We start from the raw sequence: 256,173 nt of genomic DNA, 5'->3' as shown, positions 1-256,173 counted from the left end.
CTTGAATGCCTCACAGCAAAGGTCGAAAGGCGCTAAAGCGTGAATATCCAGAGGTAACCAATGTCCGGGTAGGTATTACCTCTGTAAATACTCGAGGTCAAAAGCTCGCCGTGGTGGAAGTCCCCGAGCAATTTGCGAAGAAACTCCTTAACAGCGGGAGAATCAAAATCGAATGGGTAGTATGCAGGGTGCGAATGCGGATAGTTCCCACCACGTGCTACAGGTGTCTGGACTATGGACACACGTCAGTAGCTTGCAAGGGTCCGGATAGGAGGGCAGCATTCCGGAGATGCGGCCAAGTGGGTCATCAAGCGAAGACTTGCAAGGAAAGCGAGAGTTGTGTTCTCTGCAGGGATCGTGGCGCGTCTGGTGAAAGCGTCGCACAAAATGCGGGCTCGGGACGGTGTCCGATCTTCAGGGCGGAATTGGAGAGGGCTAGGGTGTGAACAGGATGATCCGCATTTTGCAAATTAACATGCACCAGAGTGCAACCGCTCACCAGTTGCTAGCACAGTTCGCTGCGGAAGTAAATGCTGATTAGTGAGCAATACCGAAACAAGGACCCGACCTCATGGTATATCGACTTATTGGGCACCGCTGCCATCTGGGTTGGGGACAACGTTCGACTTCGTGTTATTGCCGAAGGCCGGGGGGAAGGGTTTGTCTGGATCCGGTGTTTAGGGATAACGTTTTTTAGCGTTTACCTGACGCCGAATGAGACGATGCCGGACTTTCGGCGTCGGCTTGATTGTTCTGGAGGACGCTGTTTCGAGCACGGAGGGACGAATCCTGTTTGGCGGTGATTTTAATGCCAGGGCTCTTGAATGGGGTATGCCTCAGTCAGACTCCAGAGGGAAATGGATTCTGGAAATGGCGGCGAGAACCGGGCTCGTAGTTTTAAACACCGGATCCACGGTTGTGAAGGAAGCATTTCTGACATCACTTTTGCGTCGGAATCCCTGACATCATCGGTGGACGGGTGGCGAGTCCTAGAAGATTTCTCGGCAAGTGATCATCAGTACATTGCGTTCGAAGTAGTTGACGCTACTTGCCGGCGAGCACCAATACGACGTTCCCCCTGCGTGTGGAATGTCGCGAGGGTGAACATCGAAAAGTTCGTTGAAGCTCTTGGAGCAGGTAGGGCCGCACTGGGGGGCACTCCGGGGGGGTGTTAGTGTCACAGCTGACACCGTCGTAAATTCAGTGATGAACCTGATAACGACGGTGTGTGAGGCTTCCATGCCCCGGAGAGGCCCCAGGCGCGACAAGCCTTCTATGTACTGGCGGACGGCAGAAATTGCCGACCTACGGAAGGAGTGTCATAAACTCCGCCGTTTGGCACAACGTTTGCACGCCAACGAGGAGGCATGTGCCATAAAGGCACAATATAGATCAGCAAAAACGAGACTCCGCAGAGCTATAAATAGAAGCAAAGCTCGCGGTTGGCAGAATCTTGTTAATGAGGTGAATGAGGACCCATGGGGACTTGGCTATAAGCTTGTCACCTGGAAAATCGGGGCTCTGCGGAACCCTGCATACTGAGCACCGACCAGATGGACCGTATTGTGCGGGCATTATTCCCTAGACATCCTGTACGGGTTGATGTTAGTGGCATGGAAATCGTCGAGGATTACCCCCTTTTCACAATGAGAGAGCTCGAAGAAGCGGTTCTCACTATGAGAAACAAGAAGGCGCCAGGTCCTGATGGCATCCCGACGGAAGTTTACAAACTGGTGTTCCGCCAACGGCCAGAATTGCTGCTTGAAGTGTTCAACGCGTGCTTGAAGGAGGGCATTTTTCCTTGTCGCTGAAAAGTGGCCAGACCCGGAGATCCCGTCTGCATATCGACCGCTGTGTATACTTGACACGGTCGAAAAAGTGCTCGAGAAGCTCATCAGGGGTAGACTCGCTGAAGCGATTCGTGCTGCTAGGGACTTATCCGCAAGGCAGTTCGGGTTTAGAACAGGGAAATCTACAGTGGATGCTGTTATGGAGGTCGTAGATGCGTTTAATCGTGCCGGGGCACCTAGCCGCCGATTTCGACGGATGGTGGTCCTCATAACGCTTGATGTCAAAAATACCTTCAATTCCGTAAGATGGACAGATATGCTAGGCACCCTAGAGAACTCCTTTCACGTGCCAAGCTATCTCTTGCGGATATTGAGGGATTATCTGAAAGACCGCACCCTGCTCTATAAGACGCTAGAGGGCCTGAAGAGGATGGAAATCAGCTTCCTATAATAGTCTGCTGAGACTCGATATGCCCGAAGAGTCGTGCCTGGTCGGTTATGCGGTACTTATTGCCGGACGAACTGTTGAACAGGCGCAAACCAAACTTGGCATATTGATGCGATGGGTAAGCGGATGGATGACTGCTCATGGTTTCAGGCTTGCGCTGGAAAAAACCGAAGTAGACATTTTGACCAGAAATCCCGACCTTGCGTCGAATATCGATCGGCGAGTTGACGATAGTGTCAAAACCAGCGGTTAAATACCTTGGTTTAATGCTCGTTTTGAAGATGAGCTTCTTTGAGTAAATCAAAGCAGCAGCGGACAGGGCTACAGCTGGAGTCGAAGCCTTGAGTCGGCAAAGGGCGAATGTTGGGGGTCCTATATCTACTAGGAGACGTCTCCTTATGGGAGCAACGCAGTCGGTTCTGCTCTACGGGGCGGACGTATGGACTGATGCTCTTGACAAGGAGGCGCATCGTAAGCGCCTTGCTCAAGTGCATAGACGGGGAGCTTTGTCCCTTGTCAAGGAGTGCAAAGCTATCTACCGCCGTAAGGGCGAAAACTTAAGAGTGGTGGTTGCCCGTGAACAACGTCAACGCACCCTTACCGAGTGGCAACTCTCTTGGCAAAATGAGCCAAGGGACAGATGGACTGTGCGGCTCATCGACAATTTAGACCCGTGGTTGAACCGAACGCACGATGAGATTGATTACTTCCTTACCCAACTTCTAAGCGGCCATGGAGATTTTCAGTCTTATCTGCATAGAATTGGAAAGGCACGATCTCCTGATTGTATGTTCTGCAATGGAGTGGCGGACGACGTTGAACACATCTTTTTCTCTTGCGAGAGGTGGGACGGTTTTCCTAAACAGCTTTATGCAGACGCAGGGGATCTCTCTCCTGACAACATTGTCAGAGAGATGCTGAAGAGCGCTGGTAGTTGGAATCGTGTTGCGCATTATGTTCGGGCTCTTCTTATTACGAAGAAGATTGAACTCGACCGGTATAGGAATCGGATGATGAAGGTCCTGAACTAACAACTCTTTTCCTCCAATCCCGTTGGTGAAAGGGATTCCCTGACTTGAAGGCTCCTAAAGCCGGGAGAGCGGAATGGCTAGCCCGAAGTAATGTGTCAATCGGTCCCAGGCTACTCCTCTGATGACAGGGGAGGTGTTTAATTGGTAGTTCGACAGCGTACTGTTGTGGAAGTTCAACAGTCTGTGCGTAAATGAATTCACCTACCCTACCTCCCCCCCCCCCCCAAAAAAAACCAAAAAAAAAACATCTTCTCCACAGTGTATAAAAGACAGATAGGGCGATATGAAGAGGGTACGTCGGGTGGTCTTTAGGGTTCCGGTAGCAGATCCATCCTCTGCCTTTTCCACTGGGCGGGAAACACTCCTTTCATCATGCACTCAGGGCTTCAGGGCTTTGTTCGGAGTCCCCTCCAATCCCGTAGCCTTATTATCCCCGATTCGCCCACAAATCTCTCATAGTTCCTCATCGGTCACATCGGGGATTGCGAAGACGTCCTGTTGAACCGTTGGTTTAGGTACACTTTCTTCCTGTTGTGGGAAAAGGATTGCGAATATTTTGAAAAGGAGTCACGGGCGCGTCGCTTGGGATGATTTTTGTCTAGGAATCTTGTTCATTACAACCTTATAAGCAGCACCCTATGGGTTCGTGTTTGCCTAAGGGAACAATTGTTTGTAGTAATTCCGTTTACTTCCCTGATTGCTTTCGTAAGGTTACTTCGAAGATTGCGGTATTCCTTCCGACAGTGGATGTTCTGGCTTTCCTCTGGCCCTTTGACAAAGCCTTCGTAGGCACGATGCTCTCAACATCGAGATTTGTTGGTTCCACCAGTAGTTTGGTTTCTTACTGGGGTGGAACTTGTGTAGCGGGATTGTAGATTTGCATGCCTCAGTTCTCTATTGGCATGACTGGTTCACTTTTTCCAGTGTCGTTCCTTTCGAGCCGTGACCTCTTTCTAAAGCCGCCAGGAATGTCTCTTCCTCGCAAGGATCACCCCGGAACTATCCTGGTTTTTCCACTTCTGCACAATATACATCGTGGACCTCCAGTGCAGTCTTTGATAAAATGGCCCTCAACTCCACATTTTCTGCACCTTCTCGACCAATCGTGCTCACTAGTACCTTGCTCGCGGTAATCAGGTTAATCCCTGAATCAACTGGCAAGCGGTTTGTGTATCTTCATATACCTTATTCTCTTTATCGCGCTTTATTCCTTTCCGTTAAGGTCGAATTGTTCCCTTAGCGCAGCACAGATATATTCTCGTGATATGACCTCGTCTAGGTCTTTCCATTCGATTACTATCTGTTGCTTTCGGGGTATTACTTCAGTTTGCTCACCTAGCACCTTCTCCTTCTGGCCGCGAAAACCATCCCCTGTCTTCTCACTGGGTTTATTTAGCTCCAGCATCAGATCCCCTTCTGCGTACACCTGATACGGCTCACAATGCTGCCCAGGTCTGTCGATTCCGGATCGGCTTAGACTTTTCGAAGGATATCCGCGTAAGACATATCTACTTTCTTGGAAATGATGATTATTTTCGGACGAATTTTCTTTTTTTCTTTCTGACGCTTGCTGCCGCCCACTTTTGTCTATTGTTTGGGTTTACGAGTTGTAGATTCTTCCCCTTTTATTAACGCTGGGGCCGAGTCGAAGAGCTTCCCGGAACTTTCGCTGGCGCCGCTTTTTCCGGCGAAGAGGCGTTTTTCTTCTTGTGGCTTGCTGGGCATCAAGGGGTTCACTTATTTTGCTCCTACTCCGTTTGCCCGCCTTCTCACCTACCTTATGTTGAGGAGGCGTCACCTGCGTCTCCCGCGTGACTTTGCCACATGACGCTTGGACATTTTTCTCCTCCATCGTCCTAATATAGGATTACTTAATGCCATGTATCAGAGCTCTGATACTTTGGTGGATATTCTTCCTCTCCTTGATGAACTCACGCTCGTCCTTTACAGCATCGATAATTATGTCAATCTGGGGACTATCCAACCCTTCCAAAATCTCGACTGCCTAGGGGCAATGTTTGCCCCAGTGGTGACCTGCCAAATTTTGAGCTTTTGCGAAAAAGATCTGGTGTAGACCTCATTTCCACTCCACTAAGATATAAAGTTCCATGGGAACCATCCATTCTCAATTGTTGTCTTTCCAACCAGGACACACTGGAAGACCGGCGGAAATAGTCTTTACCGACTGATCAAATTTGTGGCTACGAAGTCAGAACGGGAGACTTCTCTGATACGCACAGTGTGCGACTGTGAATGGTGGAATCTATTCGCGTTACTTGACACTCACCCGTTCCAGAAGGTAAAGACTCACCCCCTGCGCCAAGTAAATCTGGACCTCCTAAAACATAAACCCAATCGGTAGAGCCTCAGGGACAGACGCTTGTAAATTCATTGAGGACTACGGTGATTCAGACGGAACACTGGCCCATAGGTATACGTTACACTTCGCATGTTGAAGTTGCCAAGAAGAGGGAGAGGTACTTCCTCTGTAACCTCAGAGATGTCTCGGGTTGTTGGGAGAGAGTTGCTATCTTTCATGAATGCTACGGGCTAATGCAGAAGATTTGAGTCAACTAGATTCTGCTCTCCTTTCCATGGTATTACGCTCTTAACCGTGGAATCACTAGTGGGAGTGTCAGTGGTAAAAATACACGCTTTTAGTAGAGTGAAAAGCCCACACAAAGATAAATTCAAAACTACAGAGAATGGTTGGAATGGAAAAACGTACATCCCTCAAGATTCCTAGAGCTCCGTGCCTCTCCTGGAAAAATCTGATAAATGTCAACCTCAACATGTTTTTCTGTGATTATTCTACCCTTGCCACTATCAATCTACATAACATATGTGTAGTCAGCATAGGGCTTCCTAGGGTTACTTTAATTGATGACCCAGTTTTCTCCCTCACGTCTCAGACGAAAATCATTTTCATGGGTGCAAGTAAATTGCAATAACATGTCAAAGCAATTTTCCATACAAAATTTCCGGTTGTTTTTGACATAAAAGTAATACCAAACCCAGGATAGTCCGGACATGGCAGACATTTATGTCAGCAGGAAAGGAAATAAAATAAAAAAGCAAATAGGACGCTGAGGAGATTCCAAGGGAGGGACACACGCTGGAAACAACAAACGAACTATTCAAGGGGGCTTTTCGCATTACAAATGCAGTAAATTGTTTTGATTATATTTAAGTATGGAAAACATGTTGGGGTAGATCCTCCATTCAGGACTACCCATTTGTTGACAGGCATGAAAACAAAAGTGTAGGCAGACCAGCTAAGTTTTTTCCAAGATTCTAACAATAGCGAGTGCATATGTCTCCCCAAACCCCATTATGATGTCCTTTCACAACCGCTTCAAGGCCAGTTTTCCATTCGCTTTTGTATTTTTATTGTCTACGGAGGAAAATACATTTTCCAGTGAAAATTACCACGTCATCAAATATCTCGGCGAGAGATATAATTGCTATTTTTACTGTTCCGAAGCACACCATTGCCGGCCAGGAAGTGCAGTAATAAAGTCACCCTTAAACGAGTTTTCAGGCACCCCAACTAATCTCTATTCAGAACTCCATCCGATTGGGCCTAGAATTGTCCTGAATAGTCACCGGGAGCCAGTTTTATTACAACTCCCACTTCAATCTGATTATTCCCGAAATTATTTTGGACGGTAGTAAAATAAATGTCAAGAATGGACAGTTTTTTTTCTGGTGAAGGGTGATTTCTGATCACGTAAAATTCACTGAGTTTTACTGCAACGCTATGCGGGGAATATTGCGTATTTTAGGGTGGTGTTTATTTGTCAAGTTTATGGGGATGAACATATTTGAAAAAAAAATTGACCGACTTACTGTTAACATTTCAGGAAAGGGGAGGGGGGGGGGGTTGTCAGTAGGAGGGCGAAGTCCTTACCCTTTGTCTTTCTTATGCTATTGCTGAAAATACCAGACTTTTTCTCGGTGCCTGATAATTGTAATAGGGTGGAGTGGAGTATAAATTGGGTAGCGATACCCTTCTACACAGTGACACCATTCACTCCCTCAAAGAGGAGGGAAAAGTCGTTACAATATTGATGATATGAAAGCTGCTAAGTGGGTCAACCTAATCTATGGTGCGTAGAAAATTTGACGCGAAATTAAACCTCCTCTAAGAGTCCTAAGACTTAAATATTTTCTAGGGGTAGTCTGCAGACACACCACATACATCACGTGGCTGTAACAACTTCAGGTGCTTTTCCGGGTTCTTCATATTTAGGCTGGGTCGTAGAGGAGCTTCTCATTATCCCGTGGGGGGTACGATCTCTGGATCCATGCCGAAAGGGAGCGATTTATAGATAGATGGAAGCAGCACTGTGACCGCCCTAAAGGAGTTGTTGGATAGGATTTGCCTGGTCAGACCATTCATGAATCCAAGATGGAAATTTCCACCAACATCATGGCGGCATACGGGTCGTAGTTTCGACTATAGGAGCGGCAATCAAAAGGTGATTACCGGTGACAAGTAGGGGAGCAGGCCGGCTGACCCAAGGGAGCGAGAATTCAGCGACTACCTGGCAATCACTTTTATACACACAGGCTCGTCCAAAGCCAACAGCAAAGGCAACGTCAGGTTGGTCTACAAAAACAATAGATGACCAAAGATTCAAGCAGGTGTGGTTACAACAGCCTAATAGAGAAAGCACCTTCATGGATCGAGCTCTCTGTATAATGCAATGCACCGCTAAGGTATGTGAAGCGTCCACGCTTAGGACGTGCACATTCCCTAGTGGACGACACAACTACTGATGCAATAGTGAACTGACCAGCCTTCCATAGGCTTGTCAATGATCCAGACGAACGGCTCAGCGGTCAGTAGGTAAGTTCGATCAGGAGCAAAAAGAGCATGTCTGTGAAGAGGCCCGCAAAAGCCCAGGGATAGTTCCTATAGAATTATGATGGGACGATTTGGAGGCCGTTCATCTCCGCAGATCATATGCCTTAGTCTTTTGTTGAAAATTATCCAAAAGATATTCCCCAGAAGCCACCACAGGCAAGCTGCCAGATATTTGCAGTACAATAGTCATCAATAAGGCCTCCCATGCCAAATAAGGTACTTAAGGTCGCCGTGATAATCAGACCAGAAATGTTCCTTATGTGACTGAAAGCGTGCATCATGGAAGAGGCAGAATATGGTATTGCTGCCAAACCTCCGGATGAACCATCCTACTATTAACTCATATGTCTTCCAGACACTACGCGGAAAATGTAAGAGCACCTAAACTCCCTCGACGATTACCTACCTTGTTGTGGTGAGGGAGCTCAGTAAGGAAGATCCTCCAGGAAACGGGAGGTGACACCTGAAGCCAAGCGGTAATCAAAACCCCAAGCCAAGGTGTGACTACCGTGCCGAGGGCTGACTGGTCACAGGGGTTAAGATGTGGCCGTAAACGGTGAACTCTGGGTACCAGGCGACCCCCAGTTTCAACTAGCTTTGTCTCGGCAAAAAGGGGCTCTGCCGAGATCGACTTACTTTCCCCGGAAAAATTGAAAAACAAAAACATAAACCTATTAAGCAAACACAATTAAACTTCGATCGTGACGATCCAACCCCGAGTGAAGGGCGACCCTGAGCTCATCGATGGAGAACCTGAGTCCAGACTCAGATTCCCCACTTATTCAAGTGGGAACCAATCCAATTGGGACCCAGTGCTTAACGGACGAGCCGAGGCAGGCCGCTCCTGTCAACACTCCTGATCCCAGGCCCCAATCGGCGCCACCTGCTGAGGTTAAAGTCTTGCCCATGGGTAAGCACCTGTCCACGGTCAGCAAACTGCCTTCGGGCAAATCGCCTTCGGGCAAACAGCCTCCAGGCAAACCGCCTTCGGGCAAACCGCCTTCGGGCAAACCGCCTCCGGGCAACGCACAACCCAAGAGTGCCAAGGTTGAGGGGAAAGGAGCGTTCGGGGCACCTGCGGCTAAGGGGAAACCGAAGTGGCAGCGGTCCTCGGTGGATCCTAACTCTTCGACACAAAAGGCACCAAAGAGGGCCCGGCCGGTAACGGCTATGCCTTCATTTGCAGTCAAGGCTATCGAAGCCGATGGATGGGTCCTGTATGACGACTCTAATCCATCCGGCTACGATACTGAGCAGCTTAGGAGGAAACTCCTCCTAGCTGTAAGGACTGCGCTCGTGCTAGACATTAAGCTTTGCTTTGAGTCGGTAGGTGTATACCGTAAAATGTTACGGCTGAACTTTACCGACGAAGACACGAACGAGTGGCTCAGGCAGTATTACTCCTCCCTTAACGATGTGTGGGAGGGTGCGCGACTAACCTTGAAAAGGGTCTCTGAGCTTCCGTCGATCAAAAAGTGCTTTCTCTGGCTTCCAGAAGAAGAGCGAAATGGTGTCGGCGTTCTGGAACAACTGGAACAACGCATATGCTGGGGAAGTTCGAACAACAATGCAAGAGGGTCGAGACTACTGGAGTATATAGTAGGAACCGATTGCAGATCCTAAATGTGGGTAATAAATCCACTTTCTTCAACGTGGTCAGGCGAGAGGTCATCAAAATCACGGTGGCATCTCCTAACATCGCGGCTCTGATCGGGGAGTGGAGAGTATCAAACGATATCACACTCTCGGATTACAGACGCATTGATTTCGTTATGGGTATGAATCCACCTTCACCCACTCCATTTCGGAATCCGAGGAAGACAGATTGGGTGATGTATCAAATAGAATTGAGCACCCGAGTCACGATCCCTGGGAAACGCATCAAATCCATTGCTGGAATTGAGAAGACAACCCAGATGATCACAATTAGCATGAGAGAAGCAAGCATCTTTCGAAGAAAGCTGTCCACTCAAGATGCCAAAGAAAGGTAAAACACCGTGGTGGAACTCGGTTTGGTAAAACAGAGGAGAACGACAAGGATGCTCCTTAATCGTGCTCTGAAGGGTGAATCAAGCACTAGCTGGAATTGCTATAAAGAGGTACAGAAGGCTCTAAAGAAGAGCATAAGATCGGCTAAACGATCATCTTGGAGACGCTTTTGCGAAAAGACTAATTCTCTTGAGGCAACCTCAAAGCTGAAGCGGATTCTGGTCAAAGATCTCGCCGCAGAGGTTCCCAAGCCCTTTAGAGACCCCCGGAGGATCGACTGGAGAAAGTTTGGTCAGGTAATTAAGAACAAACTCTCCGGTGCGCAAATTGGTAGGATTGGCACGACAGACGAACTGGAGTCAAAGGTCGGGGCTCTGGAGAAGGCTTTTGATACCGCCTTCAAAGTCTCGTGAACCGGCTAAGTGCAGCAAAAAGACCTTGCCACCGTGGTGGAACGAAGATCTCTCTAGTCTCAGGAAGTTGACCAGAGAAATCTTCAACATCTGCTACAGGCAAAAATACTGGCAGCCATATAAGGACTGCCTAAAGAAGTACAAGTCGGCCATCAGGACCGCCAAGAGGCGGTCTTGGCTAGACTATTATCAGAACATCGAAAGCACTAGTGAATCCGCGAGGCTCAGTAAAATTCTGTCCAAGGAACATAAGAGTCCATCCTTCCTTAAAAAGTCGGAAGGCTCCTGGACGGAATCTTCTAACGAAACCTTGGAGCTGCTGGTGCAAACGCACTTTCCCTCCAGCGAGGAGGACTGTGAGTCAGAACCTCGCTTGGAGGGTTTGCGGCAACCCCAGCTGTGCGAGACTATCAAATCGGTAATTACCGGGGATAGGATCGGCTGGGCTATAAACAGCTTCTCCGCATACAAATCTCCAGGCCCAGATGGCATAATGCCAGTCATGCTACAGAAGCAGCAGGAAAGGGTTATGCCGTGGCTTGTTGAGATTTACCGGAGCTGCATCACTTTAGGATACGTACCGCAGTCCTGGAGGCGCGCACGGGTGGTTTTCATACCGAAAGCGGGCAGGCGCGGTCATGAGTCCGCGAAGGACTTTCGACCAATCAGCCTGACCTCTTTCGTGCTGAAGACCCTAGAACGCGTGCTAGACATTCACTTAAGGATGATTAAGGAGAGAACGCCTTTCTCTAAGTCCCAGCATGCCTACCTCAAAGGAAAATCCACAGAAACCGCCCTCCGCGAGGTACGAGTAATTGGCACGGTTGAGCGGTCGCGCGGTCCTCATGTATTCCTCGGAAACTTGGGTTCTTAACAAGAAAAATTGCGAACTCTTGGCCGCGTTCCAGAGAAGAATCCTCCGAAGAATTTTTGGTCCCCTACATGTGGATGGACGATCCCGTAGCCTACATAACGGCGAAATCTATGAGCGATACCATGACCGTCCGGTTGTGGATAAAATCCGGCTCAATAGGTTACGGTGGGCGGATCACTTAATCCTTATGAATGAGGATGATCCCACCGGGAGAGTCTATAAGGGTAATATCTATGGTAGAAAAAGAAAACGAGGCAGACCCTGCCGAAGATGGAGCGATGGCGTAGGTCAGGACGCCAGACAGCTTTTAGGGATATCGCAAAACCGGGATGTCTGGAGTTCCTTATTAAGGCAGGCCTAGACCGGATATCGGTTGTTGCGCCGTTGATGATGATGATGATGATACGGGTCGTAGTTTCGACTAGAGGAGCGGCGATCAAAAGATAATTGCCGGTGATAAGTGGGGGAGCAGCCAGACTGACGCAAGGGAACGTAGTTTATTGGAAGCCCTTGCTCAGTTAGATATAGATCAAGTTATGTAAAACCTATGCAAAGGATAGCCTGGTTTAATGGTAGATTTAACTTTTGTCAGCCCTGTGCTGACTTATAATCTATTTGGAGGCGAACCCAAATCCGTAGGGAGGTGCCTATAGAATTAATGATGGGTCGATTTAGAAGCCGTTCATCTCCGTAGATTATATGCCTTACTTCTTTGTTGAAAATATATCCAAGAGTTACTCTCCACCAAGAGAGGGTCACCGACAGCTTCCACCACCTTCTAGATGCAACGTGCAATCCCGGAAGCCACCACAGGCAAGCTGCCAGATATTTGCAGTAGAAAAGTTATCAATAAGGCCTCCCATACCAAATAAGGTACTTAAGATCGCCGTGAAAATCAGACCAGAAATGTTCGCTGTATGACTGGAAACCTGGATCAAGAAAGGGGTAGAAGCTGGCATTGCTGCCTAAAGCTGGCAAACATCCAGGTGAACCATCCTTCTATTGACCCACATGATGGGGTATGATGTCAGTATGATATCAACGGCTGATGCCATCAACTTGGTTACTGGCTTCGTCAAAAAATACCCGGGTCGCAAAAATCAACAAAATTCCAAAATTGTCAGATTGCGGTCCCTCATTGGAACGGGGAGGCGGCCCAGATTCAGGAAATGCAGGAATTTTCATTCGACCACGCCGGGAACGGGAGATATGGCGGAAAATGGACGATCGGCCGGGTTAGCCGAAATCGAAGAAAATTGAAAATTTCCACGAGCCCCGGGTCGGAAAAATCGGCAAAAATGCAAAATAGTCAGATTGCGGTGATTGATGCCTCGTTCGAACGGGGAGGCGGGCTAGATTCAGGAAATGCAGGAATTTTCATTCTAGGACGCCCACTCGTCGATTAGCATTCGCTGCGTATAGACGTGTTTCGGGGTGTTCCTAACTTCGAGTTCAAGCGCGACCCTAATTAAGGGTTGTTTGCAACGCAAGTCTTCAGGTAAGTCCATTGTTAGTAGTTCAGAGGAGGACAGCGCCGCACAGCAGTCTAAAATGCAAGTTGATCTATGGAGCGCTATGAAAAAGATTCTGGCCGAGGCGCAGCATAAGAAGAAAAGTGCAGCGGAGTGTTGCAGTTCCGCTGATAGTGTTGCCTCCTCTGACTGCGAGGTTAGTGGTGGCAGTAGAGGGGGCCAAAAAGCCAAGCGGGAGCGGACCAAGAAGGCAAGCCGCCCCAGGGCGTAGGAGGCCAAGGAGGACGTCGAAGAGATGGCGGAATGTGGTCAGATTGCTGACAAGCTAGTCAGCATTCTGATGAAAAGTGGTGCCTCGCGGGAGGTCATTGTCACCAATGATGTGACCCTGCGTTATAGCGGACTTCTGAGCCGAATGGGCCAGAAAATTGCTTACTTGAGCGGGAAGGTTGAGGGGCTCATGGTTGCGAAGGGCAGTCAGGTGGTCCCGACCGTGACGGTGTACATCTTGCCACCGTGCTATACGTCTGAATGTCCCGTCAAGTGTTTCCACATTTGAAAGCTCCAGGGGCGTCAGTATTTATAGATTTCACATGTGTTAACCTAGCAGCAAAGGCGTTTGTCCAGTCTTGGAAATTGTTGTCTGGATGTAGTGTTAGTGATCACACTCCTATTGAGGTCGTGCTGGTCAATAGCGATGCGAATGTGAGTGTTTCTCCCCAGCTTAAGCCGGTGCGTTGGAATGCGCCCGGGTGTAACTGGGGTGAATATGACGCTCGGATGGAGGAGTTAGCCGGCCGCTCTCTGAGTTTGTCTTATTGTCTGTGGATGAAAAGGTTGCGTTGTTGAATGAGTGGATGTGTAGCGTGAACGAAGCCCGAACGGAGGGCTCGGAAGCAGGCCACGTGGTGGACGAATGCCCTTCGTAATAAACGGAGGGAGGTCCGTCGCCTGAGGAAGGGATTTCAAAAGGCGCGTCGTCATAGTGATGTTCATTCTGTTGTTGATGTTGACCAGCTTAGGTTCGCCTATAGGCGAGATGTGTCTTCGTATAAGGTGTTGTTAAGAGAGTCGAAGGAAGACGACTGGAGGCGATTCGTCGGTGAGCACTCTGATGACCCTTGGGGTAGGGTCTACCGGGTTTGCAGAAGGAAGCGAAGTCACGACATAGCTGGCATCATGGTGAATGGAGAATCGATGCTGACTTGGCGTGACAGTGTTTGTGCTCTGCTAGGTGAACTTTTTCCGAGATCCGAGCCTTCGGTGTCTCCGGACGGTCACATTTAGGGAGGGGAAGAAATTCCTCTCCTGGTGAGTTGTGAGATCGAGGAGAGCATGGCGAGGCTCAGTTCTCGGAAGTCACGTGGCTGGGATGGGATGACAGGCGAGATGTGCAAAGCCATCTGGTAGGCCATCCCATATCATGCCCAGTGTTTGTTTGAGTGTTGCTTTCGGAAGGGCTATTTCCCTGCATTCTGGAAGACTGCCAGGGTGGTTGTGCTCCTGAAGTCGCCAGAGAAGGATCTCTTCTCCCGGCCCTTGGCAAGGTTCTGGAGAGGATTATGGTCCAGCGACTGGCGGGGAATCATCCTATCTGGCGTCTGACAGGCAGTATGGGTTCCGCACTGGTAGGTCCACCGACGACGCCTTGATGCATGTTAAGAACTTTGTTGTCCGTTGTCCTCGCAAGTACGTCCTTGGAATCTTTGTTGATTTCAAAGGCGCATTTGATTACCTAAGTTGGTCGTCTGTGTTGTCAAAAATTTGTGAGTGTGGCTGCCGGGAATTCGCTCTGTGGAAGAGCTACTTCCACGGTAGAAAGGCATTGGTCCAAGGTGTCAATGAGCGTGTGTGGGTGAATGTGGAGCGCGGCTGCCCGCAGGGATCTATCGCAGGTCCATTTATATGGAATCTGATGATGGGCGAACTGCTGGGTGGGCTTTCTTCCGTGGTTGAATGTGTTGCTTACGCGGATGATCTTCTCATTCTTGTTGAAGGGAGCACTCGCTTTGAGCTCGAGCAGCGGGCTGCCGAATACATGCGCATCGTTAACGCGTGGCCCATTAAAGTCGGTGTCGCGATCTCAACGGATAAGACCGTTGCGATGATGCTTAAAGGCATCCTACGTCGTCCGCCTTGTGTTAAGTTCAACGGAGGGTCTCTAAAGATCCGGTAGAAAGCGACCTACTTGGGAGTCACAATCGTGGAACGCATGTCTTTGGTCACGCACCTGCGCGAGCTCAGGCTGCGGCTTACAAATTTAGCGTGTATGTTAAGGCGTGTTATGAGGTGTGAGTGGCGTCTACGCAGGAGAGCTGCTAGACCCATTTATGTGGGACTCTTCCTTGCATGTTCTACGTATGGGTCCCCTATGTTGTATGATTTGGCGTTGATGGTGAGGGGCAGAAATCTGCTCTACGCTTGTCAGCGAGTGGCTTTGTTAGCGTGTCTTCCAGTGTGTCGTACGGCTCGACCGACGCCATGCAGGTCTTGTTGGGTGTTGCTCCTCTTGATCTGGAGGTAGTCCGGCGTGCCACGGCCTACAAGATCAGGAGGGGTGTACCTTTGCTGCAAACAGATTTAGTTATAATAGTTTTAACCAGGTTGAAGGGCTAGGGCCGCTTGCGGTCAAAAAGGTGTTAGATGGGATGAATGTGGGAAAGGTCGGGTCATATATAAGTACGTCAGATATGTGTCTGCCAGAAGAAGTTCTGTCGTGGACTTTGGCCTTGAGATGGGCTTCCTCCTGACTGGGCATGGTAGCTTGAAAGCTTGAATGAGTTCCTCTTCAAGCGCAACCTTGCCTCCAGTCAGGGTTGTGTTTTATGTAGGGCTGATTCGGAGGACTGGTTACATGTTCTCTGTGTCTGTCCAGCGTACATTGACATCCGCAATCTAGACGACATGGGCGTTCACGTATTGAACGGTATCTTCGATGTTAGCCAGTGCCTTGCTAGCAGTGGGACACTTAAATGCGCTAATGCGGTACTCACGTTAAACCCCCAGGACTTTCATTCTACGACGCCGGGAACGCGAGATATGGCGGAAAATGGATGGTTGGGCGGGCTGGCCGAAACGGAAGAAAATTGAAAATTTCTACGAGCCCCGAGTTGGAAAAATTGGCAAAAATGCAAAATCGTCGGATTGCGGTGTCCGATACGTCGTTCGAACGGGGAGGCGACCCAGATTCAGGAAATGCAAGAATTTTCATTTTACGACGTCGAGAACGCGAGATATGGCGGAAAATGGACGATCGGAGGGGCTGGCCGAAATCGAAGAAAATTGAAAATTTCCACGAGCCCCGGGTCGCAAAAATCGGCAAAAATTCAAAATCGTCGGATTGTGGTGTCCGATGCCTCGTTCGAACGGGGAGGCGGCCCAGATTCAGAAAATGTAAGAATTTTCATTCTACACTTGCCGAAATCGAAGAAAATTGAAAATTTCCACGAGCCCCGGGTCGGAAAAATCGTCAAAAAAGCAAAATGGTCGGATTGCGGTGTCCGATGCCTCGTTCGAACGGGGAGGCGGCCCAGATTCAGGAAATGCAAGAATTTTCATTCTACGACGCCTGGAACGCGAGATCTGGCGGAAAATGGACAGCTGGGCCGGCTGGCCGAAATCGAAGAAAATTGAAAATTTCCACGACCCTCGGGTCGCAAAAACCGGCAAAAATGCAAAATCGTCAGATTGCGGTGTCCGATAGCTCGTTCGAACGGGGAGGCGGCCCAGATTCAGGAAATGCAAGAATTTTCATTCTACACTTGCCGAAATTGAAGAAAATTGAAAATTTCCACGAGCCCCGGGTCGGAAAAATCGTCAAAAAAGCAAAATGGTCGGATTGCGGTGTCCGATGCCTCGTTCGAACGGGGAGGCGGCCCAGATTCAGGAAATGCAAGAATTTTCATTCTACGACGCCTGGAACGCGAGATCTGGCGGAAAATGGACAGCTGGGCCGGCTGGCCGAAATCGAAGAAAATTGAAAATTTCCACGACCCTCGGGTCGCAAAAACCGGCAAAAATGCAAAATCGTCAGATTGCGGTGTCCGATAGCTCGTTCGAACGGGGAGGCGGCCCAGATTCAGGAAATGCAAGAATTTTCATTCTACACTTGCCGAAATTGAAGAAAATTGAAAATTTCCACGAGCCCCGGGTCGGAAAAATCGTCAAAAAAGCAAAATGGTCGGATTGCGGTGTCCGATGCCTCGTTCGAACGGGGAGGCGGCCCAGATTCAGGAAATGCAAGAATTTTCATTCTACGACGCCTGGAACGCGAGATCTGGCGGAAAATGGACAGCTGGGCCGGCTGGCCGAAATCGAAGAAAATTGAAAATTTCCACGACCCTCGGGTCGCAAAAACCGGCAAAAATGCAAAATCGTCAGATTGCGGTGTCCGATGGCTCGTTCGAACGGGGAGGCGGCCCAGATTCAGGAAATCCAAGGATTTTCATTCTACGACGTCGGGAGCGCGATATATCGCGGAAAATGGACGATCGGGCGGGTTGGCCGAAATCGAAGAAAATTGAAAATTTCCACGAGCCCCGAGTCGGAAAAATCGGCAAAAATGCAAAATCGTCGGATTGCGGTGTCCGATGGCTCGTTCGAACGGGGAGGCGGCCCAGATTCAGGAAATGCAAGAATTTTCATTCTACGACGCCGGGAACGCAAGGTATGGCGGGAAATGGATGGCTGGGCGGGTTGGCCGAAATCGAAGAAAATTGAAAATTTCCACGAACCCCGGGTCGCAAAAATCGGCAAAAATGCAAAATCGTCGGATTGCGGTGTCCGATGCCTCGTTCGAACGGGGAGGCGGCCCAGATTCAGGAAATGCAAGAATTTTCATTCTACACTTGCCGAAATCGAAGAAAATTGAAAATTTTCACGAGCCCCGGGTCGCAAAAATCGGCAAAAATGCAAAATCGTTGGATTGCGGTGTCCGATGGCTCGTTTCATTCTACGACGCCGGGAACGCGAGATATGGCGGAAAATGGACGATCGGGCGGGTTGGCCGAAATCGAAGAAAATTTAAAATTTCCACGAGCCCCGGGTCGGAAAAATCGGGAAAAATGAAAAATAGTCGGATTGCGGTGTCCGAAGCCTCTTTCGAACGGGGAGGCGGCCCAGATTCAGGAAATGTAAGAATTTTCATTCTATGACCTTGAGATCTGTTTTAGTTGAGAACTTTGAAGGAATTGAGTCCAACGTGGGATACGCTTCTTAGGAAATTGGTTAGGCCTTCACCATAGAATGAGCGTGAAAATTTCTCATAGTAAAATCCGAAGCTCCACGCTGGCAACGCCAGTGGGTGGCAATGCACTCCCCATTTCTTATCTCCCACCGAGCTTTTACTACAAATCGTAGCTTTCGCGTAACTTGCGTACAAGAAGGAATCCGACCCAGACCGCGTGTACTTTTGGCGGTATCCGGACAAATTCATTCATCATTTCATTGAGGAAAATATCTTGCGTGCCGGCTTCGTTGGACGGCAGATGGATGGGTGGTGGAGTCGAATAGAGTCTGACAAAAGGGGGCGAATTTTGCAAGCTCCCACTTTCGTTATTTTTGCGAATTTTGCATGCGAGCGAGGTCGACTTGTAAGACGGCGGCTACCGTTGGCGACAGTAACATCGCGAACGTTCACAGGAGCGTATTGCGAAAATTCTCGTCTAATAGTGAAGTTGGATCGTGAGTTGGGACTGACTAGCGAGTTTAGATACAACGCATCGTCTCAGATACGCACGCATTACAATTAGGTGTTGCAGGTGTTTTAGCCGAGTGAACAATCTTTCGCGGTTTTCTAGCTGTTCTCAGCGAATTTAGGTCTCGATTTTAGAATACTTCACAAATTTCTTATTTACATATTTCCGACTGAATAGTCGGACAATCTATTCTAACAAAATTCTATCTGAGATCGTCTCGGAGCCCCCAATTTCTAAAAATCTTGAGTTATTCAACGTGACACAGTTTTACAACATTCACGGGAGATTAGCGTGAGTCCCAAATTATAGATTTTGAAAAAAGATACTGCCATCCAAAGTGAAAGTTTGCGCGACATATGAAGAGACCGCTACCGCTGAAATACCAAAATAAAAAAAAATTAATTGTTTAAAATTTGTTTAAAGTTCAAGCCTTTGGTCTAGAGGTTTTGCTGGGCTTCTTGGTTTGTTTTTAGTATGCCCAGAGCGTAGTCGTGCCGGTTTTAAGTGTAAAAACGTGCAAAAAGTTATGCGATAAAACTAGATGTGTTGCGAAAAAAACGCAAAAGTGCGGTGGGATCAGATAAGGTGAAATTGTGCGTACGAGAATAATACGTGAATGTGGTTCGGTGTCACGTTTTCCCACTTGGCGGATGGCCTGCGTTGATGGATATGTGAAAAAAAAATAAATAGTTTGAAAGCAAGTGCAGTGCGTATGTTATTTCGTGTGCGAATTTCAGATAATTTAGTTGTCTCGCTTGGGATGTATGAAATTTAGTTAATAAATTCAATGAAAATATTCGTATTCGTTCCCCTTGGGTGGGTTTCTGCAGCCGAAAATTGACGTCATCTGTGGTATGCTAATTTCATTTTAAATATGTTAAGAGTTGGAAGTGGAGACAGTTTTTGACTGGATGATTTTTTTTCCTTTTGAGCCACTATATATCGAAATGGCAAAGAATTTGTTGCTTTTGTGTTTAAAGTTTTTGGGTATTGAGTAAAAATTGCGTTGGTTGTTTTGAATGCGTCACGAAGTGGAATTTATTTTTATTTGTCTATTTTATTTACTGGATTTTCCAGAAATTTCCATATCCTTTCTTAGCTTTTTTCCATCGACCATTCTTTTTTACCACCTTTTGGCTTTTATTCTGTTTTTTTTTTTGTATCAGAACTTAGCAATAAATACCCTTAGATATCTTCTGATATTCCTAATTTTACATTCCGAATCCTAATCCTAATCGATTACGTTTTGATTTTGGAATAGGATTCTGCCATGAGAATAAATTAAGATATGAAACCTATTTTTGCTTAAAAAATACCATCACCGTCATCGCAACACTAAGCCCGAAGTCGAGCCCTGGCCGCCTGGATCGTTGTCCTCCAAGTATCTCGGTCACGTCACCACGTCCTCCAATCTTGGAAGTTCAGAAGTTGCTTGGCGTCCTTATATATTGTGCCCTCCCACAGTGCTCTCGATCTTCCTCATAGTCTCGCTCCGTTGACACGTCCTTCATTCATAAACATTTTAGGCATGTGATCGTCGGTCATTCGTTGGAGACACCTTACCCACTGAGGCTTGACTGAAGCTCCATCAATCGCGAGAATTTCGAGACTTCTAGTTTATTGTACAGTTCACGCAACTTATGGTTATACCGGATGTGTCATCCATCACGATCACAAACTACTTCCAAAATGCACCGAAGGACTTTTCTTTCGAATGTGTTTAGAAAATTTTCGGAGGCTTTGGTTAGGAGCCAGGTTTTGCACCCATAGCATATGATGGTTTTGTATATTCTGTCTTTAAAAATTGAAAAATCTTTTACATTTTATATCAATCGTTAAATTAAAAAAAAAAAAAACAATATTTTAAAATTCAGATCGTTATCGTTATCCTAATTCCTCTACGGTTGCTCCGCCGGCCTGGTGGCTGTCAATCCCCTACCAACAGGTAGGCGAAGCACTTAGGCGCGTGAGTTTTGCTTCTTGGTGGCTTACACTACAATGGTATGGAGCTCAGACGGATTTTCGTTAATCAACTCCCCACTGCAGGGCCTCCACACTTGTCATGAACCTAGGGGAAATAGGAGGATCAGACGATCATCGTAAGTGGCCGAGAACGACTTAGAGGGAAGAGATATCCCAGAAACTTAAAAAGTTGGCGAGATTGACCGTGAAGGCCCACCCGCAAAGACTAAAGCTCCATCAAAGTGCTCGGTTGACACGTTCTTGCACGCTTCTGTGGGGGGGGGGGGTGTCCTTTGAGTGCTTTGATACCTCACGTGTCATTAATACAAAATTAACGTGTCTATACCGATGTGTGGGTCCGCACCAGAGTTAAAAATAGAACACAAACAAAGAAATTCGCGACGGCCTAACGATAAAAACCAAAACGTGAGCTAAAACTGGAAAATAAAAACAAGTCGGGAAACCGGAAGCTAGACGCTTTAGGTATGAAAGGTTTTGTGTATTTCTTTTATAAAGAGATTTGGGTGTGCATTTGTCCCATTAGCATGTAACACGTAAAATATGCATATATTATGTGAAAATAGCCACTTTCAAGTGATATTGACATTCATAGTCTCGAATTTGCAGAGAAGCGACAGCTTTGACCTAGTATTACTTTGTTAGTAATAGTGCGATTTTCACCAAATTTGGCAGGATCGTGCCCTATGCTGTAGCCTATATTGTTGCAAAATTTTGTGGTTCTAGGGTGAACTTAAGGGGGGTTTTCCTGTCAATTAGTAAAAATTATAGTAGTACTATTATTAACTTTATTTGAACAAGTATCGGTATGGAGGGTATTTCGGAGCCTAGGCACCATATAGTGACAGCCACCTGATTTTTTCAGATTTTTCGGTTAAGTAGTTTCTGAGAATGGGTTCGTTAAAAAAATGACCACTTTCAACCCCCCGCACCCCCCACCTTTTCAACAAATGTCAAAACTAAGACTGGTTTCGAAAAGTACTAATCGAGACCTTTAATTTGATATCCCACATGACTATATTTGATGAAAAAAAAATTTACACCCTCCCTTTGCATGTATGAGGACCCCCCTTAAATTCATCGTAAAAGGATGTAACTCACTATATGCGTGAGCGTTCACAGTTCCCACCTTTTTACCAAATTTGGTGCCAATTGCTACAACCGTCTCCGAGAAAAATGCGTGTGACGGACAGACAGACAGACAGACAGACAGACAGACGGACAGACAGACAGACAGTAAACCGATTTTAATAAGGTTTTGTTTTACAAACAAAACCTTAAAAACGGCTGACCACGCGGGTGGAGCTGTAATTCTCTGGACCCGAGGGAGGGAAGATCCACGACGGATCACAATCCTGATCATGGTTTCTTCTGCCTCAGATCGTTATTGAGGCGCGACCCCTGAGGTTTCCTCCCTTCTTGGCATCCCTAGGTCATTGTTTAGGGGATGTCACTAAATGGCGCCCAACGTGGGGCCCAACATTTCCTGGATTCAGGCTTAATTTCTTATTTACAGGTTTTCTGAATCAGTGGAAGATAGCCTATTCCGGCTCACAACTTCGTTTGGTGGTGTCGAATAGAGAATCAATAGATTTTCAACGTGGTTCCCAGCTAGGTTCCATGTACACTTGCCTTCACATTTCTAGTTTTAGGTTTCACGCCTTCTTCCCCGGAAGCAAGTGTTCCTAAGCCTCAATTTCCTGTCCCACCTTGTAACGTACATTTTCATGCCTTATCCTTGATAGAATACCATAAGAGCTAGTCGTTTCTTGTGTTTGCCTCTGAGATTTAACGACTCCTAGGTTTCTTTCCCTTTTTCATACTATTTATATTATTTAGACTTTGTCTTTTCTTTATTTTCAATTGGATTTTTTTGGTATTTTCGCTTGGCTTTTCATTGCTTTTTGGCGATTTTCATATTTCTTCTTTTCGGTTTTTTTTCTGTCTGCCTGATTCTTATTAAAAATGTTCGAGATCGTCGGTGACCCTGCATCGAATGGAGACGAATGCAGGGGCTTGGGCGACGACCCATAATCGGGGGGCGCAAGCGCAGCAGCGTTGGACTTCGGCAACCTTCGAAGACTCCGCATATCTGGTGACAGACGATACTCATCAGGGAACTTCAAGCACGGCGGCTCAGGCTAGGGACATCCTCTGAGATAATGGCCAGAGAATGTCAAGGTTGGGAGGAAACCTCAGGGGACTCAATAAATATCTGAGGCAGAAGAAACCATGATCGGGGTTGTGATCCGTCGTGGATCTCCCTCTCGATCGCGGCATTCGGATCCGCGCGACTTACGGTCGAACCTTTTTTTTATTTTCCAGTTTTAGCTCGCGTTATAGTTTTTTTTGGTGAATCCGTCGCAAATTCCTTCGTTTCTTGTCTATTTTTAAATCCGGTGTGGACCCACGCGGACCCACGCGGTACAGACACCTTAATTTCGTATTAATGACACGTGAGGGATCAAAGCGCTCAAAGGACCCACCGCCCCAGATTCCTGAGCCTGACTAGTACAGAGGCGTGCAAGAACGTGTCAACCGAGCACTTTGATGGAGCGTCATTCTTTGGAGGCGGACCTCGGTCAACTTCGCCAAAATTTATAGATTTTTGGGATAGCTCTTCCCTTTAGGTCACAATCGGCCAATTAGGATGATCGGTTGATCATCCTATTTCCGTTAAGTTCATTATAAGATGATAGTGACTTTTAGGGTTACTCCGTAAATTTTAGAAGCTCAGATTGAATCTCACGTGCCGTGCACCCTTTTTCTCAGAAACCTCAACCCCAGGAACATAATGCTTAACCCTGGGCACAAAGATGTTCTTGGGCCTACCGTCAACGTACAGCCTAAAGAAGTGCTCCCCTCTGTTCTAAACTTCATATAGGTTCTCACATGATGATTACAAGGACTCCGGGAAGCATCCACGCGAAGCAGGTTCTCGGCCCCCGTTAGTCCTCGTCGAAGAATGACGGGGTGCAAGGGTGATTTTAATCTCTCCATATAGTAGTTCGACGGAGCTGGCTTAGGGCTCTTCACGATGGGCTGGACATAGGCCAAATAAAACGAAAGGCAGGACTTGCGACCACGAAGAGATATTGTGCGCCATTATAGCGGTCCTACGCCAGCGTTCTAGCATCCCATCGTTCGATGTCGTTTGAAGTCTAGAAGTTTGCCCAACATCGAGCATAGGGTAGATTTGATCTACATTTCCTGGTCAGTAATGGCTTCGGCCGGAACTCCAAACCGTGGGGTTCATTTGCGACAAAGGGCTTCGGCGCACGATTGTGTGTCGGCCAGAAGTATTGCTTCAGGCCAATGTGTGCGCCTATTGATGATTGTGAGGTAATACTTGAAGCCATGCGAATCTCGCAAGGGGCCAATAATGTCGATGTGGATCGTGGGAAAATGTTTTGTAGTACATGCTTGGTGACTTTACACTTCTGGCACGCGATGCACTGTCTGCGCTAGGAGTTAACATCCTTATTCATTGAGGGCCAGAAATATTTTTTAATGATAAGCCGATTCGTTGTCTGAATGCCTGCGTGCGTAAGATCGTGTACGTGAAGGCTTCCTTGCGAAACACGGCCGGAATATATAGTCTGGGTCCCCTTTGAGAGGTCCCATAGAGTATTTAGGAGGTTGTGCCGAAAACGGGAAATTGCCGGAACTTGTATTTGGAGTTGTCCCCGAGGTTCTGAAGCACTGCACCATCCTTCTGTGCCTTGATGATTACTGAAGAATTGAAACAATCTGCAACTATATTATCCTTGCCGGACACGTGCTGGATGTCCGAAGTAAACTAGCTTATGAAACTCAGGTGCCGGAGTTGGCGAGGGGACGGTTTATAAGGACACACAATCACAATCACAATCGTAGGTGCTGTAGTTCTGTTGAGCTATATTCAATTTTTGTAAAGCTCAATGGCTACCAGATTTGGTTCGTTTTTTGGTGAAGGGGAGAACCTACTGCGAGGCATTAACGAATACGACTCGGGATGCACCGGTTTGGGGGATTGCCAGTAGTGCAGCTGTCGTTGGGCTAGCTCAAAAGATGATAGACCACGCAATCACGCAATCAGACAAGTTCGCTTGATATTGTGCGGCCTTAGGCAAGAAGTCGAAACCCTTTCGAAGATCCTTGACCGTTTTACAAGTGGGTTGTAGGAAGTTTGTGTTGGCCAAAACCTTGTCTGGATACGGTTGGATTCCCTGAGGGGAAACCATATGGCTTAAAAACTTCACCTGCTATTGAAGGAATTTGTACTTTTCAACGTTATGTTCACCAGCGAAAAAGAAAAAACAAGTTTTTTATTATTTAAAATAGTTAATCGCTGGAAACACCGCATAATTACACTCAGACAAAGCTTTTTCTCCCAGAAGCCCCTTGACTGTTTCACAGAACGTAACTTTATTTATTGTCCTCGAGCTTAGTTCGACTAGGACTCCACCACCCTTCGTTTTACGAATGAAAGACACTTCTGCTGCGTCATCTTCGGGTTTGATTTTATAACGGATTTCATTCAGGACTTCCACAAAAGTATGTCTTCCATCGGCTTAATAAGTAGAGCTGGCGGTCTAGTCCTCCTTCGTCTCCCCACCTTTTCTTTTCGTGCTCCGTTCTTCTTGTTCGCCTTAATTTTAGGCAGAGGTTTTTCTGATGACGTGGCGTATTGTTGTCTTTCGTCCTTCTTCGCCTTCTTCTTTTGGGCCCTCGAGAGTACCTGAGTGAAGTCTCCTTCAGATGTTCCTGCCTCCTTTCGTTTTTTTCCCAGTTCGCTTTGCAATGGGTTGTCTGCGATCCGTTTGGTACGCGTAGTTTTCTCATAGGGAGGTGCAGTTGTTTCTGCTTCTCGTGGATTTTCGCTTACTCTCCATATCCACCTGTAATAGGAAATCCTGTCAAGGAGCTCCTCCAGTTCCATTAACCCTTTTTTCACCCCTTTGCTGACGTTTTTCTTGAGGAACGTCGCAGATGGCATGCGATTTACAACTGCCAGGCATTTCTCAATAAGCCTTTGCTTTTCAGATTGCGCCAGAGTAGTCCCAGCCCTCCCATTCGGTATATATTCGAAACCATTTGGTTTGTTTCATCAGTTTCCACTGTGCCTCTTTCCGCAATTATAGCACTGTGTAGTAATGTCAGGGTTCCTGTCTCCGTTGCAGGTGCCGCATCACTTTGCGAGTCCTTCTCTCCATCTGCGCGTCCCTGTGTCTCGTCAGGTATTTCAGCCCTTGTTGCGTCCTTCGCTGGGCGCTGAGGCGAGTGCTCTTTCTCGAGCTGCGTATAAGTGCAGCCAGCTCACTCTCCATTTCCACTATCTCCTCGTTTGATTTGGTTTTGCTCGCCATTTAAGTTGTTTACCAGCCCATCGTTGTGCAAGGGTGCTGGCCGCAATAGCCAAGAACGGGTATACCCTCGAGGACAAAGCCCCTGCCCCATTTCTCTGAGACTTAACCTATGATTAGCTGATTCCGGAACTCACGGACGGATCAGCGGTCTACTAATACCGGTTCAATGCACACTACCCGACCAGGAGCCGGAGGGGCTAGCTCCTGATAGGCACCACGACTACCACCTTGGCAGAGCTAGGCGAGCTTGGTCGTGGAGGATCGATCAAATTGCTGCCGGGTGCAGCTATTCCCCTAAGTTACGCTTTTAAGTAAAGAAGGATTGTCGTTTTCTTTCTGAAAGGAAAAAATGTATCACTGGAGCGGAGAACTCTTGGTAAAGGGTCAGAGCAAACATGGAAGCTTCAGAAAGCCCAAATGATCCCAACTGCATTTCAACTATGGATATAGTCCGCCCCACAAGCAATGAAAGCGCCAAAATACGATATTAAATCGTTAGCTTTGATGAAACAGATACAATTTTGAAAGTAGTATATGTTCCTATATATATGAATGCTTTGTGTGATATTGGGTTGGGGAAAAAGAAATGTATTTTTTCAATAGATGGCCGCACTTAAACATAGCTTGTGTTGTATTTATTGCATCCGGGCATACTATACGGCGGTTTGAAGAAGACAATCTGTGCTATAAGTGTCTCTTTGACAGTGTCGTGATCGTACGTTAAAGTCTCAAGTTATAGCGCGTCAAAGATGGAGTCCATCAAGCAGGAAATTCGTCATATTTCACGTTTTTACTACCTGAAAGGTAAAAATGCAACGAAGGTGGCTGAAAAAATTTGTGAAGTTTATGGGCCCGATACTGGAACGATTCGCACAGCACAGCGTTGGTTCGATCGATTTCGTTCTGGTGTAGTGGATGTCGAAGATACCCACCGCACTGGTAGGCCAATCGTCGCAGAAACCGATAAAATTGTCGAATTCATCCAAGTAGACCGACATGTAAGCATTCGCTCGATTGGCCAGGAACCGGGTATAGGCCATAAAACCGTTTGGAACCATTTGCAGAACATTAGATTCCGAAAAAAGCGGGATGTTTGGGTGTCATACGAGTTGACGCAAAAAAATCTCTTGGACCGAATCAACGCCTGCGATGCACTGCTGAAACGGAACGAATTCGACTCATTTTTGAAGCGGATGGTGACTGGTGATGAAAAGTGGATGACGTAGGACAACCTCCAGCAAAAAAGATCGTGGTCGAAGCGCGGCGAGCCGGCCCAAACCATCGCCAAGCTCGAATTGAGGACCAGGAAGGTTTTGCTGTGTGTTTGGTGGGATTGGAAGGGAATCATCCACTATGAGCTGCTCAGTTATGGCCAGACCCTCAATTCGGTTCTCTACTGTGAGCAACTTGAGCGGTTGAAGCAGGAAATTGGCCAGGAGCGGCCAGAATTGGTCAATAGGGATGGTGTTGCGTTCTACCAGGACAACGTTCGGCCTCACACATCTTTGATGATCCGTCAAAAGCTACGGGAGCGCGGATGGGATGTCCTATCGCTACCCACTGTATAGTCCGGATCTGGCATCAAGTGATTACCATCTCTTCCGGTCCATGCAAAACGCTCTTGGTGCTACGAAGTTGACCTCAAAAGACGCTTGCGAAACCTGGCTGTCTGAGTTTTTTTGCAAATAAGGAGGGGAGGGGGGGGGGTTTATAAAGGGGGTATAAGGGAGTTGCCTTCTACATGGCAGCAAGTTTGCGACCAAAACGGTGCATATTTGACTTAAATCGGATAACTCTAAGTACGTTAAATAAAGCGTCAAATTTCGATCACAAATACGACATTTCTTCTCCCCCAACCCAATATTACAGTATTTTCTAATATGAATGAAAGTGAAAGATGATGTAACTTAGTAAACGGGGTCAGAAGTTTTTATGCAGATATAATTTCTAGCGGATATTATCATGCCAGATATAAATTAGCTATGCGTGTATGTGCCACCAGAGTATCTATCGGGGTAGGTATCGAAAGGCCATTAGCAATCACATTTAGATAAACTATAAACATCTCCAATGGAATCATACTTGCTTCAAACGGCGAAGGTTAATCAACGATCCACTATCACTCAATATCACGAAATCAAACCACAATTGGCCTACTTCCCTGTTTCATTACTCTCTATCACGAAGCGATGATGAGTGCAGTTAAAAATAGACAAAATATCTTGCATCGATGATATTTAAAATGATCGAACATTCAAGAGTCATTCCCAGCTAAAGCACATATAGAAATGCATGTGCAACGTTTCCCAACCATAACATGCCCACCCCATCGCTGGCCGACCCGTATGTTTGGCTACGTGCTTGTAACAAGCACTCTTGCACTTGTCGTGCATGGAGCGCGTGAAAAGTGCACTTGCAATTGCAATTCTTCTGCTATTTCGAATTTTCGATTTTTCCACTTTATTTCGATGATGCTTGGCGTTGAGAAATTGTGGGAAGACATGTCGCTGTCGCCAGGGAAACATATAAAAGCAGCGAATTGTGCAAGTGAACGTGCTTGAATGAGGGTTCGAATGCAAAAAGCGGGTTTATTAAACGCTCGACTTAATTCATTATTAATCAGCGCAATATCACCAACGACAATTTTATTAATGAGCTGCATAGAACTGGGCATAGGCCAGATGATCGAGATAAACTCAGGAATGCTGAGAACTCGATGAGAAGCTTGAAATGAGTTCAAGTATTCGCTTAGAAGCTGAATTTATGAGAAGTCACCATTAAAAATGAATAGAGAGGTTGCTGCCGCGAGTATCTATAATTAAGATAGCGAATAAACTGAAAGATATATGAGACCAAAACGCTGGTAACAATCCAACTGCAATGCAATAGTTAGTATCCCACAAGTTAATTGATTGAAATGAGCCCGTACAGATACAGTATCTGCTTGTCAGTTTCAATTCCCATCTTATCTTATATCTCAATATTTGTGTAATGAAGTGCCAACTCTGTAATTGAGACCGATATCCACTTCCAACGAGAGTTCACACGAAAGGTCACCATCCCTTCTAATCCTATCCCAATCCAGATCATACCACTCAGTGTACCTAATAACAAGCCTAGTTCCTCCATCATTCTAATTTTCTCGGCCATAATTGAATCAACGGAACTAGAAAAGATTCTCGGAGCCCAACTTAATTATCCATGCTCTCCTATTATTGCCTTATCACATTATATATTATTATTCTTTGTGGTCTGGGGCCAAGTTTGGAAAAGTTGTTTCCTAGAGCTGATTACACTGTAAACACAGTGACCGTTCACATTCGTCGGAACTATCGGAGAAAAGCCATTGGCACTCCATTGGAAATAATTACTAAAAGTTTATCTGGGTTTTTCGGAAATTGAATGAAAATATTTTTGCATAGTGGTGAGATGGATAGACGATGGGGTAATCAGTTTGTAGTTGATGGGGATGAAATTGGTTTGTTTTGGTGATGGGAGTTGAAACTAAATGCAGCTTATGTCACCTAATTTTGATGGGAAATGTTTTTCTTTAATATCGGGAAATAGGTTTAAGGAAGTCTTTCTAAGTACAAAAATATAATGAAAAATTAAAATTACGAAACGTAATGCACTTAGTACCACTGCATATGTTATGTACTTTTAAGGTTTTGTGCAGTTTTGAGGGCATAGAGTTAATATTGGGAAGTTTGGTGCAAATCTTAATAATATGTTTAGATGGATATGTGTAAACACTAGCAAGGGGTAACGGGCAACGTTGGTTTGTTAAGAAGGCTCATCCTAGAAATGTCTTAACCTTTAAGTAGTGACCTGCGGTCTGAGAGGCCCCAGCAGGCACTTGACCTATTGTTTACCACTTTTCCCGCATAACACCGATCCCTGCTTTTAAGATCATCGGTTAGAACGCCACCGCACAATATTATTGTCCGAATATCCACATTTAATTTGACTGAAAATTATGGAAGGATCCTTATTTTTTATGGAAACAATATATAAATGACGAGATGTTATCGGAGATCGCGCTGAGACTAATGACAAGCTAGCTGAATGTAGATGTAAATATATGAAGCAGGATCAATCAGATCTAAAAGATATCGATATAATTGAGTTGTAAGATTCTATTAGACTTTTGATGTACACAGCTGTATTCCATTCTAACCACGAAGACGCAGATTCAATAATTTCTACTGATAGTACTGGACGAGATATTTTTAGATGCGTAATGCCTACCACCACCTAGAATCCCCTCTGACAAAATACCACCTAGAATCCCCTCTGACAATCAGGTGAGAGTGAACACTGAAGCCATCCACAACACAACCCTCCGCGACACCTATAAGAGGGAAATGGATGCCGCAATAACCGCAGTCAACAGAGGACCTGGAGATGAAGCATCAACTAATGATCTTCACAACCACCTGAAGGAGGTTATCATGGATACGGCCACAAATATACTTGGCCCCAGCCGCAAAAGGAGTCGGCACGGCTGGTTTGACGATGAATGTAAGCTAGCAACGGAGCGGAAGAATGCCGCATACCGAGTAATGTTGCATTCTCAAAGAAGGCGGGCACGCGCAGAGACTTATCACGAACTCCGTCGAGCGGAGAAGCGACTTCACAGACGGAAAAAGGAAGCCTGGGAGAACCAATAAGTCAGCGAACTAGAAAAGTACAGGGAGCAACCGCACCAGGCGCGGAAGTTTTACCAACAAGTCAGCAGGATGAAGCCTTATACACCTCGATGCTCATCCTGCCGAGACAAAGAGGGAAATCTGCTTTCCGACAGAATGGGTATATTAGAGCGATGGGTTGAGTACTTTGATGAGCTACTGAACAACCAGAACATCGGCGAGTTGGAGGTCCCGCCAACTGAAGACGACGGACAAATACTGCCACCACCAAGTTTAGGAGAAACAGTCGGTGCAATTCATCGGCTAAAAAATCATAAGTCGCCAGGAGCCGATGGAATTACAGCCGAATTGGTTAAATATGGAGGCGACCAGTTACACCAAGTGGTTCATCAACTTGTGCTCAAGGTATGAGACAGCGAATCAATGCCTGACGATTGGCAACGAGGCATAATCTGTCTCATACATAAAAAGGGAGATATCACACAGTGCAGCAATTATAGAGGTATCACGTTGCTGAGTACCATCTATAAGATATTCTCTGCTATCCTGTTAGGCCGGATATCCGCATACGCCCAGAACATCATTGGCCCATACCAAAGCCGCCTATGATAGCATAGCCAGGGTAAAACTGTACATGGCCATGAGAGAATTCGGTATCCCGACGAAATTAATAAGACTGACTAGGCTGACCCTGACCAATGTGCGAGGCCAGATAAAAGCAGCAGGATCACTCTCAAGACCATTCGACATCAACAACGGTCTACGACAAGGGGATGCGCTATCATGCGTCCTCTTTAACCTGGCCCTCGAGAAAGTGATCCGTGATGCTGAGGTGAATGCAAGAGGTACGATCCTCTTCAAGTCCACCCAACTACTGGCCTATGCTGACGATATCGACATCATGGGAAGAACCACCCGAGACGTACAAACTGCCTTCATCCAGATCGAGCAGGCGGCCATTGAGGCGAGATCTTGGGCTGCACATCAATGAAGGCAAGACAAAATATATGGTGGCAACGTCAGCACCGAAGACGAATCAACCAACAACATCAAACCGCACTGGTCAAACAGGAAGAATAAAGATAGGAGAATACAACTTTGAGACCGTTGACAATTTCTCCTATCTAGGGTCGAAAATCACAACCGATAACAACTATGATGATGAAATCCGCGCACGGTTGTTGTCAGCCAACAGAGCCTATTTCAGCTTACAAAGACTGTTCCGCTCGAAACGTCTCACCATAGGGTCAAAGCTCTTACTATACAAGACTATGATCTTGCCAGTCCTCATGTATTCCTCGGAAACTTGGGTTCTTAGCAAGAAAAATTGCGAACTCTTGGCCGCGTTCGAGAGAAGAATCCTCCGAAGAATTTTTGGCCCACTACATGAGGATGGACGATTCCGTAGCCTACACAATGACGAAATCTATGAGCGATACCATGACCGTCCGGTTGTGTATAAAATCCGGCTCAATAGATTACGGTGGGCGGGTCACTTAATCCGCATGGATGAAGATGATCCCACCCGGAAAGTCTATAAGGGCAATATCTATGGTAGGAAAAGAAGACGAGGCAGACCCTGCCTAAGATGGAGCGATGGTGTGGGCCAGGACGTCAGACAGCTTTTAGGGATATCGAATTGGTGGACCTCGGCGCAAAACCGGGATGTCTGGAGTTCCTTATTAAGGCAGGCCTAGACCGGAGACCGGTTGTTGCGCCGTTGATGATGATGATGATGAATGCCTACCAACAAAAAAAAAATTTACTTCGGCTTGGTTTAGGTCTGGATGGATTTCACTTGATTAAAATTCGTACCTATGGCGTGTTTGCGATTATATTTAAATGGAGCGATTATCACCTGTCGTTACTTTCGGTCACGCTGCTTCCAGGGTAGAGGTGAGGCAGCTTCTGATGAGTTGCATCTGCCCTGGACGAAACTGTTTTCGTTCTTTTTTGTCTAAAAATAGATTTTTGTGTTTGTGTTTTTGATGTTATATATGTTAAAAAAGCCCGCTAAGTATGGCCTAAAACTAATGTGCCCATGTGGGCCCGAAAACAGGTATTTTTACAATTGTTACGTGTATTGTGGAAAGGGTTCGGATGGAGAAACACTATCAGATGAAGAAAAAACTTTTAGTTGCTACGCAGACTGTGATCCGTTTGCGTAAACCATTACATGGCAGTAACAAAAATATAACGTATGACAATTGGTTCACGTCAATTCAACTAATTGAAACAGAGAGGATTGGTATGTGTAGGTACCCTAAACAAAAAATAAAAGGGAAATTCCCCCGCAATTCTTGCCTGCTAAAGCGAGACCAGAAAAATCAAGCTTATATGGTTTTAGAAAGGGACGTAATGTTGTTTCATGTTGTTAAGGAGGGGAAAACCCGTCATTTTGGCTTCATCAATGCATAACAATTTCTTGCACAGCGGGAGTGAGTGCAAACCCTCCAAGCAAGGTTCTGACCCATAGTCCTCCTCACTGGTGGGAAACTGCGTTTGAATCAGCAGCTCCAAGTTTTTACTAGAAGATTCCGCCTAGGAGCCTTTCCATTTTTTAAAGGGATGGACTCTTATGTTCCTTGGACAGAATCTTACTGAGCATCGCGGATTTGCAGGTGCTTTCGATGTTCTGACAATAGTCCAACCAAGACTGACTCTTGGCGGTCCTGATGGTCGACTTGTATGGCTGCCAATATAAATGTTGAAGATTTCTCTGGTCAGTTTCCTGAGGCTGGAAAGATCTTCATTCCACAACGGTGGCAGTGCCTTTTTGCTGTACTTAGCAGGGCACGAGACTTTAAAGACCTTATCGAATGCCTTTTCCAGAGCCCCGACGTTTGACTCCAGTTCATCTGTCGTGTCAATCTTATCAATTTGCACACTGGAGAGTTTGTTCTTAATTACTTGTCCAAACTTTCTCCAGCCAATCCTCCTGGGGTCTCTGAAGGGTTTGGAGACCTCTAGACTGAAAAGTATCCACCTGTGGTCCAAGAGGGATCTTTGGTCAGACACTCTGCAGTCCTCCACCCTAAGAATCCCATTGTCGGTTATTAGGCTGATATTAATGACCTCCGCCTAACCGTCACAGTTCTCCGAGCTGGGGGTCTGGAAGGTTGGTGTACTGCCCCTGTTACATACCGATAATAATAATAATCGTTGGCGCAACAATCCAATTGAATCAGGGCCTTGAAGTATGTTAGAGCACTCCGTTCAAGACCATAACGGTACACTACAGTGGTACACTGTAGGAGGCAACATGATCAGTATTGCGCTCGCTCGAGATTATTATCCCCATTTGACTCAGGCAGATTTATCTGTGTTACCTTCAGCATGATCTGCTTGCGTGGGCGGGTTCGTCAGTCCTCGTCGGACCGTCGATCCTCATCTCCTCCATCAGCTCGTTGGCGACGTCGATTGGATCTAGGTCGTCGTTCGGTTTTGTAGAGCGGAACACTTTTACCTTTGTTTCCTGATTCCGAACCGCACTTTTAGTTCTTCTTCTCACTCTTAGTTTATATGGAGTAGAAAAGGTTGGCTTTTTGTCTGGGGTTCCTCTTCCTTGATAACAACCCCTTCTATGGGAATTCTGGGGCTTTGAAGGTGCATGGATTGGACGAGGTTGTCCTTATCCATGCGGATCTTCGGCAATCAGATGCGAGCGACTGATCTCGTGGGAATTTCGTAGTAAGGGATGACATTGAGTTTTACGCCCTCCCAGGCATCTTATCGATGCACGAACTGAGAAAATCCCTAGACAATTGGTCCTCGCAAGCTATAACGGGGAGCCTACGGACCACCTGAGAGGAATCAAAGCAGTCCGGGAGATGCTCAATAACAATCACCGATAACCTGGCCTCAACACTGGTCCACACCTCCGGCGCTAGTTTGCCGCTAGCGGAATTACCATCCGATAGCGCCACATGTAAGTGGCTCCTGGCTACGTCGCTGAAAGGTTTCGCAGTACGGAGCTCGTCGGCTGACTGTTGCTGCGTACTTTTCTTCAGATGTAGTTTGCCCTTGCTGAGCTCTTGCCCACTCTGCTCCGCTTGTGATCTTGCTCAACCTCGTCTTCGGATCGATTGCGTTTCCGAGCGATGGGCTTCCCCTTCTGCTCGTCTGCCAGGCGTTTTCTGTTGTATTCCTCAACAATCGCCTAGTATTTAGCAAGGTCTTTTTCATCCCGCTCGTCGGCAGTACTGGCCCCCTTATTTTTAGCAATCTTGCTGAGAAGATGCACGGCCTTTTGGTACTGGCTCTTGAGGAGGACACCAATGGACCTTCGCTTCTTAGGCGGTTTCCGATGATCGACGTTCTTGTCGTTCTTTACTTTTGAGAGATCTCCGTAGATCAAGGGTTTCGGGGTAGGAGTACTATGTCTGGTACTCGTTACACCCAACTTGACGTCTGTCGCCTCGCTCCAGGAGGTCCCTGTCGTTGGTTCCATCACAGTGGTTCTACGGCTGGCACCGAGTGTACTGCTCTCAGCGACTACTGTCTCCTGGCTGGATGTCAGCAGCTCGTCCTCCGATGATGCGCCTGGCATCACCCCCTCTCTTTCTATGGGCGGTTTTTTTATTGTTAAAACCGAGTCCATGTCTTGGTCCCACGAGTAGTCCGGGAAGAATGTCAACTCTGGCTAGCCGGCCATCAGGGTAAGGGTTTTATTTGAAATTCAAGGTGCCCAAGGTATTTAGAGAGAGTTTAGAGTTTAGAATTTACTTGGAAGGGCGGCGTCCTGGCCTATGCCATCGTTCCATCTCAAGCGGGGTCTGCCTCGTCTTCTTTTTCTACTACAGGTAGACTTTCCAGGTTGGATAATCTTAAATGTAATTGGTCGCCTCCATATTTAACCAATTCAGCAGTAATTTCATCGGCTCCTGGCGATTTATGATTTTTAAGCCGATGATTTGCTTGGACAGTTTCTTCCATGCTTGGTAGGGTGTCCGTCGTCTTCAGTTGGCGGGACCTCCAACTCACTGATGTTCATGAAAATACTCAACATACTGCTCCAATGTGCCCATTCTGTCGCAAATCAGATTTTCCTTCATCCTGCTGACTCTCAGTTCACAGACGTGTTTGTTCTCGCAGGCTCCCTTTTTCCGTCTGTGAAATCGCTTCTCCGCTCGACGGAGTCCGTGATTAGTCTCTGCGCGTGCCCACGTTCTTTGAGAATGCAACATTACTCGGTATTCGGAATTCCATTTGGTAGCTAGCTTACATTCATCGTCAAACCAGCCGTTCCGACTCATTTTGCGGCTGGGGCCTCTCACTTGATTGTCAGAGGGGATTTTGGGTGGTGTTGTTATTCGAGCTCGGAGCATCATGCCATGGAGATAGTGGTCCGAGTCTATATTGGCCCCCCTAGTATCTAGTACTTCCTCTTTCTCTGGAACTTCAGTTTTTTTTTCCTCTCTAGCTAGTGTGTACCTGACACATACTTACTGCCATTTGTTCTGGTTGTCCACTCTGATGAACTTTGTGCTTTTTTCATGTGCTTCCTTTTTTATTCCAAAGAGTATATAGTTCAAGAAATTGGACGTACTATGATCCCCAGTAACATCAAATTTACTCATTGTGGTTGCGAGGTATTAGCTAAATTTCCCTTTAATGCAGTGAGTTACTCTGAATTACAAACTATACTCTGGGCAAAGTTTAGGTAATACCCTGCATTGGGCAGTGAAGCCCACAGTGTTTTACGTAGGCACCTATCGTGAGACTTAATCCTACGGTCCTCTTAAGACACGGATTGATTTTGTGACCACAATCAGAGCCCCGCTGAGACAAGCAACAACGGTACCAGTCTATACCAAGTGCATGGCTTAGCATTCATACTGGTGGATGCAAGAATTACCTAAATCTCTACCGAACTATGGAGTACGGCACCCGTGTTGTTACGCAACACCACGTCGAGGCCCGAAGGTCTGTTCTCGCTTGAGCATAACCACAACCACCATGAAACTCCCACTAGGGGAGCCAACCGCAAATAACCGAGCTGTCCTCACATACAACAGGATTTCACCCGAAGAATGTGAGTCCAGGGGCTTTCTCGGTTCCCATGGTACCAGTATACCCCTGGTAAGGTTTCGTGACCAATTTGCCACTTCAGATGAGTCCCTGTGCAGACTCGGGTCTGATCGCCCTGATTAGGTCTTTGGAGCATTCGTCTACTGAATCACGGCCGCCAAACCAAAGTGATTACAGCGTCTCCCGGTGCCACCACTATGGAGGTTCTCCTCGACCACTTGGTTTTGGTTTGGCCGATAGGGTTGCCACCCTATCTTCCTCGCCGCCACCTCTGAGCACCCCCTGCATTGGACAGGTAGTTTTCACCTTCCTTCTTTGCGTACAAGGCGACCATATCTAGCAGAAATAAGATGGCTGTGTACAAGATGTAGTTCATTGCCATGCTTCAGATATTGCAGAGATCTGAGACCCTCCAGTTTCGATTCTAAATTCAAAAGTAATAAAGGTGTTTGACAATAAATGCGGTCGTGCCAGACCTTGTTTTGACAAGGTGCTTGCTGAACAACTGCAATTTTATGCTTTTCCCTGAATCTAAATAGTAAAAGGGAATGGTTTTTTTCGTCTTGAAAGTAGAAGAATTTTCACTTTGGCTCCAGATTTTTCTATGATCTTGGCTGCATCAGTATCAACATTTTCCATTGAAGCCACAGGTTGCTAAGTTCCCTGGCTTTGTGCTGCTTTTAGGATATGCATAAGGCAATGGGACTCGAATATTGAATGGCGCTAGGAGAGAGGTATCATGTGTAAAGGCCATGCCTACGACAGTTTATGGGGTCCTCCCTTATGAGGTAACTCCTGAATATATAATAGTTTACTCTCTTATTAGTGTCGCAATTCATTTGTATACCATTGTGTAACAGCTTGGAACCTGAAGAGGACCTTCCTGTTTGTGAGATTTCTATAGCACAATTCATCCGTGCAGTGAATAGTCTAAGCCTCCTCGATGAGGTGGGATTTCTACTCTAATCGGAATTTCGAATTCTCCCAAGGTGATTTTAAAATCCTTAACTGAACTCTTTGTCTTGGACTAGTCTAATTTGATGTTGGTGGTATTCATGCAAATTCTCTAATTCAGCCGTCAATTTCCAACGTATCTTAAATGGTTGCTCAGATTTTATGGGGTACTTCGACATTGGAGTTTGTGGAATGGGAACAATTAGAGAAAACATTAGCTCAGAAGTTCAAATTCCTGGAAAATTATGGGAAAATGGATTTCTTCTATTTAGACATTGTTCACGGACTTGTAGGGAGCTGATAAAGTCTCAGTATTTTTCTTTTACTAAAAACATAGCTATTCAAGCTTTTATTCAATTAAAACTGGCCAAAGTGCTCATACAAATGGGTTATGTTACTTCCACGCTTTTATTAATTATTTACACGCAAATGGCCAGTCGTGTGGTGCCTTCAAGGAGAAATTACTAACGTCGACTTTCACCGCTTTGCGGTTTATCCAAAGATTGTTCCCTTTTTACAATCAGTCATATGTTTACGCACCTATAGACCCCAAAGGTAAACCGACTATCGAGCCATGTGCCATGTTACTAACATTTCTAAATGGAAAGTTCAAAGTCACCGGGCAAGTAGCCGACAAAAATCAAGTGACCGTAACATGGTACCAAGTAGCGGTTACTTGTTCCATTAGATTCATATCACTCCACATGTTTCCTTGGTGGACAAGCGGCCAGCAAACACTTTGGATGTCAAGGATGTCGACATGTTGGAGCTTTTTGCACAAACATACAAGTGGGTATCTTGTTAAGTATAACATACCTAGATACAACGTTACATAGGTGCTAGCACGTTGTCAAGTGGCTATGAAACTAGTTCTATTAAGAATGGGGTTTGGCTGAATTTGTTGGTTTCCTTCCATTTACCTTTCGTTGAAGTAGTTATTTTTGGTCTCGGCAATGTTTTCAGTGTTCTATGGAGCGAGTGGATGAGTGAAAAATGGATGCTACATGGTTTATATTTTTAAAGAAGATTACTAGATTAGCTTTTGGTCCGTTAAATACTGACGATTTAAACCTGACATATCCTTTCTTCGGGGAATCTACAAGGGGACGTGGGTCACATCAGCTGAGAGGACGCCAGACGCGCTGAGAGCTAAATAGATTACGTTTTTATTATAAAAACCGAATTGTGAGACAAATTGTGATAGTGACGACTATCTCGTCAGAGTACAATGGGCCAACACGGCCTGAGTGTTCAGAAGCTGTAGCTTCTCCCCCACCATAAACACATCTCGTCAGAGATATGAAGCATGGGAAAAGAAGGTCCAGTCAAGTCATCAGATAAAGAGATACGTCTGTAAGAGGTCGATGCATTCGCAAAGCTAACCCTTCTGACGCTAAACTAATGTCAGGGGGCTGACAGTATTGAGAAGACGTGGGATAAATTAAAATATGGAATCCAGACATCTGTAGGGAAAACAATTGGGGACGAATCTCGGTGTGAAAGAATGGACTTTTCCGTTAATGAATACTAGACCTATAATTTAACTGACTGGAAAGGAGCAATAGCAAGATTTCAACGACAAACCAGCTTATATAAAGAAGCATGGAGCAGATGGAAAATCGTTGGACCCAATTATCGATGGCATAATAATCCAATTTGTATCTAGGTCTTGAAGGGTATTACAGCACTTTATTTTAAGACCGTAACGGCAAAACAGAAGGCAATTTGGTCAGCACGCCGACGTTACGTATTTTTCAGTCAGTGCATCTCTTATATGCTTCGCCAAGTTTACGTTCTCCCTGAAAACCCTGTGGTTATTTAGGACAATATATTTCGCTACCTTTGATCTGAAAACTGTAGTTCCTTTTTTTTCCGCCAACTCTGCTTCCTTCAATACCGATTATCAGGACAATTACTGGAGGAAAGGCGTATGATCAATTCTTGCCGAAATTTCCGGAAATAGGTCGCTTATGCAAAACCAGCAGAAGGTTCAAACCGAGGATCACTAGTTGCCTCAAAACCCATACAAGTAGCTCCGAACAAGGTAAAAGCCGCATGGGATAAGGGCGTCCATCATATAATCTTTGAGCTACATTTTTGGATAGGGGGGGGGGGGGGGGGGCGGGTTCAAAGTGGAGATTATCGTGTACTCAATAGCTGGATTTGCATCGGTAAGTGTCCATCCTGTTCGGCACATCCTAGGTTTCATGCAAGTGCTCTACAGGAAAAATGTATCTTTAACAATTTAGACCTGGTAAGAGCATTTAACCGGATCTTGATAGTGAAAGAAGATATACGGAAAACGGCTTTTGTGAGTCTCCATTTATGACATTAGGTCTACGGAATGTAGTGCCAACTCTCGAACGATTTCTTTACGAAGCGTTGAGAGGCCTTGGATTTCTACGATGCCTAAATCGATGACATATTAGCCACCGTAAAATCATAGCAAACTCACCAATGAACTAGGCCTGCAAATCTACCGCAACTTTTGAAGTTTCCAAAAAGCCATTGGAATAGCCTTAACTGGTTGCGCATGCGAAACTCGAAGCAGGGAGCCATTGAGTTTTTATCAAGGAACGAAAGAAAGGAGCGAATGACCGGGTACTACTGGCTATGTGCTAAGTCACTTTTGCTTATTATTGAAGCAAAGGAGGCTTTCGTCCTCTAGATTATACCGGGCAGTTTATCTTCAATATCTAGCACGTATCCCGATCCAACGTTATCGCTGATGCATTATTGCACATTGAGGAGTTGGAATCAGTGATAATTACGCAAAGCCAGAAGAATCTTATTCTGTTGACGAGGATTTCAAAGTGCCTCAACAGAGAGATTTTGAATTTGGACTAAAGCAATTCCAGGTTCCGGGGTTCAGCTGCAAAGTATGGTGAGATATGTCTACTCACATCATCCGACCCACATCATTCACTTATTCCGGAAAACTATTTTTAAACATGTTCACCACCTATCCAGCGCTGGAAGAGATTGGTTACACAGGGATATGTTTGGTCATCTCCCGCAACCAACTGCAGAAATTCGACGCGTGGGTATAGTGATCGACAGTGATCAAAAGTGACTCGATTCGGCATGTCAATTCAGCCATCGCAGATCGGGGAAGATAGTTTGAATCGAGTCAAAAATTCAGCAGCTTGACCGACACAAACCTTGTTAGAACTACAGTGTACCATGCTGTAGCTAATGGTATGGTCGAGCATTTTCACTGCCGATTCAAAGCAGCAATACGCTATCATAATAGGAGCTTGACAGACGTATTGCATGACATGCTACCGGGGATTTCCATAACTTGAGAAAGCCCAGCTGAAGGGGCCATGTTTTTCAAAATCGACTTTGCCGGACATAATATCACAGTGTCCACGGATCCTTAGGATGCAGCTGACGACATTGAAGGGAACCCGATCTCAGACCAGCACCAAAAAGCCATTGTGACAATGCCAACCCCCGGGATAGGCATCCCAAAAATTGGTCCAACTCGCGTTGAACAGCTTGCAGCGGCAAGCCCATAGAAATCTAATAGACGGGTTAGATGTCTTGATCTTCACCATGTGGTACTGCAGAAATTTTGTAATTCATCAGAATAGAAATAATAAAATAAAAAAAATAAAAAATCTGCCTCCTTTGGCTCCATTGTCTGTGCCGTACCAGAGCCTCCTATCTGTTAAGCAGCTGTCGACGAGCGCAATTAAGTAACTTGGTACACCAATCGCCGCAGTGACTTCCTTATAAGGAGGGAGAGAGAGTTGAACGCATTTTGTATATCAAGGGTAATCACAGCATAATACTTGCTAGTGCCATCCGTTCCGTGCATTGCATTTTCAGCAAAACCAGTGACCAGTTTGATGGTGCCGACCGTTGATCTGGCCGTACGGAAGCCGAATTGTCGGTCTGATAAGCCTCCCAGACTTTCTACATCCGGGAGCAATCTGTTCCAGATAATTTTCTCAAACATTTTGCCCATAGTGTCCAATAGAGATATAGGTCTGTAGGAAGATGGTTCACCAGGAGGCTTACCAGGTTTTGGCAACAACATCAACCTTTGTTTTTTTTATGTCTCAAGAAAGATCCCATCCGTCAAAGCATGCTTCAAACAACTACGAATATGTCTGGCCTCGAACTGACGGCGAGCTTAAGGGCTTTGCTTGGTATGCTGTCGAGGCCAGGCGCTTTGTTGTCTCCTAGCCTACCGCAAATCTTCAGCACTTCTTCCTTCCTTATTGGGGTATTACAGCGACATCTAAAGATGTTTGTAGACTGTAACCTCTGAACGATTTTCAGAAGTAGATCAGGACATGTAATTTGTGGAGCTGCCTGACCTCTAAATCTCTCCATCACTACCCTATATGCTCTTCCCCATGAGTCTGCGCCTCTGCACAGAGTTGCTTGAAGTAGCCCCTCTTGCTTCGCTGTATAGCCAGCTTCAGTTGGGCCTTCTACTGGGGAAAGTATAACGTCTTGGCAGTGATTAGTCGCATGCCTTCGCGATACACTTTGTGATATGTTGGGTCCAACCACACATCAATGAAAGTTTACTAGTCAATTGCTTTCGCAGACCAACCTCACGATCTGCTCATTTTTGGATGAGCAGATTTCCAACCGCTTAATTGCTCTTCAGGTTAAAGAGTATTGCCTGGTGATCCCTATGGGTGTACTGTTTACTGACGTTCCAGGACATATCGCGAGCAAGTGAAGGACTAACAAAAGTTAGATCCACAACCGAACCGGACCCCCCTTTCCGGTAAGTATTAAGCTGATCATTGTTATCCAATATGATATCTGACTGTGCGAAAGCCTCCAAGAGACAACGCCCTCTTGCATTCGTCAGTGAACTTCAGTGAAATCACCGGCGGTGACTTTTGGTTTCCGTCATTTTGCAGCCAAAACCATTCTGTCCAGCATCTCCTCGAATTTGGCTAACGTCAGGCTCGGAGGACCATAGCAGCTGTAGACGTATATGCCGTCTATTTTTGTCTATACGAACCCACTTGTGAACTGCCTCATACATTCCTCTATCGCTTGGTCCCCGCATACCCACAAGGCCGCCCCACCTGTTGGATCGGCTACCCATACATTATAGTTAGGGTTTTTATAGGGTTCTCTTATTATAGCCACTTGCACCTCTGATTCATGGGTGGTCTACTAGAGCAGATCTTGCTCGACCGTGATTGAGGTTGATTTGGACCAACCTCATTTTCTCACTGCACTTAGCACCTTTTTGAACTCGGTACACTTCACGCTTCCGGCAATATGCCCGCTGTTCAGGCCCTCTTTTCCATGCATTTGGGATCCTCGTTCTAAACCCGAGCAATGTGAACTGTTTCTCCACAACGTCTGCATCGGCTAGACCGATCAACCTCACTTGTGCACAGTCTTGCTAGATGTCCGTATGAGAGATACTTGAAGCATCTCTTCAATGAGATTTGCTCTCTAAGGCGACAAACTACCCATCCAATACGGACCTTCCCGACATCCAACAGCCTGCGCGCTGCTTCTGCTGGCAGCTAGATGGTCACCGATTGTGTACCTCCATACGCTTTTCTAAAACTTACAATGGATGCACCCTGCAAGTCGTGTAGTTTGAACTTCTCCGCTAAGGCAGTGTAGATTTCCGCCTTAGAAGTGACCTAATCTAGGTCCTTGCACTGTATATCATACATCACTTTCTCCAAGTAAATTTTTGACTTGGCTGCGGAAGCATTCGGCTTTGCTCTCTTTGAACCTTTTCAGTTTTGGTTCCTCCGGATCCTGTTTACATTCCCCCCAAGTTTTTGAGGTCAGTTTTCACTTTTCTTAGTATGTCTGCATAGGACATAGTACTTGTGCTTGAAATAATGATTGTCTCGGGACGGATCTTCATTTTCTCCTTCTTCTTTTTTAGCTTCTTTGGTCCAACCTTAGTCCAAGCGTCGTGTACCTTTTGAGATATCGGCTCCCTTGGTGTTTTAGGCACTATTTTTTCGCCTACCGAGGTTTAAGGCCCCTTCTTCAAAACGGGTGGTACGCCTTTTTGTTTTTTGGGAACCTACTGATGTCCTGGATGTTCTTTTTCCTTTTCCCGAACCCTCTTTTCCTATGCCCATTCGCGAGTATATGTTTGGGTGTCACCGGCGTCAATTGTATCATCGTCGAAGGAATAGTTTTAGGGTTCGCCTTCAAATATCTCTCATCTCCCCGCGATTTATTGTATAGAACCCTGATGGGTCTCACCATATGCTTGATTGCTTGGTGGACGCTGCGCTTATCTTTGGTAAATTCTGGCAACTCAACAATTTTCGCTCCTTCCAAAATGAAGGATGACACTTCCAGGTCGGACTTTTGCTCCAAAGCCACCATTCTTCTTTCCGCACATTTTGTGGCGTCAACGGGATTCTTGTGGCACAGGCTCTTTTCCTCGGTTTAATCCTCCTTGTCTAAGCTGCTTGTAGCATTAGATGCCACGATGGCCAAGCTGTCCTCCACCGAGGCACAGCAGTCGAGGGATATCGACGGCCGGGAGTCTGCCTGCCCATTCCCAACAATCGCCGGTACTGGGGTTCCGAGCCCCTGCACCGTAAGTTTATATTGGTTAATTATTATGGGTAACCTTCCCATAGCCATTTTTATCCACGGGTGGGCGACTCAATTAACCGACTTGTGCATAAACATGCCCATGCACGCACACCTTCGAATGGGTACAAGTACATATTCATACGCATCCGCCGAGCATTCCCTTATCCGCACGACGGGACGCGCCTGATGGGAGATCTGGCAACTCCTTCTCTGTCTGTCTGTCTGTTCGTCACACGCATTATTCTCGGAGACTGTAGCAGCGATTGACACACAATTTTTTGGAAAGGTTGGAACTGTGAATGCTTACGCATACATTGAGTTACATCCTTTTACGTCGCATTTAAGGGGGATCCCCATACATGCAAAAGGGGGGTGTAATTTTTTTTTCACCAAATATAGTCATGTGGGGTATCAAATGGAAGGTCTCGATTAGTATTTTCCTTACGTGCTACGTACTAATGGAACAAATGCACACTCAAATGTCTTTATATAAAAAATACAAAAACCTTTCGTACCTGAAGGATCCAGCTTCCGGTTTCCTGACTTGTTTCCATGTCTTTTCAGTTCTGCTCCTTTTGTGAATTAACTTCTTGCTCACATTTATAACATTTATAACTAAGGTATGCAAATTGAATCCTAGCCACACAGATGGTGACTATACTCCACAAAGAAATGGACGGATGGATTCTGGAAATCTCCTTAAATCCATCTTAAATCTCCGCAAACAGAACTCTGTGTAAATATTTATTTCAATTAAGCTTTCAACATTTCCCATTGCTATGCTAATATACACATATATTCCATCCTGGTCATCGCTCAAGTACCAGTGAAAGGAAGAGGAAATTACTTTCCCTAAGGAAGCAAGTCCTATCAATAAATGGACTGATAAAACGTATCCTGAGGCCACTTTGAGTCCGTCAATTTGATTTCCTACAAAATGCACGCACACAATTCCTTTTCAAATTTTCAGCAATCATTACGTGCCAGGAACAATCAACAGTCAAACATCCTCAAGGATTAAATTCCCATTTGCTGATATAGCCGTGCATATAGCTGGCATTATTTGTATCAATCAATGTAGTCAAGTCTGATTTTTTCAACAGTCACGGACAAGGACTTGACCTTTCTTTTTCGTCTTTTAGGAAGATTTGGTGTTGTCAGTTTGGATTCCTGGGAAGGATGTTTGGAAGCCCATGGAGGCCGAACTGTTAGAACCTCAAAAAGTTTCGGTAGTGTTTACTAGCTTGAGGATTAGATGAATTTGTAATGAAGTTCGTGGGGTCAAGCGACACCTTCCTTCAGTTCCAAGGGACATTTAATATATCGAAACATTTTGTGAAGTCCTTAAAGTGTGTTTGTTTTACTGTTTCGAAGTGTGACAAAATACCGAACTTTGAGCCACGTGATCCTCATTCCGATGTCATTGACCTGTTTTTTTACCATTAAAATTTAAGGTTTGTTTTGATCCTGCGACAGTCTTGTGTATATTTGCCAACCCCTGAGGACATTTTTTTTGAAAAAATTGGAAAACTTTTATCAGTTGGAACATTTCCTTTATAGCCTTCAATTGTTTTGAAACTCAAATAAGCAACTCTGACAACAACTTAACTTCCAGCAAAAGCAGCTATTATTTAACCGTCTTAGCCACGCTTTCTCTCATTCTTTAATCCGCTCCTTTCACCACCCTCGCTAACTTCTCCTGTTGGACTAGTTCATTGCCGGCAAAAAGCTAGTGGAAAAAAGTCTAGCCTTTTCCGAGTTAATACTTTATCATCTCCGAGCCGGCAGTGGTATTGTGTTTCGAGTTGAGCCAGCCATCACCGACTTGACAAATTGTTTGGAAGGAAATTGGGCACTGAAAAGTTTCCACTATGCTTCTTCCTATTGTGCTTTTCCTCTATAGGATCCTTGCTTACTCAATCCCTATGCAAGGAGCGAAACGAGAAATTATTGCGACCGTGTTCAATTTAGCATTTCTTGACTAATAGCGAATTTACGCGAGGATACGAGCATTCTTTAGAGGAACGGAAGCATACAGGATCCTGGATCTGTGTCAGCCGAACTATAATACAAAGCACATTGCATGCATTAGCGGAAGGGATGGGTTTCCCGAAAATATTAATGGGTTACTTGACCTTTCCACGGCTCCGTTGTCGGCATTGGTGATAGCTTTTGGTACTCTTTTGTTGTTGATGGTGATAATGTTGCCGTCGTCGGCGAGAATAAATGTTTAGGTCAGGGATATAATGGCAATAAAACACGTGAAAGAGTAGTGACACGTACAAGGTTCCCAGGAATCAAATTAGGCACATGGCGGTCATAAGATTATGACGGACGAACTAGAGAGTGAAAAGCTAATGATTATTTGTGTGTCTATGGCTAGGTTCAGGTTTCTTGTTAGCTTATAATTTAGCATAATTTTGCAGTCCATATTCATTGGGAAAAATTTGAATTTAGTGCGAAACTGACTTGGAACATTAAATTAGAGGCCATTGTGCTCTTGTGAAACGATTCATCTGGGAAGAAGTACCTTGTTGTGATTCCTCAGTAGGGGTATAGTATAATTTGAGTAATTTTTGAGAGCGTTACCGCAAACCAGTCAAGGTGTTAAGTGGAAAACAGACGAATGCGCTGCGGGACCAGATGAAATTTTTCATAGATGAGGACGTGGGAACTGCGGTACCTCCAAGTGCGGTTTTTCTCAGAGAAATCAAACACGAGGGGATCGAGTCTCTGGCGTTACGGTGTGGGGGAAACTCCGTCACACACGGACTGCGGCATACCCTTCTAACTGTTTTCCATAACACATTAGACTAAGTTTATGTCGAAAAACATAAAGATTGGCCAAATCAACCTGCAGCTTGCCAAAGCTTCCTCCTATCTGTTAGCAGTGAGACTAACAAAGCTGCAGGACTTCCCCTACATCTTTCTGGTCCAAGAGTCATGGGTTCGATTTAACAGAATCTCTGGCACTAGATCAGTAAAGTGAGGTGGGATCTTCTACGATGCAAGAGCCATAAGACCGAGAGCTTGCGTCCTGAGGCCAAGACGGTTAGAGGCTGAGAAAGTTCTATTTCCAGGACTTAGTTACGGTCATCATACAATATCAGATAAATGGCGAGAGGAAAAAGATTAGAGAAGAAAATGCAATCCAAGAGGAGAGAAGCTATTTGATTTCATCACTTCAGCTGGTCTTATGACTGCAAATGTACGGTGCACTCTTACGTTCGCGACAGCCGGAAGAAGCGAAGTAATTGACCTAACAACCTGTACCTCGAAAGTATTAGATTTGATTACATACTGGCGAATGCTAGGCGAGGTCTCACTGTCAGATCACCGATACCTAGCATTCAATCTGATTATTGCAAAGTACAAAGTACAAAGACGGAACCCTGGAAAAACAGATTGTATAAAGTTCAAAAAACTTCTTGGCAATAAAGTACAGTTCCCTAGGCGACTAAGGACTTCTTTGCTGCTGGAAGATTAATTGAAAACGATGAACTGCACACTTTTGGAATGCTATGAAGAGGCTTGTCCTATTTCCCGAGGCCAACACGGTAAAACAGTTCCTTGGTGGAACCGGGAATTGCAAAAACTCAGGAAATCAACCAGGCGATTTCTGAACCGTGCTTGCAAAAGTAATAAGAACGAAGACTGGTTAAATTTCAGGAACTCACAGCGTGAATATAAGAGGCTCGTTAGGTGTTCGAAACGAGATTTCTTTAGAGCGTACTGTGAGGAACTGGAAGGCGAAAGAGAGACTTCAAGGCTTTGCAGAGAAAAGGAATGAGTCGGCCAAGCTGAACCAGTGGCAGAGGGAGAATTGACGGTTCTTGCAATCCCTTCAATACGCAAGTGCTGCATGGTGAACTGGAACACTGCGATAGCGGTTGTTATCCATGAAAATGTGAGAGCTACTATACGGACCTTTGAAGATTTGAAAGCACCTGGCATGGATGGCTTCTATCCGGCAATGCTTAAGGAGGGTATGGAGCAGTTAGAGTAACTTCTAAGAAATGTCTTGCTCTGGGCGACGTGCCCCCCCGAAGTCTGTTTCCGTATTCCTTCTCAATTTTCCAATGTACACTCTATTGCAATTTTTACAGGAAGTTTTGTATATTTTGAATCCTTGGTTGATCTTAAAAGAGTGTTGACTTTGCTGTTCTTGATACTGAAGACTACGTCCAAACCATGTTTCCCCCTTTTTCGCTACAACGGAAAGGAGCTTTGGTTAAATTCCAAAGCTATTCTCCTTTTGGACTGTTGGTCTCGAGTAAGTTTGTTGGGCGCTTGCCGTTGAAGAGTCCTTTTTCGTGTGTTGATAAAACTACCAACGGTTTAGTCGGTGTATCCGTTCAGTCTGGCGGCATTAAAAATCTCATTCACTATGCTTTTGGAGGATATGGGAAGGGATAGCATCCAGGAGACCATTTGGTTGAAAGAGACAACATTGTGCTAATGAGTCTTATCTGTAATGCTGAGGATGGCTTTTTTCATATCCGTCGGTTTCCTGTGGATATCTAGGTCTTATGTTTTTTTTTTTGAATTCAGACCACATCCTAAACAAATGGAGGAAAACAATAATAGTCACTGGGAAAACGTGGAGAACCCAATCAACTCAAAGCATTGTCATTCAATCGCATATTAACTCTACTAACTGACAATAGCTACTTCAGCTTACCTTGAGTAAGGTCATTGCCAAATCTTTTACGAATGGAAAATCTGATTTTCATCCTCAAAAAGGCTTCACTACTTTTCAAGTTATTACTAGACTTAAACAGATTATTTCATTGTACTTAAGCTTACTATCTTTTGATATACTCTCAATAATGTCGGATACGCGTAGTGGATTGACAGCTTCGCCACCCTGAGGAGCAGCTTAGAAAAAGAGGTTTTCAAACCCAGCAAGTGCCCGGGGGCAAAAGAAAACGCCCAGCATGGGCACTTTGTTCTAAGCAGGCGTACTAAGAAAGCTGAAAACTGATCCCGATTTTAAATGGTGGGGGAAATGCCAGTATGATCCGCAGGAAACAAAAGAACAAGAGCTAAACCGGTCTGACGAGTGTAAAGCCGAAGGTTTCCACGGCAAAGTGAAAATTGTATTATACTTGGCATGAGTGTTAAAAAGCATGAAATCTCTATGTAAGCGCTTTGACAAGGTCACTTTTAAGGTACTGTGATAGCAGAGTAGTTTAAGTTGGACTTCTTACAGGAAGCATCTATTGTTATCCTCTGGAAGGTGTATGATGGCACATAGACTTCGACATTTCGGTTACCAGTAGGGGTAGTGTTTAAGCACCTGAAGCTTTGGAAGGTCAATATTGGATGGGCGGTCTATTGTCGTCTATTCGATTGCAGAGACTGCGTCACATTCAGGGGGAGGTGAAAGGTATCAGTATCTCCCTCTTGCTTGGGAAATAACCCCCGGATTATTTTTAACAAGAGCATAGGGCACGTGACCTGCAGAGATGAACGGCCTCTGAATCCTCCTGTCACGATTTTATAGGCGCTGCCCCATGGATTTATGTCCACTTCCGAACAGAGCTCCTTAAAACATTCTCTTTTGCTACTGGATAGTCAGCATGAGATTTTTGCGAGATTCTTTGTATGCATGCTTTTCTTGCACCTGATCAATCCCACCTATTGCCCTCTAGGCCTTTCTTCTGGCTTGGCGGCAGGCTGATCGAAGGCCGGCTACTACACTATTCCACCAATAGTTGGGTCTTCTATTCGGGAATGTTCACCTCCTCGGCATGGACGCATCATATGCCCTAGAGCTGCATTGTGTGATATGGAGAGCTTTTCAATGGAGCCGCCAGCCTTACTAGGTTGGTCCCGTTACACTTCCATGAAGGTCTGTTCATCGAGTGTTTTTGCGGACCAGCTCGATACTCCTCTCGGGTTTGGGTATGTTATTTGTCTACATTGTGTCTCTCTCCTTAGTTCAAAGATAGTTGCCTGGTGATTACTGTGGGGATGTAGTCCTCACTGATGCACCAGGTCATACTAGTAAGTATATAGTTTACTCACGATGACAATTTTCATCTCGGATTCGTAGGTGGTCTGCTCAAGCAAATCCTGGGCGATTTAAACCTCATTTTTTTATTGCAACGCCTTCCTGAATTCCAGGTATTTGCCACTTCCGGCAATATGCTGGTTATCCCGTCCCTTCTTATCCTTGCGCAATAGGCACCTTCACCCCTGGATGTTACTTCGTTGAGATCCTTGCACTGTAGGTAGATCTCATGTTTTTGGGTCTGTACCGTGACATTCTTCGCAAGTGAGTTCTTAACTTTAACAGTCTTGCTCAATCTAGATTTTTTCAGCTCAAACATGAAATCGCCTTTCTGGGTCTTTCGGATTTTTTTAACATTTTCGTTTAGATCTTCTAGGTCGGAGTCAGCTTTGATTTTTTTTAGTATCTCCGCCTATGACAGACTGCCCTTGCTGGAAATACCAATTGCTTCTGGGTGCAGGCTTCCTTCTTTCCTTACTTTTAGCTCCATTCTTTGAAACTACTAGTGCGTCCTTCTTCCTCTTATGCGCCTACTGGTTCCTCAGAGGATCACAATCTTTTTCCCGCGCGCTTTTATTTGCTGGCAGGTCGGTGGCACTATGTTTAGGTGTCACTTGGGTCGCCTGTGACACTGTTTGAACGGCTGGTTTCAGCTTTAACTTGGGTGATCTTTCCTCTTCCTGCGACCTATTATAGAAGACCCTAAGAGCTCTTACCATGTTTTGAATAGCTTGGTGCACATTGTGCTTGTCCTTGATGAACTCAGCCAGCTCAACAATTTTTGCTCCTAACTGCATAAAGGGCTCTGTTCTCTATGAGTTCTGCCCGGATCACCCTTTTTAAATACTCGATCACCCTTAGCGTTTAATGTGCTTTCCAAATTTTTTGCCGTCTTTGGTGCTGGTGGAGATCCTGGAATTGAAGAGCTCCTCTTGAATGGTTCAATCACTTGATTTTGATCTATTCCTTGCGGTAGTTCTTCTTGGATAGATGCGGTGGGTGTCAAAGCCCTCTTCGTGGACCAGCGAAAATACTGACCTGATTATTGTATTTTCGGTTGTCATCGGCGCTGAATGTTAAATGGGCAGGTTGAATATGGAGATAATTAAGGCTAGCTCAAACGTTAACTTTAGATGTGTGGCGTACATTTTAGCATTATGCAAGCAAGGATGTCTATTGGATACTTTTTAGGATAGGATTTGTTCAGGTGGAGCACCGAATCAGTTCCACGTAGTGCTCGCGCGGCACGAGCTTAACTTCTCAAATCACACTTGCCACTAAAGGTCCTAAGGGGAGCTTGCCTGGGTGTTAACTTTGATGACATCTGAGGGCAATCCTGACATTTACATACTACATATTTAGAGTATCACCAACAAACGAAACGTGTCAAACATTACCAGTTGAATGTATCTTTTTCAAATAAATATTCAACAAGATATACATCAGGACCTGAATATTCTTTGAGACGTCATTTGAAATGTCCAATAAAAGCTACTTTTCCGTAAGACAAACATTACGAGAATTGTAAAGCCGTCTCAACTGTGATACCAAGGAATCCCTTCCTTATCTGAATTCCCTACTATATTAAGCTCTATCACCTCTTTCGTTTAATGGAATGGCTGGTCCTTTATATAAATGGCTACAAAAGCCCCATCAACATATAACGCCTCTGACAAGAAACAACCCTTTCCCTAACAATAAAATCGACCCTGTTTTACCGCCTCCTGGACGTTTCAAACAAAGGAAGTAACACTAAAATTGCACCCTTAAATAACGACTTGGGTGATAATAAGGATAATAAATGTATTAGAAAATATATCGCCTAAACTGGTAGACGACAATGATTGCACTAATTACGCCCACTTGAAAATGGCTTTTCCATCTTAATAAGTATAATTACATGTCAGCCATGTCATATCTCTATGTTTTCTGTGGCGTTGTATAGCTACCATGACTAATTATGAAGTTGTATCACCCAAAATATGTAGTCTTGAAATTTTTATCGTTACTTTATCTATGTGTCAACGACTTGGCCGCTATTTTTTATTACACCTTATTCATTGTTTACTGCAGTTTGTGGGCTATAATTTCGATAGAAATGGTGGTAATTGCGTGTTGTGCTGGTCCTGGATTGAGCTTCGTCAAAGCATTTTATTCTCATTTGCGGTTCAACCCTCAAGCTTTGGTCCTATGGCTGTCCTTATGCTGGAAATTAATGTATTTATAATGGCCCTCTTAAGGTGCTTCGCTCTGAAAATGCTCCACTTCCTGAAGAGGGGGAATACATTACTGGATGAAATGCCTTGAAAGCGAAAATATCCTGGCTCCTGTTGCTTTCCATAAAAATGGATGGAAAAGTTCGGCAGGTCTCAATGTAGGAATTGAGGGAAAATGACAATCGTTAACCACATGTTGAAATAATTTCAGGATACATTCATATTATATTTCAGTAGATCAATGGAAGTATGATTCTAAGGGAGCCCACAAGGATTTTAAGGATAGACGTTGATATTCAAGCAGATTTCTCTAGAATATGTTCCCAAACTTGAATTGTTGAATGAATAAAAGAGCCCTAAAGCAGCTGTATTTCGGCTTCATAAAATACCCGCACCAGATAATAAAGCTCTTCTGTTAAAATATTCAAATTTTCTTTTCCAGGATACAAAAATTCATTCATCTCAACAACTGAAATCCAACTTTTCCTATTTCAACAGTCGTAAACGTTTCAAATGCCTTTGGAGCCTTCTTCCTTCAATGCCTTGTCAAAGGCGACCCATCACTCCTCAAAGTAACTTTTTATTCAGCATTTTTCCCCCATATCCTACAAGACTAGCCATCCTTAAAATTTTTATCAAAATAAATCTCGTATCGTTACGTAGTACATCCCCAATCAATCCATCCAAGGATAATGTGCATTGCTGAACCATAAAAATAAAAAACTTCTTCCGGGAAGTTATTTTTTCTCTCTCCTCTGTGAAACCTTTCTCTGATATATGCGGTTTATGCTGATGACACACCCTCGCCGGCAAAAAAAAAGCCCAGCTCGGAAGTGTGAAAAAGGACGAGAAATCTGGGTCAATGGAACTCTAATTTGTCTGTATTTTCGTCACATCGACTACTTATTAGATACAGTCTCGACATCACGGATTTTTTTGGGGGAATCCTCGGTTAGAAGGAGCATCTCGGTGGAATTGAATAAGAAGGATTTGAGACGTTTTAGGTTGGGATGGATTTTCTAACTATTATGAATTAGGGATTAGGCAGGTGAAAGTTACTAGCATAAAATTGGCTATTGTTTTAGTAAATAGATAGGTTTTCGTTGCTTCAGGGAAGGAAAAAATAGACATGGGATTGGGGTTGAAGGGAATGATAAATTAGTGTCAGTATAAACTAGAAAAGGACGAGTGTGATAGTGACGATACGTGACGATGAAATCAATTAACTCTTCTTCTGTTCACTGCTTGATTGATTCCTCTAAGAATGGTGAAATTGAAGTGTTATCTTTTCTATGTGTGATTGACAATCTGCAAGTTGGGAAACATTTCTTTGCTGAAACTGAGGTTTCTGACTTGGCGAATAACTCGTGCAACTGGTCTACTGTCAAAATAAAATAAACTAGAAACATTGTTGGTCCGATCCCTGAGCTTCCAGATTAACCATTCGATAGGAAACCAATTGAGTACCCGGAAATTCAATGGCATTGACAACTTTACATTGGATCCTCTAGTAGACACAAAGGGGATCACCGTAATACTGCTCCTCGGTTTGGCTGCAAACGTAGTATATTAGCTTAAAATTGTGGCCAACTGAAGGTCCGTATGTTTCCTTCTGAATGTCACGGAAAGTATGTTGTACTTTCTACTAAGTACAATCCATGTTGTGTGTGTATAAGGGGGGGGGGGGGGGGGGGCAAAGTCTCTGAGCACTCAGACCCTAGTGACCCATGGTATTTGGTTCCCCCGCAGGATTTCCGCTAGTGGATGTCATGCTACTCGCTGCAGTTGGAGTAAATCAGCACCAAAACTTGATGTGTGATGCGCCCATAAGCGGAACACTTACCTTCAAAATGTTCGGTGGACCCCGGTTACTCATTACTAGAAATAAACGTATCATCTTGAAGAATCCCTATATTTGAACATATGTCCTGCTAGTGAGCTATGACGGATCAGAATGCCCTCACTATTCCTGCAAGTCTGCTTTTCGACGGGATAAACTTTGCCAATTGTTTGCTTGGTTTTGACAGGAAAAGTTTGGTGTGTCTAACAGCATTAACTCCCTACCACCTGTCAATATGGGAAGCTTGTTGCCAGCTTTTGGTAGGAGCCCTAACCAATGCTACTGAGATTCTAATGACTGGTTCTGGTTCGGATATGGGAGAAATTGAGTCCTCTTCTGCTAAGTCATTCGAGATTCTATTTCCCTCAGCACCACAATGACCAGGTTTGTACATTTCTGAATGATCTTTGAAGTGATCAAAGGACTGCCAAATGCATTGAATGCAGCTTCACTGCCGCTACTGATCACAATGCGCTTGCCTTTCAACCCCCGTCAATCACTCAGGTTACCGCCCTTAGGATTGCATACACTATAGCCTCAAACGCTTTTGCATATTGTCCCAAATTAAAAGCCCACTTCTGGTTTTATTCGAAAGGTAGATTCATGTTCCAGAACCCGGTTCTGTTTTTGAGCCATTAATGTAGAAGACGTCAACATATTCTGACAAGCATTGGTCTGGTTCATCTTTATATTTGAAGATAATTTCCTATCTTTTACCAAACAGATGTTTGGGGACCCGAAAATCAGAAGAAATTGCAAAAATTTGATCCAGCTCTCCCAGTAACTCGTCCAATGCTCTGTGCCTCCCACATCCATCGTTTCCCCATAGATCTAATCGCATTAGTCTATGAGCTGCTCTGATTGTAGTCTTCTTTTTCTTCTTTTTCTTCAGCCTTTGTCCCGTTCAAAAGCAGGGTCGGCTCGTCGTGATCGGCTTCGCCATTTGGCTCTATCAAATGCCTGATCTGGGTGCAATATCGAGGCTTTCAAATCCCCATCTAGCGTAGGAAGCCACCGCTGTTTAGGTCTGCCTTTTGGTCGTTTACCATCGACTTCGATGTTCAGACCAATCTTAGCAAGTGAATTCTCGTTTGCACGAATTGCGTGACCATACCATCGAAGACGCCTCTCGCAACTTTTCCACGATCGGTGCAATCCCATGACGATCGTGGATATCCTCATTTCGGATGTGATCTAAACGTGTGACGCCACTAGTCCAACGCAACATCTTCGTCTCCATTACCGCAAGACGTCGTTCATTGTCTTTTAAAGTCGGCCAACACTCAGAACCAAAGAGAGCGACAGGACGGACGACATTGCGGTAAATTTTAGATTTAAGACGTTCGTTGATACGTCAATCACAAAGAACACCAGTTGTGGAACGCCACTTCATCCAGGTTGCGTTAATGCGTGAAGCAATTTCATAGGCGTCGGACTACTGCATAGCATCCCTAGCCCAATGATATGCTGGAACGTTGGAACAAGACGGTGAAGGCCGCCTTAATGGTTCGCAACTATCCGTCGCCTTTCGTTCTCCTCGGCCTCCGCACAGCCCACCGAGAGGAGTTCACGGCCAGCTCGCGGAGATGGTGTACGGGGAGAATCTGAGGCTCCCCGCTGACCCTATGCTGAATATCAGAGCATGGTTAAGCGGATCTGGGATGCTGCGTCTGCTCAGAGACGCGGTTTCGAACCTGCGACCAACTCCATCGTCCCGACACGCGACAGTGGAGGTCAACACCCCAAGAAACCTTGAGACATGCGCATAGGTCTTTTTTGAGTGCAAACTTCTCGGAGGTAGCTACAACCACCATATGAGGGCCAGTTTAAAGTTTTGGAGTGAGACGAGCAGCTGCGCATTCCTACGTTATTTCGTTCCGAGATCCCGACCAACAAGTAACCACGCCATCCGCATAAGCTTGAGCGTTTATTGGGAGATTTCACAGTTCGCTTTATTATGCGAGTCGGTCAGCATACTCCGCAAAAAGGGCGATAGCACACCACCTTCAGGCCAGGTCCACTTGATTAAAGTTTCATCAAAACCATGCTCTCTCGCAGACCTTCTTGCTATTAACCTGATATTGTAGGTTGACCGTAACTAGGCAAGGAGAACAGAATTGTCACAGCATGATTGCTTCTAACAATTTGGACACCAGGAAGCAGGTTCTCGGTGTTGACGATCTCTCATAGAAGAAAATCGTTGTCCCCTTTACTGATCCAATGGCTCAGATTCTGTTGAAACGGACCCATGACTCTTGTGCGAGAAATATCTAAAGACAGTTCCGCAATTTTGTCAGCTTTGCTGTCAGTGGATATAGTAGAAAGAGCACATGGCAGAGACGGAGAGCTTCGCGAGTGGTGTCTGCTTATCGCAGTATCTTAGTACCGGCCGTGATGGTGGAGTGATCCCCGTTGTCTTTCTTGCCAAGGGACGTAAAGCTCTTTACAACCGCAAGGGCGAAAACTTAAGAGAGGTGATTGTCCGTGAAGAACGTCAACGTACCCTTACCAAGTTGCAGCTTTTTTGGCAAAATGAGCCAGAAGGCAGACGGACTGCGCGGTTCATCGACAATTTAAATCCTTGGCTGAACCTAACGTACAGTGAGATTGATTACTTCTTTACCCAACTTCCTAGTGGGCAAGGAGGTTTTCAGTCTTATCTGCACAAGATTGGGAAGGCATTTTCTCTTGTGAAAGGTGGGACGGCTTTCTTCAGCAGCTTTATGCAGACACCGGGGAACAATCTCCAGACAACATTGTCAGAGAGATACTGAAGAGCGCTGCATTATGTTTGGGTTCTTCGTATTGCGAAGAAGAATGAACTCCAAGGCAGAAAGATCGGATGGCAAGGGGTTCCCTGAACTAATAACTTCCTTCCTCCCACCCCTCTCGTTGATGAAAGGAATTCCCTAATTTGAAGGCTCCTAAAGGCGGGAGAGCGGGTGGGCCAGCTCGAAGTAATGTGTCAAACGGTTCCAGGGACAGGGAGGTGTTTAGTTGGTAGTCCGACAGCGTTCTGTTGCGGGAATTCAACACTCTGTGTGTAAACGCATTTTCCTACCCTACTACCAAAAAAGTCACTGTTACCGGAAAGCTCCATGCTTTCGCTCGCCAGTCTCTGTTGCACCAGCGGGTCATTCTGAAATGAAATAATCTTGGACAAAGAGCTACGTCGCTTACGATAGTATATGGCCTGTAGGGTGTATGGTATATGGAAGATAAAAGTAGTGTATGCGGTCTTAAAAACAAATGAAGATTTTGCCAAAAGATCGACCGCAGTCCCCAGATAATGTTATCTTTGCGACGACAATGCTCAATTGTCACACCCAAAACGGGTCCCCTTTTTGAAATCTTAAAAATTAGCCCCATAATTAACTCTTTGGGAGAAGTCTTGGATTCCCAGGGTTTCTGTACGAGCGGAAGTAGAAAATCTGCAGAAACTGCAGGTGGAGTTATAACTAACTCTGAAAATGAAATCATTGCGTTCTGCAGCATCTTCCACTTTCATGACCGATGCCATAATGAATTCCCACCTTGTCACGACGCCAACTATGCTGAACATTTCGGGATTTCGCTTGGTATCGGAACTTGAGTGTGTCACGCCCGCCATCATGTGCTGCGGTCAACAAAGCCTTCAGTCCTTTTCGTTTGTCTATCCATTTCCATGATTCCTCAGTCAGGCAGAACTTATGACGCCCCTTCGGAATGTGGCCAACGACCTGCGACAAAAGGACATTTTTAATGGCATACCAGTGCTCATTGGCTCATTCTCAGGCAGGTTATTCAGTATATCCGACGTCCGCTTTCGCACTGCCGAGGGACAGCTGTTTGTTGGGCTGGCCAAAATGCTTTTTTTTCCTTTTGCGTATTGCTTCCCCCGAACTTCCCCTCTACGTTTCGCACTCTTTTATTTCATCGGATCCCGATGGCCGTGCAAGTTGGTGTCAGTTGGATCGTCCATCATACTGTTAGGGCAGCACGTTTTTGTTTTTCCTTAGATCTTTTTTCTTCCTCCTGTAACCTATTATAAAGCACCCTAATATTTAGTTTAGTTTAGTTAACAGGGGGAAGCCGCAGCTCCGAGCACTCAGGCCATTATTAGGCCCGTTGTACTATCCCCGTAAGTTGCCTATTCAATGGCTTCCCGCCTACGGTGTTTGCAGGCTTTAGCGAATCTGAGAACATTCTCAAGAGGCAGAGAGTGTGCAGTTTCTTCATTGAAGAAAACCTTGCCAAGGTGTCTTCGTCTGAGATGTGAGGATGCCGGGCAGCTGCATAAAAAGTGCAGGGCCGTCTCCTCCTCCTCCTCACATTGGCTGCACACAGCCGAAACCACTACCCCAATCTTTTCCATATGGTAGTTTAAGGGGCAGTGTCCCGTCAAAAGCCCTACTAGGGTTTTCATGTCCCACTTCTTAAGGGACAACAAAAATGCCGCTCTAGTGGCCCTAGGTTCCTTCATAAGGATTTTCGCTTACCGGCAAGAGTCCAAATTTCTCCACTCGGTTGCGTGAATCTTTGCAATTTCACCCTTCAGAGTAGACTTGACAGTAGATGGTCGGATTCCAAGAGCTGGTTCTGGCCCCATCATTGTGGATCCAGACCCTCGGCGAGCCAGTCTATCAGCTCCCTCATTACCGGCGATGTTACAGTGCCCCAGCACCCATATCAGGAATGTTTCGTTCAGTCGGCCAAGTTTCAGCAGCACCTGATGACAACTCCACACCAACTGGCTTGATATGTTGTTGCCATTTAGTGCTGATAATGCCGCCCGACTGTCGGAACAGATTCGAATGGTGCGACCCCTTGATTTTTGTCGCAGACATTTTTCTGCTGCCAATGAAATGGCATATATCTCCGCCTGGAATATGGTCGTCATTTTTCCGAGGGGTCGGGCCAGTTCTATAATCGGATTCTCCGAGAACACCCCTGCACCCGATCCATCCTCCATGACTGACCCGTCGGTGAAGATTATTAGGTCTGTAATCTTAAAAGACTCATGGCCACTTGTCGACTACTCTTCTCTTTCAGTGATTACGACAGTGTATGTCTTTTCAAAGACGAATCTGGAAACCATATGATCGGTCGGCATCAGGGCTACCGTATGTTTTTCAAGGAATTTCCAGATGGACGGATGCCCGTTGGATTGGTCGCCTTTCCATGTCCCAATGGTATCGAGCCTATATGCGTCGTTGGCCGCTTTCCGTTTCACCTCCAAGCTTCAAGTGCCGCAGTCGGCGTAGTACATCTGGTATTAAGTGTTCTCCCAGATGTCTCGACCTACTTTGCACAAATGCCGGACACTGTCCCAGGACATGTATAGGGGTTTCGTCTTCCTCCTCACAAAACCTACAGGCAGTGTCCGTAGATATCCCTAGCTTCCCTAGGTGGTAGTTCAGCCGACAATGACCAGTGAGAATTCCCACTATGATTCGGAAGTTCTTTTTGGTGAGGTTTAAGTAATCCTTTGTACGCATGGGTTCGTATCCCCCAATATGCACCCTGGACTGCTCCATCCCTGGTAAGCCCGCCCAATATACATAGTTTCTTAGATTCAAAGCCATGAAACCGTTTCAAATTCCACAGAAGGGTTCTGGCCCGTGTAAAGGCATCCCTGCTCCCTTCTTGGCTAGTTCGTCCACTGCCTCGTTGCCTTCCAACCCAGCATGGCCTGGAACCCAAAGTATCCAGACCTTGTTGGACGAGCCGAGTGTATTCAGTCTCTCAAGGCATTCCCATACCAGTTTAGAGTTCACATGGTTGGACCTAAGTGCCTTGATCGCTGCTTGGCTATCGGTGAGAATAGCTATGTTTTGCCCCCTGTAGTTCCTTTGCAGATTAAAGGAGGCATATTTGTCTATGGCATATATTTCCGCCTGGAATATGCTAGTGTACCCGCCCATTGGCTCAAAGTACATTTTCCTTGGATCAATGACACCGGCACCCGCTCCCTCTGCTGTGAGGGATCCGTCAGTGTACCAAGTAATCAGTTGCTGGTTTAAGCCGTATGTCGCAGCCACGCTATCCCAGTTTGCCTTGTTACTCCAACGTGTTTCAAACTTCTTATCGAAGTGAAACATCGTTGTCATGTTGTCCCTCGGTATCAGTAATTCGGGAGACCGCCTAGAAAGGATATCAATCTTCCTTCGATTTAGGCAGCTCCCCGCCTCACTCATACTACTGGTCATCCTGAATATTGATCTCCTTGCCTGCAGCTGTATGTGCAGATGGAGAGGGGTTAATCCCAGAAGGACCTCCAGGGATGCCGCTGGGCATGTCCTCATTGCCCCACTGATACACACACAAGCCAGCCTTTGGAGCTTATGTAATTTCCTGGCTTGTGTGCTGAGTTGGGTTCTTTCTGCCCAGATTACCGCTCTATAGGTAATCATTGGCCTTACTATTGCAGTATATACCCAAAGTAGTATCTTCGGGCTGAAACCCCATTTCTTTCCTGCTATGGATCTGCAAGTCATCAGAGCCCTCGTGGCTTTCTGATAAGTGTTTCCGACATGTGTCTTCCAGAGTAATTTTTGGTCTAGCGTAATTCCCAAATATTTGACCTCTGTTTCTCGTTTCACCTCCATATCATGTAATGTTATGGCTTTCAGGTGATCCAGCTTACGCCTCCTAGTGAATGGTACTATGGTGGTTTGGGTTGGGTTGATCCGCAGTCCCACCTTCCTGCACCAGGCACTAGTAACCCTCAATCCAGATTGGATTCTATCACATAGGGTATCTTCATATTTGCCCCTACAGATTAGAACAATGTCGTCCGCGTAGCCGTGGACTTGTATTCCAGTATTAGTTAACACGTCCAGGAGTTCACCCACTACCATACTCCACATCAGCGGCGATAGTACTCCACCCTGTGGACAGCCTTGAGTGGTGTGCATGATAATAGAATTTGTATCTGTTTGTACCTCTATTTGTCTGCTTTCTAGCATTTTGCCCATCCAGAGTGCCAGGGTGTTTCCCACTCCTTTGCGGCTCAGGGCATCCTGTATCTCTGTGTGCGATGTGTTGTCGAATGCTCCTTCGATATCCAAAAACGCGCGCAGTGCAATTTCTTTTGTTTCTATGGCGTCCCGTAGTACCTCTGTCAGCTGATACAGAGCAGTTTCAGTTGACCGTCCTGCCCGGTAAGCGTGTCGATAGTGATGTAGGGGATTACGCTTTAGAACGTTGGTTCTAATATAGTTGTCTATGACCTTCTCTACCGGGGATAAGAACCTCCTTAAGCTGGGCTTTCCTTATTTCATCGTGTGCTCGAGTGACCAGATAATTGGTTGGCGTTTTCTTAGGGAGAGCTTTTTTTCATTAATTGGGCAAAGACGACATAAGTTGAGGTGGGCCTGATGAGGTCAACATCGCAAGGGATTCTATCTTTCTCTGGGGGTATCTAGACGTGAAGGTAGAAGAAGAGATGTTATCCATGATCCTTTTCTTCTTTCGAGTGAAGACCTCAGCTGGCATTGTTACGAAATCGATCACTTTGGCAGCTTTCTTTGCTTTGTTCATGGTGTAGTCGAAATGGTCCTTGACTGCAAGAGATGCCGAGATTGCTCTTCCCTAAAAAGGTAATGGTGTCCTTGTCTTCAAGGACTACGTTGTTGATATTCAACAAGCAAATTGTGCATGACTTTACAAAATTCACCCGCAATTTGAGAGTGCTACATTTGTTGATAAAGAGGTCGGCCTGCTGACGGAGGAAGTCTTCTGATTCTTCTCTAGAATCCCCAACTAGTATGGTGAGAAAATGATCCGTATACTGGAAAATCTTTATCTTATTGGAGCACTTCTTATGGTGTCAGGGTGTGCAGATATTGAAGAGAATCCAAGTTAAGGCGCACCCTTGAGGTGCTCCATTTGTCATCGAGACCTGATGACCATGCATGGTAAGTTTCCTGTTGCTCATTATTTTCCAAGTTCAATGGATGATCTTAGAAGGGAGCTTCCTATCATATATCACGACATTCAAGAGGGACAGATCTACCCTTTCGCAAGCCTTGCTATTGTCAATGGATACGCCATGGGCCTGCTTTTTATGGCTTTTCTTAATGTAGGTGTGGAAAGGTAGGTGGTTGTGGCTGGAGGAGGTAGACATGTGCCTTCCGTGTATCAGGGAGAGTATAGCGATCTTCCAGAGACTAATTAAGTCTGGCTTTCACCATGGAGTTTGTTAGCTTGGAGAATACATTAACGAGAAAGATCGGTTTGAAGCTATTTAGATCGTTTTTAGTTTTTCCTTTCTTCAAAATCGGAATCAGTTCGACATAACCCCAGTCTTCAGGAAAGGTCCGGCTGAGCCAAATTGCATTTAACGCTTTAAGGAGAACGTCGCGAACCACGGGGTTTAGCCAATGCACGTAAGTTTAAATGATTCCCTCCGTACCAGGGACTGCTTTTTATGCTTGTGAAACTCATGGGAGGAAAAGGGTTGAGAGGTGTAAGCTTTGTGGCAAGAGGGAAAGATTCCAAACTATGGTGGCTTTTCACGCGGCTAGGAAGTGGAGGCAATTTGTGTCGTTCCCAGCATCAAGGTGTCCATTGTGATCCTGGAGTGATTCGAACCGGTTAATCTGCCCCAAAACACTTTTGAGCATTTGCAATCGGAATTTTTTATCCACATGTTGTGCCACGAGTTCCCCGTTGTTTCCATCACAGCGGAAATCCAATTGTTTCTTGATTCAGTGAAGGCTAGCAAGTTGTCATGCTTCGCCTTCCTTCTGAAATTCTTGAAACTCAGCTGGTTAGCCCGAAAGAAGAGCTAACTCCGCACACAGCCAGTGTTTTTGGACCGGACCTCTGTCATTTGATTTAAAAGTAGAGAGTGGGATTTGGTTAGAGTTCACTTATTACGACCCGAAAGTAGGTTTTGAGCAAAACAAACATCTAATTTCTCAAGATTAATGAAAACCACATGAAAGTGAGGTGGCGAAATTATCTAAACTTCAAGTTTGGGGCCGAAGTTGATTCTTTTGATAGACTTTTCTGAAGGGCGGAGAACCTTCAATTCGCGGCGTTCCTTACCGCGCCTTCTTGACTTGACTTGCTGCGATAATGGAGTTGATCACATTCCGATCCTCCTGTCACCCAATTTTCCCCGTTATACCATTTTCCTAGAGTTCTAGATTTATCCTTTCTTTCGCAAATTTTGGGAATTGGATAGATTGAATTGTTGCAGGAGATTGCAATTGCCTCTGCCTATTCACGACCTTGGTCCATCCACCGTTTTAATTTTCCTTGGTTTAGGCTTTGCTTGCCCCCCCCCCTTGGGTCAAATTTGCCCTCCCCCTCGCTTTTCTGAACTTTTAGTTCTGTTAGTTGGACTGGGTAGAATGTCTTTCTTGCTTTTAGGCGCTTGTTGACTCCCTCGTTGTCTTCCACTCTTTTATTTGGAAGTTGATGGTCGCGATTTGGTGTCACTTGGTTCCAAGTTGTATGAACGGTTCAAGACTCTGTTCTCGGTGAGTTTTGGCCAGATTATTCCTTTTGCACAACCCTTACCCTTCATCATTTACAGAACTCTGTTGAGCTTTTATTTCTGTTGTCTTTGACATTAGAAGAGATCTTAAAATTTATGAGCTTCTCCTGAATGGGTCCATTTCCTGGTCCTGGAACACCTCTTGAGCAGACATGGTGGGTGTCTTTCGCCAGCGACGTCCTTTCAACCCATCATTCTACTTCTTTGTTACTGGTGTTCTTAGTAGAGTGGTGTTTCGTTTAAACCTCTCCTTCTCCAATTCTAAAAGACAACATTAGTTGTGGCACACCACAGTGGCGAAATTGTCCACCACGGCTTCGAGCCTAGTTGCCCACTCCTAAAAACCGCCGGTACTGATTTTGAGTTCCTGCACCGTAGCTTCGCTCCTCCCCTCATTTTCCATGTTGGTGTTCATCTTTATCTTTCCCATAGCCATTTTGCTCCATGCACAAGAGACGAATAAATACGTGCCTAATCATAGTCTGAAAAGGAATTGCATGAACAAATATTTCCACATTGATAGTGATGCCTCTATTCGTGACCTGGGGTCGCGCCTAATGGGAGATCAGCGTCTGTATCGGCCAGGTAGTTCCGCTGGCTCAAGGGGTCGCATAATGTGATGTGGTGCTGTCATTTCGGGTAACAGTTGAAACCTGATTTTTTTTGGTAAGAAATTGGGGGTGGTACATTTCTTTGTTTTTTTCGGCGAAACTACGATTGTATCAGCATGCCCTGGTACTTGCCGAAGCTCCAGGCGACGACTATTCGATCGAAGCACCGAAGGCCGCTGCCAACTCAGAGGCGGTGGCTGTTAATGCTACCACCATTTGTTGCAGCTGAGCCACCTGGCTTGAATTGTCACGAGACACCTCGCCAACCATGGGTCGCACGTGGAGCTCAGAAATTCCTCGGTGACGGCTAATGTGTCCAGAGACCTCGAATCCGCACATGGGAGGAGCCACGAAAACTGTAGCAGCTCAATGCCGACTTTGTCATCGCCCAATTGCTTTATTTCGCGCAGCAGTTGGCTTGTCGCACCTATCGTAAAGTCTGTCAGTAAGTGGTTAAGTTTAGCCGTCTTACTTACTGACAGGCGTTTTATAAGCTGCTCTTTTAGTCGTTTATAAGAGCAGTTGTCGAGAATGTTAGAGACAAGCCCAACTGCTTCCTCGTCCAGCTCAACCAGCTTAGTTTTTGGCAGGAGAGGTTCAAAGAGTGGAGACGCATGGGATAGCTCACACGGGAAAAGAGGAGAGGTCGAGTGAAATTGAGTTGAATTTTTTTAAGGGAAAGACACTCTGGATCAATTAGTGGTTAAAGTGAGGGGATTTTTATTGTGATTAGATGGATGCTAGTCGACTCAATTGTGAAGGAGTACCTGAATCATATCAGGGTAATAATCATGGCCGAACGTAATGCTGACCACATTGTCTTCTAGTGTACCTATATTTCCTTCAGAAACAATTCCGGGCGATCACCAAGTGGAGGTGGAGATCGGGTATCGCTACAGAGCTCCTGGTGTTGGTTCAAAAGGCATTTTCTAGATTTTGAGCTCCATCTTAGGTACCAATCCACGTTTTTGCCCTGGAAGTTATATTACTCTTTCAATTTCGGTATTCCCACAATAAAGTGGAACTGTGGTTCTTTGTTAGGTTTAAACTTGTCGAGCATTTCAAATTTTCCATTGTTCTGAACGAGGATTACAATGTTGCTCAATTCTTGGCTCTTGGTTTTCAAAGTTAGCTTTTTAACTATAATAGAAGTAGTAGGTGTAATAGAAGGACACTTACCTTTCCTTTTTTATTGAAATTTCCTGCAATGTCAGCCTTTTCCAACAAATTGTGATATTTGACAGGCAGGAGTCATTTATTTGGGTTCTAAGCGTCTTACTTTCCAGAAGTAGTAAAGATAGGACATAGCTTGAGATTTGTCCTTAGAAAGGATCCTGGAGAGTTCATAATATTTAGAAAATACTCGTCCCCACTATGTCATGGATTCAATCTTGAATAATGACTGAATTGACAACAGGCATATCTATAAATACCGCTCCATCCAACGAGTTAACGTTTCCAAGGTAAACTATAAACATTTCCCTTTACCCCAGATATCCACCCATCCACGTCGGCAATCACTAATCTTCGTGCATCCCCTAGAGTAAGGGCTCTTAGGCATTTTCCATTTCACAGTTGATTTAGCGCGCAATTTGTAAAATTGACCAGCAACCATGGGAACATTTTCGTGTCTGGCGCATCCAATGAATGTAATTTAAGTAATTGCCCAGTGTCCTCAAAAGCCCTACCGAAAGGTATCCCCTCGGAAAATATGTTAATCGGAAATTTCAATCATAGACGGAATTCAATCAACATCACAGCAGGCATTGACTTACGGAAAAAATGGACGGGGTCGATTGCCCACAATCAGGACACACGCGGTCATGGCCCATAATGTTGGTTGGGTAACTTAATGGCTATTGTCCTTGTCGTTACTATATGAGGACATTTAATTACTTTTTGTTATGGCTGAGTTTTAGGAAGTTCATATGTGATGAAGGTTGTTTCATATGACGAAAATTATCTTTTAATGAACTTTCCTTAGATAAATTTTTTGGGACTTTCTTGAGGGATGTGGTCCTTTAATCGTAAAAAGTGAAGGCAGAAGGTGATTATCTAAAACAGAGTTTTGTTAGTTGGAACCATTACTTAGTATTGCTTTCTGTTCAAGGGTCATTATGATCCAAATTTGGGTAAAGTAAAAGGATATGCGGAATTAATTGTAAAGCTGGTAAAACCACGACAGAAATTGGCACCCCAGGAATTCAAGCTGAGTTTCCTAGCTCTTCTATCTTTTGACAATGCTGTACACAACCGCCTGTATAAGATGTATAAACTTGACAAGCTGTGGCAAATGATGGAGAATACACCGGTGACTTCCATGTGGTTTGAAGGGTATTTCACGGATTGGAAATTTCTGCTTTTTAGCATAGTATGGTCTGGTCTTTCTTGCAATGGCGGGAGCTTAACTTCTTAACATACCTTGAGGGATATTTGACTTGACTTCTTTGCGATCCTCACCTTTCGTTTAGCCACTTAATTGCCGTGGAGACCTTTGATTGGGTGTTTCGTCACAAGTATTGGGACTCGTTTGATAGGCTTAGCTTTTCGTGTGCTCGCTGTACCAATGAGCTGAGGTGGCGAGAAAGTAGGCTTGGTAGAAACCCTGGCAACTGAATCAGTACCAAGTGCTCAAAGAGAACCTTCACGTAGTGGCACTGGGATACGCTGTCCCACTGACTTGATTGCCGTGGAGCGGTAGGCGACTGCTTCAAGACATTGGGTGATCAGACTCGAGTCTGCACATTGATTGATCTAAAGTTGCTTCGAGCAGGAAGCCTCACCAGAAGTTATCGAGTATCAATTTTATTTTATGGTTTTCGTGGTCACTTCTATAATATATTGCGGATAGAGTTCATGGGGTCTCAAGCGTGGAGTTGCATCATACACTTAGGGTGCCATTCTCCTGATTTTGGTTGACGCTTTAGGTAAGTCTTGTATCCACCAGTATGAATGCTGAGCCTGTATTCAGTTTAAACTGATATCGTTGGGTTTTTCGCAGTGAGGTTTCTCGTTGGGCAACCTTGCGAGCCTTCTTTGCAAGTGATCCGATTTGGCTGCATCGTCTTTAGTCAGGTTCCTACAGTGCTATCTTTCCTGGTTCCGCTACAGCCACTTGCGGGGCATATTAGTGACAAAGAACTTGCCAGATGGATCATTCATGACAGACGGTTTATGAAAATTTCAGAGCTTCGAGCCACCCCTGGCTTTCAAGCCCATGGGGTGAGAATACAAGGTTTTCATATTGGTGAAGTGTTGGCTGATTTTCTCCCATTTGAAGATGGCCTCCATCGTTTGTTTCCTCCTAATCTGCTGAACATTATTCATAGCTTTAGGCAGATCCACAGATGTCGAAAAGATGTTCCGGTGAAGGCAATTTGGAACCCATGAGGGATCCTAGCCAGGCATCAGTCTCACGAGAGACAGTCAGTCTCCCTTTTCTTCGTCAGCATCTTCTTCTGAGTCGCAATATAGAATAGCGGGCCTCGCAGATGATTAGCAACTTCCGAACGCCTTATCTAAGTAGGATATTTTCGTGTGTTCAAATAAAAACTTCAAAGAATCGCTGGTGGTGTAGGCTTTGTTTACCGAGCTGGCGATAGACCAGTAGGCAACTTCGGCGCCTGGTTTGTATCTGGTCTTGGATGAGCCTCTGTTCCCAGTTGAACTCGAATTCCATGTTGACCAAATGATGAATACTTGGTGGGGTTGGATTCGTGGCGTTCACGATAGTTTGGTTTTGATTGGCATCTTTTTTTTTGCAAACAATACGGCTCAAGGGTGACTGATATTTGCAACGGCTTATGCGATGGAATCGCCTTTGTATCAGATATGGCCTCACGTATTATTACACTGTACTTCTTCTCGACCAGCATGCAGGCATGCCAAGGATCTTCCAGACTCGTATTGATATGATGCTATAGCCAAGCTTTAATTCACTTATTTGGCAATCTTGCTATCGGTAACTACGAGAGTCTTGTCAATTCAGGTCACGTCCAGCTCCAAGTTTTCCTTTGGCGTACTGACTTATACAGCGATAATGGTAAACGCATAATTAGGAAGAATGGCAGTTATCTCGGGGGAAGCATCACTTAATGCGTCTGGTTCACCATGCGAAATTGGTATCGGCCGGAAAAGTTCGAATCGGATGGGTTATCTCCCGGTTGCCTCATGTTTGGACAATTGGCAAAGGCGTTCTCCAGAAGTATTGATCGGTCCTATCGATGCAAAAGTTGCGGGAAAAAGGACCATATTGCCTAGAGGTGCAACAGGGATTCCAAATGTTAGTTTTGTGATGAAACTGGGATGGGATAACTAATGTATTGCCGAAAGTGGCAAATGACGGGAATTTGGAAAGGCGCTGGCTGCAATCAAAAAATGAGGTTCAATGCGTATGGCTCATAGACTCGACAGGTAGAGCGGCGATATGGGCATTATGGGTCTGCTACTCCTCATCAATTCTCACATTGTCTGAGTTTGAAGGCATGTTAGACAGCCTTGTTCTCGACGTAAGGGGATGAATTTCAAAGGTGATTGCCGGTGATTTTGATACCTGGACCCTTGAATGAGGAAGCAGAGAAAATAACCTAAAGGGATAAAGTCTATTAGAGGCAGTTAGATGTATTTCTGGTCAACTAAGATGATATAAGTACCTTTTGGAAGCAGGGGTATGCCTCAATCAGAGAGCTAGCCTGAGATAAACCCTGCGCAGTTGCACTGTATGCCATGGCACCTTGGCGAGGGCTACACCGACAACGACCACCAGGAAATTATCTCCTGGGAAGGGCCACATGACAGGAAAACAGAGAACTCAAGGTCCAGGCTCCCCTATAACAGAACAACCTAAGGCAGGCGGCTCTATAAAAAAAACTCTCCAAGTGGCATATTGAATGTGACGCGTCCATGTTTAGAAGATGAATATTCCCCAGTAAGGAAACCCAACTATTATTAGAATTGTGATTTGGCAGACCTTCGATTAGGGCAGTAAGAAGGATCGTTGAAATACAAAAACATTGAAGCAGTATGGGTTCCGTAACGTCAGAACAACTGTTGATACCACTAAGTTGGTTATTGGATTGGCCGAAAACGCTATTCATAGAAAGGGTAGTACAAGCAAATATTGCGTGGTATTATTTAGTAGAAACAAGGTTTCCGCGGGTGTTCCTCAGGCCTACATCGGAGGCAAGAACCATCGACTGCATTGGCGGCAGTGAGAACATCTCCGTCGGCACGAGACCAGCGCCTTGCACTTCCACTTCCTTCTTGTTCCGACCGCCGGCCCGGAAGTAGTCCACGACATTTTCAGAAAAAATTAGTCACTCGTTATTGAAAAAGCAGTCACATAACATTTGCGAGTTGGTTCATCGAATTGATCGTGTTAACTCCTATTTTTTTCGTTTTCTTCAGCTTTTGTCCCGTTCACAAGCGGGGTCGGCTCGATGTTAATTCCTATCTTATTCAGCTAAACCTTCAAAACGGCTCGTAAAAGGAGCTTTTCTTTACCCGACAATAAAGAAGAAGTGCAAAATTACTAAAATGTATTTACTCTTTCAGCGCAGTATGGTTAAGGTTTCCAAGTCCGGTATGACTCTGGCTAGGATTGCGGTATACTTGCAGTGTAGCTCGATCTGGCTTTACGCAGCCCTAATTTGAGTAAGGACACTTCAAATATCATGCAATGGACATATACTGCGTGTGGTCTATGTGAGGACAGCCCTAAGGGTGCGCTCTTGCAGTATTGGTCATCCCAGGAATGACATCGGTGGACATCTAGTAGATGAGATAACGAGCATATGCAATATGAAATCAGTCTCTTTATAGGTAGATGGCAATGTCGTTGGGGATACCCGGGGAAAGGGTTGGTGAACAGGCTGATCTCTGCGATCAAGGAGTAGTAGGAGAGTCGGCATTGGGGAGTACCGTATAGGTTTAAACTGGACACCTCACTCAATTGTCCAAACTGCGATGGAGCCCCACATTCTCCTCTTGTTGAAGGTACGTGGAAAAGAGGAGGGATCGAAAGGAAAGACTGCTAGCAAGTCAGGCGATATATCCAGAGAAAACTGCAAAAGGCAGAGAAAACCAGGAAAGATGCAAGGAGGCCAAACTAGGGTCAGTGGGTTGGTGGGTAAAAGCTCAACACATTGGAGTATCTCCGCAAATACTTTGGTTTAATTCCTTTATGGGACAATTAAGAGGACAAATTAGAACCCTCTCCGGCTAAGTGATTCTTCCGCCGTTATTCCTATTATTGTTACGGCTTTCAGTCATAGAAATTCCGCTCAGTATTCTTAAGCGTTCCCAGTGGATCTGGCAAACCCTGGCTTACCAAGGCTTTGGGTTCACACCCTCAGCCTTTGGTAATAGAGGAGGCATTTTATTTGAGTTTCGATCATTATCCGACAGTAACCTTCTTGACATTTTGCGGTCAATTTTCTTAAAATAAATATATTTGAAGTGACATCGGCCCCTGCTCTACATAATACAGCTCCCATCAATATGCATGCGCGTAACCAAGAAAGGACACCATTTGAGATTATCTAGTGTAATTAAGGTCATTGCCGTGGTGAAGACTGGTCGTAATAGTATACTCATTACACTATGCCTATTCAAAAGCTTTCCAGAAAGTTAATTAGCCATGGAACAAAAATTATCCTTTTTGTTTTAAACACCAAATGAGCGCGAATTTTGAATTACCGACAAAGTAACGATGCTTCTCTAAGGACTTCACACTTTCACCGGAATTATTTGGGATCTCTCCTGTAAATGTGCTCAAAAGTGGCAGCACATCTTCATGTTGAAATGAAACCTGAAAGTTATCTCCACTTTCACGGGCACGAGATTCAACAAGTGTGAAATTAAATCCCTTTCCGGTCGTAAAACATTGGATGTTTAAAGACGCTCAGAAGCCCATTCAGTGAAAATATTATCCTTTCAGAAGATAAATCAGAAAATTGTAGATAATTTAGCCTTTTTTATGGAAATTTGTTGAAAGTGCAATAATCATCACAGGAAATTGAGGGGTTGGAGATTTGAGGTTACTATCAGAGGATTTGAAATGGTGAGGGTTTTAGTGTTGAATCAACTAATTCCATGGGGAAGATAGTGCTGTGGGAGATTTGGAGAATAATATTTAATTTATATTATCCGACATGACAGGTAATGGAAGCACTATGGGTAATAGTACACAAACATTATTCTCAGCGCTTTCAATGGCTGGCATTTTGCAGGGACTTGGACGATCTAGGCATCTCTAAATTAGGTATGACCTCACGACATATTCTTACATAGTACTGCTCCTCGAAAACCAGCATGCAAGCATGCTAAGGATCGCCTACACCCGTTTTCATGGCCCTGTGGTTTACTTTGTGTCGTCTTCATTACATCATGTTCAAACTAGGTTCAACTCCGCCCCCGGAAATCACAAGTTGCAACTTCCTTTATTGATCGCTTTAATTAACTTGGGTACTTGTTGGGAACTTGGATTCTTATCCGATCCTAGACACTTGCCCGATGTCGTCTACATTGTGAGCTAGTAATCCCTAGCGCCTGAGAATGGGATCAGATCCTGATTTTGGGGGGGGGGGAGGGAGGTGATTACGAAAAGCGTGTTCCGTGTCCCTTTTCAGTGGGTAGGTATTGCTCAGACAGTACCGCTCCTCCCTCAACGATGCGTGAGAGGGTGCGCGATTAAACTTGAAAAAGGTCTCTGAGGTTCGGGAATAAACGGGCTACCGGTTCTACTACGCTCTGGGGGTCGCCACGTTACAAGTCACGGCTTGTACAACCATTGAAATGGACGTGCAGCACGCGGTATCTTCTTCTGAAGCGTAGATGAGGTACCGTATTTCTTAAATAATTTTGCCTCATTGTAAAGCGGTGACTGCACTTCTCGGTGGTCGCACCTATAGCTGCAAAACATTTAAATACCTCATTGGTTGTTGGTGGCTTAAACTTCCGACATGCTGACATGTTATTTACGCCAATGGAAGTGTTATACCTCGCTCCTACATGGTGTTCTCAAAAGACCTCCAGGCTATTTTGCTCAACGATCTATGTGATGGCGACATCACAACGGCCAAACTAACCATAATCAATATGGAGATAAAGAGATTCTATAATGCTCTGCCTGTTTCCCTTGTGACGCAAAAGAAGTCGCCAGTGGAAAATCCATCAGAGCTATCCAATATACCAAAAGTAAAGACATGGGACTAAAAACAGGATGTGATTTCAACGCCTAGCACATAGGTTGGATAAGTTCTAACAAAAACGCATGAGGATCAAGACTATTGGAGTATCTGGTATGAACCGATCTGCAGGTCCTCAATTTTGGTAATAAACCCACTTGCTTCAGCGTGATCAGGCGAGAGGTGATCGACATCGCGGCAGCTTCCCCTCTCATTGCGGTTTTTGTCGGAGAGTGGGGAGTATCAGACGGTATCACATTCTGGGAGACAGGTTGGGCGACGTAGAAAACAGAACTGGGCGCCTAAACCCATTGCTGGAATTGACAAAACAACCCAGCTCGCATGAAAGAAGCTTTCAAAGAAAGCTGACTTCTCAAGACGGACAAGGACAAGGATACTCAGCTGAGAAACTGGAATGCAAAATACTATCACTGGAGCGAGTAAATGGGCATTTAATTCATTCTATAGATACAGGTCTGCAGGCTTGGATGGCATCATTCCTGCGCTATTAATAGAGGGATGGATATGGACATCCAGGGTCTGCATATTTGGAATATACACCGTGCGTGCCCAGCATACACTTTTATTCCAATTGACTGGCGTGATTTGAAGGTGATATTTATTCCCAAACTAGGAAACCCACCTACACGGATGCAAAAAGCTTCCGACCGATCAGTCTAACGTTCTATCTACTAGAAGGATTGGAAAGACTAATAGATCGGTTCATAGGTAGATCGATAGGGGTGTGGTCACTTCACTATAGACAACGCACCTACGAGAAATGCAAATCCACGAAGATAGCACTCCGTGAGTGGACTGCAAAAATTGAGGAGATGATGTTCGATAAAGAATACGCCTTTGGGGCGGGGTCATCGAAGGTGTTTTCAATTATGCCTCTTACACATATTCATGGAATCGGTCTGCTGGTCTCAACTGGATGCTGACATGTCGGAGTGGACAAAAATCCAGTGGTCAGCAGTAGCCTATTACTGCTAGATGTCCTAGGGGTTGCTCACAGGGAGGGTTTCCTCCCCATTTTGGAATGGATACCATGCTATGGCTCCTGGAAGACACACAAGTCTTCGCACAAGCATTTGCGAACGATCTAACCGTAATAATTGCCAGCAGATTTCCAGATACAGTAAGTGCCCGTTTGTATGCAACTGTGCATGCCTCCGAAACGGACTCGTGATGAATGTTAGGAAGATAGTAGGTGGGTTAAATACTCGTTATCCCCTTAGCAGCGGCAGAAATCCAGCTGGTGCAAGCAGTCAAGTGTTTAGAAGTACATTTCGACTCCAAGCTATCATTCGACTCCCAGACCAATATCATAAATCCTGCAGATCACTCTGGTAGGTAAGGCTTGGGTACTTTCTTCGCAACAGATTCATTGGATCAGGCCTGGCAAGAGAGGAGAGGCAAGAGGGGATTCTCCCCGGGTCCGGAAAAGAAAATAATTTTCTCTCCAGACCCGTATAATTTTTAGCCCTGCGCCTCTTTCCCATGTAATTTTCACCCCGGCTCGTTCCGCCATTGGATATATACATCCAAAATAAACCCCATTTTGATGTATGCATGTATCGTCTGGTGGCCGAGACTTAGCTTTGCTGACAGCAGGAAGAAGCTGGGACAGGTACAAAGGCTCGGTTGGCTAAGTATTACTTAAGTACTATGCGGACCGCGGCACCCGAAGCTATTCTAATTCTATCCCCCTCTCATTTATCTGGAGGTGAAAGGAAAAGGAGCCAGCGACGCATGTAGATCCGATACCATTGAGGCGTGGAAAGGTGACATTCATGCAGTTATGCCTCCATCTGAAAACGCGTTGACAAAAATTCGGTGACTCTGATGCGAGCCGATCATATGGTTTCCAGATTCGTCCTTGAAAAGACATATTCTGTTGTAATTACTAAAAGGGGAGAATAGTCGATAAACGGCTGCAAGTCTTTTGGGATTACATACCTAATGATCTTCACCGACGGGTCAGTCATAGGAGACGAATCAGGCGGCGGGGTGTTTTCGGGATAGCTGAATTTGGAACTGGCCCGACTTCCCCGAAAAATGACGACTGCATACTAGGCGGAGACATATGCCATTTCATTGGCAGCAGCAGAGTAATAATAATAATCGTAGGCGCGTCAATTCAATTGGATCAGGGCCTTGTGGACCCGTGTTAGAGAACTTCTTTCAAGACCGTAACGGTCGACTGCAGGATTACATTATAACATTGCGCTTGTCCGAGATTATTACCCTGATTTGACTCAGGTCGACTGGCATTCGACCTTAAGTAACGATACAAATGCCACTGTCACCAGTGAGATTTGAATTAGGACCTTCCGCGCAACAGTCTTGCGTTCAAGCCCTTAAGCTATCCGGACATAGATAAAAAATGCTTGCGACAAAAATGGCGAGATCTGTTCCGATCCATCAAATCAGATGGTGTGCAGCTACCATCAGTTATTGCTGAAACTTAATCGAAAAAATGAAAGTGTCAGGGTGGAGCCAAAACCAGGTCTTGACATACGGCGATCCACCGTCTAGTCTACTCTGATACTTTGAAGGGTGAAATTGCAAGGAATTACGCAGTTGAGTGGAGAAAATTGTACTCTTGTCGGCAGGCGAAAGTGCGTGTTGTGCAGGCACTCGGAGTCGCTAGAGCGGTATTTTTTTTCCTTAAGAAGTGGGGCATGAAAATTCTAGGTGGACTTTTAACGGGACATGACCCTTTAAACTCCCATATGGAAAAAATTGAGGTTGTGGTTTCAGTCATATGCAGTCAATGTGAGGAAGAGGAAAAGACGGAACTTCATATGAAGCTGCCCGGCCTCCTCGACTTTGCGACTTTATATGTTTCGGCTGCGTGCGCCACTTCGTTTATAAAACTGTCCGAGTTGTGAATCGTTGTGCCACCCAAAATTACACGATAGCTGGATATGTTCAACTGATGTAGGTTGAAGGATGCCAAACCAAAGGACCGCTTAGGTGATAGGTAAAAACTTTATTTTATTATTCTTACTTATTGTTTCTAACACAGAAAAAGTGTGTATACTTCCCCGCTGCGCCACATCACTCCGCCCCCAGATGAAACCTCGGGGTTTCAGCGACTGAACCCGGAACTGCGTTCACCATCATTCCGCGAAGCGAACGTGGCGTTATTTTGAGGCGTACACGGGCTTCAGTCTGGATTGGGAGACCGCCTTTTTGTGTCCTTCGATCTTGAGCTGGAAGAAATGCTCTCCCCGCTCGAGAACGCGGTACGGACCTTCATATGGTGGCTGCAGCGACTTCCGGACGGCATCCGTTCTGACCAAGACGTGCTTGCACATGTCCAGTTCCAGTTGGGCGCGCAAGCAGGTGCCGTCGAGTTTCGGGTGGGAGGTGTGGCTTTGATCCGTCGAAGATTGTCCCTCAGCAGGGGCAGCAATCCCGACTCTGTGAGACTTGATCTCTTGTCGAAGACCAGATCACTTGGGAGTCTTGGGTTCTCCCCATATACCAGCTCCGCGGGGCTGGCAGAAAACTCCTCTCGGCAGGTTGTTCGTAGTTTGCCTAACTCCGAAAAAAGGGAGGACTCAAATTGCATTCCCTGGTCAGTGATGACCACCATAGGGACGCCAAAGCGAGGTATCCACTCTCGACAGAGGGCTTCGGCACAAGATTGCGCCGTAATGTCCTTCAGAGGTGTTGCCTCAGGCCACCGCGTAAACTTGTCGATACTCGAAACCGTGCGAGTCTCGCAAAGGGCCTACTATGTCAAGGTGTATTGTATGGAACCGCTTGGTAGTACGGGAGAATGAGCCCACATCTTTCCTTACATGCCTGGTGACGTTACACTTCTGGCATGCGATGCACTCTGTGGCTCAGGAGTTGACATCCTTATTCATGGAAGGCCAGAAGTATTTTTCGGTTATTAGCCGATTTGTTGTCCTGATGCCTGGATGCGCTACATTGTGAACCGCGTGGAACACTTCCTTGAAAAAGGTGGCTGGAATGTATGTCCGGGGTCCCTTTTCTGAGTCTTCGCAGCAGAGAGAAAGGTTTGAGCCGAAGATGGGCAACTCCCGAAATTTGTATTTGGGGTTCGATTTGAGGCTCTGAAGTACTACGTCATCTTCCTGCACCTTGGCGGTTGCCGAGAAGTCGAGTGCGGCGGGGATGTTAACCTCGGAGACACGTGACAAAGTGTCAGCAACTATGTTGTCCTTGCCGGACACTTGCTGGATGTCTGACGTAGACTGGCTTATAAAGCTCAGGTGTCGAAGCTGACGAGGGGACGCTTTGTCGGGCTTTTGTTTCAAAACATAGGTGAGAGGCTTTGGGTCCATGAACACTATGAACGGCTTGCCTTCTAGGGAGAAGCGGAAGTATTTAATGATCAAGTGCGCGGCGAGCAGTTCTCGATCGTAGGTGCTGTAGTTCCGTTGAGCGGGGTTCATGCGAAATATGATGATGACTTTCGAAAAACACTCTTGAAGAATGTTCCAGGTGCTGATTCTATTCTAACGTCGTAGGCGGGAAGCCATTAAATAGGCGATTTACGGGGATAATGCAATGGGTCTAGCAAAGGCCTGAGTGTAAACACGAGGAGACCGAAACATGTAAATTCACCAGCATTTGTTGTTTCCATATTTTTTCAATTATGCTACGTACCATGTCAGATAATGTAAAACAATATTTTGGACTAAGTGGATTTGGTATATTGGCAATTTTATTTCAAATTCTAGTTGTTTACTTTCTCTGTTAATCTAAGATAGGATTCGCTTTGCATTGATTTTCTGTATCTCTTTGGGTTGGTTACTTACATAAAAAAACATCCCCCATGATCATTCCCACACTCCTCGATATTCCAAAGATACTTTTATTTGTTTATACTATAAGACTTCAAAATACATAAAGCGTCCTCCGGAGATTGGGGGTTCCTAGTCTCCAACATATCTACCTTCACCTGAATCGAATAATAAGTTTCTAGATTTCAACTTAAGGACTCCTTTTTGCATTCCTTGAATACCAATAACCAAAGCCAATATTCCAAGTATATTCCCTTCATTCAGTTCAGGCCATAGAGGAGCGAGTCCCAATTGTATTTGCACATTCCAATATCTTCCCGATTGGAGTGGTTTTCATTGAAACTGTTTCTAATTCTATCTTCGAACGCAGATAGTACTGAAATTTAACAAGTCATTTACAGGAACCACAAAGTAATTTGGAACGCACCTGGAATCCTCTTTAGCCGTAAACATACCCGAAATACTATTAATAGCCAGACACCTCTCCCACTCATGTTCGTACGGAATTTGATGGGAAGACAGCATGAAATTGTGGTTTTGAACAAGAAGGACCTCTCTCATCCTTCGGAATAAAAGTTTTCTTATATAAATTGAAATGGAGTCATTGGTAGCAGATGGAAGAGAAAAACGTGATGATTTATTTAAGTTTTTGACCGTTTTGTAAGCTGCTGTCAGTTGTAGGTGGAATAGGTAATGACTTTTGTCTAGGAATGTAATTTTTCTTCAGCAATAAATGTTTTAATTTGTTTCTTGGTTCAGTTTAATAAGTTGAAGTTATTAATCAAAGGAAATACATTGTGAGTCTAAGCCATGGAGGTGATTTATTTCAAACAATTACCCTAAGAGGTGAAGTAGTTTTGTTCCCTTCGATTAGAAGAAGAATAAATAATAATAAGAACGATAAGTTTAAGAAACAAGTTATTTGTATTGAGCTGTCAGCAATAGCTGGAGATTGCGCTTAAAATATTACGCACCTTCCAAGTGGTTCCCCATCTAAGTGTAAGCAACTCCAAACAACGCTTAACTTTTGTGATCGACTGATACCCTATGCTTCCTTCCAGTTGCTTTTACGTTTCACCAAATATAATGTAACGTGTGCGTCTAAATGGCAATTTAAACTCTATTTAATTAACGAACTTGAATGGATGGCCTGACATCTGCCTGCCAATCTAGGCAGAGAGATATTCAAACAGTTTTAATAAGGCCGAAGACTGGAAGACTAGAAGCTCCGCACCTCAAGTATGAAAGGTTTCTTGTGGGGATATTCCATTAAACTACGACTCGATTTGTATATAGCCAGTGGGTTATAATGTATTATATATGAATTAATATGCCAGACTATTCACTTTAATTTGATACTGGCGTTCTACGCTGCCTTACAGTAGAAAAAATTTACTTCGTCATAATTTTGACCTATTATAACTTTGTTAAAAATAGTAGTCAGTTAGTTCCCCGAGAGTGGTTAGTTAGTTCCCCGACAGTCGTTACCGTCATTTGTACTAGGAAGGACAGTGTGATGTGATGAATTAATACATTACAGTATTACTCGGTGATGTTTAGTGATATCTTGTAATGTGATATCAGATCGGCATGGACATGACAAAACGTTACTTATGACAGGAATAAGATGATCATCATTTTTCCACTAAATGGTGAAGTGGTGACGTTGTGATATTAAGTGATGTTTGGTAATGTTTGGATCACACTCAACAATATGATATTGCAGTTCTCTCCTGAGGAAAGAAACACTGAACAACAATTTTCAGTAAGAGTTCAGGACTTGTAATTTATGGAGTTGCCTGACATTTGACTCTCCCCGTTATAACCCTGTAGGCGCTTCCCCATTCGCCCATATCGGCCTCTATGCAAAGTTGTTTGAAGCCTCCCCTATTGCTTTGCTATATAGCTAGCTTCAAGTTTCTTTGAACTTTCTTGTAAACACGCTGTTTCACCTTCTGGTCAATCTTCTTTGGGTCGCTTGTTTGGCCCAATGATACACCGACCGAAAAATAGTCATTCACTATTCCACTGAGGAAAGTATATTGTCTCGACATCGATGCGTCGCATGCAATCGCAATAGATTGCATGACATGGAGGGCTCTCCCTTATATTGGTCCAACCATATATCTATGAACGTTTTCTCTTCAATTGCTTTCGCAGGCGAACGTGACGATCTTCTCATTTTTTGACGAGCATACCTCCAATAGGTTGGCTTGGTTTTCAAGCTAAAGACGATTGCTTGGTAATTATTGTGGGTGTGGTGTTCGCTGACGTTCCAGGAGATATCGCATAATAGTGAAGGACTAATAAAAGTCAGATCCACAACCGAGCCTGGCTCCTCTTTCCGATAAGTATTAATCTGACCATCGTTAGTCAATATGATGCCTAACTGCGCGAAAGCCTTCAAGAGACAACGCCCTCTTTCATACGTCTATGAGCTTTCGCATTCTGTGGGATATGCACTGAAGTTGGCGGTGACTTTTCGTCTCTGCACTTTTGCGTCCAAGACCAATCTGTCCGACATGTCCTCGAATTCAGCTAACGTCAGCCTTGGAGGTACATAGAAACTATAGACCTACATGCCGTCTATTTTTTTCTATACGGGCCCACTTGCGGGTTATCTTATATCCAGTATGGTTTGGTCCCCGCATACCCACAAAGCCACCTCACCTGTAGGAACAGCTACCCATACATTATTGTTAAGGTTTTTATAGGGTTCGCTTATTATAGTCACTTACATCTTCGAAACGTGTATGGTTTGCAAAAGCAGGTCTTCAGTGACCCTACAGTGATTGAGGTTGATTTGGATCAAGGACAACTTCATTTCCACACTACGTTTAGTGCCTTCTTGAACTGAATACACTTGTGCTTCTGGCAATATGCTGGCTTTCTAGGCCCCCTTTTCAGTGCATAAAATGCATTTGGGATCCTTATTACATTCACGGGCATTGATGCCCCTTTCTCCACACTTGAAGCATCTCTTCAAAGAGATTTGCTCTCTAAGCCGACAGACTACCCACCTAATACGGATCTTCTTGACATCTAGCAGCTTACTGCTGCCGATAGCCGGATGGCCGGCGTCTTTGAGCCCCCATACACCTTTCTGTGTGGTTTACAATGGATGCCTCTTTCAAGCCATTCCATTTGAAATGTTCCGCAAAGGTAGTGTAAATTTGCTTTAGAGGTGACCTCATCTAGATCTGTACGGAAGCAAATTTTTTACTTGGCTACAGAAGCCCTCAGCTTTGTTCTCTCGCTCTTCTTCTTCAAGTCTTTGAGACCAGCGTTAGCTTTCATTGTTATTAGTATGTCTGTGCAGGACGTACTACCCGTGCTTGAGATGATTATCGCCTTCGGACGAATCCTCATTCTCTCCTCCTAGTTTTTTAGGCTTTTTTCATTCAACCTTAGTCCAATTTTCGCGTACCTTTTGATTGACATCGGGTCTTTTGGTGGTGCTAGTGTTTTGGGAACTATTTTCTTGCCTAACGAGTTATTAGGCATTTTCCTCAAAGTGGGCGTTAGGCCTTTTGCTGTTTTCCTGGAAGTCTGTCTGTCGGTTTCTCTATCACACCTCATTTATTCGAAAACGGCAAGGCTATTGTCACGAAAGTTGGTGAGAACATGTAGTCTATAAACCCCTTTACATATAGTAAGTGGCATCATTTTCTATTCAGTTTAAGGTGAGGCTCCCCATACATACGAAAGGGGGTATACAATTTTTCTCATATAATATGGTCATGCTGGATATCAAATGAAAGGGCTCGATTGGTACTTTTTGAAACGAGTGAGAGTTCGAAATGTATGCCCCGAATAGGGTTACAGATCGCGTTCTCAGAACCTATCCAACCGAAAAATCTGAATAAATTCACAAACAATTCACCTATGCAAAATCTAGGCCTTGGAATTAATCCAATTTCGATTCCTGCTCAAATATAGTTGATAATTGCATAATACCATATTTTAGAAATTTACTCGACATCTCCCTTAAGTTTATCCTGGAATTACAAAACTTGATACATATTATATTTAATAGTAAAATACAAAATTTTTGGAAGTTTGAAGGAAATCCAAATATTATTGACAAAATCGTAGAAAGGCAAACTTTGTAGTTCATGTGAATTTATCACAATCTAAGAGTGAGTCCTTTCGCGTGATGAACGATCTTTCCAAAAGCGACCTCAAGACACTACGATTCACTCGACTTCACAAAGGATAACGACCCAACTGCTCCTTAGCGGTCCGAAATAAATATCTGCATTTACAGCAATTTAGCAGTTTCGATCCGTTCAGAAAATGTTCGCCGAATCCGACTAATCGTTCACCTAATCTTTCTTTGTAAAAAAAACGAGATGTTCACAAAATTGAAACAAAAAGAAAATGTGCTCAGAAATGAAAACCTTTCAATAAAATTTAGCGATATCTTCACTTCGAAGTGTCATTTCTCGCGGTCCAAATCCTCCTCCTCAATTTATCGGCACAACGAACAGCACAACTGTCAAACCCACCCACTCCTAGCAAGTCCAAAATTTGGGCACTCTTCTCCAACAGCCAAAAATGCTCCGTTCTATTCATCAGCTGTCTCTCGATCAGCCAGTCCCGCTAAACGTGGTCTTGAACTTCAAAGATCATGCCGACTTAGAGGCAACAACAACATGCGTTGCGAAAACAGCAACGCTAGTAGATTTAGACAAATGGAGCGGATGTACATCTACATGTTGTTCGCTTGCATAGTTAACCCGCTTAATTTTGGAGTTCTTTGGCAAACTGCTAACTACACTCCCTTAATCCCAACTCTGCTCGAATTTTACATAGTTTTTCGTTGGATTGACGATTGTGGTGGTGGAACTTCGGAACGATTTCTTGGCAGACATGTAATCTCCAAATGTATCTCTTTGCCAGTCGATGTCCTTCAATCGAAAGTCATAGTACTTTAAACAGTTCAAAATACGAATATATGTGAAGGATCAAAAACAAATGTCCTTAGTCGATAACTTCGCAATGTATCCCCTCACTATTGTTGTTATCACAGTGCTTATGGATATACATGTGTGTCCAAACATATAAACACTCTAGCTCCGCAACTATTTTGCGTTGAGTTACAAAACTACACCCAGCATTCGCAGATAAAGTAATGGCTTTAAAGCTAATATTCATTCCGATTATCCTTCTTACGTTGAAAACTCTCCTCAGCGGTAATCCTCTCTTATCTTCTCCACACATTGTTAGCGGACGTTAGTCCAAGTCCATCTCAAATAATATATCATATATTAAGTGTAACGTTGCATGACAAAGCTTTTGTGGTCTTCTGGTCTCATTTTTCAGATTCATTATCCATTACTGCTGAACACAAGAGCAAACAATGTCGGACAAATTGAAAGACAAAATCATTAAACAAACTCGCACTCACTTCCGAGTCATGCAACCAGGAAGAATCTTAATTATCTCATTCTCGAAGCTGTGGAGGCCGTTCAAGAACTTTTACCATTTCTACTATCCTATTAACGATGCTAATAAAATCCTTAACAGGCCTCTTCTCAGATGCTTTGTGGGTCTTTTTTTTCTGTGGTCTGGAGCAGGGATTAGTAGCACTAGACAGGATACAACGCTTGTTGGGGATATATCAATGTCTGGTAGTAGAACGTTTCTATCCTGGCGTGCGAACGTGCTTTCCTTATGTTTTACTTTCACATTTGTAGACAATTAACTTGAGAAAGCGTTGAATATTTATCATCCAGAGTTATACATAAACGTGGTATCTTCGAGAGTGGCAAAAGTAGCCCAAGAGCTCAAAAGAGCAGCTCTGTTGTTCAAAACGACGATGACGTTACAACCCTGTGAAAGTGAATGATGTCAAAGAGAGCCACGAACAGAAGCGATGGGGGATCATCCCCTGAGCTGAAGGACCCAGACCCCAAAAGGCTACTTCAAATCCAAGAAGAATAATCATCAGAAAAAGTGGAAGCCATCGAAGAAGACGTTGAAGGGTTGGAACTTGAAGAACGGGAGACATTCCAAGTCGTCTCGCCCATCAAAGGAGCAGTCGAGGACGGAGTACTTGTCCTCGAAAACGAATTGGCTGAATTACCTGACACCAATAAAAAGCTCGAGGAGCACAACCGAAAGGTGGCAGAATGAAACCTAAAGTTAGAAGCCTTCATCATGAAAATTGAGGCTCAAATGGCAAACAAACATCTGGAACAGTAAGCAGCAATGATTATACCGCAACCATCCATAGCAACAACATCCGCCGCGGCACGATGACAACGAACCTGACAACTGGCATGACTACGACATCCACCAAGAAGTCAACATCACCCCCGAAACCACCACAATCAACCCAGACGACAGCACCTAACCAACAACCCCGAAGGCAGCACCAACACCACAGAAGACAACTCAACCACGCAAGTCAACGACGGATGAGGAGATAAGTCGGGAAAGGTCCCCCCCTCTCCCTCCCTAATTATTCGCGCTAAACCGACCCAGACGAAGCTTATCACAACTGACCTTTTAAAAACGACAAAGAAGGTCACGTTAAAAAAGACAAGCATTAACGCCATGCACCTCATCACTGACGACAAGACGGATTACAACGCGGTCAAGGGTCTCCTCAGGGAGGGCAAACCATCTCTTCTACACCTTTAAGCCAACGCAGGACAAGCTAGTGAATCTAGTCCTAAGAGGACTGGATTTACCCTACACCACTGAGGAGATTCTGGGTGAGCTTCACAGATAGTAGTGTTCGCTCCCAAGTTCCAGTAAGTAAGCAAGCCTGAACAAGGCAACGGCACTGTTCCATACCATTGTCAGGTTTGAGGCGATGCGTTATTATGAGATAATTCACTCACGAAACTGCCAGAGGTTGGTACATGCGGCCTCAAACTGTAACTAACCGTATAGGTGCGTTAAGTGCAATGGCTGCCACGGCCCGCGACAATGTCCTAAGAAAGCTGAAGAGGGCACGACGTGCTGCAATTGCGACGTGAACACGCACCCGACAAGTGAGAGGAACTGCCCGCTCTTCATTTAGGCACGAGCAACAAATCAAGCCCGCACCCATAACAAACCCCAGATCCTTGCTACCCACACTACTCGCCCCACCTCCCATCACCTCCAGAACCACTTCATTCGAAAACATGGCGAAAAATGACAATTTCTCAAACAAATAGTTTCAACCTCGACCAAGAGATTTTGAAACCATTTAACATCCAAACAGCAAATCTGGCAATACATTTGTCAACTTTTGTTCCTACCTATCAGTCACTGACATCACCACTGGAGAAGAGGCTTGCTCTCCTCTCCTTCCTCTGTCAGGTGTCGTTGAGTAATGCCAGTTAAAGTGGTATCGCTTAATGTCAATTCGGCTGTCAGCAGACAAAGGAAACACGAACTGCCTATCTTTACCTCAATAACCTAATGAGAAACTAGACGTACCTGACTGACCAAACTCCCAAGGGACACGTACCGATTGATATCCACACATAGGAAAAGACATCACATCCGGCATAAGATTGATGAAGTAAGGGGCTTTCCCGGCTTTCCTGCTAGTATTAAATTTTTAACAGTGTAAGCGATCTGCAAATTAAGTTGTAAAATTAGCCATAGTTTAGACTTTAGGTAAAATTAAATTAAATTGGTCTCTATTCCGAAAACGGGTAAAAAAGATCCTTTTCATCCTAAATCTTTCAGACCAATTTGCCTAACATCGTCCGTACTCAAAACGGTGGAGCAGGTCGGTACCAGCGAGCCTCTTGGACCACCTCGCCTCTACCCGCGAAAGTCGGTAATCTCACGATTGCAGCTACAACACCTACAAAAGTGGAAGAAACCAATGCCCGGAGGCCCGAACAATGGACTAAGGTGAGCAACAAGAGGAAAAAGGACAAAAAGAAGCTCCACCCGGAAATAATAATTATTTCCAAGAAGGGAAATATGTCCTATGCCGACATCCTCCGAAAGGTGAAGTCAGACCCGGAATTGAAGGATTTGGGGGATAGTGTGAGCCGTATCAGGCGAACACAGAGAGGGGATCTGATGCTGGAGGTAAGTAAATCCGCCGACAAGTCGGCCGATAACTTCCGCGGAAAGGTGGAAAGTGTACTTGGAGAGGAAGCTGAGGTAAGAGCTCGGAAACAGGAGATAGTGGTTCAATGCAAGGACCTAGATGAAGTCACCTCACGGGAGGACATCTGTGCTGCGCTAAAGCAACAGTTCAACCTTAGCGATATAGACCAGAGTGCCATAAAAAGGATGAAGAAGGCATATTGTGGCACACAGACCGCTATTATTAGTTTGCTTGCGGAATCAGCTATTAAGTTAATTACCGCGGGCAAGGTAAGAGTAGGTTGGGTCGTGTGCAGGCTCAGGGAGCAAATATCTCTAAAGAGATGCTTCAGATGCCCCGATTTCGGCCATTTTGCGGCGGCATGCACTAGCCAGCATGATAGGTCGAGGAGTTGCAGGAAGTGTGGGGAAGAGGGCCACCTCATCAAAGATTGCACCGGAGATCCACGGTGTATGCTATGTTGTGGGAAAGAGGGCGTGGACGACCGGCATGTTGCGGGAAGCAGCAGATGTCCGGAATATAGGAGGGAGCTGAACTGCGCAGGCAAATGAGATTGATACAAATCAATCTCAATCACTGTGAGGCAGCTCAGGACCTGCTCTCGCAAACCATTCGAGAGTCGAATGTGGATGTTGCGGTTATTTGCGAGCTGTACAGAAACCACGGCGGTACGACTTGGGCGATGGATGCGTCTGGCAACGCCGCAATCTGGGCGTGCGGAAGACAGGCCATTCAGGAAGTCATGCCCCCCCCCTCGCCCGGCAGCCGGTTTTATAAGGGGGAAGGTCAACGGTGTCCATATTTACAGCTGCTACGCTCCTCCTAGTGCAACCTTAGCACAATATGAGGAGATGTTAGGCAGGCTGGTGTTGGACGCTAGAGACCGCAGCCCTAAAATCATTGCGGGCGATTTCAACGCGTGGGCCCTGGAGTGGGGAAACCGATCGACGAACACCAGAGGTCAAATTTTGTTGGAGTCATTTGCGGAGCTGCACATCGTGCTGGCCAACGTTGGATGCGTGCCCACCTTTCGAGGAAGAGGGTCGGATTCGATCGTTGACCTGACATTTGTTAGCACTTCACTGGTGAGGGAGATGGCTTGGCAAGTGAGTGAGCACTACATCCACAGTGACCACCACGCCACCTTCCTCCGCATTGGGAACCGGGGAACCAGTCAACGACGCTCTGGAGGTGGAAAGGCTAAGGCAGTTGGCTGGTCTATCGGAGCTTTCGACGAGGAGACATTCCTGGCCACATTGGAGGGAGCCCATGATCCGGATGAAACAGCGGTGGAAAGGGTCACACAGCTGTCTCAGTGTGTAACCGAAGCATGCGACGCTACGATGCCACGACGACGTTTGCACCACGGCAAGAGGCCAAACTACTGGTGGAACACGGAGATCGCTGCCTTGAGATCCTCTTGTCTCCGAGCGAGGAGACTTTCCCACAGGACAAGGGGAAGGCCGGAGCACCAGGAGCGTGAGGAGGAATACGGGGATCTGCGAAGCAACCTTAAGAAGGCCATTCGGAGAAGCAAGCGGGAATGCTACCAGAAGCTCTGCATGGAGGCTAATACGAATCCGTGGGGTACAGCCTACCAAGTTGTAATGAAGAAGATCCGCGGGCGAAAATCACCTCAAGTGACATGCCCACGGCTCTTGTTGCAAATAATTACAACTCTTTTCTCGCAGCAGGAGCAAGACGAAAGAGAACCCCAACTGGCAGCTCAGCAGGACGTCTTCTCGATCCCTGATGTTACTGAAGAGGAACTTTGGGAAATCTGCAGACGTATTGGGGACAGCAAGGCTCCGGGATTGGACGGAATTCCGAATAGGGCTCTGAAGGTGGCGGTAAAGGCCAGACCAAGGTGGTTCGCAAGCACATTCGAATCGTGCATGGCGGAAGGAGTGTTTCCCGCCCAGTGGAAGAGGCAGAAGCTGATCTTGCTACCGAAGCCCCGAAAAGCATCCGGCGTGTTCTCTTCATATCGCCCTATTTGTCTCTTAGACACCATGGGGAAGATGTTGGAGAGGGTGATATACAACAGACTGCTCCCGTTCATCGAGCTTGCGGGTGCTCTTTCAGAGCGGCAATATGGGTTTCGGCGAGCCCGTTCTACGGTCGATGCAGTAGCAAAGGTCGTGGAATTGGCTCGAAATGCAATGGCCATGGGCAAATGCTGTTCTCTGGTGACGCTGGACGTCAAAAATGCTTTTAACTCAGCCAACTGGGGCTGGATTAAAGGCGCTTTGGACAAACTGGGTGTTCCTAGCTACTTGGCTCGGCGAATCGAGAGTTACCTTTCGGACAGACTTCTCTGGTTCGAGACGGACGACGGGCCGAAGGAGTACATTATGACAACAGGTGTGCCTCAAGATTCCGTATTGGGACCCCTGCTGTGGAACATAATGTACGACGGAGTGCTTGACCTACGCGTGCCGGAGGAAGCAACGCTAATTGGTTTTGCGGACGACCTGGCGGTAGTTTCAATTGCAAAGCATTCCGAGGATGTGGAGCTTTATGCAAATAAAGCCATTCATACCATCAAGTCATGGTTACGAATGGCCTAGACCTGGCGGATGAAAAGACGGAGGCGGTCTTCACTACCAACCGTAGGAAGAACAACACGGTTAATATCCGGGTTGATAATCGTGAGGTCGTCTCAAAATCAATTGTCAAATACCTGGGGGTGATGATCGATGCCAAACTGAGTTTCAAGGGACACTTGGATTATGCGCGAGAGAAGGCAGCAAATGCTAGCTCATCCCTTGCAAGGATGATGCCTAACGTGGGAAGGCCGAAGTATAGTCGCAGGCTACTCATCGTGGTGAGGTCGATCCTGCTATACGCGGCCCCTGTCTGGGTGGGAGCGTTGAACCACGCTGTCAACTGGAGGAAGCTAAGTTCGGCATACCGGCCAATTGCGCGTGCAGCGCATTTAGGACGGCGTCGGCCTGCAGGTTCTGTGCGGAGTGTGATGAAACCTCTATATACGTTCCGGGCCTGTGTCCGGCACTTGGGCAAAGAAGGTCGAGGCATCTGAGGGAACCCTTAATACCGGATGCAATGTTGAAAGATCTGGAAATAAGGAATATACTAACATTCCTAAGGGCTATAGACTCGCTGGCGATACTATGATTAAGGGAGGGGTAGGGTCAAGCGTGCAAAAAAAAACACTTTTTTTACAAATTTTTTTAGAAGATATAGTTAACGTAAATTTATTTTACTCTTTTGTATGTTATAAAGTAACATTTGAACTATATTCAGTAATTTTTTTATTCAAAAATATCGATAAATGAGCGAATGGCAGTGAATTTTCAATGACGTCTTTTTGAAAACTTGATTTGCGGTGTTCAACGTAATTCAATTCAGGATCATTTGAAATAAAAAAAGCAAATGAATTCCGTTAAAATATGATATTTTTCTTCCCCCAACGATGCTTTTTTTATCATTTTTTGATTTTTAAATTTTTTCTGATTGTTTTAAGTCAAAATTGCGATTTTACACGGTAAATTTCGCCATTTTGGAGGTGGAAAACACCCTTAAAGGGGAAAAAAAAATAAAAAAGCATCGTTGGGGGGAGTAATTTTATATGTAGAAAGCGTGTGCCAAATTTGAAAAGATTCGGTCGAGTAGTTTTTTCAGGCAATTGAACACGGGAAAAAAAAAATGATTTCGAGAAAAACGCGTTTAAAGTTTTGAACTACAAAAAACTAAACAATAATGATGGAAAATTTTTTTTTTCTTTACCTTACACCGAGTCATCGATTCCAGCACCATAAAGGACAGTTCCCTCTGCAATATACTGATCCTCCTTCATTTTTTTGTCAAGTCTTTCTTGAATTCTCGCCTCTTTTGTCTGCGTAGTTGCATTGAATTCTGCCCTTCCAATTCGTTCTGCGTCAACTTCTTTTACGTAGGCGTGTGCACTCGGTCCAAGGCCGATTCCCCAATCATGCATACAACTTAATAGAGCTCCTGAACCCTCATTGAATGTAACAGCTGCAATATTAGCTGCGAATTCAACGATTTTAAGGCTGCCAGATAAGTCGCACGAGCCGCACGAGTAAATGCCTAACGACAAACTGATGCTCCGGTTTGCTCTTTTTGCTCCGAAATGTGTACATATACTATATTATACCTATACTAATACCTACTACAATAGATTCACAGCTTCGGCTGCTTCTCTCGAATACCAAAGGAACCGTATCCCAATAGTAAAATGGAGCGAAACAGCTATACACAGTATACCTGTTCGACAGCTGCTCCGCGCGCTCAGCTACGGCAGGTACGCTGTTAGAGTAGAGGGGACTAAAACGGCTATAACTTTAAGAGTTTTGCTCCGTTTGACTTGAAATTTTGACACAATATTTTTGAAATGTTCATCTACAAGAAAATGTGAAACAAAAAAAATCGATTTTCTGACCCTACCCCTCCCTTAATAGATACACTATAACCAGCGCAAAAGGAGCACAATAGTTCTTTAAGGATGTGGTGCGACTTCCCCTAAACAGAATAATAGCATTAAGTTTAGTCCTAAGCTACATTGTCAAATAAAATAAGAACAATAAATTTAATGTGTTAAAAAAGGTCATGTGGTCTATTTTCAGGTTGGGTACTAGCCGCTCAAATAGGGGAGATGCAAAACGCTAGATACGCACCAGTGCGTATCTGTATCTATTGTCAACTTTACTTAATATATTTTAAAATTTATGAAAGATAGTTACGCAAAGTTGGGCTGAAAAAAATGATTTCCGTCCTCTTATCAGGAAACAGCTTTCTCTATTTTAATTTCCTCAACCCCCATAAACGTAATTAAATTCAAAACGTTCGCGATTATTTATCTAATTCAGTAAATTACCACTGTAATTACCAAAAATGCTTTGTTAGCCTTGCCCGGTACCCATTTTTGCCAACGTCACAATATCATTCCACTTTGCCCCTAAATGCAAATTTTATCGCAAAAACCATAGGCACACTATGGGATCCAACTGTTGAACGCCACTAAGTGTCTAATACTATACCGCCACCACCGTGCTGCGGTTTCTGCGCCTCCATTCCCAAATCTCCATTTTAAAACAATTAATGTGCTCCTGGTCTAGGTTGTTTGCATGCGGGGGACTTTTTGGCTATTTTCGCACCAAAGCTGGGCGGGTGAATCCCAGAAACTTGCAAAAAATTCGCAATCAGGCGAGACCCACTGTCGTTACCCCTGTCAAGGCGGGTTGCATAAATTACCATTAGCAAGTAACGACACCTAATGACGGCGGTGACGTTGGTGGGGTTGTGCTGAAGCGGGGTCTGGGCGGGTACACAACTGACAGAAACCTATTTATAACGTACACAAGTTAATTCGCTGTAACCGGCAATTGTATGCAAAATAGTAGCTTTCTTATGGAATAATAAATTAAATAAGACCGACGGCTGTCAATGGCAGTGTGTCGTAGTGGGTAAGGTAATAGATATGCTATGAATGGTGGTAACCATTTATGTTAGCACTAGAGTCGTTGGAATATGCAATGAGGGAATGACAAAAACATACCGGCATTCGGTAAGAATCGATTAACTATGTATCTGGATCTCCTTCCGAATGGGAAATTTTCTTAGAAAAAACTGGGGGAATAACCCTTTCGAAGGAATTCAGAGTCATCCCTGATTCCATGTTCGAGTGGAATCTTAAATTTTTCGACCCTTTTCATCATTTTCTTTAGTGAATTTTCGTAGGACAGCGACTATAGCATTCTTTTGAAGCGCTAGCTTGTCAGACTGCCGCATGGCAAGCATGTCAAAAAACGAGTATTCTACAATGCTGCTCTGGACCATACGGAACTGTATCGACTTTCCAGTGCTTTCATCTTGCTGAAATGGAGGGAAAAATTAGTTCCACGTTTAACTCAAATACCATAGTCGCAACTGGAAAGTCAACGCATCTTAGTGCATTCTGACTAGAATGTGATCCTTTAATGTATAGAACCAACCCTCCGCTCCACACACCAGAGGTCGCTGGAAGCCTTCAAGAACTCTTTTTTGTTGGAGAGTAAGCTTTGCATGATTTCCAAAAAGCTGGTAGGGCACGAGATCTAGGGAGATGAACGGCCCTAGATCGTCCCATCACTATTCTATAGTCGGCATCCCTCGAGTTTACTTTCGCTTTGGAGAACAGGTCCTTAAAGCATTCCCTCTTATTTAACTGGAACACCAACGTGATGTTTAACGGGGTTCTTTATAGACCTATTTGTGATCGATCCTACCTGTCGTCCTCTGAACTGTTTGTTTGGCCCGATGGCAAGCTGATAGAGACTTTGTCTTACCAATTTACTATTCCGCCAGTAGTTAGGTTTCCCACTAGGCAATATACAGTTCCTAGGAATGGATGCATTACATGCTTTCGTGGTGTATTGTGTCACGTGGAGAATCCTTTTTGCAAAGGTTCCTGCTTTAGTAGTTTCGTCTAGCATCGCTTCAATAAAAGTTTGTTCATCGAAAACGTTTCCGGACCAGCCTGATATCTTTCTCGGTTTCGGCCTTGTGGCTCTCCTTTATAATTCAAAGAGGATTGCCAGAACATACCACGCATCAGTGCAAGGGCTGACAAGATTAGGTTTACTATCGAGCCAGATTTTCGATTCGGAAAGATGTTTACATCACCTTTCGGCTTCTCTTGCGTTTACTTTTCTGCTACTGTCAAAACGTTGAAGTTATCGGAAATAGCCTTTGGACTACTTACATCGGGAACAAGAATATTAAGCATTTTTTTGAATTTAGACAATGTCAGACTTGGTGAGGCGTAGCTGCTATATACATACACACCACTTTTTTCGTCCATACAAAGCCACTGACAGCCTGGCTTATGGTACATTGTATGGATTGACGAATGCCCACTTATATTGTTGCTCCAGCAGCCGAATCTATAACCCATGCAGTACCGTAAAGGTTTCTGTAGGGCTCACTTATAATGGTAATTCCCACCAAGTATTCAGAGGAAGTAGCCCTATTTTTTCATTTTAGTTAAGGCCTTTCAAATTTCCGAGCATTTGTCACTGCCGGTGTGGTATTAAAATGTGACAAAAGGGTACTTTTTATATGAGAATATTTAGGTTCAAGCAAAAAGAAAATATTTTCACCTCTGCTGTTGTTGTGCTTTGTGTACAATATGATTGCCAATGGTGCTGGTACACGTACAAGTGAAAAGACCAACACATAACCGAGCGCAACGAAAGTATTGCTGCATAATGTGATTGGCAATGAACCGATTTTAATTAAAAACCAGCCAAATTGAGCTTAAATTTTAATGTAAGACAACAATGCATCGAATTGGAAGAGCATTGAATCACACAAGGAGAGAAATTTCGTTCCTAGCTTCCTCCCATCATCATCATCATCAACGGCGCAACAACCAGTATCCGGTCTTGGCCTGCCTTAATAAGGAACTCCAGACATCCCGGTTTTGCCCCGAGGTCCACCAATTCGATATCCCTAAAAGCTGTCTGGCGTCCTGGCCTACGCCATCGCTCCATCTTAGGCAGGGTCTGCCTCGTCTTCTTTTTCTTCCATAGATATTACCCTTATAGACTTTCCGGGCTGGACCATCCTCATCCATACGGATTAAGTGACCCGCCCACCGTAACCTATTGAGCCGGATTTTATCCACAACCGGACGGTCATGGTATCGCTCATAGATTTCGTCATTGTGTAGCCCACGGAATCGTCCATCCTGATGTAGGGGGCCAAAAATTCTTCGGAGGATTCTCCTCTCGAACGCGGCCAAGAGTTCGCAATTTTTCTTGTTAAGAACCCAAGTTTCCGAGGAATACATGAGGACTGGCAAGATCATAGTCTTGTACAGTAAGAGCGGAACAGTCTTTGTAAGCTGAAATAGGTCTGTTGGCTGTCAACAACCGTGCGCGGATTTCATCATCGTAGTTGTTATCGGTTGGGATTTTCGACCGTAGATAGTAGAAATTTTCAACGGTCTTAAAGTTATAGTCTCCTATCTTCATTGTTTTCGTTCGACCAGTGCGATTCGATGTAGTTTGTTCTTTGGTTTTTGGAGTTGATGTTACTTCTTCTTGCCTTCACTAATGCGTAGCTCGAGATCATGCGCCGCCTGCTCGATCTGAATGAAGGTATACTGTACATCTCGGGTTGTTCTTCCCATAATGTCAATATTGTCAGCGTATGCCAGTACTTGGGTGGACTTCAAGAGGATGGTGCCTCTCGCATTTACGTCTGTATCCCGAATCAATTTCTCCAAGGCTAGGTTGAAGAGGACGAATGATAGGGCATCCTCTTGCCTCAGACCGTTGTTGTTGTTGAGGGGTCTCAATAGTGATCCTGCTGCTTTTACATGGCCTCGCACATTGTTAAGGGTCAATCTAGTCAGTCTTATTAATTTTGTCGGGATACCGATTTATCATGGCCGTGTACAGTTTTACTCTTGCAATGATCACATAGGTGGCTTTAAAGTCAATGAAAAGATGGTGCAACTGATCTCCATATTCCAACAGTTTTTCCATCGCTTGCCGCAGGGAGAAAATCAGATCTGTTGCCGATTTACCTGGAGTGAAGCCTCTTTGGTATGGGCTAATTATGTTCTGAGCGTATGGGGCTATCCGACCTAGCAAGATAGCGGGGAATATCTTATAGATTGTACTCAACAACGTGATACCTGTATAATTGCTGCACTGCGTGATATCCCCCTTTTTATGTTTGGGACAGATAATGGCTTTTTGCCAGTCGTCAGGAATTGATACGCTGTCCCACGCCTTGAGCATTTAGTTGGTGTAGTTGGTCGCCTCCATATTTAACCAATTCAGCTGTAATTCCATGATATTTAAGCCGGTGGATTGCACGGTTTGTTTCTTCTTCTGGTGGTGGCAGTATTTGTCCGTCGTCTTCAGTTGGCGGGATCTCCTCCAACTGGCCGATGTTCTGGTTGTTCAATAGATCATCAAAGTACTCAACCCATCGCTCCAATATACCCATTCTGGCGCAAATCAGATTTCCCTCTTTGTCTCGGCAGGATAAGCACCGAGATGTGTAAGATTTCATCTTGCTGACTTGTTGGTAAAACTTCCGCACCTGATGCGGTTGCTGTATTTTTCTAGTCCACAGACTTGTTGGTTCTCCATGGCCTCCTTTTTTCATCTGTGAAGCCGCTTCTCCGTTCGACGGAGTTCTTGGTAGGTCTCTGCGCGTTCTTTGAGGATTTAACATTACTCGGTATGCGGCATTCTTCGGTTCCGTTGCTAGTTTACATTCATCGTCAAACCAGTCGTTCCGACTTTTCATGCGGCTGGGGCCAAGTATGATTGATCAATGATAACGCTCTTCACGTGGTTGTGAAGGTCATTTGTTGATGCTTCATCTCCAGATCATCTGTTAGCTGCGGTTATTGCAGCATTTATTTCCCCCTTATAGGTGTTACGGAAGGCTGTGTTGTGAATGGCTTCTGTATTCACTCTGATTGTTAGAGGCGATTGTAGGTAGTGTTGTAATTCAGGCTCGGAGCACTATGCAAATGGGATAGTGATCCGAGTCTATATTGGCCGTCTATATGTTCTGACATTCATCAATGTTGAGAGGTGTCGGCGCTCGATCAACACCTGCTCAATTTGGTAGAAAGTGGTGGTGGAGAGGTCCACGTATGTTTATGTACCGCTTTTCGCGCAAACAAGGTACTTACAATAATTATTTCGTGCAATACTGCTAACTGAATAATCCGCAGTCCGTTATCTTTGGTATCCCGATGTAAGCTATGGGAGCCGAGGTATCGCCTGAATATGGGCTCCTTCCCTACTTGACTGTTGAAATCTCTAAGTATGATTTTGATATCGAGGGCCCGCTCAACTGCCTCGTAGGAGGTATCCTTCTCCGACTCTGCAGTCTCCTTTGTAGGAGCGTGAATTCTTATGAGGTTTATATTTCTAAATTTGCCTCGCAAACGCATAGTGCATAACCTTTTGCTTATATTTTCAAAGCCGATAACAGCAGGTTTCATTTTTTGGCTTGCTAAAAAACATGGTGTACTGAATGGTCCCAATAATATATAGTGTTGTGGCTCTTTTCTTGGAAACCGGTCCCTGTCAAACGGATTTCCTGCAACGCTGTTACATCAGCCCTATATTGGGACAGGGTATTGGCTAGCTGCCTGGCAATTTCATCTCCGTACAGGGAGCGTACTTTCCATGAGAAAATGCGCAAATCGTTATTCTGTTGCCGTTGTCGGGTTCGTCATCGTAAACTTCATCTTGTCCGAGGCTCCTGCTGTGGCTTCGTATCAAGTTTTTTCCATGTAGGGTTGCCAGCGCTACCCAACCCCCAATTGGGAGGACCAGTTGGTACAATTTGTCCCGTTTTTAGGCGCGGGAGACTCGCCTTAATCCTTCTCCGTCTGCAGCTTTTCGTTAAGAAAGAGATCCCAGCGGTCACCACGTGGAGGTGGAGATAGTGGTTGGTAGTAGAGTTGTTGGTGTTGGTTCAGCAGGTATTTCCCAGGTTTTATGCTCGTGCGTACCAATCCAAGTTTCGCTCTGGGACCTATACTACCCTTTGACCACCAGATCAAGATTCTATAGTCGCTATTTTACGTGTTTACTTCCGCCTTTGAGTACAGGTCCTTAAAGCATTCCTTCTTATTCAATTGGAAGGCCAACTTAATATTTTACGGACTTCTTTATAGGCCTACATGTGAGTGATCCTACCTATCACCCTCTGAGCTGGTCGTTTGGTTCGATGGCAAGCTGACCAAAGTCCTCCAATTCCTGGAGAGTTCTTTTTGTAAAGGTGCTTTCTTTAGTAGTTTCGTTTAGCAATATTTGAATGAAGGTTTGTTCATCCAAAGCCTTTGGACACCAGCCTGATATCCTTCTCGGTTTTAACTCCGTGGCTGCTTCATAATTCAAAGAGGATTGCCTGCGGGTTTATATCTCGCTGAGGTACCAGGACATACGACACATCAGTGCAGGGTTTAACTAGTTGAGGTTTACAATCGAGCCAGATCCCCTATTTGGAAAGATGTTTACATCACCTTTCGACCATTCGAAGTCCCTTTGGACTTCATCGTTTGCATCAACAAGAAGATAATAATAATAATCGTTGGCGCGACAATCCATATATTGTCCTCGCCCGAGATTATTACCCTGATTTGACTCAGGTACTCATTCACAGCTGAGTCGACTGGTATCCGACGTCAAATCACGACACAAATTCCACTGTCACCAGTGAGATTTGAACCGCGACACTTCCTTGAGGTGTTCATCAAATGTAGTGGTTATTAGGCGTTTAGTCTGTCCTATGAAATATATATAGGACAATTACAATCGCTGCACCTTATTTGGTGGATCCCGCTTTTTTCCTCCGCTGCCAAAGGATCCTTGATGCTTACAGTAGATTCCGGCAGGTGGATGATCCAATTCCTGATGTTGTTAAATAGGAGTAATATGGGATACTTATCCGCCTCGCGGCTGCCTCCCTATGCTACGAGAATAGTGTTGTATAAGGCATGTCCATTGTGTTGCTTGATTTTCCTTACGATCAGCTTCTCAATAGTCTGAGAATTATACCCATTTTTAATAGCGGTGTCAATAATATGCTGTCGTTCCTTGTTGAAGCCATATTCCGAAAGAGGGTATGTGATCAGTCGGTGAATAATGCGATTAAAGGCTACCGTTTTTCGGTGTGAAGTTGCTGGTATTGTTCTCTGAGTTGCTGTAGGCTTCGGTATATCTCGAACTTAAGCTTCCCGCTAGAGTTGGAGATATTCAGATCTAGGAAGGGTAGGACCCTATCCTTTTCTACCTTTAGTGAAACTAAACTAAACTATACTTGAGGCATTATTCCCCTGGAATTAATTTCTTCTTCGATTGATGACCCTTTCAGTGAGTAACGGCTATTGCCGAAGTAGTTCTGTAGAATCTATCCCGAAACGTAAAATAGTTTTCGTTCATCCAGACCCTGGCTAGGTTTGCATAGATTCGAACTTGTCTTCTCCATTCCGAGTCAGATCCAAACTGACATCTCTCGAATCCGAAAATGGACCCTTTCACTGGCGTGTTGGGAAACAATGCCTTTACGTCGAACGACACCATCACCTCGTCTTCACCCAACCTCTCAATGCGTTGCAGCTTCTGCATTAGTTTATGGGAGTTAGCTACTGAATACTTACTATTGGTCGTTCCAAGGGCCTGCCACTCATTGATCAACCACTTGGCGATGTTGTACGTCGGTGAGTTCCAGCTGGCAATGATATTTCGCATCTCGTCCTCTTCCTTGTGGATTTTCGGAGGACATCTGATTCTTGGAAGCGCAGGATTAGGTTTTCGGAGCCGCCCAGTGTTCGGAAATATCGCAGTAGCTTCCTTTAACGCTCTATCGACCCTTTTGATAGATTCGGGTAGCGGGTTGTTCCGCGATTCGAAGTAGTTTCCACTCTCCAGTTTCCGAAAAACAGCCTGGTTATACTTAGCCTTGTCCATAACGACGACGTTGCTCCTCTGGTCCGCCTTGAGAAAATATAGCAGTTTATTGCGAAGTTTGCGTATTGTTTTTAAATCGCGTTTACAAATTTGTAATGGCGCCGGATTTGATGCATTTCTTTAAAAATTGGATATTTTCGTTGTTCCTTGTAATTATTTTCTTCAGCCTCAATAATTTGTTGGACTCAGACTTCTGCTTGGGTACCATTTCTAAGAGATTAGATTTTCGTCTCCTACTTGTAGTCTAGCCTAAAAGTAATTGACAAGGGGTAGCTTCTTCCAAACTACCTCTAAATCGTCCAGTCACGATTCTATAGTCGCTACCCCACAAATTTATGTCCGCCTTTGAGCAGAGATCCTTAAAACACTCCATCTTACTCGATTAGAAGACCAGCTTAATGTTTTGGGGGTTTCTTTGTAGACAATCAATCCTACCTATCGCCCTCTGAGCTGTTTGTCTGGCTCGATGGTAAGTTAGATTTTCCACTGGGTAATATACAATTCTTAGGCATGGATGCATTACATGCTCTCGCGATGCATTGTGCCATGTGTAAAGTTCTTTTCGTACAGGCGCCTGATTTAGTAGTTTCGCCTATCAGAACTTCAATGCAAGTGTGAAGAGCAATACCAAGCACCCGCTTCACAGTCCTGCATCGATCCTTTTCGGAGAAATTCTTTTTCGCTGACATCTGTGTTCCTATATTTGGTGTAGACTTCCTGTATGAATATAAGCTGGTGGTAGATATGCAGCATAGGTCCCTGAAAGACACCACAGCCTCTCTTAGGTCGTCAGGGAAAATTTCAACTTGCTCGAACAACAACACTTTTCCCATAATTTTTAAGGACGTTGCCGGCCCTACTCCAAAAATACCGCAACAGTACTACCGAACGTTGTATCTCTCATCCAGCTTAGCAAAATATTGAGCACCACACGAACACTAGTGCTTTCCAAATCTGCTTGAAAGGGCGTCCTCTACCACCCCAGAAGCACGATGTTGGGCGGAAAAAATTCAGCGAACAAATCAAGTAGGGTGTATGTAAACCTTCCAATAGCAGTTGGTCATCTCCAATCCATTTGGTCTCCAAGCCTAATGGCGAATGACAGCTTTGTGGCGATTATACACGCTTGAATGCTCAGATGATTCCGGACCGGTACCCCATTCCACTCATCCAAAACTTTGCGCATTATTTATCAAACTGTCGTGCTTTCTCTACCTTGGATATCGCCAAATCCCTGTCGCCCCCGAATATATTTTAAAAACTGCAATTTGCATACCTGTTGGACTCTTCGAGTTTCTACGGATGACTTTTCGCTTGTGCAAAGCGGAGGAAATCTCTCAGAGGTTCATCCACTCTGTACTACGAAACTTGAACTTTTGTTTCGTCTACTTGGATGACGTTCTGGTTGTATCTTTCACAAATTCTGAGGATTTGGCACACCTCGACTGCTTTTTTCAACATCTTCTTGATAATGGCCTAATTCTCAACGTTGACAAATGCAAATTTTTCCAGAAACAGGTGAAATTTCTAGACCAGTCAATCGCCTCTGGCGGCATTCAACGCAACTAAGTCAAAGTGCAGGCGATCGCGAGTTGTCCGCTGCCAATGGCGGTCAAAGACCTTAGAAGGTCGTTTCCTGCCGAAAACCGCTCAACACCAGGCATTAATTAAAGCCCCCCTGTCTGTTCCTAAGACCAAAGATTCGTAGGAGGTTGTATGGCCTCCAGAGCCCCGTTTGAAACTATCAAGTAACAGCTGATAGACGCTCTACTTTTGGCATTTCGTCAACAGGATGTACCCATAGCCGTATTCTTCGATGCTTCAGACATACCAATGGGCGCGAAAACGTACAAACGTTTGAAACCATCAAGCAACAGCTAATAGATCCTACACTTTGGCTTTCCCTCAGCAGGATACACCCCTAGAATGAAAGCTGGCAACCGTTGTATTTCTTTTCAAAATAATTGAATATCGCTCAAAGGAATTACAGCGCCTACGATGAGGCATTATTAGCCGCGTATTTGAGCATTAAGCACTTTCGATATTCCCTCGAAAGCAAGTCGTTCACCTTGTTCAGGGACTATAGGCCTCTGACTTTTGCCTTACGGTAAAAGCCCAACAAAGTGTCCCCTCGCTAACTTCGGCACTTAGCCTACAACAGTCAGTTCACATTGGACATTCAACACGTGCCCGGTAAAAACAACCTAGTCGTTGACGCTTTGTCCCGGATCTCCGAGACCTACAACTCAGCTGCTGTCGATTTTTTAGCAAACGCGGTGGCCCAGGTAGATGAAGCAGTTCAGCAGCGCCTGCAAACGAACTCCAAATACAAATTCAAAGAGTTCCCATCTTTGGCTCACGTTCTTCTATCTAGTGCGATATCTCTGCAAAGAGAACTAGGTCATATATTCCAGGTGCTTTTCGTAAGGAAGTATTTCGCACCTTTGCAGTCGGACAACGAACCGATTTGTCTCCAGCGAATATTTCTGGATGTATGCGGAGTTGAAAGCGTCATATTTGCATACAGATCAGGTTTTTGATAGAGCAAAGTGGCGTAACTGCTCACGGCAAGACGACCCCGCTTGTCAACGGGACAAAGGCTGAAGAACAAGAAGAAGAAGGTTCACAGCGCTATGTGACTCCCACTACTGCACGCTAATGCCAGAAACCTACGTGGGTAGGACTATTATGTATGGCGGCCTTTTGTGGATAAGCGACTTTAGTACTGTATATCCTGTTGGTGAGACCAGATGAAACCGTATCACTCATTCGATACTCAACATTGGTATTTTATAATACATCGCTAGTAGTTTAGGTATTAATTCTTGCTTCGTCTATAAAGCTTATCGGTTCCTTGAAGGAGTAGAAATTTCATGGTAATTGGAGGAATTTCATGATCATTGGAAAGGTCAGTCAGTTATTTGAACCTCCTGAAAAAGCTGAAGTTGGCTCTTATATTGGTACATTTTTTGTTAAGGGATAAAATGTAATTGGTCTACTCCCGTATGGAGCATAAACGATGTCTAACTATGGTTAGAATGTGGTTATTGAGAAGTCTGTCGATGATCTTAGCGCTTTCCGACTTGGTTCTAATTTTGTTACCCCAAGGCATACCAAGCAGCCATTACGAATGTGGAAGAATCATGGAACCAAATGAAAGACACGATCCACAAAGCGGCCTCTGCAACCCTCGGGGTCACCAAGCCGGGTAAGCGGTACATGAACCGAGATACTTGGGTTTGGAATGATGATGTTGAAATGAAGGTCCGTGAAAAGAAACGCCTCTACCACAAATTTCTCGACGATAAAACGCCTGCTAATTGGCAAATTTATAAGAATGCCAAACGGGAAGCAAAGAAAGCGGTCGCTGTCATCCGATTCACTCGGGATGGCGAGAGAGATCTGTATCGACTTGCTAAAAGCCGTGATGAACGCACACAGGATATCGAACACTTCTGTTGTATTAATGACAAGAACGGTACTTTGCTTACCAACCGTCGAGCCGCAACGGATAGATGGCGAGAATACTTCGAGCAGATTTCAACTGAAGAATTTGCTCATCCTTCACTTCCACAATCATTGCCGACATTTGGAGCAGTTCCACCAGTCAGCGCAACTGAAGTCGAGGAGGCAATAAAACAAATGAAATCGGGGAAAGCAACAGGACCTGACGACATCGCATCTGAGCTCTGGAAAGCGAAGAGCTGGGACCCAACACTGTGGCTCAGTGAATTCTTTAATCGGGTTATTCAGGAAGGAAGAACACCATCTGACTGGCAAGAAAGTACCACTGTTCCAATATGGAAAAAGAAAGGTAGCCCAGCAGAATGTTCAAATTACCATCCGATCCGGTTACTTTCCCATACCATGAAGATTTTTGAACGCTTTCTTGACAACCGTATTCGCGAAATCGTTGAAGTAACCGTGAATCAAGCCGGATTTGTCAAGAACTGCGGAACTACTGACGGAATACACGCTGCACAGTTACTCATGGAGAAACACCGTGAGAAGCATCGCCGTCTTTGCATTGCATTTCTGGATCTAGAGAAAGCGTTTGACCATGTACCACACGAACTCATCTGGTATGCTCTACAACAACACTTAGTGCCAGAGGAACTCGTGCACTGGGTTCAATTGCTCTACCAAAGTTCGAAGTATGGCGGGTGTATCAAAACCGCTTCGTGTCTCTGTTGGAGCTCATCAAGGAAGTGCCCTCTCACCACTCCTCTTTGTCCTTGTTATGGACACCGTCACCCGGGTATCCAACGTCCGGCGCCCTACACACTGCTTTATGCAGATGATGTTTTCCTAGCATCTGATAGCAAAAATGATCTCGAGCTACTTGTTCAAAAATAGAATGATCGCTTCATGCAACATGGTCTCAGACAGAACTGAATTTTTGACGACCGATCCCCATGAAACTGACACAATCACTGTCAGCGGCAGTGATCTGCCCAGAACTGAGCGATTTAAATACCTCGGGTCAACGCTATCAGCCAATGGAGAGCTGCGCTATGAAATTGCTTCACGCATTAACGCAACCTGGATCGACGTATCAACGAACGTCTCAAATCTAAAATTTACCGCAATGTCGTCCGTCCAGTCGCTCTCTATGGTTCTGAGTGTTGGCAGACCATAAAAGACAATGAACGGCGTCTTGCGGTAATGGAGACGAAGATGCTACGTTGGACTAGTGGCGTCACACGTTTAGATCACATCCGAAATGAGGATATCTGCGATCGTTATGGGGTTGCACCGATCGTGGAAAAGTTGCGAAAGAGGCGTCTTCGATGGTATGGTCACGCAATTCGTGCAAACGAGAATTCACTTGCAAAGATTGGTCTGAACATCGAAGTCGATGGTAAACGACCAAAAGGCCGACCTAAGCAACGGTGGCTTAATACGCTGGATGGGGATTTGAAAGCCTCGAGATTGCACCCAGATCAGGCATTCGATAGAACCAAATGGCGAAGCCGATCACGACGAGCCGACCCCGCTTGTGAACGGGACAAAGGCTGAAGAAAAAGATGAAGAAGGCATACCAAGCAGGTTTGGGAGGACTTTATGTAGGCGCGACTTATATTTTGTAATCTTTTTCACATTTTGTTTAGAAATTAAGGGGGTGAGTCCGCGTCTGTCGGAAAAGACAGACTGGATTATTCTAGCCATGTAATGTTCGCCGCCAATAGACACCAGAATGATGCTCGATGACTGACTTTCTAATAGTCAATGATAAAGGCTTAAGCTTTTTATTGCTGGACTCAGTCATTGTCATATAGTTGAACTAAAAGAATAGAGACCTCACTGGCTAAGAAACCTATGCTTTTTCCGTATGGGAAGAAGGTTATTGCTAAATCAACTTTGCCTGGAGTTCCTGTTACATCAGATCCTATGATGTATAGGCCAGTTGTTGCCTATAATAATGATACCTTTTGGATCTTAGGGAGACAGTTTTAAGAGATCTTGACTGAGATATGCCATCATGTGTGAAATGTTCACACATGTGGTAAAATTTTTCATTTCTTTAATATCACAGCAGTTTTTGTTTTATAAGGTTATTGTATCATTCAACAAACACTGTCTTTTCAAAAAATATTTTAGAAAGATAAGGCATGATTTGGTCTTTTTCTATTAAGCCTATTGATATAATTATTGTATACTGTGTCCCATACATTTTTTTATTTATATTTCAGGTCTTTCTCTGCACAATCTAGCAGCTGTTACAAGGTTTGTATCATTCCATACTTGCTTGAAACTTCTGAATATTCATCATCTTCGAACGACCTCAATTTAATTTTTAATGAAATCATTTTTATCATTGTTTTGAAATATAAATAGTGAAGCCTCATTTCGTGCAATATTTTTTCCTGGAAAATCGTATATTTCTTAGCACTGCCGATAGGAGTGTAATGGCTATGGAGGGAAAGGAGAAAGGTAACGCCTCTGCTGCTGAGTTCCCATGGCAGTCGCTAAAAAGTTGTGGCTCTTCAAAGTGTTCTTTTTTGTATATCATTATGGTAAAGTTTGAATCACTAGCCCCATCTCCAAGGGAGATGGTAGTTAGAAGGAAGACGTGAGTCCACCTGTCTTGGAAATGGGTGCTGCTTCGTTGGCCCTAAACCTTCTTTCGCATCCTCGGAGGGTTATAATTAATAAGGGTATTGATAAAGAAAACACTGCCACGTTTTTGAAAGAGAGTTGAAGGGGGGGTCCTGCTGTTCCTTGGAGGAGTGGCGCTCCCCTATCTAACTCCTCTCCCTCAAATCGAATTGCCTTAGCAGAACGCTTATTAATGATGATGGTGATAAATTATTCCACTTTTAGGAGCCATAACTGGGGATGATCGCCGCAAAAGTCCCCCTCTCAGCATCTCGGGCCTAATTTTTTTCAAGCATAGAAGAATGAATTTTTTCAAACTTCTTTTAGTATTTTGAAATATTTTGGCATCTATCATACATATACCATATACCAATTCACCTTTTAGGGTCACATACTTTTGTTGCTTAGAACGTTACGTTACGTTACGCAAGAACTTTGGCGCCACGCTAGGGGCTAACTCTGTTCCGTACGTAACCGAGTTGGTGCCCAACGTGAGGTCGCAGTTGTTGCGTAAGTATCAGTAAGGGGACATAGAATGTCGTTCTGTCCCGCGTTCATGGTACTGATGTCATGGATACGTCAGCACTCAGCGACGATGACACCACTGAAATCAACTTGAACTCTCCCGACTTTAAATCTACAGAATATCTACCATTGATAGCCCGAATCGAGGACAATTCTCATCAATTTTACGAAATTCGTTTTCGTGGAGCCTTTTTGGTGCTTCGTGGCTGAAATTGTAACCTGATTCCAAGTGGATCGGATCTTTAACATCTTTGGCATTTTTGAATCGATGTTGATGGACAACGGGGAACAATTCCGTTCCGCTGATGGAAGCAAATGGACATTAAACACGGCCTTGTATTCTCCTCAGATGAATGCCTCCGAACGGGTTAACCGATCCGTAATAGCTGCTATTCGAACTTACGTCTTCCCTAATCAGCGTGATTGGGACCGAAAAGTCCCTGATATCTGCTGCGTACTGAGATCATCTGTACATTCAGCCACCGGAAATACCCTTTGCTTTTTGATTTTTTGTCAGAATATGATCATTCATGGAGGGTCCTACTCTCTATGGCGCCAATTGAACCTCCTTCAGGATCCTTTCTCGGTCATCTCTACTAATACGAGGACGGAACTCCTAAAAGAGGAGGTCCAAAAGAAACTGCAATTGACCCATCAGAGAGCAGCTGACCATCATAAATTGAGGGCAAGACCATCTACCTTCGAGGTAGGTGACTTATGGCGGAGAGATGTGGGAGTGTTCCATAGGAAGGGCCTAAAATCTACCCCTCGGGACACTCCTAGGCAGTTCGCATTTAACCACGCCAAATTCTGGTATGTACGCAACAGTTGCGGCCACAGATTTTAAGGTTGAAGTGATTCTTGGCCATTCTTGAGTCTTCCTGGTTGAGTATCTGATAGGTAAGATTGCTTTTGGGGACTTTTTATGTAAGAATGTTTGATTGAACAATGGTTCCATTTGGAAACAGTTATTCTCTACAATGCGATGCAGATAGTCTATGCTTCAAAGGAAAATTGTGGCCTGTTATCAGTTTTTTAGTAAGAGTAGGATTTCCACCAAATTTTCCAGTATCTATATTTGCAAATTGATTCTAGGATAAACTTTAGGGAGGTTTGCAGTAAATTTATAAAATATGGTATTGTAGTACTATTATTAACTTTATTTGAGCAGATATTAGATTTTTATGTCCTGAATGTCATGTACATACGAGGGCGGTCCGATAAGTACTTAGCCTCTCCGCCCGATGGCGCTACTATTGCAAGAAGTATTTACTGTCGTGTAGAACATTCTCTTAGACGGCTACTGTCAAAATTTTAGTCGAATAGGACTTGTAGTTTTGTTTTTAGCGCGTGTAGAAGCGGGCGTGCGGGCGAATTTTAGAAAAATGGAAAAAGAACAATATCGGTCGGTGATTCGATTCTTGTTTTTGGAAGGGAAATCGCGCAGCGAAATCAAAGAACGCTTGGATGCTGTGTACGGTGACGCTTCTCCTTCGATGGCGACCGTCAAAAATTGGTTTAATGAATTTCAACGTGGTCGCACGTCAGTTTTTGATGAGCACGCCCCGGAGCCCCGAAAACGGCTACTGCGGAGAAGAACGTTACAAAAATCCATGACCTTGTATTGGCAGACCGCCGATTGAAGGTACGCGAGATAGCCGAGACAGTAGGCATCTCAAAAGACCGCGTGGGTCATATCCTGCACGAAATTTTGGGCATGAGAAAGCTGTCGGCGAGATGGCTGCCGCGTTTGCTCACTCCGGACAACAAGCGCAATCGTGAAACCACTTCAGAGCAGTGTTTGACGCTGTTTAAGCGCAATTCGAAGGAGTTTCTTCGTCGTTTCGTGACCGTCGACGAAACATGGATCCACTGGTACACTCCAGAGACCAAGGAACAGTCGAAACAGTGGACTTTACCCGGCAAACGTGCTCCCAAGAAGGCAAAGACTGTGCAATCGGCAGGAAAGGTGATGGCCGCCGTTTTCTGGGATTCACAAGGTGTGATCTACATCGACTACCTGGAGAAGGACAAAACGATCACAGGGCTGTACTATGCCGAATTATTGAGCCGATTTGACGCCGAATTGCAGAAAAAACGGCCGCATTTGGTGAAGAAAAAAGTGCTCTTCCACCACGATAACGCACCGGCTCACACTTCCGCCGTCGCCACGGCCAAATTGGTCGAATTGGGCTACGAACTGCTGCCCCATCCACCGTATTCCCCAGATTTGGCCCCGTGCGACTATTATTTATTTCCTAACTTGAAAAAGTCACTCGCCGGGCAGAAATTTGAGTCGAATGAGGAGGTTATAGCCGCCACGGAAGCCCACTTTGCAGACCTCGAGAAAACGTATTTTTCAGACGGGTTAAAGAAGTTGGAGCATCACTGGGAGAAGTGTATCGAGTTAAAAGGAGACTATGTCGAGAAATAAATCGCCACTTTTCAAAAATTTTCGTTTTTTTTTTGGTAGGCTAAGTACTTATCGGACCGCCCTCGTATAATCAAGGCCCAGACAAACTCATTATTATATTCCGAGAAAAAGTATGTCAAATTATATAATTCTAAAGAATAGAATTACATAGCTAATCGTCAAAATAAACTAAAAGATAAACTCTATCACGGTTCGATTAAAACCTTCCAACCCTGAATTGTAAGTTTCAATAGCAACCTATGTACCAGAGTGTTAGTTTCATTAATCTGAGCCTAACATTATTCCTACATTATTTCACAGAATCGCAAACATCATTTGTAGCCAATACTTGTTGGCATAGTACGCAAACTTTGCATATTCAAATTCAAACGATCTATTCCGTCACAAGCTGACTTTTCGCAAGCAGACAAAGTTCATAATTAATATTCTGCCAATGTTGCTGTCGCTGATAGACCGCACTAGTCGAACTAACTCATAGTTGGTCCCATATATGGTTTAGAAATGCATAGGGGATGATTCATGCATCACCTCTTATGGACTCCACATACTATCCATCTATAACCGGTGAAGTATGCATTTTTGATTTATCGATTTGCAATTAATGGGGAGGAGTAAGGTGCAATGATAACTGGTTACAGGCTATGCACATAAAGATATCTTCATTGCATAGTTTAGATTGGAATTGTCACACAAAGTTAGTAGGAATCGATTAAATTGTTATTCAGTGAAAGGAGGTTCTATTATTTGACAAGCCCAACTCATTATCGATGCAAGTAAGATAAAAGAGATGTGCGACTGATAAAGATTGATTTTGCTATTCAGAAGGCCAAGGAATGGTGGGAGAAGTTAGAACGTAGAAAAGCGGGAAAACGTGTTCTGCGTCCTCTGCAATATTTGGGCACTTTGGGCAATATGGCGAATCATCACGCCCAAATCGATACAGATATGCTCGAAAGCCTCCGTGCCCGCTCAAGAATTTAGTTAGGTCAAAACCTACTCCGCTGTGGGGTCGCTTGATCCATTTCCGGATATACCGGATATACCATATGAGTCCAGCGGCCTTTTTCTGACTTCTCCTACTTTTCTTGCCATTCCGCGACAGTTTCGGATCGTGTGAACTGCCGCAGACGGGCAGGAGATTCTCCTGTGAGATACGCTCGATCGTAAAGTCGTTGTCTTTCCTTCGCCAAAATCTCAGTTGGGACCATTTCTGCTATCCCACAAGCTGTTTCATTGGATATTGTTCTGTAAGCCCAACATGCTCGGAGTACACTTATGCTGTATTTGTCAGTGCATCTACCCATATTGGGGCTACATAAAGGCTGAGCCTTGGGCCACCAATATTTGGTAGCATTCCCGCAATCAGCGCTCCGATGTTATATACCTTGGTTGCTGCACCCCCCACATGTAATCCGAAGTTTAACCTCTGATCAATCATTACGCCTAAGTACTTAAGTGCAGGCTGGGAATGGATTGCTTGTGTTCCAACTTTAATCCTCATGGAAGTGCACTTTCTCTGCTTGGCAATAAGTACTACTTCCGTCGTATGTTCTGCGAGCTGTAGACCAGCATTCTCTAACCAGGATTTAATCTCATAACCAGGATTTAATCTCATAAACGTGTGCAACAACCGTCACACCAATATCCACCGCGAAACCAATGGAGGCCTCACCAGTAGGAATGTTTAGAGTTAGTACTCCGTTATACTTAACAATCCACTAGAGTGGCCCTAGGACGGAGCCTTGTGGAACTCCACATATTGTTTGGTATAATTTCATTCCTTCATCTGATTTGCAGCACAGAACCCTATCGATTAAGAATTTGGCAACGATACGCACCAGGTACTTTGCCACGTCTAAGTTGATTAGGGACTCAAGTATCTTGCTCCATTTAGCGGAATTGAACGCATTCTTCACATCAAGTGTGATCACTGCACAACGTTTGCCCTTGTCAAGTGCGGTCTTAGTTGTGATAACTACTAGGATAACTGCATCCGTTGTAGACCTCTGCTTTCGAAAATCGAACTGATTCTCGGAGAGACCGCCATCCTTTTCGGCAATTGGCAGCAATCTGTTATAGATTACTCGTTGGAATAGTTTGCCAGTATTATTTTGAGGGCATATCGGCCTGTAGGACAAAGTTTCCTCCAAGGGTTTGTTTGGCTTGGGGACTAGTATTAATTTCTGCTTCTTCCATTGTGTAGGAAATGCTCCTTCTTTAAGGCATGTAGTGAACGCCTCGGCAAACATATTTGCAGCTATTTTCACTGCTACCTTGAGATCTTTATTAGGGATGCTATCCAAGCCAGGTGCTTCATTTCCAACTATTCAGCAGCTTCGAGGACCTCGTTTTCATTTACCATGGAAACTTTGGCGGTGTCTATCTCGAAAGTAGGAAGGTTAGCGGTACACATGGGAGAAGATCCGTAAGGCCAGAAGCTGGTGGGGAGTGTTTGCCTTTGACTTTCGATATTATTGTCTTATAGGCGCCAGCTCCCAGCTTCCTTATACAGTCGCTTTAAATGTTCAATCTTACTTTTCATTATGGCCACACGTAATTTCTTCCGAGCGTTAAGGCAGGCCTTGCGGTATTCTCCGATTTCAGAGTTCATCACTAAAAGTTCGGAACTCGCTTCTGGGATACAACACACCTTGGCATGGAGGCGTCACATGCTCGCAACTTTCCGCCAATCTGTAAAGTTTTATCTTCTGGGCTTCCTTCAAGCGCTGCATTTTGCTGCAGGACTTCTTTAAAAATCTCCTCGTCAAACTTATTAGCTGCCCCTCTTTCAGCACCAGTTAGCATCCATTGCTAGCTTCTTCACCAAAGAATGCAACTCCTCTCTCGTAAGGCTTGGAGCGGCTTAGCAGCTATTAACAGATATTCCGCCTATTTTTGCTCTAGTGAAGCCACTCTCGAGAAACTTCATGGTTTCTTCTATGGTCCATTTCCTCCTGTCCATATCGTTACTTTTCCGCTCGTATCTGCGACCCAAACTCCACTGTCCAGATTTTTGTACTGCTCGCAGATAATAGCAACGTCGGTTTTGTTTTCCAATACCTGGGAGAGCAGGTCCTGAGCCGCTTGGCAATGGTTCAGGTTTAGCTGTAGGAACTTCATTTGAGAATAGTGTCGATCGCCTTCCTATAGGTCGGACATGTGCTGCTGTCTGTAATATGGGTGCTACCAATGCCGTTTATTTGCCTGCAGAACAGACAATTGGGTTTTTCTTCGCAGATTTTTGGAATGTGGCTTTTTTTCAGCATTTACGACACAGGTCGGACCTATCGTGTACGCTAGTACATTTTTTAGCCACTTGTCCAAATTCCAAACACTTGAAGCATCTTTTCAGAGTTATCTGCTTTCGTAGTCGGCAGACAACCCAACCAATCAAACTTTACTAGCAGTGGTAGCGTTTTTGGCCGTTTGAAGTATTAGACTTATGGACGTAGTTTGTGTGCCGCCATATGCCTTCCTCAGCCGTAGAATATCTCACTCCTGAACCGACTGTATTTCCAGTTGGGATCGTAGGGCTTGGTAAATTTAATCTCGTTCAAGTCCTTACACTCAATAACAGCGCGATTTTTCCTTAGCTTCATTCCTGCTGTAGCTTTTCCTTCTTTTCCACTTTGGTCCAAGTGGAACTTTGAATGGTCTGGTATTCTTTCGTGTGATTGCTTATTTATTTGCCGTGGAGGCGTTTTCTTCATTTTGCATTTTTGGCTACGTTGAGGAGATTCCGCACACATGAACCAGTCCATCGTCTCCATCTCAGCAAAGAGCTCCCCAGCACACAGTCATCGGTTTGACAAATGCCAATCGACAAATGGCTGCCAAAGATAATTCACGTGTCCTTCGACTTCCATTCAGCGATCCATTCTTGGTCCGGCTTCACCCCACTCGGAGGATTGAATGAGCAATCCTTCAAGTTAAGTGGAGTCAACCCACAGTCTGCCTTATAGAGAATCGCATGCAAGGGGCTCGCCTGTTTTTTGTTGTAAAAATAAGCGCGCAGCGAGTCGACTTGGCGATGATGTTGTGCCGCCACGTCAACCACGACCCTACCTCCGATGTCACGAGGCAGGTTCATCCGCTCCACGGTAGAGTTTGGATGATGCGTTCGGAATTTGAATCCACGTCCACGGCAATATTCCGAATGTATAAGTCAGTGAAGGGATAGTGAATATATTCAACGCGCTTATTTTATGCTTCCCCGAGAGATGCGATTTCAGTACCAGCTTTATACGTCGCAGGAATTCGGAGAGTAGAGCATCCTTCAGACCATCAACTCGATCATGGGTTCTGTGCAGAATTCCTAGGTACTTGCAAAAGTCTGTCTCGGTCATAGCTTGGATGTCGAGGTCACCAATGCTATGTCCTGCATGCGGATGAATTGATGATCTTTGCGGATGGCTTGTATTCGACAATTGTCTAATCCAAGCTCCATCCGAATATCACGGCTGAACATTTCTACTATTCGCAACAGACTTCTAAGATGGTCGTCAGTCCCAGCATACAGCTTGATGTCATCTAAGTACATACATCAAGTGTGTTAGTTCACACTTTGCACGTAGACCATATTTAATTTCAAAACCATACCCTCTAGCATCATTCAGCAGCCATGAAAGGGGGTTCAGTGTCATACAAAACCAAAGAGGACTCAACGAATCCCCCTGGAAGATGCCCCTTCGTATACGGATGGGCTTTGAGGTATTAGCACCCTCAGATGTACGCACTGATAAGGTTATATGCCACGCTTCCATGACTGTCGCCAAAAACTTTATTAGTCAGAAGATCAATGCGATACAAATGTAGGATATCAATTATCCAGGTATACTCGTACGTGTCCTTCTTAGGAATAAGATAGGCAATCCACGCAGTGAGGAAGGGTGAAAATTCCTCCGGCCAACTCATGACCTCATTTATGCTGACTGTGTATACTGGAAAATTTCTTATACCAGGAATTCTGCACCCGATCCAGACCTGGGCGCCTCCAGTTCTTCGAGGTGTTTATGGTTCGTCGAACTTCCTCCTCGGTAATAGCCGCAAAATTCACGCCAGACGTATTGGTATGGCGGGTAACCCCCAAAGTCTACCAGAGTATTCTTTCGCTTCCGTTATCGAAAACTGCACTGTTTGGACGTTATGTTGCATTCTGGACACGTCTGGTGTGACTTTCGTAATACCGTCGTAACCGACTGCATATGACAGAAAGTTTTTGCTTTAATGTGTCGCGCTGGGGATGGCATAGTTTCTGTAGACCCCCTGTACCTTACTTCTCACCTGTCTGCTGGTTTTGCCAGTGCTGATCTGAATCAGTCTAGCAACGCCCTGCCTAAGTGAGTCCCGCTGACGTTCCAGACGAATTTTCCTTGGTGGATCTCTTGGGTCATTCAAACCAATATCACGAAAACGAACCTTCTAACCGTACAATCTGACAGCCGCAACTGTACCTCAATATACGAGTGATTGTAGTTGCAGCAGAGACATATCAGCACACAGTCAGGATGCAATATCATCATTGATTTGAGATAGAATTCTCGGAGTTGTTGGAGATGCATAGACCCTGGGAATATCTGGTCTATGCAAAGGAACCATTTCCGAGAATTCTATACCCACTCTTTGGAATTCGTCCTGAACCCCAGCGGAAACCTCAGCTGGACGGTGGAAAAGAGTGCTTCGGCGAATACTGAAACCATTGGCTGCTGTGCTCCTGGTCGTCGTGGCGCCTAGACGTCAAACCGCCCCATGACTAGCGGTTTTGACGCCGTGCTGTCTATTACGAGAACCTGACCCAGTCACCAAGTCAGACGACTCCCGCCGGTTATCCGTACCGGACCCCAAAATTCTTCTTCTTCTCATTTTTGGTGGATAGCTTCCTTAGTAAGTAATCTGCAAGACTCCAAAGTTCCTGCACTTTCCTCACCTACCCTCTGAGATGCTGCGGTGGTGTACAGCCGTCCAGATTGAAGCTACCATCCCTCCTCCTTTCACAACCGGGCTTGGGACCGGCTACTATTATTATTTATATTTTTTTATATCTTATTTATTTTACAGTTACTTCTAATTTAGAGAGAGAGGTCGGCCTACAATATAACGGAATTTGCTAATAACATATCGAAATAGATGAAAAAGTAGTTTTGAAGAAAATATGCAAAAAATAAATCTATTTATTCTCAATTTAAGATAAAAGGCATCTAAAATCTAAAAGAAAAAAATCCAAAATTCAAACGTAAAGAATCGACTTCAAGAGAATTGTTTCCATTTTCTAAACAAAAATTTGGAAAATTTTACAAATAGATACTTTGGAATAACTAACCTTGGCGAGTGGTAATAATAGAGCAAAAGTGCAAATATTTAATTCAATAAAAATAGAAAAAAATGAAAAATCTGGATTCATAGTTTTTCTATGAGGGCTCTTTGATTTGGACCGAAATTAAATCTAAAGTGAAGATTTTTAAAAATTTTTCTTTCTTATAGTTATTTCGACCACAGTTTAACTATCTTCCCACTTGGCACTGCAAAAGAGATAAGTCTGCACAGGGACATAAGCCCAAAGATAAACACAAATATTCACTACGTATCGGGATTCGAACCTGGGGTATGAGATCGCGAGGTAGCGTTCAATCAATTTCAAACTGGTGCCGGTAATTTGATTGAATTTAAGGTCATCAAATATTTGATTTTCCTCCGTATTTCAGTTTTTTCGTTCGAATTTCTGCATAACATTGAATAGACCGAAATGTTCGAAACGAGTGTATCTCATTGAGGTCAAGGACCCAGTTTGTTTGTCAAGTCATCAATGATGAAAAAGATTCTTGATGGTGTTACATTATAGATAGCGTTAAGGAACGTGCATGCTATCAATAAATCTTGTTTGTAAGTTCAAAATCAAAGTACAAAGAGATTCCTAGCGCACGCTACCGTAAATGTATCTGTATCGATACAATTGAACACCTTCTTCAAGGTACAGGTAAACTCACTACTTACCCCCTGTCTCAAGTAAGTGACGACGTAGTCCAAAGTACTTCAATTGTGTAAAGATTCAGGGCTTGGTGTGATCTTCCTCCCCCACCTATATTCTATTGTATTCATGTCTTTTGTGATTTTGTAAAATCCACCCAGTATACAAAAAATGTATCTAAAGATTTTCTCTACTAAGACTGTTTGATAGGGAATATAAATCAAGATATGTTCACTCCCATCATACGTATGTCACGCGGTGGAATATTTCACGCGACAGCTAGTCATTCAGCAGAACGTATGTGTCTGGTATGTGGATATTTTGGCTCATAGTAAATTACTCGGTTTAACGGGGACTGAGTTGAATACTAATTGAGGGGATAACATAGTAGGACACAGATACTATTCACATACAGCGGTCACCTTACTCTAGTTATAATGAGCTGGTGATAAAAGTTGGTGACTTAGCGACTGATTTATTACTTTTTTTATAAAACTGTGCAATCTATCTATCTATCCTACTACAATAGTTGGCGATATGTATAGGAGTCCAACTGAGTCCTCAGTTTCACATTGCGAATTATCTGCAACGGGGTTCACTTGACGATTTTCCTATGGTGTTGGACGAAACCGCCAGCTGGATAATTTTTTATGGAGTCTCCTTTCGTCTATACGCTTTCCCGGCCTCCGCCCTTTGCCTTTTGCACTTCACTCTAGATAGATTCGATACTGGAATTCATCATATTTCAATCCTCAAGGCACAGATTCTCTGGTATCTCTAGGTTCATCCTGTCTTCTACGGATGTAGCACAATAGAAGAATATGTGCTCCAGGTCCTCTGGGGTGGCATTGCAGTTTGACGGAAGGGCGGGGAGGTCGGTGAGTTGTCTACTTTAAACCTGCTTGTGACGATATTCCCCAAGGTCCGTGAAAAACTGGATGAGAATTTACATGACCACCCCGTCCCTTCAGGGATCAACCCATGTGTTCAGGACCTTTCCCTGGATCTCCCTTTTTCGGCGCTCATTGTCTGCGATAAAAAAATGGTGATGGAGTTCACATTACATATACTCGTCATCTCATTTGCAAGATGCCGATCGCCATCAATTCAGAGATTATAATTGCTGCCTCACCTGGGACAATCTTGAACGAAAAACACACCCTTAGAGGTGCCCTTCTCGGTAGAACGAGGAGGCGGTCCAGATTCAGGAAATACCAGAGTTTTCATTTTACGACGGCAGGAACGCGTGATATGACGCAAAATAGACGGGGTGGGTGAAGATGGGTGGGCTGACCAAAATCGAAGAAAATTGAAAATTTCTACGACCCCCGGGTCGCAAAAATAGGCAAAACTGCAGTGGGAGATGTCTGGTTCGAACGGGGAGGTGGCCCAGATTCAGGAAAAACAAAAATTTTCATTCTACGACGCCGGGAACGGGAGATATGGCGGAAAAAGGATGGGCGGGTGGGTTGGCCGAAATCGAAGAAAATTGAAAATTTACACGACCCCTGGGTCGGAAAAATGGACAAAAATGCAAAGTGGCCTCGTTCGAACGGCGAGGCGGCCCAGATTCAGAAAATGAAAGAATTTTCATTCTACGACGCTGGGAACGGGAGATATGGCGGAAAAAGGACGGACGGGCGGGTTTGCCGAAATCGAAGAAAATCGGAAATTTCCACGTCGCAAAAAATCGGTAAAAATGCAAAATTTTCGGATTGCCCGAACGATCGAAGAAAATTGAACATTTCCACGGCCCCAGGTTGCGAAAATGGGCGAAAATGCAAAATCGTCGGAATGCAGTGGGAGATGCCTCGTTCGAACGGGGAGGCGCCCCAAATTCTGAAAATGCAAGAATTTTCATTCTACGATGCCGGTACGAAGAGCGGTAGTTAGCTGGTGAAAGGTTCCGTTGCGGTTCTCCGCCTCGGGCTGATTCCAGTTAACCCGTTGGGGAGTTCCGTCCCTACGTACTCGAGGAGGGCGATCAGACCCGAGTCTTTAAGGGACTCATCTGAAGTGGCTCTGCCATGAAGCCTCACCGGAGGTTATCTGGTACCATGGGAACCGGGATGGCTCTCTGAGAGCATATGCTCTAGGAGAATTCCTGGAGGATGTGTTTTCGGCCCGGTTATATGCGGTTGGCCCCCTAGAGGGAGTTTCATGGTGGTTGTGGTTATGCTTACATCGCGGGCAGAGCTCCTCGGAGCTCGAGCGTGGAGTTGCGCTGTACAACTCGGGTGCTGTACTCCTTAGTTGCGGCCTCGCATCCACTGTGACCGCTGTGCTTGCATGGCGGGACTCTGATTGTGGACCCAAAATCAATCCGTGTCCGAAGAGGACCGTGGGATTATGCCTTCACGGCAGGTACTCACGTTAAACCCCCCAGGACTTTCATTCTACGACGCCGGCAACGTGAGATATGGCGGAAAATGGACGGCCGGGCGGGTTGGCCGAAATTAAAGAAAATTGAAAATCTTCACGACCCCCGGGTGGCAAAAATCGGCAAAAATGCAAAATCGTCGGAACGCAGTGTGAGATGTCTTGTTCGAACGGGGAGGAGGCTCAGATTCAGGAAATGCAGGAATTTTCATTCTACGACGCCGAGAACGGGAAATATGGCGGAAAATGGACGGCCAGGCGGCCAAGAATGAATACATTCAGTTTATGAATGCTAAATGAGATCTGTAGTGTCTTTCCGCAAACAGCGGCCGCTTAGAGCAGGACCAAGTTCACCACCTATAACAATGGTGTAGCCTACAAATATACCGTGGTCCTTCTGCATTTGGCATCATCCTTGCGAGGCGCAATAATTTGCCGTGTATGCTTTTTTCGGAACTCTTTCATCCCAGTTCTGTTAGCCATACCTCAGGTGTCTATGTCGCCTACCTCAAAAAAGTATTTAAAGCTACCCCTTTGACTCCTCGGTGCGATTTGTTTGAGGTAACGTCGGTGGCGTCGCCAAGGTATTCCTCTGAGTAATCGTAGTGTTGTCTCCTGGGAAACATCACCAAGCTCTGTTTGCTTTCGCGACTTAGTTTAGTAATTTCAGCGATTCTTTTCACGGTTCCTCACTAAGGGCGTTAATGATTATACCGACTATCCTACCGACCATAGTATTACCACTCTTCTCATCCCCTGCATCCTCTTTGATCAGATTGTTTGGTTGCTATTTTGAGGTTAGGGTTTCTATGAAATACCCAATCGATTTTTCTAGCTAATATAATACTCCTATTCCGCCATAGACCCTCGGTCTCCTCTGCGAAAAGTGTTTACGCTGTCGGCATTCACAAGTGTCACGTCTAGCTCTACGAATGCTTTTCATTTTGTGGCTGCCCCCATCAAAAGTCCAGGCATTACAATCGCCGGCTATGATTTTTGGACTGTATTTTGGCACGTCAGTCGTCAACCATCCATCTTGAGTTCAACATTTCCTGAATAGTTTTGATCTTCAGTTCTACCTACTCTCTAAGTCAATACATAATCTCCTTTCTGGGAGGCATTTGCTGTTGTTCTTCTCTTTATTGATGTCATCGTAGTGTCCTCCGACCTCGTTTGGCCATAATGATGACCTCTGGTTGCATCATCATCCTATCTAGCTCTCCATATTCTTCCTCCGAGCTATACTCCTTTCCGTAGGCGATGGGGCCTTTTGTCGATCGCGACTGGGCATTAGGATAACGTCCTTCCATTTCATTTCCACTTTCAGAGTATCTTAAATATCGAGAGATTGCTCATATAAGTGGAGGTCCTAAGTTGAGTTCAGCCCTACCCTCTCCTGCATATAACCGAGTTCCCTATTATTGAAGTACAGTGGTGATTAGATGGGAACCGCTGGAATCATACTTGTCGACTACCTAACACTGCCCGGACTGGGTTCCCGAAGTTTTGCACCTTTACATTGCAACATATACCTTCATCTGAGGGCAACTATTAGTGGTTATTGCTGACATTTAAAAAAAATAAATCCAACAGGAATTCAATTGCCAACACTTGACAAGGGCAATATGAACGAGAGCAACCATCCTCATGTATCTACAAATATTGCAGTCTTGAGAAGTAGTGATCTCAAGAATGAGGCTATACCTCCTTCTTTGTGTGGCAAAATTACCGGCAAAGGAGTAAACATATTTTACTTCCCTAGCCCTGGGTGTTTGGGGCTTAAGAATTCACCCAAAATCTTCGCTGCTTGTCGTAAGAGGCGACTAAAAGGGGTAGAAATTTGCGGGCTAGCAACCTGCTGATTTTGAAACTTTAGTATCACCGAAACGCGTTAATAACGACTTGGATAGGGACTGACCTCACGCCGAAGACTTTTGACTGTCGAAAACCGGCTATGATTGGTTTCTAGAATGTACGCAAGCTCTTCGATAACGGTAGCAAGGGTCCTCTGAACGTTCGCTTTCTCGAACTCGAGCGGTAATTCCAACGATATAAGTTGGACATTCTGGGCCTAAGCGAAGTAATATAGGGGGACTCTGGAGAGTAGTGCTCTCCATCTTCTCACATTTATGGCAATAAGTTTTTATACTCTGGAAAGCCGAGTGGTAGCAGATGTTAATCCGGTGTCGGCTTGCTTCTGACGGTTACAGTAATAGGCGGTTACTTCACCTGATAGTCGGTTTTTGGCAGGATTTAGACTGCAAGATTCCCGTACAGGTTAAGGAGCATCGCAATTGTGCAATGTGATGCACCAACGAAGATTTCCAATATGTTGGAGTAGGATGTTTTCCATGAACAATTACACGCACTTGAGGAAAGGCTTCGTAAAAGTGGAGTTATGGTCGTGATGGATGATCAGAATGCCAAGATGGGCTCTGACAACACCTTGCTCGGAAATATGGTGAGGAAGCAAGACCCTTTTGAACGTAACGATGATAATGGTAGATTTAGGGATTTCTGCATCGTCATCAGTGGCACCTTATCCGAGCGAAGAGCCGACCATAAGGTCAGTTTGGTTCCAACTGATCGACACCGCACGAACAATCAGATTGACCACTTTGCGATTATCAGTAGATTCCCTAGTTGTCTCCAGGATATGCGTAACAAGGGAGGCGCTCACATCGGCTTCGAAACGGATCACCATCTGATGGTCGATTACTTCGCTACTTCTCGGAAAGTTGAAGAGCTGCGATCTCCCATGTTCAACACCGATCATTTGCATGATCCACGCTGGTTTCTGCTCCGGATGCTGCTGCGTTGACCACATCAATACCTTATCGATCATCTTAAAACAGTGCGTGGAGTTTAGATCTTCGCTGCGTCTGCTCTTTATTGATTTGGAGAAAGCTTTCACTAGCGTAAACAGGGAGTGTATCTGGAGTGCTTTACGCAGGAGGGGCTTTCCGGAAAAACTAATAGCTATTACCAGAGCGACATATGGCGGCGCAAAATGTCTCGTGCTATACCGAGGAAAAATCTTGGAGGATTTTAAGGTCAAAAGCGGAGTCCGTCAGAGTTGCATCCTGTCACCGATATTATTTCTCCTTGTTATCGGTGATGTTCTTTATGCTGCTTTGTCCGGAGAATATGGAGGAATTCAGTGGATAATGACATCGTCACTAAAACATCTCGACTACGCTAATGACATCTGCTTGCTTTCTCACCGGATTACAGACCTTGGGCAAATGGTTCTGGATATGGAAAGAGAGCCAGGTACAGTTGGAATGAAAATAAAAGCCAAACAAAACCAGGGTTCTCAGCCTGATGGCATTTCTGCATTTATGGGCAAACCATGAAATGCATCGAGGAATTTGTATATCCAGGGAGGCAAAGGTAGTAGCGACCTGGAAAATTTTTGGAGCTTAGATCAATAGTGATCTTAGGAATGAGTTTGAACCTTTTCTTGGTATGTGGCAAAAATATCAACGAAGTAGTAAAAATATTTTACTTCTCTCACCGTGGGAGGTGGGGCTTAAGAATTCACCCTAAACATCTCCTGCTTATCGTAGTAGGCGACTAAAAGAGATAGAAATTTCTGTGCTGGCTACCTGATAAGTTTGAAATTTTATTAGTAATGAAACGTTATTAGCGGCTCGGATAGGGACTTACCTCGCGCCGAACACCTTTGACTACCGAAGATGGACTACGATTGGTTTCCTAAGTTCCTCAGAATGTACGCTTTTTTCAACTAGAGCGGAAATTTAAACGATATTAGTTGGATATTCTGGGCGAAGTAAGATGGTAGGACTCTGGAGAGTACTTCCCTTTCTCTTGTCACACTTATTGCAATGCGTTTTTGTAACCTTGAAAGCCGAGTGGTAGCAGAGGCGAATCCGGTGTCGGCTTGCTTCTAACGGCTCTCGTAAGGGACGATCTCTTGACCTGAGAGCCGGTTTCTGACAGGATTCTGACTGTAGGATTCCGATCCAGGTTAAGGAACATCACAATTATACAGTGTTGAGCACCAACAGAGACTTCCGATAAAGTGGAGAAGCATGCTTTCTATGAGCAATTACACATAGTTGAGAGGGTATCCTAAAGCTGACATTGTGATCATAATAGGTGATCTGAATGCCACCTTATTCGAGCGAAGAGCAGGCCATAAGGTCAGTTTGGTTTCAACTGATCGACACTGCGCGAACTCCGCGATCAGCAGTAAATTTCGGAGTTGTCTCCTGGATATGCGTAACGAGAGAGGCGCTAACATCGGCTTCGAAACGGATCAGCATCTGACGGTCGGTTACGTTCGCTTGCGTGTTGCGTCCACTATTTCTCGCAGGGTTGGAGAGCTGCGACCCCTCATGTTCAACATCGACCATTTGCATGATCCAGACTGGTTTCTGCTTCGGATCTCTTCATCGATTTGGAGAGTGTATCTCGGGAGTCCTGCTGGAGCACTTTACGAATTCCGGAGAAACTAATAGTTATTACCAGGGCGGCATATGGTGGCGTAAAATCACGTCACGTGCTACACCGAGGTGAAATCTCAGAGGATTTCGAGATCCAAAGTGGAGTCTGCCAGGGTTGCGCCTTCTCTTGTTATCGGTGACGTTTTTCATGTTGCCTTCTCCGGAGGATGTAGAAAAATTCAGTGGACGATGACATCTTTCCTAAAACATCTCGACTTCCCCGATGACATCTATTTGCTTTCTCACCGAATTATAGGTCTTGGCCAAATGGTTCTGGATTTGGAAAGAGAGCCAGGTGGAGTTTAAATGAAAATAAAAGTTCAACAAAACCATTAATGGGCAGAGCATCACCATCACAAACCAAGAAGTTGGTCGCGCACAGGCCTGCCACCGTATGCACTGTAATCGAAAGACGGAAGTGGCAGTGGATAGGTTACACATTAAGGAGGCGCAACTGTTGAATTGTTGACTAGGCCATGCAATAGAATCCACTCTCCCAAGACAGCTTACGAGTGGATCGCCCCAAGGGCAATTGGCGCAGAACAGTTGAGGAGGAGTGTGGGCATGTCGGGAAATCGTGGGGGGAGCTGAGGTGCATTTTAAATAATCGCGAACGATGGCGAACGATCTTAGGAATGACGCTATACTAGGCTTTCTTCTGGTTGGTAAAAAGTTCAACCGAACACTTTAGAAGGAATTTATATAAAATGAACTCCAAGGAAAAGCCATTCAAGAATTTTGATAGCAGATGCAAAATGCCTGGACGTTGTAGGAGATGTTTAAAATATAGTAGTGTGGTGTAAAGTTGCTTCAAAGATTTGAGCATTCAAGGCGTTTCCTCCGCATCACATTGTCCTTTTACTTTCATAAACCGGGTTTTTTATTCATTATACAAGAATTTTTTGTGGGGGTAACAAGATACCATCAAATGTATTACATAAAAATGTCTAAATCCTTGATCCTGGTACTTTGAGAGAATATTACCACCGTTATCACTTAAGGAGGCGAGATTGGGGATTATCTTGTTCATTAGGTAGTGATAATTCAAATTAATCCAGGAGCCAAGCAACCATGAAAGCAAGAGCTTATCATGATATTGTTTTGTCATCAAAGGAATTTTCAGGAGAATTATCCGGCAGATATTATATATGGATCGAATGGTGTTGGCAGGGAAGGAAGGGAGAATATCCCAGCCAAAAAATAATTCCTAAGTGCTTGGAGGCTGGCGTTATCTCTTTTATGATTAGTTCCATTCCTTTACATACAGATAGGTCTACGAAAATACTTTGCATATAAAGTAAGCCACAATTTTCCATGCATAAATCCTTTGATGTATGTATGTGAGTCTACCGATAATTCCTGCATATTTACCTCTGAGACTTTGTTCCCGAAAATTTTTCGTAATTCACAATTTTCAACTTCTATAGCTCCAATCGTGTTGCTTTTAAGTGAAGGCAAAGTTCCCAAGTCACCTCCCTATGTCAAAATCAAACTCCCCCCTTCCTAATTATCCTTAATTCAGTACGTACCTATCCGCCAAGGGAACATTCATGCAGTTTCCAACATCCGCTACCTGAAACACTTCAAAACAATCCTTCAGGTCTCACCCAGGAGCAATAAAAGACACAATTGGGCCAATTCGTCTTGGATTTCAGTTCAAAGGGTGAAAACTTTCCCGAAACTTTCTTCCCATCATGGTTACATAGCGTAAAGTATGCTTCGATAAAATTACATCATTTTAAAAGTTTCTGGTTTACTACCGACTCGGTTCAGGGGTTGAATATTGGCTAGACCTCTCCTAACTTCTGACTAATGCAACCAACACATGAAGGATGAAAATTTCATGTTTTTCGCAATAAGTCGTGAAAAATAATATCTAAAGGACTTGACCCTTTTCTGCGTTAAATTACATCAACAACAATTTATTGAGGAGGAGTTGTCTTCCTTATTATGAAATCTGTTTGGAGGAAGTGCTGAAGAAATAAAGTTTCTTGAGGGAAAGTTAAAAGAATCCTTTCTTGGAAAAAATGTCTTATGGTGCGGATGTTGAGGTTAACAATAAATTTACAACTTCTGGTTCTGGGCAAATATAAAGGAAGCAGGAAGTATGTTTGACCTAATTTTAAAGAGTTTGAGGAATTTAGGTCGAACTTCCTTGGAAGATAGAAGACTTCCAGGTTGTGAGGAATGAGTTAAAAATAATTTGTATGAAAGGGATAGATATGAACCTCTTAGATATTTTCTGCACTAAGACTGCTAGTTAATTATGTATTTAATTATTTAATTTGAAGGATTTGATTACATAGTAAGATTTGCACTTTTAAAATTCCCAAATCGAACCCCCTTGTGTTAAGCCAGACGAGATTCCTTTTACAATACTGTGACCATTTAGGTAGAGTAGTTTCACCATATCGAATTAGGATGTCGAGTACAACCCAGCTCTATATTCCTGAACCATTGATCAAGGTGATCAAAGGACTGACTGACAACGTCCTTAAGATTGCTTAGCTCTCGCTGGAGATTGCAGTGAACCTGCCTTTGAATCGCTTGTCAACCCTTCGGGGCATTGCTCTAGGATTACACTTCTTATTTTTATCTGAACGGTAGACTCCTGAGGATTGCTTACTATGACAACTTTTTCGCCCTACCTGAACTCCCTACACTATCACACTATGTATGTTCACGAAGGTCCTAGGTATGAGTGAGTATCTGTCGTGTAAGCAAAATCCCACGATCGCTTCTATAGCTTTTATAGGTTGATTTGGAGACGACAATTCGAGCTCCGCCATGACTGACAGGGCGGTACTGGTTTATACTTCATATCAATGGATGCGATGCCTATCTAACACCTCTGCCCCAACGAAGAGATGCGGTGTCTGAATCATACAGAGCAACTCCACGCATTGAGTCCAGAAGGAGCTCTGGCCGGGATATAGACACAATCGCCATGAAACTCTCGCAAGGAGGCGAACCACAAATAACCGGGCGGAGCGCATATCCTCCAGAAATTCTCCCGGAACTTATCCTCTCAGAGGATCATTCTGGCTCCCATGGTAGCAGATAACTTCCGGTAGGAATTGATGGTATGAGGAGACGATACTCCCCAACGGGTCGACTAGACTCAGCTTCGTGGGGAGAACCGCAACGAAATCTTTCCATCAGTCAACTACCGTTCTGTGCCTAAAACAGTACATAAGACTAACACATGATACATAAGATTAACACAAAATGCAAGGAGTTGGTTACTGTTGACTACGGCCACTGCTTTCAGACGAAGCAGCATCGAGTAGCCATTTAGATGTAACCGTGGCACGCCGTATTACCTCTAGATAAAGAGGATGAACACCGAACGATACCTGCATGATCTTGGTTGAAACTGTTCGATATGCTAACAATGCCATTCGTTGACAATCGTAGAGTAGTTTCCTGCTCTGAACTGTCAACGTAAAATCATACAGCAAAGGAGGCATATGTAGGTTTGAAAGCTCTCCAGCTTAGACCGTGAATAAGATCTATCTAATCACACTCCTCAACATACACACCAATTTAGTCAAACAAGTCCTGAGCACGATCAAGTGTATGAGCAAGCACAGACGAACCGTGACTGATACTTCTAAGTATGTCACTGTCTGTTTCCTTCCGGTGTTTCAAATTCGCTCTGTCCAAGTTGACGAGCGACGCACGACATAAGTTGTCTTTCAGCGACGTTGTGATAGTTTTTTTCCATTGAGACCGTGACACCGACTTTCAAATTCATGCCGGCTGTTCCTCTCAACAAGAATAAGGAGATCATCCGCGCAAACAACGCATTTCACCACTAAATTAAGTTTACCCAACAGTTTATCCATCATTAGGTCCCATATACATGGACTAGCGATTAATCCTTGTGGGCAGCCGCACTCTACATTAACCAACACACATTCACTAACACCTTGCGCGAATGCTTTCCTACCATGGAAGTAACTCTTTCGCAAAGCTAATTCCTGTCAATCGCACTCATGAAGTTACGCCAGCATGGATAGCCAACTTAGGTAATTAAATACGCCTTTGAAATCTACAAGAATTCGAAACACAATGGACAACAAAATTGATCTCATGTAAAAGGCCGTCGTCAATAGTCCTGTAGCTTAGGAAGCCGAACTACCTGTTGGACACCAGGATTTTGCCTAGGGTCGAGAGAGAGATTTGGCCTCGTACAACCGAGGGATACTCTTATCCTTCTTTGGCGACTTCAGGAGCGCTACGACCCTAACGTAAGCAACAATCTTACAAGACCTGGCCATAAGATCGAATGGCTTGCTAGGTGGCGTTGCGCATTTCCCGGTCATCCCATCCCGGTCAGGTGATTTTCAACACCTGAGCGTAGCCATGCTCTCCTTGATCTCGCAATACTGCAGAGGAGGAATTCTCAAAGAAGTTCCTTATCTAGAAATAATACCTGTAAAAGTGTCATTGAGGTCATCCTTCGCGACAGCTTCTCAAAATTTTTGGACAAGCACATAGTCCAAATCCCCTTGATTGTCTACGATCGCTTTCATCGCACACTTACCTTTTAAGACATTTAAGACGTTTTCTTGTAAAATGAGGAGTAGAGAGCAAGCCTCCAGGACTTTTCAAACTTTCCACCTTAGCGCCGTCTCTCAGATGTGGCACTCCATCAGACTCTCCGCACATTTCAGTGGGAATGAATTTAAACTAACTTATCGAAAATCCTTGGGTTATCTTGCTAAAAAGCAGGCATGTAGCCTAGAGCAAAATTCACCAGAAAAATGTTCCCTCAATTCTATAACCTGTTCTCCCTGAGAATGCTCTTCCATGAGAGTCTGCATCGATTAACTCTGGAGCTGGCGAAAGTACCAGCCTGGCACAATGTTGAAGTATCTGTTTCATTTTCTTGTCGCTCAAAGTAGGTATGTTCTAAAAGACTATCTTTTCGGATTACTTACTCTAGATAGTATGGTGTGCATGTGCATTAAAAGTTTTAAATTGAGCTTCTGCCGCACAAAGCGCGACTACTAAAGGATTGCATTTTAGGGCCAAGAATGGTATATCCTCCAAAGACTTTCGGAGTATTCCAAATTCATGTTCCAATCTGTTTCCCCACAGTAGTGAACTGAAACCTAAGAAATGGAGTGTGAAAATTCATCTAGCTCTCGTCAGTTAGAATGTTGGGGAGCATTTCAATCAGTCATGAGACCAGCTGCATTGAAGGAGTCAAATAATTTCTTTTTTTCTTTTTTTGCATTTGCCACTATTTCAACAAATGTTTTGAAAATTTGCATCACGACCTAAATGCTGGGAATAGATATCAGGAACCGGCTTTGGGTGTTATTATATCTTTTATCGTAGATGTTAGCCCTTTGCTGATCACATTCCGGTGGTTGCCTCAAATCAAGGGAATGTCAAGTGTATCAGCCAGAATATCTCTTGTGCAGTAGATAGGATGAGTGCAAGTTGGTTTCATCAATCTTTATCTCTTTTTTTACAAAAGCGCAGTTTCATATATTTTCCGTAGTAGGAAAGGTATGCTGCTTTTAGTGCGGGGACCCCTGGGGTTACCAAAAATTGTCGCTAATGTGTAATTTCTGTGAGAATTGCTGTATTTGGCGGTTCAGTATCACCTTATCTACAAGGAGTCTAACTTTTCATACAGTTAAGCACCTTCCCTGGTTGGCGGTAGGCTTAGGCCTTCAGTACTTATCGTTCGAATTATCTTTGGAAGTCGCTTTCAGATAGCCTAATTGTGACCTGAAATGAAGGAGCCTATCACGAAAATCCTGGTCATCAAACCTTGTTTCGGTCCGCAGTCTTATTTCTCTTGTGCCACACCTGGTAGCTCAATACCGGCTATGCTTTTATCCTCATGGAGCTCCTCTTTGTTTCGTAGGGCCATTTTCTATCGCGCTTTGGAAGCCTTCACAAGTTCGCGGTGTCCAGTCCAAATGGATCTATTTTCACATACTGGTATCAAGGCAGTTGCTTTCAGCTTACCAGTCTATATTTTTTCCACTTTTCCGTGGGAATATTCTGACAGGCAAGATTTGCCCTATAGTCCCTCCATCGTAGTAGCTGAAGTTTTTCTCTCCGGTGCTTTCCTTTTTAATTTCCTAAAAAATTTAGACGATAATTATGTTCGATCGTTATCGTCATAGGGTATTAAATTCAGGCTTTCCGGCATAGGTACTAAATTCAGGGATTCCATCCATGGAGAACTGTGTTATGAAATTGATTCACGCATTAACGCAACTTGGATGAAGTGGCATTCCACAACTGGTGTTCTTTGTGACCGACGTATCAGCGAACGTCTCAAATCTAAAATTTACCGCAATGTTGTCCGTCCTGCCGCCCTCTATGGTTCTGAGTGTTGGCCAACTATAAAAGACAATGTATGGCGTCTTGCGGCAATGTAGACGAAGATGTTGCGTTGGACTAGTGGCGTGACACGTTTTGAACACATCCGAAATGAGGATATCCGCGTTCGTTATGGGGTTACACCGATTGTAGAAAAATTGCGTGAGAGGCGTCTTCGATGGTGTGGTCACGTAATTCGCGCTAATGAGAACTCACTTGCTAAGATTGGTCTGAACATCAAAGTCGATGGCAAACGACTTAGGCTAGCTATTCAGAAGGCAAGCCGGTAGTGCTGACGTGTATCGCTATCTCCTATTTAGAGGATAACTGCAACCAAATATGCTGCTAAAGTCCTCCAAATCGATCTAAATACGCTTCGATAGAATATGCTATTCCAACCGCTGTATTCCTCGGACATTGCAGCTTCTAGCTTTTCGTCGGCTCTAACTGGGAATTATGTAAGAACAACTATACTACTCTATGGTATACTTTCTTTTTTGAAGCCTTCTGGACTGTAAATCTGTATATACACGCAGATGTTAAAACTTAAAACTCTTCCTTAAGAAATCATCGAAATATAATTAAGGAATTTTTTTCCTTCCAACTCTACCCACAAAACCATCACTTGTAAACTTTGCAATTCCTACATAAAAATGAAATCATCGCCACAAAAAAGCAGTAAAAATCCACAAATGACACTGTTTACAAATAAAAAACCAATTTTCACTTTCATGAATTAAAATTATTTATTTTTTCCAGCGCCATGTCTATCACACCTCAAATTACCGATAAAATAATGTTGACTTTAACCCAAATTTCAATGTTGTTGCGTTTTCTAATTTATTTCATGCAAAATCTCATTCAAGTTAATTTGGATTAAAATTTTGTAGTAAAACAATTACATTTCATTTTATTTATAAGACAACGGTCAAGCTCTAATCCCCGGGGAAAAATAAACAGCTAAAGATGAGAGATTCATGGTGCATCGCATCGAGAAAATGCATTGTATGCAGATCAAATCTTGTAATTTGCATAATCGTTTTGCATCTGATTGCTTTGGGGCGCATACTTAAGAATAGCAAAGATTTGATAGTTTGTAGGCCAAATTATAAACAAGAGAAGGTGTAGCGGACATTGTGGAAAGATTGCGTGTGGTGCTTTGGCATTGGTATATATTTTCATTGGAAAATCGACAATTAAATGCTATTATAATCTTGGAAAATTTAATAAATAAAAAAACATGGTTTGCGCTTTAGTGAACGAAAAATCTTCAAAACTAAATCATTATGTTGGCCCCATAGGACACAAATACGGCGGTTTCTTGGGATGTCTAGGGGTATCAGCGATTTGTGCCAAATTTCGCTTCGCTGACTGCACCGTTGACAGATATGCTTCAAAAGAAGCGTCAGTTTTGCTGGTCTGAGGAAGCCATCTCGGCCTTCGACGCTCTGAAAACGAGTCTCGGCCCCGACTTCTCCAAGCATTTTGCCATACATTGTGACCCAAGTCAACATGGCATAGGAACGGTGCTGATGCAGAAGACAGAGGAGGGAGATGAAGTTCCTATAGCGTATATGTCGAAGGAGTTTACTCAGCCTCAGCGGAATTACATTGTCACTGAGCAGGAATGTCTGGCAGCGGTAGAGACAATGCACAAATTCCGAGCGTATATTGAAGGCACAACATTCGAAGTAGTAATTGACTAGGCTTCGCTCAAATGGCTGACGACCCAGTCCGACCTTCACGGCAGACTGGCCAGATGGGCACTGGAGCTTCAAGGATTCTCGTTCATTGTAAAACACAGTAAAGGATCACAACATCTGGTTTTGAACTCTTTATCTAGAATCTATTCACTATTGGAGGTGGATGCTTTGGAGAGAAGTGGGAACAACGCAGAAGTGGATTTTGATTCACCACATTTTCGGTCTACGAACTATTATATTTGCAACTGATCGAGCGTATTAGGGAGAATTCCAACAAACTCCCTGATATGCAGGTGTGCGATGGATTGGTATACAAGCGAACCAATAATGCTTCAGGAGATGAGCTGCAGGAACAACAGGCTTGAAAGCTTTGGATTCCGGAGGAGCTGACGATGGGTAGATTGCGGTTGTGGTTTTATTGGCCTAAAATCGTTTCCCACGTCAAGGACTATATCCGCAATTGTGAAACGTGCAAGTCGTCAAAAGCTCCCAACCAAACGCTCCAGTCTCTAATGGGAAAAGCGCTCTTCTCCGATCGGATGCTTCAACGCTTGTATATTGATTTGATCGGCCCATACTCCAGATCTTGCGCCAGAAATATAGGAGCCATAGTCGTTCTCGATTCTCTCTCGAAGTTTTCATTTATGGAGTCGATTAAACGATTTTCCGCGAACGTACTGACTGAATAATCGGAGAAGAGAATTTTTCATGTGTTTGGAATCCTAGGGTCGATCATGTCTGATAATGGAGTACAGTTCAAATCCGTGGTTTTCAACGATCTTTTGAACCAGTATGGCATTCAACACATTTGCACAATCGTTCACTGTTGGCTGCTATACGCGCTTATATCGGTCCTGATCAAAAAGATTGGGATAATAAGTTGTCATTCATTAACTGTGCCTTTCGTTCAGCGAAACACATCTCGATAGAGACTTCCCCCTATTACGTCGTTTTCGGGCAGAGCATGGTCACCCATGGGAGTACCTGCGCCCTTTTACGACGACAAAACGCCTTGCATGATGCAACCTTGGGGGTCTGCTCTCAGGATAAACTTGCTATTCTGAGAGCAGAGGTTCAGAGGCCCATCTTCCAAGCAAGAGAGACTCAAGAAAGGGTTACAACTTGCAATCCCGAGCTCGTGAATTTCAGGTCAGAGATATCATGTACAAGCGGCTCTTCAACTTAAGCAGTGCAGCAAAGCAGTACAATGCCAAATTGGATCGAAAGTTCGTGAAGGCAAAGGTCATCGGTAGAGTCGGAACGGTTCAATACGAGTTGGAGGACGTGGGGGGTCGTAACCGGGCGTCACTCACGCGAAGGTCGTCAAGGCCTAACTCACTGTCTGGGTCTTTGGCTGCTTTTCTTCGTAAGCACGCCGACACTCAGTCGCTTATCACCAGTAATAGTCTTACTGGCCTTCAGCTGTCTTTCATCGAGCGGGTTTCGGAAACCCAGCTGTCTTGTAGTGACCGCGGCTTCGCGACGGGAGCGGATTCTCATCCGCCTCTTTCTGAATTAATTTGCTCAAATAATGCATTTCATAATGTGCAATTACTCTAATTTTCGCCGCAGATGACCATTGGATTGAATGCATTCGGGTGAATTAATCTTGACAGAGGGTAATGATTTGGCACATCCGTAGGCGCACGCGCATGTTGATGCAACATGAACTCAACAGAGATCAAGGCGAACGTAGCGGCATGGGGAGCGGTTCTTGGTTGAACAGCTGGACTGGCGAGGGAGAGAGGAAGAAAGTTTTGGGATGCGCACCAGAGACAGCCGTGAAGACGGGAGGTGATGTTGGAAGATTTTTCGGGGGAGCATCTGGGGGTAAAGAGCAGCCCCTGTCCGGACTCTGGAAGCGGATCTTTCCCATATGGACAGAGCGAGGAGTGTAAAGGGATACGTTGGCGCAGAGCAAGTTGCTGGTTGTGTTAAAGGCACCGATGGAGTTGTTATCCCAGCGGGCGTGCCACGTAAACCTGGAAGGACTCGAGTTGATTGGTTTAACACCAATGCCATTGCGGACAATTGTCCAAAAGCTTTAATTGTGTTAATGTTAATGTGTTAATTTTTCCATTCGTTTGTATATTATTATTTTCAATTTTCTTTTATTTCTTTATATTTGTTTTTTTTTGTTGGAGTGGATCAATATATCATGAATTTTGAATAATTTTTATTGATTTCAGGACTTCCTCCCTTTTTCTTCCTTCTTGACCTCGCAAAGCCTTTCTAGGGACATCCTCTGAAATACTGACCTGAGGACGTCTAGGATGGGAGGAAACCTCAGGGGCCGCGCCTCAATCACGATCTGAGGCAGAAGAAACCATGATCGGGATTGTAATCCGTCATGGACCTTCCCTCTCGCGCTCAAAGGACCCCCCCCCCCCCCTTTCCCGAGACTGGGGGAGTCTGATCCTCTCATTTCCTTTAAGTTCATAACAAATTCTAAAAATTTTTAAATTCCATTAAAAACCACATTTTCACATTAAACTTTTCAAAACAAAAACTTCACCACGAAAAAATTGCTTCACCATCCGCTAAAGCATTTTACACATTTTCCACTAATTGATTGTATCTGATTCGATTATTTATCACGTATGTACGTAACAAACCGTTGGACCGTGAACTTCAGTGGTTAGTGGAAATTATATATTTCCTTTCCAAGATTCTACATTTAAAAAAAAAAATCTATTTAGAAGCATTTTTTTGGCCGCAAGTCGGAAGTCTATTTTTAGTAGTTTTGAAATTGGTGGGTTGTGATTTTTGTGAGTGGCTTTTATCGTGTGCGCTTTATACATTATACATTTAACAAATGTGGGGAACAATATGATCTACTCAGTGATATATTTTTTATGATAATTGGAAATTAATTTATCAAGATTGATAAAGTGAATGGATGGAAAAGAAGTCATAATTGAAACTGATAAACTTATTCAGTTCTCTTTCAACCCAGAGTCTGTTGGACGTTTTAAACTAAACTGTTTAATTCAAGCTTACCAGGAATCTCATCATTTATATCTATCTGAGAATCAGCGTAAGTCAAGACGTGATTTTTTCACATTTTCGGTTGGGTTTTTTCTGAGAATGGCTCCATGAAAGAAATAACCACTTTTCGGCCCCTATCCTCTCCGTATGCATTGAATGCCAGAGCTGAGATCAGATTTGAAAAGTACTTATCAAGACCTTTCGTTTGATGCCCCACTAGATTTGGTGAAAAAAAAATTACAACCTCCTTTTGCATATATGGAGATCCCCCCTTAAATTCGAGATCGAACGGTGTAGCTCAGTGTATGCGCGTACGTTAACACCACGTTCCCACCAAATTTGGTGTCAACTGATATAACTGTTTCTGAGAAAGATGCGTGTGACAGACAGACAGCAAATCGATTATAATAAGGTTTCGTTTTGCACAAAACCTTAAAAAGGACTCAACTAATAGCTGCAAAAGCTAAAAGAGCTGGGGAGAAATGACTTCTTCATATATGGGACTTTAGTATTTCACTCGAATGTCAACTATTCTCGTTATGACGTGGTTTATTTGCACGCCTTCAGATCAGATGCAATAAATTCGCACGAAATTGATAAGTTTGAACGGGACATATTTTAAGGTCTAGATTTTACATAAGCGTATCTTCCGTATTTTTGGGTTTGGGTAGTTTTCGAAAATGAGTCCTGTTTCACCTTAAGTGTGGACATTTTGGCCCACTTTATAATTCACGTGAAAACTAATACCAGATTCGGAAAGTACTTTTCACCCCACATGGCAATACTCTATGAAAAAGTTTGTACATCCCCCTTTGCATATATGGGGGGCCTTTAAACTCCATGTAAATTTATGTCACTCACCATATGCGTCTGATTTCATAGTTCCGATATGTTCATCAGATTTCGTTCGGATCGGTTTTGCCATTTTGGAGAAGTGCGTGTGACAGACAACCAGACAGTGAATCGATTTTAATAAGGTTTTGTTTTACACTTGTTTTACTACCAGGAACCTCATTTATTTCGTTTAAAAGCTCCTTCAAGAAACATCTCTATAAGCGTCGAAACACCTCTTGCAGTCTAACAGCTGCAACCTCGTAGCTCCGCCCAAACCTTTCAAACTTGCCACGCACTGTTCCACTGCGTCTATAAAATATCGTATCAGTCCGACGTCGTCGGCTAGCCAACTTAAAAGTCGTCCTCCATCCGAGGGACATGTTCCCTACTCAGCATCGGCTGTGCTACGCGCTTCTGACGATTGTCCTACTATCGCTGCATAGCGCCACCACACCCTTCCTCCTGTGCCACTGCTGAACCGCCGGCCTTTTCGGCCTCATGATGCCCGAGCGGCCCCCAACTGAACGTCACCTCGCCGCCGAAACAATTGTTCGTTTCAAGGCTAGCGCACTCCAACACGTCCCACGAAATTCTGGCCTATATCAGAAACAAAGCCAACTCAACTTTGTCACCTCTCTCATATGTTAAGCTGATGAACGATGGCTCTCCTGACCGAGTGATAGCTTCCATTCAAAGTGATGTATCCCCACGACTGCGATGCTATCGTCAAATTTTCCTTTTGACCACATGGAGTCTTTGTCAAGCCTAATCAGAGAATTTAAGCTTTGTGAAAATTTCCGCCCGCCTGCCTCGCCGCACTTAAATGATTCTGACAACTTTACACTGTTTTATCAAAATGTAAGGGTCTAAGGACCAAGCTGTCGAATTTCGAACTGTCTGCCCTAGTATTCCAAAATCACGTCATCTGCATTTCTGGAACCTAGCTGGATTACAGGATTTTAGATCTCCAACTCCTTGAAGGTTACTTTGCCTTTCGTTGTGACAGAGACTGCTCTGCACTTGGCAAGACAACCGGCGGAGGTGCCAAATAACTAGGCAGACCCGTATTAGTCAATGGGCTTTTTATTCATCTCCAGCTGTCTGTATCTGTTTTTTTTCTTTGCTTTTTGAGAAGGTTGAAAAAGATATTTAACCGTGCATGCCAATATGTTTGGACTTTTGCCCGCTAAAACCACATTCGACTCTTCTTTCGCCACGCAAACTACATATTCCATACCTTCAGATCTACTAGCATTCTCCGCACTAAATTTTCTCACCGCAGTTTGGGCACTCAGGTGAGGTGCCTTGTTTAAAATTTTTTGCCTCCTATGAAAGCCTATGACATTATAATTGCTTCCTTTTTTCCTCTGTAAATGTTAATCAAGCGCTCTCTAACTAAACCTTAAATGTACTGATTACTTCGTATGAGTATAGCTCGGCATCCTCGAGATGCTTTGTGACTTAGCTAATGTTATACCAAGCACACTTCGAACAACTCAACGAACATGTTCAGTTTCGATTTTACGACAAGTTAAGGGCTCTTGTCGTGACTGTTCTCCGGATGGCTCAAGTTATTAGAACGCTGGGTTGTCTTAGCGGAAGGTCACGATTCAAATTTTACTGGTGACAGAGGGATTTATTATTGTAACTGGATGTCGGATACCCGTCGACTCAGCTCTGGATGAGTACCTGAGTCAAATCAGGGTAATAATCTCGGGCGAACGCAATGCCTTATTTCTGGTTACTGCAGAAATCGCCATCACATTCAGAGATCTCTGAAAGGTGTGGACCCCCCTTTCTTACGGAGGAATAGCCCCCTGGATGATTATCAACTGAAGAGTAGAGCGCGTAATCTGTGGATATGACTGGCTTCACAATTTTAAAGGCGCTCCCCCGCGGGTTTCCATCTACGCTGAGAAGAGCTCCTTAGAGTATTCCCCCTCGCCTGTTGCCTTTTACGGACTTCTTACATGCATGCTTTTTTGCATCTGACCGTTCATACCTATTGCTCTCTGAGCGGTTCATCTTGCTTGGTGGTAAGCTAACCAGTTCGCCATTCCACCAGCAGTTGACTCTTCTACTGGGAAATGTGCCTCCCCTAGACATGGACGAATCACATGATTTCCCAATACATCGTGTTGCACGGAAACTTCTTTTCGCCTGCGTTAGTTGTTTGGACCAGCTTCACTCCTATGAAGGCTTATCTCTGCCTATCTGATTGTCTGTTTGTCACACACAGTTTTAAAATCAGTTTCAAAGTGGGTGAGTGCGGGTAGGTGGTATTAGAAAAGGGGCCACTTAAATTAGGGAACCTTTATCAGAAACTATCCAGTGAGTTTAGTCCATCCAGGATGTACTCTGGTTTCTACTTTCTCACAATGATCCACATATCATATCTATTCCTCTAGCTAGGTGGTGCATGTAAAAATTTGTTGCGTTTTTTTATCCCGAAGTTATCTAGAAGTCCAAAGCTTCAACCCTTCAATTTTTTGGTTCAGGCGAACCCTTAATCATTTAAAGGCTATATGTAATTTTGGTAGATTTTCCCTATTTCTTCTTGGCTAGTTCCAATTGCACATTGACGGGGGGTATATTTGTTTTGGGGTAAACTGGTCCTAAGCCTAGATAAAAGAAGAGGGTTTAGAGTATTCCATTATCCTAAGTCCTATCTGATTTCCCTTGGTGACAGGTCCCGTGATCTTCCGGCCAAGAAAATGCATCTTAAAAATAAAATGATCGCGTGGACTCCTAGGATACACATGCAGTACGGTATTGGCATTGTTATCTCTGAGGGTTTCCGTGTTAATAGTTGAACGATTCGATGACCGGCTTTTGAAGCATACCATTTTATAAGCTGATCGCTCTTCACTTAATTTCTTCATCCCATACGCTCTACAGACTGATGTCGACGAAGATGCCTTTTGGTAACTTCTCGATGCAAAGACCTGTAACGTGCTTATTGATGAATATATCATCATTGCAGTGATTATATCATCTTTGCAATGAGGGTGGCGGGCGTATAGTCAATTTTCACACGTCAGCGCAGGGAGCAATAAAGTGAAAGAAGTCGGTGAAGGCAACAGGACCTGTCGACATCCCATCTGAGCGCGAACATCTGAAAGCGAAGAATTGGAATCCAACAGTGAGGTCAGTGCGTTCTTGAATCGGGTTATTGAGGAAGGTTGAACACGGTCTGAGCAGCAAGAAAGCACCATCATTCCAATATGGAAAAAGAAAGGTACTCCAGCAGGATGTTCAAATTATTGTCCGATTGGGTTGCTGTCCTATAACGTTAAGATTTTTGAAAACATTGTTGACCACCATATTCGCAAGATCGTTCAAATAACTGTGAATCAAGTGGGGTTTGCCAAGAACTGCGGAACTACATCGAAAAACAATTCTTGACAGCGCAAACTGTTTTTCGGTGTCAGTTGAAATTCGAGACGGCACCGGAAGGAGAGAGGTCACTCCTCACTCATAAATTTTAAAATATCAATTATGCACAAGTACAATCGCCCATCTAACAGCCGCAGGTGCAGCATCCACAACAGCCTTCATCTAAACAGCCACCACAGCAGTATTCACGGTCTCAGGTGCAACAACAGCCCCAATCTTATCCGCAGCATCATTGATGACTTTGGGGGGGTATGGGTTTTTTTCGTCCATCTTCAAAATTTTCCGAGGAATACAAAGAACTTGATGATAAGCAAGAGTTTCGCAGTCATACTTCTACAAAATCTACAACCAACTTCGGCTCACAATCAACAGGCGCTACCTCCTTCCTTTTAACGAATATTATAGGACCGTTTTCCGTTTTCCTTCCCCTTCGCTCTTTCGCTTCTTTGGTTCTCGAACTCCGCTCATTCCACTTGTCCGTTTTCTGCTTGAGTTATTCATTTCCGCTAATGATGTCCTCAGTAACTACCGTGGTCGTACGGGTGCAGTTGTTTTGGCGTAGGAGGCCGACAGCATTGTTCCTTCAACTCGAGGCTCAATTCAATTTGAGCGGCGTCACAGCGTTGGTCATATGCGTTGGTCGGGCTGGACGAGGAGGCAGTTGAGCTTGCCTCTGACATTCCCGAGGACTGCTCTTATAGGCAATTAAAAGAGGTGCTGGTAAAATGGTGGAAGCATTAATGGTCACCGTCTCTGAGTTGGCAGAGGCCGTCTGTGCTCAGTGTTCGGGGAGTAGGACTAGATCAAGGTCTCCCGAAATCGGCCATCCGTTAGTAGGTCGTTGGGCAATACCAGGGCATGCTGGTACCATCGCAGGTTTGCTGAAAATACTTCAAAATGTACAAGTCCCTGCTATTTCTCACTAAACAAATCAGACTTGCAGGGAGTTCTGATGACTGTTGCCCGAAATGCAGCACCACGTTACCTCACAATCTACGACCCCTTGGGCCGGCGCGACTACCTGGTATCATAAGTATTCCGGCATCATAAGTTAACACCGCAATCGTTAAAGCTTGCGGCAGCCGAGTTGAGGGGACTGTGCGTCTAGTTCCTTGCTGAAACCCTCCTTGGTTTCACCTGGGGGTGGAGTTGCTCGTTCCGCCACAAATGTCTTTGTTAGTCCTGTGTTTGTCTCGCTGCTGTGGGCTTATCACTTGTACAGCGTTAAGTGTGATGATAGTGAAACTGAAACACAGTCTAACTGCATGGATGCCTTATACTCCACTAAGGAGTGAACAGGATACACCATATTTCAGGTGCCTTGAATTTAATAATCAATAATCTGAGAAACCTTTTGACCAATCTCATTGCCAAGCCTTCATTATATTTCTCTACCGAGAAATTGTCCTAGGAAAACAATCCACCCTCAATTCTCGAAGCAGGGAAGTAACATATCACTACGTAATATTATCTTGATTGGTGCAGTAAATAGTCGGCTCCTAGAAATAATTATTTTATTTACAACCTTCAAATAGCGGTCAAAGTTAATAGATTTCTGGTTCCCGCAAAAATCTAGCTAACTTCGGGTGATGTGTTACGGAGACCCAGCCTTTTCCGGTTTATCTTTAATTGAAAATGATATTCTAAAAGCTTTTATTCAAATCAAATGATATCTATTAAACTTGACATAAACGGCTACCAAAAAGACATTTTTATTCAAAGCGTCCATTGAACCATTATGAATTACTACTATATTGTTGGACAGTCTCATTTCACGAGCAAGCTTAAAAATAGATTGAATCGTATCCCAATTGCTGATAAGTAGTTAGATAAACAACCTAAACCAGTAAATAATATTTGTTTACTATTTTCTATATGTTTATCAGAGACTGTCAGTAGAAAACTTACTAGCAATCACCTGCTTCCAAAAAATATCACCTCCAAATTGATTATTTGGCGAAGGTAATTTTTCGCAGAAACTATTTGGCAGCACGGCGTGCTTCTCTAATTTGGCTATAAAGAGATTATCTGGTCGCTACAAAGTAGAGATAGGAGACAGTTTCCAGTGAGAGGTTCATTGAACTTGAAGTAAGATTTGGGGTTGTATCTAATATACTCTCATATGTAAATCCATTTTCCGGAATATATTGTTAAATTCGTTGGGTTTTCATCCATCTCTAGGCTCAGTTTCAGAGCGATAAGTCCTAAGTAACCTTATTCGAAATCATATTTGGTATTGTACTTGCAAAGGCGCAAAAAATTCAAAGAAACAATCTAATATCTGGTATTTATTTTCCCAAAAGATAACATTAGCGTCAGTAATCCCCTGAAGTCTGACCTTAACATTATTGGGAGCTATAGCGATGGAGATTCGAAATGGAGCTGTTTATCCGGAAGGAGGACAGTTTGCCTTTCTAATTGCGGTTGATACGCAAGATCAACGTCTAATCACTCAGTCATTTGAAATTTTCCTCTTCCTTCAATGACATTTCCACAACAACAAGATTAGATATCAATTCTTTTCTTTGGTAGACCTCTTTCCATTTTTAGGCTGATAACATGAGTGAAGTCATGTCTGGCTCTAGTCGGATTGTAAACATGCGTAGGTGAATAATGAATGCATCACGATGACGATTCAGAGACAACTATTTACATTGACCCTGTTATCTTTATAAATGTGGAGATCTATACGCAAAGATACATATATATATCACCTCATATGGTGATAAGAATTCATTAGTTGATTACAATTACTGCAATTTCAGATTTGTTTAAAATATAAAAAGTTGCATATTTCAATAAAGTTGTTATTGAAGAGAGAGAAAAAAACGCTATTAGAAATCAGTTAGAGGCCTCTACCTCTAACTCCCTCGCGAATACCTACTTTGTCGCGGTGAGGGTGCTCAGTAAGGAGGATCCTTCGGGAAACCAGAGCTGACACCTAAAGCTAAGCAGTAACCAAAATCCCAAGCCAAGGATGACTACCATGCCGAGGGATGAATGGACAGAAGGGATAAGATGTGGCCCTGAACGGTGAACTCTGGGTACCAGGCAACCCCCAGTTTCAACTAGCTTTGTCTCGTCAAAATGGGGCTCTGCCGAGATCGACTTATTTTCCCCGGTAAAACAACGGTCATGGCAGCCAACTATGAGGAAATTAAAAACCTGAAGCACAAAACAAAACGACGACCATGATGACCCAACTCTGGGTGAAGGAACAACCCTTAGCTTTTCGATCGAGAACTTGAATTTAGACTCAGATTTTCGACCTATTCAAGTGGGAACCAATCCTATTGGGACCCAGTCCCCCCTCCTAACCCCGGCCTAAAAGTCTTGCCTATGGGTAAGCATCTGTTTTCGAGCAGCAAACAGACTGCGGGCAAACGGCCTTCGAGCTAACCGCCTCCGGCAAATGATCTTCAGGCAAACCGCCACCGGGCAAACCCCCGGCTCTATTAAGGACTTGGGACCATCACATTACAAGTGTCAGCTCCTAAAACTATTGAAGGGGAGGTGCAGCCCACGGCAATTTTATCTGGACGGTAGATGAGTTGCCATCTCTCAGATAAATTTGCAGCATTGTAAGTGCATTTATTAGTTCTCGGATTAATAGCTGCAAGACATGCATATACCACATACAAGAACTATGGGTTGCTAGTTAGAAAATTAGAGGATAAAGAAATTCTATGGTGCTCTGCTTATTTCGCTTATGACGTAGACGAAGTCCCCAGTGGAGCATTCATCAGAGTTAACCAATATTCCAATAGTAAAGGCATGGGAATAATAGCAGGATGTGATGTTCCCTCCACCATATATGCGGGGGAAGTTCCAACATCAACGCCAAACGATTGAGACTATTAGGGTCTTGTTTTCCTTCAGCCTTTGCCCCGTTCATAAGGGGGTCGGTTCGTCTAATCGATTTACCAGTTTGGCTCCTGGGCCTGATCTGGAGGCGAGATTTTCAAATCCCCATTCAGCGCATCAAGCCACCGTTGTATCGGTCGGCCTTTTGGTCGCATACCATCGACTTCATTGCTCAGACCAATCTTGGCAAGTAAATTCTCATTGGTGCTAATTACGTGACCATAACATCGAAGACGCCTCTCTCGCAATTTTTCCACGATCGGTGAAACCCCATATCGATCAAGAATATCCTCATTTCGGATGTGATCAAAACGTGTCACGCAACTAGTCCAACGCAATATCTTCGTCTCCATTACCGTAAGACGCCATTCCTTGTTTTTTATAGTAGCCGAGTTGAGATCCTTTAGAGACACATCAGATCCATTGCTGGAATTGAGAAAACAACCTACATGATCACAACTCGCATGTGAGAAGCTTTCGAAGAGAGCTGTCCACCCATGATGCCAAAGAAGAGTAAAACACCATTGTGAAACTCAGATTTGTCGAAACAGAGGAGAATGACAAGGGTGCTCTTCAACCGAACTCTAAAGTCTGATTCAGCCGCTCGCTGGATTCGGTACAAAGAGGCTCAAAAACCTCCAAAGGAAAGCATAAAGTCGGTCGAACGATATCAGAGATGCTTTTGCGAAGGAAGCAACTCTCCTAAGACAACCTCAAAGCTAAAATGGATTCTTTTCAAAAATAATAATAATAATAATAATCGTTGGCGCAACAATCCATATTGGATCAGGGCCTTGAAGTGTGTTAGAGCACTTCATTCAAGACCGTAACGGTACACTAGGAGGCAATGTGGTCAGCATTGCGCTCGCCCGAGATTATTACCCTGATTTGACTCAGGTACTCATTCACAGCTGAGTCGACTGGTGTCCGACGTCAAGTCACGATACAAATCCCACTGCCACCAGCGAGATTTGAACCGCGGCCTTCCGTATGACAACCCAGTGCTCTAACCACTGAGCTATCCGGACGTACAACATACAACATAGCCAAAAGTTGGGTTATCTACTTTTACAGAGTGGGAGGTACATAGAAAACGAGGAAGAAACGACAAACCATTTGCTTCCCAGGCAGAATCCAAAATCTCATCCTGGAGCCAATAGATACATACAGCCCTCAACCGGAAGATTGGACTCTGTCATGCAAAGTAGTTGCACCTGAACGAGTGAAATGGACGTTTAACTCGTTCCATAGATACAAATCTGCGGATCCGGATGGCATTACTCCTGCTCTAGTAATAGAGGTAATGGTTCGGAATATATACCGTGCTTGCCTAGCACACGATTATTTTCCAACCAGCTAGCGTGATGCGAAGATAATATTTATTCCCAAACCAGAGAAACCCACCTCAACAGGGGCAAAAAAGGACTGGAAAGAATAGTAGATCGGTTCATAAGGGACATTTATATCCCTAAGTGACCACTTCAGTGTAGGGAACATGCCTACGAAAGGCAAAATTGAGATGGCAATGTCCGATAAAGAGTACACCTTAGGCGCATTCATGGACATCGACGGCGCCTTCAGTTATGCCTCATTCGCGGCGATTTGTAACGCGGCAAGAGAGCATGGAATCTATCCGCTGTTAATCAATTGGATCCTTCTTATGCTAGAGTGGAGAAAGGTCCACATATTAATTTGACAGAAGTCTATTGAGGCATGGTGTCTTCAGAGTTGCCTGCTGGGAGGGGTTCTCCCTCCTCTGACATGGCTCCTGTTAATGGACAACGTGCTATGGTTCCTGGAGGATACAAAGGTCTTCGCACAAGCATTTGCGGACGATCTAGCCATAATAATTATCGGCAAGTTTGCGGGCACAGTGTATGATCGCGTTAATGCAATACTGCATGTAACTCACAGTTGGTGCCTCCACAATGGAGGCACGATGAACGTTAGGAAGACTGGACTAGTTATGTTCACTAGCAACGTTGGGTGGGGCAGCTACACGTTAGCAGGGGCGGAAACCTAACTGGTACAAATAGTCAAATATTTAGGGGTACATCTCGACTATAAGTTAACGTGGAAGGACCAGAATAGCAAAAATCCTGCAGATTGCTCCGGTGCTACAGGGACTGCGATAAGTAAGACCTGATAACTTTTACCAAAACAAATTCATTGGATGTACACCTCCATAATAAAAGCCATTTTAATGTACGCATGCATCGTCTGGTGGCTGAGACTGATCTTTGCTAACAGTAGGAAGCTGCTGACGCAGATTCAGAGACTCGGTTGCCTAAGTATTACTAGAGCAATGTGTAGTACGCCAACCGCGACATTTGGAAAGCATCCGGCGCAGGGGTGTTTTCGGGAAATTCGATTATAGAACTGGCTCGACCGCTCAGAAAAATGAGATATTCCAGGCGAACCGATTCTAAAAAGGTTTTTTTTCACACACATAAAAGAAAGAAGGATGAGTGGTGATTAATAAAGAATAAGACGCTGAAGCAGTGGTTACAAGTAAAATTACGAAAGAGCTTTGAATTCTCCAAAGCTGACAAGTGTTTCATTTTGGAGAAGCATGAAAGGGTCATCTCCGTTAGTTCATTCTCAACTAAGTTTCCGGTCCTTCTGCTAAGGAGCGGCATTGTCTCGTCACCATATACAATTGTGTCTCCCTTGCTCTAAGCTAAATTCATCAGTTCCGAAACGAGGCTAAAATGTTAGATAACTGAAGCCATGATTTCCCTTAGAACTCTAGTTCATTTGCCACTTTGTTCCTTCCAAGGTTTCCTGAGATGTATGTACTCCTTCTCCACTTCTACGTAAGTGCTTTTGAGGGGACCCACCCATCGGCCATCTTGGGAGAGTAAGAGTATCCACTGCAAGTTCCGTCTTCCTATCATAATGCTTGAGCGGGCCAAGCGTACATGCGGATGAAGTTCTTCGTTTGTAATAATATCAGATCACCGTACTCCAATGAAACGACCCGGACAGGTGTTCACGAAGTGTTGGAGCTTTTGGGTAACAGCGCGGTCATTTTCAATGTGCTACTTCCATATGGCAACATAGAAAGAATACTTGTCCAGAACAGTCTCAACTTAATCATATGATTGAAATTACTCCATTTCCAGATTTTAGATGAGGCAGGGAAAGCGGATTTAGTACTCTTAATTAGTCGGGCAATATTCAGTTCGGTGCCCCCGTCATAACAAAGCCACGCTAGGTATACAAATTGATCGACTAGTTCGATGCTCTACTCATTAGTGCGGAAAGGTAGGTGAAACCCGTCAGACTGAGAACCTTGGCTTTGTTGGTATTTATCTTCAGTCCAACTCTACTTGCCTCTCTATCCAAATTCAAAGCCATTTCGCCAAGGTCCAAGCCCCGGTGAGAGAGCAACCGGACTATATTAGGCGCTTCAACACCGGCAGATAAGCCCATCCAGAGTAAGGTCGTCAAGTCGAAGATCCCCTCCAATTCTGAAAATGGATGAAAAGGTCGTTCGAGGTTATTAAGAAGGAGGAAAATGACTTAAGAGCAAACAAAAGATTGCAAGGTAAAGTACGGGGTTTTTTAGGAAACAGACAAGTACCTAAAAGAAAAAAAGCGAATTAGCTGTACCAAGAAATAGACCAGAAAGTGACACGCCATTGCTCTAGGTATGAGCGTCGCCTAGCGAGGTAAAGCTCATGAGAAACAATTGCGGTTGACGAACTTTTATTACAAACAAATATGCACGCGAAGGATAAGAAAGCAAAGATACGAATTTCACCAGCAGCAATTTTCATCTCCGCTAAGGACGATTATTCGTATGCAGAGATTTCAGCAAAATTCGGAGAACGTAGAAGGACGATTTCATACTCGAATTGAGTTCTAATTTCCAGAAAGGTAACTACGCTCAAAGAGGAAAGTTTCAAAGGACCAATAAACGGACACCGAAAGTACCGCACAACTGACATTGATTGGTCTAATTGATGGATAAAGTGAAGGCATAAAAACCTTTTTGCCGAAGGGTGCATCATTAGCCCTAAATACATAATGTGCGAAGGAAAGTAAGGACTAGATAACAGGCAAATGCACTTAAGGGTGAAAACACATTAGAAGGATTAGTTTCATATACTTTTTTGAGATTTTTTTTAAGGGGGAAAAAGTAATTGGAATTGAGTAAAATTTTAATATTAAATTAGTCATATTTTAGGCCACTCTGAGAATTTTTTTGAATTATTTAAATCAAAAGCGGTGGTGACACTCTTCTCCTGGGGTCTAGGTCAGCGAAGTTGTACATCCCTTTAAAATGACACAAACAGACAGATAGTATTCTGATTTTAATAGGATTTTGTTCTGCACTAAACCTCAAAACACCTTATTTGAAAATTTCCCCATTAAAAGGAACCAGCTTGATGTCTAAGGTATAGTTCAATGTGTCCTATTACTTGTTTAGTAAGAAAACAAATCTGAAGTCTAAATGTAGTTTGGTGGTGTTTCTAAGCTTTCGTAGGCGTCCAGCTGGCCAATTTTTTTCCCTGTTTTAGTACTTTCAGCTTATCCACTATAGATTTTGTGAGCTTTCGGGAGTACTTGACAGTCACATCTGCCTCGTTCTTATGCTCCCTAAATCTAGTGGTTACCAGCCTTTTCGTCTGTTTACTATAAACTTTCAAACAGTCTGAGCAAGCGAGTTTATAGATACCTAGCCAGCTGAGATTTTAGCTGGTAGATATGATTTGATCCTACCAGTTGTTGCATGTCGAACTTTTTCAATGTGCGTTGTATATGCCTTGACAGATTTGAAGAGGTGACGCTTCATCTGGTGTGGGAATGCCTTGAGAGTCTGAATACACTCGGCTCGTTCAACGAGGATACTTTGGGCTCCAGGCCATGCTGGGTTGGAAGGCAACGAGGCAGCGGACGAACAAGCAAAGGAGAAAGCAGGGACGCCTTTACCCGGACCAGAACCCTTCTGTGGAATCGGAAACGGTTTTAAGGCTATGACTGTAAGAAATGAAGAGGGACCTGTTGAGGGAACTATACTTGGTGGGCCTACCAGGGATGGAGCAGTCCAAGGTGCTTATTGGGAGATATGAACCCATAACGAGCGCAATGCTGACTACATTGCCTCCTACAGTTCACTGTAGTGTACCGTGACGGTCTTGAATGAAGTGCTCTAACACACTTCAAGGCCCTGATCCAATATGGATTGTTGCGCCAACGATTATTATTATTATTATGAACCCATAAGCACAAAGGATTGCTTAAAACTCACCAAAAAGAACCTCCGAATCATAGTGGGAATTTTCACTGGTCATTATCGGCTGAACTATCCCCTAGGGAAGCTAAGGATATCTACGGACACTGCCTGCATGTTTTGTAAGGAGTATGACGAAACCTCTATACACGTCTTGGGTCAGTCAGTGCAAAGTGCATCGAGGCATCTGGAAGAACACTTAATACCAGATGCAAAGCCGAAAGATCTAGAAGTAGGGAACATACTAAAGTTCCTGACGGTTAGGTACACTATATCTAGTAAAAGGGACACAATAGTTCTTTAAGGACGCGGTGCGAGAATAATAATAATAACCTTTTCAGTGTGGTAGAAGTCGATTGTTGGCTGCACGATATAGTGAAATTATTTCGTTCTCTCCTTCGTGCGTGTCTCCGGATCATCGTATCTATGCTGGTGCTGTTGTACCTGTTCTTCCTTGCAGTGTCCATAATATATTGTTTTTTTATCTCCAAGTCTTCCTCTGTGAGTGGGATTGTCACGAGACAGTGGATCATCATGCCAGCCATTTTATGCTAAAGTAACTATGGAACGATGTGACCGGGGTTGTCCGTTGGGTGCTGGTGGGTTTCCTGTAAATAGAAAAAAGAAAGTTGTCCGTTGTGACGTTTGATTAATATATCTAAGAAAGGCAATTGGTTATTAATTTCAATCTCATGAGTGAAGATTATTTTTGGGTGTTGCATGTTGGTGTAATTGAACATAATGTTGATATTTCTTTCTGGGAGCTCTGCCAAAATGTCATCCACGTACCTTAACCATGTATTTGGTAGGGATCTACCCTGCTTCATTTTCTTTTCCAGTGATGCTATAAAGATTTTACTTAGGAGTGGAGAATGGGGGTTGACCATCGCTATACGTGAAGTTGGCTTGAAATATTTTCCCCTGAATGTGAAATAATTTTCATTCATGCAGAGGGAAGTCAAATTCGCACGTTGTTTTGCATTTCTCCTCCATTCTGATGTCGACCAAAACCGTAGTAGATACTATTCAAGTTTCTTCTTTTACAAGCGTGCTAGGAAATAAGGCTTGGTCATCAGTTCACACCAGACGGTTATTCTCGGCTAAAGCCCACTCAATCTTTCAACTAATTGCTTCAAATTTTTGACAGATTGTTTTCCGTTGGTAGTCCCCAATTTTTGGCATTCCTTGACCAACCACTTCGTAATGTTGTAAGTAGGGCAGTTACATAGTATAGCCATAAGTTCTGCCAGTCAAACAAATCCTTAGCCACTAGGAGCTATACAGGTCCGAAGTCCATGAGGCCATACATCGATCACTTCACGCACGGTATGAAGCGGCATTTTTCGAGCTACACGCACGATGCTGACCTTGAAACTCTCCAAATCGCTGTAAGTTCGATCGCAGGGAGTCTCGTCTAACTTAGTCCAAAGGCTGCAGTCGAGAGGAGTCAAATCTAGGCTGCCTGAGGCCCATTCATCCGAGGTTATGAAGTCAGAAATATGCGCCGCTAACCACTGCTGAATTATCTTGGCTTTGTGAGCGAGGCCGAGTCCTGCGGGATGCACCACGGCTTTCCAGCGAATAGAAATTCACTCAATGGCTCAACTACATCCTCTAACATCTTTTCGTACGCGCTCACATTGGTTTTCACATCGGCTTCGCAGATGTGAATATCAGTTACTCCGTGATATGAGATACCCTACCATAACTTGACAGAAGTCGGATGGTGATGACGTTGGACTCACGGAGCATTTTCTTTGACTTCATAACAATTGTGAGCAAATACTCGATCACTTTGTCGGTTGAATTTTTCCTCGATGGTAAAAATTTTTTCATCAGAAAATAGAATTTTGCGATATTTTTTACCGGGAAATTGTTGCAGAAGAGCTGCACCTTCAGTTTTGCGTTAACAAATGGCTAACGCACCGCCGGTAAGCATCGAGACCGAGATCTTCTCGTAAAATACGACTCATGCTTCGAGTTGAAACACCTATTTCCTCCGACATTCGTTTCTGCTTGCGAAGAGGACTGCGACGAATAAGCACACGCACAGCATGCATGGCATTGGGGTGACGTACGGCGCAGGCGCACTCTCGCGGCCTGTCAGCCACGTCAGCTGCTCCGCAGTATCGAGCTAATGTCCTAAAAGCGAATTGTTCGTTTACTGGCAGCTCTTTTAACAGGTTATGAATCTTTTTCAGCATTTTTTCGGCAAGGCAATAATCGCGATTCTCTTTCGTAGTTACCGAACTTCAGAGGGTTGAGCTTCGTCCTTAGTAATGTCCGTCTGGGTTCCTTTTCACATTCGTAAAAGGTTGGGGTTTGAAGATTCTGTACAGTTTTCTGTTGCAGCTAATTGCAAGTGTACATTGTATACCTTCAGTGTGGCAGATACTAATTTTGCAAGTAGCTTTTTTACCCTAGATCTAATTATTTCAGAGGTCCATGACGATTTACCCACGTTCACCAAATAAACGGACACCTAGACCTTATTCAATAATAAAATGTTTTATTTCCCAATTAGATAAATTCCTGTACGGTGAATCCCATCCCAAAAAGATTCATTTAATGCTTGTTTATGATTATGAAAGTCCTGGGTGTAATGACGACCTAAAACGATACTTTCCAAGAAATCTCTCAACACGAATAATATCAGGTATAAATATCGATTTTTATCCCATGAAAATATTGCTGGAAAAATGTTGAAATTGAGCATTAAACCCCGGAGAGTTTCTGAAAAAAAAATACAAAAATAGTCCAATCTGATTCAGGATAATTTGGGAAAAAATGGAAGCAAAATGGAAGCAAGAATCTCTGGGAAATAGCCAAAATATGATACAATACCTTTGTATGCTTTTTCGCCACATTAACTTTGGAGAGAAATTGCACATTACGTAGGACTAATATTCTTATATGTTCACTTTATTCGGTGGTATACCTTTTGAATTTCGCGTAAAGTCAAAATTGAGTGCAGATACATTTTCATGAAATCAATTTAACAGATCCTTTACTGCGATATTATTAATTGAATTAAGAAATTCTGTTTATTTTGTTTTATTTTTTTTTGCTTCTCTTAAAATTTGCCAAGGAATTTCCAAGGTTTAACGTAGGCGAATGAAAGTTATGATGTTGATTGGAATTTCGTGGTAAGTAATTTTCGATGGTCTATTATTGGGTATTATCTTGTTTTTTATGTTACTGATCCAGGGATGTCTTCCCGCTATTGAACGACACAAAGGCATAAGAAAAAGTACCACAAATGTGTCTAAAGCCTAGTACCGATTAGCAAGAAGTTGTTTCGATAAGAAGAAAGTATCTTCCTTGTTTTCCAGTAAATGACTTTCCTTCCCATTTATTATTTATTTAATTATTTATTTATTTCATCATCATCAGTCGGTCTAGGTTTGCCTTAATAGGGAATTCCAGACATCCCGGTTTTGAGCCGAGGTTCACCAATTCGGTATCCTTAAGAGCTGTGTGGCGTCATGGCTTACGCCATCGCTCCATCTTAGGCAAGGTCTGTCACGTCCTATTTTCTTCCATCGATTCTCTTTATAGACTTTCCGGGCTGGATCATGTTATTCCATACGGATTAAGTGACCCGCAAACTGTAACCTATTGAGCCGGATTTTATCCACAACTTGACGGTCATGGTACTGCTCATAGATTTCGTCGTTACGTAGGCTGCGTCCATCGTCGTATAGGGGGAGGATTCTTCTCTCGAACGCGCCCAAGTCTTCGAGGAACACATGAGGATTGGCAAGATTATTGACTTCTACAGTAAGAGATGCATCTTGAATCGAGAACGTGCATGTCGGACTCTTACTGACTAAGAGCTCCTATATTTTCTCAACACTTTCCTCGCAAAACAACCGTTCTGGTATTGCTTCGGCGGCTGTTCAGTTTATTAACTGTTCATGGAATAGTTGCTTCTGCTTTATGTGATGTGTAATGAACTTAAGAGATTTCGATGGTCAGATGAAGGGTCCATAAACCTCCAGACCCGAATGCCGCGTTCGAGTGGCAAAAATCTATGACGAATCACGGCACTCGGGTCCGGAGGTTTACGGCTCCACGCACGCGGTGGAGGGTTTTTTTTTTAATTTACCAACTTTAGTTTGCGTTCTGTTTTAAGGCCGTCGTGAATTCCTTTGTTTGTTTGGTGATTTTCAGATCCGGGGCGGACCCACGCATCGGTACAGACACTTTAATTTTTCATAATGACACGTGAACCATCGAGGCTCTCAAAGGACCACCCCCCAAATTCCCGAGCCTACCTGGTAGAGAAGCGTGCAAAAAAGTGTCACACGAGCGATTTGATAGGGCTTCTGTATTTGAGGGCAGTCTTCACGGTCCACTTAGCCACTTTTTTTAGGTTTTGGGATACCTCTTCCCTCTAGGTCATTTTGATATCAGAAGTTTCATTACAGATGTAGCATTAGCTTCGCTTCCGTTCAGTTTCTGCTTCCTTTAGCCGTTGGTGCATCCGTTTCACCGCTCCATCCACTGGGAGGGCTGCTGCCCCAAAAAAGATACAGTTATATTTCATGTTGTATTTAGGAGTTTTGGGCTTCCTGTCACTTACGGCAACGATTAAGGGGTTGTAAGTATCGCGACTTAAAGGGCCAGAAGAGAACAATGAGCGCTTTCCTGCCACTCAAAGTAGCTGATCATAAAATATTATAATAATAGAAGCATTCAGGAAATAGCTCAAATAATAAAAAAGTAAAAGTTCACTGTTCATTACGAAATAAAAATCTTTAAAAAAAGTGGCTCCATTGCTTGCAAAAAAGTGATGATCCATCTGCAAAAATCTTGTCGGAGCAAATAAAACGATAAATTTTGCTAGACGTAAGGAACAACTCCAAAACAATTGCTTCATCTTTTTCTTTTTCTTCAGCCATTGTCCCGCTCACAAGCGGGGTTGGCCCGTCGTGACCGGTTTCGCCATTCAAATGTCTGATCTGGTTGCAATCGCGAGGCTTTTAAATCCCCATCCAATGTATCAAACCATCGTTGTTTCGCCCGGCCTTTCGGTCGCTTACCATCAACTTCGATATTCAGACCAATCTTGGCAAGTGAATTACGTGACCATACCATCGAAGATGCCTCTCTCGCAGCTTTTCCACGATTGGTACGACCCCATATCGATCGCGGATATCCTCATTTCGAATGTGATCAAAACGCGTCACACCACTAGTCCAATGCAACAGCTTTCTCTTCGTTACCGCAAGCCGCGGTTAATTATCTTTTATAGTCGGCCAACAAGGAATATTTGAATAAAGGTATAGTAAATTTCCAAACCGTTCCACATTTTTTTCACAGTGGGGAATATAGGGTCACTCCATTGAAGAAGCTATTTTTTCCCCAAAGATATATTGAAAAACGGCTTGAATATGCTTATGAGTCTCTTAATATCTCTGGAAAACCAGTATTTTCTGCGACGATCCTAAATTCAACAGGCGGTGGTAGCATCATATTGTGGAGTGTTATGGTATCTAAAGGGCAAGAATCATTGTATATAATCCAAGAAAGCCTTATTAAAGTAGGTTACCTTGACATACAACTAGTACGGCTACTACATATATTGGGCTTTGCATCTGATACAAGGTTAGCTCATGACAAAAGTACAACAGTCACTGTAGCTAAGGAATGGCTCCTCTCTAATGTCAAAAGGACCCTTCCTTATCGGATAGAACAGTTGTGACCGGACGTCGAAAAGGAGTCACGCAAAGAGATGTAAGGAGCAGAAAGGACTTGAGGCATCACATAAAAGACATTCCGAAGTCTGCTCCTGCAGAAGTTACCGAACTACTTGTAGAGTCAGTGAAAAGAAGATCTGAGAAAGTAATAATTTTCTCAATTGTTGGCATAACTTTGTTCTCGTTATATTGAAGTTTTTAACACAAAACCTTAAACAAAACCTTATCAAAATCGCTTCACTGTCTGTCTGTCTGTCGCATGCTGATTGATGCCTCGGGGTTGACCACTGGTCCATGGCTGCTTCGTATGCGCTGAACAGTGGAGTTGCACTTGAGATGGTTGTGGTGTTAAACAAGTCAGCCTGCTAAAGTTGCACTACCGGTCATAGAACGCGAACGCGATAAAAAGGGGTTTGGCGCGCAATCAGGGTAGCGAAGGTATAATCGATTTTGCGGACACCCATGACCTTGTACATATGAATACATGGTTCATCAAACGATTCTCTCATCTTCCTACATTTTATAGTGGCAACAGTAAAACGCAAATCGACTATATTCTCATAAGACGCAGACACTTTACCACTGTCACTGATTGCAAGGCCATTCCCACCTCAAAAGCGGCCGTTGATTGCCGTCCTGCGAATTAAGCTACCGATAAAACAGCGTGAGGAATGAACTGGCCGCGCATTAAAAAGACACGATCCACAAAGAGACCTCTACAACCCTCGGGGTCAACAAGTCAATAAAGCGGTACGTTAGCCGAGATACTTGGAATGGCGATGTTGAAATGAAGATCCGGGAAAAGAAATGTCTCTACCACCGGTTTCTCGACGATAAAGCCAAGAACAAACCAGACTGCCAACCGGGAAGAAAACAAAGCAATCATTGTCACTCGAGCAAACCATTACAAAAATCTTTACAATAAACCGAGCACTCGGGATGGCAAGAGAGAGATCTGTATCGACTTGCCAAAAGCCGAAACGAACGCACACCGGATATCAAATAGTTATGTTGCGTTAATGACAAGAACGGTACTTTGCTTACCAACCGTCAAGCCGCGACGGATAGATGGCGAGAATAGTTCGAGCAGATTTCAACTGAAGAACTGAAGTGGAGAATGAGCACTTTCATAATCATTCCCGTGGAGCATTTCCACCTGTTAGCGCAATTGAAGTCGAGGAGGCAAAAAAACGAAGGAAATTGGGGAAAGCTGCAGGACCTGACGACATCGTATCTCAGCTCTGGAAAACAAAAAGCTGGGACCCAACACTGTGGCTCAGTGAATTCTTTAACCGGGCTATTCAGGAAGGAAGAACACCATCTGACTGGCAAGAAAGTACCACTGTTCCAATATGGAAAAAGAAAGGTAGCCCAGCAGAATGTTCAAATTACCGTCCGATCCGGTTACTTTCCCATACCATGAAGATTTTTGAACGCATTCTTGACAACCGTATTCGCGAAATCGTTGAAATAACCGTAAATCAAGCCGGATTTGTCAAGAACTGCGGAACTACTGACGGAATACACGCTGCGCGGTTACTCATGGAGAAGCACCGTGAGAAGCATCGCCCTCTTTACATTGCCTTTCTGGATCTAAAGAAAGCGTTTGACCGTGTACCACACGAACTCATCTGGTATGCTGTATCAAAACCGCTTCGTGTCTCTGTTGGTGTTCATCAAGGAAGCGCCCTCTCACCCCTCTTCTTTGTTCTTGTTATGGACACCGTCACACGGGACATCCAACGTCCAGCGCCCTACACACTGCTTTATGCAGATGATGTTTTCCTAGCATCTGATAGCAAAAATGATCTCGAGCAACTTGTCCAAAAATGGAATGATCGCCTCATGCAACACGGTCTCAGATTGAATTTAAACAAAACTGAATTTTTGACGTACGATCCCCATGAAACAGGCACAATCACTGTCGGAATACGATGGTTTCGTATTTTTGTGGATTTAGGGACAGTTTCCAGCGGGTGAAATACCGGTAGAGCTCGTCCAAATAGGAATTCAGGCGGGCTTCACCGGCAGGGATGTTTCTGGTGGAGGTGTAGAGGATGAGCTCATCTGCGTATTGAAGGATGCGGATTGGATTTGGATGTGGAGTTGGTTTAGGAAGGTCTGCGGTAAACAGGAAAAAGAGGGTAGTGAAGAGGACTGACCCCTGAGGGATGCCAGCCGGGCTAGAATATGGGGAGGAGAGGTGTTCACGGAGTTGGACTTGGGATTTCCGCCCATCAAGAAAGCTAAGAATTTGCTTGCAGAGGTGCGGATGGAACTGGCGGACTTCAGAAAGCTTGTATGCGAGTCCGTATTGCCATACGGAGTCGAAAGCCCTCTTTATGTCGAGGAGACATGCTATGGTCGGAGCGTTCCGGTTGAGGCCGAGGAGGACGTCCGATTTGAGTACGAGTAGTGCATGCTTGACTGGTTGATGGTGATGTGGTTGACGAAGTGGTTGAAGGTGATGGTGTTTGGGGCGGTTGGCGAATTGGAATTGTGGGATTGAATGATTGGAGTCACAGTGCTCGTCGATAGTGACTTTGATGATCCGCTCGAAAATCTTGGCGGAGGATGAGAGGATTGAGATAGGCCTGTAGCTATCGGGATTTAGTGGGTTTTGGTTTTTCTTGGGGATAGGAACAATTCAAGCACTCTTCCAATCTGCTGGGAAGTGGGCGTTGATAAGGCAGTGGTTGATGATGGAGGACATAATGGGGGCAATGCTTGGGGCGCATTTCTTAAGGACGATGGTCAAGCCCCACCGTTTTTTTGTTTTTGGAGGCGGCGATAGCCGCCCTGACGGAGTCTGGGGTGACAAAGTGGATGGGGAGGATATTCTCTCGCTGACTTGGGTCGGCGAGGGCATGGGTGAAGGGATTTTGTGCGGGTTGGGGAATGAGGAAGGAAGGGTGGGTTAGAAGTTGGGAGATCTTTCCGTTTACCTCGTTATCGAAACTTGGTTCACGGAAGTGGAGGGTGCAGTGGTGAGCTTGCAGGAAGTGGTCTGCGATAACTTTTACTTTTTCTGTGGGTGGGATGTTTTGGGGAAGGATCGCGTTTTGTTGGACTGATTTGCCCAAACGCAGGCAGGCCTTTCTGAGTTCCCTGTATGTGCCAGGGTTCAGCTCAGTGTTGGAGAGGCGGTTGTGGAGATATTGGGTGTATAGGGTGAGGATTCTTTCGCGGATGGACTTGTTCAGTTCGCGGATTTCGGTGAGGAGGTGGGAGGATTGCGGAGAGTATTTATTCCTAAATAATCTCCGCCTGAGGGTCTTTTTATATTGGATGTCGGATAGGATATCGTCGGGAAGGGTGATTAGGTTGCGGTAATTTAAGGGACGGGAAGGGATCAATTCGTCGCATACTTGCCGAACTGCTTCGATGTATTGACGAACTGTCAGGTCGATGGACTCGTTAGGAACTGTACGGCTGGATGGGAGTAGGAGAGGTTGAAGTTTAGTTTTGAGGGCCAGGTTGATATGTTTCCAGTTTGCACGCTGGAAGTTGAGAACTGAGGGTGGGGTGGACCGAACTACTCTGTCCGGGAGTTTCATGTTGAGGATTACGGTATCGTGGTCGCTGATGCCGGGAACCGTTTAGAGGAAGGGAAAGGTGTTAGGGTTGGGAATGACAGCCAGGTTGCTGCTAATCAGGAAGTGGTCTAGGTAGGAATGGTAGTGTGGTTTGTTGAAAGTCGGGAGTGCCGGACTGAAATGGGTTAGGTTGATGTTGGGATTTGAGGTTGTGAGGAACAGGTGGAGCTGATCCCCGTTGTGGTTCGACCGTGCATCGAACCAGGACGGGTGTCTGCCGTTGAGGTCTCCACCTATGATCAGGGAAAATTGTTTACCCGGAGACGGGTGTAGGGACGCGCAGAAGGATTTGATGCGGAGAAAGTCGTGGGTGTCGAGGGATTGTTTGGGACAGTATACAGAGGCAACGAAGACCGAAGTTGATTGGGATTCGAAGGAGATCAGTGAGATTTCGATGGATTTGAAGGTGTTCAGAGGTGGGTGGATTTGGGTGACTAGGATTTTGTCGGAGATAAGGACGGCCGTTCCGCCACAGGTGTCGCGGCCTTGAGGATTGGACTGAGGTCGGTCAGTCCGGAAGAGGTTGAAGTTGGGAAAGGAAGGATTGTATCTATAGTTCAACCTAGTTTCACATAGGAGAACCATATTGGGTTTGTGCTCGCCAAGGAACAGCTCGAACTCATGTCTGCGGGCATGGCCGATGATTGAGTTGATGTTCAACTCAATTATCTTAACGTCCATTAATGGATGCCAAGATACCGCCCATTGAGTTAAACATCTGCAAGAATTCTTGCGATTTCCTGGGGAACTCAAGGAAGTCTGGATTGGAGATGGTGGTGGGTTGGACTACGTTGTTGGATGTCCGGGGAGAGGTTCCGCTTCGTGCGGCGTCGGCGAATGACACGGACGGACGAGTGAAGGCTGGGTTCGTGATGGGACGACGAGCGGGGCGGGAAGTAGTTGAGGGGAGAGGGCGGGAGGGAGGGGCACGTCTTTGTGCGTTCCTCCTTGCCACCACCTGGATGAACCGTGGGCACTTCCGGTAGTTGGCGGGGTGATCATTGTCCCCGCAGTTGACACATTTCGGTGCCTCTTCAACTGTTTTGGCGCATTCGCCAGGGCCGTGTACTTGGTCACATTTGACGCACCTGTAGGTGAGGTGGCAGTTGGTTGCCGCGTGTCCGATGCGCTGGCAGTTCTTGCACTGCAGCACTTGCTTATTATGGATTTGTTCGAAGCAAACAACCATGTGCTGTACAGCTTTCACCTCGCGCAGCTGCTTCTCGTTGAAGGTTGCATCAAAGGTGACCAACCACAAGTCGAGGTTCACGTTGTTGTTCTTTGCCCAGGTCATGGCAAAGGGTTTCGCGCTCAGGGTACTTGAGACTCGACGATTTCCTGAGGGGAGAACTTCGAATCGAGGCCTCGTAGGATGAGGCTGGTCGTCTTATCCGAGGGAAGGGTGTCCGTGAAGAACTTATTACTGTTCTCCACGAGGACCTTCTTGGCGGTAGCGTAATCCTCCGGTGTTTTGATGAGGATTTGGTAGGTAGTTGTTGGGACTTGCCTATGCATGCAATTAGGAAAAGAAAACAGAAAAGAATTCATGGAATGGGATATTTACTAAATGGAATTGTAGATTTGCAGGGATGTTAGGATTGCCGATTTTTTTGAGGAAAATCTTAAAGTGAAAAATTGATGGTGAAACGATGTTAATTTGTAATTCGGGATGGTATGCAGGGAATGGACCAAAGGAACGGCAAACGCTATATTATATAATAGGAGAAAAGAGGAAATGTTGCAGTCAATTTTATGAACTTTTTCGGTAGCTTGAAACAGGACAATAAAGTCCACTTGGTAGCTGACTCATAGGTCTTTCTGCCACTTCAAAACACGTGCCTTTCTCTGCCTGTATTTACAAAAATATTCCAATTAATAAGGTTGAAGAATTATTATCAACTGGTATTTTTCATGAGGGTTATTCGTAAACGCTTGTAGCTTCTGGGACTAAGGGGTGATGTCAGGTATGTCGAATTATTGAGTTCTGAAACTGACCTATACATAGTATACCACTCCTCATTTTAAAATTATGAATATTACCATGAAAATTGCCAACGTGCCGCCTTTTTAATATTTGGATACCAACTAAATTGTGCAACCCAAATCATAAAAAATTGAAGAAGAATTCCAAAAAACTACAAAAATGACACATGACCCAATTGTTGTGCCTCAATAAAATTTTTACAATCTCTCAAGTACAGTTCGCCATAAAAGCAATAATTACTAATCATAATTGTTTAAACAATTAGGAAAAAGGAATGATTACCCCTCGTGCGTACAATATTCTCCAAAAAAACTTATTAAGCCGGCTGATGACTATATTGACACAAATTTCATTAACCCATTAAAAATTATCATATCTCACTTTCAAGTTGAAACAAAACAATAATAAAAATTCTCCATGAATAATGCTGGCGGCTTTTCCGTCTCCATGAAACCAGCTTACAATAATCAGGCGTTGGAAATGGAAGTAAAAAAAGTTCATATGGTTACACACAATTCGTCAGACAATTGTTTAACACAATGACACTCTTTCGCATTTTATATTGCCATTTTATTTATTTTTTCCATTTTTTCTGTCTTTTCAGGCGGTAAAAAGCTAAGCAAGCGAGGTGGGACCGAAAAAAGGTAAGACTCGACCAGGCTTTTATCTAACTTTTAGAGTTACAATTTTATTGCTCGCGTATGTCCAAACATATGCTTAGATATAATACAAATGAATTTGCAAATAGTAATTTACCCTTAACAAAAATATCGGAAACAAAGCGATATGTGTGCCTTATCAATTATTCTGTACTGCAGAAAAGATAAATACTAGAGTCGAGCGGATAATAAAAACAAATAGCTCGAATGGATATTCTGCACGCAACAGATATTCATAGGAATCACAATTTACGGAAATTATATATATTTACATACAAATTACATATGATTACAAGGGATGATTGGAGTTCACGCATATATTCCATGGGCAAATGAACAATGCTATAGTACGAGTAGCTTTGTTACCATTGAATTTTCATATCATTTATGCTAGTTTACAATGTTTTTAGGTCAAGGAAAAAGTAGTTTGCGAATTAGCTTTTGCTTGGATTGGCATGACAAATTACATCTGAGTCAATCAATTCGTAGATATCATAGGAACTTATACTCGGCCTAGGTATTTAGTGGTAAAAATACTGGTCTACACTTGTTTGGCATACACTCCTTTTCAAAATTATAACCGCATGATTACTGAGTAAATTTTTTTATTATGAAAAGATGTGAAAATAACCAAACTTAAATTAAATTCGAAAATGTATAAAAACAAACATAATGTAACAAAAATGAAACCTAAAAATAGCAATTAAGCTTAAAAAATGTGTAAAAACATAACAAATTGAGAAAAAAAGTAAAATTGTCCTTTTTCATAATTATAACCGCATTAATTACCTCGTTACATAAAAAATAAATAAAACAATAATGGGCAGACCTAACTCATGGCTTAATAATCGATAGTGTTTCCTCCCTTTTTAATCACTTCGAAGATTCGATTAGGCATCGAATGAATGTATTTTGAGAGCATTTGTGGTGTCAACTCATGCCGTGCTCTTTCAATGGCCTCTTTCAGCTCATTTCTAGAAGAATATTCTTTATCCTGGGAGTAAATCTGTCGGACTAGCCATCCCCAGACATTCTCTATAGGATTCAAGTCTGGTGAGCAGGCTGGCCATTCAAGTGTGGCTATGGAATTCGCTTCCAACCAGGCTTTAGTGGACCTACTTACGTGTACGCTGGCATTATCTTGCTGGAAAATTACTTCATTGCCCTCAAAAGAGTTTATAAAAGGAAGGAGATTATCCTGCAGAACATTCTGGTACTCCTGGCTATTCATTCTCGCCGATGTAAATGCTAGACGCACTGTACCTTTACTACAAATGGCTCCCCAGACCATAACTGTTCCACCTCCGAAATTCCTTCTAGACAGATATCGTGGTTCCTTACGCAAATCTCGCCAGTAGCCATCAAAACCATCCGGACCATCTAAGTTAAATTTTTTCTCATCAGAGAAAATTACCTAATCAAAAATAAAAGATAATTTTGCTGAAAACATCCGCCAACAAAAAGGTTATACCTGATCCCAATGTCGTGACATGTTATTTCGGGGGAATTCCAGTCGAGCATCCTTATGATGCTGCTGTAATCGTGGTGCTTTCCTCATTTTTTCCCGTACGAGATTAGGATTTCGATTTATTTCCCGCCATATGGTCGGAATCGATACAGAAAGCTTACATTCGTTCCTTATGCCTCTTAAACTGTTCGTGGAATTTGAAGTCGCTTTGCTTATGGAACGTCGATCTCTATCGGAAAGCACTCTAGGTCTTCCTTTTCGCTTTTTAGTACCGTAATTGTCCACATTATTTAAATAATTACGAACTACTCGATCCGATCTGCCTATTCTTGACGCTATTTCGCGTTTTGATATACCTTCTTTAAATAAGGCACTAATTTGCCCTTTTTCATAATCGGTAAGCTTAACCCCTCGTGGCATATTTAAAAAAAATTAATCAATGAGCAGAATCGATCAAAAGAAACTAACAATTTTACAAAAATATGTTTTTTCAGCAGCCTACAAACAGTATCAGTCGCGCGCGGTTATACTTTTGAAATAGCACAAAACCGGTTTTCTGTTAAATATTTTTGAACGGTTGCGACTAACACCGTTAGTCGGTATATTTCGAACAAAAGACTATTACACTAACTGCTGAAAAAATTAGACAGCTGCATCTATATCGAGAACTATAGAACTTAGAATTTTGCGTGCGGTTATAATTTTGAAAAGGAGTGTATACACATTGATGTGAGTCCTTAAATGGACCGACGTCTTGAGCTTCCTGATCAATATGTCCATAAGTATCTAGCCCGTAGGTCGACCAAGTTCCTCGTTAGTTATTGAGTCACGTCAGAATACCCCGATGACACGCTGGAGACACGAATTTATCACAGGTTGGAGCAAGAAGATTACATACAGGAGATTCGTCTCCCGTTGAATTGCTTGATTTTGTATGGTGGAAGAAAAACATCGCACATGTACGCCGTTCGTCGACCGCATACACAAAAAACCCATCTAGGCGCCATCGACAGACCGACACACCAATAAATCGAAAATATGTGGAGAACCCACTCTACATAATATTTTTCGCGCAACCAGTTGGATCGTAACCTGTATTTTGCTTGGAGCTGTTTGGGTAACAGTAGTGGTCACTTTCTATGTCCTACTCCAATATACGCGGGGTGCTCCAAAAGTAATGATAATAAAGTTAAAACATCATTACTTGGCTATCACTAAATTTCGTGCCACAAAGGTGTTCTTCCAGCCAAGTAAAGAAATAGAAGTTACCAGGAGCTCGATCTGTTGAGCAGAGTTGATGTTCGTGTGGTTCTTACCCCCTTTCTTGAATGGCAGCTATCGAAACGTGGCCTTGATGAAAAACACTTCAGCCTTCAGTTGGCTGCGGCTCATTATGATTTTGTGTCTGTCTGTCTTTTGCTTTGTCGTTGGAAGGTGGAAAAGTTTAAAACCTGCCTTTAGCTCCTGCGTGTCCGGATGGTTCAAGTGGTTAGAGCGCTGGGCTAATGTAGTAGAAGGCCACAGTTCAAATCTCACTGGTGGTAGAGGGATTTGTTATCATGACTGGATGTCGGATACCAGTCGACTCAGCTGTGAATGAGTATCTGAGTTAAATCGTTATGGTCTTGAATGAAGGGCTCTAACACACTTCAAGGTCTGATTCAATATGGATTGTTACGCCAAAAATTATTATTATTGTTAGCTCCTGTCATACGGTTATGTGAGACGAAAATTACTTCTTTCTCCTTCGCATATCTCGCGGGACTGCCGTTTCGGTATTACATCGCGGTCAAGATCAATTACGAACTGCGGCTAGTGTTGGTGCTTATCATCTTCCTCCGAAGTTCCTGTACCCTTAACATATCGTAAATCGCCTTCATTAATTTTCCCATCGGCCTCTAATGTAGAACCTAGCATGTCGTCCAAGATATTCTCCGGTGACAACTGCGCCACGGGGACAATTTTGACCAGCTTCCTGCGTGTGGCTAAAAACCACGTTTTTAACATCCTTTTGAATCATATCACATGACGAGCAATAAGGGGAGTTGCCACGTCCAAAGGGGTGCAAATGTATGCGATTCCCTCCGAGTCCACATTGGAATTGGGTTAGGCCGTAGCTAATCTCTCCATGGCGTCAGTTAAACTACATCTGGGGTAATTTTTCTTCTTAGGTGCATCGACTGAATCGCCTCTCCTGTAGAAACTTTATGACGATGCGCACCAGATATTTGGGTGAGATTAATTTAGCTAAAGTCTGTATGATTTTACACCAGTTTGCAGAATTGAAAGCATTTATTGGCTCCATTGCTGCTTTCACAACTTTCGTTGCCGTGTTTATCGCATTGTTATCAGATATCGCATTTCGGAATCTGAACTGCATGTTCGAGAGGCCACCCTCCCTTCCTGTGATCGGTGCAAACCTGTTCTAGATGATCTGCTCGCAAAGTTTGTCAATCCCGTTTAATTGGCGTATTGGCCTAGCAGACGAAGTATCACCAAAAAACTTATTTGGTTTCGAGATTAGCACTAACTTCTGCTGCTCCCAATTTGCGGGGAAATCCCTTCTTTGAAGCTGTCTAAACTGTCATTGGTAGCGACTTATTCGAGATGCCCACGATGTCTACAGTTTTTTCCGGCAATCTTCTTCACGGCATCAAGAACCTCTTCTACGGTTACCTCAACAATTTCATCAGGGTCTACCTGGATAGTTCCATTCACTTGGGACTTGTCTGAAAAGAGTAATAACGACACCTGACAGCAAATTAGGGTTTGTGATCGGTGGTGAGCATTTATCCTGGATCGTTGCCTTGACTTCCTTGGACACACCGTCACATAAGCCAGAGTGGGTTGCTTCCAGAAACTGCTGTTAATAGTTCTTTTCCAATTCTTCAGACTGAGGTCGGTTCCTGCTACATTGGCTATGTCTCCTGGCTTTAAGGCAGATTTTACGACACTCATCATTTTCAGAATTCCAATGGAAGTTGGTTATTCATTTCTTGAACACCGTGCGACGAGGCATGGAAGCGCCACATCCTTTCTACATTTTTTCAACAGCCCATGTCACCTTTTCCTCTGCATTCTCCATCGTCTCCTATAATACTATTGCTTTGAACATTTACTTATCTAGTGTCTTCGATGAACAACATGCTACCGCAGTTTTCTTGATATATCTTCCCCTTGCCCTACGCTCCACATAAGATGGACACAAAACCTTTATACCCGAAGTGCCCAGCTTTCGGTATCCTGCCTTGTTTCCTTGATGGACTCCCGCAATCTTCTTATTTGCACTGCCCATAATAGTGGCTTCCCTTTCCAAATATGTATTTCACCATCATTATTCCTTCAGTGCCCCCCGACGACTTTTGGATATTTTGAATTTTTTCGCCGTCGGTCTATTGCAAAATGTCGACTTGTTTTGCTTTCCCTCATGGGTTGATATTTCCGGTACCCAACGACCTTTCTCATGTACAATTTTTTCACAAGGATTTTTTCTTGAAATACCTGATATTCACCCTTCGAATTGTCAACACAACATCTTCGGCTTTTTTCACGATCTCTACAATTATTATCATTACTTACGATAGCTAAAAGTCGTAGCCGTGAGGTCAGTGTCTAACCAAGGCATTGTTGGTGTTTCATATTTTGCTGGTTACTAGCTCACAAATTTCTATCCTTTTTAGTCGCCTCTTACGACAAGCATGGACGACTTCGAGTGTATTCTTGTCGTATTGGTTTCCGGATTGTGCGGAGACTGCTCGACAATGGTCCTCAAAATGCTCGCTTTCTGCAACTTGAGTAAGAATTCTAACGATATAACATTCAGGTCATAAGCGAAGTAAAATGGTGAATCTCTGCAGAGTCCTCCTCTCACTTTTGCGGTAATACGCTCTTGTACTCTGGAAAGCCAAGTGGTAGCAGATACGAATCCGTGTCGGGCCGGCTTTGATGACTATCACAAGGCAGACCTTCTTGACCTGGAAACCAATTTCTGAGCGACTTCTGCCTGCAAAATTCCGGTCCAGGTTAGAAATTTTAACAATTGTACAGTACGATGTAGTCCAGTCAACCCATTGGAAAGAGCTCTCCCCACATACAAGAGGAGGGCGGTTAGACGCCAGTCTGAAAAGATTCATCTGAAGTAGCTTTTGTCACGAAATCTGTACCATGCGAACTGGGATGGCCCTCTGAAAGTATAGGTGCCAGGAGAATTCCTAGAGGATATAATCTCTTCTCGGTTACTTTCGGTTGACCCCTTTGTGCAAGATTCATGGTGGCTGGGGTTGTGTCCATATCGCAAATATAGTTACTCTTGGGTTCAATAGTGAACTCTGAGCCTGCATTCAGTATATACCAGTACCGCTGTGCCCGTCATGACGGCGCTCTGATTCTGATCTTCGAATCAATCCGTATCCGAAGTGAATCGTTGAATTGAGAATCCAGATTGGTTGGAACTTTTAGTACTATGAACCAACCGTGATTTCGAATATAGTGGAAATGGATGCTTTCTACGAGTAATTGCCCGCCGTTCAGGAGAGGCCTCCTAAAGGTGACACTGTAATCAAGATAGGCGTCCTGAATGCGAAGTTGGACTCTGACAACACCTTGCTCGAGCGTGTGATGGGAAAACACGGTATTGGCGACCGTAGTGGTAATTGTTCAAGGTTTGTTGATTTCTGCAACTTCCACCGCCTCGTCATTGGTGGCACATTGTTCCAGAAAAGATTCTGCCATAAGGTCAGTTGGGTTTCAACTGATCGAAACCGTACAACCGTATTTCGCGATCAGTAGTAGATTTAGCAGTTGTTACCTGGATGTGCGCTACAAGAGAGCGCTGACATAGGCCTTGAAAGGTATCACCGTCTGATGGTCGCTTACTTCCACTTGCGTTTTGCGTCCGCCACTACTCAGAGGGCTCGAGAGCTGTGACCCTCTAAGTTCAATGTCCACCGTTTATATGGTTCAGCTGTCACTTGACAGTGCGAAAGTTATCTTGCTGATCAGACGGCAGATACACTGAATAGTTTGCGTGACAATATGGATGAGCATTGGGCCGCCATCGAAAATGCTATTTTTTCGATTACGGCCACGTTTAACGGCGTCATCAGATCTGGCTGGCTGCTGAATCATGGAACCAGAACGACGAACGATATTGACCGCTGCAAGTGATTATGAGGGTGACGCGCTCGAACTCTGATACCGAGCAAAATCTGGAAAATTTCAGCGTAGTATACGTAGTGTGACAAAAGAGAATTTGTTCTGGCACTCATCAAGGAAGTGGAAGATGCCGCAAAATACAATGATTTCAGAAGTTTATACCGAAGGACATTAACGGTCGACTCATCATCCACGAGGTAACTAGTTGGAGAGATGACAGCAATATTTCCTCAAGGTCCTGCCTTGTATCTCATCCGGTGAAGTTCCTCCTCTTGGGTATTAAATGGCTAGTCACCATAATCTACGGATTAGGAGTGTTCCTCCAATTAGAAGGAAAATCATTTCGGCCATTAATGTACCCAAACGGAGCAAAGCGGCTGGGCTTGATGGTCTCTCTACAGATGCTCCGGTTATGGCTGCACCTCGTACGGAAATCCTGGGAATTGGAAACCATTTTCAGAGATTGGAAGAAGGATTAAGATGCCAAAAAATGGGACCCCTTTTGGATGTGACAATTGCGCATTGTCTTCGCAAAGATAACAGCTAAAATAATCGTGAAACACATGAAAGAACATCTCAAAAGTGTGATTGACAGGAAGCTGGTTGGTTTCCCTCTGGATCCTCCAGCACATCAAAACTTTACGGATCATTTTGAAGCAGTCCGCAGAACTAAGATCTTCGTTTCTCCTACTCTTGGTCGAATTCGAGGAAGCTTTAGACAGCGTGAATGTATGCTCTACGCAGGAGGGACATTCTGGAGAAACTAATAGCTATTATTAGAGCGACATATGATGGCCCAAAATGTCACATGTTGCATCGAGGTAAAATCAGAGAAGAATTCAGGGTCCAGCATCGAAGGCGTTGATTAATTTATACACTTACGATGGTAGCACCAAACTGGATGTTTTGCCACGCATCAGCAGCGCTAGATCCGTTTTCGTTGTCCGAGTGAATCACCACTTGGCGCAGAACAGTAGAGAAGGAGTGCGGACGTCTCGGAAAGCTCTATGGTTAGCTGAAGGGTATTTCAATTACCGCTTAAACAATTTATATTCACCGCTATTATTATGCCGATTTTTGGCAATGTCTCCCTGTGTTCCTCCTAAGACTCCCCGAGAAGCCTAAACTCTTGGTTTATATTCCGTGTCATTTGTTTCTAGGACGACATGCACTACTTCTGTCTTTCATATGTAGTCTACAGGCCATATACTATCGAGAGCGACGTAGCTTTTCGATCAAAATAATTTTAGGAAAGTGTCTCTTGATGGTGCGACAGAGATAGATTGGCGCCCAAATTTGCCGACGAAAGGAGAAACCTTGAGGTGACATTTGCCAAAATGGTAGAACCAAATTGCCAGGAGAACTGAGGTATGATCGTCCCCATCGTGCACGGGGGGAGGGTAGGAAGATTTGGTTAACAGTGTAGAGCAACATGCCCCGGGAGTCAATATAATACTTTCTAAAAATTGATTAGGAATAAATCAGACCATCCCTGCCAGGGTGTCTAGTGGATTATTTTCCATCATGATTAGATTTGTCTCTATGTGCCCACATTTATTAGAATTTATGTGCATATATTCAGTCTGTCAGGCTATTGATTTACAATGCAAACAAATAGTTTACTGTGAAGCTCAATGTAATGCATTGTTCCGCTGATAAGGTTTAATCGAACCGCAGACTTTTGTTCAATTAAATCGTTTAATATGCAGTAAGCTGTGGTGCACGCGAGCCAAAGATTTTCTGGGTTCACTAGATATGAGACTATCAATATTTTAGTCATAGGGAATTATTGACAATGGGGATTAAAATTGAGCATATTTTTTCAAAAAATACTATAATAACGCCAGAATTTTGATTTTATGGCTGCAGCTCCAAACCAAACATTTGTAAAGTTACCAAGGACCCCGAAAACTTTGTCGGCATCCATGTAACCCAACATAATTCCTGTGATTCACACGCTTTAACTCCTTCCAGGACTTTCCGAGACGCTTGCACTCATCCTCTACTGTTTTGCGCCAAGTGCTCCTGGGGCGACCCCCTGGTCTGCCAACTTGAGATTGAATTTTTTTGCCTAAGTATCAAAATCGTTACTAAAGTTGATGTTGGTCTTGATTAAATCTTTCTTGCTACCCTGATTGAGTGTATTTGCTGAACAGAGCATCACTTAGTTTACCCCTTATGACTACCCTAAGATGGTACTTGTACCTTTCCACTAGAGCTTACTGAACATTTGCTTCGATAAAATTTTTAAAATTACTTAAGTTACGTAGGTGTATTGTTCTTTATACTAACCTGAAATTAAAGATCCTTCTGAAATGCATTATCTGTCAATTTCTCTGCAAAAGATCCAATATAAAGATACAAAAATTCCAGACATTCAAATAAAATCGTTAACTCACAAAGGATCAATCCATACTGATATCTGGCAGTGAACAATCGATTTCACTTGTGACCTATATTAATCCTTCTTTCAAAACAAGAAGGAACAAACCTCCTACTATCATAAAAGCATCCTCACGCACCCTCTTCCTTTCTCCATGTTCACTCATCCATCGGGGGTTGTAGTACATACATTACACACATTTTCCGAAGTGTTGAAGAACAAGTTACTTTAAACCCCATAATTCCCTGGCACGAACCACCCTTCTTTCAACGGAGAAAAGAATTTTGTCTGATTCAATTGGAATTTTCAGAATTTACTACCTTTCGACTCCTTGAAGCATTTGTAAGTAGCAATCATACATGGCTCGTGGTAAATGGGTGGTTTCTGTCTTGTCACTGAGAAGGAAATGTGTCAAACTTTTTGTGAAATTGTTATGGTTTTATCTGTAGAAATGATGGGTGTAGGTTGACACGTGGGTGGAGTGATTTTAAAGATGTTAAAGGATGCTTACATCCTGTTTTCAATTGAAAGGATTTAACACTTCAATAAAAGGTTATAAGCTTTGTAGGTATAATATGCCGATTTTCCGGATCCTCAGATGAACAAATGGTTTTTCTTTAGTGAATCCCATTGAAGAATTCAGCCCTGACGTCTAGGAACCGTTTGTAGGAAGTGAGGCATTCAACTGGAAGGACAATTTTCATTTAGGTTATCGCCGGGATTAGAGAAAGGAGGAGGTGGAAATTTTAAAGAGACACTTTTTAAGGAGACGGGAATGTTCAAAAGACCCTGGCCTGGACACGCCATTCTGTGGGATTTTTTCCCTTAAAACCACCCAGAATCCTTTCTCTGCCTTGTGAGACCACCATTAAGTATTACATCTCGGGGGTGGAGCCAGCCAGGAGGGGATGTGCACGGAGTTCGTAACATCGGTTTCCTGCACTATTCTGCATTTCACTGTTTAACTCGAAACGTTGCGATCATGGAGTTGACTGCAATTCAATTTTCTTGGCATGTCAGCATTCTCCGGACAAAGTTGTCCGGTGATAAAGTTTCCTCTTGGTTTCTACATACTTTCTTCCACGAACTTCGGTCACTGGAAGAACAGGACAATAAAATATAGTGTCCAATTTAAAACTGACGATGACACGTGAGAAATTTAATCAAATTTTACTTGATCTTCCCATGCATTCTCTTCAGCACACCCCGATAGCATGGATCAATCTGCGTGTCTAACGATTCTTTTTCAAGTGGTCTCCTTGCGGATGCCATCTGCTGATAGACCTCAATCGGCAGGACACACCCTTGAGTCTAGTTTTCTGTAGGCCGCGCTCAATTGATGTGCGGTTCATAAAACATGCAGTGCTATTCCTTAAAATGGGACTGCTACAGCACGTTCCACCTCACCACACTGGCTGTAAGCAGCCTGCAAGCATGTCACAGTCCTCCTACATTCGGCATACTTTTTGCTAGAGCCATACTCGTGGTGGATGCTTTTTCGCAAGTATACTCGACGTGCTTCTTAAAATTTAGTTTTGGCAGTAATCAATTTGATGGCATCAATGATAGATCTGCCTTAACGGAACCCTTACTGCCGATCTGGAAGGCATCCTTGGCTTCCAACAAATAAGAGATCAATTTATTATGGATTATCCTTTTTAACATTTTTCCCATAGTGTCAAAGGGCCTACAAGAGGATGGTGTATTTAGATGTTTGCCAAACTTAGGAAACAGGACCAGTTTCTGCTGCTTCCGTGATACAGGATATATTCTTCCGGACATGCACTCTTCGAACACTGCATCGAACTGGTCCTGTTTGGATTTCTCGGCGACATACTGACATACTGAAGGTCAACCAAATCAGAGGATTTGAAATTTCCATCACATTCAGAGGTCGCTGGAAACTATCAGTGTCGTTGGAAGAACAACCTCTGGATGATTTTCAAAAAGAGTGTAGGGCCCGGAGATGCGGAGATGAACAGCCTCTGAGTCATCCCATTGCGATTCTGCAGACGGTTTTCAGAGTTGCTTAAAACATTCCTGCTTACTCCGCTAGATAACCAGATCCTCCTTATAAGCTGCTCCTTTGTCTTTGATCAACCCTACCTACCATCAGCTGAACCGTTCGTCTAGCTCGATGGCAAGTCGGTTCAATGCTGGCCAGTTCACTATTCCACCAGTAATTGAAACTTTTTTGGGGAATATGCATCTTCTAGACATTAACGCCGCACATGCTTTGGCAATGGGTTGTGTTCTATGAAGAGCTTCATGTCTGGAAGTACTTGTCTTATGAGGTTAGTCTAACCATACTTTCCTGAATATTGGTTTGTCAGACCAATGCCAAAAGTGCAAATTTATCTAATTTTTGGGTGAATGCTTCGATCGACAGCGCGCAATTTCGATTGTTTCGGTTCAGGAAAGGCAATTGACAAAATCATCGACTGCGATTCATCTTCGAAAACAGGAAAAACTGACAAATTTTCGTACCAACAATGGTGACCAAAAATCTTCCAATTTTTCAAAACCCCCGATCATTTGTCCTGAATAAAAGAAAAGATTGCCTGGAGTCAAGGAATGCAATAATTTCGGCAATACGCTAATGGGAACGAGGGACATCGTGGAAAAACAACTACATGGACTCAAATCATGTGTTGATGTGGTCAATGCAGGGGGATGCGGAGAAGAAATCGGCCTATTCTCTGTCAATCAAGCTTTTCGAGATGTTCTTTGACGTTCTCCAGGATTATTTTAGCTATAACCTTCGAAACGTCAGAGACCATTAGATACCGTCCAATCGTCACACTCAGAATGGGTGCCCCTCTTGGCACTCTTGACAATCATATCTTCCTTTCACTCTCTGGAAGTGGTCTCCAAACCTCAAGATTTCCTTACGAGTGGAAGCAGCATATCTGCAGTAACTGTAGATGTAGCGATAATAAATTCTGTGGGAAGACCATCAAGCCGAGCACAAAGGAGCAACCTCACCCAATGGAATACGGTTAAGAACCGTGATGAAGTGTTCTTTCCACCACTTCAGTTGCTCGCCATCTCGGATGAACAATCGACCGTTGACGTCCTTCACCAGATCATCGAAAGATTTGCCACCATAGGCAAAGTTTTCCCTAGTGCGGTCACAGCGGTCAAATAGAGACTTAAACCCCTTTCGTTCGTCGATCTACTTCCACGATTCCCTAGTCAGCCAGATTTTATGACGCTGTAGCCGACGAGCACTACAGCATCCGAGAAAAGAGCATTTTTGATGGCAGCCATGATCATCCATATTTTTAGGCGTTGTATATCTGCCGTTCGATCAGCAAGATAGCACTCCCATTGTCGACCGAAAGCTGGATCATGCAAGTGTTTGATGTTGAACTTAGGAATCGAGGTCCTCCAATCTTGCCGGAAGTGCTGGATTAACACTGAAACGAATGTAAGCAAACCTGATCCCTTTTCAGACCGATCCAAAAGACAACGTCTAATTATACTGCTGATCACGAAATTATCGATTTGATTGCTCGTACAGTGTCGATCAGTTGAAACCCAACTGACCTAATGGCAGATTTCGTACTCGAAAAATGTGCCACGAATGACAAGGCGGAGGAAGTTGCAGAAATCTACGAACCTTCTATCATCATCGTTACAGTCGTCAAGACCGTGTTTCCGCACATTGGCAATCAGATCACCCATCACGATCGCAATGTCATCTTTAGGAACCTTCCTTTGATTGCACTGTTCAATTGAGATGCTCCTGAACATGGACCAAAATCTTGCAGTTAGAAGTCTGTCACAAACCGAGTGCCAGATTATAATTGCGCGCCTTACGGTAGAAAAACCCGACGTCATATTCCCGTCTGCTACCACTTGGATTTCCAGAATACAAAAGCACATTGTCGTAAGTGTGGCAAGAGGGAGACGAGTACTCTCGAGAGCCCCACCATTTTATATGGTCGGAAGTCCCGCTCTTAAGACCCTGTTTACTGTATCGCACCTACCAGAGTCGTAGGAGCGGTCAAAGGGTAGTATAGGTTCCAGGGGGAAACGTGGGTTAGTATCCACGATGGAGCACAAAACCTGGGAAACTCCTGCTGAACCAACACCAACAACTCTGCTGCCAAACTTTCCACGTGGTGATCTCTGGGAGTTCTTTCCTAATGAAAAACTGGAGACGGAGAATGATGAAAGCGAGTCTCCCGTGAACAAAAACGGGACAAGTTGTACAAAAAACCGACGCTATGAAGCTACGGAAGGACTAGGCTAGATTGACAACACAACGATTAATGTGACAGCGAAAACAGAATAACGACTTGGGCATTTTCTCATGGAACGTGCGCTACCTGTACAGACTGAATGTTGCTCCGCAGCTAACCGATACCCTGTCCAATATAAAGCCGATGTAAGAGCATTGCAAGAGATGCGTTGGACAGGACCGGCGGCCTGGAGAAGAGCTACTACACCACATATTATAGCGGTCATCCAATAAACCATGTGTTCGGAATAGGTTTCCTAATCAGCTAAAAAATGGAACCTTCTGTTAACGGCTGGGCTTTGAAAACATATACGGAAGACTATTTTAACAGTAAAGTAGGGACAAAGCCGGATTCCGGATTATTCAGTAAGCAGTATCAGGATTGGTGGATCCACAAATATACAAACATCTCCAGATGTTGATCGCTTTCAACCAAATTGACCACGCCGCCACCTCTCAACCTTGGTGAATGTCAAAACATATAGGGGGACCGAATAGACTCGGATCACTATCTCGTTGGCATAGTCTACCGAGTTTGAGTTATAACACCACCTATAATACCCTCAGACAATTAGGAACGAGTGAAAACTGAAGTCGTCCACAACACAGCCCTCCATAACGCATGCAAGGGGGAAATGGATGCCGGAAAAACCGCAGCTAACAGATGTCCTGGAGATGAAGCATCCAGAAATGATGATGATCACAACCACTTGAAGAACGTTGTCATTGATACGGCCAAAAATATACTTGGTCCCAGTCGCAAAAAAGTCATGACTGGTTGGAAGATGAATGTAAGCTAGCAACGGAACGACAGAAGGCTGCATAACAGCCAATGTTGCACTCTCAAAGACCGTAGGCCCGCGCAGAGGCCTATCACGAACTCCGTCGAGTAGAGAAGCGACTTCGCAGACAGAAAAAGGAAGCCTGGGAGAACAAAGAAGTATGTGAATTCGAAAAAGTGCAGGGGACAACCGCACCAGGCGCGGAAGTTTTACCAACAAGTCAGCAGGATGAATCCTTTCGTTTTCCGACAGAATGGAGACATTAGAGCGATGGGTTGAGTATTTTGATGAACTGCTTAACAACCAGAATATAGGCGAGTTGGAGGTCCCGCAATAGACGGTGACGGACAAATACTGTCACCCCCAAACATAGAAGAAACAGTCCGTGCAATCCACCTGCTTAAAAATCATGCGCCGGCAAGAGCCGATGGAATTACAGCCGAACTGGTTAAATATGGCGGCGACCAACTACACCAAGCAGATCAACAACAGATGCGCTAAGTGTGGGACAGCGAATCAATGCCTGATGACTGACAACGATGCATTTTCTGGTTCATACATAAAAAGGGAGTTATCACGCAGTGCAGCAATTATAGAGGTATCACGTTGTTGAGTACCATCTAAAAGATATTCTTCCCTACCTTGCTAGGCCAGATAGCCCCATACCCCCAGAAAATCATTGGCCTATACCTAAGAGGCTTCACTCCAGGCAAATTAGCAACAAATTATATTTTCTCTCTGCGGCAAACGGTGGAAAAACTATTGGAATATGGTCATCAGTTGCACAATCTTTTCATCGACTTCAAAGTCGCCTATGATATCATGAGGGAATTCGGTATCCCAACGAAATAGGTAAGACTGACTAGGCTGACCCTGACCAATGTGCGAGGCCAGATAAAAGCAGCAGGATCACTCACAAGACAATGGGATGCCCTATCATGCGTCCTCTTTAACCTGGCCCTGGAGAAAGTGATCCATGATGCTGAGGTAAATGCGAGGCCTGTGCTGACGACATCGACATCATGGGAAAAATGACCCAAGACGTACAATCTGCCTGCATGTAAATCGAGCAAAAGGCGATTAGGGCGAGATCTTGGGCTGCAGATCAATGAAGGAGACTAGAAGGAAGGGAAGACTGCAACTTTGAGACCGTTGATAATTTCTCCTATTTAGGGTCGAAAATCACAACCGATAACAGCTACGACAATGAAATCCGCGCACGGTTGTTGTCAGCCAACAGAGCCTATTTCAGCTTACAAAAACTGTTCCGCTCGAAACGCTCTTCCTTTACAAGGCAATGATCTTGCCAGTCCTCATGTATTCCTCGGAGATTTGGGTTCTTTGCGAAAAAAATGTGATCTCTTGGCCGAGGTCGAGAGAAGAATCCTTTGAAGAATTTTAGGCGGCCTACGGACGAGAATGGACAATTCCGTAGCCTACAGAACGACGGAATCTATGAGTGATACCACGACCGCCAGATTGTGGATGAAATCCTGCTCAACAGGTTGCGGTGAGCGGGTCACATAATTCATATGGATGAGGATGATCTAGCCCGGAAAGTCTATAAAGGCAATATATATGGCGGAAAAAAAGACGAAGCAGACCCTGCCTAAGATGGAGCGTTGGCGTAGGTCAGGACGCCAGACAGCTTTTTGGGATATCGAGTTGGTGGCCGTTGGCCCAAAATCGGAGTTCCTGGAGTTCCGTATTAAGGCATTAAGGCAGACCGGATACCGGTTGTTGCGCTGTTGATGACGATTCATATGGAGTAGTACGAAATGATTTCTATACAAAAAGGATATCCAGTTCTGTCAATCACAGCCCAGGAAAAGTTAACCTTAAAAGTATTAGTTACAGCTTTCTTTCCTCATTACTAATTGTATACGGTGAGGACTCACGCATCGGTTGAATGACACGTGAAGTTTTTTTAAAATGACACCCGATGGATCAACGTGTTCAAAGGACCCACGTCGACGGAACACTTCGATGGAGCTTCAATATTTGCTGCCGCACCTTCACGGTCTGTTTCGCCAACCTTCTTTTCTTTCTAGGTTCTAGAATACTCTACAGTATTGGTCGTTTGCGGTCATTCAGGATAGCTCATCGCTAATTACAAGATACAAGCCTAAAAAAGGTCCTATTCAGCAATGTTACTTTGATTAAAAGGTTGGGGAAGTTCTCGATAGTAGATTGTAATTACACTTCCAATCAGCCCCAAAATAGGACAGCAATGGTCTCCTAATCCCGGCCTCGAACACTACATTCCTTCTTTAAGAATTCTGCTTCCGGGTTTCGGCAAGCTAATAATTGTTAAAAACAAATTTTTAGATTCATACTATCAACTATTACCAAGAAAGATAAAAGATACGAAGACTCTAAAAACCATCTAAATGAAATATCGGATTTCCCGAACCGCAACTCATCAAATATTTTTAAAGAGTTCATATGAATTGTCTGACACTATTCTGTTATTAGATGAAACGTCCGCCCATCAGCAAACTTCTGTTTGCCAAAATAATTTCATCTTGACACCTTCATGACAAGCATCTCATGATTTTCCTTTTTCCTCAGCTCTAGACAGTAATGTCCACTCATTTACCATTCAGTGAGACGAGCGGCGAAGATCAAGAACGAGTGGACAGGTTGAGGGAAGTAATACATTTGTGCCACTTAGTTCGCCATACGTTTTGATGAAACCTGAATGTCGGTGATGTCGGGATAATTTCCTCACATTAATTTTCATTTAGGGGAAGCTATTACGTCTTTTAGTGGATGTTTTTTCATTCCAAATGGGATGCTGTCAATGTTAGTTTCTCTTAACCGAATCAATTTGACAAGAATAACTAATGGTGCTTGGGTGAAACATGATATCTCGTTGGGTACATTTCATGATTCTTTTTTTGGGACCATTGACTTCTAATTCACATGACCGAGAATACTAAGTTTGAATACGGTCGTGAACATTCTTCTCATACAGAAAGCACATTTCCAGCGTGATAGTTCCTGGTTGTCACAAAGAATTGAAAAACATATCCACATTATATCCTTCCCCCAACACTCTATCTGGAGCACAAACTTTTTCACCCCAATTTACCAATTTGCCTCACATAATTAATTTTGATATTTGATCCTTTTGTTCCTTATTGGATATCAGAACTTTTCTTTTGTCACGATATTCCTCGTGTGTTCCTCTGAATAGCATATGGTACCCTTTGTTACATAATCTCTTGCATCACCAGATCCCTTGACGTTCATGATGCGATTCCCAAATGGTCATTGACGAAATCTAATCAAGTGTCACCCCTCATTCTAATAATTTTCATGCCATTCACTTTTTACAAATTAGAGCTTTCTCATTGTGAGAAAATTACTTTTTCCGGATTGTGAGACTTTTAATCGGATATCCTTTTCCTCAGGATTGTGACTGACATCAAAGAAACATATCTATATATGTATATACGCGTCCTGTTATAGTTTTGCTAGAATATATTGCCGATCACAAATGAAATCGTTATTATTCAATGTAGAAATATCAGTATGTGTTTAATTAGAAGGATATTAGCAGTAGGATATATATATATGTTTGCTATACCCTTTGGGATGCCTTGGGTCTAATTTGGGAGAGTACTTTGGCTTCATTTGGAGCGCATATCGAACGAAAAGTTAGAAAACACCATCGAAGCATTAACTGCTGACGTTTATAAATATGAATCTAAAGTTCAATAATTTCTAAGCCTGAAAATAGGATACAAGAGGAAGGTAAGCTGCTTGAAGAAAGCCTCGTCCTAAACCCATTACCCTAGCTACCAGATCCCAGGTAAACTCCTATGATCGGATCTGGTGATAACCGCAAGTTAGGAAAACCGATCCTTATGGACCAGCGGGACAAGGAGCTCAATGTCAAGTCATCCCGTCTGGTAAGACCAGCTCTGTCACCTCCTTACTCAGCTGACTTATCTGCTTTGCGAGCTCCTTCCCTGAACGAAAGTTGCTCAACTGTTGATCCTTGGCCCAAATTATCCTGTCAACGTTTGGAGTTGCAGAGAGTATCCCATTGCCCTATGACGGCATTTATTTGACCTTCCACCCATCAACGAAGCGATTTTAACCTACTGGTGACGCAGGGCTTCTATCTCTTTGTCAATCATAATCTCCCGATAAGCTATGTACACCACGGTTCCTGTAGCAAATAGTACCGGCAAATACTTCATCCCCACTTTAAAAATGGCCTTCATAATGACTGGAATAATGGGTGGCTAACCTGTTTAATTCCGTAGGTGGCTTTTAGATTCAGGGCGACATCAGCAGCCTGCTGGTCATTGGTGATTCTCAGGCTTTTGCGAAGCTCTTGGACTTCCTGCTTGACCTTCCTACCACATTTTACCAAATTTCTACCACCTGCTAAGGTATGAGTGTAGTTAGGTTCACAGAGATGGCTTGAATTTATTTCAAGTTGATTACTTTGGCTTGAACCTCTCTGAAATTGGCCACTTCAGTTTACCAAACTATTGACTATGGACCAGGAGACTGGGTTAAGCTCAAAACATAGAGGAGTTGCTAGAAAAGCTAAAATGTAAGCAACGAGCAAAGTGGCGAGAACGAACACAAACAACATATGGGACCATAAATAGTCCAGCGGTTGATACGCCGCCTGGTGCACACTATCCCTGTTGGTTGTGTTAAGTCTGACTTGCCACGATACCCTACCAGCCTTAAGGAATGTCTCGGGCACCCGCCCCGTTTTCTAGTTTAGCGGACTACTATCTTTTGCCTTAATTAATACCAGCTCCCCTTGAGCGACCTGCCATCTCTGATTAGTCCACTTATATCATTTTTGCAAGTGCCCCAGGTGTTGACTTTCAAAGTCAGCCCAAAGCTGAGTCCACAAGTCTTGAACCTAACGTCACCGTTTTGTCGCGGGTAATTCCTCCTTGAGCCCTCTACCCATCTTAGGTATATGAAGCCTGCGCTGTATCAAGAAGTGTCCAGGGGTCAACACTTGAAGATCATCATTGTTGGCCTTTAGTGGATACAGAGACCTGCTATTTAGGATGACTTCTCAGAAACAAAACCACTGTATGAAAGTCTTTGTGCGTAAAATTTGACACCGAAGGCATTTTTTCACATAACATTTAAAACTGTCGACTCTGGTCTCAAATAATTCTCCATAGTGACTAGCCATTGGGGGACCGGGATGCCAAATAATACGCCGCTGTGCGAGGCTTCCTTCCAAGTTAGATGACATTTGCTGCCACACCTTGTCTAAAATTCGGGCAACTCCTGCCAAATTAGTACCATTATCGTGTCGAATCGATCCTGGCTGACCTCCTTTACTTGTGAACCTCCAGAAAACAGCTAGGTATGCATTGGTGCTGAGGTTCAAATCCACACCTTTGGTAGATATGCAAATAAATATAAGCACATATACCTTTCTAGGTTTTGAATTTCGAAGAAACCCACCTTTAATTTGGAAAGGACCGCAAATATCGGTTCCCCGCTCTCAAATACGAAAGAGAGGCATATTCGTTCTACCGGTAGGTCTGCTATCTTAGGTTCCATTGACTGGCCTCTCATTCTCATACATTCCACAAATTTTCTGATCCACTTCGTCGAGCGATACGGTAGCGGCGGAGTAAAGAATTTCAACCGAATCAGTGTCATGGTCAACTGTATACTGTAACTACATCCACTAGCGGGAGGGAAGAGGAAGAAGGAGAGGGAACGTAGACAGATTAAAAGTAGCGGCAGAGTAAATCACATGATAGTTGGGGGGAATTAGCTGAGAACCCAGAGAATTTAATGGACGGAGCCGATAACTGGGCAGGACAGCGGGAGTTGCAAATGTGGGACCAGAAAGGTTTGAGGTTTCCGCGCTTTAGCGAGTCTCCAACACTGGTCAGATATTCGTTTCTCCACTTACGTATTAAGGCAGTGGACGAACTAGCCAAGAAGAGAGCAGGGACGCCTTTACACGGGCCAGAACCCTTCCGTGGAATCGGAAACGGTTTCATGGAAATGACATTAAGAAATGAAGAGGAAAGGTTCAGCACACTATGCTGGGTGAGCTTACCAGGCCTGGAGCAGTCCGGGGTGTTTATTGGGGAATACAAATCCATGCTCACAAAGGATTGCTTAAATCTCACCAAGTCATAGTGGGAATTCTAACTAGTCACTGTTGGTGAAACTATCACCTAAGGAAGCTAGGGGTATCTACGGACACTGCTTATAGGTTTTGTGGGGAGTGTGATGAAACCTCCTGAACCTCCTGAAACGTCCTGGGACAGCGTCTGGCACTTGCGCAAAGTAGGTCGAAACATCTAGGAGAACACTTAATACCAGATGCAAAGTTGGAAGATCTGAAAATAGAGAATATTCTAAAGTTCCTGACGGTTATGGGCTTGCTTGAGATGCTATGATTATTAGGTACACTATAACCACGAAAAGGGGCACAATAGCTCTTTAAGGATGCGGTGCGAATGATAATACACATTGAGGATTTCACCAAGAAACGTAGAGTTTTGAAAAAAAAATTAAGTCAACATAGGGTCTAGAAGACAGGAACTTCTTGCTCAAAGTATGTTTTTGACGAAGTTTTTTGTAGGCTTCAGTAATGAACCAGATAGAGTAAGGGCGTAAGCTCTCAGGAGAGAAAAGGACGTAACAGGGAAGAAGATCAGATAAAATGGTGTAGAAGGTGTTGAGTGTTTGGTCACACCTAATGGAGAGAGGAAGGGAACCCAATTGATTGCCGCCAGGGCTGAGTTCAGACCTTCGAAGTTCGCCTCACGAAAGTGAAACTTGGACAAGGGAGTGGAGTCGGGATATTTGAGCATCGAACTGGAGAGCAGGCTGATGGGATTCAGAGGAACGTGGGAGGGGGCATTAGAGGATTGGTAAAGGCAACGCACAGAAAGGTTAGAGAAGATTAAATCAAGAATGGTGTACATGAAAATGGATAAAAGAAAGGGAAGAGTGGGTCGAGTAATTACGGAGGAAGGGAAGGCCGGGAGTAATAGACCAGGAGAACATAGGAAGATGAAAGTCATCACAGAGGGTGAAATGAAATGAGGGGAACAATCGATTAGGATTAGGATCTGTCCAAGAAATTCTTCCACAGAGAAAGAGGTCTGAGGCAGGAAAACTATACACAGGATTGGATAAAGGGACATACGTTTGGCGGAATCACTCGTACGGTGACAGAATCGTAGTTGGAGGAGGAGGAGGAGGAGGAGGAAAGATGATTTTGGCACGGAAAGGGAACTTAACAGCTGTTAGAGCACTTCCGGCGGTTGTCTTGCAAAGCGCCGCGCAGTCTCTGTCACAACGAAAGACAGAATATCTTTCGAGAAGTTTGGAATTCTAAAATCCTGTCATTCAAGCAGGTTTCAGAAATCCAGATGACGCGATGTTGGAATGCTAATGCAGATAGTTTGAAACCCGACAGCTTGGTGCCTAGCCCTCTTACATTTTGATAAAACAGTACAAAGTTGATTCTCACTTAAGTTCGGCGAGACTGGCGAACGGGCTGGAAGTTTTCTCTAAGCTTAGTCCTCTGATAAGGGTTGACGAAGACCTGTGGCCAAAAGGAAGATTGCAAGATAGCATCGAAGTCGTGGGGATACGACACTTTGACGGAAGCTATCACTATCACTCGGTCAGGCGAGCCAGCCTTCGTTAGAATCCCACATAAGAGAGGTGACAAAGTTGAGTTGGCTTTGCTTCTGATATAGGCCAGAATTTCGTTGGAGCGGTGCGAGGCAACGTTCAGTTGGGGGCCAATCGGGCGACATGAGATCGGAAAGGCCTGCGGTTCAACGATGGCAGAAGCGTGCGGTGGCACTAATGCAGCGACAGTAAGACGATCATCAGAACTGCGTAGTGCAACCGATGCTGAGTAGGGGACATGTCTCTCGGGTGGAGGGCGATTTTTATGTTGGCTTGCGGAAGTCATCGAGCTGCTAGGGTCTTTTACAGACGCATTGGAACATTGCGTGGCAGATAGAGGCGGAGAGTTTGTCACCGAGGTGACTTAGGTGCCCACAAATGTTGGCAGTTACCGTAGATGGAAGGAATGTATTCTCAATTGATGAATTGGAGCCTTATTATGAGGCTCCTGGCAGTAATTAGTATTCCTAATCACCTGACTAAAAAAGACTGCGATACGAAACTGATGACGGAAAGAGTAGGTTGCCTTAAGTCCCACAGAGCTCCCCGCTGAACCTGCTATTGTAGACTATCATGTACAACGCTGTACTCAACCACGTGGTTCCAGGAAAGATGTAGCAGTGGCTGTAGTTGCCAAACATTGCGAGCAAGGCGAGAGTAGGAAGCTCTGTACCGACGACCTTTGTAAAGGAATAAACAGAAGAAGAAAGCACTCATTATGCAGCATTCCCTATCGCGGGAAAGGCACCATTCGACATTTTAGCAGATGAATTGATGTGTGTGTCAAAAGCCCAGTTCTCCAGGATCGCAAGTAAAGACGAAAGTTGGAAACGTGTAAGAAAGGGCGGCTGATCACTGGAAAAGTATAGGGAGTTGGATAATCTCATCCAGTTTCTCACCCGCAGCTACCTCCACAACTGACCACAGCAGCTTATTTGACTGATTCTCCTAGCAACTTATTCATCCCCTCAGCGAGCAAGATAAATTCAATTGTCCACTTAAGATTTAATGACCAAAAAATTTATTGCAGATAAGCGTAGCAAATGTTGACAAAATTCCCTTTCCCAACAGCAATCTTTTCCAATATTAATCGAAGCATAGCTGAAATGTTTACTCGGACATTAGCCGCTTGTTTAATTCGAGGCTTACTATCCCCCATTGAAATGTGTACTCTCGTATCTAGTTTCACATAAATACCACAAGCTTTGGGTTTTATTGAACCGAAAATCCTTCTGATTGACATTTTTCTAACTGCTGAATACAACAATAGCAATGTCCACCCTCAGGATCCCCAACAGTTCTCACTAGCAACCACCAATAATCGGGAAATGTGTACAGTTGGAAAATTTATTTGAACCGTCACGAGAAATAATGGACGGTTACATTTAGTGAAATGATTCAATGACCATGATAAAGTGTTATCAACATATGTAGAGCGAATGTAGGAAGCAGTTTTCAGAAAGGATACTATTGTTCCCTGTTTTATAAAGTACCCTGAACTCGGAAATCCTAAATGGGCGCATTTCTGCCCTGGGTGCAGCCTGAAAAGTAGGAGGCGTGGGAATGGAGCAATTAGGTGTTGATGTCCTTGCAATCATTCCACCGAATGTTTTCCAAATCCAATGTGGGAACATACAACACTATATAGAGAGCCTGAGCGACTTTAATTGAGGGGATGAAGGGCTCATTTCTCAGACTATTTAAGGTTTCCAGACCTTGTGTTTCCGATAGTCACTCAGCAGATAGGAATCCAATTTGTTCGGAAAAGACAGGATCAGGACATGTCTGAGACTAAGATTAAAAGCAGATTTGTTGACCTGTCGTCGCAATGTAATCGATTACATCCACTCAAAGAACATTTCCCATGGTGGGAAGCTGGAGGAAGAGAAAGCTCCATGGGAAATCTACATATGCACGTGTGTCGAACATAAAACCTAGAACTGATTACGCATGAATCAGTTTAATGTTATGCGAAAAATTCATTTTATTATAATATTCACAGACTATTGCTTTTTTATTTCTTTCCTGAATGCCAGAATCATGCGGAGATTATGTGCAGTCATGTAGTGTTTATGGTGTCGTAAATTCCTCTTTTCCATTTTGAGAATTTTTGGCGTGAGTTTTCACTGTTGACCGATAGTTTAAGCGGAGGAGTTTGTTCTTTAAAGACAGGAGTGGGAAAAAGAAGAAAATATAGTTCCTTGGGAAAGTATTAGGTTGTTGCCTGTGAAATGGCCGATTTGGCAATCAAGTGAAGTTAGTTGCGCTTTTGCTGTATCAAACCACTACCAGTTGGCGCTGTTAGTGTCAGATAATAAAGTATAAATACTCCCACATTTAATCAAGGAGTCATTTCAGTTTTGACCATCGTTGTGATAACAGTGAATAAAAAGGAAAAAAGGATGGAAAAGAGCCAAGAACGTATACTTTTTCTGTATGAGTTCAAACTCGGTCATAAAGCAGCAGAGGCTACCAGGAACATTAGCAGCGCATTTGGAGCTAATACAGTAAACGAACGAACCACACGGCGGTGGTTCGAAAAATTCCGGTCAGGCTACGTAAAACTTCAAATTGAGCCACGTGGACATCCAGGACCATCGATTGACAACGACGAGCTACGTTTGCTAGCCGAATCTAACAAACGTCAATCTGTGGGAGACATTGCAGAGAAACTGGGCGTACACTATTCGATAGCTTCCCGGCACTTCGGAAGGTGAAAAAGTTCAACAAATAGGTTCCGTATGCCCTTACGGAAAAAATATGGCGCTTGGAATGGAAATTTGCAGTTCTTTACTCTCCCGCAACAGAAGCGATCTCTTTTTGCAAAGAATAGTGGCATGTGTTGAAAAGTGGATATAATACGACAATCGTTGCCGGTCAGCACAATGGCTAGATGCTGATAAACCACCGAAGCATATGCTGAAACCGAGCCTCCATCTGAAGTAGGTAATGGCGACTGTTTGGTGGTCTACAGCTGGCGTTATCCGCTATTTTTTTTGGCACCTGGAGAAACGGTAAATGCACAGAAATACTGTGCCCAACTCGAGGAAATGCACCAAAAATTGAGTATTCAACGCCCGATATTAGTCAACAGAGAATTTTTGTACCAAAACGGCCATTTCATTTGCAACAACCTAATAGAAGTGGAAACTAGGGGGTGTATTATAGACAAGCTTACTTTTTCGATTTTCTCTCTGGAGGCTGATTTGCGACGCATCCAAACGCCATCCAGGATGAATTTTGAATATGATTCTAGCTTACAGAGGGTATATAGGAGGAACTTTGTGAGCCTGTTATTGGTCAAGATAGTGACAGTTTGGTTCAAGATAACCACAGAGCGCCTAACCATTGCGTTGGAAATGAACGAAGTCTGAATAGAAATGACCCTCCCTTATATATTGGTTTCCTTTGCAATGGATTTTATCATACTCTGATCACCGGTGAGCCACTTCTAATGAACTCATTCGAAATCTATTAAAAACTCCATTTTCATCATCTTCTATGACGCTATAGAACAAATGGAGTCCTGTTCACCAGCGATGTCCTCTTCCTCCTTCTTGCGTCAACGAGATCCTACCGCCTTTTTCCTCGGCTAGCCTATTCCTTCATACGCTCAACGAGGCTGAACCATTGTAGCTTCCTGAGTTCGATAAGGTTCGATATGGGCGGATCATCATAAGGCATGTTCAATTCATCGTTATATCACTGTCATCAAACTTCCCCAACCCTTATAGGATCCAATATTCTCTGCGATACTTATTGCGTTTCAATACGACCACAGAGTCTAGAGTCCAGGTCTTCTGTTTTCGTGGAGGGTACGTCCTTCTGCTGTGACAAATTTCATTTAGGAATTTCAAGTTTGTGAGGCGGGATTTCACTTTATTGCCCACTAATGGCGACCGAACCTCTTCCTCTGGAAGACTTTTCGCTACTTAATATTGTAGGAGTATACATGTCAGCAATGAGTTTGTTTGCTTTCTTCCAAAGGAATAGTCCATGATCATTTGCCAGAGTCGTTGCCTGAACCTTGACGATCCTTCCCAACTTGCTGCAGACTAACTGGATCCAACGCTCGCTACCTGGAAGTAAGTGTACTCATATGAATTATATTGTGATACTTCACTTCCATTTGACTGTCCAGAACAACTTGTATCTAGAAAAATCGACCCCCGATGACTTTCGAAATTGTTGATCACAAATCAAAAAGAGATTACAATCAGCAAATTATCTGAATTGATTTCAGTAGGAAAGTAGAAGAGCTCTTAAAGCTCTTAAACGTAAATCCATCAATGTGCTTTTGACGACCAAGATCATGAACGGCGATCCAAAATGAAGTTTATCGTCGAAATAGATTATTTCTACAGTTCGCCTACGTAAACTTAATGAATGAAGAATTCAATATTAGAGATCGAAAAGCTGGGTTATATGGTACGACAACTTCAAAACCCTGCAGTGTCCCTGTTCCGGTAAAATTCCAGTCAGAATTCTTAGTTCTGAACAGGTAGATTCGGACACAAACCCAGTAGAAGTGCAGTCGACCGCCCTAGCTAGAACCGAAGAGGAAAGGCTCATCAGGAAATACGCGGCAGTTTTCAACCATATGCGTTCGGCAACGTTCCTCAAGAGGAATATCAGCAAAGTCGTTAAAAATGGGCGGATGGAACTGGAAAAATTACTGGACCCCATTTCCGAACGGGGAGAGCAGCGGAAGACGATTGGAAAGCAGAAACAGCTGCATTTAATGCTGAGAACACTACTACCGCCAAACGGACCGCACATAACCCATTGCAAATCGAACTGGGAAAAAAGAGGACGACGTGCTTGGAGGAGACTTTATGAAAGTAGTTTCCAGGGCCCAAAAAAGGAGAGGAGGAAGGATAAAAGGAAACAGCGGGCTACGCCACCAGAGACTCGTCTGTCCAAAGACAAGGAGACTACACACTAAAAGCTTGTAACAGAAAAAACAAGCAGACAAAGATGGGCTAGACCATCAACGGTGCTTATTAGGACCACAAAACGCAAGACATTTGTGTAAGTCCTTAGCGAAATCCGCTACAGGATGAATCCCTAAGACAACGGAGCAGAAGTGTCTCCCATACGGAAAACGAAGGGTGGCGGAGTACTCGTCGAACTGGAGCCGAAGACGACTGACAAAAGTACGGGAGAAAGATGGCTCTTGTTTCCAGCCTGGAGCCCATGTGCTCTTTAGAAATCCAGGATCTTAACTGCCTCACTGAAAAAGTCGAAATGGAGGAGGCCATAAAGTATGAATGTCTAGAGGTAATCAATGCCCGGATTGATATCACCTCTGTAACTGTTCGAGGATAAAAACTCGCCGTGGTGGAAGTTCTCGAGCAATATGTGAGGAAACGCCTTAGCAGCGGGAAAATCAAAATTGGATAAGTAGTATGTAGGTACGAATGCGGATAGTCACCACCAAGTGCTACAGGTGTCTGGGTGTGTCCATAACTTCAACAACTTGCCAGCGACCCGACAGCAGGGCAGTATGCCGGAGATGCGGCCAGGTAGGTCACCAAGCGAAGACCAATGGAAGCATAACAGTAAAGGGCGCGAATAGCATGATCGACATTCTACAGATTAACTTGCACCGGAGTGCAACCGCTCACCAGCTACTAGAGCAGTTCGCTACGAAGATACCGGCTGATCTAGTGCTAATCAGCGAGCAATACCGAAGCATGGATCTGGGTTCTGGGTTCTATCGCTATTCGCTATCTCTTGCGGATATTGAGAGATTATCTGGAAGACCGCTCCCTGTTCTATGAGACGCTAGAAGGCTAGAGGAGGATGGAAATCACGTCGGAACGCTTCCTACGATAGTCTGCTGAGACTCGATATGCCCGAAGCCTGGTCGGTTATGTAGACGATGTTGCGACATTTATTGCCGGACGTACTGTTGAACAGGCGCAAAGCAGAGTTGGTATATTGATGCGACGGGCAAGCGGATAGATGCCTGCTCATGTTTTCTACCTGGCGACCAAAAAGAAAATCCCGACCTTGCGCCCCATAGAGTCAAAACCAGCTGCTCACTACCTTGGTTTGATGCTCGACTCGAAAATATGCTTCTTCGAGCAAATCATAATGGCAGCGGACCGGGCTGCAGCTCGAGACTCGGCCTTGAGTCGGCTAACGGCGAATGTTGGGGGTCCTATATCTACTAGGAGACGTCTTCTTATGGGAGCAACGTAGTCGGTTCTGCTCCATGGCGCGGAGGTATGGGCTAATGCCCTTGACAAGAAGGTGCATCGTAAACACCTTGCTCAAATGCAAAGACGGGGAGCTTTGTGAGTGGCATTTGCTTATCGCAGTGTCTCGGAATCGGGGGAGTGAACCCGTTGCCCTCGTTGCCAAGGAACGTAAATCTATCTACAGCCGTAATAGCGAAAACTAGAACGTCAACGCACCGTTACCGCGTGGCAACTTTCTTGGCAAATGAGCCAAGAGGCTGATGAAGTACGTGCCTCATTGATAATGTAGATCTGTGCCTGGACCGAACACACCGTGAGGTTGATTACTTCCTTATCCAACCTCTTAGTGGGCATGGAGGCTTTCAGTCTTACCTGGACAAGTTTGGAAAGGCGCGATCTCCTGATTGTGTGTTTTACATTGGAGTGGCGGACGACGCTGAACGCACCTTTTTCTCTTGTGAAAGGAGGGACGGCTTCCGTCAGCAGCTTTATGCAGACACAGGCGAGCTCTCTCCAGACAACATTGTCAGAGAAATGCTGAGGAGCACTGGCAGCTGGAGTCGTATTGGGCATTATGGTTAGGTTCTTCTTATTGCGAAGAAGATTGAGCTCCACTGGCAGAAGGATCGGATGACAGGAGGTTCCTTGGGCTAACAAACCTCTTCCACCCCTCCTTCTCTGAATTGAAGGCTCTCAAAGCCGGGAAAGCGAGATGGTCAGCCCGAAATAATGTATAAAACGGTTCCAGGCTAATAGTTTGATAAGAGGGAGGTGTTTAGTTGGTAGTCCGACGACGTACTATTGTAGGAGTCCAACACTCTGTGCGCATCCAACTACCCTATTTCCCCATGGTGAAGGTGATCCGCTGAGATATAGTGTAGCACCCTCCCTCTGATGATGATGATGACAAAGATTTCCGTTGCCCTTACATTCTGGGAATGTAATGCTTCTAACCAAGAGAATTCTCTCCGCCACTATCATCTTTTCTAAATTAATCATGATTAATAAAAGGAGCATTTCCTTTCTGCCCAACAAATGCCAAGATATACAGTAAGCTTCATAGGTCGCTCCGCATAACCGGCTGTAGATAAAGAAAAATGAGGCTGCAATCTATTATGGATTTCCTTCATTCAATCGCGCCATCAGAACTCACGAGTGCACAGCTCATGCGACAATTTTGTTGTTAATTTTCGAAGCCAACCTTTGTCATTACATTAAAAAGGGGAACAAATAGTACTCTTCTTCTTTTCTCTAGCCTTTGTCCTGTTTACAAGAGCGATCCGCGTTGCCGTGATCGGTTGCGTTATTTTAGTTTATAGGCCTGATCTGAATGTAGCGCGAGGTTTCCAAATAGCCATCCAGCGTATCAACCCATTGTTGCTTTGGTTGGCCTTTTGGTCGCTTCCAATCGACCTAGATGTTTAGACCAATTTTGACAAGTGAATTCTCGTTAGTGCGAATTACGTGACCATACTATCGAAGACATCCCTCCCGGTGCAACACAATATCGATCGCGGATATTCTCATTTCATAGGTGATCAAGACGTGTCATACCACTAGTCCAACGTAACATCTTCGTCCCCATTACCGTTACCGTACCGGCGTTCATTGTCTTTTATAGTCGGCCAACACTCAGAACCATAGAGGGCTAGATTCGCTAACAAATACAGTCCAGATTCATGAATATGATGCAATATTTTCACTCGATTTTAACAGCATATAGCTAGGCCAGGCATGGCAGAACATGACCCTAATGCTACGAATATTGGATACCGAAAGGAACCATGGCCGGGAACACCCCTTGATTTTCTACGTTTAGGGCTTTCGCTGTCAGCGGGTTATCACACGACACCTCCTATCTTTTTCGAGGTTCGGGTAGGTATACACCACAGATCCGCCTGACGACTCTTAGCTACGGTGAAATTGCTATAACTCAACTTTGATAGTTTCATACAATCAAGAATAGTGTCCTAAATTTGAATGTTGAGGGTGAATGAAAACCTATTCTCAAAGAACGCAACCCCAATAAGTTATAATGTTTTCACCTTCAAATTTCCAAACCTCAATAAAATACAACCACTTTCACTGTAAACATCATTTAATGAAAATTTCCCTCTTTTACAGCACAACCTCACATCTGAAGCGTATCCTCACCCCCAACCAACTGCAATGACCCAATAAAACCGGAAGGACAACATTAAATGCACAAAAGTCGGAAAATTACTGTGAAAAGTGAAATTCCTTCTACAAGTTGAACTTTTCTCGTAATCCAAGTAGCAACTCGAGGACAAAGTGTATCTCACGAAAATACCATATGCATCCTTTCACCATCTCCACGCTTCCAGGCCACCAGGACAGGATCCAACTTTAATGGAAATTAATTTACCGAAGAAATTATGCAGAAGAGTTTTATCGGTGCAGGAAGTTCTGAACTGTTGACGTGACAAGGAGAAAAGCAAGCTGGAATGGTAGCGGAAGTCATGCAGTCAAAAGGAAAGAAAGATCCTGGTGTTTGGCTACAAAGTCCTTGCGATTCATTCCATGTTCCCATCGCCCCCGCACATCGAGAAGCATCCACTTGAAAAGTGCATAATTAAAAGAACAGAAACGCCTGAATAAAGGACGAAGGACGAAAACGTTATATTGCTATCCGAGGGAAATGCGGATCATAAATTTTCGGGAGCGAATATTTCACGCGACGTTACCTACCATAAACAATCCAACAAGAAAGCAGCATCAGTGGTAACAATTTCAACGTGGCTGTTAACGCAATCACAATGCCGTGTCCTAGGGAAACTGTTTGTGACCGACTCACCTTTCGCATTGACGCTTCGGAACAAAATTAATTTTCCGTCAAAAAGGACATTGGGAAAAATAAGCTTGAAAATTACATAAAGCCGCGATTTCAAGGAAAGGATTTAATAGAATTGTGATCTCACTGGCCTCATATTGTTGTCCTAAAAATTAAACACGAAAATAACTACTGGAAGCTCTCGAAAAGGACTCGTTTTGGATGTGGTGATTGTCGAGTAATTCAATCAAATTATGAAGGGACATCTACAATTAAGATTAATTTTCGTTTTACAAATCATTTTGCTTTTGATTGATCGTAAATTTCGTGTGACGGCGGAAATATTCACGCTTGGATATTTAACGGGGTCACAGCGACGAGCTGACAATTTGGATTACTCAAGACCAGGTAAGCGTTCATATTTTGAAATATATTTTGCCACTGGCTAAGTCAGACTCCTTTCTGGGTACCCAGATTTTTTGGCAATACTTTTCATGAACGAATGTGTTATCCTGAATTTGTTTGAGGAAAAGGGTCTATCGTTCCATTCACAGGTAGATAAAATTTGAGTGAAATCCTTCCAAAAAATGGGGGGTTGAAACTAGAACTCAGGCAATTAACATGGGCATAGAGTCAATTGGGACCATTTAGCATGAACCTAAATTATTATTATAGTCATCAGCAGACCTGATGGTGGAGGAGAAGGAGTCTGGAGTTTTCTTAAGGGCCCAAAATAGAGGCTTTAAAAATGACTTTCATATTTTGGTAATAAAGAAAGGACCCTATTCAACCCCGCCCAATATGTGGGTCCTAAACCAAGCGCAAAATTCAACTTTAAATAGCACCCCTAGTATACACATCATAAAATACACAGCGGCAGTACGGCCCAGGATAATACCGACGGAAGGAGTTATACCGTATAATTTTATGTTTTTAAAATTTCGAGGAGAAAACTAAATGAGGAGGTTATTCTTCTGGGGTCGTAACTTTTCTAAGAAGATCTCCTCCACACCTATGCGCCATCTTCCCCTCACTGTTCTTCACCAGGTGCTCTTCCAGCGTCCGATTCGTCAAGCAACTTGGGATAATGGTTTCCACTGCATGGCGTAACAGGCTATGCATTGTTATAATAATAATAATCGTTGGCGCAACAATCCATGTTGGATCAGGGCCTTGAAGTGTGTTAGAGCACTTCATTCAAGACCGTAACGGTACACTAGGAGGCAATGTGGTCAGCATTGCGCTCGCCCGAGATTATTACCCTGATTTGACTTAGGTACTCATTCAGAGCTGAGTCGACTTTCCGTACGACAGCTTTGCGCTCTAACCACTCAGCTATCCGGACACGCTGAGAACATTACTGGCGCCAAATGGATCGCAGATAGCTCAGTGCAAAGCCAACTAGGGCAAAAGCGGAAAGAGGACGACCTGCCTGAAGGAGACTGCATGCATTGTTGCTCCTCCTTCATGTGTGACCTGTTCTCTGCCACTTCCGTCTTTAAATCACGTCGCGCTCGTGTGGCAGGGCTGTGTGCCGATCAAGTTCTCTGTTTGGTCGCAGGCCTAGAGCTTTCGGGTGACATTGCTGGGCACCTTCCGCTTGTCAATCCCATATTGCGAGTCAGAGGGAATACCAACATAAAACAGAATCAACTAGATGTTGGTGTTGAGCTGATTGCATTTCCAGATTTCAGATAAGGTAGCGCACACGAATCTAGCGGTGTTAATACGTCAAGCAGCATCTAGTTTAGTGACACCGTCGGCAGATACCGCGGTTCCTAGAAATTGATCGACACCCTGGCCATTGAAGGGGATGGGTCAAACTGATAGCCATAATTTTGCTGATTTGTTTGTTTACCTTCAGCTCTACTTGCCTCTCTTTCCGAATCCAGAGCCATTTGGCCAAGGTCCATTATCCGGTGTGGGACAAACAGATGTCATCAGTGTAGTCGAGGGATTTGGGGAAAAATGTCATCGCTCACTGAACTCATCCACGTCTTCCGGACAGGGCAGCGTAAAGAACGGCACCGATAACCAGGAAAAATAAAATCAGCGACAAAATGTAGCCCTGGTTGACTCTTGTTTGGACTTCAAAATCCCTCCCTCGGTACAACACGAGACATTTCGCGCCATCATTTGACGCTTTGATAATACCTTTTAGCTTCCCTGGAATCCCCCTCCTGCGTATGTCTATCCACGTAAATCCGCCCACACTTCAGACCAAAGCTTAGCCAGAGCTAGACAATTTTTGTATAGGAATTACGTTCGATATAATTAGCACCCCTGCTCTGTTTTGCAAACTATAAAAAGGAGCGAATAACACAAGCAAACCGCTTCGGTCCCGCTGTCCCAGGGCGGAGGTAAGGCTGCGTCTGTTGAGTGCCCTCTGCCCTGGTACGAAATTCCCAAACTACCATCTAGGGTATTTGGCCATCGCATGTTTCTGTGGCTCTTTTGCTCACGATGACGAAAATAATATCGGATTTGGCAGAGTGACCCATTAGCCAATTACAGAGTTTGAAAAGGGTACACATGGCTAGGTAGAGGCGGTATTGCTGCAGGAAAGGGTGCGGGACCAAGACGGATAAACCAAAGGGGGAAGGTTTTCTTTAAAAAGAAAAAAATGAGATGTAAAGCTTTAAGAGCGCGAGAGTCACGGTTCCGGAAGGGGGACCAGACTACGCAACAATATTCAAGGATGTTTCTGACAAGCGAGTTGAAAACTGTTGGGGCTGAATTGAGGGAAAGCGGGAGGAGGAACGTATGATAAAATCGGAGATTTCGGAAGCTCGATGATTAATGATGTCAATACAGTAGGAGCTCAAACGAAGTTACACCCAGGACAGGAAAGGAGGTCATAAGTGAGAGTGTAGGGAATGAACTAAAGTATCAGGAACACAGTCCAGATAAGACGTCAGAGAGGCAAAACGTTTAGGGCCACTAGCATACACCAAACAAAGGCTAGTGAGAATGGAGGGGAGATCATTGACAAAAAGCCCGAATAGCAGGGGGGGCAAGTATAGAGCCTTAGAGAACCCCAGAACTTGGAGAGAAGGAAAGGGATGAGTATCCGTGAACAGAAACTCTGCGCGAACGATATGGCAGGTAGAAGGAAAGCAAATGGATGATGAGGGGAGAAGTTGAGTAGAGAGAATTTGCAGAGGAAAATATCTTGGTCAAATCGGTATAAATAACGTGTAGCTCCTGTCATGAATTAAGGCATTTAGGAACGAAGTTGATAAAAACCAAAAAGTTTGAAGAACGATGTTTCACGAAACTATGCTGTTCTTTCGCAATGAAGTCACCGAGGATTTTGGAACAAGACGAGAAATGAGAGATGAGACAATAGTTCACAAAGGAGAGTCTCCGCTCTTAAGTATAGGAATGATAAGGACTTCTTTCCAAAGATAAGAAATAAACATTCCTCGAAACTTCTGTTGAAGATACTACACAAAAGGAGACGCGACAGAGATTCATAGCCTAGTCTACATTGCAGCTGCCACGGTTATTCATCATCATCATGTCATGCAAGCACTTTTTGCACAGATGCGTTGCCAACATCATTGGAAACTATTCTCTGTCCAATGATTTGTCAACAGAAGAAATCCTCGAGGTGCTGAAACAGAAACTTGCCTTATGCTCCAATTACATCCAAAGGTATCAAAAGAGCTCCCAGCGAAGGACAGACAACACTTTGTTCTTTTAAAACTTCGAAGATCGCGGTATTCTTTCTCCGACTACCGATGTTCTGGCTTCCCTTTTTTCCTCGCTCGCAGACAGGATGTTGTCAACCGTGCGATTTCTTGGTTCCACCAGTAGTTTGGTTTCCTACTGTGGTGAAGTTTTCGTCGCGGGATTGCAGAGTCGCATGCGTCAGTTACCCACTGACATAGCTGGCTCACTTTTTCCAGGGCCGTCCTCTTCAGGTCCTCCTCTCCTCCTTCTAATCCCACCAGGAAAGTTTTTCCATGAATGCTTAAGTCGCCTCCGCTGTTCTTGATATCGAGAAAGATGGCCTGTTGGTCGCTGTGGGTGTGGTATTCTCACCAACGAGGCATTGAGGAACGTCAGATTAACGATCGAGCTTAGCCCTCAGCCTCAGAAGGTGGTCACGCATCCAGAATTAGCTAGTACAATGTCTAGCTCTGCGAAGGTTTCAAGTAGAATTTTGCACAGATCCTTGCCGCTCCGGTTTTGGATGGAAGAGGATGTTGGCCCACCATCATAATCGATTTTAATGCGTGGGCCCTTGGGGCAGCCGGATAACTAATGTGAGAAGACGTGTTCTCCACGAAGTATTCGAAGCAAATGTTGGGGGCCTCGTATGCTTTCCATGGTAGGGGTGTGAGGTCTATAGTGGACCTGACATTCGTGAGTGGCGCTTTAGCTAGTAGAGTTACTTGGCATGTCAGTGAGGATTATACTCACAGCGAATAACAGCCAATCTGCATGGAAATCAAGGGTGGATCGAGCTCGAAAAAGAGTTTTTGCTGAATGCCGGGTGGTGTGCTCGGCTGGACAGCGAAAGTATTTGAGAGGGACACGGCGCTCAAACTCGACATATCTCTGAATGGTACAGCTAGAGAAAAAACCATGCGAATCATCTGATGGGTGACGGAAGAATGCGATGCTACTATGCCCAGAAGGCGATTGCTCCCAACTAGGCAATCTAACTACTGGTGGAACAACGAAATCGCAAGTTTGGGAACTGCATGTTTCTGGGCAAGGAGGCTTTGCCAGAGGCTCAAGGGAAAGTTCGGTGGCGACAGTCGAGAGGAGGCACAAAGGCAACTGTATGGCCGTCTAAAAGAAGCCATTCGGAGGAGCAAAAAGAACTGCTTCCCTTGGGGCAGTGGTAATGAAAAGGCTGCGTAGATCACCCCAGGTGATCTGTTCGCGCCTCCTGAAACAGATTGTTACCACTCTGTTCCCTCATCATGAAAATAGGCGATGTCAAATGGTTGACCTGGGGAGGGAGGGAATAATACCTCCAGTAACTGTGGAGGAGCTCCGGGAAATATGCATTAGGATCGGTGGCAATAAGGCTCCAGATTTGGATGGCATCCCCAACCCGATCTTCGAGGTGTGCCTAAAAGAAGGAATATTCTCTTTCCAGCGGAAAAAGCAAAAGTTGGTGTTGCTTCCGAAACTTGGCCATCCACCTGGAAACCCAGCATCGTGTCGTCTTATTTGCCAGCTGAATACAATGGGGAGGATGATGGAGAGGGCCATCTACAACAGGCGCGTACCCATCGTGGAAGCCAGTAATGGTTTGTGGAAACGGCAGTTTCGTTTCCGACGTGCTTACCCTACGGTGGACGCAATTAACATGGTAGTAAACCTGACGTACTGATTTCTGGCGACTGCTGTGCCGTATTGTCGCTGAATGTCATCAAATGCATTCAACTCGGCCAACTGGAACAGCATTAAAGGGGCGTTGTCTGTCATAGGTATCTCCGGGTATTTAGCGAATTTGGTGGAAAACTATCTCTCAGAGAGGACTCTCTGGTACGAGATGGATGAGGGCCTCAAAGAGTACATTGTCACAACCGGAGTACCACAGGGATCGGTACTTGGTCACCTGTTATAGTATATCATGTATAATGGGGTGCTTGCTCTTCCCGTTTCAAAGGGGACTACCATTTTCGGCTTTGCTGATGACCTAGCTGTGGTTGTTACAGCTAAACACCTAGAAGATGTGAAGATCTACGCGATGAAAACAGTAAGAGCGGTAAAGTCTGGGTTAGAAAGAGCCGGGCTCACCTTGGTGGCCGTGAAAACGGAAGCGGTCTTAATAACGAACCGTAGGAAAAATAACACTGTGAAAGCGGAAGTCGGTGAAGTATCAAAGCTGACTATCAAATACCTGGGGGTGATAATTGACACCAAGTTAAGCTTCACGGAACACCTAGAATATACATGTCAAAAGGCAGCCAGTGCCACCACGGCACTGGCAAAAATGCTGCCGAATGTCGGTGGACCGAAACACTGTCGGAGGTTGCTTCTATCCGGAGTGATGCATTCCATCCCGCTCTACTCGTTACCTGTGTGGGCAGAGGCGCTTGCAAACTCTCAGAGGTGGAAGCAAGTGAACTTGGTTTACCGGTTGATGGCTTTGGGGGTTTGCAGTGCTTTTAGAACCACATCAGATGAGGCAGTATTGGTGATGGCAGGCATGATCCCTGTCCACATTTTGGCGAAAGAAATGAGTATGCTGCAGCATGCAAAACGTGTGGAGGGCATACAGAGCGTAGAAATGCGGCAAGGTCAGCGTCGCATGACCTCTGGCAGCGTGGATGGGACGAGTCTACGAAAGGTCGGTGGACGCACAAGCTCGTTCCTAACATTAGGGTGTGGCTTGAGCGGAAATATAGGGAGACCAACTGGATGATTCTCCGAATTGTCCTAGATGCGGTGACATGCCGGAGGACCCAAGGTTTGCAATGGAGAGGAGGAACCTAAACCAAGTGTTGAGCTGGAGCATGAGGCCATGCAACTTAGTTGTGGAGATGGTAAGGTCCGAGAAGAACTGGCTTACGGTTTGTTCCGCAATGGTTCAAATACACGAGGAGTTGAAACAAAGAAGGAGGGGAGCCAAAAAGGGGAGAATGACGAGTGACTAAGGGCAAATCTACCCCGCGAAGTAATACCTAAATGGCAGTCCCGTGGGGATAAGGCTCGAGAGACCCAGGGTGGTTTTTAGTGGGTGCGAATCCTATATTGGCGAGAAGTCGGTAAGGTCATATCCTTATTAAGGAAGGGTTGTCTGCTCTTTACCGAATTTCGTCCCTTTTAAAAATTTCAATCTGGAGTTAAGTTCGGTTAAACCTGATAATAAAATCATGAATTTTAACAGCCAACATAATTTTCCCTCCACTGACTCTAAATCGTCTCCCATTCCTGGCAGTAAATAACGAAAATAGCCAACACATAAATTATTTTTCTTTCAATTTCCTTTAGATGTTCATGAAACTGGTTAACTCACAACAACCAATCCCAAAAATTTATTGCATCTTTTCCTGAGTTCAATGTCAATGACACCTCATTTCCGTAGATTTTCTCTAGCTTTTCGCTATTGTAACCATAAATTTTATTCGACTTATCGTCGCTAAATAAATATACATAAAGTTTGCATCGTTCAGTAGCCAAACCAAAGTCACTTTCCGCTTTTATGTGTAATCTCAGGATATAAATCCAAGTTAAAGAGACGACCCGTGATTTATTGCCGGATCTCAATATGGAAGAATAAATAGACAATTAGGCAAATAAGCTTAGATGAGATTCTTTACGGACGTTGAACGGGAAGTGCCCGTGAAAATCTGGAGGAAAATTCGAAGGAAACATTTTTGTAGGCTCGTTCTCTTTGATTAACGACGGAGTAAATAAACTTTATGCTGATAAACTGTCCGGAATTTTGAAATAGATTATTTATGCTGGCACGGAATAGTGATTAGATAGTGTCAATCCAGAAGGCAGCATATTTTGTGATTGAGTTATTTATTTTGGCTCCACCACCCGACGATACCATTAGCGCTGTTAGTAGAGCATTCAAATCATATCTAGTGTATGTCTGGCGTCTAAGTAGCATGAGAAAGACGTGTCATGGGGTTGATAAAGTATATCTTTTCTGAGCTCTCCTGAATTCATGAATCAATAATTTTAGGGTAAACCATCTTTTATCGTAGCGTATATCCTAGCCAGAAAATTATCCCCCATTCTTCAAAAGCCCCAAATAACTCAAATCATCATATTTCTCGCAGGTCTCACCATCTCCGGTGCAATATCCTTGGCCATATCCAAAGTGAATTCTGGCAAATTGAAAGATCTAGGACATTCGCTCACCTTCCTAGTGGCAGAGACATATGGCGAGGAGATATCGAGTATACGACAAACAGCGTCATTGTGGACTCAACACGTATCCGGTTACATAGGACCCCAGGAGACTTGCGTGCACGAAGGACGAATGGCGGCTGCATTCAATCTTCCTATGATATCTTATGTAAATATAATTCAATCTTATGCAATTCGAAGCTTGGAGTCTGCAGACAATAGTGTGTGTTCCAGGCGAGATGACTAATTCACTGAGTTATTCAGACAGACTGGCAATAACTCCCTTAAACGATCCTTTGTAACACTTTACTTATTTTTCATGTTCTCTGTTATCCTCTCGTCCGTACAGTTTTGCACACATCGCGATACATCGAATAAAAAGGACTTTCCAACGTTCGCTCGAACCCGTCCGCCGGATACACAAATTTCCAAGTCGGTCGTATCCTTATTGCTGGCCTTCAATTGGACACAAGTAAGAGAGTGAGTGAGGATAGTCCTCGAATTTATTTACACTGTTAGAACTGCTATATTGAGATAAGCATCACAACCGTGATTTGATATTCTTTATTCTATTTTCAATTTTCTCTTTCTTTTCCTACATTTTTCCATGCTGGCCGTCACTGGATTTTGCTTCATGTGTCCTGTTTGAACTGGGCGGGGTGACGAAACGCAATAAAACTAGGTAACCTTCCTCTATTTGGATACGAAAGACGGTGAATATGGAGCCATAGCCGACACTATAATTGAAATTCTTCGGATATCTGGAGTCAATGTACGAATGACGTTAACATGGACAACAATTTATCATCACGGATTCAATCGCAACCCCTTCGATGATATCGTGGAGAAGACATACACAAATACGAGAAGTAAGTGGAAGGTGATGTGATTTAATTGATTTATATTTCTCCCCTCCCTCATATTATATAATATTTTAAGGCCAAAAATTTGCCAGCAACCCTCTCTTAGTGGGAGAATAGCCCCGAGAGCACGTCATCTGTGGGGATGACCGGCATATGCATGGCTTATATAAGCCTCCCCATCACAATTCTATAGGTACTTCCCCACGGATTTACATCCGCTTCCGAGTAGAACTCCCTAAAATATTGCCTCTTGCTCCACTGAATGGCAAGCTTGGGGTATTTGCGGGCTACCTTGTAATCATGCTCCTTTCGTCCTTGATTGTGCCTACCTATCGCCCTCTGATCCACTCTTTGGCCCGGGGGTAGGCTGATCGAAAATTTGTCAATTCACTATTCTACGGATGGTTCGGTCTTCTACTGGTGAATGAGTATCTCCTAATCATGGACTCGTCACATACCTTGACAATGCATTGTGTCACATGGGGAGCTCTTTCCGTGGGACCGCCTGCCTTAGTAGATTTGTTCCAGAAACACCTGATGAGCTCCCCTCATCCAATACTTTTGTCGACCAGCCTGATACTCTTCTCGGCTTTGGGTATCCTGTTTTTTTACCCTGTGGCTTCCTCTTTAGTTTGTAGATGATTGGCTGGTGGTCGCTGTTAATGCAGTGCTCGCTAATGGGCTAGAATATACCACCTACCAGCGCAGGGCTACAAAATTCAGGTCGACTTTTGAAAAAGACCCTTCTTCGCGAAAACTACTTGCATCACCTTCGTTGACCAAAATACTATATCCAACTAGGTAAAAGTCTCTAATAGAATTTTGCCCCTTGCGCTACCCTTCCTGCTTCCCTACTCGAGGGCATAAGCGGCCCAAGGTTCTCTAGCATAGCAGGGGCGTAGCAGCTGTACACGTAGATACGGCTTATTCTCGCCACATCAAACCACTGACCTGCTGACTCAAGGAACATGGTATTGCTTTGCAACTATACGCCCATATCACCACTCCACCAGTCAAGTCTATGACTCTTATCATAGCGTACACTACGCTCAGTATCGGAGTACGAATGCATCACGCTGCCATTACTCCCCAATATAATCTTTAATTCTTTCCACTCATCGATCCACGCTTCCTCGATTCCGACGCCCTTTCAGCACTTGGCCAACGACCTGCCCAGCACCGGAGAAAAGAGCATTTTTAATGTCGGCCCAATGCTTACCGGGATTCTCATACGGGTTGCCCAATGTACCTACTGTCCAGTCATCATGATATCGCTCGCAGTGTCAAGCGACAGTGAGATCATACAAACGGTCGCTATTGAACTTACAGGGCCACATTTCTCCAACCCTGTGAGAAGTGGCGAACGCAACACGCATGCCAAAGTAAACGATCATTAGATGGTGATTGATATCTCCTGTTACGCACATCTAGCAGATGACCTCTAAAGCTATTGCCATCGCAAAGTAGTAAATGTGATTGCTCGTACGGCTTCGGTCAGCTAAAACTCAACTGACCTTATGGCAGGCTCTGCACTCAAATAATGCGTCACCAATGACGAGGTGGTACAAGCTGCAAAAATCCACAAATCTTCTACAGTAGCCAACACCGTGTTTCCCCATCGCGGGTCCAAGCAAAGTTTTGTCACTTGTCATAAGCTCCGCCGTTTGGCACAACCTTTGCAAGCCAACGAGAAGGCATGCGCTATAAAGACACAGTATAGATCAACAAAAAGGAAACTCCGCAGCGCGATAAATAAAAGCAAAGGTCGCGGCTGGCAGAACCTTCTCAACGAGGTGAATGAGGACCCGTGGGGATTTGGCTATAAGCTTGTCACCTGGATAATCGGGGCTCTGCGGAGGCCCCGCATACTAAGTATCGACCAGATGGACCGCATTGTGTGGGCATTGTTCCCCAGACATCCTGTACGGATTGATGTCAATAACGCGGAAAGCGTCGCGGCTTCCCCTTTTCACAACGAGAGAGCTCGAAGAAGCGGTTCTCACTATGAAAAACAACAAGGCGCCAGGTCCCGATGGCATTCCGGCGGAAGTTTCCTTGTCGCTGGAAAGTGGCCAGACTCGCGCTGATCAACAAGGGTAAAGGAGACCTGGAGCTCCCGTCTGCATACCGACCGCTGTATATGCTTGACACGGCCGGGAAAGTGTTCGTGAAGCTCATCAGAAGTAGATTCGCTGAAGCGATCCGCGCTGCCGGGGACTTATCCCCAAGGCAGTTCAAGTTGAGACCAGGGAAATCCACAGTGGATGCTATTGTGGAGGTCATAGATGCGGTTCATCGAGCCGAGGCACATAGCCGCCGATTTCGACGGATAGTGCTTCTCATAACGCTTGAAGTCAAAACTACATTTAATTCCGCAAGGTGGACAGATATGCTAGGCACATTAGAAAACTCATTCCACGTGCCAAGCTATCTCTTGCGGATATTGGGGGATTATCTGAAAGATCGCTCCCTGCTCTATGAGACGCTAGAGGGCCAAAGGAGGATGGAAATCACATCGGCAGTAGCACAGGGATTCATCCTAGGGTCGGATCTCTGGAACGCTTCCTACGATAGTCTGCTGAGACTCGATATGCCCGAAAAGTCGCGCCTGGTCGGTTATGCAGACGACGTTGCGGCACTTGTTACCGGACACACTGTTGAACAGGCGCAAAGCAGATTGGTATTCATGCGACGGGTAAGTGGATGGATGACTTCGCACGGTTGCCGCCTTGCCCTGGAAAAAACCGAAGTAGTCATCTTGACCAGGAGGAGAATCCCGACCCTGCGTCCCATATCGATTAGCAAGTTGATTATAGAGTCAAAATCAACGGTTAAATTTTGGTTTAATATTCGACTCGAACGCAAATCAAACCTCCTCCTCCTCATGGGAGCAACTCAGTTGGTTCTACTCTATGGCGCGGAGGTATGGGCTGATGCTCTTGACAAGGAGTTTCATCGTAAGCACCTTGCTCAAGTGCACAGACGGGAAGGTTTGCGAGTGGCGTCTGCTTACTGCACTGTCTTTGAACCTGCCGTGATGGTGATCGTGGAAGTGATCCCCGTCGCCCTTCTTACCAAGGAGCATAAAGCTATCTACCGCCGTGAGGACGAGAAGTTAAGAGAGGTGGTTGCCCGTGAAGAACGTCAACGCACCCTTACTGAGTAGCGACTTTCTTGGCAAAATGAGCCAAGGGGTAGATGGACTGCGCGGATCATCGACAATTTAGACCCGGGGGACTTATCCGCAAAGCAGTTCGGGTTTAGAACAGGAAAATCTACAGTGGATGCTGTTATGGAGGTCGTAAATGCGTTGGGAGCAACGCAGTTCGTCCTTCTCTATGGTGTGGAGGTATAGGCTGATGCCCTTGACAAGGAGGTGCATCGTAAACGCCTCGCTCATGTGCAGAGGCGGGGAGCTTTGCGAGTGGCGTCTGCTTATCGCACCGTCTCCGAACCGGCTGTGATGGTAATTGCGGGAGTGATCACCGTTACCCTCCTTGCCAAGGAGCGCAAAGCTATCTATCGCCGTAAGGGCGAAAACTTAATAGAAGTGGTTGCCCGTGAAGAACGTCAACGCACCCTTAGCGAGTGGCAACGTTCTTGGCAAAATGAGCCAAGGCGCAAGTGGACTGCGCGGCTCATCGACAAATTAGACCCATGGTTGAACAAAAAGCACGGTGAGATTGATTATTTTCTTACACAACTTGTAAGCGGGCATGGAGGTTTTCACTCTTACCTGCACAGTATTCGGAAGGCGCGATCTTCTGATTGTGTGTTCTGCAATAGAGAGGCGGACGACGCTGAACACACCTTTTTCTCTTGCGAAAGGTGGGATGACTTTCGTTAGCAGCTTTATGCAGACACAGACAATATTGTCAGAGCAACATCTCTCTGGAAGCTGGAATCGTATTGCGCATTATTTTCGGGCTCTTCTTATTACGAAGAAGATTGAACTCGACGAGCAGAGGGATCGGGCGGTAAGGCGTTCCCTGAACTGACACCTCCCTTCCTTTCCTCCCTCCCGTTGGTGAAAGGAGTTCCCTGACCTGAAGGCTCCCAAAGCCGGGAGAGCGGGAGGGCTAGCCCGAAGTAATGTGTCAAAGATTCCAAGCTAGTTCTTATGACGGGGAGGTGTCTAATTGGTAGTTCGACAGCGTACTGTTGCGGGAGTAAAACACTCTGTGCCTAAACGCAATTATCTACCCTACTCCCAAACAAAAAAAATAAACACCTTAATGAAGGGCACCATTGTAAACCCCACTCTCAAGGTGTGCGTAAAATCTAAAATGACATGTAGGAAACTGACGACGCGGTCTACCAAGGAGCCTGATCATATACCCGAAGAAGCGTATGTGGTGGTATTAGAGCCGTAGAGGGGAAATCCAGATCCGAAGAGAAAATTGTGTGGATCCACCTATCATTCCCCTATTTCGCTAAGTCTCAATTCCTGCAATAATATTCACCCCTATTTAGACATTACCAAACATCCACGGCTTTCAGACATTTCTACAATGATGCACGCGAAGAGATAGATTGCCCCAAGATCCTGGGAGTCTGATAATAAAGGCGAGGGAATAATTTAAAACTGGAAGATTCCCGCATAATTTTCAACCTAGATCATGACAATGGTTGCCAGTCGGCCATAGGTAACTCATCTATCTATAACTCAACTATCTTTACCCACCCTCTTCAGGTAAATGCCATCGATGAAAAGGAACAAATGGGGAGGAGGAGCAATGATCTATTGCTTTATTGTAATCAGAAGGAGAACACTGAACCATCGAAGATGAGAATCTCCTACCCAACTCCTTAACATTGCGCTGAAGCTCCGCCTCTAATCCACCGAATCTTTTGCTTAGTATACCTAGCGCACACATGTCAATGGCTAGAAGCTAGCAAGGGGTACAATCCTGGGCCCGTTGAAAAGTTACACTAAATCGTAAACTGCCACGCCTAGGTATTGAAGGAAGATTAATGCAAAAGAGGGACGAAGGCGGCTACTGTTTCGTACCAGGGCAGAGGCTACTCATCAGACACTGCCTCACCTCCGCTCTAGGAGCAACGTGATCAAAGCGACTCGCAGGTTTTATAGGCCCCTTTTTATAATGCGCAAAACACAAGAGGTGCGAATTAAATCCCACGTAAATCCACCCCAAGTTCGGACCAAAAGCTTGGCCGGAGCTAGACAGTTTTTGTTTAGGGATTGAGGAGTCCTAAGTCCTCGTCCATCCAGATTAGAGTAGCCAGTATGATTGAAGCTTTCCTAATAGGGATTATTTGGGAATTTGCAGCTATAAAACGCTCTGCTCTGGCGAACTCGCCGACCTTAAAAGAGTTTTTTCTTGAAACAGTTTACTTTGTAATCCTAGGACTCAAGTAAGGTTCTGGCGGATTTCACCAATGTATCTTAATAGTCTGGAAGAGCACAACAACAGGAGGAATTGGGGAGTGTCCCGGAGCCTGGAAGTATTTCATGGGCCCGGAAGGGGAAATTCAATAAAAAAAGGGACTCGCTTAGTTTTCACCCCGGACTTAGTTTTCCCGCATAATTTTAAAATGGACCTACAGCCTTGACTATTTTAAGGATACGACGGAAGTTTATGTCATTCCAATGAATATACATTATAATCTATGACTATGTATCTTGGAATTAATTCCTGCTGCGAAATTTAATGTCTTCACTTCTCTGATAAGCTTTCATTTTAGCAACATCTAACCCAAATGTGTCCTTTTTCGATAAGGCGAATTATCGCCTGTTGCTTACACGCGACTTTCTTACAGAAGAAGGTCCTGGAGATGCGAAACTAGATTTATGCCTTGATTACGTGTCGTAAAAATCATTCAAATACATACATCGTCATCTTGTTTATATCCTTTTTACGGCGCTTGATTCCCTTAGATACTCCTCTCATTTTGCAGACTTATCGAATAAGTCAATCAGTGAAGTAAATGACACGCTTGTCTCGGTGTCCTTACACAAGGATGACTTTATTACGAATTCCTAAAATCGTGTGATGCTATTAACTCTATTTTCCCTTTTTGTAGTTTATCTAATTCTAGGACACTACTTCGAGCATATAGGACTAATGAAAAGTCTACAGAACCGAGGACTTTTGGATAAAGGAGAATATTTTGTGGTTGGAATTGACATTGAACAGTATGATCCCTCGGCAGCGGATAAGTATATGCGTGGCTCGTTAATGGAAACCGGAGATTCTGAGGCAGAGAAGGCGTTTCAATCTTACTTGGGGATATGTCCCACAGCTCCGAAGGCATTTCAGGAGTTTGCAAAGGAGGTAAAATTTGAATAAAGTTCCGCATTGATGCATATGTTAATTTCTTATGAGTACTCCGGACCTTGAGGAATTTAATTTTATGTACTTTAAGTTGGAATTTTCTGACTATTTGGGCCTGTCTCGATCCTTAAATTTTATTGAACAATAAAAAATTTACGAACAGAAAATCCACAAGAAAATGTCCCTATCAATTTCCTTATGGCCGTTTTTTACACAACCTCGCATCGCTTCAAATTCCCATGACGCAAATTGTCTAGCATATATGTAGTATGGATATTTGCTCAACGTAAACACAGAGTAAATATTGAGATATATTCCTTTCATTTAACGGAGGCTCCATGGCTATCATCCTGGTGCCTCTCGAGAGGGCCTACTATACATTTTGTTAGGAAGACAAGCTTCTGTCGAGAAAAACTACCTCAGATTTTTATTCTGAACAAGTCATCTCCTCGCATGCTATACCATCTAACTATGGAGATACTTCAGATACTCTAGCTTCGTTCCTTTCTGCCGGGTATCGGTAAATAAATCAGAGAATCTGCTTTTCACTTTTTCTATACTCGAACATTTTTCATGTGTAGCGAAATCTCCGTGATAGATGGTTGATTTTATAGAAAACAGGCCTCCTGAATAGATATGTGGGCATGTGGATGAGGATTCTGAGCGACGTTTCAATGAACTTCCTTGACGAGCTTAAACTCCTTCAAGATTGTGAGGCAGTCACTGAACGACAGACATATTCGAAGTATCTTCTTCATTTAAGGACTCTATTGGCTGAGATGTAACCTTCAAATAGGGCAAAAATCATATCCATCAAAACACTTTAAGTTTCCAAACGCTTGCCCTTTTCTTCCTTCCTGCAAGGATATACACAGATCTCCAAATTAAATTGCTTGTGGGAATGTTATCGGCTCCCATCCTCTAGGAGTTGAGCTTGTCAAGGAGGAATTCAAATTAATTTCTGTCAGCTGTCTAGGAGGAAAATTGAAAGCGTTTCTGAAAAGGATATTTTTCATATTGTCTGCAGGTTAACATGTACATGGAGCGTCCGCCGTTTCGGTACCCCAACCCACTAGGGTATTTCGGAGGAACAAAGCAGGTACTTGTTTTCCCTTCGACTATAACTTCTAAAGGACACAAACATATTTCTTAATGGACAGATTCGTGCCGAGGCTGCATACTTATACGATGCTGTGCATCTTTATGCCAATGCCCTGATTAAGGTCCTGGAGGAAGGCGGAAATGCACGGAACGGATGTGCTATAATCGATGCTGCAAAAGGAAGCCGTTATTTAAGCGCAATGGGGTAGGCACTATGTAGCCCATTATCCTGCGATCGATTTAATTTTGTTTTTTTCAATTTGCACTTTCCCAGCTATATGGTGTATATCGACGAGAATGGGGATGCCGCCGGGAATTACACTGTCTTGGCAAAAGGAAAATTTCGTAATGCAAGTAATGTTACGAAGTGGGGCCTGGTGCCTGTAGGAACTTTCAGTGCACCAGATAGTCACAGTATACCGGTAAGTAGTATTGCAGTTCAAGTGTCGGTTTTTAATTAGATTAAGTGATATTTCTAGTTAGTGAAATGGAAGAGATTGTTTTGCAGAAGATGTGGGAAAATGTGAAGCTATATTGCTCAGGTTTTGTTTTCGTAGTTACGATGATATTACTAAACAATAATATTACAAATATCCTTTTCCTTACCCCAATTGTTCATGTGATGTTATATTACCAACATCAAAATTTAACACACGACAGCCGACATTATCAAATATCACTAGTGTGATTACTGAAGTGATATTCGGCCATGCATTTATCACATTCATAACGCAAAATCTGGCAATGCCAAGTATTTATTAATAAAACCTGAACCTTTCATGCAAGAAAAGGCAAAATCAAAAGATCATTTATACTATACCGAAATATTTTCACATACAAAAGAAGGGCAATTCCTGCGAAAAAGCACTACTTACCACTTAAAAGTATATTATAATAATTTCCAACTGCTTTGCTAGGAATCGCAAAGAATCCCCGAAGATAAAAGTTATTACACATTGAATTCTAGTGGTTAGTGTGTCCTGGTGGCAATTCCACCAGCTGGTGCCGAACTGAAAGGGCATTGTCTGACACAGGTGTTCCTGGATATTTAGCGAGCCTGGTCGGATATTGTCTGTCAGTGAGGACTCTCTGATAAGGAACCGATAAGGCTCCCAAAGGGAACATCATCACAGCCGGGATACAAGAGGGCTCGGTGCTGGGTCCCTTCCTGTGAAGTATCATGTCATGTCCCAGAGGAGGCTACGATTTTAGGCTTTTCCGATGATCGCACCCAGGGAATATGGAATTTTATCCGACCCTGGCAGATGAAAAACGGAAGCGTTCTTAATAACGAAAGGTAAAATAAGAAATGCAATGAAGGAGGAAGTCGATGGATATATGGTCGTCTCTAAGATGGCTAGCAAGTACTTGGGGATGATATTTGATGCCAAACTAAGCTTAAGGGAGCATCTAGAATACAGAGTGACATGATCAAAGGGCAGCAAGTGCCACCACGGCACTTGAAAGGATGTTATAAAATTTCGCTGGCTTTTAGCAGGAGTAATGTGACCCATACTGCTTAACACGTCACTTGTGCAGGTGGAGGCGCTCGCTAGTTCTCAAAGACGGAGGCAGGTGAATTCGGTTACCGGGTGATGCCTTTCAGTGCTTGCACCACGAATCCCGTTCAGATGTAGTTCTATCTGAGCGGTATTGGTGGTGGCGTACATGATCCCAGTCGATATTCTGGCGAATAAATTAAATGTACAATACCACATAAGACGTATGAAACGCTGCAAGGTCATAGTCGCATGATCTCTGGGAATGCAGATAGGACGAGTCTTCAAAAGGGCGGTGGACGCACGGGCTCATTCCTAAGATTAAGGTATGGCTTGGGCGGAAACACGGAAAACTACCACATTACCTAGTTCCTCATGGAATACAGTGGTTGCTACAGACAAAAAATGTCACCCCTTTGGGCTCGCCGAATTGTCCCGTATACAGTGTCGCACCGGAGGTTTCAATGCATGCGGTGCTGCGCTGCACAAAGTTCACGATGGGGGGAAGGAGTCTAAACCAAGCGCTTGGAAGAAACGTAAGCCCGGAGAGTATAGTTGCGGAGATGCTGAGATCAGAGGAACACTGGTTTACGATTTCCTCCGCAATTGTAAAAATACAGATTGAGTTGTTGAAGGAAGGAAGGACGAGAAAAACTCACAGAACGTCAATTGTGAATGACTAAAAGCAAAACGACCCCGCGAAGTAATACCTAAAGGGTGGTCCCACGGGGCTGGGTCTGGAGAGACCGGTGGTGATATTTAGTGAGTGCGACTCCCACATGCGGTCGATCAAGCTTCATCGTTGTAAAATGTTCCATCTCCGTCCACGAACAAAATAATAAAAAAAGTAACCACCCAAGGTAACAGGGAATCATAACAACAACTAATTTTCAAGCGATGCTTGTTATCGTCTTAGCATTCGACAGTCACCGTCGTCACACTTATCACAAGAGTGTGATGTGATGAAGTGATGTTAAGTGATGTTGTACTGTTAAGTGATTTTGTGATGTTTGCAACACGATTGATGATAGGGTCTAATTGGCTTTGGAGCCGAAGTACTGAATTCCCACCGCCTCTAAGCGTCCTGCTTTGACTAAGAATCATAGATTCAAGTTTCCTCCATATTAATGAAACGATGCATAAAATTCTTTTTATCCTTCCCTTTTGCTTAGAAAATCGCATTCGAATGTGTTTTGTTCCATTGTTTATGAATGAGGCACCCATTACGCAGTGAGCTTGCTGAGACCCAGACTTCGGCCGAAATATTGCTTACAATGCCTAATGAGATCCCTAGAACTGCCAGTAAATCCCCTCAGTTAATCGATGATCGTCAAAACCATATCCCCTATTTCCGCTATGTTGCGCTTCTGTTGATGGGCTTTTAGGAAGCCCTCAATGGATCGTCGTCAGTACTTGTCCAACCACATTTAAATTCATCAACACATCTGCCCACTTTTCTAAATCAAATTGAAAGGTCCTTAACACTTTCAATAATCGATCATGAATTTCTTTTCCAACCATGTTTACTTTTCTTATATTGCTTATGTGTTTTATGAATGCCTCCTCCTAGCAAATAGGGTGGTTTGCCAAGATATTGTACTCTGCTTCCTTTTCATCTGTTTGATTTACACTTTGCTTCAGTCACTATCATCAGCATCATCAACGTATCCGGTATCCGGTCTAAGCTGACTTTAATAAGGAACTCCAGACATCCCGGTTTTGCACAAAACGCCACCAAATCGATATCTCTAGAAGCTGTTTCGTTTCATCTAAAGCGAGGTCTACCACGCCTTTTCTTTATGCCATAGCTATCACCCTAATAAAGGAAGCTTCTGAGGAATACATGAGGATTCTCTCCTGATGTTGCTTCGCGTCTGAGCTCTTGGCCACTGTCCTCCGCTTGGGATCTTGCTCGACCTCGTCTTGAGATCGGTTGCGTTTGAGAGCGATGAGGTTCGCCTTCTGCACGTCTGCCAGTCGTTTGCTGTTATATTCCTCAACAATCACCCAGCATTTAGCGAGGTCTCTTTCATCCCGCTTTTCGACAGTATCGGCCCTCTTATTCTCAGCAATCTTGCTGAGAATATGCATGCTTTTTTGTTACTGGTTCTTGAGCAGGACACCAATGGACCTTCGCTTCTTAGTTAGTTTCCGATGATCGACGTTCTTGTTGGTCTTTACTTTTGAGAGATATCCCGACATCGAGGGTTTCAGGTTAGGAGTACTATGTCTGGTAATCGCTACACCCAACTTGACGGCACTGTATTCTAGGCTGGAAACCACAAGCCCGTCTGTTGCCTCACTCCGGGAGATTCCTGCGGTTGGTTTCATCAGGGCGGTGCTACGGCTTGCACCGAGTATGCAGATCCTCGTCATTTGGATGATTCTACTCCCAGCTCGGCCAGGAACTGGGTAAGGATCATAACACCGTTTGGAACTATTTGCAAAAGAAAAAAATCTCTTGGATCGAGTCGTCTGCTATGCACTGCTGAAACGGAACGAATTCGATCCACTTTTGAAGCGGATGGTGACTGGTGATGAAAAGTGCATCACGTACGCAAATCTCAAGCGAAAAAGATCGTGGTCGAAGCGCGGCGAACCGGCCCAAACCATCGCCAAGCCCGTATTGACCGACAGGAAGGTGTTGCTGTGTGTTTGGTGGGACTGGAAGGGAGTCATCCACTATGAGCTGCTTAACTATGGCCAGACCCTCAATTCGGTCCTCTACTGTGAACAACTCGACCGTTTGAAGCAGGCGATTGAACAGAAGGGGGTTATAAGGGGAGATAATGGAGTTACCTTCTAAATGACAACAAGTTTGTGAACAAAACGGTGCATATTTGACTTAAATCGGATAATTCTAAGTATGTTAAATAAAGCGTTAAAATTCAATCACAAATACGACATTACTTTCCCCCCAACCGAATATTTTGAAATAAATCCCGTGACTTTGATAATATTGGATATAGCTGGAATAGTGTTCGATGGAGGTTCTCATAACAACCTTTTTTTTTGTATGGATAGAGGTGGAAATCTTAGAAAGACGCTGCTGCGCCAGGTTGCAGCAGTGTGTGGGATTCACATTCTTCCGCCCCTCCCCGCGGGACCACCGTGAAGTATTACTTCGCGGCGGAGGCTCTGGTTCGCTATACCAGCTCGTCCATGTCGCGTCTCCATCGCGCCGCCTTCCGAGCTCGATCCAACTCCAGGAGTTTCGTCTGCACCACGGCTACTGCCTCATTTACCGCCATCCAATTTTCCTCCGACTTCAACATCTCTTCCACCAGGTTCGAAGGCTCGATGTCCACCCTTAAGATGCTGTTCAACCTCCTTTTCTACTGCAGAAATCTGGGACAATGGAACATAACGTGCTCCGGGTCCTCGGGTGTAGCACCGCATTCAGGACAGTTGGGAGACTCGTCCAACTCGAAGCGATGCAAGTACTTCCTATAGCCACCGTGTCCCGTAAGGAACTGTGTCAGGTGGTAATTCAATTCTCCGCGCTTTCGGTTGACCCATTTCTCAATACACGGGATCAATGTATGGGTACACCTGCCCTTGTCGGAGTTATCCCATCATTGTTGCCCCTTGCCACACAACTCTCTCCTGATGGCTTTTCGGAAATCCGCATTCACCTCGGCTGGATTTGCCTTCCGTTTTTCGTAGAGCCAGTGTGCCTCGCTCGCTAGAAGATCTATAGGGATCATTCCTGCGATGACACACACTGCCTCCGTCGACGCCGTCCTAAATGCGCTGCAAACCCTTAGCGCAATTGGCCGGTATGCCGAACCTATCTTCCTCCGGTTGACAGCGTGGTTCAACGCTCCCGCCCAGACAGGGGCCGCGTATAGCAGGATCGACCTCACCACTCCCGCGATGAGTAGCCTGCGACTATACTTCGGCCCTCCCACGTTAGGCATCATCCTTGCAAGGGATGAGCTGGCATTTGCTGCCTTCTCTCGCGCATAATCCAAGTGTCCCTTGAAACTCAGCTTGGCATCGATCATCACCCCCAGGTATTTGAGAACCGATTTTGAGACGACCTCACGATTACCAACCTGGATGGTAACCGTGTTGTTCTTCCTACGGTTGGTAATGAGGACCGCCTCCGTCTTTTCGTCCACCAGGTCCAGCTTGGCCATTCGTAACCATGACTTGATGGTATGAATGGCTTCATTTGCATAAAGCTCCACGTCCTCGGGATGCTTTGCAATTGCAACTACCGCCAGGTCGTCCGCAAAACCAATCAGCGTTGTCTCCTCCGGCACGCGAACCTTAGTAACAACTCTAACAGATCCTACTTAACCTCGTAACTGTAGAAATTCAAGAATAATTCATCATTTTCCCACATCTTAATTGTATAATTGGCATGTAAAAATTTAATTAGTTGAAATTTTATTAAAATCGAAATAAAGTAAATTAATTTGCCTGAAATTACGTGCTACCATCTAACACGGGCAAAAATGCCTTCAACACTCCTGTACAGTTTACAACAAATGATCCTTTTCATTTAATAAAAATGAAACGAAAGAAATTATCGTTGGCAATAAAAGCTTTTAATGTGTTCTCATTTTTAATGCTACCCCTTTTATCAATGTCTGTGTGCACTAACATACATACATAATATTACTACTACGCTCGCTTGTTCGTTCGGGATATGAACGAATTAATGAAAATACATTTTAAAATATGCGTTTTGACAAAAAAAACAAGCATCGTCGTCTGCGCTTTATTCAGGTAAAAATTAAAAATAAATGTTCAAGTGTTTTATGTAAATTAAGCGATAAAGAAAATTAAAAATCGAAAAGAAAAAGCAAAAGCTAATAATGAAAATTTGGTTTCCCTCATCACCTTCACGCTTGTCTTACACAAAAAAGAATTCATTAAGGATTTTGTATCTAGATACTCAGCACCATAAATTTTCGCAGTAGAAAAGCATGCTTGCATCTTTCACCTCCATTTGGGATCCTTTAATGAGACCACCACCTGCTTCTGTGTATAAATTCCAGCCCTAAAATGGTAACCGGGAGAGCAAGGATATATTGATGTTTTTATTAATTTTAGGACTTAAATCTGTTTCGCCGAATTCACTGGATTGGAAATGCACCACCTGTTGCCGAACCATTTTGCGGATTCCGAGGAGAGAAATGTATCAGTAAGTTTAGAGTACTTTTGTGTTAAAAATATTATTCTTTTCATATCCTATATCCTTACTTACCTAATATCATTAGTATTTTATGTGTGAATTTAGCCTGTTTGATTCCCAAAACCTTAAGCCTTCCCAAATATTCCCTAACTCAATAGGCAACCAATCGGTCCTGCAGTGTTTCTTCCGGTGGTTACATGTCCTATTCCTTTTTCACTTCTTCTAGTCTAACGTTAAATTTGGAGTTGTCCCTGAGGCTCTGAAGCACTACGTTATCTTTCTGTCCCTCGGCGATTGCCGAAAAATCGACTGTAGCAGGGATTTTTATCTCTGAAATACTTGACAAAGCATTGTCCTTGCCAGACACGTGAATGTCTGGAGTAAACTGGCTTATGAAGTTCGGGTGCCGAAGTTGACAAGAGGATGCTTTGTCGGGCTTCTGCTTAAAAACCGAAGGTAAGAGGCTTGTGGTCCGTGAACACTGTGAACGGCCTGCCTTCGCGGGATTACCGAACTGTATTCAATTTCTTGGAAAAGAAGTTCAACGGGTGCCAGATTTGGTTCACCTGTTGGTGAAAAGCAGCACCTACTGGGATGTCTGATGCATCGACGAATACGGTTAGGGGTGCATCTGGTGGAGAGAACCCCAGGTGTGAAGCGTCCGCCAGCTGTCGTTTGGCTAGCTCAAATGGCTGGATGATCTCTATAGGCAGCACAATCAACCGTTGATCTTTGGTCTTGGACCAAGGTAAGTAGGCATTTAAGATCGTTTGATATTGCGCAACTTTGAATAAGAAACGACAACAGAAGTTACCCAAAAACCTTCGCAGATCCTTGACTGTTTTTAGTTGTGGAAAGTCTGTGATGGCTTAAACCTTGTCTAGATCCGGCTGAATTCCCCCAGAAAAAATCGTGGGGCCTAAAACTTCACCTGCTGTTGAAGGAATTTTCATTTTTCTGGCAACGTTGAAAAATGCATTTGAGTTATTCCAAATGCTGAAACTCAGAGGAAGGGGCGACCAAAACATAATCCCAGTACATCCAGTACAAAAGTTAAGGCAGGATAGAGTGGATGGAACTCTGAAAAGTTTGGCCCGCATTGCATAAACCGTAAGGCACATGTGTGAACTGGAATAGTCCGAAGGGTCTGCATACTGCCGTTTTCAGTATGTCTTCTGGAGCTACAGGGATTTGATGGTACGCCTTGGCTAAGTCCAAGGCCTTAGAAACAAAGTAATCAGAGAACTTGTGCACAAAGTAATGATATGATGGATGATTGGTATGAGATAAGGGTGGGGAATGGTCTGATCATTTTGACGTTCATGGCCTCCTTTCGCCGCTGCGCTTTAGGACCATTCATTGTGGAGAAAACCAGCAGCTATTTGCTGGCCTGCAAGCACCGTGCTTCAAAAGTATATTAAATTTCTTAGCAACAGTGAGTTTCTGGGGTGGTAATGGACGCACTTTCGAGAAGATAGGGGAGTCATTATTGCGAATGTGATGCTGTACATCATGCTTAGCTGGCTGTGAAAAGCTACTTTCGGTGTTGCTGTATTTTTGAAAGAGCACGCGAATTCAAAAATGAAAAAACCTGAGTGAGATTGCGGAGTCCATAAGAGATCTGTTCTGCAAATCTACCGGGAATTCTTAGTGGCCTAGGAAGTCTGCGCTTAATATAGTACTGCTGATGTCCACTTTAACAAAACGCCATGAAAACGTTCGTCGAAGTCCCAAACTTACGTCCTCTTGCCTGTAGTCCTAAATGTGTATGGTTGAGGTATTTGCGTCGCTAGCTAGTTTGAGTTGCTACGGGATCAATTTGTGATTCCCCGATACCGGGAAAACTGAGACGACTGTGCCTGTGGCGACTAGGTAATAGCGCTTGCTTAAAGGACCAAAGATGGTTAGGCGGCGTGGAGCTGCGTTCTGCGTAGCCGCCGTAGGAACTCCCAATAAGTTTAGTCTTTTGATGCTGTGAACGTACGAGTTCTGGTACTACCAGCAAATTGCAGGACTCATTGAAGTCCCCGACGCGCAACTACTCGATCGCCCATTTCGGTTGCCGGACTGCAAACAAGTTTTGGACTTACATCCCGAACGCAAAGCTCACACTGTTGACGCTAGCTCGGAGGCAGTCGCTGCGAAGGTGGCCACCATCTACTGAAGCTCGGTAATTTGGCTGATGGCCTCCAGCGACACGTCACCGATCACGGTGCGCTCATGCACCTCGTGGATCTTATTAGTGGTGTTCGCAAACACTTCCAAAGACCCGGAGTCCGCACAGGCGAAGATGACCTAGGTGCCCTTTGGGAGTCGCTGCAACCATAGCGACTTCAGAAGCTTTATTCCGACCTTGTCCTTGCCCAACTGCTTCATCTCACAGAGCAGGCAGCTCGGGGAGCGATCGCCTAAGGCAAGTTCCGTCAACAAATGATTCAGCTGCAGCCCTGCAGACTCACTTACCGACAGCCGCTTGATGAAGGTGCCCTTTAGCTTTGAGTAAGTGCACTCTTCGAGTAGATCGGCGACGAGCCCAATCAACTCCTCGCCCCTAAAACGTGTTGCGTCAGTAGCGATGCCCGCGAGCGCGAACTGCGGCTCAAATTGGCGGAACCAAGCCTCCAGATTACGTCGCCAAAACGATGGTACCTGTATCGCCACTGCAGCCAAGGTGGGTGCGTAGGTACTGCTTAGCTTGAATTTACAAGAAGAAAGGAGGAGAATCCTCTTGCGGCCTAACGATTTTGCGATGGTTGCTGGGGCTGTCAATGTAGTTCTGCGGTTCTTCGTCGTCTGGGTCATGTAATGATGTGTGGTAAATAGTAGTCGTACATCTTTCCTGATTCCAGATCACAACTCAGGAACACAATTCAAGTGCAACTGCTCGGAACGTGGCAAATGGCGACGGATAGGAAATCATTGAGAATTTCTATACCACGGCCAAGTGTGTGGCGAGTTCTTCAGCACGCGTATTGCCAATTTCGGGATAACCAATGTTATGTAATTAAAGAATTTATTATTGAAACAATTGCATTTTGTATATCAATTGATAATAAGTCGGGAAAACGGTTTAGTTACGAAAGGTTTTGTTTGTTTCATCTGAGCATATTTGAGTACGGAACAGTATTTTCAGTCCTGGACACCGGGCAGCTTCATGATTTTTTTTCAGATTTTTTCGGCTGGGTAGTTTCTGAAAATGGGTCCGTTGAGAAATCATCACTTTCGACCCCTCCCACTCCCTGCCTTTCTAAGAAATGTCAAAACTCAGGTCAGCGTCGGAAAGTATTAATCGAGACCTTTTATTTGATAGCCAACATGACTATATAGGGTGAAAAAATGTTACACCCCCCTTTTGCAGCTGATAAGGGAGATCTTCAATATCTGCTACTGGCACAAGCAGGACTGCCAAATCGGCCATCAACACCATTAGTAAACGGCCCTGACTGGACCATTACCAAAATATTAAGAGCACCACCGAGTCTATGAGACTCAGCAAGATTTCGGCAAAGAGATATAGGAGCCCATCCTTTCTTAAAAAGCTGAAAGGCTCCTGGAAGGAATTTTCAGGTGTGATCGTGGAGCAGCTTGCTTTCAGGGTATGGGAAGACAGTCGCGGGAGATTATCAAATCGGTAGTTACGGAGTATAAAATCAGCTGAGAGATAAACAGCTTTTCCGTAGAAAAATCTCCGGACCTAGACGGCATAAAGGAAGTCATGCTGTAGAAGAGCAGGAAGAAAGGGTTGTGCCGTGGCTTGTAGGGAATTGTATTTTATTCGGATATGCACCATACTTGGGTTCTTAGGAAGAAGAATTGCGAACTCTTGGCCGCGTTCGAGAGAAGAATCTTCCGAAGAATTTTTGGCCCCCTACATGAGGATATACGATTCCGTAGCCTACACAATGATGAAATCTCTGAGCGATACCATGACCGTCCGGTTGTGGATAAAATCCGGCTCAATAGGTTACGGTTGGCGGGCCATTTAATCTGTATGGATGAGGATGATCCCACCCGGAAAGTCTATAAGGGCAATATCTATGGTAGAAAACAAAGACGAGGCAGACCCTGCCTAAGATGGAGCGATGGCGTGGGCCAGGACGCCAGACAGCTTTTAGGGATATGGAATTGGTGGACCTCGGCGCAAAACCGGGATGTCTGGAGTTCCTTATTAAGGCAGGCCTAGACCGGATACCGGTTGTTGCGCCGTTGATGATGATGATGATGATGCACCATACTTCTTCTTCTTCTTTCTTTCACAAGCGGAGTTGGCTCGTTGTGATCTGTTTCGCGATTTGGATTCATCGAATGCCTGATCTGGGTGCAATCTCGAAGATTTTAAATCCCCATCAAGCGTATCAAGCCACCGTTGTTTCGGCCTGCCTTTTGGTCGTTTACCATCGACTTCGATGTTCAGACCAATCTTGGCACCATACTCCTGTAGATAGCATTATCACATCGAAAGGGGGCAAGTGCTTCGCGAAGAACTTTCAGCCATTCAACCTCCCCCTCTCAAATTGAAGATCCTAGAGCATTTTCTGGTCATCGACTTAAGGACGATTATAACCAGAACGCTCACCTCCTAATCTCTGTACGCGTGCCTCAAAGTTAAATCCAGGAAAATCGCTTTGCATGAGGTAATGAGCACAGTTGAACGCTCTATGCCAAGAACCAGAATAGTTAAATCTGATCTGGGGGTAGCCACTTGACCACAGCTGTGAGCAGATAGAGAACCCCACAGGATGCCGCCGGCTCTGCGGTGTCCGATTTGATAGTGGTGGGCGAAATTCTACGGATATTGGCTAGGAGAGGGGTGAAGGTGATAGAGCGTATGCCGACGATTCAGTGATACTGATGTTTCCCACCATTATGAATGAAATCACGGCGGTGCGTTGGAATAAGTATGTGTGTGGGATTAAAACGAAGTTTTTGCTATTTCCTACCAATCCAAAGGTACGCAAATTTCAGCTCCCGCGACTAAATGGACAAAGTTTGGCGAGACTAGATATAGAAATGAGGGTTAAGGAGGCCTGTGTAACCATCCCTGCGAGAGAATCTTTATAAAGAAGTGTGATTTTCGGTTCAAGACGGTTCCCTTGATGCACACAATTGTGGTTTGTCCTATCCTAGTTCTATTGTGTAATGTCGGCGCTTAGCATGAAGTACAATAGAAGCAAAATAAACGGATTCAATGAATCGGATGTTCTGGGCTTACTGAGGCACTGTAGTCCTGCGCGAGAGATGTTCCCAACGTACTCTTACACCTTCTCCCCTAGTAACTCCTAGCCATGGTAACATACTAGATGAAGCTCCTCGAGGACTCTGGGCATTCGCAAGGAATTTGGATTCGAAGAGGGATTTTGCTGTGGGTTTGGCAACTAGGACAGAGTGGAAGACCGGCGACGTATTGCAAGGTTCTGACATATTATTCTTCACTGACAGATAAAAGATGATCTGTATGGGGGGGATGGTTTCTTCGGAGCCTGAATCCTAACGTTGTCATACCGACCTGGGATTAAGGTTCTCTAGGCCGATGATGCAGTGTAGGGATGCACGAAAAACTCACCCTCCTTTGGGTTATAGGAATATCGACGAAAATGGGCGAGTTGACGGACTAACCAGGCGGAGCTTTGTTTTTGACTGTTCCTCGGTAGACGCAGTTGACGGAAACTACTCGCACTACTTCACAGTCACTGATTCCAGATGGCCCAGGTCAACCACCTACGCTAAATCGAGGAAGACTAAAATAAGACCCAATCGCGAGAGCTTTTGAGCCGGAGGCGTACAAATGCCTACAGGGGAGACGAAATCACGTCGCCAGACTCGGCATAAGGCATAATGAGGGAGAAACCCTCAGGTACTTCCTCTGCGATTGACGAGCTCTAGCTAGAACCAGGCTACGGATACTAGGTAAACAATTCTTTGGTTTGTTGCTGAACCCCAATAAGCAAACGGGAGACCTTTCCTAGCAATGTCGGATCTGTGCTATAGGTGCTACACAGTCAGAGAGGGCAACCTACAACAAACAATGGTAGAACATGGGATGGCCTATTGAAGCGATTTGGTTTTCGAGAAACCTGTAGATGAAATGTTGGGCTCGAAAGGAAAACCTACGTGAAATATTCTGGTAAGATGACATTAGATGCCAAAAATGCCTGCAAATCAATCAAGGACGCCATATTTAAAAGAAAACAGCTCATTGGAAAAATTTAGATTTCGCAGTCATTTGATTTAGTTGAATGAACACTTCGAAGCGATGCAGAATAGAAGGGGAAGCTTCTATGGTTGACGAACGTTACCTGGCTGTGTTGTTTTCGCTATGGTTCGTTCACTTCAATAGCCAATAAACCGATAAATTTCTGCAATCTTAGATCTATTTATAGGTCAACCTGCAGTCACAGACAGTAATCCTATCAAGCATTTCAGTAAATAATATTCATTTGAAAAGCATGCCTCATAAATTTTCCGAATCATTGGGTCACAAATGAATATATTAACTTTTATTATCGAAGCAAGCAGCCAGCCTGGTTGGATCAAACATAAAAGCTATTTTCAAAATTTTCCTGTTTAATTCAATCGAATTTCTACAATAAATGAAATTGTGATGTCTCCTCCACAAGTCCATTTTATGTGTCTTTGAAATGAGCCTTCCACATTGCCTTCTCGAAATTTCTTATTCCAAGTTCCATAAAACTTCCTGCAGGACATTTGCAATTTTTCATCTTTTCCTTTGTTTACATCTCACAATCGATAAATAATTTATAAGTTCTCCGCGAACAAGAGCAAATCCTGATTTTGTCACATTCACTATACAAAAACAGGATTCAATAAAAAAAGTACAGAAAAAGGTATGGAAAAATAGAATTTTCGCATTAGAATGAGATTTCCTTCAGAGTCCTTTCGTTTCCGCTACCCTTTCAGTAAGAGATGAATAGAGCAAGCAGTTTGCTTGCAGGACGAAAAAAACAAGCTTTTTGTTACCAGGAGGCATTTAAAAATCAAGAAATCCTTAACCCAGATATTCAGAGCCATGACAACAATATTAGCGAGAGAAAGGGTCCATCTTGCAAGGATCATAAAGCCACGTTCCATGCAATATCCCATCGATGGCAATCGCGCTGTTCACTGGTCCTCCTGCTACAATAAAAGTGAATGGCGGTTAAATCAAATTGTCGAAGGACATTCGTAATAATTCCAATAGGTTTTTTCTTCTGTTGCCCGGTTTTGCCTTTTCGCGGAGTGATTGGATGATGGTGTTGTTTTGATGTATGTCCTTTCGATTTTGATCGGCAAGATAATAGTCCTTGGGTATTGGCGGATTTTTATAAGCGTATAAGCAAATAATGGTTTTGGTTTTTATGATTGTTCAGGCCATTTCCTTTTGTTCGTACAGAAATCGAAGGCAATGGGCATCGGTTTACGATCCTGCAAGTGAGTTTAGTGGACTTAAATGAGTCGTTAAGACGTGGGTTTACATTTTATCGATAGAATGGTGTTTATTTTTATGACTATTTTAAGGCGATGTTTAACGGTTGAAAATCATCTTAAAAAGTGCGATTTTACTGTTAATATCCACTTTAACATCCAATAAGCCACCTTCCACTACAACGTAGTTTAATTTTGAAGTTGCCTGGCGTCCTGGCCTACGCCATCGCTCCATCTTAGGCAGGGTCTGCCTCGTTTTCTTTTTCTACCATAGATATTGCCCTTATAGACTTTCCGGGTGGGATCATCCTCATCCATACGTATTAAGTGACCCGCCCACCGTAACCTATTGAGCCGGATTTTATCCACAACCGGACGGTCATGGTATCGCTCATAGATTTCGTCATTGTGTAGGCTACGGAATCGTCCATCCTCATGTAGGGGGCCAAAAATTCTTCGGAGGAGGCCAAGAGTTCGCAGTTCTTCTTCTTAAGAACCCAAGTCTCCGAGGAATACATAAGGACTGGCAAGATCATAGTCTTGTACAGTAAGAGCTTTGACCCTATGGTGAGACGTTACGAGCGGAACAGTCTTTGTAAGCTGAAATAGGCTCTGTTGGCTGACAACAACCGTGCGCGGATTTCATCATCGTAGCTGTTATCGGTTGTGATTTTCGACCCTAGATAGGAGAAATTTTCAACGGTCTCAAAGTTGTATTCTCCTATCCTTATTCTTCTTCGTGTTTGTGTTTGACCAGTGCGGTTTGATATTGTTGGTTGGTTCGTCTTCAGTGCTGACGTTGCCACCATATACTTTATCTTGACTTCATTGATATGCAACCCAAGATCTTGCCCCAATCAGCGCCTGCTCGATCTGGATGAAGGCAGTTTGTATGCCTCGGGTGGTTCTTCCCATGATGTCGATATGGTCAGCATAGCATTTCTACTAAATGAATCAGGTACTTGTTCCTGCGAGATCTTCCGGTATAATCACATCACTATGAGCTCAGTTCAGCAGTATAGAAAGGATCAATCTTTGAAAGGTTTACGCCGCGTTGCACAGTCCAAAAGTCATCCTAGTGAACTCCAATAGTGCATATTGCCGTTTTCGGAATGTTTTCGGGAGCTGCAGGAACTTGATGGTATGCCTTGGCTAAGTCCAAGGTCATGAAAACACGGCAGTTAATCAGGTTGTGCGCAAAGTCGTCAATCAGTGGGATGGGGTAGCGGTCTGGAATGGTCTAAGCATTCAGACGTCAATAATCGCCACATGGTCCTCATTCGCCGTTGAGTTTTTAGATGATGATATTTGATGATCTGTAAGTAATCTTGTTTAAAAGTATTTCAAATCCTTTCTTAGCAACAGCGAGACTTGGGGTGATAATGAACGCTCGATCGATTACTTCTTCAAAAATGATAGAAAGACTGACAGTTGAGCAGGTGGCAAGTTTTCCTGAAGGCCTGAGCGAGGTTACGGGGTCTATAAGAGACCCGCTCTGCAGATCTACCAGCAGTGGCCTAGGAACCCTGCGCCTAATATGGGACTGCTGATGTCCGCTATAACAAAATGCCATAAAAACATTCGTCAATGTTCTAGACTCACATCCACTTGCTTGTAACTGTGAATATGTATAGTTGAGAAGTTTCCCGCCCCTAATTTGAGTTGTTGTGGGATCAATTTGTGATTTTGTGATACCGGCAGGACTGAGACGTTTGAGCCTGTTCCGATTAGGTAATTGCGCTTGCTTAAAGGATCATAGACGGTTAGACGGCGTGAAGCTGCGTTCTGGGTAGCCGCCACCGAAGTTCCCAAAGAGTTTAGTTTTTTGATGCCGTGAACTTGCACGGGCTAATACACTTCTTTAGCTCGTCGACAAAGGTCCGTTGGTACCAGCAAATTGTAGGACTCGTTGAGGTCCCCGGAGCGCGAATACCCGATCGCCCATTTCGGTTGGCAGACCGGGAAGGAGTTCCGGACATATCTCCTGCACGTAAGATTTCCACTATTGTCGCTAGCTTGAGAAGGTAGCCACGAGGCTGGCAATCGTCTGCTGAGGCTCACGGTAGCCGCGAGGTTGGCCACCGTCTGCTGAAGCTCGGTAATTTGGCCCGTGGCCACCTGTGACACTTCACTAACCACGGGGGCGCATATACCTCGTGGATCTTGTCAGTGTGCGCGCACTTCCAAAGACGCGAATTCCGCACAGACCAAGAGGGCCTGGGTGGTTTTCGGGAGCCGCTGCGACCATAGCGACTTCAGAAGGTCCATCCCTACCTTGATCTCGCCCAAGTGCTTCATCTCACGCAGCAGTTGAATTGGGGAGCGGTCGCCTAAGGTGAGCTCTGTGAATTCTCCTCTGGAGTTGCTGGTTTTTCTTAAAGAGTCTCTCCTTCTGCTGTCACCGGTTCCGCAAATTTTAATGGTTCACCCGGGGCAGTTGATTCTTCTTGTTATTTTCGCTTTTCCATTTCGGGATCACCAACTTATTATGTAATTAATAAATGTTATTAATATATTCAATTAATATAAATTAATTATTATTATTAGTAATTTTTAACTACCAGGTGTACTCCTAATTAATTTCCGGTTTCCCAGCATAATGGGTGGACTTGAAGAGGATCGTACCTCCTGCATTTACCTCAGCATCACGAACCACTTTCTCCAGGGCCAAGTTAAAGAGGACGCATGATAGGGCATTCCCTTGTCGTAGACCGTTGTTGATGTGGAATGGTCTTGAGATGATCCTTTATCTGGCCTCGCACATTGGTCAGGGTCAGCCCAGTCAGTCTTATTAGTTTCGTCGGAATACCGAATTCTCTCATGGCCGTGTACAGTTTTACCCTGGCTATGCTATCATAGGCGGCTTTAAAGTCGATGAATAGATAGTGCAACTGTTGTCCATATTCCAAGAGCTTCTCCATCGCTTGCCGCAGAGAGAAAATCTGATCTGTTGCTGATTTGCCTGTTGTGAAGCCTCTTTGGTAAGGGCCAAAGATGTTCTGGGCGTATGGGGCTATCCGGCCTAGCAAGATAGCGGAGAATATCTTATAGACGGTACTCAGCAACGCGATACCTCTATAATTACTGCACCAAGTGATATCTCCCTTTTTATGTATGAGACAGATAATGCCTCGTTGCCAATCGTCAGGCATTGATTCGCTGTCCCATACCTTGAGCACAAGTTGATGAACCACTTGGTGTAACTGATCGCCTCCATATTTAACCAATTCGGCTGTAATTCCATCGGCTCCTGGCGACTTATGATTTTTTAGCCGAAGAATTGCACGGACTGTTGCTCCTAAACTTGGTGGTGGCAGTATTTGTCCGTCGTCTTCAGTTGGCGGGACCTCCAACTCGCTGACGATCTGATTGTTCAGTAGTTCATCAAAGTACTCAACCCATCGCTCCAATATGTCCATCCTGCCGGAAATCAGATTTCCCTTTTTGTCTCGGCAGGATGAGCATCGAGGTGTATAAGGCTTCATCCTGCTGATTTGTTGGTAAAACTTCCGCGCCTGGTGCGGTTGCTCCCTGTACTTTTCTAGTTCACAGACTTGTTGGTTCTCCCAGGCTTCCTTTTTCCGTCTTTGAAGTCGCTTCTCCGCTCGACGGAGTTCGTGATAAGTCTCTGCGCGTGCCCGCATTCTTTGAGAATGCAACATTACTCGGTATGCGGCATTCTTCCGTTCCATTGCTAGCTTACATTCATCGTCAAACCAGCCGTTCCGACTCCTTTTGCGGCTGGGGCCAAGTATGTTTGTGGTCGTATCCATGATAACGTTCTTCAGGTGATTGTGAAGATCATTTGTTGATGCTTCATCTCCAGGTCCTCTGTTAACTGCGGTTATGACGGCATCCATTTCCCTCTTATAAGTGTCTCGGAGGGCTGTGTTGTGGATGGCTTCAGTGTTCACTCTCACCTGATTTTCAGAGGGGATTCTAGGTGGTATTGTTATTGGAGCTCGGAGCACCATGCCAACGAGATAGTGATCCGAGTCTATATTGGCCCTCCTATATGTTCTGACATTTATCCAGGCTGAGAAGTGGCGGCGTTCGATCAAAACGTGGTCAATTTGGTTGAAAGTGGTCCCGTCTGGAGAGGCCCACGTATGTTTGTGGACCGCTTTCCATGCAAACCAGGTACTTCCAAGAACCATTTCGTGTGGCCCTGCTAATTGAATAATCTGCAGTCCGTTATCATTTGTTTTTTCGTGTAAGCTATGGGAGCCAACGTATCGCCTGAATACGGGCTCCTTCCGTACTTGGCTGTTAAAATCCCCAAGTACGATTTTGATATCATATCTGGGACAGGCTTTGAGGATTCGTTCTACTGCCTCGTAGGATACCTTCTCCGACTCTGCAGTCTCCTCTGTAGGGGCGTGAACGTTAATGAAGCTTATATTTCTAAACTTGCCTCGCAAGCACAGAGTGCATAGCCGCTCGCTTATGTCTTCAAAGCCGATAACAGTAGGTTTAATTTTTTGACTGACTAAGAAACCTACTGCGAGCACATGGTTTACTGGATGGCCACTAGAATATATAGTGTAGCGGCTCTTCTCCAGGAAACCGGTCCCTGTCCAACGCATCTCCTGTAACGCTGTTACATCAGTCCTATATTGGGACAGGGTATCGGCTAGCTGCTCATCAACTTCATCTCTGTACAGGGAGCGCACGTTCCATGAGAAAATTCGCAAATCGTTATTCCGTTGTCGTTGCCGGGTACGTCGTTGTATAATCCGTCCAGTGCGAGGCTCCTCTTCTGGCTTCGTAACAAGTTATTTTCCATGTAGGGTTGTCAGCCCTACCCAACCCCCAACCTGGAGGACCAGTTGGTACAATTTGTCCCGTTTTTAGGCGCGGGAGACTCACCTTCATTCTTCTCCGTCTGCAGCTTTTCGTTAAGAAAGAGCTCCCAGCGGTCACCACGTGGAGGTGGAGATAGGGTTTGGTAGTAGAGCTGTTGGTGTTGGTTCAACAGGCATTTCCCAGGTTTTATGCTCCATCGTGGGTACCTTTCGCCCTGGGACCTATACTACCCTTTGACCTCCTTCCACTTTAATATCCAATTAATCTTGAAGTGTGTCATACCGTAATCCCTGTAAACCATGCTCCCTTTGTTATCTAATTTCAAACCATGACAGTTCGAAACAATCCAAGTTTTTAATATGAGCATCTCGTCCCAATATCCTTTATCATGGTCTATCCACTCACAACTCCATAACACCGATTTAATCCAGAACTCTATGTAGGAAACTTTTCACCACATAATCCCAAACAATATCCTGAGGATCTGACTTTCATCCGCACACGATGTAATGATACACTCAGCGATAAGCCTTGTAGATTCTTTTCCAGATAATTTCCAATTAAAATTGATCCTTGCAAGAGGATATTCCATCATTTTACTGGCGGTGACATTTACATTTGCGATATCTCTCTGTCAGGATATTCTCATATGTCCCCGGGCTCTATACATGCAGTCTTAACACTGCTCTATTTTTAAACCATTATCCTTTCTCATTACGTATACAAACTCATGTTTTATTCGTCTGACATTAGAAGGACTTACATCGATTAACTTTCTTTCTTCAGGTTATACAGGTGAAATCTCAGCCGGGATTGCAGGAGGTGCTTTGTTGCTCTTGGGAATAGTTTCGTTGGTATTGTATCGAAATTGGCGCTATGAACAGGAATTGGATAGTCTTCTGTGGAAAATTGATTATCGAGAGATACAACTGCATGACTCGGATAAGGAAGGCAATGGACAGCAGAAACGCGAGACGAGGGTAAGTATCAATGTCTGATCAAGGGGATTGTACGCTATTTGTGGTGGGTGTATCGTCGCTCTTTGTGGCGTTTAGAGGATTTTTTATTGTGATTATCGTCTTGAATTCAAATTGCTTTTCTCTTGTTGCGTCAATTTGATGGGGATTTTAAAATATATTTCATACACATTACTTTGTATGAGACACTGAATAGTCTTTGTTAGGAATAGATCAAGTAGTCCTTGTGACGAAAAGATTTAATTTGCCAGCACCCACCTAGGATCGCACTGAGCAGTTCTTAAAGGATTTAGGGCTCTGTTCGATTTATTTCGGAAATGTTCTTCATTGTCCTTTCTGGAAAAGCTGAAACTTCAGAAGGAACACATCCGGTTCTTAAAATACACGGAATGTTATTGCAAATATGCGGGTTAGTTACAAGGTAGCTAACAGGCGTATGTGTCAATGACGTCTATATAGTTTTCTTGTGAAAGTAATTGGAGAAAGTCAAACATGTGCAATGCTTTTCTTCCACCATACAAATTCATGCAATCCGCCAGGAGGCGAATCTCCTGTATGTAGTTTTCTTGCTTCACAGATATCACGGACAGTCAAGGGTTTTTTAAGTTCGACCTATGTTGCCTCTTCGTTTGACTTATACGATGTCATAATTTGGGGAAGCAAAACGAAATGACCACTTAAAATTATAAAACGTCTGCCTTGTATCGAATTCAGTAGGTATGTTCTGCGTCAATGTTGGGTTTTTATAATGACAAAATAAGCTTGCGATGGTCAGAACACTATCCTGAGCGCCCGGCTAGTTCAGCCGATAGAACACGAGACTCTTAATCTCAGGGTTCAGCGTCCTAGTTTCGGGACCCACATTGGGCGCAATTTTTATTATGACAAAATGGATTATTGATAGTCAAAAGACCATCCTGACTGACCGAAGACAGCCAAAAGGGGAGAGCTATCTCAAAACCTAAAATGATGATAAAATTGACCGTGAAGCCTGTAGGGTGCTATGAAATCTGCTCCAAGTATGACCTTAAAAATGTCCGCTATTATAAATCTTCAAGAAAGATCCTGTCGAAGGCTAAGGTTTTATTGTTTTCAGATCCAACTCGAACATTTTGCCGATTTGGATTTTGGAAAAATTCGATGGGGGATTCACCTTTAAAAATTATATAAGTTGTCTCCTATGTCTCCTATCTTTCGCACCGTTCAAGGTAGAGGCATTGGTCGTTTTAGCAGCATCCTTGGTCCCATAGATTATGTTTTCCCTATGCACGGCTCCTGTTGCAATTTTTAACAGGTGTTCTAGGAAAAACTGTTTACGCTGGATTCTAGGTGGTTGGTTGATGACTTTCGTTGCATTACTTGTTCCAACCACAACTTTAACTTTGATTGCCTTCCTATCGGTCCAATGAAGTACTTGTGACCTTCCATTTTCTGCGTTCTTTGAATTACTCACGACTCGAATGCTCAATTTACTACTGTGTCCCTTTAGACAATCCCATAGAACTACGAAGAACATGTTCATTAGGTACACATTCCTGCAATCGTAAAAAAATAAAATTTTTGTAAATGATCTTAACCTTGAATCTACTTTCTGCTGGGAAGTATAATATGGTCGCCACCCACCCCTTGGTGGGGTATAGCGCGTCAACCACACCTACGCGCCATCTTTCGCGCTTACTTGAAATGCTCTTCAGCTTCCCTCCCCACGACTTCCCGAGACACTGGCATTCATCTGTTCTACGCCGAGTGCCCTTGAGGCGACCCATTCGTCGGTAACCTTGAGAGAGTGAATTTCACTGCATGGCGTAGCCCCCAATGCAATTGTCACCTCTCCTTAATATGGCACCTATCCATTGCCACTTCTGTCTTCCGATCACAGTGCACACGAGCGTCAGGCCTGTGCGCCTACAAATTGTTCATTTGAGATAGAGTCAGGCTAGCGTACTCCGTACTCCGATGATACAGACAAGTATTGATAAAAGTTTGGAACTTTTAGGTAACAGTGGAGATCGCTGTCCATGTGCTACTCGCATATAGCAACAGAACAGTTTCAACTTCAACTTCAAATTCATTTCCAGGTTTTAGACAGGGCAGCAAAAACGTGTAAATGATTCGAGCCACATCCAGTTCGATGTCAGCATCGGCAAAAACACCGCTTCCTAGATATACAAATTGATCGACGCCTTCTCTTCTGCGATAGCCTGTCAGACATGGAACTTTGATTTTCTTGGTTTTTATCTTCAGTTCAAAATTGCTTGTCTCATTTTCCAAATCAGATGGCCTCATCGTTATGTTTGAGGAAAGATAATATCGTCCATTGAAGCCTTTAAGTCCTCCAAAAATAATATCAGTGACGATCCCACTTAGAACCTCGAATTCTAATAAGACTTTTTTTCTATGGAGTACGCAATATTATGGGTCATCATATGTTGCTCTAGTAACAGCTATTAGCTCCTTCGGAATGCCTCTGTTGATGCTGTCTAAAGCCTTCGCAAAACCAATGAAGAGCAGATGAAAGAAGATTTAAACTCCCGGACTGTTCTAAAATTATCCGTATGACATGAATGTGGTCAATGCAGGAGGACCCGGAGCGGAAACCAGCCTGCTCTTTATCGATCAACCTTCCGAGGTATTCTTTGATGTGTTCAAGGATTTTTTTAGTCATTATCTTTACGACGACAGGGAGCACATTGATACTTCTCCAATTGTCGCACCCAAGGCGGATGCCCATCGTTTGAATCTCAACCATCACTCCGATGGCCGAAATTATTTCTCTTCCGTTAGGGGGAACAGACCTTATCGGCATGTAACGGTATCTAGCTACTTGATTCACAAGGCCATCGAAAGGTCTGCGACCACATGTAGGTTCGTTCGTTATGTAGTATACCGTACTGAAATCCTTGCGATCTGCAGCAGCTGCTCTTCCTCCAACTAGTGTAATAACAAACATCCATTTGTCACGGCGCATACGACGTTAAACTTCCTGTGATTTTGCATGGTATCGGAGCTCGAGTGTAGGCACGCCTTCCGTCTTCATTTTTTACCATACTGTCATAAATTTTCCAGGTTGAAGCGTCTTCACCCAAACGATTAAGTGACCCGCCAACCGCAACCTATTCACCTAGATTTTATACTCAACTAGACGATCATGGTATTGCTCATAATTTCGTCGTCATATAGGATACAGAATCGCCCATCTTCATGTAAGCTGCCGAAAATTCTTCGAAGGGTCCTTATCTCGGATGTGTTGGATGAACCTGAAGATAATAATGCTTCTCGTATTTACATCACCTTCGCGGGTCCCTTTTTCCAGGACTAGGTTAAAAAGGATACATGATAAGTCATTCCCTTGTCTTTGTTGATGATGAATAGTCCCGAGAGTGATCCTGTTCCTTTAATATGGATTGGCAAATTGGTTAGTGTCAGCCCAATCAGTCCTATAGCTTTAATCGGAATACCGCATTGTCTCTTGGCCGGTCTAGCAAGATAGAGCCATTAAAATGGATTTCGGCCAACTCTAATTCATAACTTGATAAAGAAGACGTACGATACGAAGGAACAGAATCACGCCACACAACGAGCCAGCATAACATACTCGACGGAAATGTACCTTACGACGAACCCTGGCAACAACAGGTATCAGGGCGGGGGATCACGCGGAATTCACAAGCTCAAAGCAAACAAAGTAAGCAATGAAAAAGACCCGAAGGAGCAGGGGTAAAAAAACGGCGTCTACAATATGCCTTGTAGCGCCAATAAAATGGCTATCAGCACTTGGGTCAAGGAACATTTAAAGGAAGCTGAGCCAGTAAAACGAGACAAAAAAAAACACATATCAAATCCGCAGTTGCACGACATACTGTGGAACATGACCATCAAATGGAGAGGGTAATAGTGCTCGAAGAGGTCAAACGTAACCCATGTTCCATCAAGTTTTCAAAGCTGATGGGAGCAGGTTTCATTTTTATGCCTACTAGGAAAACTACTCCCAGTACATGGTTTGCCATTATAATATATATTGTAATGGCTCCTTTCTAGGAAACCGGACCATGTCTACCTCATGCCGCGAAGCGGAGATAGTGCTCCCTTTCGATGCCGATGTCTATGCCTCTTATGTTGCGCACTACCTGAAGGCAATACCTAAATCTACTGCTAATAGCAAAGTGGTCATCTGATTTGTCGGCCAGTTGAAAGCTCAGCGAATACCCCAATGACAAAGCGGTGGAATCTGCAGAAATGCACAAATCTCATCATTACAGTGGCTAGACCGTGCTTCCTTATTAAATGGTCGGGCAAAGAGTTGTCAGAACCCACCTTGGCATTCAGATCACAGGACACGAGCCCAAACGACATCCAGCTGTCGGTTCAGCGACCATCAAATTTGTTTCTTGAACCTGATAGCTTGAAAAAACCTCCTACTCCGATTATTTGATATCCAGTGTGGCTCTGATGATACAGCAGTTGCTGGCGCAATTTGCCCTGCGACATGAACATTCGTCAACGATGGCAAACGCAACGCGTTATACCATCTGACGTACTTTTGCTGCGAGCAAATTCTATGATCCTGCTTTTGCTCTCGTTAGTTATGTCATGGAGACTATCGCCCCTAGTAGTTCTACGGTGAACCCTCTATTTTTCGATCTTTTCGTTGAAGTCGCCGAGTGTTGTTTTCACGTCGTTCAACTCAAGGTGACTATAGAATTCGTCACTTGCTGAGTCCTCCAGACCGAGGGGCGGTTTTGTCTGGATTCGTTGTGTACGGGCAACTTTTCTCAGCGTCTATCTAACGGCGAATGAGACGATTAAGGACTTTCTTCGCATGCTTGATGCTCTGGAGGACGCTATCTTAGGCACAGAGGGGCAGATCCTGTTCAGCGCAATTGAATGATAATGACGGTCTGCAGAGCTTCCTTCCCCAAGAGGGCATCGAGACGTGGCAAACCGTCTATGTATTGCTGGACGGCGCAAATTGCAAAGCTCTGAAAGGACTGTGACAAACCCCGCCGCTTGACACAACGTCTAAACGACGAAGCGAAGGCATGTACCATAATGGCAAAGTACAGATCAGCCAAAATGAGGCTCCGCAGCACAATAAACTAGAGCAAAGCTTGCTGCTGGCAGAACTTGGCCGACGAGATGAATGGGAACTCGGTTACAAACTGGTAACTCGAAAAATCGGAGTCCTGCAGAAACCCTATTTACTTAAGGCCGAGTAGACGGACCGCATTGTACGGGCACTATTCCCTAGGCACCCTGTACGGAATAATGACAGCGGCGCGGAGAGCGCCGAGAACTGCCCCGCTATTCTCTATAAAAAAGGTGGAAGAGGCAGTCCGATGGTATCCCAGCAGAGGTATATAAACTGTTGCTGCAACATCGGCCTGACCTACTGCTCTGCACATTCAACGCTTGCCTGAAAGATTCCATCATTCCTTCTCGTTGGAAGGTGGCGAGGCTAGCGCTGATCAGCAAAGTGAAAGGCAACCCTGAGTTGCCGTTTCCACACCGATCACTTTGTATGCTTGACAATGTCAGGAAAGTGCTCGAAAAGCTCATCAGAAGTAAACTAGCTGAAGCGATACGTGCTGCCGGAGATGTATCCCCACAATTGATGTTGTCATGCAAGTCATGGATGCCGTTCATCGAGCGGACGGGTTGTGCTCCTCGTAACACCTGACGTCAGAAATTCCTCTAATTCCGTAAGATGGAAAGACATTTCAGGCACACTAGATAATACTTCCCATTTGGCGAACTAGCTCTTACGGATATTGAGGGATTATTTGAGGAACCGCTCCATGCTCTCTGAGAGGTTAGAGGGCCAAAATAGGATGTAGATCACATTGGGAGTAGCACAGGGATCCATCCTAGGGCCGGACCTCTGGAACGAAACTATGATATTCTGCTTAGACTCGATATGCCAGATGATGTTGCAGCGCAAACCAGATGTGGCATATTGATGCGACGGGTAAGCAGATGGATAACTGCTCATGGTTTCAACTTCGCACTGGAAAAAAACCGAACTAGTTGTCCTGACTAAAAAGAGAATCTCAACCCTGCGTCCCATATCGATCGGCGAGTCCGTAACCGAGCCAAAACCAACGGTAAGGTACCTTGGACTGACTCTTGACTCAAAGATGAGCTTTTTCGAGCAAATCAAAGCAGCATTGGATAAGGCTGCAGCTGGAGTTTCGGTCTTAAGTTAGCTAATGGCAAATGTAGGGGGTCCTACGTCTACCAGGCGACATCTCCTGATGAGTTCAACGCAGTCTGTTCTGCTTTACGGCACAGAGGTATAGGTTGACGCTCTTGGCAAAAAGGTATATCGTAAACGTCTTGCAAACGTACAGAGACGTAGGTAGCATCTGTCAACCGCATGGTATCTAAAACGACCGTGATGCCGTTGCTCTTCTTTTTAAGGAGCGTAAAGCCATAATCAAGCGCAAAAGAGGTTGATGCTCGTGAAGAATGGCTACATAGACTAGATGAGTGGCACCTCTCTTGGTAAAGTGACACTAGAGGCAAATAAACTACGCGGCTCATTAGCAACTTAGATGCGTAGCTGAATCGGAAGCGTGGTGGTGACTGTTTTCACAGCCAGCTCCTAAGTGCGCATGGGTTGGGAAGTTTGGGAAGGTACGATCTCCTGCTTGTGTGTTTTGCAATGGCTTGTGTGTGTGTGTGTGTATGGTGTGGGAGAAGCTACAGCTTCTGAGCACTCAGGCCGTGTTGGCACATTGTACTCGCCACGCCCGTCTAACGGAACATTCCGAATTCGTTAACGTATCGCAGGATTTCCGTTAGCTACCCGTCGCAATTGGAGAACATCGGCACCAAAGATCTGATACCTGATGCGTCCATAGGCAGGGCATTCACATAGGAAATGCTCCCTGGATTCCGCTTCCTCATTACAGGAGGGACACGTATTATCTTCGGTAATTCCTATTCTGAACATATGCTCAGCTAGTGAATTATGGCCTGTCAGAATGCCCACAATACACCTGCAAGTCCTCTTGCTTTTCGACAGGATAAACTTTGCGGTACGTATGTTGGGTTCTGGCTGGAAAAGTTTGGTGTGTCGAGCAGCATTTAAGCTCTGCGACCTGTCATTATGGGAAACTTGTTTCCAGTTTTTGAAAACAGATTTAGCCAATGCTACAGATACCCCAATTGCTGGCTCCGGTCCCGGCATAGGGGAGATTGACCCCTCTTTCGCTAAAGCGTCCGAGATTTCATTTCCCTCTATGCCACAGTGACCAGGTATCCAGAGTAGTTCCACCGTATAGACGTATAGACATAGAGACGGTTTCTGCATTCCTGAACAATTTTCGAGGTGATCAAAGGACTGCTCAATGCCCTCAGTGCAGCTTGACTGTCACTGCAGATTGCGATGCGCCTGCCCTTCAACCGCTCGTCAATCATCCAGTTTGCCATCCTTAGGATCGCATAAAGTTTGGCTGGAAAAACCGTGGCATATTGTCCCAAAGGAAAAGCTCACTTCTCGTTTTTATTCGAGAGGTAGACTCCGGCTCCAGAACCCTCTGGGCTTGTGGACGACGTCCATCCCACCTTTTTCTCTTGTAAAAGGTGAAATGGGATTTGCCAGGAGCTCTATTTAAAGATAAAGGATCTCTCTCCTGATAACAGGATCTCTCTCTCCTGAAGAACGCTGACATGCGGAGCCGTGTTGCGCATTACAATCGGGTTTTTTTTGGTTGCAAAGAAGATAGAGCTCGATCGGTAGGGGAGTCGGATGGCGGGGAGTTCCTTAAACTAACAGTTCCTTTCCTCTTCTCCCCTCCCAGTAATGAAAGGAATTCCCTGATTTGAAGGCTCTATAAAGCGGGAGTGCCCTGGGGCTAGTCCGAAGTAATGTGGCAAACTGTTTCAGAGTAGCTCTATAACGAGGAGGAGGTGTTTAGTTGGTGGTCCGACGGCGTACCTTTTGCGGGAGTCGAGCATTTTGTGCGTGAATGCATTCATCTACTCTACCCCAAAAAAATGCACAGCAACCGCCTTGAGGGCTCTGTTTTACTGCCCAGAGAGCATGTCGTTGACTCACTCTGGCATGCTGCTCTGAATTACTTAGGGGTTATCAGTGTGAAGGTGAAAGTAAGATTTAGTTGAGGAGCTATAGGCGTTTCATCAGCGTGCGTTGCCGAGGTATTCTTTCACAATAAGGATACTGCAGTGTCACACTAAATTGAAAAGTCTGACTAACACAAATATCTATATAATCTACAAGCCGCCAGCCATGTAAAAATAATACATTCTTACACTCAAATATTCTTACAAAAGAAATTGATACCTAAGGCGACAAGCTCCTGGTTTCTGGCATACCCTTTAGTATTAGCCTTTGAGTCAACGGGATAAGCGAACAGAGGCAAATGGTTTTCGTATGTTTCATTATAGACTAATTATAATCCCCAAGCTTAAGTCCTTCCCTCCCTAATAGCGCATTCAACTCACATGCTTAATCGTTACTCTCTTTTCAGCTTAACTTTAAGTTGCACTTTATAGAGCTATTGCGGAAAATTTATTTTTGGTCGACTTCAACCTATACTGAATCTTATATCCTTTTCAAAACACCCTCATACTGATGTAACACCTAATGTGGTTATCTGGAATCAAAATGTTCATTCGGAAAATTGTTATAACATGACTTATAAATTTCCTCCACTCAGTGCTTCCTCCTTCTGATATTAACCCCCTGATTTGACTCCCCGTCACTTCAGCTAATCAACCATTGTCTTGCCCATTGGTTGGCTTCCTTCTTACTTTTTAAATGGGAAACTTATATAAAGCAGTGAATAATTTCATCTAGGTCGATCGATGGTCGGTATCCGGAGCGCCATTAGTACTCCAACGTATTGAAGATTCGTACTATGTGACAGAGGTTTCAAAGCCATTTAGCGATTGTCAAAACAACTACACAACCACCACGAAAGTAAACGTGCGTATCCAAGCCAACTTGTTTGCTTTAAACAGTTCATCCAGCCAAAGAAAAGTGTTTGTTCCAAAATTTCCATTCGAAAGTAAGCAACAGAATGCCATTGGACCAAGTCCTGGCGCTAACCTCTGTTGTATCGAACCTCAATCTGGCCATAGAAATCTCAGGTTTCACTCACATTTTCCGCAGTGTGTTTTCATTTAACAATTCGTCTCATTCATTTCACAATTTTCGCCAGCACTGGGTAACTACACGTTGAGCTTTTTTTTTTTCAAATTTCCCACTTTCTCCTCCCCTCCCTCAACAGCACGTCTTCTATTGCACGATTTTTAAATAGTCCCAGAAATGAAGATTGATTTTCAGGACCGTCAGATTAATGCGAAAACTATATCTTTTGCAGGCAACGCATCCGCTAATTCGCACGAGCCAAGTCAGCTTGAGCTCAAATCCAGATGCTGACTTTCGCTACTCCACGATTTTCACCCCAATTGGACTCTACAAGGGGCAACTCTATGCAATTAAGAAAATTCGGAAGAAAAGTGTCGATATTACGCGCGAGATGAAAAAGGAGTTGAAACTGGTGAGTAGTGTGGAGAGATGGGATCTATTTTTGAATAGAGTTGACCAGCTGTTTCCAGAGGACGAAGCATTTTCCAGGCGAATCAACTTTTTCACGCAAGATAATCAAGATAAATCCCAAATTATACCAAGGACGATAGATAAACAACCAAATTCGGGACGAAACTTAATACTTATCGGTTCTCAATTTATCGCGGGATATTATTCACCCACCAAAGCAAACCCTTATATTTAATTATTCATTCATTATGGCCTCAAAATCGGAATCAGGGGGAAAAATATATCCTGCCTTCATCCATAATTCTTGCCGATCTGGGGCTAAAAAACATAATTATTCCTTTCCATTCTAACTGAAATTTATCCTCGAATAAAACCCTTTACCATCAGATAACTCCTTTGCTTTTTGCGTTCCACTTTACAGCTCCGAGATTCCCGTCACGACAACATCTGTGCCTTCATAGGAGCCTGCACGGAACCTCCGAATGTTTGTGTAATCACCGAATACTGTACACGTGGAAGTCTTAAGGTAAATCCTTTACTTGAACTTTAGACTGGATCCTTCCCCAAGCGGAAGTTAATTAAGAGCGCAATACATTATCCCATTTGACCCTTGATTCCTGCACAAATACTTCAATTTGATACAATATACAAGATTTATTTCATTTTCTTGCTCTTGTTCAATCCTTTTCTCATCCTATCCAAAGGACATTTTAGAGAATGAAGACGTTAAGCTGGACAACATGTTTATTGCATCCATGGTTGCGGATATTATTCGGGTAAGTGGAAAAGGTTGTTAGCCGGTCAAGGGTTTTTTTCCCTCCAAGTTGGAAATCATTGCGGAAGGATAATGTGGAAAATATGATTTTCTAATACTCGACAGGGTGTCATCTATTTACACGAATCTCCACTTCGATTCCATGGTTCAATATGTACATCGAATTGTTTGATTGATTCCCGATGGGTGGTCAAGTTGAGTGACTTTGGACTTTTTGCGTTCAAGAAGGGATCAGAGGAAGTCCTCGACTCACAGAATATGGCAGCAAGATGCACAAGTAAGTATGCACCCTGAAGTTGAAGGTAATCGCATGATCCGATTGTGGACTGAGTGGGGATGAATAATTTGATTATTACGTTCACTAGTGAGTTGACCTCATTATTGGGTATAAGTGGTTCGACCTAGATGAATTATTTCGCTGAAATGAAGGTTTAGCTTAACATCAATTAAAAGGAATTAATTGCGATAGATATGTAGATGCAGACCGCCCATTAATACTGAATCAGCTCAAAATTAGTGCCGGTTATACGGCATACGGGCAAAATGCCTCGTCTTGATCGATAGCACCATTTTGTTCCATCAAAGACTTGATATAGATGCATTCGCGAAGCACTTCCTTAAAATTTTGTTATACTTTTTAACCATTAACATTATTATCATGCTATTGCTATCACTGGCACAGCCAGATATACTGTTTCCACATTGCAAGCAAAAATTATTTTTGCGCCGGCCAGTGGGTTAAATGGTAGACGTTTTTAGAGATATGCCTTAGTGCAATGAAAGTAGAGAGTTATCATGCTTAGAAAACCACTTTGATTGCAGAGCAGTAATTGTGAGTTTTTCGGTTGTCGTGAGTTTCTTTCTAGCCACCGACATTGGACTTTACAAATTTCTAAACTATTCGGGAGTACTTAAGGGATGAAGCTTTAAGATATAAGTCAGTAATACGAATTTTGGCAACAAAACGCAGATGGCATAGCATTAAAACAAATCGGGATGCCAGAAGCTGGAAGCTTCAGGTATGAAAGGTTTTGTGTACTTCCTTTATAAAGACATTTGATTGTGAATTTGTCCCATTAGTACGTAACACGTAATAAACGCATATATTATATAAGAATATCCACTTTCGGGTGATATTGACATTCAAAATCTTGAATTTCCAAAGAAGTGACAATTTTGAACGATTATAACTTTGTTAGTAATAGTGCAATCGACCAAACTTAGCAGCGTCAGGCTCTATATTATAGCCTACATTGCTGCAAAATTTCGTGGAGCTAGAATGAACTTAAGGGGGTTGTGCAGCCAATTACTGAAAATTATAGTAATATCCTATTATTAACTTTATTTAAAGGGAGATCGATATGGACATAGTATTTCGGAGCCTAGTCACCATATAGTGGCAGCCTCTTGATTTTTTTCAGATTTTTCAGTTGGGCAGTTTTTGAGAATGGCCCCATTAAATAAGTGACCACTTTCAACCCGCCGAAATCCCCGTCTTTCCAACGGATGTCAAAACTAAGACTAGTGAAAAGTGTTAACCGAGACCTTTCATTTGATGCCCCACATGACTATATTTCGTGACAAAAAAATATACACCCCTCTTTTACATGTATGGGGACCCCCCCCCTTAAGTTCGACGTAAAAGGATGTAACTCACTGTATGCGTGAGTGTTCACAGTTTCCATCTTTCCTCCAAATTTGGTGTCAATCGTTGCTACAGTCTCCGAGAAAAATGCGTGTGACGGACAGACAGACAGTAAACCGATTTCAATAAGGTTTTCTTGTACACAAAACCTTAAAAAGGCCCCCAGAAAATTGTTTGTAGAAGCATTCCTAATACTTTTTTTTTTATTCCTGCACGGAGTGGGAAAATCTTAGGAAGTCATGACCGCTCCAGCTCCAGCGCACAAATGCCAGAGCTACAGCTGGTACGTGTGGGATTCACACCCACTAAAAACTACCGCCAGTCTCTCCAGCCCAAGCCCCGCAGGATCGCCATTTAGGTATTTCTTCGCGAGGTAGGTATGCCTTAGGCACTCGTCTTTCTCCTCCTTTCGGTTTTCCTCTTCTTTATTCCTTCAGAAACTCCTCTTGTATTTTTACGATTGCGGACCAAACCATCAGCCCGTTCTCCTTTGATCTCAGAATCTCTGCAATTAAGTTCTCCGGCCGCGCTCCTACGCAACGCATGATTTAGGTTCCTCCTCTCCAGTGCGTACCTTGGACAGTGAAACATCACATGCTCCTAAGGTATGCCACGGAATCTAGGACAATACGGAGAATCATCCAACCTAAAGCGGTGCAGATCCTACTTATAGCAATCACCGTGTCCCGTGAGGAACTAGATAATGTGATAATTGGTCTCCCTATGTTTCCGCTCAAGTCATACCCTAGTATTGGTACTGACGGGTTCGTAGACTCGTCCCATCTGGATTGTCAGAGACCATGGGCCTCTGACCTTGCCGCATTCCCACGTTCTGTGTGCCCTTGCATAGTACAAGATTCTCATCTCTTTTACCAGAATGTCTACCGGGATCATGCCCGCCAGAACCAATACCGCCTCATCTGGTGTGGTTCTAAAAGCACTCCAACTCCCCAGAGCCATCAGCCGATAAACCAAGTTCTCCTTGCTCTCCTTGTTTGCAAGCGCCTTTGCCCACACAGACAACAAGTAAAACAGTGTGGATCGCATCACTCAGGCTTGAAGCAACCACCGATAATCTTTCGGCCCACCAATATTCGATGCCACTGGCTGCCTTTTGGCATGCATACGCTCGGTGTTCCCTGAAGCTCAATTTGGTGTCAATTATCACCCCCAGCCATTTGATAGCCGGCTTTGATACAACCGTATATCTACCGACTTCTACTTTCAGTGTTATTTTGTTCCACGATGGGTAGGGGTCCTTTGTAGATGACTCTATCCATCACCTTCTTCATTGTATCCAGCAGACAGATAGGACGGTATGATGCTGAATCTCCAGATGGTTTCTTAGGTTTAAGAAGCAACACCAACTTTTGCTTTTTCAGCACCATTGTGGTTCAAGAGCCTCTGTGAGCCAGTCTGTCAGCCTCCTCATTACGAGCGATGTCAGAGTGTCCCGGCACCCATGATGACAACACCACACCGACTGGCTTAATATGTCGTTGCTGTTTAGTGCTGATAACGCCCCCCGACTGTCGGAACAGATTCGAATGGTCCGAACCCTCCATTTTCGTCGTAGACATTCTTCTGCTGCCAATGAGATGACATTTATCTCCACCTAGAATATGGTCGTCATTTTTCCGAGGGGTTGGGCCAGTTCCATAATCGGATTCCCCGAGAACACCCCTGCGCCCGAACCGCCTCCCATGACTGACTCGTCGGTGAAGATTATAAATCTGTAATCTAAAAAGGCTCATGGCCATTTGCCGACCATTCTTCTCTTTCGGTGATTACGAAAGGGTATGTCTTTTCAAAGACGAATCTGGAAACCATATGATAGGCCGGCACCAGAGCTACCGGGTGTTTGCCAAGTAATTTCCAGATAGACGCATGACCGTGTGATTGGCCGCCTTTCCACTCCCCAATGATATCAAGTCTAGATGCGTCATTGGCTGCTTTCCGTTTTACCTCCAAGTGAATGGGGGATAAATTTAGGATAGCTTCAAGTGCCGCAGTCGGCGTAGTACTCATTGCTGCAGTAATACTTAGGCAACCAAGCCTCTGAATCTGCGTTATCAGCTTCCTGCTATTAGCAAAGTTCAGTTTCGGCCATCAGACATCAAAATGGGTTTTATTATGGATGTATACATCCAATGGATTATGGATGTATACATCCAATGTATCCGTTTTGGTGAAAGTCCTCAGGTCTTACTTATCGCATTCCTACAGCACCAGAGCAATCTGCAGGATCTCTGATATCGGTCCCGGATGTGGTGCTTCCACATTAACTTGAAGTCGAAATGTGCTCCTAAATACTTGACTGTTTGTGCCAGCTGGATTTCCACCCCTTCTAAAGTGACGTTCCTAATGAACATAACTAGCCCAGTTTTCCCAGCGTTCACCGTGAGACCATTGCGGAGGCACCAAATGTGGATTTCATGCAGAGTTGCATTCAAGCGGTCACATATTGTGGTCACACATACGGTGAGGGAGGAGCAGTACTGCCTGAGCCACTCGTTCGTGTCTTCATTGGAAAACTTTAGCCGTAACAGTTTACGGTATACACCTACCGACTCAAAGCAAAGCTTAATGCCTTGCTAGGATGCAGTCCTTACAACTAGGAAGAGTTTACTTCTAAGTTGTTCGCACTGCTCAGTATCGTAACCGGATGGATTAGAGTCGTCATACAGGAATCATTCATCGGCTTCGATAGCCTAGCCTCGCCGTTGCCGGCCGTGCCCTCTTTGCTGCCTTTTGTGTCGAAGAGTTAGGATCGTCCGAGGACCGCTCCCGCTTCGGTTTCCTTTTAGTCGCAGGTGCCCCGAACGATCCTTTCCCCTCAACTTTGGCACAGTTCTTGTGTTATGCGTTGCCCGGAGGCGGTTTGCCCGAAGGCGGTTTGTCCGGAGGCGGGTTGTCCGGAGAAGGTTTGCCCGAAGGCGGCTTGCTGCCGTGGACAGGTGCTTACCCATGGGGAAGACTTTAATTTCAGCAGGTGGCGCCGATTGGAGCCTGGGGTCAGGAGTGCTGACAGAAGGGGCCTGCTTCAGCTCGTCCGTTAAGGACTGGGTTCCAATTAAAGTGTATCAAGTTGTCACCTGAGTAAGTGGAGAGTTTGAGTCTAGACTCAAGTTCTCCATCGATGAGTTTAGGGTTGCCCCTTCACTCGGGGTTGGATCGTCACGATTGAGCTTTAATTGTGTTTTTTGAAGAAGTTGACTGCCATGGCCTCAGTTTTATCTGGGAAATTAGGTCGATCTCGGCAGAGCCCCTTTTTGCCGCGACAAGGCTTGTTGAAACTGGGGGTCGCCTGGTACCCAGAGTTTAACATTTACGGTCACATCTTAACCCCTGTGACCATTCAGCCCACGGCGCGGTAGTCGCACCTTGGTTTGGGGTTTTGATTACCGCCTGGCTTCAGGTGTCACCTCCCGTTTCCTGAAGGATTTTCCTTATTGAGTTACCTCACCACGACAAGGTGGGTAATCGTCGAGCGAGAATTGCCCTGAAAGTACCCTCCAGGTTTTTAGGCTCGTAAGAAATTGGCTTCGTCAGACATTTAATGGATCTAAAAGAAACTAGAATCCAACTTCATTCATTAAAAAATTGTGACTACTCCATTTCTGGTTATAAGCGAAGATATATAAAACCATTTTCTAACATGAGGTGCAACTAAATAAAAATTCTAAAAAGGCCCTGCTTCTACTGGTTTAGTCTTTTAACTTTAAATCAGATATAGTTCATGTTTATAGCCTTAAAACAAGTATTATAATATTATTTTTCCTCAAAGAACTCTTATACAGATCACCTGAGCTTCTACGAGCAGGACCTCCTTCGATGGTACCAGGTAGTCAGAAAGGCGATTCCTATTCATTTGGTATAGTTCTCTACGAAATACACACCAGGCACGGACCATTTGGGGAAACAGGACTCACTCCCATGGAATGTCTCAGAAGAGTCTTACAACCACCTGACAACATGGGACCATACAGGTAAATTCAGGTCCCTTCCATCATTTTCTTTCCCTAACCACTTTAATCTGATTCCTTCCAGACCTTCTCTGCAACCCCTCGAAACATCATTCGACTGCGTCCGTGAATGCCTACGAGAATGTTGGAATGAAAAACCCGAGGATCGTCCAGATTTCAAAACAATCCGTGCTAAACTTCGACCTCTCCGAAAAGGGATGAAACCCAATATTTTCGATAATATGATGTCGATGATGGAGAAATATGCAAACAATTTAGAGGCACTAGTTGACGAAAGGACTGATCAATTACAAGAGGAGAAAAAGAAGACTGAAGCACTCCTTTTGGAGATGCTACCCCGCCCTGTTGCTGAGCAACTCAAGAAGGGCAACAAAGTAGATCCGGAAAGCTACGATATGGTTACGATATATTTTAGTGATATTGTGGGTTTTACGTCAATGTCGGCTGAGAGTACCCCGTTGCAGGTTGTGGATTTTCTTAGTGATTTGTACACGTGTTTTGACTCGATTATTGGAAATTATGATGTGTACAAGGTGGAAACGATTGGTGATGCTTATATGGTGGTGAGTGGATAAATTTACTACGTCATAGTGTTTAAAATTGGAACAAAGACCTTAATATTTCCAAAAACAGCTATGCTGGCTTGAAATTGAATTTGTCTCGCGTAAAATCTCTTTCAACTTCAACGCAAGCAAAATCTGTGAATACATTCTGGTAACCCAATGACCTAGTTTCAGAAAGTGCTTCCAAGAACAAATAACGACGGTATCTCTTCAACCAAATCTAATTTGATAATTTCCCTAAATAATTCACAACCATAATCACTGGCTTTATGGCTCGTTAAAATAATTATGCGCAACTACTTGGAAGTTATCAATATCTACATAAAGTTTTCTCACCGATATACTCCTTAGGGGGTCCTTGGCTTCATTATAAACTGTGAAAATCTCTTGAGGTTGTCGATAAATTATCACTTATTATATAAGACGACTCGGCCCCTCCAACTTTCTTATCTTCCGTCTCCAATTCCTCAACATAGTCATCAACTATGATCCAGGATTCTTTGTTTTAAATTACCATCAATCTCATTCCCAAGGACTTCCCCCAAAAGCGCTCTATCACATTTCCGATACAAATTTATTTGATGTAGGCAAACCAACCGAACCCTCAATGACTACTCTGCTGGTATTTGGGAAGAGAAGGAGATTCAACTTCATTTTATAATTGGGTTAATCGTCTTAAGAAAGGAGCAAGAAAATAGCAAGGCAAAAGGACATATCTATTGAAATACACTTGAAGCATTTTAAATCTCCTTTGCAATGTCCGCTTTCTCTGCTCAATATTTCAAATGCTGGGAAAAGTTTTGCGGAAAGGTCCAGTCTGGTATATTGTTCGGTTCAATGCTTGGTAAAGTTCCCTAATTGGAAAATAGATAAAAGTTGGAGAAAAGATAAAAAAGTTGCAGGACAACGTGGAGTTGACAGAATTATTAAGCGATTGAAAGTTTATTGCCCACAGACAAGATTATTTCAAGTAATTTCTACTTTTACTGATTTGGATTCTTCCTTCAGTGCCTTATATGTACGTAAGGCGAAAAAGGATGACGTCCTAAAAATAATTAAATACTTTTGCACTAAGTTGTCCCTTGGATTCGACTGTTTTGCGTCACGTAGCATTTAATGAAGGCAAAGAGAAACCTACTAAGCAACAACGGGGCTCACTGCAGTCAAGGATTCTAAGAAAAAAAGAAAGGATAGAACAAAAGATTTAACCAACAAACTAAGTTGGAGGACATCATATAATAGAGTTCTACTGCCTAGCAGCCTGTTCAGTCCGAAACCAGGACCAACAAGTGTTAGATCTGAATCTACAATTTGTCACCCACAAACTAAAACTCCCTCTATGTCGATGAATGAGGGTTGACGAGCCATTATCCGACAGGGCTAATGGACCCCCTTATCTAATAAGCCAAAACAAGGATACTGCGGTTAGAATTCTAAGGCTGCTAATGAAGTGCGACCTAATGAGATCATTTTTCTGCCCTTTAGTCTCATCTATCATTAAAGGACGAATACTTCCTCCGAAAAAATGTATACACCCCCCGGAGCAAATAGGATTGCCTTGTCAATTTGCACTTGTGCTTTCCTACCACCACTAATACTGCTGGATGAGGAAATTTAGGACCTTCTCTGAATAATTTTTGACACTGGTTGTTATGGCTTGCCTAGGTCAGTTGGATGGTTTCTGGTGGCTTTAAATTTTCTTCGTAGGAATATTTCAGAGGTATATGTCTCACGAACAAGTGATAAGGATTTTTTCCGGACTATGTTTGTTTGTTTAAAACTTAGAAATCAAATTCCGTATTTTTCGGAAGGGAGTTAACGTTTTTAATAGGGTCGCGCAAAATGATAATGCCTCTCTTTCCAAATCCAGACCCATTTGGCATAGTCCATGACCTGGCGAGAGAACAAATAAATGTTATCAGGGAAGTCGAGGTATTTGCGGAGAGATATGATGGCCCATTGCACTCCTTCATGCACTTCAGGCAAGCCAGCCCAAAGAACCACACCTCAATTCGAATCTTTCCAGACTCCAGTTTAAACTTCAAACTCCTCAGGAATTTTGCCTAGATGCAACACGTAACATTTTGCACCACCATATGTCACTCTGATAATAGCTATTAATTTCTGCAGAATGTTCCTACCGAAAGCTTTTTTGAAATCATCGAGATATTCTTTAATGTGTTCAATGACAGTTTTAGCTAATATCTTTGCAACGGCAGGGAGAACGCAAATACCCCTCCAAATGTCACACTTAAGATGAGTACGTTTCCTCAGAAACTTCTTTCATTCCCTGAGCATTTACGGATGACTGGAAGAAGCAGCTCTGCAGGTGCTGTAGTGTACAGTTCCACAGGGAGAGCGTCAAGTACAGCGGTCTTACCCTGCTTAAGTGCATGTTTGGTAGAGATAATTCCGCTACTGTTCGGTGAAGCAGTCCATACCCCATAAGAAGTGGAACCTTAAAGGTTATGATACGGTGGTGAACCGTGGGTAAAAAGTTGCTCGACGTCTTAGATGAGAAATTTACGATTAAAGTCTCTCACAGAACCATCGAGCGATGTGGAATATGGTAGCGGGATCGTAATTATTTGTGGCACCTTTCTGCTTCCCTGGCTAGCGCGATAACAAATTTGCTTTTGTCTAACCTTTAGATTCCGAGATTCCCCGCGGTACCGCAACTCAAGCCCATAATGTGCGCACACAACCTCATTGCGCCAAAAAGAAGGGATCTCTTTATGGCGGCTCAGTACTAAGTTGTTCAAAATATCTTCTCTCGAGTCAGCAAGATAGTTTCCAACACTCGGTTTCCGTAAGCAAACTGGTTATGCTTCGAAGGTCGAAGTTTCCCACCATTGCGAGAAGACGCCGATGTCGATGCGATACATAAGTGAAGGCTAGTGACCACCACGTCTCTGGGATATAGATCACAGATCGCGATCGCAATGTTACCTTCAGGAAGCCTCTCCTTGACTGCTTGTATTGCAGTGGAGGTATCCGGTCCACTACATTATTGAGATGCTCCTCATCCTGAACTGGTAATTAGTATCCCAACTGATAACGATTCCGAGGATATGGTGGTGCGCCTGGTGGATGTGCATCAGCGGGAAATCAACTTTCCGTCTTAAAAGTAAATACCATTGATCAGAGTGGTATTGGCCCCTTGAGATGACCCGGTGTTACACGACCATTCAAACTATAGTGAATCTTCCCTCTCCCCTCGCGAAAGTGCTTGAGACTGTCTATGTCGAAGTACTATTATTAATAAGATTGAAGAGTTGCCTTTTTTATATGCGTAACAAAATGGTTTAAAGGTCCTTCTACCAGCCAACTCAGCAGTGAATGAGTACCTGAGATAAACCATGATAGTCATCATGGCCGAGGGCAATACAAGATACTGTAATGTTGTAGTGTATGGTTACAATCTTGAATTAAGTAATCTAACACACTTCAAGGCCCTGATCCAATTAAATTGACGCATAAACGATTATTATTATTGAAGGTCCTTCTCTGTTGGCAATAACTGTGGCGGTACTATCGTCCAGGCTTTCCAAAAATATTACATTCTTTAATAGTGTGTAAGCTGCTAACTGCGGGAAGGATAATTAAGGTTTAGTTTTAGAAAGCTGAGAAATTGGGGGAAGTCGCAGATCCTAACTCTCAGGCCTCTCACCACGTATACTATTCCTTCCTATTCATAAAGCGAACGTCAATATGTCCGTCAAAAGCAAAGAATGCGTAAATTCTTCGTTGCAGAAACATTTCCCCTTGTAAGATCTGAGGTTGCCAGGTAGCTGCATTTGAAATACTCCTCCTCTTCCTCAATCCGCATGCATATAATCGAGACCACGTTTTTTTCCATTTAATAGTTTAAGGAGCATCATCCCGTTAAAAAGCTTTACCAGGGTTATCATATCCTCCTTCTTAAGGGACCAACACTATAGAGACTCCAGGGTTATCATATCCTCCTTCTTAAGGGACCGACACTCTAGAGGCTCCAGGGTTATCATATCCTCCTTCTTAAGGGATCGACACTCTAAAGGCTCCAGGTTTCTTCATAAAGATTTTCGGTTATTAGCCGATATTCAAATTTTCCTTCGAATCCTTGCAACTTCTCCCTTTAGAATGACCTTGACTTCGTTAACAAATTCCTACGGAATTTACGGTCCATTACCAAGACCCATGTTAACAGGAAGAGAAATCTACCTGTCTTAAAGTCTTTAAGCTTTTAAAATACCTTCTTCCAACCCAGCATGTGAGGAATCTAACTGCTTAATAGTGGAACAATTCTATGCCATCTTGTCGCATCATAAGTCGCTGTGAACAAGACATAACTGTGGGCACATTTAATATCTATGAATGCGCCTCATTAATGTTTGCCGGAGAGTGCTGCTTCCATGGATTTTTCTTTGTAACAAGAGAAAACTAACCGGTCGGCGGGAATCACGCCATCATCATCATCAACGGCGCAACAACCGGTATCCGGTCTAGGCCTGCCTTCATAAGGAACTCCAGACATCCCGGTTTTGCGCCGAGGTCCACCAATTCGATATCCCTAAAAGCTGTCTGGCGTCTTGGCCTACGCCATCGCTCCATCTTGGGCAGGGTCTGCCTCGTCTTCTTTTTCTACCATAGATATTGCCCTTATAGACTTTCCGGGTGGGATCATCCTCCTCCATACGGATTAAGTGACCCTCCCACTGCAACCTATTGAGCCGGATTTTATCCATAACCGGACGGTCATGGTATCGCTCATAGATTTCGTCATTGTGTAGGCTACGGAATCGTCCATCCTCATGTAGGGCCAAAAATTCTTCGGAGGATTCTTCTCTCGAACGCGGTCAAGAGTTCGCAATTTTTCTGGCTAAGAACCCAAGTTTCCGAGGAATACATGAGGACTGGCAAGATCATAGTTTTGTACAGTAAGAGCCATCATGGAACATAAATGTGTGCCAATCATAGCTAAATGTATGTTACTCACCTTCCAACTAAGTTCCTCCACAAAAATCCACTTCAACTTTAAGGTCACCTCGAGCGAGTTAGTCTCCCTCATTTAGGCGACCTTATTCTCTTCTTCAGAACTTGCTGAGCCCCTTGACACTGCTTCTAACCCAGAACTGAAATAGAAATAGACAGCGCGCATTGAACGATGCCAATTCAAAGCCCCTCCTCAGGGTTAGTCACGCACTATCCCACACATCGTTGAGAGAGGCACAGTGCTGACTGGAGACAATCGTTTTTACTTTTGTGGCCAAAATGTAGTCTTACTATTTTATGGTATACAGTTTCTTCCTAAGTAGTTCACTTGGATTAGTGTCGTGGTAGAGGACCTATTCATCGCTTTGGATAGCCTTGGCTGCAAATGAGAAGGGTCTTTTTTGCTGCCGATTGGAGATTGATAGAGGACCGCTGCCATTTCGAATTGACCTTAGCTGCAGATGCTCCGGACGATCTTTTCTCTACTGACCTCAGTACACCCGCAGGCGGTTCACTCGTTAGGTTTATTTTGCCTAGAGTTTTTGCCCGGAGATGATTGCTCACCCATGGGTAGGACTTTCACGCCAGCAGGTGGCACCGATGGGAGCATAAACTCAGGAGAAGAGGGACCCTTCAGCTTTTCTATTAAGAACTGTTTCTCAATCGGGTTGGTTTTGATTTTAAACTCAAGTTCTTCATCGATGAGCTCAGGGTTGGACTGTCAATTTAGTTGGTTTCCATCTTTTCTTTGTTGTTTTGTTAAATATTTCATATTGGACCAACATGATCTTTGTTTAACCAGTAAAAGTAACCCAATTAGGGTAGTGTCCATTTTCGCCGAGACAAACTGGACGTCCTTTGTTACTCAAAGTTCACAATTCGCGTCCAAATGTTAATCCCTATGACCATCTAGCCTTTATCACGATAGTCACACCTTGTCTGGGGGTTTTATTATCACTTAACTTCAAGTTTGATGTCCAGTTCGCCAGAGAATCTTGCTTTCTCAGCTCCCTTACCAAGGCGAAATCGGTAATCGTTAAGGGAATAGGACAATCAAACAATTATCCTACTAGTTTACTTTTTCCAGTCACGAGGTTTCTATTGGAGGGTCCAAAGAATCACCTACGAAGAAATTCCTCCTCCTCCACCTGAGCCATCAACCTACATTCAGAAATTATGCGCGATAGTTAGTTGCTGGTATAAGCAATACCCATAGTTCCTAACACCCAAATCAACGTACTTTTATGTGCAGTGCCTTCTTTTACAAGTTACCTGCTCCGTAAAAACATCAAACTCGAACAGTTTCGAATGGAAGCTTTCCATAGATGTCCTTCACGTCCGGTGCCAACAGTCGTGCAAACTGTTTTCCAGAGGTTGTCCCCTTGTTGAACAGGCATAAATAGGCTAGCAACATAACTCAATTATGGAACATGTAATAAACTAAAAAAAACTATATGATCGCAAATAATCTTATCTGCTAGATAAACCCCAAAATGCATCGTAAAAACTCCATCTAATGATCTTTATGAAATTATCTTACAGATATTGACCCTTCTCACTCAAAAAATGTTTGTGATATTACAAAAGTGATAAACTGTAATGTCAGGTTACGAGCACTGAGCGCAATCTAAATACCACCAAAGATTACAACATCACAGTATAACTTAAGATCACATCATCACAATATCTTCACCCAGCAGACAAGTGATGATGATGTTACTTTTACCATAAGTAATGTTTTGTGATGTCCGTATCCATTTGATATCACATGACAAAATATCACCAAAGATCACCGGGTAATATCACCATGTATCATCCGATATATCACATGACTGTGGAGGACCGATTCAGAATTTCGATTGCAATAGGAAGAAAATGCATATACTTCTAAATAATAAGTAATGTTTAGTAATATCCCGCCGTCCTTAGTATAGAAGTACATTAGACAAATTCAAGCGACTGCCCGTTCGTAGCAATCATGATACCATATTCTTTCCGGCACTTTGCGCTTCCGAACATTCCTGCTACAACTGTGAAAAACGCAATCTAGTGGTAATATCGGGTACTGAGTATAATGGGTGCTGTTGGCGATATGACATCACATGTCTGTCATATAATCTCACCCTTTTTCAAAAAGTGATATCATACATGAGACCCATTAAGGTGATGTTTCGGGCATTTCTACCGTACAGGGCTTTAAACAAAAATGCAATAGACCTACTATTGTCACCTTTGAAAGTAAAAGAGGAAAAATAATTACAAAACCTCGAGGGCAGCTTACGAACAAATCTACATCCCTTCATTGGCAAGGTTTGGACAGGAAGGATGACTAACATCAACTTTACAAATAAACCAAAAACTTTATCGAAATTAATCTACCGCCTACGGGTGAACTTTTTCATCCCGTGACCTAAAAGAATTCGGTAAAGTTAGTAGAAGGGATATGAAAGGAGGATATGAGTAAAGCTCCCATACATCTACTTAAAATCAACCAATTCCTATACGTCTTTAAGGGATACTCCTGCGCTATTTCCCATAAGGCAGAAAATTCATAATCATGATAGCGGTAGGTAGGTAGGTATCAGTGGCTGCTCCGAGGAGCTCATTTAGCGCTTTGGTGCGGCGTTTTGATGCCACAAACTCCTAAGACCGTGACTGTTGTTATGGGAGCAGCGAGGCCGAGTCGAGCCGGCTCGGATCTTCAGAGCCAGCCCGTAGCATTCACGAAGGAAAGCAGCTCTACGACCCTGCAGCTAGAAATTTCTTTGAGGTCCCCAAAGAATGGTTTACCCAGAGTCCGCAGCCTGACTCTAGCCAGAGCTGGGCAGTCGCAGAGAAAGTGCATGAGGGTTTCCCTTCCTTCTCTGCAGTTTCGGCAATGTGAGTTGTAGGGTATGCTGAGCCTAGCGGCATGGTCCCCTATGGGCCAGTGCCCCGTGCAGACCGCCGTAATCTTGAATGCATTTGCACGCATCTGGCACAGGAGCTCTCGCCATCGGGCTATGTTATAAGCGGGCCAAATTCTCCTTGACTTAGCACAGCGTGTAAGCCTTCGCCATCTCAGGCCCGCGGCTGCTAGGCAGTGTGAGTAGACTCCGCCCCCAACAGCCGCCAGCGGAACACCGACTGTATTCACCGAGGGACTGCCAAGAGCAGAGCCTGCACACCCGGTTCTTTGAATCCTATTAAGCTTCGTTCTATTGTATTTCTTGTTCAAAGCCTGCCACCATACAATAGAGCCGTATGTCAGGATCGGACGCACTACAGCGGTGTACATCCAGAGAAGCATCCTCGGCTGGAGACCCCTTTTCTTTGCAAAGGTTCTCTCACAGGCATAGAAGGCTATACAGACCTTCTTAACCCTCAGTTCTATGTTCAACCTCCAATTTAGCTTAGGATCAAGGATTACAACCAGATACTTTACATTAGAGGAAAGAACCAACCTTGGTGGTGAATAGCATCAGTTGCGTTTTGGTTGGATTTATGCTGAGTCCGCATCTTGCGGCCCACAGGCACACTTTCGCAACGCTCCTTCCATGATGTCGCTCATAATGGACAGAAACATCCCTGATACTAATATCACCAAGTCATCGGCATAGGCCACCACCTTCACCCGCTGCTGTCCAATGTACGTAAAATTTTGACCATTACTATTAACCAGAGCACCGGTAAGATGGCGCCACCCTGGGGCGTGCCTCTGTTTACAGCTCTGGTCAAGTGGTTGCCTCCCAGATCGGACTGGATTATCCTGGTACTCAGCATGGATATAAGCCAATACCGGTCAAGGCTTCCTTCATGGCGTTGGTACTTCCTTGATGGCGTTGGTAGCTCCCTCTATATCCAAGAAGGCAGCAAGGGTATACTGCTTGTACTGCAGCGACTGCTCAACCGTACCAATTACCTCGTATCATAGAGTACAAGATTTGATATTGTTAATGGCACTTGAATGTTGATTTATTCCGTCTAATTTACGATTGATTGTCAACAAACCTTAGATCAAGATTTCGTCAATATCAAACTCGTCCGTAAATGTCCAAATCTATACTTTCTTTATTTACCAGATGAAAGAGTACTTGACGACCCTTCTCCGAATCAACCTTTTCCTATGAAATATCTTAACTAACTTAAGTAGTTTCACGTGTTGACGTTAATCCACATCAATAAAAAATAAAAAAAAAATGTTTTCAAGGTTTCCGGTCTACCAATACGAAACGGTGATATCCATGCTGCTGAAATAGCTTCGATGTCCTTGCACCTACTGAGCGCCGTCTCCGAATTCAAGATTCGACACCGGCCAGACAAACAACTCTACCTTCGCATTGGAATCCACTCAGGACCTGTATGCGCAGGTGTTGTAGGACTTAAAATGCCTCGCTATTGTCTATTTGGTGATACTGTGAATACCGCATCCAGAATGGAATCGACTGGCCTACCCTTAAGGATCCACTGTAGTCGACAGTGCAAACTACTTTTAGATAAGCTCGGAGGATACTATTGTGAGGTGAGTGAGATATTTCTGTAGAGTAATCCCTGAACACGTGATTTGACCTGATTTTTATAGGAACGTGGCATGATACCTATGAAAGGCAAAGGAGAGCAACGTACTTATTGGCTACTAGGCGAGGATGAAGAAGCTAAGCAGAGAAGAACCGCTGAAAGGTCCCAGCGGAGAGGTTCCCGTGCTTTAAACAAATTTCTCCAGGGGACAATTAAAGCAAACATAACGAATGCAATAGACTCAGGACAAAGGAGCTCCTTAAAAAATCGAAATGTCCCACGAAACTCATTGACACGATCCTCGAGTCTAGAATCACCAAAGAAACTGAGATTTGCTGCAGGAAGCTTATTAGAACACCATCGATATCACAGGTACGTATCAGATCCGATTGGCCTTCCACAACATCATTAAAAAAAATTGCCTTATTTTTTAGTGACGATGCACTATTAGAAGTTATATCTGATTCTAGTCCTCGGAAATCTAGTGGAGGATCAATAGCATATGATGATATGACGTCTTCCTGTCCTTGCATAGACGAGCTGGGGATGTCCATCGAACGGAAACCATGTCCATATCCGACCGTTACAACCCCGCTACTATCTAATCATATCGATACTTAATTCATTGGAACGCGTCCTTTTTCAGCATTGTTTTTTTATTCTGTTGTACTTCTTCAAGTGCTTTAAATTCTACTTCGCCATTAAAGGCCAGGAAGGTACGGTGAGAAAAAGATGGTCTTCTAGTCGACAAGTCAAACCCTTTTATTAGTTTAAACTATATTAAATCGAGTCTGCTGAATAGTAAATTATTGAATTTAATTAATGAGAATCTAAGCAAGGAAAGTCTTAAAGGAAGAATCAAAAGTGATAGCATTTACCTTTATATACCATAAATATATATACATATTCGTCTAGATAATCATCTGTCTGTGACTTAAGATATCAAAATTACGCCTAACTACATACTATGTATTCTGAGTTTAAGATAAAAGCAAGTGTAAAAGTATTTGAATAGCTGAGAAATTGATATGTATGTTTGTGTTGAAAAATAGATAGCTACATTAATGATGCATACACTGCCGAGAGTAAAATTTGTCTGCTTAGACGATCTAAATGGTTCTACAGCGTTGTTTGCGACAACCAAGTATTATGCCTATAGCAAAAGATAGATAACTTATAAAAATATGCTAGACTTCCATTTCTATTTTGAAATCTTCGCTACATTACTTAATTTTAACCAGTTATTAGCAGTTAATCGAATGTGAAACACTGAAAATATTGAATTATGTATGTGTTTTAAATGTGTGTAAACCAATAAACGAGTTTAACGATTGAACAATATATTCTGCTTTGCTAATTATTATTTTATAGCATGAGCTGTCAGCAATGTCCTCGACGCAACATCCCTCCCCGCGAAACATCGATAAACGATACGAATCCAAAAATTTCCCCAGAATCGTTCGCCCTGTCTGACTCTATGGTTCCGAGAGTAAGCCAACTATCAAAAACAATGAACGTCACCTCGCGGTAATGGAGAAGCAGATGTTACGTTAGATCGGTGGCATAACAAACATCGATAATCGATATAGAGTTTGAGAAAAAAATTCGAGAAAGGCACCTTTGATTGCATAGTAACGAAATTCGCATTGAGGAGAACTCACTAGCTAAGATTGGGCTGAGCATGAAAGTCGATGGGGAACGATCAAAAAGCGAACCGAGACAACTTCACTCGACTCAATCCGGACTAAGCCTCTAACCGGGAAAGTATTATGAATCGGATTCTCAAAGGCTGACCCCGCTACTGAACGTAGTACAACTCTATAACAATTCTTATGAAGATGGGATAGGACCGCGACTGCCGACGAAGACAATTGACCAATGAAAAAGGCTAATTAATAACGGCAGTGAAGGACTTTTATAGTTGTATGAGGTGGTTACATAGCACAGAAAGAAAATGAGGTGAGTTCATTGGAAAACCAGGGAGTAAACGCGGCCTTCTTAGGAAGAAAAGCACAGGTTTGCACCTACAAATAAAAATTCCTTTCTTTCTCTGGAGTGCTAGGAAGGAAGAGTAGGTTTTAGGTCTAACAGCTGATGTGTAGCCTTAAAAGGGATGATGCACAAAATATGTATCTTTGTATCCACTTAAATGAGCCTAAACCACCAACGTGTCGAGTAATCGGCGACCCTGTTGACAAAACACCGTCATCACCGCAGAATATAGAGGGACTACATGCTTGCGCCTTGTGCCCTTTATGACTTATGACTTTCCGCTAAAAAAAGAGTACCTAAACTCCTGAGTACAATGAGTAAAAAACGTGAAAACATTATTCTCTATTTGCCGAAACAAGCCAGGCCCTAAATGTGTAGCCAGGCCGAAGAAAATATTTTTGCTGAGGATGCGCAAATGGGTATCATAACAACTACGGCCAAGTTGACTTTTAACTTATATTCGTGGGTTCTTCTCTTCTTGCCTTCTTCTCTTCTTCTCTTCATCTCTTCTTGTCTTCCTCTCTTCTTCTTTCCTTCTCTCTTTTACTCTCCTTCTCCCCTCCAATCCCTCTCCCCTCCTCTTTTTCTCGAAAGCTTGACCAACGGAGAACAAGCTGATTCGTGCTCCGGTTCCTCCTGCGCTGACCAGATCAATACCCTGTGGATCATTTGGAACAATGCACTCTGAATGCACCGATGTAAAACCTCAGAGGAACTTAAGATCCAAAGCAGAGTTTACGAGGGTTACATCTTCTTACCGACATTATTTCTTTTTGTTATCGGAATCGTTCTTCGTGTTGCCTTGGCCGGAGGATGTATATGATCTCAATGGACTATGACATCAAACACGTCGACTACACTGATGACAGCTTTGCCAAATAAATGGCTCTAGATTTGTAAAAAAAAGCAAATAGAGTTAGACTGAAAATAAAAACCAACAATACCAAGGTTCTCAGTCTGAAAGACTGTCATACTGTTCCTATCTGCATTAATGCAGAGAGCATCCACGGGGTTGATCAATTTGTATATCTAGCAGCTAAAGCGCATTTCAAGTAACCACCCACAGGTAACAGAATAGTTAGGTTTCCGATAAAATCCCATAAAAAAATGTTAATTGCGTCCATTCTTTCTATTTACAATTGAAAACTATCGTATCACAAATACGATCAACATGATTTTTGCTTCCTAACTTCCATTCAAGTGATTTGGAAGACTTCAGCACACATATGTCATAAGTTATAGGTGTTGAAGGCATTGTCTAACTACATATGTAACTGGTCGAGCAAAAGGAGAAAGAGGAAATTACTAATATAGTTGGATTTTACTCTTTATTTTTTTTGATGGGCGCCGAAATTACAATTTAGTAGAATGCATCTCAAGTATCCCCCCATTTCACAGTTTGTTATGTTTTCCATCTTAATGTTATTCTATTCTTCCTCTCTTCTGGTTTTCAGTAAACCTCAGTGAAATCCGACCCTTAACTTATCAACGGCGCAACAAGCGGTAGTCAGTCTAGGCCTGCCTTAATAAGGAACTCCAGACATCCCGATTTTGTGCCGAGGTCCACCAATTCGATATCCCTCACTTCCTGGCCTACGCCATCGTTCCATATCAGGTAGGATCTGTCTCTGTCTCTGCCTTGTCAGGCTCGATCATACGGATTAGGTGAACCGCCCACCGTAACCTATTGAGCCGGATTTTATTCACAACCTGACAGTCATGGTATCGTTCATAGATTTCGTCGTTATGTAGACTACGAACTCGTCCATCCTCATGAAGGGGCCAAAAATTCTTCGGAGGATTCTTCTCACGAACACGGCCAAGAGTTCGCAATTTTTCTTGCTAAGAACCCATGTCTCCGAGGAATACAGGAGGACTAACAAGATCATAGTCTTTTAAGAAAGAGCTTTGACCCTTTGGTGAGACGTTTCGACCGGAACAGTTTTTGTAAGCTGAAACAGGCTCTGTTGGCAGCCAACAACCGTAGGCGGATTTAATCGCAGTAGCTCAAAGTTGTAGTCTCCTATCTTCATTGTTTTCGTTTGACCAGTGCGATTCGATGTTGTTCGTTCTTTGGTTTTTGGTGCTGACGTTGCCACCATGTACTTCGTGTGGCCTTCATTAATGAGCAGTCCGAGATCTCGAGTCGGCTGCTCGAACTGGATGAAGGCAGTTTGTACATCTCGGGTCGTCTAGATACCATATGCATGGACCACCATATTTCTTTTCAGATATTTGTATTGGATAATTTCTGAGAACGGGTTCTTGAAGTAACCGATCTTTTTCGGTGCCCCGCACTCCCTTCCCTTTGCCGCCAATATTAAAACTAACATCGATTTCGGAAAGTACTAATCGAGACCTTTTATCTGGTACCCTTCATGACTATGCGCAGTGAAAAAAAAATGTACACTTCCCTTTGGCATATGTCCTTCAACTCAACGCTCACTATGTGGATTTTCAGGTCCCACCTTTCTAATAAATTTTCTGTCAATAGGAGTAATCCTTTCTGAGATAAAAGGTGTGGCAAACAGACAGACTGACGGACGAACAGTCAATAGACTTTAATAAAGTTTTGTTTTACACCAAGCCTTAAAAGAAGCTTGATTTGTGGATAATCTCAAAAGATGGACGCTTCTGGCGTTATATATTTCGAGCTCTGCCAAAAAGAAGTTAAAAATTGTTGTCGTCAGCGATTAGCAATACCTTGAATGATTATTTAGTAACTATTCTTTCATCACATTTCACATTTCGAGCGAATTTTAAAGACGACTGCCATCATGCTAAGTTAACTTGAAGGGGGGTCGATTGGAGGTATCTCGGTTATTTAGGATTTTCAGATTTCAGCCGTATATTTGGTGGTTTAGATGACAAGGTTTCGTGTACTCCTTTCTTCACGGCACTTCTGAAATTGATGCTCAGCATCTGACTCGATGCCTAATAATATATCTCCTGGGGTTATTCATCCACCTTGATCATGAGTAGTTGCCTCCATTTTGATTTTGAATACTCTTCTCAGCCTTCTGATTTAGGTAGCGTGACGAGTCGGATACCCTTCACATAACAGCATGGCTAACGCCGGGTTTCTTGACTCCCACCTTCGCCTATAACCTACCCGAAGGTTCCTCCTTTTGAGTCTTGATACTTTTAGGTGCTTTCCACTCCAAACCCTAATCTCTGATGCTCCCCTATCTTTTTCTTCCACCAGTAAGCAGTTAGGTCTATTCTGAGCTTTTGATGAGGGCCTTTTTTGGTTGCAGACCTCCGTTCACCTAGTGTTAATAATGTTTGGCGCCTGGGCTGCTAAGGGCTGTTTTCTTTCTGACATCTGATATTACCATATCTGATGTGGTAATATCAGATGCTAACATGGTAATATCAGATGCTTTTGTTGGTACCTGCTTTTTTATCATGGGCCTTGGTTGGTTTTGGTCTTCAAAGCAAGTCAGTGTTAAGCTTGGCTTCGCCCACCAACAAAAAGCTCTTTTTACGATCACGTGCTAATACGCCCCCCGTTGTCTGCCTGTCGTCCGGGTATGGAAAAGAACAAAATATCTGGGATGGTCACATTCAGCTCTTTAGATGTTTTTTAGCCAAATAATGCTTTCCCCCAATCTCTTCAACGCGATATGGACAAAATCCCACTCGTTTGGACTTGATATAACATTGATATTGTCGTCTTTTCTATCCTACTCAACCACCGTCAACTCATTCTTCCACACAAGGAAGAAAATATCAGTTACTGCACAACAAAAGCTAACAGGCAGCCAAGGAATTTCTTTTTGAAAAAAATCAGATAGAAATCTTTTAGGAGATAGTCGCCAAGAGTCGTATTATAAAAGACTTTCGGAAGGTAGTCACTTCCGGGCCTAAAAATATCAATCATAACACCAATAGACAAATGTAAAATAATTATCCTATCGGCGTCTAAAGCGTCAATCCTTAAAACGAGCACTAAGAACACTCACATAGATGACAAAACTTCTATGCTATACTATGCAGAAAAAGATATGGTATACTTTGAAGATGGGACCAAGTGTACATGAAGCCTAGAGGTTGAAAGATTGATATCACCTTTATCCGACAAACCAAAGGCTATATATTGTCCAGAGATTAAGAAGGATCCGTCGAGTCCTCTCATGCCATATACGAAAATTAACATATCTAAAGTGCATCTAACACTTGCGTTACTTACGTCACTACTTACAGAAAGAATTTGTTCTGGAAAGTACTCTATCGATCATGGATCAACATTATTACGTTAAGAAGTTCACCAAAAACAGATACAAACAAGTCGGGTTACCGGAAGCTGGTGCTTGGGGTATAAAATATATTTCCTTGCGACCCCCCAATTATATGAGCTCAAATTGTTGTGGTATTGATGAATTGATATGCTATAATGACGTCATACAAGTTTTAGAATCCATCACATAAAATTTAATTGTTTCACCTTTTATATCTTTGTTAATAATAATTGGATTTCCTTCAAACTTCCCGAAGTTATGCCTTATATTACTCCTTATCCCACTTATACCCCTTATATACTTCTAGTATGGATTTAAAGGGGTTTCCGGCTAAATTTCTAAAATATGCTAGCATACTATT

General features: G+C 44.1%; 1 protein-coding gene across 6 annotated transcripts; it reads left to right on the top strand.

Moving 5' to 3' along the window:
- The first annotated feature begins 18,510 nt into the window (after positions 1 to 18,510).
- LOC119649403 (guanylate cyclase 32E) lies at positions 18,511 to 250,914 on the top strand. Of its 6 annotated transcripts, XM_038051529.1 has the most exons (25): positions 18,511 to 19,435; positions 103,486 to 103,519; positions 156,924 to 156,963; positions 187,007 to 187,174; positions 187,228 to 188,081; positions 195,434 to 195,672; positions 195,853 to 195,975; positions 196,186 to 196,372; positions 202,412 to 202,662; positions 203,690 to 203,761; positions 203,823 to 203,968; positions 204,038 to 204,185; positions 209,976 to 209,999; positions 210,327 to 210,417; positions 223,423 to 223,616; positions 232,435 to 232,563; positions 232,961 to 233,140; positions 233,561 to 233,665; positions 233,844 to 233,915; positions 234,020 to 234,191; positions 239,347 to 239,548; positions 239,610 to 240,108; positions 249,272 to 249,583; positions 249,644 to 249,951; positions 250,014 to 250,914. In XM_038051529.1, exons 5-25 carry the CDS (start codon positions 187,928 to 187,930, stop codon positions 250,198 to 250,200), a joined length of 3,795 nt encoding a protein of 1,264 aa, XP_037907457.1. In that variant the 5' UTR covers positions 18,511 to 19,435; positions 103,486 to 103,519; positions 156,924 to 156,963; positions 187,007 to 187,174; positions 187,228 to 187,927; the 3' UTR covers positions 250,201 to 250,914. The 6 variants fall into 6 exon arrangements, with proteins under 6 accessions (XP_037907457.1, XP_037907459.1, XP_037907455.1 ...); XM_038051531.1 differs by having other exon boundaries at positions 187,007 to 188,081; positions 250,050 to 250,914; XM_038051527.1 differs by lacking the exon at positions 103,486 to 103,519 and having other exon boundaries at positions 187,007 to 188,081.
- The last annotated feature ends 5,259 nt before the right edge of the window (positions 250,915 to 256,173 follow it).

The sequence above is a fragment of the Hermetia illucens genome, chromosome 2 (assembly GCF_905115235.1).
Source record: "Hermetia illucens chromosome 2, iHerIll2.2.curated.20191125, whole genome shotgun sequence".
In the NCBI taxonomy this organism is placed as follows: domain Eukaryota; kingdom Metazoa; phylum Arthropoda; class Insecta; order Diptera; family Stratiomyidae; genus Hermetia; species Hermetia illucens.
This window is presented reverse-complemented; position numbering and strand designations above follow the sequence as displayed.

Coding starts and splice junctions, on each gene's coding strand:
- LOC119649403 (XM_038051527.1), top strand. CDS start 187,928: ATGAAGGGACATCTACAATTAAGATTAATTTTCGTTTTACAAATCATT. Junction 188,082..195,433: donor TTTGGATTACTCAAGACCAG/GTAAGCGTTCAT, acceptor TATTTCTCGCAG/GTCTCACCATCTCCGGTGCA. Junction 195,673..195,852: donor ATCTTCCTATGATATCTTAT/GTAAATATAATT, acceptor TCGTCCGTACAG/TTTTGCACACATCGCGATAC.